The sequence below is a fragment of the Podarcis liolepis genome, assembly GCF_965112155.1.
Source record: "Podarcis liolepis genome assembly, chromosome: 13".
NCBI lineage: Eukaryota > Metazoa > Chordata > Lepidosauria > Squamata > Lacertidae > Podarcis > Podarcis liolepis.
Window position 1 is genome coordinate 7,281,562 of NC_139573.1, and position 282,112 is coordinate 7,563,673.

At 46.5% G+C, this 282,112-nt stretch overlaps 11 protein-coding genes and 2 long non-coding RNA genes across 28 annotated transcripts in view; 6 read left to right on the plus strand and 7 right to left on the minus strand.

Moving 5' to 3' along the window:
- Window positions 1–1,269: 1,269 nt before the first annotated feature.
- Window positions 1,270–15,966, minus strand: REM2 (RRAD and GEM like GTPase 2). Of its 3 annotated transcripts, none has more exons than XM_083471344.1 (5): window positions 15,774–15,966; window positions 8,304–8,590; window positions 7,272–7,345; window positions 4,376–4,583; window positions 1,270–3,201 (listed from the first exon to the last, which is right to left on the minus strand). In XM_083471344.1, exons 1-5 carry the CDS (start codon window positions 15,806–15,808, stop codon window positions 2,927–2,929), a joined length of 879 nt encoding a protein of 292 aa, XP_083327470.1. In that variant the 5' UTR covers window positions 15,809–15,966; the 3' UTR covers window positions 1,270–2,926. The 3 variants fall into 3 exon arrangements, with proteins under 3 accessions (XP_083327470.1, XP_083327468.1, XP_083327469.1); XM_083471342.1 differs by having other exon boundaries at window positions 15,849–15,942; XM_083471343.1 differs by lacking the exon at window positions 15,774–15,966 and adding an exon at window positions 9,764–9,865.
- A 5,435-nt stretch (window positions 15,967–21,401) lies between these two features.
- On the minus strand, window positions 21,402–36,112 carry LRP10 (LDL receptor related protein 10). Its single transcript, XM_083471057.1, has 7 exons — window positions 35,074–36,112; window positions 32,791–32,829; window positions 30,847–30,979; window positions 30,518–30,708; window positions 28,800–29,655; window positions 26,312–26,441; window positions 21,402–25,109 (listed from the first exon to the last, which is right to left on the minus strand). The coding sequence occupies exons 1-7, from the start codon at window positions 35,138–35,140 to the stop codon at window positions 24,522–24,524; spliced, it is 2,004 nt and encodes a 667-aa protein (XP_083327183.1). The 5' UTR covers window positions 35,141–36,112; the 3' UTR covers window positions 21,402–24,521.
- Window positions 36,113–45,434: 9,322 nt separating this feature from the next.
- Window positions 45,435–70,155, plus strand: MMP14 (matrix metallopeptidase 14). The gene is made up of 10 exons (XM_083471058.1): window positions 45,435–45,794; window positions 55,152–55,300; window positions 59,978–60,100; window positions 60,987–61,294; window positions 61,797–61,958; window positions 62,482–62,645; window positions 63,309–63,447; window positions 63,832–63,982; window positions 66,149–66,264; window positions 67,805–70,155. The coding sequence occupies exons 1-10, from the start codon at window positions 45,696–45,698 to the stop codon at window positions 68,125–68,127; spliced, it is 1,734 nt and encodes a 577-aa protein (XP_083327184.1). The 5' UTR covers window positions 45,435–45,695; the 3' UTR covers window positions 68,128–70,155.
- A 5,735-nt stretch (window positions 70,156–75,890) lies between these two features.
- MRPL52 (mitochondrial ribosomal protein L52) lies at window positions 75,891–81,376 on the minus strand. 3 transcript variants are annotated; one of them, XM_083471030.1, is made up of 5 exons: window positions 81,172–81,376; window positions 79,352–79,436; window positions 79,097–79,164; window positions 78,087–78,151; window positions 75,891–76,056 (listed from the first exon to the last, which is right to left on the minus strand). In XM_083471030.1, the coding sequence occupies exons 1-5, from the start codon at window positions 81,359–81,361 to the stop codon at window positions 75,910–75,912; spliced, it is 555 nt and encodes a 184-aa protein (XP_083327156.1). In that variant the 5' UTR covers window positions 81,362–81,376; the 3' UTR covers window positions 75,891–75,909. The 3 variants fall into 3 exon arrangements, with proteins under 3 accessions (XP_083327156.1, XP_083327157.1, XP_083327158.1); XM_083471031.1 differs by lacking the exon at window positions 81,172–81,376 and adding an exon at window positions 80,654–80,799; XM_083471032.1 differs by lacking the exon at window positions 81,172–81,376 and adding an exon at window positions 80,754–80,787.
- A 1,218-nt stretch (window positions 81,377–82,594) lies between these two features.
- Window positions 82,595–100,293, plus strand: SLC7A7 (solute carrier family 7 member 7). Of its 3 annotated transcripts, XM_083471028.1 has the most exons (11): window positions 82,596–82,938; window positions 83,089–83,323; window positions 84,171–84,704; window positions 90,817–90,942; window positions 91,441–91,585; window positions 92,776–92,899; window positions 93,719–93,822; window positions 95,840–95,936; window positions 97,603–97,752; window positions 98,694–98,877; window positions 99,916–100,293. In XM_083471028.1, the coding sequence occupies exons 3-11, from the start codon at window positions 84,173–84,175 to the stop codon at window positions 99,996–99,998; spliced, it is 1,545 nt and encodes a 514-aa protein (XP_083327154.1). In that variant the 5' UTR covers window positions 82,596–82,938; window positions 83,089–83,323; window positions 84,171–84,172; the 3' UTR covers window positions 99,999–100,293. The 3 variants fall into 3 exon arrangements, with proteins under 3 accessions (XP_083327153.1, XP_083327154.1, XP_083327152.1); XM_083471027.1 differs by lacking the exon at window positions 83,089–83,323 and having other exon boundaries at window positions 82,595–82,938; window positions 84,149–84,704; XM_083471026.1 differs by lacking the exon at window positions 83,089–83,323 and having other exon boundaries at window positions 82,601–82,938.
- Window positions 100,294–101,782: 1,489 nt separating this feature from the next.
- On the minus strand, window positions 101,783–113,015 carry OXA1L (OXA1L mitochondrial inner membrane insertase). Of its 2 annotated transcripts, none has more exons than XR_014518456.1 (10): window positions 112,888–113,015; window positions 110,855–110,998; window positions 110,523–110,712; window positions 108,827–108,970; window positions 108,442–108,527; window positions 107,888–108,052; window positions 105,455–105,773; window positions 104,727–105,092; window positions 103,587–103,667; window positions 101,783–102,014 (listed from the first exon to the last, which is right to left on the minus strand). XR_014518456.1 is itself a non-coding variant. In XM_083471029.1 (10 exons), exons 1-10 carry the CDS (start codon window positions 112,975–112,977, stop codon window positions 101,911–101,913), a joined length of 1,272 nt encoding a protein of 423 aa, XP_083327155.1. In that variant the 5' UTR covers window positions 112,978–113,015; the 3' UTR covers window positions 101,783–101,910. The 2 variants fall into 2 exon arrangements, 1 of the variants encoding a protein (XP_083327155.1); XM_083471029.1 differs by having other exon boundaries at window positions 104,727–104,889; window positions 105,669–105,773.
- Window positions 113,016–114,224: 1,209 nt separating this feature from the next.
- Window positions 114,225–143,371, minus strand: LOC310691323 (uncharacterized protein). Of its 3 annotated transcripts, XM_083471061.1 has the most exons (4): window positions 143,216–143,371; window positions 139,887–140,105; window positions 130,316–130,534; window positions 114,225–114,560 (listed from the first exon to the last, which is right to left on the minus strand). In XM_083471061.1, the coding sequence occupies exons 1-4, from the start codon at window positions 143,319–143,321 to the stop codon at window positions 114,466–114,468; spliced, it is 639 nt and encodes a 212-aa protein (XP_083327187.1). In that variant the 5' UTR covers window positions 143,322–143,371; the 3' UTR covers window positions 114,225–114,465. The 3 variants fall into 3 exon arrangements, with proteins under 3 accessions (XP_083327187.1, XP_083327188.1, XP_083327186.1); XM_083471062.1 differs by lacking the exon at window positions 130,316–130,534 and having other exon boundaries at window positions 114,254–114,560; XM_083471060.1 differs by lacking the exons at window positions 114,225–114,560; window positions 130,316–130,534 and adding an exon at window positions 138,361–139,019.
- Window positions 129,322–197,791, minus strand: LOC310691326 (uncharacterized protein). 2 transcript variants are annotated; one of them, XM_083471064.1, is made up of 6 exons: window positions 197,111–197,791; window positions 194,867–194,944; window positions 171,631–171,708; window positions 156,016–156,093; window positions 154,428–154,744; window positions 129,322–129,411 (listed from the first exon to the last, which is right to left on the minus strand). In XM_083471064.1, exons 1-5 carry the CDS (start codon window positions 197,214–197,216, stop codon window positions 154,458–154,460), a joined length of 627 nt encoding a protein of 208 aa, XP_083327190.1. In that variant the 5' UTR covers window positions 197,217–197,791; the 3' UTR covers window positions 129,322–129,411; window positions 154,428–154,457. The 2 variants fall into 2 exon arrangements, with proteins under 2 accessions (XP_083327190.1, XP_083327189.1); XM_083471063.1 differs by lacking the exons at window positions 129,322–129,411; window positions 154,428–154,744; window positions 156,016–156,093; window positions 171,631–171,708 and adding an exon at window positions 181,219–181,665 and having other exon boundaries at window positions 194,696–194,944; window positions 197,111–197,418.
- Window positions 168,356–171,624, minus strand: LOC310691333. Its single transcript, XR_014518469.1, has 2 exons — window positions 171,460–171,624; window positions 168,356–168,795 (listed from the first exon to the last, which is right to left on the minus strand). It is a non-coding gene; the product is annotated as an uncharacterized lncRNA (long non-coding RNA).
- Window positions 197,792–230,862: 33,071 nt separating the features above from the next.
- On the plus strand, window positions 230,863–248,126 carry LOC310691327 (uncharacterized protein). 4 transcript variants are annotated; one of them, XM_083471065.1, is made up of 3 exons: window positions 230,863–231,067; window positions 246,402–246,620; window positions 247,687–248,126. In XM_083471065.1, the coding sequence occupies exons 1-3, from the start codon at window positions 230,962–230,964 to the stop codon at window positions 248,019–248,021; spliced, it is 660 nt and encodes a 219-aa protein (XP_083327191.1). In that variant the 5' UTR covers window positions 230,863–230,961; the 3' UTR covers window positions 248,022–248,126. The 4 variants fall into 4 exon arrangements, 3 of the variants coding, with proteins under 3 accessions (XP_083327191.1, XP_083327192.1, XP_083327193.1); XM_083471066.1 differs by lacking the exon at window positions 230,863–231,067 and adding an exon at window positions 244,017–244,201; XM_083471067.1 differs by lacking the exon at window positions 230,863–231,067 and adding an exon at window positions 244,093–244,201 and having other exon boundaries at window positions 247,735–248,126.
- Window positions 248,127–250,853: 2,727 nt separating this feature from the next.
- Window positions 250,854–274,656, plus strand: LOC310691330 (uncharacterized protein). 3 transcript variants are annotated; one of them, XR_014518466.1, is made up of 4 exons: window positions 250,854–251,139; window positions 252,810–253,044; window positions 264,229–264,444; window positions 267,177–267,214. XR_014518466.1 is itself a non-coding variant. In XM_083471070.1 (4 exons), the coding sequence occupies exons 2-4, from the start codon at window positions 252,939–252,941 to the stop codon at window positions 266,052–266,054; spliced, it is 609 nt and encodes a 202-aa protein (XP_083327196.1). In that variant the 5' UTR covers window positions 250,872–251,139; window positions 252,810–252,938; the 3' UTR covers window positions 266,055–266,164. The 3 variants fall into 3 exon arrangements, 2 of the variants coding, with proteins under 2 accessions (XP_083327196.1, XP_083327197.1); XM_083471070.1 differs by lacking the exon at window positions 267,177–267,214 and adding an exon at window positions 265,768–266,164 and having other exon boundaries at window positions 250,872–251,139; XM_083471071.1 differs by lacking the exon at window positions 267,177–267,214 and adding an exon at window positions 274,260–274,656 and having other exon boundaries at window positions 251,018–251,139.
- LOC310691334 lies at window positions 254,157–255,615 on the plus strand. The gene is made up of 2 exons (XR_014518470.1): window positions 254,157–254,629; window positions 255,213–255,615. It is a non-coding gene; the product is annotated as an uncharacterized lncRNA (long non-coding RNA).
- Window positions 274,657–276,480: 1,824 nt separating the features above from the next.
- Window positions 276,481–282,112, plus strand: part of LOC310691328 (uncharacterized protein) — a gene marked incomplete at its 5' end in the record, with an annotated part of 13,820 nt that continues 8,188 nt past the window's right edge. Inside the window, one exon of the mRNA XM_083471069.1 lies at window positions 276,481–277,094. Coding sequence (XP_083327195.1) covers window positions 277,061–277,094 — 34 coding nt within the window. The remainder of the gene's footprint in view (window positions 277,095–282,112) is intronic.

Here is a 282,112-nt window from a genome sequence, read left to right on the forward strand (position 1 = left end):
GAGTGGAAATTACATCTTGGAGGGTCCTCCATACTGGTGGGTTTTCTGTTTGGCTTGTTTCTGTGGATGCACTTTGCAATTTTAAGAACACAAAGAAGAGCCTTCTGGATGAGGCCACTGACGCACCTCGTCCTGCCAGCCAGCCAAATGCCTGTGAGAAATCCGCAAGCAAGATTTCAGCACAACAGCATCTTCCCTGTGGTTCCCAGCAAGTGGTAATTCAAGAAGCATGACTGCCTCAGCGAAGGTAGCATTAGCCATTGTGCCTAGGAGCTGCTTATAGCCTTGTCTTCCATTAATTTGTTCAGTCCTCTTTTATAAGCCACCTTGGCTGTCGATATTGCTGCTGCCTCCTCTGGAGCCAAGTTCCGTAGTTTAACTATGCATTGCACGAGGAAGTACTTTCTTTGAGTACTGACTCACTAATAGGGAATTAGTGGTGGATTTACACTGCCCTGTCGTCCACACGTTCTAATTCACGAGTCGTTCTGCGATGCTTCCTCCACTGCCAAGTCTGGAGGTGAGATCTTGCACTAAAGCACAACAAAAAAGAGGATTTTGTGGTATAAAATCCTGCAGGATTTCATCAGGAAGTTAAGGGACACATGCCAAAAGCCGTGAGCTTAGCCACCTTTTGAGTTGACCCTTATTTCAATCGTGTTGCGTCCTGATTAATTCCCTCTGGGTTCGAGAGCTTTTCTCACTGTTCTGCCTTGCGAAAATGTGATCTGACCTGCTGAGCTGAAGTACGGTTCAGCAAAACCTTTCTTCCGATTTTTCCGTGCATCTGATCCAATTCAGTGGGTAAGATTGGATTGATTTTATTTTTTATTTCGCAAGGCACAGAATGACAAGAAAAGCGCTCTGACCCAGGGGAAACAGGCTGAGGAAAGGTGTGGATCAGCCAATCTCCCGCAAAACACTTGAGGGCAAACATGGAAAATGGGCTCACGTATAACTGCCCTGACCCGGCCGTGAACACAATGGATGTCCAGTGCGTTTGAGCTTCTCATCCTACGCCCCACCCTGCTGTCAAACGTCCATTTCTTGAGTAGGAGCTGTGCACTTTCAGGATAGCATAATTTTCATGGCCTTTCCACAAGTAATCTCCTGGCTTACCACTCACTGCCTTGCCTCCTGCCTTGTTCTTCTTGCCCTCTTACAGCTTCCCTGCCAGTCCATCCTTTTACATCCCTTTCCTTGGTTGCTCCCCACACCCCACTGAGCAACCCCTGGCCCAGATGCTACAGGTTAGATAAATGAAGGTACTATAATAGAAAATGGCTTTAATTGGAAAATAAGCACACAGCATTTGTCAGGCACTCATCCTCAAGGTGGTTTTTTGTTTTTTTTTGGCAGGTGTGGGGTGTACATATAAGGCTACATCCTTCAAATCCATCATTTTGGAATCTGAAAGCAGTCTTCTTCCAGGAATAAAATTCCTGTCCCTTTAAGAAAAGAACCAGGCTCCAGGCTGGTTAAGCATTAATTGTTCCATTTCATTATTGGTTGTAGCCTTCAAAACAAAAGGTCCAGCAAGTCAGTCAGAAGACACACACACACATCCCTGCCCCACAGTCACAAATGCTTTGAGGTTTGTGCCTTTAGTCTGCCTCTTAAAAGGGAGGTTATAAGCTACGGCATGTGGAGAATTCTCCATCTGTAGCTGAATTGAAAAGGCTGCTGTTGCGATGGCTTCTTTAAAACGATGTGCTAGATATGGCGGTTAACTGATAATCCATCTTCCACAACGACTCTCCTTAAGGAGAGCATGCCCTTCAGGTGGGTGATGATATTAAAAGAAAAGCATATGTGTTTGGTATTTAAAACAGCAATTCCTTTGATGAATTCCTTAATAATATTTTTTAAAAAAAACAGAACAATTGTTTAAAAGGTGAGCACTGGCAGAGGAAGCATCATTAAGCAAACGAATTAGGCTTTCCAAAGCTGCAGTTAGCTGGCTGAAATAAGCACAGGGTTGGGGAACGCCCTTATGTGCTCTTTAAAAGTGAGGTACACAAAGCTTTAAAGGTGCTGTTCCTCCACTGTGTCGATGCAATGAGATTGAAATATTCCCCAGCTGGTGCCTTTAACTACCTTTTCAAAATTGAACATTTAAGCGAACACAAAGCATTCCTGTTTGCTAGACCATACAGGAAGGGACATTCTAAAGTCGGTGCCTTTAAGCAAGGGCCTCTGAAAAACTTCCACTATTTTATATCTTCGGTATATGTACGGACGCAGAGGGCAGCAAAAAACAGCACCTCTAAAAATACCTCCTAAGATATAGCAAAGTAGCACGACGGATAAGGCTTTGCGCAAAGAGTCTAGGGGCCATTTGTTTACATACACAGTAGACGTAACGTTTCACTCTAGAGTTAGTGCCTTGGGGGGAAAAAATCTTGTCCCATGAGAGATTATGGGCACCTGAGTGTCACGGACGAGAAAGGAACAGAAATCCCAAACAAAAGTCCTGAGTCTCTTGACTGAAGCGTTTTGTACCAGTTGGGCACCTTTAGGACAGACACCCTTAAAGGCAGACAAGAAAATAAATCCCACAAGAGTGGCACAAGCAATATTTGAAAAGGTGAGAGGCACGGGAGTTTGGAGAGCAGGTGTCTCCAGGTCCTGTAAAGCATACTGTATATTAAATGTGTGTTCTTTGTAAAACTTGTTTGTTTGAGAAGCCCTCTCAAGGAGCCAAGCTGCTGCACAGGAGCAAATAGTTTATTCGGTTATGCATTGAAGATGATGGGAGGAGAGCTGAGCCAAGGAGGATTTTGGGAACCTTGCTATGTTTGGGAACTGCCCCTGGCTCGACGTGGCTGCTCTCCTGAGCTCGATGCAGCTGGGAATAAGGGGAGTTTTATGTGTTTCCTTTCATTGCAGAGATTTCTGGCATGCTGGCGATGGGGAGCCATGGGGCTCATAGCACTGAAAGGTCGTTGCAGGATTTTGACCTCTGCTTGAAGAAGCGTCCATTCCTCGGCACCAGGCTAGAGAGGAAGCGTTTGGCTTTCTTGGTGAGGCTCTCGCGCCGGCCCCCGGACCCTTCCCTGCTGAAGCCATCGCCCTCGCGCCGACGGCGGCGCAGCCGTATCTGCCGCACGACGCCTTCAAAGAGCTCCTCCGTGTTGTGATGCAGCGCCGCGGACGTCTCGATGTGCTTGCAGTTCATCATGACAGCCAGGCTGCGGCCCTCTGGATATGGAGGCAAGAAACATGAGAAAATAAACTATACCGTATATGGTGGACATGTCCAGAGATCAAAAAATTTTGGGAGATGATCCATGAAGAGATTAAAAAATAGATAAAAGTATCATATATCAAAAGGGCAGAAGCATATTTACTAGGAATCTTGAGTAAGGATATCCCCAAAGACAAAATTAACATCTTTCTGTATGCAGCAGCAGCAGCGAGAACCTTGGTAGCCAGTCATTGGAAAGGAAATTGCCGTATTTTTCACTCTATAAGACGCACCAGACCACAAGACACACCTAGTTTTTGGAGGAGGAAAACAAGAAAAAAAAAATATTCTGAATCTCAGAAGCCAGAACAGCAAGAGGGATCGCTGCGCAGTGAAAGCAGCAATCCCTCTTGCTGTTCTGGCTTCTGGGATAGCTGCGCAGCCTGCATTCGCTCCATAAGACGCACAGACATTTCCCCTTACTTTTTAGGAGGGAAAAAGTGAGTCTTATAGAGCAAAAATTACGGTATATCCCAACAAAAGGGGAATGGTTATGTAAACTATGTGAGTACCTGGAGTTAGCAAAATTGACGGATTTAATAAGGCATAAATCAAAAGCTATAATTCAGAAACAAGGGGAACGCTTAAATGAATATTTGAGCAGGGCTCAAATACAAAAGTTTGGTTGTGCCTGGACTAACCTTGTGAAGAGTATAAAGAACATAAAGATTTGACTGACTATGAAAGAATCTAAGGAAGGGAAATGATTGAAGAACAGATGTAAAGGTTAATGCGGTGGAAGTCTTTTATAATATTTTAACTAAGATTTATATATTTGTAATGTTTGAAGCATGAATTTGGTAACATGGGTTACGAAAAGTATTTTTTTCTTTTGTCTTTTTTTTTAGTTTGTATTTTGGAAAAGATGTATATAAACGTGTTTATAGTGTGATGCATTGTTCTTTGTTTATCTTTTGTTGTCTTTCTCTTTTCTTGTAAAATTCAATAAAAAATTAAAAATGAAATGAAAAGGAGAAAATAAGCGAGCAAACAATTCTCCTGGGTTCCTTCTCCTGCCTCGGCCCTTCAGAAAGAACGAATTATTCCAAAATGGTAGACCGGAAGCCACCTGGATGGTGCGCAGGCGATCTCCCCACTGTTTAGGGAGCGGCGCCTCTGGCAACTCACCTTCGCGTGAGACCTCCCGGGATCGCGCCAAGTCGCTCTTGTTCCCCACCAGGATAATAGGGGGGTCTGTCCGAGGGCACCCAGCCCGTAGGCTCAACAGGGTAGGGGGGACCCGTGTGAAGCTGCGGCGATCGGTCACCGAGAAAACCAACAGGAAGGCGTCTCCCGTCTGCAGGCAGGATTCCTGCATCCAGCCTCCAGGATCTCCCTGCGGAGAAAAGTTTGCAGGGAGGGAAGAGGTCAAAGTCAGGAAAAGTGAGGGCATGTACATGTCCAGATCATGGGCTGCCAACCTTTGTTTGACAACAAGCATTCTGGGGGAAGTGCCGCGGGCGCCGGTCACAAAATGGCCGCCGTTGGGGGTGTGGCATAATAAGACAAAATGGCTTCCCACTTGAACAAAAGACAGGACCACAATATGGAGGGGGGGACCCACTCCTGCCTCCCAAACAGTGCCTGTCATATATTGGGGGCAGGGAGGGGCTTGGAAGGGAAATCTACTGAGACCCACGCTGGTGTGGATTATTTGGTGATTCTATCCAGTTATAGTTCACAGCTACACACAGAATCTATTGTTATAGACATTTCCCCTGTTAAATCTTAGCTAGTAAATCATGCAATTTTTATTTTTCTATATCTGTATGTGATTTTTAAAAAACCAGAAACACACAGAAATTGTTCTGAAGGGAAAAAAAGTTTTGGAAGTCATAACGAGCAACATGTTCAAAGAGGCAACCTCTCTCTCTACAAGAGCTACCTGCATGTTTTGTATACGTGGATGATATTAAACAGAATTACATTAACCAAAGCTGCACCTTTTAAATATATTGGAAAGTGTAATGGATCAATCCAGCAGGTTAACAGAGTGAATGTGACAGCGATATTAACCAGGGTGGCTGTTGAATGTTTCTGATTGGTGCGTTTGGATACTGGAAAGTTCAGATAAACAGGAGTGTGTTATTCACATTTTTTTGTTACAGTATAATTATTCGCATCTCACCTTTAAGGATACGAATTGTTCCAAGGTGACTTACAACTAAAGTCAAAACACAATAATCAAAATCGCAATTAAGATAATATTGAAACATATAACAGCTCCTCAGGATCCTTCCCTGGGCCCTTCCAAATTGGCAGCCACGGGAGGGGAGAAGACATGCAGGTATTTGAAAATGGCAAGACTTTGATAATCGAGGAATTTGGATAATTGTAATGCAGATAATGGAGGTTCTATTGCTTATTCTCCTTGGCGGTTGGATACACTCTCCATGTATTTGCATAATGGCACTGTATGCTGCTATCAAGCCGCCCAAGAATGCTGCCAGTTTCCAGAACAATTTGCATATTCGTGCCTGTCAGTGGTATACACCCCCGCCTGACTCCCAAACGGCTGTGTTAATTTAATATGGATTTGCATAAATTTGCATACCACTCTCCCTCACTTCAGGGATGCTGGGCAATTTTGGAACGTATTTCCATGCAAACGAGATGCTAAAACAAAACAATAATAAAACAAGGCAATTCCATCCGGTTGTCTAGCTTTGCATAAATCTTGGATATAATTGCATACGTTCATCATAACCATGCCATGATTTTTTTTGCATAATTTTGCCTTGTTTCCGTTTGCCCCTTGCAGTAACCAAGAGCTGCAGAGAAAACTGCCCTTGCCAACCAGAAATCCCACTCCACAATCTCTAAAACATTCCGATATTGCCTAGCATTGCCCACAATATTCTCTAAGCCTTAAGATCTAGAAAACTGGTTCAAATAAACAATAACAACAGAGATTCTCAGAATGCTGGATTTGTAACTGACTGAGAATTTCTGTAGACCTGAAAAATTGCGGAATACCCCAATTTTGAAAACAGAAAACCAGGGCAGATGCTGCAGCCACCTGTGTAAATACTCTCAATCTCATCAGGATGAAGTCTGCTATGTTCTGTGCTAGACTGGTTAGATTGGGGCTGTCACCCATTTAAAGATACATATTACCATTCGTGGGGCAATGAATCCACTTTGGAAGATGGGTAGCTCACAAAATGCTGTTTGGGGAGGAAGAGTAAATTCCCCTCCCATGCTGCTACGGTCCCAATCCACCCCTTCTGCTCCTGATGACAGCTGTACGTTAAAACTAAAAGGAATGAGAGATCAAATCACAAGTCTCCAATGTATGGTCCGGTTACAAGTTTTGATTCAGTCATCATGCCTTTGCTTATGAACAACAGCTTTGAAGACCAGAGCACATTTTCTGTGGGTGGTATTCAGATAAGTCATACCCAAAGTAAACCCACTTGAAAGGAACAAAACAAGATGATGTTAGGCCCGTTAATTTTGGTGGGTCTGCACTGAGTAAAACTTCATTGACTATATCATCTTTTGTTGTTTTGGATTACAAGTGGTTTGTGTCCTAGCAGATGCTTATTTTAGAATCAAAAACATTCCTTCATTTGTGTGTAAGAGATAACTCTATATGGTCATGCCTTCCATCTTATGGTTGACACAACTACTTGCATTAATAATAAATTTTAAAATGTTTCCGGTGTTGCAAGATTTATCAGCTTTTAGATGGGATGAGAAGAGAAGACTCCCTGGAAAAGACCCTGATGTTGGGAAAGATGGAGGGGACAAGGAGAAGGGGACGACGGAGGACGAGATGGTGGGACAGTGTTCTCCAAGCTACCAGCATGAGTCTGACCAAACTGTGGGAGGCAGTGGAAGACAGGAGTGCCTGGTGTGCTCTGGTCCATCGGGTCATGAAGAGTCGGACACGACTAAACGACTAAACAACAACAAAGATGGGATGGAGAACTTCTTGCTGTAATATTTCTCCCTCTGCTGGGGATGACGCTCTGGATATATCCCATCTCGATGGGTAGGAAGGTGACCAAAATGCACCTACCTGGTCCCAGATGTCATATAATATTAGAGTGACTTCTTCATCATCTACGTAGAAATTTCTTTCGTAGGAATCCTCTGAGGGAATAAAAGAAATGTGGAGGGGGAAAGAAAGGAGGGGGAGGAGGTTTAGTATAGCTTGAGTATCGCCTTACAAACTATTGCCAGATATGTCTGTACCATCAAATATCCACTTTGTGGCTGATTTGTCAAGTTATATGGGTAGAATGTGACCATATTCTATTCAAAGGAGACCATGAATGGGACTAAATTAGCCATGGCCATTAATTTCAGTGACTCTGCTCTGAGCAGGACTAACTGCAATCCTATACATTTAATAGTTGGGAAAGTTAAAGGGAGCCTAGGAGAGCCTTCTGGGTATAAATGTGGGGTAGGAATTAGATAAATGAAATTATTTTTTGAGAACTATCTCAAGGTAGTGTACCCCTCACCGAGTCACAATTCCCAGCAACCTTTCGCATACATCCTGCCCATTATTTATTTGCAAGTGTGCTTTGAAGGCTTAGTGTGTACACAGCCTTAGACACAAACACACACTCTATGTATATTATATGATGTCAGGTTTTCAAGATAGCAGCGATTTGAAACTTTTCCAGAAGATCTATCCCAGCTTCCCATACTTCCCCCCCCCCTCAGGATTTTAAGAAAATCACCAGCGCAAAGTCAATTCCCACAGCCGTCACTTTGAGATTCTGGCCTAACAGCTGAAATTCAACACAAAACCTCCATTTATCTGGAGAGTTTTGACCTTCCCCTTCCTCAACAACAATGCTATGGAAGGCAGAAATTCAACAGGTGAATGGAGAGCAGGATGCTGGGACTTGATGGGCCTTTGGTCTGATCTAATATGGCTATTTAAATCGATAAAAATAAAATGTCCTCAGGTGGAGCACGCCGTTCTCTCCTGTTCCCCTTCTGCTGCATGTATGGCTAGAAAAGCAGCGCCTCTTGAACCTCTGCTGTTTTGCAGAGTGAAATATTGCAAGGCCATCCCCTGGCATCTTCTTGGGCTCACCTGTGTGCTCTTCCTCGTGGTGGGGGCCCCCTCTAAGGCCTCCGAAGATGGCCGCCAAGGTGGTCTTCCCCACCCCGCTCTCGCCAAGCAACATGACTTTGTAGGGGCCGCGTCCTCCTGCAGGGCTTGCCCCCCCAGTGCTTCCCACTTCGGGGGAGCTGGGGGGAGAGTCCAGTTCGTCCACTGCCGATGCCCTCACCAGCTGGTGCTTGATGGGCAAAGGCATGCTCCCACGCCGTGGTCCGGCACCCGCCAGCGCCGAGGGCAACGTCATGGTGGACGGCAAGCTGCAAGAACAGGGGCAAGATGCACAAGAGGGTCAGCATATCCTTTGAGCAGGTTGTTGGAAATCACAGGGAGCCCACTCAGGAACTAAAACAGGAGCGTGCCATGACAGAACAACTGAGAGAAGAGGATTTTGTTGAATCTAGGGCGCCAGAGACGGAGGGAGCTGCAACCCAGCAGGACTACAAACTTTTGGATTTAGTAAATGAGCTTGGAAAAAATCAGACTTGGAAAGAAAAAATCTGGTTTGGTTCGGAAATGGGGGGCTGGATAGACCCCCCCCCCAGGGAGATTTGGACTTTTCAAGTCTGGAAAGGGGTCGTCAGATGTCTGGAGCTGTGTGGGCCCCTAACTTTGAAAGGAATCTGGAATATGCTTGTAAATTTTACATCGAGTTTGGATTGGACTATGGAAAAGGGATTGTTTTGTTGAAGAAGGTCAAAAACACTATCAAGCGGGAGTTCTCACGAATAAAAGGGACATATAAAGAAGAGCTACGGAAGGGACATGGAAGTGACTTAAGAGCCTCGGATATAAGGTTGCCAGGTTAATGTGCTAGATTAATAGGGCAAAAAGGACTGACAAACCCGGGACCAGGAGAAAAGGACGTTGGATGAAGACTGGACTTTATTCTTTTTACTCTTATTATTAGGACTGCTTTTAAAATTGATGAATGTTAGCAAAATGTTGAAATGAAATTATTTGGCTCTTATTAAAATGTTATAAGAAATAGGCAAGATGATTAGGGTTTAGGAGAAGTTGATAAAAAATTAAGATTTAAGTTTTAAACCTTAAGGTCTTTTATAAGATAATATGATATTAGATTAAGGTAATGTTATGACAGAATATTATGAATTATGGAAAGGATTTGCTGTTATTGTTATAAAACAGGCTACAGGAAAAGGGAGGAGGAGGTGGTCAAGGAAAGAAGGTATTGAAAGTAGAGAATACGAAAACGATGGTTTCATTTTTATTTTTTATTTTGATATTTTTATTTTTTTTGTATAAAATCTTTTTTAAAAATCCTTTTTTCAATAAATATCATTTAAAAAAAAAAAGATGCGCAAGAGGGTCAGAGCATTTCAGCACCAGGACACATCATGCACACAAAATATTTTCAGGCGCGATTCAGGCCACTGAAACCACTCAGGGTCAGGGGTCAGATAACTCCTCACGCGCCAACATTTCTCCAAAGGAAACAGGGACATCCTAAGGAAAAAGTGGGAGCTTCCACGATCAAATCAGAAACCGGGTCGGCTTCTCTAAATCCGGGACTGTCCCTGGAAAATAGGGACGCTTGGAGGGTCTCAGGTTGCCTGGGACCCAGATAGCAGAGTTATCTTTGGTCACAACTGCCCCATGCGTTTAAAGCACATTTATGCCACTTCATGGCTTCCTCCAAAGGATCCTGGGAACTGTAGGCTACCTCATGGAGGCACCATTCGCAGCACCCTTAACAAACTACAGTTCCCAAGATCCTTAAGGAGAAGCCATGTGCTTTAAATGGACTCTTAAATAGTTTTTTAAACCCAGAATGTATTGGGTTTGTGCTGGCGTTTTCATTCTTGTTATTTGTATTTTATAACGCTGATTATTTTTATGTTACTTGTGTGGTTCTTCACTCACTGGCTCTTTACCACAGAAAAGGACAGTCTGGGAAAGCAAATTGATCCCATTAATTTTACCATGGGGTGTAGAGCAGGGGTTGGCAACCTAAGGCCCATGGGCCACAAGTGGCCTACGGGGGTCGTTTAACTGGCCCACAAGCCACCCTTGAACCAAGCCGCCCGCTTGGCGAGTCCCCGTCCCGCCCGCTGCGCTAAATCAGACACCGGAAAATAGACACCGGAAATCATGGGCGCGGGCGCTCACGCACGCACACGATCCTGCCCACAGAGGGATCTCTGCTGGAGTGAACCAGCCCAGGCGAGGAAAACCTTGCCAACCGCTGGTGTAGAGATATCACAAGGTTGTCCAAAGATACTCAGTGTACTCTCTGCCCCAAAAATAATGTGTGAAAAAAAAGGAATATGGAAAATGTTGTGGGTTTTGTTTGCCTGCCCTTTTGTAGCTGAGATGTCCACAAGTATCTCTGAGGAAATCTTGAGTTATCTCTAAATGGTAAACATTATTTTCATCACAGCACCATGCCGCACACAGAATACCAACTAGGCTCGTGTGCCAGGCAAATAGCACACATTCTCTGAGGCAATGCCTATGTTCCCACGTGGTATTTTATGGCTAGCAAAATACAAATATATTCACCAAGGGCATGACAGAAGGAGAAGGAGGGAAGGATGCTGAGTGCACACCATTCATTTACAACCCATTTACCTCTTTAACAGTCATGGCTTCTCCCTCCAAAATACTGGGAACTGTAGTTTACCCCCACAGAGCTACAATTCCCAGCTCCTTTCATAATGCACAGTTCCCAGCATTCCTGTGTGTGTGCGCTTGAAATCTATGTTGTGTATGTAGCCAAAGCGTGTGCAATACCGTGTATCTGTTCTGCAGGTTTTCAACATGACACAACACACAATCACGCTTTGGTTAGAAGCACCAAACTCCCCTTCTCTTTCACACACACACACTGTAGAGCTAGAGACACAGTAAAGGACATAAACAATGCACATCTCTCTCTCAGAAACACACAAACAAGCACATTTTCTCTACCTCCCTCACTTGCACATTCTCTACTTCACAAACACATTAAAACTACCCATATTGCTGAGTATAAAGACAGGCAGGCAGGCAGGCAGACACAATATTCGATGGTCTCTTTGTTTATTCAAAAATTTACACTCTGCCTGTTCTCCATGAGCTCAAGGCAGTTAATCACGCAAGTGAAAATAATGGTGGAATTTGATACATGTCTGTATAGAAGACTGCCAGTTACCAGGGACTGCTAAGCTGAAGGAGACCTGGGGTCCCTGGGAGGATACACCCCCTTTTCTCCCAGAAATTACATCAGGGCAGGAACAGACAAGCTTGGCCCCATCCATTGGCCAGTGAAGGTTCAGCTGCTCAAACGCTTGCTTTCCTCTTCCCTCCCCAATCGTTATTCCTTTTGAATCATGACTCAAGATTGTGAACCTGCAGGCAGGGGCTGGTGTACTTTTTAATATACACACAGTGCTTTAAAAATTGTGGGTACTTTGTAAGTGTCAAATGAAAATTTAAGAATGCAACAATATTTCTACTAAACAAGTGAGCATGGGGCAGCAGGCTTAGTTTGCAATTTTAATTAACAATTTAACCGCCTTCAACGAAGCAGCCATAAAACACTAAGAAGAGAAACAGTACAGCAATCATTATATTAATTAAACATAATTAAACCATAGCAATTGCTACGGCTTTTATCCAATGCCAGCCCTGCTGTGTCATTGAAGTGAATGGACATGACTTAGGTTAGTGGGTCTAATCTAGCTGGATACAACTTGTCACTTCCAAAAATGGAGCAACAATTTATATCTGTCCTCCCTCGAAAGAGATAAGATTTTGGAGTGTCATAAGTAAAGCTATTTGAGATGCTACAAGGCAGGCCTCCCTTTGGAGGGAGCCACTGAAAAAAAGGCCCTTTCCCTTTTCCAAATCAGGAATATTTCTGGGCGATACAGCACACACAGGAAGATCTCTGATTATAACGATCTTGATAGGGAAGCAGGTTCCCATAGGAAAAAGTGGGTCAAGTCTCATTCTCTGCTCCACGGGAAATAAATGGCTTTTCAGAGACACCCGGGGTTGAAGCTTTGGTGTCTGAATTGGCACATAGAATTTTCTCCAGGGTTGACCCTTGCGTAGTTTGACATGTAGGGCGGGGTATTGCCATCCCTCATAGCTTGGCTCGCTTTCTTGAGCTACCAGGCACCTGGGAGTCTATTTCTGTTCTTCAGTTATGGTTTGCATATGGGCCTCTCTCTTTCTAAGTCAGGGGAGTGTGAATAAGTGAAGCTGCTCTCCCACCCCGCTGCTTTTTCCTTTCCACCTTGCAGACCTCCTGTTCTGCAATGCAGACAGAACTTCAACTGGCAGAGCTTTCTCTAGGTTGGAGATGCAATAACGGAATACATTTTGCCTGGCGTGCAGTTTGTACAAGGCAGAGGAGGAGCTTTGCTGGGGTAGGGGGTGGGGTGGCCATCTTAAAAGGACAGGTGGGAACAGCCTCCTGGCTTTGGGCAGAAAAGTGGACTGCTTTTACAGCTTTCTAATTCCACACAACACAGCAATAAACACACCTTCGGGAACAGCCAGGGCCTGCCAATAAAACCCACATGTGGTCCCCTGCTTAGAAGCATGTACAAATAGAACGAGAGAGAGAGAGAGTAAACACAAACGCCTTCTGCTCACATAGGACAGACACACCCACAGAAAAAGACACCAGCGTTGACACCAGCCCAGGGAGACTGTGTCAGTTTGACACCAACACACAACAGGACTGAATCTTATGTGCACGTGGTCCCTGGGGAAACACACCAATACTTGTGGCAGTGTCACAATGCAGGCGGACGCACAACAGCACGATCGCCATGTGCGTGCAAAAGCCATGCATGCTTGGGTTAAAACTATATCCTCATTCGATCCACCTGATGGGTTCAGTAGACACTGAAACACAGAGGCAGCCCAAACTATTAGGTTCTCTGTGTATGCACATCAACAGAGGGCATGTGCGTGCCCGCAACTGCACACCGTGGCTGTATACACACACTGTGTGTATTGACTGAATTTATAGCCCAGCCCACCTTCCTCCCAAAGGAGCCGAGGGTAGCAAACAAGGGGTTAAACAATAATCATATCTTGAAAACGATTCTGGCACAGATGAAAACTGGGAAAGACTTCAGATTCAAAGGCTTGTTGAAGATGTTCGGGTTCAGCAAGCACCAAGAAGACAACAGAGATGGCGCACATCTGATGGTCAAGGGGAAGACATTCCAAAGGGCAGGTGGAACAACACTAAAAGTCCGATTTCTTCATTGTGTGGAACAGACCTCCTAATAAGGTGGTGCCTTCAGGAAGCCCTCAGCTGTAGATCTAGCGGGTGTGTAAGGGGTGAGACAATATTTCAGGCGTCCTGGTCCCACGCTGTGTATGGACCAAACTAGCATCTTGAACTTATAGCCTGGTAGCTAATTGTACCACCCCTAGAGAATACTGGGAACTTTAGTTTACCCCTAACAGAGCTGCAATTCCACTTGTCAAACTACAGTTCCCAGGATTCTATGGGGGAAGCCATATGCACCGTGCGCACACAGCTTCAGACTCAAAACATAGCTGAGGTTTAAGCGGGCATCACAATATATCTCTCAGGCACCCAAATATGTGATGCATAGGTTGTCTACTGAACACTGAAAGAATATGGAGGCATACACAGTAATGCTACACAGACACATCAACATTCCTCACTCTGTGAGCCTAAAAGCAGAGATAATACCACTCCAAACATCAATACTTACACAAACCTAATTATCCTCCATTTCATTGACTACTGGAATGACAGGCGTCTACGGCATGTCACTCACGACCCCGTGAGCCGCAAGAACAAAGAGCCAACCCAAATATAGCTGCACCATCGGGGAATGGGTTAGAATCACAGAATTGTAGGCTTGGAAGGGACCCCTGCGGTCATCTAGTCCAACCCTCTGCAATGCAGGGATCCAGTGCTAAAGAATTCCTCACAGATCTCTGCCATCCAATCTCTGCTTAAAAACCTCCAAGGAAGGAGATTCCACCACATTCCAAGGGAGTCCATTCCACTGTCAAACGCTTCTTGCCGTTGGAAAGTTCTTCTTAATATTTAGCTGGAAGCTCCTTCGTTGCAATTTGAATCCACTGGTTTAGATATTTGAAGATGGCTATCTTATCACCTCTCAGTCTTCTCCTCTCCAGTCTAAGCATATGCAACTCCCTCAACCATTCTTCATAAGGCTTGCTTTACAGACCCTTTGTCAAAGCAGTGTTGTGTACTGCAACTACTTCTGCATGGGGACCCATGGCACACTCGCTGTGGAAGCACCAATCTCACCGATGGCACAGACACACTCTTTTATCCGCACGAGCCCTCTCGTTCCTTACGAACGCTGCTTGCAAGCGAGGTTACACGCACCCACACCCAGTGCAGACAATGTGCGTGTCCTCAAACACCACCATAAAACCAGGAACACGAACATTAAATTGTACTTTTGGCTGTTGCACACCAAAGCACATGCCAATCATTTCTCCCAGTTTGCAGCTCTGAGCGGTGGGAGGAAACCAGCTGCCTAAAGGGGTCCTCCAGTGCGGCTACCACATCAGACAACTTACGACAAACTCGTGAACATTGTGACAACACTGGCGAGCACTGCACATCAGACCCATCGGATTTGACTAGATTCTTACTTGGGAGGCAAAATCCACCACGCACCATAAAGGCGAATTCAGCTGAGCCGAGATGGACTGTCTGTATTGTATTCTCAGTGGTACTCAGTTGTCTGAAGGAGCCCATGTGGTGGGTTTGATCATCTCCCTTTACCCCCACCCCCCACTCCACCCCCCAGCTTGCCAAAATCTACCTTGCTGGGAGTGTTGGAATCCTTTAGGGCAGTTAGGGTGCCTTTTCCCACCAATCTGGTATGATGGGAGCAAGGTGGAATAGAGTTCGAATATCCGCAATTGTTTCGTGCAAAATTCCAAGTCAGAAAAGTGTGCTGGCTGGCACATCAGTTTAATAACCGCTTAGATTGTGGCAGGAGCGTTTGCAGCCAGGCGACAGCCTACTTTGTCGGATGCCCCGAGTCGAAGATGGGGGCTTTTGACTGTCCTCAAGTCTCCGACAGAGGCATTCATGCTCTGCCATGTTCTCCGCTCATACCCACGCCGGCTGGCACACGCTGTCTCTCACAGACATCTGCTGGAGACACGGCGACAAAGGCACAATACCCTGTGGAGGGGACAAACCCCTGGCTCCCACATAGCCTCCCCCCAACCCCCCCCAACCCCCACACACCAGAGAGCCTTTATACCCAGCTCACCGCCTGCTTTTGAATGGTGGTAGGTAAAATGGGGGCCTTTCGCCCCTTGGAAGATCTGCCTTCCTCCTCCTCCTCCTCCCTCTTTTTGCCTCCAGAGCTGTCAGCTAAGCCCCCCATTTAAAACCCCTTCTCCTCCTTTATTAAAAACAAAAAAGCAGGAAAAATAACAATGCAAACAAACCTGGGAATGCCCCGCGCTGGAGGAGAGTCGCACATGTTTGGAAACTGCCAGGCCGGTCTGTGTCCCCAAACCCACCTGTTCGCGAAACGCCAAGACGCAGAGGCGAGGATGCCAAATTCTGGAGGGGATCCCAGGTTATGCCCACAGCTCCCTGCAGCCCTAATGTGGAGGGAGGGAGGAAAGAAGGAAGGAAGGAAGGGGGAGAATTAGCAGGAGGGATGTGTTTGGATGATAGGCAGGTGGACCTAGGCGAAGGGGGTGTGTTTATGGAGAGGGGAGAGCGTGGAGGGGGGGAGAGAGAAAGAGGGAGAGAGAAAGAGGCTGTAAATGATTGGAGGATGGATGGAGAGGGAGGGAGGGGGAGAAAGGTGCACGGAGGGAGGCACAGCCAGATGGGAAGCAAGATTAGGGCATGTATATAGGGGATTAAGGAAGCCTATGTGTCTGTGGATGGGTTGGCAAATTGCTAGGCAGGAACACTTGCACTGGGAACGGATCAATAGGCTGATTAATTTTAGGGGGACGAGGGTGCTGGTGGATGGAGGGAGGAGAGAGACAGGCAAAGGAGAACACACACACACACACACACACACACACACACACACACATATCTATTCTGCCTTTCGGCTAGAAAACTCAGCTTTGAAACCCAACATGATGAAAAGGTGTAAAAAGATATAGCATGGGCTTTGTTTTCCCTCCACCGAAGGAGGCAGTGTGTCTCTGAACGCCAGTTGCTGGGGGAATCACAACTGGGGAGAGGGCTGTGGCACCCAGGTCTTGCACGTGTGGCTTCCTAGAGGCCTCTGCTTGGCCACTGTGACAATAGGATTCTGGGCTAGGTGGCAGGATCCAGCAAGGGTCTCCTTCGGCCTTTAACACCTTTCAGAATTGGGCTTGGAGGTGCTGTGGTCGATTCTGCTGCAGGACACAGTTACACACCCACCAGCCCCTTCCCCCTGAACAGTGTCCACAAAGAGGGTGCCAAAATTGGGGGTAAGGTACCTGCCTTGCAGTGAAACTGCCTGCAGGCGACTCAAGGAAGTGAGCCATGCTGCGCACTGTAGGTAGAGCAATGTAGAATTAACGATAGAGGTATCTTCTTCTTCTTTGGCGATCACTCGTAGCCGAGTAAGATTGTCTTCCATAAATACAGTTTTAACAATGAATCTGTAAGTGACTGTGGAGGCCAATTCTGGATCCACAGTGGGGACATTGGTTTCCAGGCAGGAGCTGATCACGGTGTGGATTTGCCAAGCGTGCCTTCCTCCTAGCACATTTCTCCCTTGCGTCCTGAGTTCGAGTGTCTTCAAAGCCCATGACACCTTTGGTAAAGGCTGTTCTCCAGTTGGAGCGCTCGCAGGCCAGTGTTTCCCGATTGTTGGTGTTTATACTACATTTTTTTAGATTTGCCTTGAGAGAGTCTTTAAACCTGTTTTGTTGACCGCCAGCATTACGCTTCCCATTTTTAAGTTGGGAATAGAGTAGTTGCTTTGGAAGATGATCATCAATATCAGTGTATTGGAAGAAGCAAAGATAGAGGTATATCTGTGCGTGAGAGACCCTGAGGATTTGGAACGGTGACTCCCATCTGTTCTAGGCGTTTAAAACAGTGTCATACAACTTTATAGGGTCATGGCTTACCCCAAAGATTACTGGGAACTGCAGTTTGGAGAGTTTTTAGAAGACCCCCCCCCCCTGCAGTGCTACAGTTCCCAGAGTGGTCTGTCCATCTTCTAAGGGAGCTCTGCGAATTGTAGCTCTCTGAAGGGAATACAGGGGTCTCCTAACAGGGGTCAGCATCCTCAACAAACTACACTTCCCAGCAGGGTTTTTGGACTACAATCCCCATCATCCTTGACCACTGGTCCTGCAAGCTAGGGATGATGGGAGTTGTAGTCCAAGACAGCTGGCGACCCAAGTTTGGGGAACCCTGCTTCCCGGGATTATTTGGGAGAAGCGCTGACTATTTAAAAATGGCGTGTCACTGCTTGAAATGTACAGTATAGCACAAATGGGGCCAAAGAAAGAAATATGGTGTGTGTATATTTGTTTGTGTGTGTGTGTGTGTGTGTGTGTGTGGGAGGGTATTTGTTGGAAAGAGTAGAGAGTGAGAGCCTAACGCAAAGAGAGATATATATAAGATAATGAGAAAGTGAGCATGGAGGGATAAACAAAGGAGACAGATGGATGGGTGGATTAAGGGAAAGACTGATAAGGGCAATTTGTGTGATTGCGAAAGCACATTTGCAAAATCCACTCTGCTGTAGCCAGTGCTGGTCCTGCAGCAGAGCAGACCCACTGCAGTTAATTAACATGGCTAAATTAGGTTCGTTGATTTCAGTGGGTCTACTCTAATTAGAACTGTGTATGTTTATTGGTTTGTTAAATTTGTATCCCCGCCTTCATCCCAAAGGAGCCCAGGTTGGCAAACATGGGTGCACACAAAATCAAAACAATGCATTATTTATTATTATTATTATTATTATTATTATTATTATTATTATTATTACCTGCCCCTCTATTTTAAACAGCTTTAAAAATATATCCAAAACACTGATGCAGTCATCAAGGTAACTGATGATGTGGAAAGACGGTGAATGTTAGGTGGATAAATGAATATTCAAAATAGTCACGGGAGGAAGAAAGAGTAAACAAAGTAATTGGATGGAGAATGAAACCAAGAGGGGGTGGGGGGCTGTGGAGCATCCATTGGTGAATGGTTTTCGTCTAGGAAGGGGATGGGCAGAGATGAGAGAGAGCGCACAGGAGAGACTCTCTCCCTCTTTAATGAGGCTGAATTAGCTGCTCAGCCTAATTAGGCAGGGGGGAGGGAATTATACAGTTAGTCACGGGTGGGAGGATGCTAATTAGGCATAATTAATGCCTGCCATAGGGTGAGAGAAGGGAGCCCCCCTGGGAGACACAGGAAACAAGGCTGAGGCTGGCTGGGCCCGTGGGGACCCTCTGCGGGCAAGCTCCCCCTCCTGCATGCTGATTCTGCTCGTTTTGTGCTTAGAGGTTGAGGCATCCGAATGACAGCACACCTGGTCGCTCTGCAAGGCCTGGTTCAGCATCCTTGCGCTTTCGGCCTCTCTCTCTCTCTCTCTCTCTCTCTCTCTCTCTCTCATACATTCAGCCTCAGCTGCAATCAGCGAGGCGTCCTCCTTGCCCTAATTGCAGCCCGGGGAGGATTTGAACTCATGGCCTTTCTGATCCTCGGGAGGCAGTTTCCATGCTGTTGGCAGGGCAACAGACTGGAGCCGTTAAGAGGCAAGGGCGGCGGTAGAGAAAGGGACGAACTCTGGGCCTCTATTTTCCATCTGTGTTCATGAATCCAGAATGACCACCCGTTTGGCACAGCAGTGCGGCATGTGGAAAGCTTTCTGTGTGAACAAGGCCACCGATGCAGCCTGGATTATATTAGCCCGCAGAGCGAAGCAACCCCCTCAACCTTATGACTGAAAATAGTTATTTTTACAAAGTTGCTGGGATTTCCCTGTTTATTGGTGCCTGGCAGCTATGCCAGCTGCAGTTATGTCCCAAACAGTCGCTGAAGTGGCTACAAACCCCCTCACCCACAAGAACTTTTAGGCTGGGGAAAAAGGGTATTAAGGGATAATCTTGGTAAAGGATTATTTGCAAATAAAATAGCCTGTCCTGTTGGCTGTTGGTAGTTGATCACTTCCCCTCATGCTGTTTTCTTTGCAAACCTTCCCAGGTAACAGAATTTGGTGATCTGTAGTACTGGTTTGTAGTACTGAATTTACTGCATGCTGCTTAGTTAAATCAATCTGAAGTGTGTGTAGATACATTTGTTAGAAGAGTTGAGAAGGAACATCAAGAGGCCCTCTTGCAAAGGCATAATAATATAATTATTATTATTTATACCCCGCCCATCTGGCTGGGATTCCCCAGCCACTCTGGGCAGCTCCCAATAGAATATTAAAAACATGATAAAACAACAAACATCAAAAACTTCCCTAAACAGGGCTGCCTTCAGATGTCTTCTAAAAGTTATAGTTGCTTATTTCCTTGACATCTGGTGGGAGGGCGTTCCACAGGGCGGGTGCCACCACCGAGAAGGCCCTCTGCCTGGTTCCCTGTAGCTTTGCTTCTCACAGTGAGGGAACTGCCAGAAGGCCCTCAGTGCTGGACCTCAGCGTCCGGGCAGAATGATAGGGGTAGAGACGCTCCTTCAGGTATACTGGACCGAGGCCGTTTAGGGCTTTCAAGGTCAGCACCAACACTTTGAATTGTGCTCGGAAACGTACTGGGAGCCAGTGTAGGTCTTTCAGGACCAGTATATATAGCCTTGGCGGCTACTCCCAGTCACCAGTCTAGCTGCTGTAGGCTTCAATCACCAGCTTCTTCAGAGCCTTCACAGCTTGACTTGTGCTAACTGCAACAAGCAGAGGGCACTGCCACAGACACTTTCTTGATTTACCTGCACCAGGCAACACATCTCTCTCTTCCCGCTTTTAGAACTGCGTGGGTCCACTGGCTGAGTTATCTTCACAGCAGCTCAACAAAGGCACTGTTTTTGTCGGTTATGTCTCACATACAGGAAACTGAGACTCTGAGCGAAGACGACTCCGAGCCATCCGTGGCTTGTTTCCATAGCGAAGGCTTTGGGGCTGCTGTTCTTACAGACTGATGTAGCAATCTGTAAGAACAAAGGGTCCCGATGTATTTTCACCCACATACCTCAGGTTACATGTCATATGCTTCAGGTTACATACACTTCAGGTTACAGACTCTACTAACCCAGAAATAGTGTTTCAGGTTAAGAACTTTGCTTCAGGATGAGAACAGAAATCGTGCTCTGGCAGTGCGGCAGCAGCAGGAGGCCCCATTAGCTAAAGTGGTGCTTCAGGTTAAGAACAGTTTCAGGTTAAGAACGGACCTCCAGAACGAATTAAGCACTTAACCTGAGGTACCACTGTATGTCTTTGCCAAGTATCCTGGGATAACGTCAAGCCATTCTGTCTTTCTGTGGCTCCCCACATTTCTTCTCTTAATTCTGCACGACGTTGGGGGGGGGGACCTGACTGGCAGGGACTGTTGGGAATTGTAGTTCCTAAAACATCTCAAGGGCACAAGCTTGGGAAAGGCTGGTTTACACAATCTGCTAACCCTGGGATGAGAGAGACACAACCCTGATCATGGCTAGAGAGGTAGACTCTCCAATTTGGGACTCGCCCTCATAAACACGTCAGAGGCGGACCAGAGTTGAAGTACCGTATTTTTTGCTCCTTCGCTATAAGACTCACTTTTTCCCTCCTAAAAAGTAAGGGAAAATATGTGTGCGTCTTATGGCACGAATGCAGGCTGCGCAGCTATCCCAGAAGCCAGAACAGCAAGAGGGATCGCTGCTTTCGCTGCGCAGCGATCCCTCTTCTTGTTCTGGCTTCTGAGATTCAGAATATTTTTTTTCTTGTTTTCCTCCTCCAAAAACTAGGTGCATCTTATGGAGTGAAAAATACGGTAATTGCTACAACTGACCGTAGAAACAGCTTTAGGCAAATGGGTCTCTCCCTCATCACATCCCCCGAAACCTACAAGCCTTTTTTGGCAGCCGGTTAATTAGTTGGCTCAGAAACAGAAAGACTGGTGTGGGAATCCACCTTACAGTTCAAAATCTCTCTTTTTAATTCTTAGCAAAAAACTCGAAAAGGCAACAGAAGGTGAAATAACCAAACAGCGCGGCCCCAGTTAGTGGTCACAGCTCAACGGACTAAAATACACAGTGCAAATATTTGCTCATCTAGAACTCGACGTTGTCAGTTATCCACACACACCTACCCAGATAGGGGAGAGAACAGAACAAGACAGCAGTAAAACATGAACTCCTGGCTTCCATTAAATGTCGCCACTGATTTCTCCGAGAAGCATCTCTTGTCAGCAAATAAGAATAAATTATATATAATTTATATATGTATATATATCTATATATCTCACACGCATACATACTTGTGCCAGCAGCTGACAAAGCCAGGGGAACCAATGCACCGTGGGTTCATTTCAATGGGGCTTGAACATCTCACCTAACTCTTTTTTTAAAGGGGGGGGGGACAGGGAATTTGTGGCCTTCCAGAGGTTGCTAGACAGCAGCTCCCATAATCCCCGTGTACCGACTGTGCTGGCTTAGGGATGATGGGAGTCGCAGCCCCACTTCCCATCCTTGCTGGGGAAGGAGTTCAAGGCCCAGGTGGGCCAGGAGAGGTACAGTAATAGCTGCCAACTGCAGAGGCCCCCCACCTCTGCCCTGGTTTGCTTTGTCTGAGTCACATGGAGCGCCCATAGATTGTGCGATTAAGAAGGCACCGGTTTAGCGAAATCCTGTTAGGAGGTTTCTTTACCTGACAGGATTGCAGCGTATCGTTTTGATTTGGAATGTTCTGCAGACTTTCTAATCTGGTGGAGCTCCCACCTCACCCCCCGTTTGCACATCAACAGCTGGATCAACAATTGAAGAAGAAGAAGAAGAAGAAGAAGAAGAAGAAGAAGAAGAAGAAGAATCCATCATGGTCACTGCATCTGAGCCTGCTATTGCCAAAATGAATCTCCGGACAGTGAATCGTGTCAGTTGAAAAACAACAACGAAAACCTGTTTTCTTTCACCTCTATAAAGCTTTATACAGACATAGCTTAGCCTTGCTACTGGGTGCTTTGCTACCGTGCTACTGAAGGCCACCACATACCCTGTGGTAGGGGGTAAGGAACCTACGATTCCTCCGACACTGCTGGACTACAACTCCCATGAGTGCCAACTTCTGTCCAAGATAGTTGGGGTGCTGGGAGTTGGAGTCCAACAATATTTGGAGGCTCAGAGGTTCCCCAGCTCCAATTCACACCTAATGGGCAAGAGGCAAGAGAGTGTGAGAGAAATTCCACTTCTGAGATGTGGGCTCTCCTTCCTCTCTTGCCCCTTCAGCCCCTCCTGAAGCCCTCTAATTATGCTCCAGAAGGCAAGGGGACCCCCTGAAGAAGATCTGGAGGCAGCAGAGGAGAAACCAGAAACATTCTTGCGCAAAGCTGATATCTTTTGCACAAATGGGCAGATAACATTGGAAGTCACCCACAACGTCCTTTTGAAAATGTTTTTCGAATATTGTCAGTTAAATTATTATTATTGTTGTTTTTAAAAATAGACATACAAAGATCTGGGCAAAGACTCAATGCAGATATTATCCTTTTTAAACACCTGTCTAAGAAAGATGCTTAAGAATGAGCCACTGCCTTTAAAAAAAGCATCAGGTAGAATTAAAGAGTTGTTAACTGTTCTAACGCCATGTTTAGAAAAACATCTCTTCATGCTCTGACTGGCTTGAATGAAGCCTTAGCTTCATCTTTAAAAAATAGTACTCTTTATATTAAATAGCCAGAGATAACCTTTACCTCTTAAAATCTATTTTTTATCATCATTTATACCAAGTTATGTTAATTTATTGGGCCTTTGGATCCATGCATCGTTTTCTGTGCTTTTGGTCACCGCCAAAGAAATAATCTGCAATGATCACGACTAAAAATCTTAACTGATCACTCTTCTCAAGGAGCGTTTTCTTTAAAAAAATAAATCCTTCATACAAATTTTCCTTATTTAAAGCTGTTTGGATATTCCATGTGCAAAATTTAACTTCTTTCATTTTCTGTGTTTTTTCAAAAAATAGCTTACTTACAAAACATTTAATCAATAAAAGGAAGAAAACATTGTCCATCCTTTTCTTTCCCTAAGGCTGCAATTCTATCTCTAAACCGGGGAGTAAGTCCATTTGAACAAATTTGGGATTTACTCCTGAGTAAACATACACAGGGAGTGCACGGTCAAAATGTTGTTTTGCAACTACTGCAGAAGAATTTAAGCTGAGTTGCTGACTTCAGCCTTTCCTCCTTCTTTTAATCTTTCCACAACTCCACAATAATAATTTTCTAGTCCACCCGAATCACGTGATTTTTTCCTCTCTGCTGTGGCATTGCAAAATTAGGATTGGGGTCCCGCCAATTTAGTCACTGCTTTTAAGGGTTACAGTGCCTGTAAGGGTTACTTCTGACTACTACATAGCTCTCCTTCCTTCAGGCAGACATATCTGAGCTTCTCCCTGCAGAAGCGTATTTCATTTCCTCCTCCTCACTTTCCAAGAACATTTCTTAAAATGTCAAGTGCATGTACTCCTATCACTTCTTCCACACAAGCCGCGATTTCAGCACCGACTGAAACAAAACCCGCGGCAGGCAGCTCTCAGAAGATGGAGGTGTCAAGATAACTGGGTGGCCCCTGGGGATTTGTTTTCTCTCGTCTTGTTGCGCAGAACTAGAAACAGCGATGGTATACCAGATCAGAATCTCTCCCCTTTAAAGAACCCCAATTTACGTGGCACACAAGCATCGCTCCCCTGTTCCGCTGAGCTGGTATTTGAATCCTCAAAGTGACTGGGGAAAGAGAGGTGTCACGGTGGCCCCTATTCTCTTGCTCAAACGCCAAGCATGGAAAATAACCTTTAAGAACTTTTTTTTTTTTTAACTGCCATACACTGCCATCCTTTCCCATACACCACAAAATATACCTTTAGGGAAGCGGGAAGGGAAGGGATTGCTGGTGGGTTGTGAGGGAGAGGTGGTAAGTGGGAGAGAGCTGGGGAAAAATTCTGCTTCTGCTGTTGTGCATAAGTAACCCTGTGTGCAGTTCTTAAAAGGCAACGTCCAGTGTTTGGGTAAGAGGGTCCGGATGCTGCAGCAGAAGGCCGCTCAGGTCAGAAGGGGCTCGTCGTCCGCAGCCCAGTCGGCAGACGCACTTCCGCTCTCAGAGTCGGGCACGGTGAGGGACACCAGAAGGACGTCATCCTCGTCTTCGGGGGACGGAGGGGCGCTGAGGGGATTGCCTGCCTCCACAGAGCACGGCAGCGCAGGGGAGAACAGCCGTACGCGGAGAGAGCGCATCATCCCCGAGAACCGCGGGGTGGGAGGGGGCGGGGCCTGGGGCTCTGGCACAGGCTCAGCAGGTGGGGGCGGGGCCTTCTGGGGAAGAGGCGGGGCTTGCTCTTCCAGCTGGCCGGAAGTTGTGTTTTCCTCTCCGGGTAGTGGCTCAGGCAGGGTATCCGGAGTGCAGTGTGACGAAGAGGTGGTTGTTGTGGTGGTAGTGGTGGCGGCAGCGGAGGCAGAAGTGGAGGTGGTTGGGGCAGACCGAGGCAGCAGTCCCAACCGCCGCATGCGCCTCGCCAAGCGGCGCAGGAAGCGGCTGCGATGCGGGCGGTGGTTCCCACCAGTGGCAGTGGCGGCGGCTGTGTCGTGGCGGAACATATGCAGCAGAGACCTCAAGTTCCCCAGCACTGAATTCTGAAATGAAAGAGCAGAGGGAAGGGTGGTGAGGAATTAGGACAGACCGAAAACCAAACACAAGTGTGTTTACCTGGCAGGGAGAGTCTCTCAAGGAATCCCGGGAGGGCATATTTACCCATTCATTAATTTATTACCTTTGCAACCTGCCCGTCCCATTCCCCAAAGCAGCCCAGTGTGGCAAACATGTCAAAGCAGTACAATCTAAAGTAGAAAAGGTTTTTGAAACATCAAAAACGCAAATCTGGAAGACACTAAAAACAATTGCATTCCCTCACAGTTACTAATTTCAACATTTTCAGTAGCCATCATCAGTCAAATGCCTGGGTAAACAAGGATGAAAAATTTATAAAATTTATCCTGAAAGCCAATAATGAGGGAGACAGGTGCACCCCACCAATGAGTGCATCACACAAATGCAGAGCCACCACCCAAAAGTCGCTGTCATGGGTCAACGCCATCCAGGCAGCAGCCAGAGGTGGTAACATTAAAAAGGTCTCCCCTGCCAATCATAGGGCCTGAGATGGTCAATATGTTGGGAAGACTCCAGTAAGGTATTTACGCTCTCTTTCTACAGATGCATGCCCTACAGTTCCTTTGCTGGGCACACCTATTATTCAGGTCTTCGCATCTTCGCTTGCAATGGTACCAGAGTTTTCAGAGCCTTCTTCAGAACTGAGTGATATGGGAGGCTGCAATACTGACATTCATTGCAGGCCCTCAATATGGCGAGAGCTACTTGACACAGCCTCGCCCGAGTGCTCTTGTTGCCTATTGCTCCTCAAAACTCCCGGCTCAGAGTCCCCAGACTTCTGCCTCAAAGACACGGCTTTCCAAGAATGAATTGCATCTTAATATGAGGGCCATTTCCCAGCTGTGGTTATAATTGGCCCAAGCCATATGGATATCCCATCGTACAAGCAATGGAGCTTACAGAGAGGCATCTGTGCATTTTGCAATCCCTGTGGCAGCCAAGTAGCCCGAATAATGTAACATCTTAGACCTCAGAGACAATTTCAGGAAGGGAACCTTGCCTGGCTATGTGGGGAGACGTGGGGAGTCAAGACATAGGGAACCCGTAGTAATCTTTCTGGTAGGGTGGACAAACAAAACGCTTTCTCACACACACAAAAATGAAAAGAGTGGGGCCTGTATATTTTGCCTCATACCTCAGGTTCTACAAATGTTAGAAATTTGCTGACCTGATGAGGGTGCTCTGTGGGGAAGCCTTCGACGGGCGGGATGACGCCGCGAGCAATGAGTTGCCCGTAGGAAGGCGGCGCCTGCCGTTGCACCAGCCGGGCCTCCATCCGCGACAAGGGGGATAAGATACTGTGGGGAGAAAGAGACAACACAAAGTGTGAGACGAGAGCTGAACCCGTCACCCCTCTCCATCCCTCCATAACATTCTTTTCTTATCCCTCCTCAACTCTCCCTCTCTTTGTCTGAGTGGAAGTTTCTAACTTCAACTTCCTTTCACTTCATAAGAACAGGCGGTGCGCCCCACTGGATCTGGCTGGGGGCCTGTCCAGCCCAAAATCCTGTTCCTACAAGTGGCCAACCAATGTCCACAAAAAGGAACAGGGTTCAACGGCACTCTCCCCAAATGCAATTCCCATTGCCTCCGGCCATGCAGGTGGCGCATAGCCCCTGTGGCCAGCAGCCATTGATAGCGTTATCCTCCACAAATTCGTCCGATCCTCTTTTAAAGCTGTCCAAGTTGGGGGTCCTCACTGCTTCTCATGGGAATCGATTCCATAGTTTTAACTATGCGCCGTGAGAAGAAGCATTTCCCCCCCCTGTCCTGAATCTTCCAACATCCAGTTTCGTTGGGTGCGCCCCAGTTAATTTTTATCGCCCACATTTTCCAGCTCTACAATATCTCCTGTATTCTTTACATTCTTTACAGGGACCCAGGCAGAGGGCCTTCTCGGTAGTGGCGCCTGCCCTGTGGAATGCCCTCCCAGAAGATGTCAAGGCAATGAACAACTATTTTACTTTTAAAAAACAACTGAAGGCAGCCCTGTTTAAGGAAGTTTTTAATGTCTGACGCTGTATTATTTGTAATATTCAGTTGGAAGCCGCAGAGAGTGGCTTGGGAAACCCAGCCAGATGGGCGGGGTATAAATAATAACTTATTATTATTATTATTCAGCAATAGCTGCACCCACAGCGGCTAGGTCACTGGTTCACCATGTCCCCCAGGCTCCTCTCTCAGTTGCCACCCACAGCAGCCATCCCATCAGGCTACAGCAGGGGTCTGCAACCCGCGGCTCCGGAGCCGCATGTGGCTCTTTTACACCTTTGCCGCGGCTCCGGGGCGGATACTAGCGAGGGGAGGAGGCGCATTGTGCGCCCCGACACTCCCCACTGTGGCGGGCGCTGTACTGGCTGTGATGTCGCATGGGGGCGGTGCGTGCGTTAGTCACGCACCGTCCCGATGTCACCTTCCCGCCCGCTGTCAGATTGCAGCTCCGGAGATATATTTGTTTTAAATGTCGCAATGGTTTTGTGGCTCCCAGGTTGTTTTTTCTTCGAAAACGGGTCCAAGTGGCTCTTTTTGTCTTAAAGGTTGCAGACCCCTGGGCTACAGGAACAGAGGGATAAGATGACAGGATCTTGCTATCACCTCTACTGAGAAAGGCTAGCAGCTTTCCCTGAACAGTCCAGCAGGCTGCTACAAAAGCTCTGTCATTTAAGACAGCCTTTGCTTTTTTCTTTTTCCCTCCAGATCCTATCTTCCTTTCATGTTATACCCTTTGGACTGTAAGCCTGAGGGCAGGGGCTGTTCTGTCACGGACAATTGTAAGCTGCTCTAGGGGCCTACTTCTGGCTGAAGCAGGGTGGATAAAATCAAGGATTTTTAAAAATAAAATTAAAAAATCGGATTTTTAAAATAAAATGCTTTTGGAGGAAAAATCTTTGTAAAGATAGTTTTCTATTTAAGTTACACTATAGCCCAAATGCTATTCATCAGGAAATAAGGATTTGTTTTAAGTTTTTCATGTGTGGTAAAACTCAGTCTGGCTTTTTTTTTAATTGTTTAACCACATCAGTTAACAAACATGAATACATGTGCTATAATGTTATTGTTTTGTTAATAAATTGTTTAAATTGTTATTAAGGAAATTATTATTTCTCTCCTTCCAATAAAGTACAGCAGAAAAGTTGTTCCAATATAAACAGTTAACCTCACAATAATTTCATAATTATCTGTTTCTAATGGTTTCTAATAATTATCTATTTCTAATAGTATAACCAAATCTGTAATTTTTATATAACTATAAAAACAACTCTGAAAACTTATTATTCAAAAAGGAAACCTTCATCTGCGTGTAAATATTAAGATTACACCAGCAAGAATGGGTCTTTCTGTAAAAAAATGATTTATATCAAGTCTTACTGACTAGTGATTTGGATTGATTTGATTTAAATTAAATCCATCCTGGGGCGAAGAGGAGGGTATTTAAGCAAATAAAGCAGATTTCTATACACCAGGGTACCACAATCACTGCACAGTATTTCCTGGGGACATCCGTCTTCCCTCTCTGTATGGCTCCATCCCTATACTTCCCACCAGTCTTCCCAGTCCCGCCCCCCAGTTTCCATTGCTCTCCGCATTTTTGATATCTTATGTGCACATTCCCTAAGCCCCAGCCTTGCCCCTCGCTGCCCGGCTGCTCCTCTCACCCAAACTCGTGGCTGCGGAGGGCATACAGTCGGCAGGTGCAGCCCAGCGCGATCACCAAGAGAAGGCCGCACACCAGGCTGCCAATGACGGCCGCCGTCACCACTTTCCGCGGGAGGACGTAGGAGCAGTCCGCCTCGTCGGAGGCGTCAATGCAGTCCGCTTGCCCATCGCACACCCAGCTCTCATAGATGCAGCGCCCGTCCCGGCACCGGAAGTTGCCTGGCTGGCACGAATAGCAATGGCGCTCGTCCGCAGCGTCGGCGCAGAAAGTCTGGTAGTTGCAGCGGTCGGCCGGCCCGTAGCAACCGGCTCCGCCGATCCCGCGCCCCCCGCAGGGGTACTGCCCCACTGGGCAGCCTTTGCAGCCGTCCTCATCGGCACCGCTGGCGCAGTCCCAGAACCCGTCGCAGCGCTCAGCAGCACTGTAGCAAGTGGCCCCCTCGCCGTCACCTCCGCCACAGGGGAAATCCCACGGGACGCAGAAGCCCCGCACGTGGTAGGTGGCGTTGAAACCACGGCCTGATGTTCCCGGCACCGCCTCATAGGACACCCACGCACGGCTGGAAGGCGAGTCCACGGCGACCACTTTCTTGTTGCTGGTGTAGTCGAGGTTGCGCAGCAAGCGGGGGCGCGGCACGGATCCGGGCGCCCCCTCGTACACCCTCAGGGAGTCCCCAACGCCCAGGCTGAGGGCGGTGAAGCGGATGCTCAGAGGCCGGCTGTCGTGGGCGTCGAGGGCCCACTGGCAATGTGCGGCGCCCAGGTAGGAGTCGGAGGCGAAGCCGGGCGAGAAAAAGATGCCGTAGAAGTTGTCCAGGGTGAGGTTGCAGGGGAATACGGGTGGCTTGCTGGCTTCTGGAGCAAAGAAAGAGAGTGAGGAAAGGGGTGTGGAAAACACAGAATGAAGCTGTCAGAGGGGACTGATAGGAACCCAAAAGAGGCATGGAATGGGCAGAGTCAATAATACACAGATTTGTATTCCATCAGCTTTGGAGATGTGTGTTGGTAGTAACAACAACAGCAGCAGCATATTTATACCCCACCCATCTGGCTGGGTTTCCCTGCCACTCTGGGAGGCTCCCAAAAGAATATCAAAAACACGATAAAGCATCAAACATTTAAAACTTCCCTAAACAGGGCTGCCTTCAGATGTCTTCTAAAAGTCAGATAGCTGCTTATTTCCTTGACATCTGATTGGAGGGCGTTCCATAGGGCGGGCGCCACCACCGAGAAGGCCCTCTGCCCGGTTCCCTGTAGCTGCACTTCTCACAGTGAGGGAACCGCCAGAAGGCCCTCGGTGTCTGGGCTGAACGATGGGGGTGGAGACGCTCCTTCAGGTATAATGGGCCTTTGAGGCCCTTTAGGGCTTTAAAGGTCAGCACCAACAGTTGAATTGTGCTCAGAAACGGTAGAGATGGGGGTTCCCTTCAGTTGTGGTTTCTCTCACTTTCTGATTTTTTCAGCCTTGAGGTTTTCTTTCCTCATTCCCAAATCAGTTTGTGGTGGTTGTTTTTTAAATAAGAAAGAAGGGCGAGCCACACTTTATATGAAAAATAGCACCCCACCCATGATAAGGAGGGAAAGGAGGTCCATGTATACATGCGTGTGTGCAGAAGGAGATGGATAATTAGAAACAATATTCAGGGAGGGAAATTGATGAGGAGAGAAGCTTCCGTTTTCTTCCCATAATGCACCAGGGCTATGGATTCTCCCGTACCTCTCTCATATTTCAGCTGAAACCCATCTCCTGTCATGAACTTCCAGTTGTAACTAAGGGTCACGTTGCCTCCCTTTATCCGGAGGGGCTCAGGAGTGTGGTAGCCACAGATTTTCCAAGGGGATGAAGGGAGCGAGGCTGACTGGATGATCAGCATCTCTGAGGTACAGGAGAGGTGAAAGTGCTGGAACCTGTGGAAGCAAAAGAGATCGAGAGAGATCATGTATGCATGCCAACTTTTGCTTTTATGTGGCGCTCCCCAGGAAATCTGAAGGATGAGCTCATGTGAGGATGGTTTCCGGGCCCAACTAAAAGTGCTCCCTTCTCACCTGATACTGATGATCTCCTCAGGGTCGGCCAGAATGACCCAGCTACAACTGCTGTATGTCGTCCCTTGGGAAGAAGGGCTACGGATCTGGCCTTGCGGCTCCTTCCGGACGTCAGGGTAGCCTTGACAGACAGCTGTGGGAGGAAGGAGAAGGTCAATGAAGCAACGTTGAGCCCCTTCTCCATACTCCCAGCTCCTCCTGACTTTCTTTTATAGTTCCCCTTCGTAATACAGTGGTACCTCGGTTTTCGAACATCTCGGAAGCCAAACGTTTCGGCTCCTGAACGCCCAAAACCCGGAAACAACTGCTTCGGTTTTCGAACGCTTTTCAGAAGCCAAATGTGCCACAATACGGCTTCCGTACTGAGTTTCCCAGAAGCAAATGCTTCCGGAAATGGCATGCTTCGGTTTTCGAACGTTTCGGAAGTCAAATGGTCTTCTGGAGCGGATTATGTTTGAAAACCGAGGTATCAAGATCTTTCTAGGCACCATAGTCTCCATGGTCATTTCAGGAGTCTCTCCCTTGCTGTCACTTATCCCTGAAATGGCTACCATCCCCACCCCCACTTTGCTCAGCGCCCTCCTCAGTCCTTTCCTTCTCCTTCTGAGCCTTTGTCTTGGCATCCTGGTTCTCCAAACCCAATGCGGAGATAGCCAGCTATTTTTGGACAGCAACTCGCATCACCCCTTACAAGGGCTGTATTGGCTGTTGGCTACCCTTGCCTTTCCCTCAGGGGTGGTGAATGTGTGACACCCCAAATATTAACGGACTGTTATTCTCCTCATCCCTGATCAGGAGCCATGCTGGCTGCAGCTGAGGGGAGCTGGAGTCCCACAAAGTCTGGAGGGCCACAGGAATCTTATTTCTAGCAAACTACTATTTAGGCGGCTGCATACAAATAAAACTAGGCCGCAATACGAGCCTGCTGGATCAGAGCAATGTCCTATCTGGTCCAGCATCCTTTTGTGGGAAATCCACAAGCAGGATTCGAACACAAGAGCATTTTCTCCTCCTGAGGTTTCTAGCAACTGGTGTTCAGAAGTATTACTGCCTACAGCCACAGAGGCAAAGCACAGCCATTACGGCTAGCAGCTACTGATAGACCTTGTTGTGCCTGATCCCTTTCTAAAGCCACACAAGATGGTCATCACTGCCTCCTGTGGGAGCAAATCCCAGTTTAATTATGCACTGGTTGAAGAATTGCTTCATTTTATCTGTCTGAAATCTTCCAACATTCAACTTCCTGTGAGTGTCTGTGAGTTCTCCCGAAGAGGAGTTTAAGGGGGGAAATAATTTTTAAAGTCATGTGTCTGTTTCCCAATCTGACCCTTTTACATGGTTTTGTACGCAGTGTGGTGCACACTTTATGCATTGCGACTTGCAGTTATCTTTATTGATCGCAGTTCAGTAATTATTTATTGGAATTGTTAAGGGTGAATCTCTTGCTTAACAACGATGTGCTGATGTTTTAAGAGTGGATTTTATTGTGTACTATGACTAACAGACGATTCAACATGACTTTATCTGATATAAGTCGTTCCATTTGAAAGTTATGCTTTATTACGACTTTTTGTATCGGATCAGATAATGTGTGTGCTGTTTGTTGCATATTTTGTTACTGTGAACCGCCTTGGGTATCGTAATATAGAAAGGCACTATACAAATTAAAAATGAAATGAAAATGAAAAGTTATGAGGGGGGGGGGACTTTTCTCCATCTCCTTTTCTCTAGGACATGCATAATTTTATAAATTTTCTATCATGTCTCCACTCACTCACTAAGATTCAAAAGCTACAGCCTTTCCTCACAGGAAGCGCTCCACCCCCTTGACAATTTTTGTTACTCTTTTCTGGACCTTCAAATATCAGCAATACCCCCCTCCTCAGCACCCACCTTCCCTCTCTGCCCCATGCCTTGTCCCCCCCCCCTACCCCCCCAACTCACCCATGTGTGAGGAGTTGCTCTCAGTGGGCTGAAACCCACCTAAGGAATAGAAAGGAAAGAGAAAGTCAAATTTCAGACAGGCTGTCTGTGTTAAGTCTGCTTATCTGGAAAACACACAAACGAAGGACTTCCTGGTATGTTGAAGGAGCACATTCATTGTGGCCTAAGCCTCCATTAGGTTGGAGTGCACTTTGACAGAGTTCAGCTGGTAGATAAATACTCATGCATGGCAACAACAACAAACAATACCTTGCCAGCACAGAACACCTTTGCAATGGTTGCCGATTTGCTACCCAGCCAAGTGGCTACTCTTCGTATATAAAGCTCTCAGCAGCTTGGGAATAACATACCTGCAATATGTTTACAAGGGGTTTTACTTCTTTATATGTCCACTTGGCCACTTCAGTCTGGGGAACTGTTATAGGTGCCACATATTGTCTGTTCCACACTGGAAAGAAATCAGTATTATAGTGTGGCAATAGCCACACATTGGAATGGCTCAGGACCGCAATACCTCAAGGATTGCCTCTTTTCATATGAACCTGGGATCATCTTCTGAGGCCCTTCTTTGTGTGTCTCCTCCTCAAGAGGTCTGGAGGGTGGCAACATGAGAACGGGGCCTTCTCTGCAGTGGCTCCGTTTGTGGGATGCTCTCCCCAGAGAAGTTCGCCTGATGCTTTCATTATACACCTTGAGGTGCCAGGCAAAAATGTTCCTTTTTAACCAGGCCTTTGGTTGATGCAATTTACATCCTATGCCCTTTTAAAATGGTTTTTTTTTTTCGGGGGGGGGGGGCTACTTTTAGTTTTATTAGGTATTTTGTGGTTTTATATCTTGATTTTATTCTGTGAACAGCCCTGAGATCCCCAAGCATAGCGCAGTATATAAATTCAATAAATAAATAAAATAAAATACTAATAAATAAGAACTCCCTGCCCATTGATACCAGACAAGCACCTTTGCTATACTCTTGCTATATGCCTGCTAAAACAATTTTGTTTAGGCAAGCCCATCCTGACAGGAAGAAGAACACTGACAGGTGTTTTAGTGTGGTTTTAGCTGATCGTTGATTTTAATTATCTCTAAATGTTTTACTTGAGGTTCCAGCATTGCAGGGTGTTGGATTAGATGACCCTGGAGCGGGTCTCTTCCAACTCTATTTATTCTATGAAATACTTGTTTTTATCTTTTTTTTTAAAGACTGATAACTTCTTTTTGTAAACTGCTTTGAGGCTGGTTTGTCGTTGTTGCTATATAAAACAGTCTATAAATTCTATGAACTAAATACACAAAACCCCTTATAAACAGAAAGGTGAATAGCCTGTTAAAAACAAGGTAAGAACAGAGCAACCCTTTGCAATAAATATATATATATATTCCTGGACTACGGTGACTCTGAGGTCATCAGCAGCAGAGTGCCCCGCAAGACCATAGCGTGTCTTCCAGAGTTTTCTGAACACTGACATATTTTGATGTCAGGTTTCTCTCAGATTAGAGAACCTGAGAAGAAAACAAGGCCTTTGACAGGTTGCCTGCAGGAAGAAGAGAGGATTCAGAGCAGGTTTGACCTGGTGCATGACTCAGAGCAGATTCTGTTCCCCATATGTTTTAACAGACTGAAGTTCAAAACAACTAGAGGCACCAGGTTGGGGAAGCCGGGCAGGAAGGCTTATTAGGCCGAACTCCATAGTCTCAGGTTTCCTCCATCAGGTATAAACCGGAATGCATGCAAGGGAAATTGCTTAAACTCCCTCCAGTCATGGCAAGGCTCCCTGTATCCCATCCATCAAGGTAGCTTCCTCCTCACCTGGGCTGATACCAGGTCTCCTGGGAGGAAAGGACTCCCAGGTGCAACAAGGGTCCAGTGACCCATAACTGCAAAAAGTACTGTGCTGACCCCTTTTTTCCAGGCCTGGGGTTAATGTCCACACCAGTGGATTGGCCATCACCACACTTAGCTTAGGTTTAGAGACCAAACTCTACAGGTGTGCCTTTGAATGGGCAGATCTCTGCCCCACTCCTAGCCACCCAAAATGTGGGCTGCTGCAAAGGACGACCTTTGACCCTCCAGGCTTTGCTGGACCACAACTGCCATCATCTCTGACCACTGGATATGCTGGTCGGAACTGATGGGAACCGGAGCCCCGGCATATCTTGGGGAGGGGGCACAGAATGAGTCCTCCCCCATCGCCATCATTTCAGCCACTGGGCACCATACGAAAAGGGGCGCTTGTGCCCCCAAAGGCAAGCCGACCCCGCGCCCAACGCGCCCCTCTCTCTTACCCAGCAGGAGCGCCAGGAGGAAGCCCCGGGCGATCCCCGAAGGCGTCGGCATCTTGGGGGGCCCCATCGCCCCCTCCGCCCGATTCCCCGTCCTCTCCGGCGCCTCTTGGGTTCCCACGCGTCGTGGCCCCGGAGGAGGAAGCCAGATCTCAAGGCTGGTCGGTGGATCCTTCCTTGGGGATGGTGGAGAGGAGATAATCCCCCCCCTCCCAAAAAAGGAAGAGACTCCCCCGAATCTGCGAGGGAAGCCGGCCGCTTTCACTTTCTCGCGCCTTTCCCTCCCCAGCTTTGACCTCTACGCCTCCATCCCCGGCCCCTTTGCCAAGTCAGCGCTGCTGGTGGCCCATCGCCGCGGCCTCGGGCCTCGTGGCGCCCCGTTCCGCCGACTCCTCCCCGGGGTTTCTTGTTTTTCGGGGTGTTTTTTCCGGGCGCTGCAGAGGACGCGTCCCCGTCGCCCTCCTCTCCGCCCCGAATGTTTGCAAACTTTTGTTTCCTCCTTCCACTTCCTGCCTTTGCAACTTTCTCAGCCCGTGGCGGGGAGGAGCGCGGGGTGGGGTGGGGGGTGGAGAGGTGGAGGGGCGAGCCACGTGACCTCTTCCTTCCTGACCCTCCCCTTTCCTCATTCCTGTTTTCACACGCACACCCATCCTCCTCCTCTTTTTAACTGCTTCGTGGCACTGCCAGCAATTTTTGCATTTAATTCCCACCCACCCCACCCCCGGTGGGTAAAGACTCAAAAAAGGAAAAAGAGAGAGGGAGAGACTCTCCCGACCTGAAAACGAAGCACGACCCACAAAAAGCAATAGGGGGGCATTAAACCGGAGTGACACCGGTGTTTACATGAAAACCTGATCTTTCAAACATTTCCCACCCCCCTCCTTCTGAATCCTTCCCATCGAAAAGGATCGAGCGGAAAAGTCAGCGCCCCTTTTTGTGATCCTGCTTGCCCTGGGGAGAATAAATACCATTTCACACACACCCCACCAAATTGTCCGAAGTTATGTGGGTCTGTCCGTTTAAGAGTGGGCGCTCCTAATCCCAACCTCCTCCCCTTCCCGGACTCCGCCGTTGGCCAGCGTTTGGCGCCATCTAGCGTCTCCGGCGCGATTCTGCAAGCCGGGACAAGAAGGGGAGCCAAGCGCCACCCAGGCCTCAAATTGCAGGTTTCAAATTTGCTTGCTCAGGCTGCCGCTTGCATTCCTCCCCCATCGCCCCCGTTTCCTATTGCCAGCTTTAACCCTTTTTGCGAAGAGTTGCATCTCATCCATCATTGTCTCTCCCCAGCTGTTTCGCCCTTCTTTTTTCTTCCTTCTTCTGCCTGCCCCAGAATAAGCAGGATGATTAATATATAGTTTTACTGAATGCAAGCAGGCAACAGAGTGTGCTAACACATTCCTGCTAACATCAGAAGCAGGGAGCGCATTTATATCCCAACTAGCTTCTAGCACTCTGGCCCTCCTAGGTAGCTTGATGACCAAAACAGCAGCAGCAAGGAAACCCAGTGGTACTAACCTGCCACAGTGGCATGTGCAAAACTAAAATAGGCCCTCACCAAAACCAATAGGTAAATATTCCACTATTATCTATACAAGCTTGCCATGATACCTCAGGGTATTATGTGCAGAGTCTAGACGCGGCAGCTAAAAAAGCCAATGCAATTCTGGGCTGCATCAATAGGAGTATAGCATCTAGATCAAGGGAAGTAATAGTGCCACTGTATTCTGCTCTGGTCAGACCTCACCTGGAGTACTGTGTCCAGTTCTGGGCACCACAGTTCAAGAAGGACACTGACAAACTGGAATGTGTCCAGAGGAGGGCAACCAAAATGGTCAAAGGCCTGGAAACGATGCCTTATGAGGAACGGCTAAGGGAGCTGGGCATGTTTAGCCTGGAGAAGAGGAGGTTAAGGGGAGATATGATAGCCATGTTCAAATATATAAAAGGATGTCACATAGAGGAGGGAGAAAGGTTGTTTTCTGCTGCTCCAGAGAAGCGGACACGGAGCAATGGATCCAAACTACAAGAAAGAAGATTCCACCTAAACATTAGGAAGAACTTCCTGACAGTAAGAGCTGTTCGACAGTGGAATTTGCTGCCAAGGAGTGTGGTGGAGTCTCCTATTTTGGAGGTCTTTAAGCAGAGGCTTGACAACCATATGTCAGGAGTGCTCTGATGGTGTTTCCTGCTTGGCAGGGGGTTGGACTCGATGGCCCTTGTGGTCTCTTCCAACTCTATGATTCTATGATTCTAGAATCTAATCTACAGTGCGCAGGATTTTCCCCCTAACAAGAACTCATGAATGCACTTGATAAGGGATTGTTTATGGATAGATTCTAATTTTCACTCATTTTATAGATTGACTGGGCAACTGCCATTTAGCAGGGACTTCCTAGGGGGCCAAAGAGGGTGGGTACCAAGTAGCTGGGATTTTTCACACACCTTCTTATGCAAAAGGATCTGAATGCAGTAATGGAGCCAGGAATAACTACTATGGGACAAATATTCTGTGGCACAGGGTTTAATGCCACCTTGAATGAGTCAGTGTCTCTCAGCAGAAGCTACCTGACAGGTTTGTGGTGAGAGTAAAATGGGGGGAGGGGAGGAGAAGGAACTGTAGCTCCTTCGAATAAGGGTGATATGAATTTATAATAAATCTAACAGTCAAATAATAAGATACGAGCCCGAGCACTTTGGAGCTGGAACATGCAAGCCATTATAAAGACATTACAATCTTTGTCCATGTGCAGAGTGCACTTCCACTCACATCACACACCAACCTAAACCCATTCCCACTAAATTAGAAGGTACCGTATTTTTCGCTCTATAACACGCACCAGACCATAACACGCACATAGTTTTTAGAGGAGGAAAACAAGAAAAAAAACATTCTAAACGAAATAGTGGATATATGATTTTTGTGGTTCATGCTGTGGCCACAGACATGTGATCTGACAGTGAGTTTGGAGTAGCCCAATGCAAAAATCCTGAGGATCCATGTGGATCCATGCTTTGTAACCACGGAGGAGGGAAGGAAGGGGAACCATGGATCCTCTGCTCACGACTGCAGCAGATCCCCCCCGCCACCCGCAGGCATTCGTCCATAACACGCACAGACATTTCCCCTTACTTTCTAGGAGGAAAAAAGTGAGTGTTATGGTGCAAAAAATACGGTAGTCCTTTCGCATCAAGCTTAATCTCTGGGACCTCTGGAATTCGGAACAGCGGTTCCCCCTTCCTTGTGCACTATTTCCAAACAGGCAAGCAGCGCTCTCGAAGTATTTTTTGCAGCATTTGGGACTTTTTAGAGAAAAGGCCAATAAAAGGTGGCATGATAGAATTTTGTAAAATTATGCATAGCATAGAGAAGGTGGATGGAGAATATTTGTCGCCTTGCGTTTCATTGCACTAGAAACTGCTGGGTATTCCCTTCTCTTTTAAGTGCATGTCTATGGAATCCTAACCCTAATCCTAACCAAGAGCTATGGCCTTTTCCCAAAAGTACGGTATATTCTGCACGAAGAGCAAAAACACACACACACACACACACAACATTTTCTTTTTTCCCCCTCGTTCCATGGAACTTGGATCTCTTGCTGTCGGTCTCCAGACGTGGTTCCTGGCGTTTACATTTTGCTGATCCCAGATTTTTAATTTTTTTTTTAAGGTTTCCCACTTCCTCTTTCTCCTTTGCCCTATGCATTTTCTCTTCTTTTCTTGTGCTGGCTGGGTCCCAGGACTCCTGGGGTTCTTCTCTAGGAAGGGGAAGCATGCTCCAGTGATCATACAGATTAAATCTGAGCCGCCCCCCACCCCACCCCACCATACCTGGGAGGAAGGATGTAGATGTTTGCGGTGGGTGTAATGAGATTGCAAAAGGAGGTCATTTGATGGGTGGGTAGGGGGGTAGGCAGAGAAGCAGGATTCCTCAGTTACAGCTACGGGGGTGGGGGGGGAAGAGGAAGGGAGCTAGGTGCCACCAGGACTAATGGGTTTTGTTTTGGTGGTTACCAAGTTATAGCTAAGCTCCCCAGTTGGAGACAGAAACACAGGATGCAGGACTCTTGAATTCCATCCCTTGATCCGGGAGGGATCTTGTGGGCTAGAGAAGGCAGAGCTGAGAGAGAGAGAGAGAGAGAGAGAGAGAGAGAGAGAGAGAGAGAGAGAGAAGCCCCCAGGTCTTCCCACCGCCTCCCCCACTTTGGCTGAAGTAGCCAAGAGAAGTCTCTCTTCTTCCAACTCAGCAAAAATCAGTGTTTGCTGAGTCAACTGTAGGAGCCAGTGTCCCCACCCAGCAGGGGAGCAGACAAGGATCAGAGAGAGACATGCAGGATGGGGGGAGAAGGAGGGGGGATAATTTTTTGCTGAGAGGGGAAGCCCACATCATTTGCAAAATCAACATCCTCCACTGACTTGACTTGCTTCCCTTACACACCCTTTCGATTTCCTTCCTATTAGTCCTCTTGAAAGGCTGCAGGTTCACTTTTAAGCTGCCGTGCTAACAATTTACCTGGTTTATTGGCAAATTCAGAAATTTTCCTGTTTCATTAGTTTAATTTTCTGTTCAGTCTCTCGATTCGCTCACATCGAGAATTGTGCTTGCAGAAGTTTGATCGCTTGGGCAATGTTTTTGTCCTTTGGTTTTTAAATTAATTCCTTCTCCTTTTCCAATACAGTGGCAGCAGCAATGGTTGGATGTTTTGAAACCCACCAGAGGCAGTAAGGCAGTGGTGCCAGCTTTGAAAACCTCTCAGCCCACTAGCTCCACCCCTTTCTCCTTTGACCACACCCACTTAGCACTGCATCACAAGCTTGGCCACACCCTTTCTGCGGGAAGCGGTTGTATATGTGGAAGTAAATGCGGCCTCTGAGAATGCACAGAGTGCCACCCTCTCAGCCTCTGCACACGTATTTGCAATTAACAAGTGGAGCTTCTGGAAGGTGGGAGAAAGTGCTTTGAATGTGCTTTAAGCATGCTCATGCTCCTGTCTCAGCGAGTCTACACTGGCTTGGTCATGTACACAGAATTGAAGAGGGCAGGAACCCCAAGGACGCGCTCTATGGGAGGTTGGCTTCAGGCACCAGACCAATTCTGCGTTACAAAGATGTCCGCAAATATGACATGAGTGCTGGCAATATCAACCTGGCCGTGTGGGAATCCCTTGCAGACGACCACAGAACCAGGAGACAGACAGACAGGTTGTGTACCCACAGTGACCAGAGGAGGAATGACTGCTGGGAGGAGTGCAGAGAAAAGAGATGCTGCAACAGTGAAACTGGATGTATTGATCTGCCCTGGCTGCAATAAACATGTCTCTCCTGTATTAGTCCCTACAGCCACAGCAGGCGCCGTAACTCTCCAATGGTTTGAATTAATCCCCAAAGGCGCACTTTTCCATTGTCTTCCAAGACAGACGGACGCCAGCTCTTGTCTGCAGCCCTAGCATTAGGAGAGAGGGAGAAAAACTGCATTCACGTCACATTTCTAAACAATACCAGTAGCACTGCAGAACTGACTGTATTTGCTGATTTCTACCCTTGGGTTATGATGGTGTTTTCTTCCCTTCCCTTCCCTTCCCTTCCCTATAGAGACTCAGGGTGGATTACAGGGATGTATAAATGTAATGTTAATATCAGTTAAAAGCAAGTTGCAGGTGAGATAATAGGGTGGGTCATCTATATCCCTTTACCTATTTCTATGTAGTTTCGAAGGCCAGGAAAAGCAAAGACCTACATCTTTACTATACTGTACAACAGAAAGTGCATAGTGAAAGTGCCAGGACACAACTCTTTGGGGAGGAAATAGTTAAGAGCAGGGGTCAGCAAACTTTTTCAGCAGGGGGCCAGTCCACTGTTCTTCACACCTTGTGGGGGGGTCGACCATATTTTGGAAAAAAATGAATGAATTCCTATGCCCCACAAATAACCCAGAGATGCATTTTAAATAAAAGGACACATTCTACTCATGTAAAAACATGCAGATTCCTGGACCGTCCGCAGGCCAGATTTAGAAGGCAATTGGGCCAGATCCGGCCCCCCGGGCCTTAGTTTGCCTACCCATGGCTGCCACAGAAAATGCCCTCTTCCTGGGCTACTGCCCTCCCCACCCCCAACTTCTGAGGGCAGTGGAACTACCACCAAGGGCCCAGATCCCATCTAGATTTAATTCTTGGAACCAAAGTTTCAGTGCAAAGGTGTGTGTGTGTTTCATGTGTGGGGCGATAAAGCGATGCCAAAGTCCACATCACACGTACCTGGAATTACTCTTCCAAAACAGAGTTGGCTTTTCAGGCTTTGCCCTAGAAAGCAGGGCAGAGCTTGTTTTCCCTCTGCGGAAAGAGAGACCCTCTTAATAGAGGCAGAGTGGTGAGGGATGGTGGGATGTGGGCTGCCTCAAATGGGAGCGGCCATCCCATAATCCTCAGGTGTGGTCTTAAGTAGGCACAGGGCAGGCCTCACCGGAGAATTCCCATGCCCAGAATTTGGCAATCACCCAGGGCTGGCTGGCTGGCTGCTGCCACCCAGCGCTGCTGAACAGTCCATCCTTATCAGGAAGGAAGCCCCTAATGACTTCACGTTTCATATCCTCCCGCAAAGCGGATATTAGGAATATCTGGGTTTGCACAGACCATTCGTGTGTCTGAGTCACCGCCTCTCGTAGACAATATGTGCCCACCTGTCTGCCCTGCTGCTAAGAAAGGCTGCGGTGCAACTTCTGAAATAGACGGTGCTCAGGCAAACCTCCAGGGCAGAGCAGCTGGAGCCGAAACTCGCCAAGTTATCCCCGCATTGTAACATGTTTGTCTTAACAGCTCGGCAGAACAGAACCCCAGGAAGGTCCTTTGGCTCCAACCATTTCCTCACTTTCTCTGGAAGCCAAGACCACCGGTTCGCTCAGCCCAGCCCTCCTCTCTGGTCTGAAATCTGGGTGGGGGTGAGCTCTGGCTTGAAGCACATTGCACCCGGAGGTAGACGCAGAGTCCCAGGCCACAGCGTTTTTTTGTTCACTGGAAAAGAAACCAGCATCCCAGCATCCCAGAATCACAGCGCCAGCTGTGGCTGCAGAGACCGGTAACTCGTAACTGCTGCCTCCCATGTTGTTTTTGCTGTTTTAGCAGCACCCACCGACCTGTTTCGGATGCATGCCTGGGCAGTGGTGTATGGAGGTCCTGGACTGGCCAGAAAACAAGGCACACCCCCCCTTGCCCCGGTCTCACTTTTGTGGTCCAAACAAAAGCAGAGCAAAACATTTGGCACCAGCTTGGCTGCAGGAGTTGCTGGAAGGAGTACAAGGAGCCGTCCAACCCCCTTAGGGACTCCACTCCAGATCTGAGTAGGGTTTAAGATGTCCCACAAGACAGAGGGTACGGATTTGTCCTTGGGGTTGACTCCTAAAGCCCTTTCTCTCAAATGAGTATAGATACAAAGCAGCAGAGGTTTAGGATCAGAGTTTCCCTTCTCCTAGATGGGTTACGTTCCCAGGTGGACGAGCCTTGTCTGCCCCTCGCTTCTCTCTACAAGACATGCAGAAACCGCTTTCTTGACCACTGGACCCACTCTCAGTCTCATCCTCTCCATCCGCCAGAGCCTGTCTTCACCTGCAGAGGAAGTCCCTAACTCACTGAGGACTTGAGACCCATCGGCTACCCTTGCCTCCGGCCAGTTGAAGTTGTTTCCTGGGGTGAGGCCGCTGTCACTGCGTTAACCTAACCTGCTCCTCCTGCTCCAACCCTTTGTTCCATAAGCAGAGCTTCCTGTCTCACCAGAGTGGTGCATGCTCTAGTTATCTCCCGCTTTGACTACCGCAATACGCCCTACGTGGGGCTACCTTTGAAGGTGACCTGGAAACTACAACTAATCCAGAATGCGGCAGCTAGACTGGTGACTGGAGGCGGCTGCCAAGACCACATTACACCATTCTTGAAAGACCTACATTGGCTCCCAGTACGTTTCCGAGTACAATTCAAAGTGTTGAGTGTTGGTGTTGACCTTTAAAGCCCTAAATGGCTTTGGCCCAGTATACCTGAAGGAGCGCCTCCACCCCCATCGTTCAGCCCGGACGCTGAGATCCAGCGCTGAGGGCCTTCTGGCGGTTCCCTCATTACGAGAAGTGAGGTTGCAGGGAACCAGGCAGAGGGCCTTCTCGGCAGTGGCGCCCGCCCTGTGGAACGCCCTCCCATCAGATGTCAAAGAGATAAATAACTACCTGACTTTTAGAAGACATCTGAAGGCTGTTAGGCAAAACTTCAGGGAAGTTTTTAATGTGTGACATTTTAATGTATTTTTAATCTTTGTTGGAAGCCATCCAGTGTGGCTGAGGAAACCCAGCCAGATGGGCGGGGTACAAATAAATTATTATTATTACTATTACTATTATTATTATTCCTGGCCCTCTAGCCCAGCATCCTGTTGTCACAGCAGCCAGCCAGGTGCCTGTGGGATTGAAGCATGTGAGAAGGACCTGAGCACAGCAACACTCTGGCTTCCTGCAGTTTCAGCAGATGGGATTCACAAGCATTTACTGCCTCTGACCAGTGGAGGCAGAGTATATAGCCATTGTGGCTAGTAGCCGCTCCACAGATTTGTCTAATCCCCTTTACAGAGCCATCCAACTTGGACGCCTTCCCTGCCTCCTGTGGCATCAAATTCCAAGAACTTAACCAAGTGCTGTGTGAAGAAGACCTTTCTTTCCTCAGACACAAATTCTTCAACGTTCAGCTTCTTCAGATGTCTGCAAGTTTCTAGCATTATGAGGGGGTGGGGAAAAATCACCCTCTAACCACTTTTCTCCATGACTTGCATAATTTTACATAAACTTTCGTCTTGTTGCCTCTACTTGCCTTTTCATTTAATCGAAAAGCCCCACATGCTGCAACCTTTCCTCAGAGGGGAATTCCAGTCCCCTTTCTAGATCTGAATTTCTTCCTCCCTCTCAAGTAGGTAGAGCCTCTTAATCTCAGGGTTGTGGGTTCGAGCTCCATGTTAGGCAAAAGATTTCTGCCTTGCAGGGGGGTTGGGCTAGATGACCCTCGGAGTCCCTTCCTAATTAATTTCAGAATTTACACATTGCTCTACATTCAGAGAATACCCAAGCTGTGTAAATAATAATAATAATAATAATAATAATAATAATAATGTTTTACGTTAATGTCTAATGCTTTACAATTTTTATGTGCTGGAAGCCACCCAGATTGGCTGGGAATAAATGAAATTATGAAATAATAAAGTAATAATAATAACATAATTATTATTTTGGCAGGCACAATGATGGTATAACACCACCACCACCACCAATAGCAGCAACATGATAGAGAAAGACCAGAAAGGCAATGTGGGGTAGTGGTTAAGAGTGTAGGACCTGGAAGACCAGGGCAGGGCCGGATTTAGGTTTGATGAGGCCCTCAGCTACTGAAGGTAATGGGGCCCTTTATATATCCAACTGTCCTTTGTCGACAACAAATTGCCGCTGTTTTTTGTGCTGAATATATGCTATATGGTAATTTATGGACCTAATAGGTATCGAAAGCCATTTGCACGTAACAAAATAGGAGCCTACACAACACAAAACACTGTTGCTGTATGTAGGTTTTGTTTTATTTGCTTTTTATCTGATTTTGGAAATGTACATCAAGTTTTTCCCCTTTGATTTTTTTTGGGGGGGCCCCAAGAGAGTGGGGCCCTAAGCTATAGCTTGTTTAGCTTATACACAAATCCGGCACTGGGCCGGGGTTCAATCCCCACTTAGCCATGAGCCTCAGGCAGTGACTTTGGTTCAGCCTCGCTCTTTCACTGCCTAACCTACATTTTAGGATTGTTGTGAGCAGGCAACGGTGACAGCGGGAGCGAACCATAGCTGTCAATTTTCCCCTCTTATTGCGAGGAATCCTGTTAGGAATAAGGGAATTTCCCTTAAAAAATAGGGAACATTGACAGCTGTGGAGCGAACCATGTATGAATGCCGCCTTGAGCTCCTCGGTGGAAAGGCGGCATATGCATGCAATAGTAGTCGCTGCAGGCACATTAAGTCACATTAAATTAAAGTTAAAGTTCAGCGCAGAGGGAAGAACCAGGGGATGGGAAAAGAGAGGTAGTAGAAGCGGGAAAGAGCGAGCATGCATGCATGCATTTCGGCCGCATGTGCAGAGATCCTCTGCTCAGAAGTTGAGCTCAATAGGCTTTGCTGCCTCCCAGGCGCATGCAAGACTGGAGGCTCCCTGCCTTTCTTCCTCTCCTTTCTTTTCCTCCTTCCTCCCTCCCTCCTCCCATCTTCTCCCCTCCGAGGGGAGTCTCTCTCTCTCTCTCTCTCTCTCTCTCTCTCTCTCTCTCTCTCTCTCTCTCTCTCTCTCCATCCTCCTCGCAACCCTCTAATTGGAGCCAGACCCCGCGCCCGACCACGTCTCCACTTTGGGCGAGGGGGAGAGACGGGGCGGAAGGAGGGAGCGAGGGAAAGCAGCGCGAGGAGGGGAGAGAGAGAGAGAGAGGGAGGGAGGGGCAGAGAAACTCGACACCAGCAACTTTTTTCTTTTTTGCACGACGGGAGAAAGGGAGAGGGGGAGAGGAAGAAAAAAAAGGCTTTCGGGTGAGTAGGATCGCCACAGAGCGCCACACTCGGGGGGAGAAGCAACATGTGTCCGTGGCTCGCCCTCCTCCGGCTGCTGCCCCTCGCCGTGGCCTTGAGCGCCCTCCTGCCCCGCGGATCCTCCACCTCCCGCTTTAGCCCCGAGGTGAGTGCCCTGCAAAATCGAGGGAGGTAATGCCAGCTCCTCCTGGCCAGCTTTCCTCCGTGCCTCCCTCCTCTTTTTCTCTTAATCTCCCAGGCTTTCCTTTGCCCGACCTGCTTCTCCGTTCCTTCCCTTGCATCCCTCCACCCGCCTGCCTTCCCCACTCCTTTGCTTTCTGCTTTCCTCCCCGCTTAGGTTTTTTTCCTCCTTTTCTTTTCCTTACCGGACAGTTCATTCCTCCACGTTCCCGCTTGGTGCGCTTTTGTTCCGGGGAACCTTTATTATTATTTTGCTATGAATGAGACCTATTGGAGAAGATCTCCCCATTATTTCCACCCCTTCACTTGCTGGCTTTCCCACTCCCTTCTTCCTGCCCTCTGCCTCGCTCTCTCATTCTCTTGCTCCCGCAGTAGCCTTTCCCCTTGTTTCACTCTTCTCTCACCTCTCTCTCGCTCTCGTTTGCATTCTGTACTCCTCTGCCAGCACAGATTTCTCATTCCTTCCTTCTGCGCCTTCCCCTCCTGCTAAGTTCTCTTAAATGCTCCATTCTTCGATGTTCTTGTCTCCACTTGTCTGCTGCAGAGATGGCTCTATTCCCTCTCTCTCCTTTGCTCTCTCTTTCCCTCGGCCTCTACCACACTCATTCGCTTTCAGCTTGGCACACATTATTCTCTACTTATTTATCAACCAAGTGGCTCCCCTCCACCTAAACAGGATTCGTCCATATCTCCAGTGACAGAGCCTTCACCTCTTCCCATTGACTGGGCTTATATATTGATTTCCCCCACTTTGCTTGATTGCTGTTTGCAGTTTAATATTTCTGCCTTCCTTTTTGCAAATTCCTTTGTATGTGTTCTGCCTTCCCCAGCACTCCTCCTTTAGGAAGCTTCTGACATCCACCCTTCCCTGGTGGTCAGTATGGCCTTTCCCAATCACTCCTGATCTTTCCCCCTTTTCTTCTTCTTCTTCTTGAGACGCCCCTTCACGAGTCAGGCACGTTCTGAATTTTCCTTCCTGTATCTCCCTTCTGCCAAACTTCCCATCACCTTTGCTCCTATTCTTTTATTCACATTCCTTCTCCAGCTGTTCTTTCCATCTACTCCTCCCTTGCTTTTTCTTTTACCATCCTTTGTGTTCACCCCCTCCCCTCTTTTCTTGGATGTGTTCTTCAGCTGGACGGAGAGATGGTGTTTTCTATGCCAAGGCATTTTCTGTTCCATTCGTTCTTTTGCCAACCTTCCCCATTCCCTCACTTCTCTGCGCTTTCGTGTTCCAGTTTTGGATGGCTGTCCCTTTGATGCAAGCTCCCTTTCTTCCTTGATTTTGCCCGTCAGCTTAAACACTTTCATGCCTTCTGCCCCCCCCCCCCAATATTGATGTCTACCAAAATCCCTTCGTTTTAAGGCCTTTATTCTCTTTCGCAACCTTTTCTCTTCCCTTTTGGAGAAATATTGCAGCTTAAACTCCCCTAAAGTGGATGGAAATCCAGCTTGCCTGTTCCCTTCCCTTCCCTACCCCTTTGTTTATGTACTTTTAAAGTTTTATTTATTTGCATTTATGTACTGGGTTCACACACCACCATTTCCACCCAGACACCCTCGAGGCAGCTTGCAACAGTCCATCAGATTGTCATGTAATCTCTTCCTTCCTTTCTGTTATTTGAACTGGCTCCCTGCTCCTTTATAAATCAAGTAATGTTAAGTCACAATTCATTCCTTGCTTCTGAGCCTTCACCATTCTCAACAAGCAGATAATTCCCTCTTTCATTGTGACCCTTTTCCTGTGCCCACTTTGTTCTCAAACTCCCTCCCTATCTTCCCATATCTATCTGTCTGCTTGTCCGCTTATATCTCTCTCTCCATCCACTGTTTTGAAGGGAGTTTGAAAGAGGGATTGTTACTTGTGGTGGTCACACTCATCATCCCTTTTCATTCTTTTTTTTGCCTCACTCAGCCAGACAAAAGAATTATGTGTATACACCAGAGAGAGTGGAGTCTGTCTCAAACCACTTTCAACTCCCTTTAAAAAAAGCTTCCACCTGCCCATCAATCATCTAATCTTATCTACTTCTTAGTCTGCCATCTCTCTGTCACCCATTGAACATCTCTCATCCATATTTCTCCATTTAGCCATACATATCTCAGGCTCCCCATCCATCATTCTTCCATCTTCCTTCCCTCTTTCTTGATCACACTGCTCTCAGTTACGCAATCCTTGAAGGAAAAAAAAAACCCCAAACAAACCACCTTGGTCTCCTTCCAACTTTTCCTTGGCTTTTGACGGCGTGTCTGTTATTGTTACAGTTCCTTTCTTTCTCTTCTTTTTGTTCCTTGCTTTTATTGCCGATCCAAGCAACTTTTGCTGCTGAAACACACACACACACACACACTCTTTTTGTGGTAGCTGGGAATATTTTATGTTATGGGGGAAGAACCCGAATCAAGTCCTGAAATGTCCTCAGAGGAACAAAGAAGTCTGTGGCCTTGGTGGCTGGTTTGGAAGAAAGAGCTCTGAAGGACTTGGGGATCAATGAGGGCTAGAATGATGGTGGTGGACATCCACTGGCAGAAGATGCAACTGGAAGGATGTTTTTTACCTTGTAACCTAATTTTTGTGATAAGTTTGGAAGAAAAAATGAATGCAAAGAGAGAGAGAGAAGGAGAGAGGAATATGGGGAAAGAACTCAGGCAGGAAAAGGGCAGCTTTTCATGTGGGTGTTCTCCACCAATTTTACAATTGGAAAAAAAATAATAACAAGAAGAAAAGGAAATGGACCCAGCATAGGAAGGCAGAGGAAAGAACAGTTCAGGGAAGTGGCGGTACCAGCTCTGAAAGGGGGTTGGCGGCTGTGACCTTAAGCCACTGGGGTCTGAATGCCAGGAATGAGGATGTGGGGAGGGACGAGACAAAAGAGGGCCTTGTCTGAACCCTCGAGGAAGTTTGCAAGTTTGCTCGGACAAGAGCGAAGGCCCCGGGGATGGCTGGGGAATTCACTCTAAGGAAGGCTCTGGCCTAGGATGAAACGAAGGAGGAGGGCAGGACGGTTACTGTACCCAAAGGCTGCGTGGGCTGTGGGTTGTTTGTGTCTCTTTCTCTTCCAAGGGATATTTTTGAGACTTCAGGGATGAGACACGGTGACTTTTTTTAGGGACCGCTCCATCCCGAAGCGAGGGAAGGGAGGCAAGAGGGAGTGCGAAGGGAGAGCAAGCGGAAAAAAGCGGGGGCACGGGGTCTTTTTTTATACCCAAACGTTGGCGAGTAGAGCAAGGGAAATTGGGGGGGGGGGGTGGGAGCGTCATGGACGGATAGGAAGGCAAGAAAATAATTGGCAACGCCCGAGGGTGTCGAAATTTGTCAGGCTCCTTGACATCATCACCTGGGCCTGCTCCAAGTTCTTTTTTTAAATCTTTGCCTTAAGGGGGTGTGTTTCTGGAAAAAAAACACGCACACAAGGCCTTTATGTATAGAGTCTGAAATGTATACATTGCTGCTCACTTTGACCCTAAAGTCCCCATTTCCCTGTGCCCACTTGCTTGACTTAACTCTCATAAGTAAGGCCAAATATATCAGGAAAAGGTTTAGGCTGCAAGTCTAAGCACACTTACTAGGAGCGAGCCCCATCAAATACTTGTTTTGATTATTTATTAGATTTATACCACACCTTTCCTCAAGGTAGCATGGTTTTCCCCCTTCCTCATCTTATCCTGGGAGGTACTTTAGGCTAAGAGACAGTGACTGGACCAAGGTCACCCAGCAAGCTCCAAGACTGAGAGGGGATTCGAACCCTGGTCTCCCAGGCCCTAGTCCAACGCTCTTAACTACTACACCACCTTACTTCTGAGTAAGCACATATAAGATTGTGCATGCATAGTATTCTCCTTTTGTGGAGCGTGGAAAAGGATCTCCTGTGGTGATGTTAAGAGCTCAAGCAGCTTGGCACAAGAGGAAGCACTCCTGCAGATATTTGAACCCCGGGCTCTTATACAGCAGACGTCACTAACTTTGTGTCCTCCCAGGTGTTTTGGAGTCATCCTGGCTGGGGCTAAAGGGTGATGGAGAGTGCAGAACCAGGAGAGTGCAAGCACCATGTTGGTGAAGGTTGATTTAGGGCAGCATTGCCCTGAACTGGTCTCTGTGGTAGAATCATAGAATTGTAGAGTTGGAAGGGACCCCAAGGGTCATCCAGTCCAACCCCCTGCAAGGCAGGGATCTCATCTAAAGCATCCGTGACAGATGGCCATCCAACCTCTGCCTGAAAACCTCTAAGGAAGGAGAGTCCACAACCTCCCAAGGGAGACAGTTCCATTGCCAAACAGCTCTTAGGCCAGAAAGTTCTTCCTGATGTTGAGTCGGAATTTCCTTTCTTGTAATTTCAAGGCATTGGTTCAAATCCTACCCTCCAGAGCAGGAGAAAACAAGCCTGTCCCCTCTTCCAGGTGACGGCCCTTGAGATATTTGAAGATGGCTTATCATATCTGGTGAATGGGGAGCCGGCATAGGTCCTTCAGAGTTGATGTCGTATGTCTCTAGATAAACCAAGTAGATTGCTAGCAGGTGAATTGTGTATTAAGTGAAGGTTCTGAACTGTATTCAAGGGCAGCCCCATGCATAGCACATTATAGTAGTCCAAGCTGGAGGGTGCTAGAGATCAGGGTGGCCAGACTACTGCTATTCAAGAAAGGCCACAGCTGTCAAACCAACCTAAGTTTCCGTGTTTCTTAAAACTTAGTTCAGTCGTGTGTGTGTTTACTTCAAAGTACATCTCACTGGCTCAGTGTACCCAAAGCACTAAGCCCCAAACCATTGTTTAAGTGGGAAAGAGCAAACAGATTCCTAGGTTGTGGCTGTTTTGTTCCTTCTCTGGCCCAGCTGCTGCTGTTGTGAGTGAAGCTATGGTTTGGCAAGGTGTTATGTCTGATCCCAGACTTGTGGTTTATCCATGAATGGTAAAACCATAGAACAAACCTTGGTTGCATCTCAAAAGGCCATGTTCAGACAGCATACTAAGCCAAACCATTGCTTAGCAAACAGCAGTGCAGGAGGAGAAGTGGTCACAATCTGCTATCCAGGAAACCTGCATGTTTGTGCATTCGCACTAAACCATGGCTAAGCTGGGTCAGCGCACTGTTATTATTATTATGTATTGAATTTTTATACCTCCTTATACCAGGAGGTCTCAGGGCGGTTCACAGAACAAAATCAAAATATAAAACCACAAAATATATAATCAAAATAAAAACAACCACCTAATAACTCTCCCCAGTGGGCTTCAATCAGCTGATGAATTGGTTAAAAGGCAGGTGATTAATCAGCTTTAAAAAAACCCCTCTTGGATTGTTTGACAGCTATTAAAAATAAAACTTGCAGACAGAGGGGCAGCAGCTGTGTTGTATCATCCACTGTATGAAAAGCCAAAATTAGGGTGTTCCAAGGACAGGGCTGCCAATGGCTACCAGCCATGATAAGAACACCGGAATAGAAGAAGAGCCCTGTTGGATCAGGCCAAGAGTTGATCTCATCCAGCATCCTCTTTCTAGGGGTGGCCAGGAAACTCGCAAGCAGTGTGTGTAAACAAGAATAGCCCTCTCCTGTATTTGTGCCCTTCCAGCAACTGGCATTGAGAGAGGTAGACTGCTCCTAAGCTGGAGGTTCTACAGTATTTCATTTGTCAAGGCCAGTAATCACAGACAGACCTCTCTTTCCTTTTGGGAATGTGGATGATTGCCCCTCTAATGCCCTTCAAGCCAAGCTGGCCATTGTCATACCTTTGCAAGTTGCACTGTCTGCCCTCTCAGCCGATTTTTCATGGCGTGCCCCTGAGTTCTGGTCTTCCGAGAGAGGGAGAAACATTTCCCTCTGTAGATAAATGACACTTCCATGTGCAGAGGCAGTCTACCTCTGAGTAAAGAACAGGCACCAGGGATAGATATCAGGAAAGACCTGCCCTGCTTATGTCTCAGGACGTTCTTTTGGGGTCGGCTGCTGTCAGGAAATACATTGACAGGCTAGGAGGCCCTGTTAAATGATCCGGCCGTGCAGTTGCATTTTGCAGAGGTGGGAGAATCGCCATTGCAAAACCTATCGCATCACAAAGAGTTAACTCTTCTCCTTTCCCAGTTCTTCTCTCTGTCTTCCCCACCATAATTCATTTGCTGCTTGTTCCCTGGGTTTCTCCCTCTGAGCAACATCCCTTTTGAATCACCTGATGTTACGCAAGGAGATGATCTATAATGAGTGTCAATCCTGAACCACAGTTCCTTGTAGAGATGACCCCCCTTCCCCTTCTTCTTCTTCCTGCTCTGTTCTTTTCATGCTGCTCAATTCCAGTCTCGCCACAAGAGCAGCTCCCCAAAAGCATTGCAGAGACCAGCATCTGAAGATCTGATCCCAGGCGTCTTAGATCTGAGGAGAGCCTTGCCCAGCCTGCTTTACCAAGGGTCACCATGCCTGAAAATGGCTGCAGACAGAGTGATTCACTGTAAAGATCAATGGAAGGGGAGCAGTGGGGCGGTGAGGGGGGAGGAACTGAGACAGCCACAAGGCCTGTGTGCCTGGCAGGAGCTGACACACAAAGCAACTGATAAGTGAAGGAAGCACTTAATAAATCCCACTGAAATTCGTGGAACTTAAGGTTGCATTTGATGTTCCCCTGACCGAACTGGGCAGGGGGCAGGGTGTGGGGTAAGTTCCCCTTAGCACCAGCCACAGTCATCACAGAATTGTAGAGTTGGAAGGGACCCCAAGGTCCAACCCCATGCAATGCGGGAATCTTTTGTCGCATGTGGGGCTCGGACCCACAACCCTGAGATTCAAGAGTCTCCTGCTGTACTGACTGAGCTGAAGCTGGTCCAGACGGACAGGCAGAATAAGGAGAATGTGTTATTTTGGGAGTATTTCAGGTTTCCCCAAATTCCAACCCTCTTACACGGCTCCCCAAAGTGTACTCCTTTAATTTTCAAAATATATTTAATATTCCTCCCCTGTTGTGCCTTTGTATGAGTCACTGTTCTGGGTATGACTCCTCTTGAGATCAGGTGGTTCTTTGTATTGGGAGCAATGGAATGAATTTATCATGCCCTGTTCGTCGCTATTGCCTTTCATCCAGCGGAGAATGATGGGAAGGAGGGCAAGGTGATCACGCAGAGGCACAATGTGTCAGCTCCTGAATCAGAAGGTGCTTTGGGCTCACAGCATACTTTTAACAGATTGGCAGACGGACAGAAAGATGAGTTGAACGTATGGGAATGAGTCGGTGGGTGGGCAGCGATTGGGGAGGAAAAGCGGATGGACAGAGAAAGGAAAGAAAGATGGAGTCAGTAGATCAGGACTGAGGATGCTGGGGCCAGTCAGGTGTTGTTGGACTACAGCTCCCATGATCCCTGGCTATTGACCATGCTGATGGGAGTTGGAGTCCGACGGCATCCAAAGCACTAAACAGGTCCTCATACCCCATGATAAACTATATATATATATGGAAACAGAAGGAATGCACTGTGAACTTTATTTGTTTAGTTCATAAATTTGATATTCCGCTGGATTGTAAAAACGAAACCACAAAGTGATTATGTAGGTGGATAGGCGTACGTGGAGGGGAAGGTTGATAGTTGGGGGGTGTCCTTTATAAAAGATGCCCTACCTCAAAGCAGGAAACAGAGAACACACAAATGGATTGATATGTAGGGAGGAGTGTGGGAAGGATAGATAGACGGGAATATGCTGAAAGATGGAAGCACTGAGTGGGATTGATACCAGCAATTATTGGGCAGTGGGTCTTTGCCATGGATAGTATGGCTGAGCTGACAGTATATGGACATAGATCAAGGGCGGGGGACATGTGGCCCTCTGGGTGTTGATAGACTACAATTCCCATCATCCCCAATGTGCATGACCAGTGGGCAGGGGTGATGGGAGTTGTAGTCCGGCAACATCTGAAGGGGCCAAATCTTCCCTACCACTGGGATAGAAGAAGCACAGAAAACCAATAGTGGGGAGCCCCGTGCCCCATTCTCCAAGTCCTTTGTAAATGGATTCGTAATCTAGAGGTTCCTGAACTTTTTACGTCAGAGCTTTGGCCTTCTGGACATTGCTGCACTCCAACTCCCATCAACCCCACCCAGTGTGGCCAATGGCTAAGGATGATGGGAGATGTAGTCCTGCAAAGGTCTTGAAGGCCACAGGCTCCCCAACCCAGTTTGTTTGATCCTCCTGGCAGCCAGCTATTTTGTTTTTCTTGAGCTATCCAGAGCGTGCCTGCATGCGGCGAGCGGAGCTAGCAGGAGAAGGGCTGGGATTTGTGGAAAACCTTGTTCTGAGGCCAGGGGTTGGCCTCTATCTGTGTCTGGTTCCTTCGAACCCTATGATTCTGTGGCCTAGCTCTTACCAAAGCGGTGAGCCAAGACTGGGCTGTACCACTTCAGATGGTCGAAGGGGTGGGCACATAGGCCCAAACGCCATATGAAAATAACCCCCCTGCATAAAATATCAGCACATCAGAGAGGCGGCTGCTCTGATATTCTTTGCCGTGCTCATCTTCTGCCTGAAGGGCTTTTGTTTTAAATCGGGTGAGCCCCCCCCCCAGCAGATTGAGGTGGCACAGTCCAGACACAGGTCTGACCATCTTAGTGAGAATGAAGCCTATAGGTAGAAATGGATGGAGGAAAGAAAAAACCCTGAAACAATTTGCCGTGGCTCAGTCTTCCATTCTGCATTTTTTGGGTTGTGCACCCTTTGCAGTGATTCCGGCTTCACAAGTGCGCTTGTGACCAAACTCGAGATATATAAGCTAATCGCCAAATGGCACCTTAAACCTGGTCACCGCAATGCAATGTCTAGGCGCCTTTTTTTGCGGCAGAATTTCTTGTTGTCTTCGTTATGATTATTATTCATTTCATTTCTATACCGCTTAATATTTTAAAGAAACAATCTCAAAAATTGGTTTCCAACTCACTGAAACGTCGAATAAAACAACCCAGCTTCAAAGAAAATATTTCAGATCCTTTTCTAAGTGACATTTGGCTTTCCCCATATTTTATTTAACTACTTAATTTGTAGAGCTGCCCCATTGCAGAAGGGCTCCAGGAAGCCAGTGGGCTAGAGGCATTAAGAGTGTCAGGCTAGGACCTGGGAGATCGCGGTTCAAATCCCCACTCGGCCATGAAGGTCACTGGGCCAGTTACAGTCCCTTAACCTATCTCACAGGGTTCTTGTCGGGATTAACTGGGGGGGGGGGGTCAACAATGTACTCCTTGGAGAAAAAGTTGGGATATAAATGCAATAAATAAGCGAAACGTGCCTGGGGAATTTCGACCACTGCTTGTGAGGACGGCTGTGCTTCTCACACCCATCTCCTTCTCCCCCCAGGCCTGGCTGCAGCAATATGGCTACCTGCCCCCCGGAGACCTTCGGACGCACACTCAGCGCTCCCCACAGTCGCTCACGGCCGCCATTTCGGCCATGCAGCGGTTCTACGGCCTTCAGGTGACGGGCACGGCGGACTCCGAGACCATGAAGTGAGTTCCCTTCTCCTGCTGCTGCCGCTGCTCGCTTCCTTCCTGGGTCCACCCAGTTCAGCACTGCCTACACTGGCTGGCAGCAGCTCTCCAGGGTGTCAGGCAGGGGGCCTTGCGGACATCTACATTGCAATGCTCAGGCTCTGCCACCATGGCCCTTGGTGTGACAAATTCTCCCTTTCAAAATCCAGTGGCAACTCTTCTCTGTTTTCACCCATAAAAGCCTTGGGAACTTCGCTTCACCCCTACCCACAAGAGAAGACCCCTTTTAAAAAATCTCTTTTAGACCCATGCCCTTTTGAAGGCAATAATGCTCTTCTCCCTCCCAATAATTTAATTTTTTAGCTTTATTTTGGGTGGTGTGGGGGTTTGTTTGGCTGGGAGAGTTGCATATTTCTAGATATGTCTGTGTTTTCTTTCATTTTGGGCTGTTTGTAGCTGTTTTGCCTTCTTTCTCAAGTGGTTTCTGAGCACTGCCAGTTTTTCTCATGGGAAATGTGTGCTTTTGAGGCTCCCCTACAAAAGTTTTGGGGGTTCCAAATGTGCCCCAGGCCCCAAATCATTTGGGACCCCAATTTTAAGGTGTAGCAGTAAATAGTAATAATAATAATAGTGATTTATTGCAAACCATGTCCTAAAAAATGGATAGTATTTACATGGTTCACTGAGGTGCTGTGGCAACCGAAGAGTTTTTGGTCTTTTAGTCATGGGGTGGGGGTAAATAAACAAAACTGTTTTGCTTTACTGGGAAACAGTATCAGAGGGGAATTGTCTCCCTACGTACTGAAACCAAGCATCAATCAAGCAAATGGGATATATTTCTCACAGGTCCTATCATGGCGACCTTCAGTGACCGTGCTTCAGCCATTTTGAAATGAGCGTGTGGCATAGCTGTCAACGTTTCCCGTTTTTTAAGGGAAATTCCCTTAATCTGAATAGGATTCCTTGCAAGAAAATGGAAAAGTTGACAGCTATGGCATGTGGTCTGCAACTGTGTGCCTTGGTTGCCTGCCGGCCTAAGTTGGGTAAAGAGGAGAACTGAGGGAGAGGACAACTGTGAGGGCCTTCCTCATTCGGGGTACACGGTTGACGAGACCCAGCCTTGATAAAGCTCTACTGGATAGGATAACTTTTCTGAATTCAAGGAGCACCTCATAGATGATAAATCTCGAACTCAGGACAGGCAAGACCACCAGTTCAAGAGCTGAGATTTGTCCCTTGCGAGGTGCTTCCTGCATTCAGAAAACTTCTCCTATCCAAACTTCTGAAGACTTGAAGGCCTACGGGCAGTTTTTCCAAAATGCCGCATGGCGTTTCTCAAAACGCTGGTGGTGGGAACACGATATTATGAAACCACCTAAAAGGGCCATGATGTAACTGAGAGAAAGGCTGGGACTGTGGTTGTGGCTGGGTGGCTGGTTTCCAGTTCCCAGTGCTGGCAAGCAGGCAGAACGGCTGAGCGGCATCCTGTCCCAGGGGTGGCCCTAGTATTGCATACAGAGCAAGCAGTGTCTGGTGGAGTTAGGGCTGACCAGTGGAACTCCACACCACAAGAGCTTGGCGAGGGTACAAAGAACAGAGGAGGAGGAGGAGAATTTTAAACAGGACTCAGAAGCAGCTTCCGGGTGGGAAATGGTGGGTCTTCTAGTGCCTGATTTTGCAGTGGGGGGAGGCAAATGTATGTACTTCTGCCCCCCCTTGATTATGAACTCTCTCTCTGTGGGGTGGGGGCTCATCTTTCGTGGTGGCAGTGCGTAGTTGCCAACTGCAATGTGCAACATCGTCCTTTAAAGCACATTAAGTGGTTCCTAAACTATAAGCTAGCAAAAGATTTAATTAACATTTTTTTTACGAGTGTTTACCTTTCCCCTCTCCATCCCCTCTCTGCTCCCTCTTTCTAAGCTCCCCCCAACCCAGTTTAGTCTAGGGCTAGCACTTGCCTGTCACATAATTGCAAACTCCAGCCGAAAGAGCAATTTTATTTGCCACGCCTGTTGAGGTATGCCAGGACTGCCCTCTGCTCTCCTCCCCTGCAGAGCCTCAGTCAGGCCCCATCTTGAGTGCTGGCATGGACGTCTCCTGCCTACAAGCAGAGATGTGCATTGCCTGGAGCCGGCCTTGTCTCGCTTTCGCCAGCCTTGCCACTGCCAGCCCAGCAAGCTATGGCCAGGCTGAAGGTGGCAGGCCTGGTGTCTTCTCTGCCTTGGCCAACAAAGATTGGGAAAGCGAAAAGTCTAGCACATCGCCACTATGTTTGGCATATAGAGCTAGGTGACTGGCAGCAAATCGGCACCCCTTGGCCTGTATAAAGCTGATAAACCAGTGTAAGAACTCCATGCACACGCTGGATGATGGGATTTGTAGTCCAAGGCATCCAGAGCTGTGGAAAGCTGTTTGGAGATCCTTTGCAAAAAGGAAGAGTGGGGCAAGAGAAACCCTTTAAAACATGTTATTTGCTTGTCTGTTCTGGCTTAGTGATGATACGGGGAAGGGCTGGGCGAGAGGGTTAATCAGGGATGATGGGGCTTGGAGTCCAACAACTTTGGTGGGGTGGGGCTACTGGTTTCCTTATCCCTGTGCTGAAAGCATCCCAGAAAGGCTTCTTATGCTAGGCAGAGGAAGTCAGAATTGTGGGTGTGGAGGAAGGGAGAGGGGAATTGGCAAAGAATGGCTTAGTGTACACCCTGGCAAACGACAGTGCCGGAGAAACAAGTTGGCGTGCGTATGCCGCCGTTGTTTCAGGCAGCAGCCCCTCCTCACAACAACCCTGTGAAGCAGGTTACGCAGAGAGACTGCGATCGGCCTCAGGTCCACCCAGGCAGCTGAGTAGGGGTTCGAAACCTGGTCTCCTAGGTCCTATTCTTGCATGCAAAACTTTGTGCTACTCTCCCACAACGCTATGGCTCCTGAAGCAGAAGCCCAGAATGATACCCCTCCGCATGAATCCATGGGGGCCCAATCCACCAAAAAGTTACCTCGTACAATCTTCTGTCTAATGGAGCTGTCGTCAGCCTGCCTCCTGCTCTCAATAAGACCCAGAATCGGTTGTCTGAGTTACGGGCCGGCGGCTACTGGCTTAGCTTCCTCAGTCTATGATGCCACCTCTTGTATTTCTATGTTGTGAACTGCCCCTGAGATCTACGGTTGAAGGGTGGTATACAAATTTAAAAATAATAATAAATAATATCAATGCAGTCAGAGAGCAGAGACAGGGCTTTGCCTCCTTAGGAGTTTTGCTTCTCTTTTGGTCTTCATAGCAGTGGGCATCGTATATGATCACAGCATCATCATCTTGAATCGTTCTCCATCTGTAGTTTCAAGCGGCAGAGGCTGGCTTATTATTATTGTTATTAATTTTTTTATTTATACCCCACACCCTCCCTGGCCAGAACCGGGCTCAGGGCGGCTAACACCAATAAAACTACAATAAAACGTAATAGAAAAAGAAAAAAACGTTAATTAAAATACAGGTTAAAATACAATTTAAAATGCAGCCTCATTTTAGTAGTAGCCCATAAATCAAAACCATAAGGGGAGGGAAACATAAGGGTCAGACTGAGTCCAAACCAAAGGCCAGGCGGAACAGCTCTGTCTTGCAGGCCCTGCGGAAAGATGTCAAATCCCGTAGGGCCCTGGTCTCTTGTGACAGAGCGTCCCAGCAAGTTGGGGCCAGTACTGAAAAGGCCCTGGCCCTAGTGGAGACCAATCTAACCACCTTGCGACCTGGGACCTCCAAAGTGTTGTCATTTGTGGACCTTAAGGTCCTCCGCGGGGCATAACAGGAGAGGCGGTCCCATAGATACAAATACCACACTGCCCCACCAACCTCGGTTTGCAGCTCCCTACCTCTGCTTTCCTGTCTGCAGTCTGCCCAAGGGTGGAAGTACCCTGTCTGCTTCCTCCCCCTGAGTCTCAGTGTTGCCGTTTTAGGACCAAACAGGGAAAAGGATGGCAGACAGAACTAGAATGAGCTGGCTCTGTCTGCCATTGACTCTGACTTCACCTGCTGTTGTGTCCCCATGTCTTCCATTCTACCTGTCTTGATACGCACCAACCCCCACTAGTTTCAAGATGGCTAGAATGTAAATAACTGTTCCGACGGAAGCAGCGGTAAATGCTGGCCAGATGTCAAGGCATCGTCAACCACCAACATCACCGTTTATCTCATGCTTTCTAAATGTAAGTCTCAAAGCAGTCCATAAAATATGCAAATACTTCGAACTTTTAAAAGCAAACGCATCAATAAAATACAATAATTTTTTTTTGCTGAAAGCGCTCCTCCAACAATACTGACCCTATACGAAGGACACATGCTACCCCAGCCTACTAAATGATTAACACCACAGACAGGCCGGAAATCATACTGTAGTATGATTCCAAGAAGGAACCAAGGGTAAACAGGAATGGCTTAGCCTGGCAACTGAAAGCTGGCAGTGGTGGTGCCAGGCTTTCCACAATTCCACAATCGGGGAGTGATCACTGAAAAAGCTTTTCTCACATTGTCCCCCTCTCTCAGAGGCGGCGCATGAAGAGAGACGGACCTCATGACAAGTTGCTGAGCCCGGGCAGGCTGTCTGCACGGCTAACATGGGGAGGTCGACCTACAGAGACTTTGGTGAGATAGAAATGTGTTTCTCAAGGGCAGCTGGAACCTTAAAGGCGTCTTCCTTCTTCTAGGGCTATGAAGAGGCCCCGCTGCGGCGTCCCAGATAAATTTGGAGCGGAGATCAAGGCCAATGTCCGGCGCAGGCGCTACGCCATCCAAGGGCTGAAGTGGTCGCACTACGATCTTACTTTTTGGTGAGGTTGGCAGAGAAGACGGTGTGGGGCAGGGAGTCGAAGGGCTGATCTGTGGGAAAGGAGAATTAGCTGTGGGGATGGCTCTGTCAGAAGAAAGGCAGGCGGTATAGAATTACGGGGGGCAGAATTCTGACTTGTTACCAGAAGAAAATGCAAATATGGGGTTATTTTTATACACATTTCGTGTCGTCCTGATGTTGAAATCAACGTGGGACTTCAAAGGGGGAAACTTTTAGGAGATGAGACAGTGAGGCAAAAAGCATGAGTAAAAAGTGGCCTCTTGAGAAAGACCTGGGAGCTACATGGAAGGCAAAGTCTGACTCCTCAAGCCCCACTCTCAATTTCCTGCTCTGCAGCTTCATTTTTGAGTGCCCCACATGTATTCTAGCAAACATCATTTGCTCAAACTAAACACTTAAGATAGGAAGAAATCTGACGGTCTGAATAAGCCAACACGTTTAGCGCTACAAATCTAGATTCTCAGGTTTCCAGGCAACAGAGCAGATTTCTCCCACCCTATTTTTCAGTGTTTTCCCTGAAAGTTTCCCAAAGTAGCTGTCAGAGGAAGGGCAGAAGTCATAACAAGCTTTTGGCACCATTGTCCTGCCTGAAGAGCCATCTTAAGAGGGGGAAGCAGCTAAATGGGGTGCGTGACTGAGAAAGGAGGGAGAGCTTGGAAGGTCATTTTAGCCGGACAAAAGGAAATCTGAAGCTGGTTGGACAGGGATGATTGATTAGGAGGATTCTAGGGATCCTGAGAGGGATGTCTAAGCGATCCCTTTGTGGAAGCAACGCAGGTTCAGAGGCCTACATGCCTGAGATAGTTGAGGTATCAGGACGGGCCTTTCCAAAATCCTTGGTATTTCAACTTCTGCCTCTGTTCCAGTATCCAGAACTACACACCTAAGGTAGGAGAGCACGCCACTTTCACCGCAATCCGACGCGCCTTCAGTGTGTGGCAGTCTGTAACGCCACTGCGCTTCCGTGAGGTTTCCTACTCCGACGTGCGCGAGGGCCGCCAGCCGCAGGCCGACATCATGATCTTCTTCGCCGAAGGCTTCCACGGCGACAGCACCCCCTTCGATGGCGAAGGAGGCTTCTTGGCCCACGCCTACTTCCCTGGGCCCCACATCGGTGGTGACACTCACTTTGACGCTGCGGAGCCCTGGACTTCCCGCAGCGATGACCTTAGCGGTGAGTGGAAGTTTAAGGTGCTGGAAGGACTTTGGGGTGGGGGGAGATAACATGTCAGGAAGAAGAAGCGTAGATGGTGGCAGACGTGACTGATGAACCCTTGCGTGGGAATGAGTCACTATGAGTAACAACCGGCGAGAAAAAAGAACCCCTCTCTCCTCATTGGCTCGAGACCAGCCAGAACATCACTTCCTTTTTCTAGTTCCCCAAATCTCATAATGAAGTGAGTTCTAGACAAAAGCAGAAGGACCTCTTAGGAAGGAAACCCCCTGTATCCAATTCCTTATTTTCTCCTGAGCCCAGCCTTTGTTCGATCAGAACCGATATCTGTGAAAGAATGGCCCTGTGTCCAGCTATCCTTGACCCAAGTAGTGCTAAATTCCCCTTGGCCAAGATTTTTGCACTCCTTGAACCATTTAGTGTCCTTCATCTTGAGGGGATGGTTGACTCTGGCAAACCATTTGCAAAGGACGCTGGTAAATCGTTGCTTCTCTCCTCGTAGGAAATGACATTTTCCTGGTTGCGGTGCACGAACTGGGCCACGCGCTGGGTTTGGAGCACTCGAACGACCCGTCCGCCATCATGGCCCCCTTCTACCAATGGATGGAAACGGATAACTTTGAGTTGCCGGAAGATGACCGGCGTGGCATACAGCAATTGTATGGTATGACCCCTCTTAACTTCCGTTGTGACTTCTGACCCCTTGGCCTGATTCCATTTCTACTCTTATATCACTCTCACATGTCAATTGTTGTCCCTTTAGCATGGCCAATTAAGAGAGTGCTTCAAGGGAATGGCGGCCATGTTTTCCTGGCCTACTTTGAGGCTTTCTGCTTCCAGTTCCACTCAGCTGATTTTCTGACTTTACACTGGCAACTAGCTGCTTTCTTTGGAATAGGGATATGCTCTGGAGCGCAACGGAGTCATTCATCTCTGTTGTTTGCCCCCTGCCATTTTGTAATTGGCGGAATAGTGCCCTTGAACATGGAGCTTTGATTTTAAGTTGTTATGGCTAATAATTCCTCAAAAAAGGGGGAAATCTCAGGCCAAACTAAAATCACCCCAGTTCTTCGCTGTAACCCTGACTTCTTAGAACTTTCATTGCATGTTTTATTCACACACAAAGCTGAGCCTAACCCTGCCCTGAAAGGTTCGAGATTATTAACCCTTTCCATCCTTGTCTCCAGGAACCGAAATCGGCCACCCCAGTAAACCTCCGCCTATCCCTCGAACCACTATGAAGCCCCGGGTCCCAGACCGGCCGCCCAAGAACCCAACGTACGGCCCCAACATCTGTGATGGGAGATTTGACACCATCGCTGTGCTAAGGGGCGAGATGTTTGTCTTCAAGGTTAGCCCTGTGTGGGGAGCACAATCAGAGCCTTAGGCTGTGGGGAGGGCAAAGCAGAGAGGGGAGGTTATGAGTTTGTAGGAAGGGCGATAGCCCTGCTTTGGAGCCATCTCTGAAAATGCTATTATCTGGGTTTATGTTTGCTACATAAAAGAGATAGATTCATCATTCTGTAAGAAGATTTTTTGGGGGGAACCCTGAACTCTGCAACCTGTATATGGAATACGGAGATTTAGCATTTTTCTTATTTTGCGTAATTTATTAAGCCTCTATTAGTCATGCTTGCAGACTAAGGTGTGTGTAGGCCTCTGATACCCATTCCCTTGATAGCTACTGACATTCTAAGTGGAATCTCCACAAACACAGGTTTAATATTTGCTATGTATTTCCAAGCTTGTCTGTTTAACCTTAAGGGCTGAAAATGTTGTTGTTTCTTTAAATTTAATAGTCAGAATGTAGAAACCAGTACCCAACATCAACTTTCATTAGTAACCAACCGTCAGCCCAAACTGTGGAATTGCAAAAGCGTGCAAGCACCAGCTATTATTGCAACATCCATTAGCATCAATATCTTCATGCATGGACCCACCGATCTAAGTATGCAGGGCAATCTAAACACTGTTTTACATCATTTGACACGTTTGGAAACTCGCTGCTTTCCAGGACAAATGGTTTTGGCGAGTCCGGAACAACCGAGTGATGGACGGGCACCCTCTCCCTATCGGCCAGTTCTGGGTTGGTCTTCCCTCAACAATCAACACAGCTTATGAGAGGAAAGACGGCAAATTCGTATTCTTTAAAGGTTGGTGGACTGTTATGAACTGTTTGCTTCCGAAGGCAGCAAGGTCTTCCTCAGTGCGGGATGCCAATATGTTACATAACTAAATATATTATTCCACCTTTCCCAAAAATATATATTTTTAAAATTACTGTGATTTATATACCTTTTAATTGCTGAGGTGGGCTGCGCTGCTGTCCTGCCAAAGTCCCTTCCATGGGAAAACAGCCTTGTAGGCCAAATTGGGACCTGTGCCGGGCTAAATTTGGCCTCCAGGTCAAAGCCCCACCCCATAATTCTTTGTGGTGTTTGATGGGGGTGGAAGTTTGGTCTTCTGGCTAGGGAATGCTAGACATGGTTAAGACTCCTGGTGCATCTTGGGAAATCAGGTGACCTTCCTTCTTTCAGGGGACAAGCATTGGGTCTTCAACGAGGCCACCTTGGAACCCGGCTACCCGAAGCACATCAAGGAGCTGGGCAGAGGGCTTCCCACAGACCGGATCGATGCCGCTCTTTTCTGGATGCCGAGTGGGAAAACCTACTTCTTCCGGGGAGACAAGTGAGTTACCGATAAGCTGTTGTGACCCACTAAAGCGGCCCACATTTCGCACCCAGCAAACCAGACCTCTTACCCAGCAAACCATTGAAATTGTTTCAGCTTCAAGACTTCTAGTCATTGGCTTTGCCAGGTGAAAATGCGGGAGGATTTGGGTAACGAGCGCCAGCTGTTTTGGGGGAAGAAACCACTGGGTGGTTCAATGAGTCCTTTGTCCCTGCACCCAGGTCAGAAGGGTAATTTGCACGTCAGGACTGCTGCAAAATTCCCTGTGGCTTTGCCCTGCCTGGGCACAGTTCACCATCTCTCATGCCCCTGGACCCACACTCAGGCTCCACCTCCCTGCTCGGCAGGCGAGACAGGCTGGCCACAACCTTGGGATCCCACTTCAGTCAGCTTCCAGCAGCCCTCCACTGCGCTGCAGGACACCTGTGTAGAGCCTGGGCCCAAAACTCTGCCTGCGTACATCTGCTCTGGCTCCTTGGGACCAAAACAGAGTTGGAAGAGGTTGGAGGGGCCCGGCCCCTTCACTCAGCGCTCCCACCCCTATCCATCATGGTCTTCCGAAGCATTCTGTGCACGAGTGTCTGAATCTCATTGCTGTGTCCAGGAGGCCATGTGCAGAGAGGGTTGCCATGCAATGGCAGCTTCCCTGGGCAGAGTGGAGAGAAATTGCTGCAGTTTCTCAGAGCGAAGCAGGTTGCCAGCCAAGTCTCTGTGGGAAGCGAGTGGTCATTGTGAGGCCCTTTTTGTGAGCTTGCAGGTGACGCAGTCCTTTTTGTTTTCCATGCATAATTTTTGGGAAGCTTTTTTGCAACACACCCCGAGCCCTAGAATAGGTTGCTTGTTCAAGCAAATGGACACAGGAGGATAGGAAGTTGACATAGTACTGAGTTAGGCCATTGGGGACCCATCTTGCTCAGTACAGTGGTGCCTCGCAAGACGAAATTAATCCGTTCCGCGAGTCTCTTCGTCTTGCGGTTTTTCGTCTTGCGAAGCACGGCTATTAGCGGCTTAGCAGCTATTAACGGCTTAGCGGCTATTAGCGGCTTAGCGGCTTTAAGAAAAAGGAAACAAACTCGCAAGACGTTTTGTCTTGTGAAGCAAGCCCATAGGGAAATTCGTCTTGCGGAACGACTCAAAAAACGGAAAACTCTTTCGTCTTGCGCGTTTTTCGTCTTGCGAGGCATTCGTCTTGCGAGGTACCACTGTACTGTCTTCGCTGACTGATGGCGGCTCTCTAAGGTTTCAGGCAGCCCTGCTTGGAGTTGCCAGAGATTGAACCCCTTCTGTATGCAAGTCAGATGCTGTACCACCAAGCTATAGCCCTTCCAAACAATATTCTACTGTGAGTTGCAGGGGGGGGAGGCAAAGAGCTGAAATCAGGGCACGGAAGCAAGTTCTGCTCCTCCAACTAACTAGGAATTTTCCTCGTCCTTCCCTGCTGGGTTCTGTAATTTCACCAGTCAACACCTGCACATTTCCAAGGCTGTCTTCCCATCCTTGAGGGCGAAGAGATTGGCTTTTATTTCAAAAGAACGGCAACTGAGATTGACAGGATGCTGAACGCTGCACCTGCCCTCAGAATCTCTGCTTTGCATGATCACCTTGAGAGATAGGCCAACATAGAAGTGTTTCTGGTTCCTTATTAAACCTAAAGGTTTAGTTCTTTTGGTTGCCAGTTTGCTGTGTGCAAGTTAGTAGCCCTGCGGACCTCAGAATACTGCCCAGGGCAAAAAGTCCCAAGTCAAGGCAGTGGGGGATGTTCTTCTGAGTAAATTTAGCTTGGGCTGCACACTGCAGACGTTTTACCTGTAGATCCTCAAGAGCTGTCTTGCTCATTGACACCAAAGATCCAACAACTGCAGGCATGAGATGTTTCAGATATTCTTAGATTGCAACTTTCTGAGCACTGGCCATGCTTGCTGAAAGGGCTGGTGGGAGTTTTCCACCCTTGGTCTAACCCTTTCTAAAGGCCCTCTTAGCCACATCATGCAATCTTGAATTCCAATTTAAGGCATTGTCTGGCCACCAGAGGGAGGTTTGATCACCGCTGCTGCAGCTTTCTTGCTCATCCCGTCAGGGGGTTTTGCTACAGAGAGGGAAGAAATTACTTTTCTCTTTCTGCTCTGCAGTCTTTTTAACACAGCGTTCTTTTCCATTCTTCAGATATTACCGCTTCAACGAAGAGAGCCGAACGGTCGAGCCCGGCTACCCCAAACACATTTCTGTCTGGGAAGGGATCCCTGAGTCACTCCGGGGGGCTTTTATGGGCAGCGATGAGGGTGAGAAAGGGGGAGCGGAGGGGGGCTATTGGGTGGGAAGAAAAGGGGGTGATGAAAATGCTCCACTTTCTAATGCAAAACTAGGAAGGATGCAGCCCACCAGATACTGACTGATGTAAGAAGCAGCTGCCAACATTCTGTGACCAAGAAAGAGTGAACAGGATGCACATGAATAAAATTGGATGGTGGTGTGCAGATAGGGTCAGGATTTGATACCTAATAGCTGGAGTCATTGTAGCAGGGAGCTTAATCAGCAGCCACCATATTGCAGCTATGCAGAAAAAGCTGAATTGCTGCACTCTAGGACATTGTTACGCATTCATTGATTATTATGAAGGGAGTGCACGGTTTCCCTTCAGAACTATCCTTGTGAGGCTGATGAGGCTGAGAGATATGGGCTGGCCTAAGGGTCACCCAGTGAGGATCATGGCTGAGAGAGTGATTTCAACGGGAGCAGGCCCTCTTCCAATATTGCGTCTCCTCACCGTTGCAGTGAAGGCAATGCCTGCCTTGTCCCCTGTTGTTGGCAGAGGGTAGCCTGGCCTCAGCCGCAGGAATCTCCTGAAGAAATGCAATGCACCTAGGTGCATAGATTATGCAAAGAGTGCCTTCCAGGTGCTTCTAGTGTGAAAATCAACCCCCTGCACACTCAGCCATTCAAAAGGCGTCCCGTTTTAATGACTAATAATCGTTTGAGCCTTCATGAAAGATGGCTGATGCGATACCGTTGACCGCCATTGTGGAGTTAATGTTGTGTTCCTAAAATGATTCAGCGGGTTGCAGCTGGTAATCGTTTATTAAAACATGAATTTTTCATTATGTGAATTTTTTTTTAAAGGAAGCTTTACCCTTCCCAACTCTGATCAGGAAGCCATTTTGCTACAATGAAATATAAAATGCCTTAAAAAGTGATTATAGCTTGAATTGAAACCCAGCCGTAAAAACTTGTTGATCTGGAACCAAAGGTTATTTTTACAAATTTCTAACGTGAAATGAAAGTGAAGATTCAGATAGAAAACATTTTGCTTTCAGAATAATGAAACTACTCAGTGTGAAATACCATTTTTCTCACAAAAAAGTCTTGCTTTTAGAATTTACACATGCCTTTATAATTGACACATTGGTGTCAAATCCAAAGGGAAGGTCTGAAATCAACATTAGGGCCACAAATTCTCCATATGTACTCAAAATGGGGGCAGAAAATGAAATTCGGATTCCAGACCTTAATCTGCAAAACACAGGCAGATATCACTTGAATTCCAAATCTGCACACGAAATAAAACGTGCTTTGCAAGGTCCTCAACTTGAGACTGAAAATTAACTTTGAAGTAGCCACCAGACAGATCCTACATCCCTGCCTCAGATGGGTTTACAAATTAAAAGGGGGGGGGGGTTCAGAATTTCACAAAACCCATCTCGAATTTTATTTTATTGGGAATAATCCCATTGTTGCTCTCGGATAATTTTTTCCTTTGCTGTTATAATTGACTCTCATTTTCTTCCCTGTTTCTTGACCACCCCCTATTCCTCCCCCGTATAGTTTTCACCTACTTTTACAAGGGAGATCGTTACTGGAAGTTCAACAACGAGAAGCTGAAGGTAGAGCCAGGGTACCCCAAGTCTGTGCTCCGAGACTGGATGGGATGCAGCTCGGGCGGAGACCGCCAGGAAGACGGCGAGGAGGTCATCATCATCGAGGTGGACAATGCGGAAGCAGGGGAGGTGAACGCAGCCGCTGTGGTGTTGCCCATCCTCCTGCTGCTCACCATCTTTGCCCTGGGGATTGCCCTGTTCATCTTCAAGCGCTACGGCACGCCCAAACGGTTGCTGTATTGCCAGCGTTCCCTGCTGGACAAGGTGTGACAAGGCGAGCTCCCTCGCCGGGCTGGGAGCACCAGGGCCCTCCTGTCTCCCTCGCCTTGGCCACCATCTCTCCTCCGGTGCTTCTTTCGTGAACCCTTTTGCCCTAGTCGCCACACTCTTCCTTCTCTGCCTTTCCCCGGTGCTGCCCTGCCGCCATTTTGTCCTCCCTGTGTTCCTCTTCTGGCCTTCGTTCTGCCACTGCTCCTTGCGTGCTACTTCCTTAAGCCATGTCCCGATCTCCTCTTCTCCACTTCCATTTTCTCCTGCTGCATCCTTTCCCCTGGTCCTGTTCTCCCTCCTCTCCTCTCCTCCCCACTTCTCCTCCTTCTCGGTCTCTTCACATCCCCTCCACCCCCAGCGGGTGCGCTGAGCATGCTCACCGTGAGTGTAACTTGAGGAGGCAAAAGAGGACTTTCCCCCATGCTGGTTTCGGTCTCCACCCGACCCCCGTCGCAGTGCACCCCTTGACCTCCGCTCGGGAAAAGGAGACTTCGCTTTGACCTGCCAACCTGCAAGGCAGGGGGATAAGACGGCACACTGTGAACGCCCACCAAGGTTCCCCCCCACCCCCCGCGATCTCCCATGGGTGGGATCGAGGTTAAATTATCACGGCGACCCTCCCAAGTATCCGCTGTTGTTAATGCCGCCCGCCTTCTTTCAGGGTCACATGGGAATGAATGATGGGCAGAAGGATGGGTACCCTCTATTAGGAGTGATGGGAGAGGAGTTGCAGGTTTCGGCCTCGTAGTGGGCGGAGCTATGCAGACGAAATAGGGAAGCTGCAGAATTTTGGGGCGGGGCAACGTAGCACAGCATTCCAACTCGTTTTATCATTCCATTGGGCGTGGCTTGAAAAGGAGGGAGGAGCCATGGCTGACCAATAGAAGCGCTTATGTAGATGACCCAACAGGGAGGGCCCTTGGTGGAAGACAAGGGGTGGGGTTTAAAATGTGGGGCGTGGCATGACAGCTCATACCTTTCGGAGGTGGGGAAGCATCTTAAAGGGCCAAACCTTGGGAAAGTGGAGGTCTCCCACGCAGCAGAGGTGGAGTTGGCCATTGGTACCTTGAATGCAACAGAGAGCGGGGCAAGTTTGGGAGCGCAGGAAAGGGAAGGGTGGTTGTGGCGGTCGGTCTGGAGGTGGAGGTAGAGGAGGAGGAGGTGTAGAATGGGATGGAGGTGGTCAGCACGGTTCAAATGATTTTGCATAAATGTTTACTCCAATGTCTGATTATAAGTGCATGAAGTTTACAGTTGTCACTTCCAATCCATTCTGGATTCTTAAAAAAAAAAAAGCAAAGTAGCAATTTCCAAAAACCGGGGGGGGGGGGGGAGTGGAAGAAAAATTCCTATTGCACCAGAGAACTGCCTCAAACTGCCTTATCCTCCTTTCTTAGGGAAAACGTTTAATTTTGTTTGTTTGTTGAATATGTAATTTTTTAATTATTCTATAGAAATTCCTTTTTTGAAAAAAGAAAGTTTAAAATAGTGCATTAACAGGGTGGGGAAATCAGAATAGGGGTGGGAGATGGAACCCCCAAATCCTGCAGGCCGGGAACGAGGTATCTAAACTCTCTCCTATTCAGACCATTTTCCATTGGGGGTGGGGGAGGGCGTGTCTGAATTCTGGGTCTTGTGTTTTCAAATGGTCTCCAAACGGAATTAAACTGTGTTTAACGATACATTTGGGTTTGTGGGCGGGTTTTTAATATTGTTTATTGTTTCACTTTATTGTTATTATTATTTTGCTATTATTAATAAACACCCATTCTTTGGGAGGGGAATATAACATACATTGCTGGGTCCTGTAGGCTGTTTTAAATCTGTTATTCCTTTTAACGTTTAGCAATAAAAACCCCCATTTCTGGGTGGAAATGGACTCAAAATGCTGGGAGTTTTCAAACATTTATTTTATTTTATTTTTGTCCCCGCACAATTTGTTCATGACTATTTTGTTATTAAAAATAATCACCAGAGATTTTTTTTTTGGAAAAAAATAAATGCTGGAATTTCCCCTCCTTTTTAGTAGTATGTTGTATTAAAGTGTGATTTATATTTCTTTTTTGGGAATTAATATCTAAATACTCCTGAGATATTTCTGCACATTCCTGGAAAGTTTGCTTGCCATTCCTTTTCACTGACCCAAAGAAATGCTAATATAGAAATGCACAATGTGTTTGGCCCATTAAGGGCTAAGAGCCAAGTTCAAATCTAAGAATAATCGCAGAGCTACGCTTCTCAAGAGTGTTTTAACAGTCAATCCCTTTTCCCAGGGAACTCTTGAAAACTAGCTCTGTGAGGGATATAGGGCTCTCCTCTTAACAACTTTCAGCACCCTTAACCAACTACACTTCCCAAGATGCTATAGGGCAGGCACCCCCAACCTGCGGCCCTCCAGATGTTTTGGCCTACAACTCCCATGATCCCTAGCTAACAAGACCAGTGGTCAGGGATGATTGGAATTGTAGTCCAAAACATCTGGAGGGCCGAAGGTTCGGGATGCCTGCTTTAGAGGAAGCTGCTGTGGCTGTTGAAAGTGCTATGATACCGCTTTAAATGTATGGTACAGAATGGCCCTGAATGAATGGCCACTAACACTTCTCTGCCAAAATTAGCTGCTCAAAATCATCCTGGGATACTTTGTGGAGTCAAACACCAGAGCGATGAAAGTCACAGGGAGAAGATGAATTGCAGAAACGCCGCACTTCCTGTCCCCCTGGCTCCTCTGATCTTTTCAGAATTGAAGCTTCATGTTTGGGAAATTTTGTGATGATACCGCATTTGGAAAAGTGCATCTCATTGTGCAATGTTTGTTTTGAAATCTAGTTTCCGAGTACTGTATTTTGCTTTGCGCGTCAACGCCATAATTCTGGGAAATTCAGGGGTGAGTTGTTTGTTGCTGGGGGAGTCAGCTGAGTTGGCACAGCGATTAGGGAAATGCACTCTGCACGTGGTCAGGAGCACTGTGCTCCATCATCCGTGCGTTCTAGAGCTGAGCTGCAGACTTCACAGTTGTGCGGCTGAAATCCTGCCGATCGCACTTTGGTTCAAAGTGAGCCCTGGACAGCCTCTGGAACAATGTTTTGGAAAGTGGCTGAAGTTTTAGCAAGTATTCCTTGACTGGGATAAGTGGGATGTTTGTATGTCCTTAATGAATGCCCATTTATGCCGAAGGCAACTTTTGGCCATCTTGGGGACTACCTCTAGGGCAGTGCTGTACACTTTGTTTAACATACCATAGCCAAACTATTTTGCATAGTAGGCGTGTTTGCAAAATGGAGAAACTTACAGGTGCCATGAACCACCCTCTTCTCAGGGCTGCAACAGAATGCTTCTCTCAGTCCTGGTTTTCACAGGGACGGGTGGAGGGAACCCTGTGGGCGAACGTGCACCCATGGGTGCCATATTGGCAGCCCGCAGCCTAGCGAGCTATAGCCAATTAAAGGAAGGGGTTGTTTTCAAGAACCACGCTTGTGTGTGAGAGAGAAAAAAACTATTCTAAGCACTCTCTCCTAGCCATGATGGCTGTTGTCGTCCCTCCACTGCCAGACAGAGTTTACCTGCAAATGCCAGTTGCTGAGAGCCACAAATTCCTGCCTTTCCGGGGGTTGGGCTAGATGACCCTCGCAGTTCCCAACTCGTATGATTCTATAAAAAGGGTGCGAGACCACATGAGCCATTCGCAGGGCTAGAACAAGTGCATAACCCCCCCCCCGCCAAAAATATGATATAAAAGTCAAATCACCAGAGATATATGCATGGCGCACAGCCCCTGTATCCTGTCTCCTGTATTGTGACGTTGGTATAACCGCAGCGGTCCGTCTGTCCCCCCCCCCTTGACACACACATTCAACTGAGTCAGGAATAATTCAATAGATACTGACAAGGGCTGCAGCGAGGCTACAGCTCAAATGTTTTGGCCGCCCCATTGGCTTCATGCGCGAAGATGTGTGTGTGTGTATGAGGGTGACCCTGAAGTAGAGGGGAGCCCTGAGAAAGTGGGGTTGGGAGGGTGGTTTGCCGAGGCTCAGCGAGGGCGGTGTGTGCAGCAAATGGCAACCCTCTGCACTGCTGTCTCTCCAGCCCCTTGGATGTCCCTGTGGGTCTCGTGCACTTGGCATAGGCCCCAGGCGCTGATCTCATCCATGCTTTCGTGGCTGCTGCATCTGGAAGCAATTACCAATATGGGGTGGGAGGGAAGGAGGGGGGGTGAGAGATGTGTTCAAAACACAGCTGGGATCAGCAAGGCAGAGCTGGCAGGGCTGGGGGGAGGAATGGGGTGGAGAGGGGGAGAAACTAAACACACACACACACACACAAGGCCTCAAAATCCCGAAGCTTTGGGGTTGGGCTTTGTGTTGTCAGCCGCAGCTAGGGTCACGGGATGGAAAGAGGATTTTTTGGAACGGAGGGAAGAGGGGGAAAAAATATCCCTACTCTGTTCCCGCCCCTGGCTGAGCCACTGACCCAAATTTGGCATCCAAGTTCCTGTATTAGAAAGCTTAAACAGAGACAAATCCAGGGGACTGCGCTCGAGACAATGGAAGAGTTTCGCAAAACCACGTCCTCCAAGATCACAGGCAACACAGGCCAACCCTACATAATCAGGCGGCTTGTTGCCATTTCTCTGTACCAAACCTGCCCCTGACAGGAATGATAGAATCGTAGAGTTGGAAGGGACCACGAGAGCCATCTAGTCCAACCCCCTGCAGTGCCCACGGTTGGATTCGAACCCACCGCCCCGATGCTCTACCAACTGAGCTGTCCCAGAAATCTGAAAGCAGATCGTGAGAAGTGTGTCAGTACTCTCCCGACTTAGGATTTCCCAGATACTGCCATCCTGCCTCTGATAAATTTCAGAGGCCGCCGTTTGCACAAATCCCCGGAGGGAAAAAGCCTCCAGGGAAAATCAGTGACAGGGCCAAAGACAATAGGAGTATAGCATCTAGATCAAGGGAAGTAATAGTGCCACTGTATTCTGCTCTGGTCAGACCTCACCTGGAGTACTGTGTCCAGTTCTGGGCACCACAATTCAAGGACACTGAGAAACTAGAACGTGTCCAGAGGAGGGCAACCAAAATGGTCAAAGGCCTGGAAACGATGCCTTATGAGGAACAGCTAAGGGAGCTGGGCATGTTTAGCCTGGAGAAGAGGAGGTTAAGGGGTGATATGATAGCCATGTTCAAATATATAAAAGGATGTCACATAGAGGAGGGAGAAAGGTTGTTTTCTGCTGCTCCAGAGAAGCGGACGCAGAGCAATGGATCCAAACTACAAGAAAGAAGATTCCACCTAAACATTAGGAAGAGCTTCCTGACAGTAAGAGCTGTTCGACAGTGGAATTTGCAGCCAAGGAGTGTGGTGGAGTCTCCTACTTTGGAGGTCTTTAAGCAGAGGCTTGACAACCATATGTCAGGAGTGCTCTGATGGTGTTTCCTGCTTGGCAGGGGGTTGGACTCGATGGCCCTTGGGGCTCTTCCAACTCTATGATTCTATGATTAACCGTTTTTAAATTATTATGGCACCAAAAATTACAAGCGTAAACACTTTGTCAAGGTGTCACAATACTGCAATGCTCGCTGCAAAAATGGCTACTGGGTGTGACAGGAAACATTCCACCCTATTAGAAAAAAAGAGGCAATTTAGGAGGGGTAGAAAACCACCAGAATAGATCATTGTGGTAGCAGTTGAATGTGTGGGAACCTCTTTTCCATTGGGAAGGAAGTAATATTTTTGTGTTTGTGTGTGCACACCTCGGCCTTTCAAGTCCCTCATTCTCAGCCCTTGATCCTTCTTCCTTCCTGCAGTGCTGTGACTTCACCTCCAGCAGGCAGTGGTTCCCACGGGGCCAAGAGAGGGAAGGTGAAAAAAATAAAATATGAAGAAGCAGCGAGCCATCTCAAGAGGGAATCTACATGGCAGGAGGGGAAAAGGAGAGCTCCCTTTTCCAGAGGAGAGGGCCAAGATTCCTTCCAGCCTGGCTTACGGCCACCAGGAGGTCTGCAGCCAGGCTGAGATCTCCTCCAACCTAAACACACACACAGTTCCTCAGGCCAGCTGACAAAGGCAGAAAAATATTAAGTGTGTAATCCTGCTGACTCTCTCCAACCCTTAGGCCGTACGCTTCGGGGAGAGGTAGCAGCAGTTTAAGCTTCTCTTGGAAAACCTCCCCGGAGACTCCGAACAGCTAGGACAGTGGAGCGAGGGAAAGCACTTTGCGCATGCTTTGGCGTCCTCTTCACAGGGTTTCAGGGCTCCTTTAACAGCTACAGATTATTTGGGTAGGCCTTTGCACCCTAAATACTTTCCCATGTATTTTAGTTTTTCTTCTCCCCGCCCCCTTTTGCAGATTCTCGAGGTTTAAAATGTCAGAGGTCTAATCTAGGTTTCTGATTGTTTGCAGCAATGTGTTATTGCCGTAAGCCACGTTTGAGAACCTAGATGAAAAGAGGGGATGCGCGGTTTAAAATAAACAAACAAACATGGTTCCCAAAATTTTCCATGGCTGTTAAGAGTGATACCAAAGTCCTTTAACATGTATGGTGCGGAGGTGACTCTTAAGATGCGTGACCCAGAGATGAGCTTGTTCCAATGCCCCAGCTCCTGCCCAAACAGTTTTTTACGCCTAAGCCACATCCCATAAAGCTGCATGAAAAATGGATCCTCCGCCAAGCAGCGACCGGCTGCTGTGCAAAAGGACCGCCATTTTGTGCCGCTTCCCCCTTAACCCAAACAAACAGGAGCTACAGGTTCCATTTTCTTTGGACAAGAACATTCTAGAAAGGCGCTCAATGGAACAATCCGGTTATTTCCCCACTGCAAATGTCAAGTGGGCACCAGGGGAGGGAGATCACAATGGAGACGAATGGATGTGGCAACCTTGCCAAAGCTAAGCCAGCCAAGGCCTCTTTCTCCTTTGCCCACTCCTTCATCTCCTTAAGATACAGCACAGAAAATGGCTGCCAAGGCAGTTGGCCCCAAGCGAAGGCTCTAGGCCAGTTCTTGAACTAGAACCATGTTGGGAATCTGTTATTCCTCCTCAGGGGCGAAGGAAGGCGGCATGACACCCAGGGCAGGCGTAGTTACGCACATGCGCTGTACAGTGGTACCTCGGGTTAAGAACTTAATTTGTTCTGGAGGTCCGTTCTTAACCTGAAACTGTTCTTAACCTGAGGTACCACTTTAGCTAATGGGGCCTCCCGCCGCCGCGCAATTTCTGTTCTCATCCTGAAGCAATGTTCTTAACCCGAGGTACTACTTCTGGGTTAGTGGAGTCTATAACCTGAAGTGTCTGTAACCTGAGGTACCACTGTATAGCGGTTTGCTTCCAGCGCTGTACGGACAGTGCCAGGATCCTCCATTTGTGGCTGCAGCGGCGACGGAGGGATCCCGGCACCATCCATATGGTGCTGGAGCGGCACCGGTGGCAAACCGCTATACAGCGCATGTGCAGCATTGCTACGTGCAGCGCATGCGTGTGATGCTGCACATGCGTTGTATTTAGCGGTTTGCCACTGGTGCTGGGATCCTCTGCTTGCGGCTGCAGCAGCGAATGGAGGATCCTTCACATGTGGCAGTGCGATGGCTGCTCACGCCGCCGCGAGCCCCCGCGGGGTGACTTCTTGTCACCCCCACAGATATGGAACCTAGGGCGCACTGCCCGCCCCCCCGCAGCAATGCCACTGTTCCTTCTTCCTTGGTATTAAAAAAGAGAACATTTTAAAAAAACAACCACAAATCAAGCACCAAATTGGAGGGGGGTGTACGTGGGGAGGAAAGTATTTATTTGGGGTCTTGCTCTTGGGAGCTTCCTTTAGGTTGAAGTCTGTTGCGTCGCTTTTCCTCTGCCTGTTGCTTTCGTTCATTCTGCTTAGCTTTCCACTTCTCCATCCCGTGATCCATTTCTGCGGAGATCATGGCTACCCGACGCTGAGGAGGCAAGGTGAAGAGCAGAGTGAGCTCAGCGCCTGAGGAAATCCTCAGCGGCCATTGGACAGGCGCAGTCTCTGTTGGCCCCATCTGCATTAGACGTTCAAAGCAGTATCATACCACTTTATACTGCCACAGCTTCTGCCTGATTCCTGGGAACCATAGTTTTTTTTAAAAATAACACACACACACACACACAATCAAGCAGTATATAAATTTTAGGAAATAAAATAAAGGGTTCTGAGTGTTGTTAGGAAACCACTATTTCCCTCAGAGTACTATCATTCCCAGAGTTCCCTGTGAGAACTGTAGCTCTGCTTGAGTTTTAAGTGATTCTCTTTATTGCAGTCTATATTCATATTGGATCTGGAATGGTTTCTACACATGAAATTGCTTTTAAACAGCGTTGTTTCGTTTGTATACATGGAAACACTTTTTAACATATGGAATCTTAAAAATCGCTTTTACATATGGAACTGCTTTTAGCGCTGATGCTTTTTTAAACTGCGAAATCACTTCAAGGTGTTTTAGGGGGGAAGTGATTCATATGCTGGATCAAATAAATAAATAAAATAAGTACATAATCTGTTGCTGAGGGTACATTACGTTATGCCGTGAATTTTAAAACGGGTTTCAAACTGCACTGTCCTTTCTCAAGAAATCTTGAGAACTGTTCAGCAGTATTCCGGAAGGCACAAAGCTAAAATTCCAAATCTTCGTGGGTAGCGATGGGATTCAAACTGGTTTACGTTCATAGCTTTAATGGAAACACACCAAGGCTCATGCTTCTTTTCCATCCTTATCCCAGTTTCAAGAGGTGAAAGAGCTGGCTGAAGTTGCTCAGCAGTTGGCACTCTGCATATGCTCATAGGCAACCTGCCTCTGAGCATATGCAGACTTAATTCATGGGATCCAGGACTGAGTCTGCCATTTAGATTGAGGTTGAATCCTGACAAAACAGAAGTACTGTTTTTGGGGGACAGGAGGCGGGCAGGTGTGGAGGACTCCCTGGTCCTGAATGGGGTAACTGTGCCCCTGAAGGTGCGCAGCCTGGGAGTCATTCTGGACTCACAGCTGTCCATGGAGGTGCAGGTCAATTCTGTGTCCAGGGCAGCTATTTATCAGCTCCATTTGGTACGCAGGCTGAGACCCTATCTGCCCGTGGACTGTCTCACCAGGGTGGTGCATGCTGTAGTTATCTCCCGCTTGGACTACTGCCCTGCACTCTACGTGGGGCTACCTTTGAAGGTGACCCGGAAACTACAAATAATCCAGAATGCGGCACCTAGACTGGCGACTGGGAGCGGCCACCGAGACCACATAACACCGGTCTTGAAAGATCTACACTGGCTCCCAGTACGTTTCCAAGAACAATTCAAAGTGTTGGTGTTGACTTTTAAAGCCCTAAATGGCTTTGACCCAGTATACCTGAAGGAGCATCTCCACCCCTATTGTTCTGCCCGGACACTGAGGTCCAGCTCTGAGGGCCTTCTGGTGGTTCCCTCACTGCAAGAATTAAAGTTACAGGGAACCAGGCAGAGGGCCTTCTCGGTGGTGGCACCTGCCCTCTGGAACGCCCTCCCACCAGATGTCAAAGAGAAAAACAACTACCAGACTTTTAGAAGACATCTGAAGGCAGCCCTGTTTAGGGAAGCTTTTAAGGTTTAACAGACTATTGTATTTTAATATTCTGTTGGAAGCCACCCAGAGTGGCTGGGGAAACCCAGCCAGATGGGTGGGGTATGAATGAATGAATGAATGAATGAATAAATAAATAAAAAAAATAAAAAACAACAACAACAGACCTCTAGAGAGAAAATTCCCTGCCTCAGAACCCACTGGATCCTTTTCCTATAGGGCAACAGAATAGTAATAGCTCCAGATTGGCTCATTTCCATCTGTTATTACACCTGTGAGGTTTTCCAGCGTTCTGCCAATCTGGGAAACCCCACACTCTTCCTTAACGGAATTCCAAAATTCCCCCCAAACCAGGACTCCTAAGACTCTTAGGTGCTCCGGCTCCCACTTACAGCCAAGTTTTCGTTCTTTTCCTTCCGACGGAGATGATTTTTCATTGGTGGGGCTGGCCGCCCATCTGGGGTAGAGAAGAAACAAAAGAAGAAAAAGAGTTTGGATTTGATATCCCGCCTTTCACTCCCCTTCAGGAGTCTCAAAGCGGCTAACATTCTCCTTCCCTTCCTCCCCCACAACTCTGTGAGGTGAGTGGGGCTGAGAGACTTCAGAGAAGTGTGACTGGCCCAAGGTCACCCAGCAGCTGCATGTGGAGGAGCGGAGACGCGAACCCGGTTCCCCAGATTACGAGTCCACCTCTCTTAACCACTACACCACACTGGTGTAAAAAACGGATACAGATACTTGCTCCTTCCCTGTATGCTCAAAAGTACAAGAAAGTAACCTCAACAGCACCTCACGCCAGGTTGTTAAGGTTATTTCAACACAGATGCATGCTCTCTTCCAGCCTTCCCAGGCTGGTACTCTCCAGAGATTGGACTATAACTCCCATCACTCCCAGTAAGGGGCTGATAGGAGTTGTAGTCCAACAAGCTCTGGAAGGTGCCTGCTGGGCAAAGGATGCTACAGTCACACCCTTTTACTGCGCCCTCAGATCATGGCAGATAGTAACAAGTTTTATGGGCCATTTTTGTTTCAAAAAAATATTTTTTCATTAAAGATTTCTTAGTTTACAAAAGTACGTGCAAAGTCTCTTTTTTCAAGCTGCGTTTTCTACAGATCAGTTTCATTCATTAGTGTTACATTAGGAAGAAAAGGGGGAAAGAGGTGGAGGGAGGAATGGTGATTATGGGCCATATTTTAACACTAAAAGTTAGTGCGCTTAGCGAAGTACACTGGTTCTCTTACAGATTAACCGAGCTGTGAGTTGGAGTGGAAGAGGAGATTATAAATACTGACCTAGTTGGATCAATGGTCCGATATTATGTAAAGGCAACGTTATTTTTATTTTGCAAGTCTGCAACTTAAATACAGTGAAACAAATAATACAAACACCCATTTTTCTTACCAGCAAACGACCAGTCAGGAAGGTCTGTTAAGGGTCCATAATGTGAAGGGTTTATAGGGAAACCGTGCCTGGAAGGATGTATACAGAGGGCAAAGTCATTTGCAGTGCTGCCAGAAAAGTAGTAGTAGTAGTAGTAATAATAATAATAATGATGATAATAATAATAATAATAATAATAATAATAATAATGGAGTAAGTAAGATGAAGGATCCCTCTCTAGCTCTGAAGATGCCCCCCTCTATCTCTGGCACTCACTTCACTCTCCAGGCCCCACCAGACTGATCCGCAGTACTGCAATGGAAGGTCCGAGACATCGAAGCAATTTTTGCCAGCCGAGGTCCTGCAGGGTTAGAAGAGGAAAGAGAAATTCAGGATTCAGTTAGACTCACAGTGCCTTCTACTCTTGAAACCACTGCATATAGATAAATATACTTTAGGGGACACAAAGCTTTCTAAGCATTCTTCTGGTAATTGTTACAACAACCCTGTTAGGCAGGTCTATACTATTATTAGTATAGTATTAGTTTCAATTTCGTTGTTCTGTATGGGACAATGACAATAAAGATTATCGTATTGTATCGTATTATTCTTATTCTTATTGCAAATGCTCCACTGACCCAAGGCTACCACCAAGTTCATGGGCAGAGGCAAAACCTGACCCGAGAACTTTGAAAGGATGATGTGCTGTGTGGTAAAGAAAAGCAGGGACTCATTTGGATTAGCCCCCCACCCCCACATTATGGCAGGAGTGGGGGAAACCTATAGTTCAGCAGTCACCAAACCTGTGCCCTCCAGCAGTTTTCGACTACATTTCCCATCAGGCTGTGCTGGCCCAGGCTGATGGCAGTTGGAAGTCCTACATCTGGAGGGTCAAATCGCCTCTCCCTCTCCTGACTTACAGGAACATAAGCGAAGGTGACAGGATCAGGCCAATGGGCCATCTAGCCATCCTGTATTCACAGTGGCTGACTAGATGACTGTGGGAAATCTGCAAGCAGGATTCCAGCCATCTCCCCACTTGCACGTTCTAGCAATGGGCATTTCATAGGCACAACAGCACAATAGAATAATGCTATAGCCAAAGCCGGAGCATAAATCATTTATAACAATTATGGGCTCTGGCAACAGGTCGCGCTTAAAATGTCAAAAGTCATATTCTATTTTCATCGCAACGCACAAGCTAAAATAAACTAAGCAAAGGCCATTTAGAAATCTTTATGTATATATAAAGCCATTTAAAAGCCATAAAAGTCGTGCGCCCCCCTTTTTTCAAAAATTGCTAGAGGGGCAACTGTGCATGTTTCACCATGCAGAATTTGACATGGGTATAATTCTGGAACAGCAACCTGCGATGATAGTAAGAAAAGAAGGGCACTTGGGGAAGAACTTTCTTTTAACCCGCAATCCTCCCATGCATGTATACTCGGTAAGGACTCCCCATCGGGTTCGGTGGGACTGACTCCCAGAAAAGCATAGAGCATCCTGCTTCTGGACAGCCATGCAAAATCCACAGCCCCGCTCCCTTCCCTAGCTCTCCCACCGGTAAGATTTCCGTACCCAGCCTCCGAGCCACGCAAGCTGCCATTTTGACACTAAACATCGGAGAAAGGGACCATGCGCTTCCGTTCGCAGAGGTTGTACGGAAAATAACACACACCTCCACTGGGAGCCGCCATTTTTAAATGAGCGCCGCCATTTGGGGATAATTCGTCAGCGGAAACCACCCACTTGCGGCCGGAAAGGTCGCGTCATCCGGAAGCCTTGTGAGACGTTAACAAAAAAGGCCAGGAGGGCGCCATCTTGTACGGAACGTTTCATAGTTCTAAGAAAAAACCGTAGGAAAGAGTAGAAAACGCCCGAAGGCTCCGTAAACCCAGTCGGATATAGCTGCACATTCCCACAGGCCCCGCTCCAGGGCCTTGGGATCGTGAGCTGATCAATATTCCTAGTTGCCGAAGGGAGAGCTTTTCATTAGTGAGAGCAGCCATTTTGGTACGGAGACCCGGATGTGAGTACCGGCAAAAGAAGAGCGGCGCCATTTTGTGATTTAAACCGGAAGCTATATCCCCACTCACCGTATTGGGTTAGGGAACATGCTCTGCGTCGCCTTTTCTCGTGAAAGATGCATTTCCCTTTCAGAACTAACACCTCTGTCTCTAACACAACCCATAGCCTCAGGAAAGGCGGCGTGCTTGTTTGTTTGTTTATTTCTGGTGTGCCCTGACTGCCCTTTTTCTTAAGGGCGGAAAGGGGCTCTTTGGCCATCTTTGAAATGGGCAAGGCTTTTCCGTCGCCATCTTGGCCTTTGGTTGCTAAGGAAGCCGTCGCCCTTGGAAATGGCATAAACAGGAAGAGGCGTCGCAGTGCGGAGGCTTTTGCTGGCAACCTCGGACTCCTGGGTTCCTGGAGGTTGGGTGGATTAAGTCCCCCCCCCCCTTTGAAGGAACTTGGTCTTTAAACACGTGTATAACATAGATCTATTAAAGTATAGATTTCTAAAGCGCACATTTATAAATTGTGATCTGATATATATTGAACAGTCGTGCATGTATGGTTCATGCAAGTGGACTCCTCATGCATGATAACTGGAGCCCAAACCCCCTTGCATTTCAGTGAAGCCAAATCAATGCGTGTTTCTGCCTGTGATACAACTGAAATAAAAGGCGCAGGAGCACAGCCAGTGAAAAAGATGGCAGCCCTAAATGTAGCCACAGGGGTGGGGTCGGGGTGTTAATTTAACAGGGTGAACCCCTCCCCTGCTGCTCTTGTCCTAATTCTCTTACAGCGTGATCCTGTGTATACTTGCTAGGTCCTCAGTCCCACGCTCTTTATTGAACGGGGCTTGCTCCCAGGGAAGTGTACAAAGGATTGCGCTCTTGCAGTGTAATCCTGTTCGTGTCCCATTGAATTCGATTAAGCTTATTCCCAGGTAGGTGTGCATAGGGTTGCAGCCTGATTCAAAGCCATTATATGATTTGCAAACGTGGAATAATGTGCGGCTCATTTTATCCAGAAAACGACTTGCAAGTAGCCAAGATGCAGGGTGTGTGTTGTGTAGCAATTGTCAAGAGTCGCACAGGACTTTTTCTGTCTGAAGAAGAGTCTGGTGTGGCTTGGAAAGTTGCCATTGCGTGTGATTTATACAATCTAGGAAAAGATAACATTTGAAGTTTGGGATTCCCACTTGCCATTCACTTGTCAAGTTGTGAAAACAACAACTCCCCTGCTCCAACTCCCAACTACTACTATCAGAAGCGAAGGTTAAGTCTGTGGATCATAGAACTGCATAGTTGGAAGGGACCCTTGAGGGTCATCTAGTCCAACCCCCTGCAATGCAAGAATGGTGGCGAGATTTTCATCTTGAACCAATCTGACAGGCTTGGTTGCCTTCAGGGCTGATAACTTTTTCATTTTGAACAAGCTGCCGATTCCCACAGGTCTCTTTGTCTCTGAAGAGGCGCCCTGTGTGACTTGAGAGGCTTGACGTCTCACAGGATGCATGAGGGGGCTGCTGCGGGAAACTGATAGCGCCGTTTGCGAGGGTGCACATGCACGAGACGTTCCTGCAGGAAGCCACTTCTTGGATGGCTCAGCCATGGGGTGCCCCAGAGGCACTGCCAGTCCTCTTATCTCCCATAGCACTCCTCCTGCCCCCACCTGGCACCAGACGGACCTTGGACTCGGTCAATGGCTCACCCTCCTTTACCCCCCTCACCCCGCCCCCGGCAACCCTGGTTAGTTCCTCATGTTAAAAGTGCTGTTCTGGCAGCTTCTGTCTCTTTATTCTTAAGCTGGTGTGGGGATAAGACGACAGAGCAGGAGGAGGAACTGCGCTGTGGACTGTGAGTATCTGTCAGTTTCTCTTTCCCATCATCCCCATCTATATGCCCCTTTCTGTCCCCTAATAATATTGTGTGGGAGGTGGGTGGGAATCCAGCCCCAGAACTGCTCTCTCAAAGCTGAAACCCACCCTCTCTTTTCCTGGTTCCCAGCCCCCGGCATTCTCCACCCCCCAAACACCTCTCCCTGGGCAGAAGAGGAAATCTACAGTGACTAGCTCCCAGCCTCTTAAGATTACCCAACCATTACCTGTTTGGGCTGTTCAGATTTAAGAGATAGTGCCTAGGTAACCTCAGTGCCCCAAACTCGCTTGCTGGACTCGCCTTCCAGAAATGAGGATCGAGGTTCTAGTGCTCATTCTTTGCAGTTCTCCAGGCAAATAAAGAGGTAAGAACCAGGCCCTGGGTCCCAGTATCTGGGAGGCAGAGAGACATCTGCCTGCTGCTAGCACTTGTTTGTCTCCTGGGATAGCATGCTCCCCGCCCCCTGGGAAAGTAGAGGCACTATTGTCCGGTTTCCTTCCTGCCTGTGCATGCCAACTTACACCCCCAACCTCTTTTCTCCCAGTGCCCTGTCACAACCTGCGCCTCCTGGAAGAGAACACCATCTTTTTGGGTGTTGTACCTCCTAGAGCTACTGCTTTATATTAGCAAAATGTGCCATGAGTACAGCAGAAACGGGAGAGCGTTCTTCAAGTTGTTAAGGAGTTTGGGAACCGCTGCCTTTAACGTGCAAGAGACAAACCCATCTTCTTGGTTTCGAAATGTACCAGGTGCAAGAGTGCAAGATGGCCTAGAGCTCAAATGCCTCAGGTCCCAAAACACCTGAAAGATTGCTTACATCCTGACCCTCTTAGATGCTAAGATGGGCAGAAAGGGTCCTCTTGGTAGTTCCTCCCCGCTCTGAGGCTGGGGTGTAGGTGGAGTAGCAGGCCAGGAGAGGACATGATCTCTGGTGAACCCCTAAGGCGTGGGTCTTCTTCCCCACAGACGTGTTTCTGGCACCTTCATTATACAGCTCCTGGAGGATGCTGAAGGCTGAAGACACCCCTCCTTACCCTGGCTTTTGACACTTGAGGTGTATATTTTTATCTGTATGATTGTAAATCGTCTCAAATGGTTTTTAATGTTACGTTTCAATGATGCAACCTGCCCTGGGAGGCCTTATGGTTGTAGGGCAGGTGATTAATAATAATAATAATAATTATAACAGAACCGTTCCTCTTCTTGCCAAGCTATGGCCAAGACCACCCGCTATGAGGCGACTCCTCAGGATGAGCTGCCGGCCAACTCAGTACCCAACGGGACCTCCTCCCGCCAGCCCCTCGAGGACTCCTCCGCCACGTCTCCCAATGACTCCATGAAGCTGAAGAAGGAAATCTCCCTGCTCAACGGGGTCTGCTTGATCGTGGGCAACATGATCGGCTCGGGCATCTTCGTCTCGCCCAAGGGCGTGCTGATGTACAGTGACTCGTACGGCCTCTCCCTTGTGGTCTGGGCCGTGGGAGGGCTGTTCTCTGTCTTTGGGGCCCTGTGCTATGCAGAACTGGGCACCACCATCAAAAAATCGGGAGCCAGCTACGCCTACATCTTGGAGGCCTTTGGGCAGCTGCCGGCCTTCATCCGCCTGTGGACTTCTCTCCTCATCATTGAGCCCACCAGCCAGGCTGTCATTGCCATCACGTTCGCCAACTACCTGGTGCAACCCGTGTTCCCGTCCTGCGAGGCGCCTTACCTGGCAGGCCGACTCTTGGCTGCCGTCTGCATCTGTGAGTGAGACTGCAAGCGGGAACTGTGGGGAAAGTATTTGGGGGAACCAAGCGAGGCTGTGTGAAGTTTGTTGGGAGGGGGGGGGGCATGAGTTGCTGTTTGAAAAGAAAAGTTAAAAAGCTCTGGCAGTGCCTGAGCTGATTCAGCCTCAGGTGGGCTGAAAGGTAGCTCTTTCCCCCAACTTATCTAATCTCCCATTGTTCCTTTATCTTTCTCTGCTGCGACCTTTCCTTCCCAGTTCTGGGAAACTCTTTCCTTCCTTGGCAATGGTTTTGAATCTCCGGCATAAGGGAAGCTTCAGACTTTGTGCTTTGCCAAAGCTCCACCTTGAGCTTCTGGAACTGGGCGTGGGATGGACCCAGGAATTCTGACACCCACAACATGCCTTTAGCTATGGGAGTACCACTCCCCTCTCTGCTTTGGAAGGGGCGGCAGGGCAGGGGAGCAGAATTTGAGGGGGGGGAGGGGTTACTGGGTATAACCAATAGATATGGCTGTTATCTCAGATAAGGCCCGGCTTCTAGCTCCCCTTGCCCACAATACATCTCACTCCTCTAGTTAGACATAAAAGAGAAAAGTATAATTACTGCCTCGCCAGGGCTCCACAGCCTTTATCAGCTGCCTGTTTGTTAGAAGTTAACCTTGTACCTCCAAGATGGAGAGATAGAATCATAGAAGTGTAGAGTTGGAAGGGACCCTGAAGCCCACCCAGCCTCATTCTCCTCCGCTGGAGCTCTAGGGTGGTCTCCAGGAAGAATGAAGGGGGTCCTGAGTCTCTGCTTTATGGAAGATGAGTTGGTTAAAAGCTAAACTGTTTTCATCTGGGCAAGTCCGTGCCCGCTTGAGGCTGTTTGGGACTGGGTTTTGCCACCTGTTGCCTTGGACTGAGTCAGGTGCGTGTATTTGATCGGTGGGGAGGGACAGACACTCTGCACATGCTCAGAGTGACACCGCTTTCACATCAAGCCTTTCTGACTCATGGTCTGGTGATCCATCAGTGGTGTCTAAACCTGGCATGAGCCTCTCCTCCGGGGCCTCTCGGCTCTCCGTTCCTCCTAACCCTGCGGGTAATTCTGGGTCTCTCTCAGGAAATGAGTGACTTCAGCTGGGAGACGGGCAGTGTGCTGAGTCGGCAGCTGTTGTCCAGATCCAGCTGGCGAGAAACGCAATGTCAGGCTCCCCGAAACCGCTCCTGTTGCAACACACAGGAATGTGACAGCTGAGGGAGGCACGAGGTCAGGCACGAATGCCGGCGGTGATGGGAAGCTAGCTGAGAGCACCCCACAAGCCCTGTGAGTCTTCGAGCAAAGGGTGCCGGGAGAAGGTTAGAGCAGAGGATTATGTGCCCCTCCCTGCTGCTGCCCAGCTGCTCAGTTCTTCGCAAATGCTAACTCCGAAGCAAAAGGTCTGTAAGTTAGGCCAGTGTAGTAATCCCCATTTCACAGACGTAGAAGCTGAAAGATTCATTAACCACAAACCCCTAAATTTGGGATTCCCCCCCAAACCTCTTATAGGGCAAGTGAATGGGACAATGTTGGAGTTTATGGGGGATGCCCCTGGTTTGAGTATCAATTACTTAGTTTGAGGGGGGCACTACAAACCATGGGGTTCACGCTACAAACCCATGGGGTTCGCACTACAAAACGACCATGAAACATTGGCACAGGTTATGTTATGAATCGGGACAACGTCACATTTCTCTGTATTAACTACGAACCCTGGTTTGATGTACCAATTACTCAGTTTGGGGAGCCCTGCAAAACGTGGGATTTGCCCGACACAACCTTACAAAACGACTGCAAAACCCTACAAAAGGTATGGAGGGTATCTCAAATTTAGGGGTTTGTAGTTAATGATGTTGAAGCTGAAAATCAGAGATAGAAAGAGAACCTTTCTTAAGGTTTCTATAGTGAGATCTCTCGAGGATGCGGTCCTTGCTCAAGGATGCCCTCTTCTTAATAGCTGCCTTGCCCTAGATGTGCTGGGAGCTCACACCCACATCATAGAATCCTGGGAACTGCAGTTTAGCCCTCACAGAGCTGCAGTTCCCGGTGCCCATTGCAAACTACAGTTCCCAGGATCCTTTGTGTGGGTGGGTGAAACATGATCATTAAATGTATTGTGTGGATGTGATGTATGATTGTCTCCTGGTGTGAGATTCCCACTGGCTTGTCCAGAATGCCATCCTTAAGGCCAGGCTCCTAATGCTGAGACTCAGGTCTGTTTTGAAGAGGAAAGCTGCCTCTCTTTGATGAGGAAAGTGCCCTCTGTTCATGCTCTGTGGCACCCTTGCTGTCAGGCAGCCAGCTGCAGGAAGTAGCAGCCAGCACTCCTGCAAGTGTATTTCTAGGTGGAAGTGGGGTGAACCATTAGACTTCCTTTTCTTAATGGGTTGGAAGAATATTAGGAAGGGTAGTTCTGTCCCCTTCTGCCCCAGATGTCTGGAGCCCAAGGGGCTTGTTCACACACAATGCTTCCATTTTAGGCTGGGTCACATCTAGCCTCAGATGAGATTATTTGGAGACTAGGCTGGGACAGAAAAGGTGGATTTGAGATGGCCTTGGTCCCACCCCTCCCCTGAACTGGGGAAACTGGGCTGCTTCATGCTTGGGGAATTGCTGGAGCCATGTGCAAGTGAGTTCAGCTCACAGTATGTGTGGTTTTCTCTGTTCAGAGCATGTCACCCGCCTGATAAGAGAGAGGAATTTATGGCCTTGTTTATAAAGAAGCAGAGCCGTTGTTTGCAAGGTGTCCCCAGTTCCCCCCACTCCTGCCAATAGGAAAGCTCCATCCACACCCTGGAGCCAAGGGGAAAAGGTACAAAGTGTGTGTGGGGGGAACCTTCTTTGAGCCCCCCTGCCCCATGTCTCACATCACCCTCCTGCCGGGTTTGGGCGTCTGGTAGAAAGCTGAGTCCCACACAGCCCCTTGAGTCATAACAACTTGTTCCTGGAATAAACATAAAGATAAAGGTGATCAGAGTGCCAGGAGCCGGAAAGGGATAAACAACCAACTTCTCCACCTCCTCTCGAGGAAGTCCCATCTCCCTCCCTCTTAATTCAAACTCTGGATGATCGTTTGTGCATTAGCCACAATCCTTGTTATGTTTGCCCATGTTGTTTGGTTTTGTGAATGTTACCTTTTTTATGAGGGGCTAGGATGCGGAGGGGGTCCCCCAAGCTTCTCAGCCTGCAGAACCACCAGCTCTGCTTTGCATCCTCCTCAACGATTCATGGTGGGTGCATGTCTGTGTCTAGAAGCCAGAAGGGAAGGTGGAAAAGGTCCGTCCCCGCAGCCGAAACACCTGCCTTCAGACATAAAAAGACCAGGAGCTGCCTTAAACCAAATCAGGCTGCTGGGATCTGCCTGACTCATTGCGAACACTGACGGCCAGCAAGGTTTCGGGCTGTTGTAAACAAAATCTGCCCTTTTCCCCTTATGGGGTATCCAAGAGCCCATATAGTCCCTACGTAGGTTCCCTATTGGTAGGAGAAAATAACAGGGGCCAACCAGAGAATATTGAGAAGCAAAGCAGCTAGTAAGCCTGATCTTTATTGATCTGTTGCAACAGGGTGCTCCCCTCACATGCAGGAGGATGGAGGAGGACCCAGAACCAAGGTGTGCCTGCCCTTATATGTTGTTGTTGTTGTTGTTGTTGTTGTTTAGTCGTGTCCGACTCTTCATGACCCCATGGACCAGAGCACGCCAGGCACTTCTGTCTTCCACTGCCTCCCGTAGTTTGGTCAAACTCATGCTGGTAGCTTCGCGAACACTATCCAACCATATAGCCCTTATATAGACATTTTAAATTCCCTGACCTGGAGCTCAAGACCAGCCCTCCATACATCATACATCCATTGCAGAAGGGGTGTAGCTCAAGACCCCCCCCCCCCAGATACATCATGCCTACATCACAGAAAAGGCGGTCTAAATTAGAAATTTGAATGTTGTTTTTCTCCTGTCATTGTTTATCTCCTGTCTGGCAGGTTCCTTGAATGGATACCCTGCTTACTTGATTGGATACCCTGGGGAGCCTGGCCAGTCTTTTGTAATGATAAATACTTAGTTCCTGAGCCAGTTCACAGGCTCACACCCTATTCATACCTTAAATGTGTCCTTAAGACAGGATTTGTGAAGGAAAAGACAATGGGGAGGCTTTTCCATTTTCCTTTGGCCTTGCAGAGAAAACATTTGCTCAGTTTGGGAATCAAAATGGTTTCAGGTCGGTCTTCCTGTGCTGATCTATGTACGTGCTTGGTTGGTACACTTATGAACATTTAACATATATCTAAGACCTCAAAATTCCTATCACAGGGCAAAGGCGCATTCTCTCAGTTCTGCCTGGAAATGCCATCAGGGATGGAACCTGAGACCTAGGCAGACCCCACTCCTTCTTAGGACTAGGAATAGGTGATAGACCCTGTGCCCTGTGTCCCACCCCCACCCCCTTTCCATCTTTTGCTCCAACTCTTGGGCGCCATGTATCTATCAGATCTCACACACGCAGGAAACGAGGGGAATGAAGGTCGCCTTTTAGCTGGGGCAATGCGTTCCTTTTGGGCCAAGGCTGACCCATCTAGCATCCTTGCTAGACTCGTTTGCTGACAAGCCATTTCCCAACGCTTACTTTCGCTCTCTTTTTCGCTCGGTCTTGCATCACAACCCAGGAAGGAAGTAGGACTGGCAGGCCAGGGCTATGATTGGACTGAGCTCAGCAGCTGCATTCATTTTCCATGGGAATAAACAGAAGCCAAGCAAGTAGCGGGGTCCAGGGAAACACCTCCCCACCCTTTAAAATCGCAGAGAGTCAGGATTCAGATTTTGTCTCCCAGTGATATCTTGTGAATACACACTCTTTCTCACATCTAGGAGAAGGGGTGCATGTGAGAGGGTCATAGTGGTGTGGGGTGTGTGTGTCTGTCCTCCTTTGTGCCTGGTCCTAGACTAGAGATGGCTAACCTTTGGACCCAGGGCTGCAGTGCCTCCTTGCAATTCCTCCAGGAGTACACATGCCAGCCACGGCCTTGTGCATCACAAGACAGACAACACACACCCTTGCAGAGAGGCTTCTGTTAATAGCAACTCACGCCCAAGAGACCCACAAAAGAAGAAGAGTTTGGATTTGATATCCCACTTTATCACTACCCTAAGGAGTCTCAAAGCGGCTAACATTCTCCTTTCCCTTCCTCCCCCACAACAAACACTCTGTGAGGCGAGTGGGGCTGAGAGACTTCAGAGAAGTGTGACTAGCCCAAGGTCACCCAGCAGCTGCATGTGGAGGACGGAGACGCGAACCCTGTTCCCCAGATTATGAGTCTATCGCTTTTAACGACTACACCACACTGGCTCTCAAAAGTGGGGCAGTTAAGGGGTCAGGGAGTCTCCTCCTTCACCAGGTCACTCTAGGGGTGCAGCCACCCCATTTGCGTGAGGACGCCATGGAAGGTTTGGTCCAACGGCACTAGACTTCTGTACCTTTTGTTTTATTTGCTCCCCGTTTGGAGCAACCGAGGACCTCAGTCCCTCCAGGCGAAGCGTGACCCTCCAGGCCTCTCTGTCCAGTTCTCAGAACTCTCCCCAAACTGCAACCCTGCTCTCTCTTATCCTTGAGGGCTTTTGCCTGGCTGGATCTTGGCCTTGATCTGCGATGTTGCCTCATGTTTGCCTGGGTAGAGAGAGGTAAAAAACTCTGATTCATACTTTAGAAGAGTTGCACCTGTTGCTCCACCCACTTTTGCCACTGGCCCCGCCCACGACTGGGAGTGGCCCCCAGGAGGTTCTCTACAGGGAAATGTGTCCCTTGGGCTGCCCCCCCCAATGTTTTCCCACCTCTGCACTGAGAAAATAAAATGGAGTCCAGCAGAAAAATTACTGGGCAGCTGCGTCCATTTCTCCCTCTCCCTCTCCTCTCTTTCTTTCTCTTTTCCCCTTTTAGGAATCAGCCGCTTAGGCATGCATTTATATTTCCGTATTGGATATACGTTTGAAATTGGAGAAGGGAAGGATTCAGTGGGACTTTGCTGTGTATGTGGATGGTCTAGGGTGGAGGGGGCTTGTGTAATCCAAGGGCCCCTTGCCATGGGATGACTTCTGTCTTGTTTTCTCTTCCAGGCCTCCTCACTTTTGTCAATTGCGCCTATGTGAAATGGGGCACGCGGGTGCAGGATCTGTCCACCTACGCCAAAGTGCTGGCTCTCATTGCCGTGATCATCGCCGGCGTGGTCCGCATCGGGCAAGGTACTCCCATCTCTACCCCTGGTCTCTCCCCTCTTGCCCTCCCTTCACATTAAGGTTTAGAACGGACGGACATGGCACTTTTGATGCACATAGGCATAGAAGCATTGGAGCCTTCTTGACCTTTACTGTGTTTCGACCTCACAGCCTTTCGGTGTAGGCCTCTGTGCCCGTTCCGCAGTGGGAAAGCTGAGAGTTAGTGGTCCACTCCAGGCAACTCACTGAACCCACGTCTGAGGCGAGACTTGAACCCAAAGCCCAAACCCAGACAGACCCACAGCCCACTTTCCCGCATCTTGTGGCTTTGTGGGCTTTCGTTTGCACCTGAACAATTTTCGCCTGACAGCTGCGAGCATCTAGCGATGGCTTGCGCTAGGGAACAGTGTGTCAGCACCACAGATGGGACTTTTGTACCCATTCCAATTTTCCTCAGGCAGGATGTTTTTTCATTGCAACTAGAAGTTGACTGATTGACCCAAGTGTGGTTATCTTTCCATGTAGGACATTCGCAGAACTTTGCAGACCCTTTTGAAGGATCCTCCTGGCACACGGGGGACATTGCGCTTGCCCTGTACTCTGCCCTCTTCTCCTACTCGGGATGGGACACCCTCAATTTTGTCACCGAAGAAATCAAGAACCCTGAAAGGTCAGCATTTGCAGAGAAAAGCGTGGCTTTCATCCTCAGCTAGCGAGACCGTTGTGTTTTGGCATTTTGTGTGGGATGAGGCTGCAGGGACCTATTGGACAGCGCCTGTGACATCCCTAGGGACAAGCAACACTGTTCCCTCCTTAAAATCTGTGCTCTGCTTCTAAAGGAATTGAAACTGACTAGCCTTAAGTACTGCCTCCCTCCCTGCTTCTCCTGCAAAGAAGTCTTGGGCTTTCTGTTGCAGAGAAATGGATAAGGGTCTTCTCCATACTTTGCCTGGAGAGTTGTTTTTAAAACAGCTGAGCGAAAGCTCTCCCTCTTGCGTACTTGAAAGCACATCATACAGTCTCAAAAAATGAGAAAAGAAAATATGGGTGTGTGTGATGGAGTTGTGGTGGCAGAACCCCAGTGATCCCTTCCAATTCTATAAGTAGCTGAATTTCCTTTCCTCATTTTAAGGGGCTTTGTCTGCGATGGGCTCTTGTGGAGGAGTTCTGCCATCTAGTTGCCACAGCTGGTCATTGCATCACAGTCCGGGGACGGCTGAGAGAGGTTCAGCCGGCTTCCTGGGTCCTGCCGTGGGCTTGGCAGTGAAGGGGGATGCTGCGTGAAGCCTAGCATAAAATGTATTGGGTTTTGCAGAGCAAGCTGTAATCTAAAAATCCACTTTCGGCTAAAGAATTGTTTAAAGGGATCTCTGCAGAAATGTTGATTTGATTGAATCAAATAATAGCTTGGCTTAAGAGGGAGGAGGTGGCAGTCTTGCAATTTTCATCACAGCAAAGCGAGTCTGCAGAGTCAAGCACTGTATTTTCTGCTTAGCTGGAGCATTTTTTCATTTAACACCCTGCTCCGCCGCCTGGTAATAATTTTCTCAATATTCTTTAGTACAGCAGGCAAATGAAAATAAAGGAAGCCAAGGGTGACACAGAGTTTCTTAGGCTACTTAGGGAGCAGGGGATTCTGGGAGCTGAGCCTTGGGGAGTAGGGGATTCTGGGAACTGGGTCTTGGGGAGCAGGGGATTCTGGGAACTGGGCTTTGCAAAGCAGCTTTCTAGGGCCTCTGGGTGGTAATGTGTATTCTGCTAGCCCTGGGCATGACCGGGTTGCAGGAGTAGTGCCAAGGGAAGTACGAAGTGGGCGGTGGAAGGGAGTTAACACTGTTTTTCCTCACTGCCATTCCTCAGGAACCTTCCCCTTTCCATAGGCATCTCAATGCCCATCGTCACAGTGATCTACATCATGACCAATGTGGCGTATTACACAGTGCTGAGCAAGACGGAGATATTAACAAGCGACGCTGTGGCCGTGGTGAGTAGATCCCGTTCCCTCTTCCTCCCGCCCCCAAACGACAAGTCACTTTGGAATCCAGTTGGCTGGTCCATGGAGGGCCATTAGCGTTGATCATTTACTCAAAAGAACAACTTCAAAGGGACATTAGTACAGTGTGAAGTAACAGAGGGGCAATTCATGAACAATTTTGTTGCAATGATTCGCAATGAGTTGCATTCTTCCCGCCTCAGCCTCTTGGAGGACAGCCGCAAGTAGTCTCTTGTTGAGTTGGGAATGAAGTTTATACAGTGGTACCCCGCAAGACGAACGCCTCGGAAGATGAAAAACTCGCTAGACGAAGGAGTTTTTCGTTTTCTTAGCCGCTTCGCAAGACGCATTTCCCTATGGGCTTGCTTCGCAAAACGAAGCTTGCCCCGCAAGCTCCGGGGATAGCAGGGAAGCGCAGCGCGTCTTCCGCGCTGTCCCCGGACCTCTTTTGAAGCAAGGGGCGGCGGGGAGAAGATCGCTTCTCCCAGTTGCCAGCCCCGCAATCTCTGGGGACAGAGGGGAAGGCGCGCGCGATTCTCCCCGCTGCCCCGCCCCTTGCTTTAAACAGGTCCGGGGACAGAGGGGAAGGCACGTGGCGCTTCCCCTCTGTCCCCGGACGGTCTCCATAGGAACGCATTGATTGATTTTCAATGCATTCCTATGGGAAACCGTGCTTCGCAAGACGAAAAACTCGCAAGACGAAAAAACTTGCGGAACGAATTAATTTCGTCTTGCGAGGCACCACTGAACTAGAAACCCCCTGCAAGGCATTCACCAACTCATTTTCTTCTCATGTCCTCTTCCTTCCAGACCTTTGCCGATCAAGTATTTGGAGTTATGAACTGGACGATCCCGCTTGCTGTTGCCCTGTCCTGCTTTGGGGGCCTGAACGCTTCCATTTTAGCGGCTTCCAGGTAACCTGCATGCATCTCCCGTTATAAAGTTGTGTGTCTGAACCCACATGCCTGCCCGGCACTCGTGTGCATTCCTACACACACTTCCGAGAGGTTTTGGACCTTCCGCTAGAGTTCACATGTGTGTTTGCTATGAATATGTGTTTGCCCACGAGAAGTTCTCATGCAAGAACAGTAAAGAAAGTTTGGATTATAACAGGGGTCAGCAAACTTTTTCAGCAGGGAGCCAATCCACTGTCCCTCAGAGCTTGTGGAGGGCCGGACTATATTTTGAAAAAAATAATAATGACCAAATTCCTATGCCCCACAAATAACCCAGAGATGCATTTTAAATAAAAGCACACATTCTACTCATGTAGAAACACCAGGCAGGCCTCACAAATAACCTAGAGGTGCATTTTAAATAAGAGGACACATTCCGCTCATGTAAAAACACGCAGATACCTGGACCGTCCGTGGGCCAGATTTAGAAGGCGATTGGGCTGGATCCGGCCCCCGGGCCTTAGTTTGCCTACCCATGGTTTATTACATGAGAGACAGAGCGTATAAATGTTGCTTCAGGCAGCAGAGTTGCAATATAAGTGGGCAGCAACTTGTAGAGTAAAAGAATCCCAAACTATTCCCCAAAGCCTAAAGAACGTGAGTGTGACAATTTTGCCACAGAACCTAGAATAAAAAACAAAACAAGAAAGGTGAGGGGAAATGTATACCTGTCCTATCATGACTCCTAGTGTCAGGCTGGTCTTTGACCGTGTAGAGTCAAAAGGGACCGATGTTGGTGCTTTTAATATCTCACTAACCATTGAAAATCTTAGGGTGTAAGTGCTGTTTTGAGCCAATGCATTCTCAACATTGAGGGGACAAGGTCTTTGGGATGAGTGATTTGTTAGATTACCTACCTTCCTATTCTGTTGTCTCTTCCTACAGTTTCCTGCCTATTTCCCTATTTTGTTTACCCTGCATAATTGGGACTTGAAAGAACATAATCCTAGTTAGAAATTACAAGACTGGTTATCTTGTTTGTTTCCTGAGTTCCGAGTTTATCTCTTTTTACAGGAGGCGTAAATTAAATTTTGCTGGTAACACCAGATTACTGTGCTAGCCTTTACCTAAAGTATTAAGAAGGTCAGGAAGCCTTACATGACATGTTCATGATAAGGAGTTGTACCAGGGTCAAGAAAGTTCATAACGGAGATCTCCTTCTATATCAAATTATGCCAACTTTTACTTGTGCCCATGATCTTCAGAAATAAACCATGGAAAACGTTCAGATTGGCCCACGCCAGTCCACTCCCAGCCCTGGGAGTCATTCAAAATGTAATTTTGGAGCTCTTCCATGAATGGATTAACACCTACTCATTTTCACCAGAGGAACCGTCAACCACATTTGGGAGGGGGGAAAGGTCAGCATGCCAGAGAGGCCTAGTTTAGAAACTAGGTAACTTTCCACTTTTGTGCAAAATTCTGTCTTGCACGGAAGTCTTCCCCCACGTGGTAAAGCTTCTCACGTATGAGAAAAAATAAATGCCTGGATTGACCCTCAGAAACTCACCTGGGATCCCAGGAAACTAGGGGTAAGGCTGTCAGTGTGGATGCTAGCCATATGACGGCTGTTCTTCACCCACTGTTGGTGGCAAAATGGAGCTGAATCTGCCCTAATTTTACTTCACTGGAGGAGGCGTTGTGCCACCCTGCGGGTATGGCAAACCTCGCTGAGTGCCAAATATACATCTGTCTCTCAGAGAAAACCCCACCAGTAAAGTTAAGCAGTGGAAGAGGGACTGCAGGAGTCTGGGCTGTGGAAGTGCTTTGGGAAAGGCCAGTTCCCTTGTCTGTAGTGTCCGTTCTCTTGTTCTTTTGAAGAATTGACACAGTGGATTCTGGGAACTGTGCCAGTCCCCGGGGGGGGGGGCAGCCTGACCCCTTGCCCTGCCCCTCTGTGGGTCTTGGTCACCAGCTAGGACAATTCTGCTCTGCCTCAGCCAGCAGCTTCCTTACGCTCCCTCGCTCTTGCCAGGTTGTTTTTCGTTGGTTCCCGCGAGGGGCACTTGCCTGATGCCATCTGCATGATCCACGTTGAGCGGTTCACGCCTGTGCCAGCACTGCTTTTTAACGTAAGTCCTGGGTAGCCGGGGAGAACACCCTCGTCTGCATGGCAGGGGAGGAAGGGAAGCCAAGTCTTCCAACAAAGCAAAAAGCAAAAAAGGGCTTTTTGTAGCTCCTGGCAGCCTTGTGCAGTGGGAGACGACAGATCTCCCCAGGTTCACTGGCTAAAGACTGCCGCCCTGATCTCTTAATCGGCTTAGATGGGATGGGGAAAACTGAATTTGTTACTGATCAAATATTTTGGAATGCAAGCTCATTTATTGGACTGCTGCATTTCAATTAAAAAACCCCTGTGAATGAACACACACACACACACACACACACACACACACACACACACACACACAGAGAGAGAGAGAGAGGAACCATATGCCTATTTATTCAGAATCCCATCCCACAGTATCTGCAGCAGGGGTAGAAAAGGAACCGTTTTCATCCTGAGGGCCGCATTGCCTTCTGGGCAACCTTTTGAGAGCCAAACACCGAAAACCCGGAAGTGAACGCTTCTGTTTTCGAACGCGCCTTGGAAGTCAAAAGGCATCTGAGGCGCGTTTTTCATTTTTTTTTTCTATTGACTTTGCAGCCAGCCCTTTGATCCTTGGTTTTCGAACGTTTTGGAAGTCGGACGGACATCCGGAATGGATTACGTTCAAAAACCGAGGTTCCACTGTAATAACTCCCTTCCAAGGCGATGTGCAAGATACAATAAAAATGGTTAAAACAACCGAAAGGAACACCAGGCAAATGTAAAACAATATAAACCAGACGTCCCATGGCAGTGATCTATTCTAACTGCTGGGAAAGCTTAAGTGAAGAAATTTCCCGAAACTGCAGGCTGTGGGACCTGTCTTATCTCGACAGGAATGCTCTTCCACGGAATAGGGGCAGCCGCACCAAAAGCCCTGCTCTGAGTTCGTGCGGAGCGGCTTTTCTCCGCAGACCACAGCAGCCTAGACATCGCTCCATCTGTGAGGCGAACAGGGCTGGGTCTTGGATGCGAGACTATCCTAGAAACCACCAAGGCAGCTGCCCTCAGCTCCAGGAAGGAAGACGGGGGATCAAGCGCCATGAGTCAGCACCCAGAATAGCACAAACCTGCAGTCCTGGGAGATCTTGTGGGGAGAATGTGGGTGGCCCTTTTTGGAAGGGCCGAGTTCACAGAGTCACAGTCTTCAGGGAGAGATGTGTCTATGTGTTTGGTTAGACGGTGGACGCTGTGTTGCTCATTGCATTTCTGTGCCTCACTTTTTTTTCCAAGGAGCTCAACATGGTTCTTCCCCTCCTTGTTTAATCCCCACAACAGCCCTGAGAGGTAGGCTAGGCTGAGAGAGGCAGGGGCCAGCCCAAGGTCACCCACGGAGCTTCATGGCCGAGTGAGGATTTGAAGCCTGGTTCCCCATGTCCTGGTCTGATGCTCTAACCAGGCATGTCCAAAGTCCATTCTGGGGGCTTAATCTGGCCCACTGGTCAGTTTAATCCGGCCCCTGTGGCAGTTTATTTCTTGGGGTAAAATCCTAAAAGAACCTCAACAACTCCAATCCTAAAAAAAGGTCAACAACAGGCCTTCACTTCATCAAATCTGGCCCTCTTTGAAAAAAGTTTGGACACCACACACTGACTTCCTAGCAGAGCTGATCCCACTTACCATCTATTCCGCCCCCCCCATCATCACAGGGAGCCATGGCCCTGGTCTACCTCTGCGTGGAGGACATCTTCAAGCTCATCAATTACTACAGCTTCAGCTACTGGTTCTTTGTGGGCCTGTCGATCGCGGGGCAGCTGTACCTACGCTGGAAGGAGCCGTCGAGGGAACGTCCCCTCAAGGTAGGGCAGGGAAAACCCTCAAAACTCGTCTTTAAAAAGAAAGAAAGGATCCCGCAGCCAGCTGTTTTGCGCTTACATTCACAAGGCACGATGCATGCTGCCCCTCGAATGCTCATTTAGGCGTTCTGCAGTGCTGATCACGCACCCTTTCCTGTGAATGGTGCAAAGTGCTTTGCTTCATTAGACTAAAGTCCACCTCGTCCAGTATCCTTTGCAATGGTCCCAGCCAGCAGGAAGTGGTCCGTAATAAAAAAGCCAGTGATTCTTTCTAAAACTGAGCCTTCCTAAAACCGAGCTGCCTCTCTTGCAGAGCATATGCATTCTGCCCGTAGCCTAGCATCCTTTGCAATGCGTCATGGCTGTGGGCAGGTAGTCGCTGTGGCCGAGATTCCTGCCATGAGGGGATGGGGCAGAATGGCTTTAATAGGCAGAGCAGTGAGCTCCGTGCTGGAAATCAAGGGCCCCAGACTCCAAGAAAAAGAGTAGTAGTGTAAGGCTGAGAAAAGTTGATGAAAAGTAAGTTCTCTCGCTCTGCATAATAGTGGTAATAATTTTATTATTTGTACCCCACCCATCTGACTGGGTTGCCCCAGCCACTCTAAAAGCATGTGGCAAGGACCGTTAGCTTGAGATGGCTCCGGAAAGGGGATTGTTGCATTCTCAGTGTGGTTGCTGTGCTGGTAGCTAAGCAGAGCTTCCATGTTCAGGTGCAGTATACCCCCGAGGACTAGTCGGCTGGAGGCGAAGAAAGTTCATGGCTGCCCCCTTCATTCCTTCCTTATGATCTCACCCAGCTGGCTGCTTATTGGAAAGAGACTGCTGTAACCGTTGAACTGAGCTTGTTTCCCCTCAGTTCTTTGGAGGAGAGCCTGAGGTGAAGGTTGGGAGGTAGTTTGAGATGCCAAGTGCCTGCTTGACACCCCTTTTTCTTTCCCCACCAGCTCAGCATCATCTTCCCCATCATCTTCTGCCTCTGCACGGTCTTCCTGGTAGCCGTCCCCCTCTACAGCGACCCCATAAACTCTGCCATTGGCATTGCCATAGCAGCTTCCGGACTGCCCGTCTACTACCTGGTGGTGCGGGTGCCTGAGCAGAAGAGGCCCCACTTCTTGCGCCGGGCTGTGGGTGAGTCAGAGGGAGAAACACCCTCCTCCATTTCACTGATGGCTTCTTAGCTCTCCCTGCTCCACTGCTAGAACAACTACGCTTAAACTGCAGAACAGAAATTAGCATTGGGTCCCGATAGCGGAGGGAGCTTTGTACTTCCCCCCACTATGTTGATAACAGCAAACAAATGTGCTCCTTCTCTCCAACACCCCTTTCAGGTCTTTGAAGAGAGCTACCATGTTGTCTCTTAAATCAACTGTCTTCTCTAGGCTAAACATACCCAAACCCTCCGAAGTCCCTATGAGGAAATGTCAAAGGGAGTCTGGTGCATTTAGTCCTAGAGATGAGTAAGAGGGGACACGACAGTCATCTTAAACTGGGCTGGTTCTCCCTGAAATATTTACAGTGGTACCTTGGTTGTTGAACTTAATCCGTTCTGGGAGTCGGTTTGACTCCCGGAATGGCTCGAAAACAAAGACTCAGCTTCCGATTGGCTGCAGGGGCTTCCAAAAAACGTTTGCAAACCGGAACACTCACTTCTGGGTTTATGGTGTTCAGGAGCCAAAACGTCCGAGTACCAAGGCTTTTGACAACCAAGGTACGACTGTATTAAAAATGCAGGATCCATGTTGCATAATTGGACTGTAATGCATAGGCAGAGTTGGAGGGGGATTTTTTTATTATTATTATTATTCTAACAATAACCCTCCAAACCACCTGCTGCTTGAGGCTTGGACTGCAGGGGTTGCCAACCTTTCTAGGGCCCATTTGCAAACTGGAGAAACAGTTGCCTCACTCACTGACGTAGAGCCTGCAGGATCAGGCCAATGGCCCCTGTAGTCCCTGTTCTCAGGATGGGGCCAACCAGATGTCCAAATGAGAAGCCTGCAAGCAGGATTTGAGCGCAAGAGCCCCTTTCCCCCCCTCCTGTACTTCCCAGCAACTGGTATTTTGAAGCATTTATGCCTCTGACCGTGGAGAAAGCACAGCCACCCCACAAATGCTCCCCGGCTCTCTCTGGCCTCCACCTGACGTGTCCCTTTCCTCCCTCCGCAGCCTCCATGACGCGGCTCATCCAGCTCGTAGCCTTGTGTGTCCTGACGGAGATGGATCCCGACACAGAAGCGAAGGATCAGTGATGCGGACGCTGCCCAGGGGCAGTGGGGAGGCCGGCTTCTCCCCCTCGCCTGCTCCTTCTGTAACAGACTCTTTGGTGACCTCTAATTTATTGTTTGCTACTTGGCCAGACCCATTCGCGAGGAAGTCTTTGGGGACTCTGCCGGGACGGCTGTTGCAGGAACTGAGAGACTCGCTCGCCTATTTTTGTTCTCGTCTGTGAAACGTGGGAGTGTCTGTGTGTCCTTTCGCCCTCAGCAGCTAAGTCCCAATAAACCCTCAGAGTGCCACAGGTTTGCCTGTGGACGTTTATTCTTATCTTCACGCCTGCAACCTCCGAATTCTTGGGCCTGCTGTCAAATGAGCCTCACGGCAATCTTAAGACACACCTTAAACAGTCAAGCCACAGGCTAACCCAGCTCAGGCCTGCCTCTACTGACCAGCAGTGGCTTGGCAGAATTCTCTCCCTGGGGATTGAACTTGCGACCTCCCGCATGCTCTAGCTCCGAGCTCTGCCCCTTCCTCTCCACACTTAGGTTTTGCTGCCTCCTTCCTCGAGTCCCTCCCCTCCTTGCTTTCTTTTCCTTCTCAGTGATCCCTTTTCCACAGCCTGCCAAACCTATTCCTCCTAGAGCCCACTGGAATGTAAGTATATGAGGAATGTACAGAAGACGAGCCTGGTGGATTGGCCTATCAAATGCAGCATCCAACCAGGTGGCTTTGGGACCTGAGGGCAAGAGCACTCTCTGCTCCTCTTTCCAGCAACAGGCATTCAGAAGCAGCGCTGCCCCCAACTGTGGAGGCAGCAAGCAGCCACAGATCGCCTTATCCTCGCCTAATACGCTTTTAAAAACCATCACTACCTCCTGTGGCAGTGAGTTCCATAGTTTAACTACTCGCTGTGTGAAGGAGAACTTTATCTGTCTCTGAATCTTCTGACATTCCGCTCCACTGGGTTTCCACAAGAGTCTAGTGTTATATGAGAGAGGGAGAAAACCTTTTCTCGGTCATCTCTCACTCACCTTTTCTGTGCTCCTTCTCCTTGATGATTTCGGTTGCTCTTTTCTGAACCTCAAAAATCATAGAGTTGGAAGGGACCATGAGGGTCATCCAGTCCAGGCATAGGCAATCTCGGCCAGCCAGATGTTTTGGGACTCCCATGATCCCTAGAAAACAGGACACTAGTCCCGGTCAGGGATGATGGGTATTGTAGTCCCAAAACATTTGGTGGGCCAAGGTTGCCTATGCCTGATCTAGTCCAACCCCCTGCCACGCAGGAATCTTTCACCCAACGCAGGGCTCTTTATATTATCATCAGCCAAGGCTCGTGGCCTAAGTTGGTTTTGGAAGAGTGAAGGTTTGCTTTAATCCCCCTGAAAGCGAGGGCAGGGATCTGGCATGCCAAGATTACAAGAGAAGACCCCTAGCTGGATCAGACCAAGGAGTCTGTCGTACTAATCCTGCATCTCATTGAGGGTTGCTTGGATGTTGCCAGGGAGCCAACAAATGAGGCATATAAGGCAACAGCCCCCTCCTGGGTGGGGCTCCGTTCTCGCAGCCCACACTTCCAGTATCTAGAAAAAGGATAGGGAACCCATGTCCCACCTGTAACCCAAGCCCCATCATTCCTGACCTTTAACCCGGGGGCTGCCGGAAGCAGGAGTTTAACGTCCTCTGGAGGGTTCCTCCATCCCAAATTCAGAGGCTTACAACTCTTGCAGGTTCTGTTTGTCTACATTCCCGTGTGGAAACTTTGCGGGAGAAAAAGTGAGTCGGGGAGTAAAATCTGGGAAGCACCAAACGTGGCAGGAGGAAGTTCCACATCCTTTAATTACCTAATCTCAGAAAACAGAGGAGTGGGCCAGGGGTGGGGAGGTGGGAAGGAGAAGGCTCTTTTCCCTGTGCAAAGTCTTTTGGTTTGGTGTCGCTTGCCGCTCAGCCTAACGTGTCCTCCCAGGGTCTCTTTCGTGGCGGCGGCTTCGCAGGACCCGGCTGGTGCTGCTCCAAAGGGTTGTGGGAAAAGGTCTGGCGCAGCGGCCCTGAGTAGAAGAGAAGCCCACGCTTCGTTAGTTTGTTTTCGCAAAGCGGGCAAGGAGACTTGTCAACCCCCACCAGAGAACTGTGTCGAGAACAGAATAAACACAAGCAGAGCCGGGCTGAATAATCAGAACCACTGCCTACCCAGCCTGTCACCCCATTGTCCAACCTCACACATGTGGGAGTCCCACAAATAGGGTCTGAAGGTGATGCCCCTCCCTGCTCATGTTCCCTAACAGGATACAGTGGCATCCTGAGTCTGGACTCAGACCAAAGCGGTGGGCAACCTGAAGCCCTCCCCCAAGTCCTACCATCCCAAGCCAGAATGACTGACAGTATGGAATGAGGGGAGCTGGGAGCCCACTCTGACCTGGTGGGGCACAGATGCCCCAGCCCCTGTCTTAGCTACTAGCCCACAACGCATCTTGTGGCAGTGAGTTCCGTAAGTTAATCATGTGCTACGAGTTCTTCTGCCTGTCCTGAAGCTACCACAAAGTCAGTTTCACTGGTCTATCCCGAGTTTCTATTATTGTGTGAGAGAGAAACTTCCTCTCCCCAACCCATAATTCTGCAAACCTCGATCATGCCTCCTTGCTTGTATTTTAAGTTGCCATTTTGCTCAGCTGAAAAGCCACAAATACCGCAGGCTTTTCTAAGAGGGAAATGGGGTTAAGCTGAAGCAGTCGGTCTCACTCCCCAAATTATTTTGGCTGCCCTTTCTGTACGCCCCCCCTCCTGCCCTACAGTACCATGTTTTTAAGATGTGGGGGGCAGAATTACAATATGTAGGATCAGAAAGCCCACGTGTAATTTGTAAAATGTATTCTGATGGCAAAAAAGAGGTTCTTAGCACACCAGATTTCTTTTTCCTTTCCTTTCCTTTCCTCTTCTTTTCTTTTCTTTCTGAGCTTCTAGCATTGATACAACCTCAGACAAAATGTACAGGCACTTTTCTCATTTTTTTTTTAGTTATAGATCAGCCCACTCATTCCACCACCCCCTTTCAGTTTTTTTATTTTCCCACTGGGAGAACGTGCCCCTCACCCCAGGAAATATTCCTGCGGACACCATGCTGGCAGCACACAGAATGTTACCCTGGACCTGCCGTGAAGGCCTATTTTCTGCAGGGAATGGGGGCGGAGCGGTGATCCTGGAACAGGCTGTCTCTTCCCCTTGCTCCACTTGGCAGGCCAATATTCAAATTATATGTCACTTCCTCGTGTGGGAGGCTGACCTTCCCACAATTGCTAACACAACTGCAGAGGCCCGAGTGAAATAAACGCCAATGAGATGAAGGTGAAGAACCGCTAAATTATGAATAGGAGACGTATCGAAACAGTCGAGGACCTGCAGAAAGGGCCAGGAGGGTTGCCCTGAGATAATTGCCTCTTCTCAAGCGATGAGATGACAGCAGAGAACTGGGAAAGGTGGTGGCCTCTGATTTGCACATTGCAGAGCAAGTGGAAGGAACCAATCATCCCAGGATCCCCTCCTCCCTGCAGGAAAAGGATCGCACACAGGCCTAGTGGCTGTGGATGGCGGCAAGTGAGGGCGAGGGGGTGCAGGAAGCTTACCCTTAGCTGCCAAATTCAGGTGGTTTTTGATGCGCCGCTCCCTCTCTTCCAGCTGCTGAGCCATCTGTGCATTTTTCCAGCCTGGAAAAGGGGGGGTGCATGTGGAGACGCAAGTGAGTTAACCACGTAGGAGCTGGAGGCCTTTGAGAAGCCCTTATCCCCTCCCTCGCACCGCAGCAGCCTTCGGCCACCCTGCTCCTCCCAAGTCACCTTTCTGTCTCTTTTTCTGTTTTTAAGTAAAAATAAAAAGCGGAAAAAGGGTATACTATATCATTATAAGAGCTAACAATTACAGTTATCGGTATACTTATCTAGTATACAGTCGTGCCTTGGAAGTCAAATGGAATCCGTTCCAGAAGTCCGTTCGACTTCCAAAACGTTCGGAAGCCAAAGCGCGGCTTCTGATTGGCTGCAGGAAGCTCCTGCAGCCAATCAGAAGCTGCAGAAGCCCCGTCCAAAAGTAGTTAGCAAACCGAAACAGTCACTTCTGGGTTTGTGGCGTTTGGGAGCCAAAATGTTCAAGAACTAAGCTGTTCGAAAAGCAAGGGACGACTGTATAGGTATGATTACCATCCAAATCCATGTATGTTTATTTTTAACCTACTACAGGGCAATGACCATTTACAGTGGTGCCCCGCAAGACGAATGCCTCACAAGACGGAAAACCCGCTAGACGAAATGGTTTTCCGTTTTTCAATGCGCTTCGCAGGACGAATTTCCCTATGGGCTTGCTTCGCAAGACAAAAATGTCTTGCGAGTCTTGAGATTTTTTTCCGCTCCCCCTTTTTCTAAGCCACTAAGCCTTTAATAGCCTTTTAGCAGTTAAGCCGCTAAGACTTTAATAGCCGCTAAACCGCTAATAGCGCTAATCCGCTAATAGGGTTGCTTGCAAGACGAAAAAACCGCTAGACGAAGATACTTGCGGAACGGATTAATTTCGTCTTGCGAGGCACCACTGTATTTTTCCCAGTTATCAAACTCCGTATGTAGTTCAAAAAAACATTTTCCTCTGCACAGTCATATTGATAAAATCTGCTCCTTTCTCCCCAAACCTATTAACTGTAGGACATTGTAAAAATGTGCATTTTAAAAAACAACACTATGCTCACTGCATCTCAAACAACGTGCTGCCTTAATCACCTTTCTTGAAGTTCTTTATGAAGCCTCCCTGAGCAGGCAGGACGCTGGGGTCGTGTTGCACTCGCTCGGGGATGCCAAGCCGGGCGCGAACTGCGGGCAGCCGCAGAAAGGCCACTTGCACCAGCGAGAAGAGGTTGGATGTCAGCCAGTAGGTGAAAACGGCCTGCAGGGAGGGAAAGAGAGAGAATCAAAAACCCCTTTCCTTGGCCTACCCTGTTGCAACAGGACAGCTGCCCTGTGGCATGAGAGGGGCTGGAGAATTGGGGGTCAGCGGGGAGGAAGTGGGAACAGCAGCCCCACAGGAAAAGGCGTTTTGGGCCCCCCTCCAGGTGATAAAAGTTCAGGAAAGTCCCCCACAGCTCCCATCTGCCCAAGCAAGCATAAGTAAAGGTAAAGGGACCCCTGACCGTTAGGTCCAGTCATGACCGACTCTGGGGTTGCGGCGCTCATCTTGCTTTATTGGCCGAGGGAGCCGGCGTACAGCTTCTGGGTCATGTGGCCAGCAGGACTAAGCCGCTCCTGGCAAACCAGAGCAGCGCACGGAAACACCGTTTACCTTCCCGCCGGAGTGGTACCTATTTATCTACTTGCACTTTGACGTGCTTTCGAACTGCTAGGTTGGCAGGAGCAGGGACCGAGCAACGGGAGCTCACCCCGTCGCGGGGATTCGAACCGCCGACCTTCTGATTGGCAAGCCCTAGGCTCTGTGGTTTAACCCACAGCGCCACCCAAGCAAGCATAGCCGATGGCAAAGAATGATGGGAGTTGTAGTTCGGCAACATCTGGAGGACAGAGTACTCCCTGCAGGTTTCTGAATCAAACGGGGGCCAAGGCTGAGACAAAGGAACATGGGTTTGTGCAGGGCAAGTCAGAACCGGCCACGAGATGTTTCGTAGGAAATACATAAAAAGCAATCGCAATCTGCCTGTGGCGGCGGCTCACCGTCGGGAAGGAGATCGTGAGAGGCAGGATAGCGAGCGGCATCACCCGGAAAACGGTTTTCATAAGGTGGAGGTTCGGGTTCGACACTCCGGATTCTGCTCCTAGCTGCAGAGAAGGTGGACACTGTTAACACTCCTGCCATTTCCCCCATTTTTCACTGCGTTGTCCTTTCCTACATGAGGTTTTCTGCCAAGCAGGAATTTTGAAATTGTGGAGGTGGGGAAAATTTCTAGCGATGGACAGGATCCAGAGGTAGCCACAGCCTCGCACCCTTGGCAGTGGATCCCATCCCTCCAACAACTGGCTTTAGGAGGTTGACTGCAGCCTTATTATCTAGGCCCCAACCCCCAATTTATTTTGGGATAAAGCAAATTTCGAAAGTTCTGCTTTCTCCTCACGATCTTCTTTGGGTGGGACAATTTTGGAGCTTTAGGGACAGACCAGAGAAACACTGATCTATTCTCTTCTCATGCTAGCGCCAGGAATAATAATAATAATAATAATAATAATAATAATAATAATAATAATTTTTATTTATATACTGCCCTCCCCAGCCGAAGCCAGGCTCAGAGCGGCTAACAACAGTCAAAATAACACAGTTTACATCGGCAAGCCGTTTCCCCACAGGTTCTTGCATGAAGGAGCAGACTATAAGCTAAGGAATAATAAAAATAATATGCTGGCTAACTTTTCTGGGAGGCTGGCATCAGCTGTGGTTGTCCTCTGGGTGCTGATGCCGGGCCTGTCAGCAGGGCCCTCATTGTGGTTACTTAGAGAGTCAGTGTGGTGTAGTGGTTAAGAGCGGTAGTCTCGTAATCTGGGGAACCGGGTTCGCGTCCCCGCTCCTCCACCTGCAGCTGCTGGGTGACCTTGGGCCAGTCACACTTCTCTGAAGTCTTTCAGCCCCACTCACCCCACAGAGTGTTTGTTGTGGGGGCAGAAGGGAAAGGAGAATGTTGGCCGCTTTGAGACTCCTTAAAGGGAGTGAAAGGCGGGATATCAAATCCAAACTCTTCTTCTTCTCTTCTATCTTGTAAACAATTGAAAATGGTTTTTGTCGCTACCCCTGTCTAATACAGACCTATATATAATATTAGGGGCACCAAACATCTGGTCCTGTCTAAGCTCTGTTTCAGAGCCCATGAGGCCTCTGGTCTCTTTATTTCCTATTTGTTCTGTGATATGCAGACACCTCAAATTTCTTCATTAGTCCACTAATTCAGTTGCCTTCCCCACACCTTCTGCCCCCACAGCATAGGGGCTAGGACCCAAAGAGAGGTTTGTTCTCCACAAACCTCTCTTAATCCCCCTGTCATTGCCTCTTGCAGAATCCAATGCCTAACTATGCACTGTGTGAAAAAAACACTTTCCTTTGTATATTTATAATAAAATAAAATAAAATAATAATATTTCATTTATACCCTGCCCATCTGGCTGGGTTGCCCAAGCCACTGTGGGCAGCTTCCAAGACATAAAAACATAATAAAACATCAAACAGTAACAATCTGATCCAATATAAAAGTCACAATAACTTTAAAACAAACCTCTTATATCAAACAAAGCAACATTCAACAATCCCTAACAGTAAACAGCAAAATTAAACATCAGCAAATAATACTCAAATAGTTCAACCACAATAAAGAATTACCAATCTATAATCAATAAAAATAACAGCAAATCTCAACGCATAAAATACCACAAAACCACACAAAAGGATCAAATTGAGAAACAAAGAAGCACAACTTATAAAGCTACTTTTTAAAAATAATAATAATCCCTGAACTCCTCTCTTCCCAGCTACTGCTGCTGCTGTTCTCAAAGTCATAGTCTGGGAAAGGCTGGGTGGGGCAAGGCAGGTGGAAAAGCCATTGCCTGATGAGGAACAGAAAGTCTCTCTCCCCTCACAGTTCTTCCACTGGAGCAGCTCTCTTATGAAGGCTTCTAGAATTAGAGGTTCAAATGTTCAGCTATGTTGGGTACCCATGAATTCAAGCATTAAGGAGAGGGAGAAGACGGGTCTCCCTAACTTACTTCCTCTACACCAGCTGTGGAGAACCTTATCGGCTCCATAGGCCAGATTCTTAACCCAGATTGGCCACATGAGCCAAATTTGACAGCGATGTGATGTTACATGTGAGCAGGCAGCTGCCTCTACTCAAATTCCATTGTATCCATGAATGCAGTAACAAAAGGACCTCTGGAGGGGCCCAAAGACTTACTTCCAAGATGGCCCACATGGTGACGGTCACTGTCAGGGGCAAGACATAGTAGGGATCGGCAGCTGTGAGATCTGAGAACCACCACAGACCCCCAGTTTGAAGGCTGGGCACAGGGAGCTCCGCCATTTTGCGCAGGGCAATGAAGAACGAGATGAAAATGGGTGCCTGAAAGAGAGAGAAAGGGAGAGAGGATGAGTGTGAGAAGGGGCGGAGGCAGAACTGGGAGTAATAGTCATATACCACACACACAATTTAAATATTTATATTTATTGACGCTTTCATGGTCCCTCCCCCCCATAATTTCTATTTGCGTTGCACGAATTGCTTCAGGGCACCCCGGTGTAAAAAGCGCCAAATAAATACAGTGAGTTATAAATAAACGAACAACACAGACGTGAAATTTGGGGTGGGAAGCTTCTTTCAACTGATTTTCGTATCTGGTAGCTTGCATTAATTGCTGTGACTTGCCCTAAAGCCTACAGGGAAAGGGCAGGATGTAGGTTCGTAAAAATAGAACAAAAACAAGCCGGCCTAGCAGTGGGGCAGAGACTCACTTGGACCAGGGGAACAAGAAATCCTCGTAGCGGGTTGACATCGTGGGTTTTCTGGTAGAGGTTCAGGTCCGTATAAGCTTTGGCAACTGTGGGAGAAAAGCGGAATGATTTGCAGGGAAGGCAAAGGAGATTATCGCCCACAATCTCCTTCTACAAGTCCTTGCCCTCCCCTACAGATCAGGCCCCACCTACTGACATAATGCGGGCAACCCTATTCCTTGAGAGCTCCACTCCCCAGCCCTGTCCACTCCCCAGCCCTGTCTCTTCCTAGCAACCCAAGCACCACCTCCTTGATTCATTCAACGTGGTCTTTTCCAATGTGGTTTGTTTGCAACCCCAGCTGTGCCCCTTTTCCCCAGAGCCCTGCACTTTGCCCCATACTCACACTCAAATTTGTTCCCCGAGCGCTTGGCTTCGTTCATGCGGGTGGTCAGCTCTGAAATCTGTGGCATGTGGTTGTTGAGCTTCACTGCCTCCCTCTGGCCCTTCACGATGAGCGGGAAAACCACACAACGGGCCACAATCGTCCCTAAGGAGTTTGGTGGGGAGAGAGGAGGATACCCGTTACTCTCAAGTGCAATGGCTGCGATGTTACCCACAATGCAATGCCAGAAATCACTACCTTACTCAGAATGCACCTGGGTACTTCTGTTTGGGCTGATCGCTGAAGAATGGATGCTTTTGAATTATGGTGCTGGAGGAGAGTCTTGAGAGTCCCATGGACTGCAAGAAGATCAAACCTCTCCATTCTGAAGGAAATCAGCCCTGAGTGCTCACTGGAAGGACAGATCCTGAAGCTGAGGCTCCAGTACTTTGGCCACCTCATGAGAAGAGAAGACTCCCTGGAAAAGACCCTGATGTTGGGAAAGATGGAGGGCACAAGGAGAAGGGGACGGCAGAGGACAAGATGGTTGGACAGTGTTCTCGAAGCTACCAGCATGAGTTTGACCAAACTGCGGGAGGCAGTGGAAGACAGGAGTGCCTGGCGTGCTCTGGTCCAGGGGTCACGAAGAGTCAGACACGACTAAACGACAACAACAACAACTTCTGTTTGGAGGCTTGTGCAAAAAGGGTAGGCGCGCAAACTTCTCCCGCAGAGGCTGAAGGCATCATTTACCCAGAAGGCAGTAGTGGTGATCATTAGGGGACCACACATTTTGGTTACTAGCCTGCCTTATTAAACCCAGAGATTTTCTATGTTACATCTCTCCAAGCGAGCTAGAGGACACATTCCAGTCAAGCCAAAGAACGAGAGAAAATGTAGAGCAGGGCAGGTGAGGGTGTGCGGGCTTTGGGGAAGGAGTCCTGAGGGGTGAAGAGAGAAGCCTGGAAAGCTGAATTTGGCCCCGGTGCCCAAAGTTCAGCTGCGGTCTCCGTCTCAGAGAACGGGCTGCACATTTCCTGCTGTGCTCCTTCTCTGTGGGGCCGAGTCACAGCGGGGAAATAGCAGAGGTGGCTTAGCACTGCATCTGGCTATTTGTCTATCCAGCCCAATACGGTGGAACCTCGGATCCCGAACGCCTTGGGAGCCAGAACGTTCTGATTCCCAAACGACTGAAAAATGGAAGTGATTGTTCTGGTTTGCAAACGTTCTTTGGAAGCTGAACGTCTGGCGGGGCTTCCGATTGGCTGCAGGAAGCTCTTGCAGCCAACTGGAAGCTGCGCCTTGTTTCCAGAACTGTTTCGGGAGTTGAATGGACTCCCAGAACGGATTAAGTTTGAGAACCAAGGTTCCACTGTAAAGCAGCTCCCCAGGATCTTTGGCAGAGATGCTTCTCTCTCATCAGCACCAGTGACCTCGTCGTTTTAACAAGAGATGCTCTACGCTAGGGAACTGAGCTTGAGGTACAAAGTTTGTGTTTGGGGTGTGTGTATATCGCCTCATGTCTCTCTCTGCGCTGTGCACAATTTTTGGCAAGAGCATGTAACCCGCCAAGTGCTAAGCTCAGACTCTATTGCCAAGCTCTGGCCCCTCCCGGCAGCAGCGTACCCCAAGCCACGGAGCCAAAGTGCCCACTCTGATGACGCTCTCTGCCAGCCCAAATCTCCACCCGCTTCCCCAATACAGCAGGCCCCTTCACCTGCCATGATGGCTCCCCACCACGGCAGCCCTATATCCACGTGGAGGGACTCCAAGAAGCTCTGGATCAGACCCACCGGGGTGTGGGACCCCAAGCCCAGCTCTGCAAAACTCTGCTCTTGGACAGCCTGGGCAAGGTCCCCCGCAGAGAGAGCGCCCTCTAGTGGCGGGGAGGATACAGGCTGAAGAACCTGAAGAAGGAAGAGGCAGGAAAATAAGTTAGCACTGATTAATCTGAATGCTCTCAGCCCCCAACTGCTAGGTTCTCTTCGCTACCTTCATCTGCAACCCTCCACCGTCACCTTCCAAATTTCACAACCATGCTGCTCTTACCTGTGTGCCAGCAGCTGCTGCTGTGCTTTGACATCTGTTTGTGGGCCTCAACAGGAGAACGTGGCAGCCGTTTTGAGGTCGCGGGTGAGGGGCAAAAGGAGATTTAACTCTGAGCCACGTGAATGGGACAGACGTTCTGTGGATCTGGAAGGCAAGTTTTGAGAATCAGCATTCTGACAATGGCACTTGCTAGGAAGATGACTACTGTATTTTTCGCTCTATAGGACGCACTTTTCCCCCTCCAAAAATTAAGGGGAAATGTGTGTGCGTCCTATAGAGCGAATGCAGGCTGCGCCGCTAAGCCCAAAGGCAGAACAGGGAGACGGAGCGCTGCGGAGCACTCCGTCTCGCTCTTCTAGCTTGGGAACGGCTGCGCGCAAAGCCTTTCCAGGGCAGCGGGGTGCCTTCACCCCGCTCTCCTGCAGAGGCTAGCAAGGCTGTTCCCAAGCCAGAACAGCAAGACGGAGGGCTCCGTCTCGCTGCTCTAGCTTGGGGATGGCTGCGCGCAAACCTCTGCAGGGCAGCGGGGCGCTGCGCTCCAAAGGCTTCAGGGATCTTTGAGGCTGGCGGTGGGGGGAAGCAGCGCTTCCCCCCACCGCCAGCCCCACACGCTCGGGTGAATGCACCTTGAACGCACCTTGTTTTAGAGGGGGAGAACAAGGAAAATTTTTTCCCCCCTGTTCTCCCCCTCCTATGGTCTGGTGCGTCCTATAGAGCGAAAAATACGGTACTTCTGTGATATACAGGAATGTGTGCGGAACAAATTCCTCAGATTTGTTATCAACGCCGTCTGATTCCGTTTTGTGTGTGTGTGTGTGGGGGGAACCACTTTAAATTTACAGGGAATCAAAATTCAGTTGTAAAACCATTTTCTCTCTTGTGCAAGTTTTAGGGAGCAGGATGTATTCATAGTTGAAAGTTAAAAAATTATTTTAGGTTGGGTGGAGAGTGGGGCAACTTTGGGCAACCAGTCTCTCATTCTAACCTACTTCACAGGGTTGTTGAGAATAAACTGGGGAACATGGGAGAAGCAAGTATGCCACTGTGAGCATTTAATATGTATGTTTATATACATATATTAATAATCTATTAATTCTGGACATAGTTTAGAAAGCAATAAAACACAATAGGACAGAAAGGGTGAATCATATTTTGATGGACAGCAGATGTAAATAATATACATAATATAGATAAACCAACCCAGGTGCTTACAAAGCTGAAGCACTTTTAATTCCTCACCCCAGCATTTTAACTTTTGTATGTTTTATAGCACAGTTGTACATTTGTAAACTGCTTTGAGGTTTTCTTTTTTACAATCAAGTGGTTGTGTAGCTTTTACGAAACAAATAAAAGACTAGCGCGTCTTGCGATTCATAGAAGCTGGGGCAGCTTAAGCAGTCCTGTTGCCTCTCGGTGCCTATAATTCTTTGCCTAACCATAGCTTTTACTTGGCCCAAGGCCAACTTAGAAGGGCTTGAGGGGCAAAACTCAGTTTCTGAAGAGTGTTCAGGACTGCTGTCTGCCAGCCTGACTGGAACTGGTCGCAAAGGATCAGTGGGGCTATTCCTCAGGGGAGCAGTTTCAGTGACAGCCATTCAAAGACTGATGTTAGGTTGATGTGAGTATATTCACTGAGATCTCTCCAAGCTGCCCTGAAGGCTTTTGGCTTTGTCCTCCTAGCAGCCAAAGACTCTTTACACCCCAGCTGGACTTAACACCTGCCTCTCTCTCAACCTCGGGTCCCCAGGTGTTGTGGGACTACAATTCCCACCATCCCTGACTACTGGTCGTGCTCGCTAGGGGTGATGGGAGTTGTAGTCCACCAACATTCGGGGACCCAAGGAAGGTCTCAATCACCCTCTCCCCCCCCCCAGAAAGAAAAGGTCTTCTCCAACAGCTGCGCGGCAGGACGCTCCCCCTCCAAGGAAACTGCACCTAGCTGCTAGTCCCTGGGGTTCCGGCCCGCAAGGTCATGACCCCGAGGCCAGGACAGCGCCGCAGAGGCGGAAAGCCCGCTTCCCTGCATCACCCACCTGCCTACGGAGGCTCCCCGCGAGGGGCATCTTCCCCGGCAGCCCAGACCGGCTCCACGCTCTCCCGAACGCCGCTGCGGAAGCCGCCATCGCTCCTCGGCCCCACCCCCGGTCGCGTCACGCGCAGCTCTCGCGAGGACTGAGGGGTTGGACGCGTGACGCCCGCGCAAGGCTGCCATCTTTGTTAAGGGCAAACAAAAACCCTTCGACTTAGCGCGAAGGCTCGACATCTTGAGTGAGGGCAACTCTCCTCTCGAGACCCTGAAGTTCCTTTTTTTTTGTTTCAGGTGCAGGCATGTAACCGCCTAAAGGGAGGCGCCAGTCGATTCTTTTCCCGGCTATGTTAAAAAAAGGGGGGGGGACTAGAGCAAAGTGGGCTGGGGCCATGTTCAAAAATAGCGATGCTGTTCTTTAATTTAGCAGTGGGAGAGAGGCGGGGTTGCTGATGCGGCCATGTTGGTTCCGGGCAATATAGAAAAAGCGGAAGCGTGGCCATGTTGGTTATGGGCGATATGGGAAGAGAGGAAGCGCGGCCACGTTGGTTATGGGCGATGTGGGAAGAGAGGAAGCGAAGCGCGGCCATGTTGGTTATGGGCGGTATGGGAAGAGAGGAAGCGCGGCCATGTTGGTTATGGGCGATATGGGAAAAGAGGAAGCGCGGCCACGTTGGTTATGGGCGATGTGGGAAGAGAGGAAGCGAAGCGCGGCCATGTTGGTTATGGGCGGTATGGGAAGAGAGGAAGCGCGGCCATGTTGGTTATGGGCGATATGGGAAAAGAGGAAGCGCGGCCACGTTGGTTATGGGCGATGTGGGAAGAGAGGAAGCGAAGCGCGGCCATGTTGGTTATGGGCAATGTGGGAAAAGAGGAAGCACGGCCATGTTGGTTATGGGCGATGTGGGAAAAGAGGAAGCGCGGCCATGTTGGTTATGGGCGATGTGGGAAGAGAGCAGGCGCGTTCATGTTGGTTATAGGCGATGTGGGAAAAGAGGAAGCGCGGCCATGTTGATTATGGGCGATGTGGGAAAAGAGGAAGCGCGGCCATGTTGGTTATGGGCGATGTGGGAAAAGAGGAAGCGCGTTCATGTTGGTTAATCTTCGCTGATTGGTACAGAGCTTAGTCAAGTTTAGCACGTGTTTAATTTTACATTATTTTCAGAATAATTCTATAATGCTTAATTTAAATACGCGCGCACAGATTTAAGCAGTTTATACAAAACAATACTCAATTCAAATACCAATAAAAAAGTTAAAAACAAGTTGACGTCAAACTGATCAAAACAGAAATAAAACCTGCAGTCTCAAAAGAAATACATTTCATAAAACCTCATTTTAAATTTACGTTTTACAAAATCACACTGTTGTTATGATTATGATTATGATTATGATTATGATTATCATCTCAATTTATTGCCCACTGTAATCCCAGGTCCGATGGTGATTTCACACGGGTGCTCTGGAAAAGACCTCATACTGTATTTGCTAATAGCATTACAGTATTTGTTAGCAGCAGTGCTGAGCGGGAAGCCGCGTTTTGCAACAAATTCCAATGAGGAACCGGGTGCATTCATCGGAAAGGTCACAGGAGGGCAGCAGAGAGCAAGGTGTGGAGGAGCCCCTTTGATCTTGACACTTTCATGCAGTTTTCTAAAACCTTGTTGTCCTCTTCACATTCTGCAGAGATGGGAAAAGATGGACATAGAAAAACTCTTTTAGACTTAGGGACCTGGCACCCAAGTCCCGGGGGCCCCACAGCAGAATTAAAGCTGCCCCTTTTTCTTGTTCCCTTTAAAAACAATCTCACCCCCTTCTTCTTCTTTAGTTATATACATAACCCCCTTTTTCTTATTAATACATTATCAATCATTATTCATCCATTTTATACACTTCTTATTCATTTCTTACTCATTTTTCTTTATTATTATTACCCATTAATTCACTTAATTTTTAAAAAATTCTCATTAAAGAATCTTATTTTACTTCTTTTTTCTTTGCCCCTTTCATCCCTATTTTATCTTTTAGATCTCACCACTTCAACATTTTGAATTATTATTATTATTTTAAGTATCTACTTCTCCACCCCCTCCTTCCCCCTTTCCCCCCCGATTTACTTACTATTATGGTTCCCCCCCCTGTCTTTTCTGAATAAACAAACAAATGAATAAGAATACTATATATGCATATGGGGGGTGGGTTATTGGGTTGTTTTTATTTTTATTTCATATGTTATGGTTTTATATTTTGATTTTGTCCTGTGACAACCGCCCTGAGACCTCTGGGTATAGGGTGGTATATAAATTCTAATAATAATAATAATAATAATAATAATAATAATAATAATAATAATAATAATATATTCCCCCACCAATTTTCAAAAGGACTTTCCCCTCTTTTCTTTTTCTTTCCCTTTTCTTTTCTGTCTTCTCCTTTATCTCACACTCTAACTTGAATCACTACCACAACTTTTGATTTTTAAATATAATTACATTAGCCTTTAATTTTTTTAAAACTCTTATCTGTGAACTCCCAATCTCATCTCCCACCCTTAATTTGACTCCACCCCCTCATGTGTGTGCATGGATGTGTGTGTACAAGTCAGTCTATCTGTAAAAAGCCTCCTACTGCCCTCATGTGGACCTAACCACTTACTACAAGTGTCTTAAAAAGCGGGTGGTGTTGTGGTCTAAACCACTGAGCCTAGGGCTTGCTGATTGGAAGGAAGGTCGGCGGTTTGAATCCCCGCAACGGGGTGAGCTCCTGTTGCTCGGTCCCTGCTCCTGCCCACCTAGCAGTTCGGAAGCACGTCAAAGTGCAAGTAGATAAATAGGTACCACTCCAGCGGGACGGTAAACGGCATTTCCGTGCGCTGCTCCGGTTCGCCAGAAGCGGCTTAGTCATGCTGGCCACATGACCCGGAAGCTGTATGCCGGCTCCCTTGGCCAATAAAGCAAGACGAGCACCGCAACCCCTGAGTCGGCCACGACTGGACCTAACGGTCAGGGGTCCCTTTACCTTTACAAGTGTCTTAACATCAAACCATGTTAATTTGCATCCCAGGTTGTTGCACGCAGGTACTGCTTGTGGGGCATTTGGTTGGCCATGTGGAGAACAGGTTGTTATACCAAATGAGCCACCATTTTCTTAAGTTCTCTTTCTCTATATTGAAGACTCAGGGAATGATAGAATGATGGAGTTGGAAGGGACCCAGGGGTCTCATGGAACTTTGAAGTGTCAGGCATAGCCCTACTGGCTTTAGCCCAAACGTAGCAGAGTTTTCCTGCACAGCGAAGAAGCTAGTTGAGGTGGTAATGACTAGTCAGCTAGACTCAGAATAACTATTTACAGGATTTATTAAAAGGAAAAATAAAACCAGCAGAGTTTCTGCATACAAAACAAAGCAAATAAATCCTTTCTTTCTCTCTCTCTCTCTCATAACCATACACAGCACTTTTACTCCTAACACACCTAACACCAAACTGTGCTAGCATTTCTAGATAACAGAGTTGAGTGCTGGTCTTTAACCAATCAGAGTAAGTAGTTTCTAGGTCAAGCAGACCTTGGCTTTCTGCCAAGAGTAAATTGACACTGCCTTGAGTTAATTGTGTGAAGCCAGAATCTGCAAGTTCCCACAAAATCAATTAACAGAAACTGAACACCCCCTCACAGATTCTGCTGGACAATTAACATCAAATAACACCTATGTAGGAGATTATTTTTCCAGCAAACCTAAACCCTTGCACATTTGCTTGTTCTTTATCTTTGCCAATGGTTTAGTTAATACATCTGCTACATTTTCTTCACTTGATACATAAGTACATGTGATTATATTGTCTTGTACACAGCAACGTACATTTTGGTATTTTACAGAGATATGTTTGGAACGCGATTTGAAACCCTCTGTTTTACTTAAGGTTATACAAGCTTGATTATCAATGTAAACTTGTACTGGTTCTCCACAATTCACATTTAAATCTGTTAACAAATGCTTGAAATAAATCACCTCGTTGCACAATTCACTCAATGCAGCGTACTCTGATTCCGTTGATGACACACTTACAACGTCTTGCTTGCGTGACCGCCAGCTGATTAAAGCTCCACCGACCATTATGACTAGTCCTGTGACAGATTTTCTATCTGGCAAATTTCCCCAGTCACTATCACAGTAGCAACTCAACATTTCGTCCTCGGAAGAATTTAATTGTAACATATAGCCAATTGTCTGTTTGAGGTATCTCAGAACTTGTTTTACCCCTTTCCAGGCATTTAGTGTGGGTTTTGAGACCAATCTACTTAATATGCCTACTGCGTAGCTAATATCAGGTCTGGACCACTGTGCTAGATACAATAAACTTCCAATTACAGAGTGATATACATCAGGATGTTCAAATTCAGGACTCTCATCTATATGAAGTGTTTTTATGAAACCTGGATCCATAGGCACCGCTGCCCCTTTGCAATCCTGCATCCTGTATGTAGTCAGTAGTTGTTTAACTTTGTTCTGCTGACTAATTAGGCAGCTGCCATCTTGGGCCCAGCACACTTCCAACCCTAGATATGTCCTAACCGGCCCTAAGTCCTTCACTTTGAACTTACTGGACAATTGCTTGGCAAACCTTTTAGTTTGTTTATCTGTTTTGCAGGCATACAATACATCATCTACATAAATCAGACAAAACTCTTGATCACTGCCTGTACCACGTACATAAACACAATTGTCAGCTGTACTCTGCTTGAAACCAAATGACACTAAGGCCTCATGGAAACACTTGTTCCAAGATCTTGCAGCCTGTTTGAGACCATATAGAGCTTTGTTTAATTTTAACACTCTATTGGAACCTGTCTCATAACCAGGCGGTTCGGCTAGATACAGGTCTTCTGATATTGATGCATGTAAATATGCAGTCTGGATATCAAAATGGTTTAACAGGAGTTTTCTCTTTGCTCCAAGCGTTAAAATCAGCCTTACACTGTCCCCCTTAGCAGTAGGGGAAAAAGTTTCGTCATAATCTTTTCCAGGCCTCTGAGAATATCCTTGAGCCACTAAACGAGCTTTGTATTTGTACTCTCCTGTCACCAGAGGTTTAAGTTTGTACACCCACCTGCAGCCTACAATCTTTGCCCCCTCAGGCGCTGCTACTGGTGTAAAAACCTTGTGCTCATTCAAAGAGGACATCTCTTCCTCCATTGCCTGTTTCCAGAGCTCTGCCTCCTCTTTTGGTAACTTTAACACCTCCTGAAAACTCTTGGGTTCTGCAATTACACTAAACACATTTGCAGTATCTGGAGAAAAACGCACCGGAGGCACTCCTTTGTTTTGTCTTTTAGATCTTCTGGGAGAAAATTTTTCTTCTGACCCACTTTCCTCCTCAGAACTACGACCTCTCTTTTGTTGCTTAGCAACTGGTCTCTGGCTAACTCCACTTTCTTGAGAGCTCTTATCTGAACTTTCCTCCCCCTCAGACTCTGACTCTCTGTGTCTACCTTCAGAGTCATGAAGCTCCTGGGAAGGTTCAAACCAAACCTCAGTATTGGCATGTAGTCTCTCCCAGCCACTATGTTCACAAAAACTGGCATTCCTGGAGATCACAATGCCATTTGTCCCTTCAGCAAAACGGAAACCTTTTCCCAGCTCCTGGTAACCCACAAACACTAACTGTTTGGTCTTAGGATCTCCCTTCTTTCTCATTTGTTTCGGAATTAATACCCAGGCTTTTGATCAAAACACATGCAAATGGTCAATTTTAGGTTTTTTCTGAAACAATTTAAAGTATGGGGTTGTACCTATTGTTTGATGAAAGAGCCTATTTTGGAGATAACACGCGGTGAGCATGCTCTCCCCCCAATAAGACATGGGCAAATCAGCATCATCAAGCATGGCAAACATCATATTTTGTAAAGATCTGTTTTTTCGTTCTGCAACGCCATTCTCCTCTGGGGAAAAAACGTTCGTTTTTCTATGCCCAATGCCACGCTTTTGTAACCAATCTCTAAAGGCATTTGACATAAATTCGCCACCTCTGTCTGTCTGAATCCTTCTGAGTTTAATGGACAGAAACCTTTCCACAGATGCCACCCAGCCTTTAAACTTAGTGAACACGTCACCCTTATTCTTCATGGGAAAAACCCAAGAGTAACGCGTGGCGTCATCCACAATTGTTAGTGAAAAACGCGCTCCACCCCTGCTTACAGCAAATGGACCAATTACGTCCATGTGAACCAGCTGTAGCGGTGACTCACTAACTCTGTCACTTCTGGGGTAAGAGACTCTGTGGGTTTTAACCTTTTTACAAACATTACAATCAAGGTACTTGTTACAACTCTTTAAATTACCCCCATCAGCCAATTCAGACATTTTTAGTACACTTTTCCAGCAAGCATGCCCCATTTTCCTATGCAATAAGTGCACACAGTTGTCATGTATAGCTTTGTTATTCACTGCAGGCTGAGATTTACTGACTACTGCTGCAACTTGAGATCCTGCTTTAAGCCAAAACAAGCCTCCCTCTGACTTAGCAGTGCCTAAAATCTCACCAGCCTTCTTAATAATGCAACTGTCTCCTTCAAAATACACTTTAAACCCAGCTTTTAGCAAACAATCTACAGACATCAGATTGCTCCTTAATGAAGGCACACAAAGTACATTTTGCAGGCATTCACGAAGACAAGGAACAAAAACTGCACCCCCCGAAATCACTTCGGAAGTACTTCCGTCTGCTAGAGCCACCTGGCTGCGCTGTGCTGAGTTCTTGGAAACAAACAATTCATCTGAATTTACGATGTGGCGAGACGCTCCCGAATCGACCACCCAGACCGCTTGTTTCTCATCAGCAATCTTGACCTTGGCGGTCACCAGCTGAGCCGACTGTTTTTGTTTGAAGAATTTCTTTTTACGCTGCTGCTGCTGCTGATCTCGTCTCTGCTCCTGCACCGGCAACTGAGACTTGACCAACTCCAGACATTGTCGTTTTAGATGCGCTGAAGACCCACATCGGAAACAACGCCTAACAGCAAACGCTGACTCCTCACCAGCACGCTGCTTTTGCTTCACCTCTGGCACGGCATGAGAACTCCTTCCAAACCGCCCACCAGTAGAAGCCTCTGCAGCCAACGACCTTTCTTGCCTCTTCTGCCATTCTTCAATCAAACGCCCAGTAACGTAACTGACTGATAAATCATGCTCCTGTATGCCTTCTAGAGACAAAACTAAATTATCCCAGCTTTCCGGGAGAGAACTCAAAATAATAGCCACCTTCTCCTGCTGGTCTAATGCACAGTCTCTTTCCTGTAGCGCAGCAAACTTTAACTGTAAACTGTGTAGGTGTTCCTGCATTGTAACCCCAGGCTGTAACATTGCCTTGTACAATGCCTTGCGAATGAACAGCTTGGAAACCGCTGTCTCACGCACATGGAGTTCTTTAAGTGCTTGCCACACACCTCTAGCTGTCTTGATTCCCCTCACATAGGGCAACTGGGAATCTTCCAGCCCCAAGACAATTGTGGCCCTTGCTCTTTGGTCTTTATCGAGGTCTTCATCATCAGGCTTCGTAGGAAACTTACTCACCACTTGCCAGAGACGATCCCTCTGCAGCACTGCCTGCATGCGTTCCGACCACAGCAAGTAATTGGAGTCATTCAGACGCTCAAAAGCCATCTGAATTGGTTGTGAGGCCATCTTGAGAGCGATGTCCCTGGAACCCGGAACCAGCTACTCACGACCACCGAGAGAGAAAACAGGAACCACAGCACCCAGCACTCACACGCTGCAGCTGTTGTCCTTGTGTCTACTGCGTCACCAGCTCACGACAGTCAGGAACCAGCCAGTGTTCATCTGCTGCACCAACAGGAACAACAACTTCTGGAACTACTGGAACCAACACCGTTGATGCTGACACCACCACAACTCAGGCTGGCAGCACAATGCCCATAACCTCATGGAACTTTGAAGTGTCAGGCATAGCCCTACTGGCTTTAGCCCAAACGTAGCAGAGTTTTCCTGCACAGCGAAGAAGCTAGTTGAGGTGGTAATGACTAGTCAGCTAGACTCAGAATAACTATTTACAGGATTTATTAAAAGGAAAAATAAAACCAGCAGAGTTTCTGCATACAAAACAAAGCAAATAAATCCTTTCTTTCTCTCTCTCTCTCTCATAACCATACACAGCACTTTTACTCCTAACACACCTAACACCAAACTGTGCTAGCATTTCTAGATAACAGAGTTGAGTGCTGGTCGTTAACCAATCAGAGTAAGTAGTTTCTAGGTCAAGCAGACCTTGGCTTTCTGCCAAGAGTAAATTGACACTGCCTTGAGTTAATTGTGTGAAGCCAGAATCTGCAAGTTCCCACAAAATCAATTAACAGAAACTGAACAGGGTCTTCTAGTCCAACCCCCCTGCTAAACAGACATCTCAGCTAAATTGCTGAAAAAAATTGTGGCAAATAGTTCCACTTTTTTGCTGGTTTTTTTGCCAGTTCCAGGGACACCGGAAGGTGTGCTATAGCTTACCCACTGTAGCACAATTTAACTTCTTAAAAAAGGAACGAAATAGACTTTTCTATTTTTGTGTGTGATGTCCTTCAGAGAGAGGCCACACCTGCATATCAGAAACTGCTCTCAGTTTCCTATCTTGAACCAATATGCTTATGTCCCATTGTCAGGGAACTGATATTGAGGCATCCAATCATAGCCTGCATTTTTATCAAGGCTTATAGTTTGATTAGGGTCTGTATTTTAAAATGAGCTTAAAGATTTTCAAATGAAGACCAGCTGCCTAAGTACTTTGGCAAGATGTTTATCCTCCTGGACAAGGGGGCCCCCTGATTTATAGCAGAAAACAATTCTCAAAGTCGTAAAAAGGGAATTACATGCTGAGACCAAGGTTACACAGACCCTACATAATTAAGAGTTTGGTAAATAGTAAAATAAAACCATGTGCCTCCATTAAACTTGAAGCATATCTTCCTAAGGTTAAAGGCCAAGAGTAAATGGAAAAGAAAACAACTGGCTGAGAAGGGAAGTGTAAATAGAAGAGGAGGCTTTTATTTTGAGGCTGTAAACTGGTCCATCCTTTCCTTTGAGAAGGCTTATTCTTCTAAAAAGCTATCTATGATAATGTATGAAATATACTGCCTTAAATGTAATTATGCAAAGGATCTAGAAAGAAAGAAATGTTAAATTCTTATTTCATAGAGTCATATTGCTGTAGGGGACCAGAGGGGCAGATGAGCCCAGCCCCCTGCCAGACAGGAGACGCCATCCAAGCAGTCCTGATATATGGTTGTCAGGCCATTGTTTAAAGACCTCCAAAAAAGAGATCTTTCATGATGATGCATGAGAATGTGAACCCAAGATCCCTGACATCTGTCTAAGATAAAAATTTAAAACTATTAATCATCTGTTTTGGAGGGCAATAGGGCAAGGAGGGCAAGAGGTGAGCTGGTAATTAAGGTTCCTTGTTGAGACAAATGTAAGATATATGACTACTTATTTGTCATTTATAGATAGAAGAATATATAGCTTTTTGTATCCCATAAAAGGCAATAGGAAATGGGTGTATCTTTTAGGATTGGTTATAGCAATCAGCCAATAGGAAATTCAACCAGGCTGATTGGACAGAGGCAGCCAAAGGAGGAGCAAGGGGCCTGGGCTGAGGGAATATAAGTGCTGGCCATAATGACAGGAGACCAGGCCAGAGCTTGGTAACCATATACCACTGTGCCTCTCATTTATTTGTCTGACAAATAAATTATTATTTTAATTTCTGTATTGCTGCGTTGAATATTTTATTCCAGCTAAGCGTTAACCACAAGCAGGGTGCTACAATATCAACTCAGAGGCGAGAGATGGAAGGGCAGTTGTGTTATAGGGAGCATTTGAAAATCTTGTGAAGCAGTTCTTCCTCCGGCGAGGAGGAAAGCCCACCTCCAGTGGAGAAGAGGTGCAGGGACCAGAGAATGCTAGGGAAAGCCTCAACACTGAGCCTGAGCAAACCGGAGAGGCAGGAAGTACGCCCCTGCCAGCGTCCATTCTGCGCAGTAGGCTTCGGCGCAGGGAAGGGCAGAAAAGGTTGGGTAAATATACTCGGAGTCGAGTGTGGATTTCATGCTCTTTATTCAGCTCATAGTATTGAGGAATGAAAGTTCCCCCAAAATATCTGCTTTGTATACATTATTTACACAATGGGCCGCACGTGATTGGCTAATTCTGGGATTCTCCTGTAGGCCAATCAGGTTGCGGATTCACTTCCACCTGGAGCTGGGTTGGGTGGCTCCTGCGGACCAATCATACTGTTGCATTGTTCTAGGACCAATCAGACTGCTGCATTCTGAATCCTATTGTTCTAGGACCAATCAGACTGCTGCCTTTTGAATCCTATTCAACTCAGTACATAACATTGGGGGTGACGTGACTTTTATGCTGGGGGAGGTACAAAGACCAACCACTCCCAGATTCTGCTAGCGATTGAGCCAGACATGAATTTACGACGCTCTTCACTGTAAATAGTTTGCACCAAGAATAAAGCCTGGAAAAGACAGGTCAGAGTCTTGCCTGTTTACTCTCAAGCAACCACACCAGCATCAGACACCCATGATATAGAAAGAAACATGGAATGGGCCTGACTTAATTCATTAATTAATCTCAATTCATTAATTAACCCCCTTTTATAGATTACCGGTAGTTAAATGAATGGTGTTCACAGCAAATGCTGCTTTTAGTATCCTCAGATATGAACCAGACGCATCCTTGTATTAGTTTAGGTTTTGATAACAACTTTTACCCAGATACTTTTTTTATATATATTTGATGTTTGTTTATATTTGATGTAGTTTCATTTTGGCAGTAGGCTATCCTGAATCAAAATTATAGCAGAAGTTGATTTAGCCCATGATTTATCAAATGAATTTATGTCGTGGCCTGAAGCAGATTGTGGCATTGGACTAAAGGGAGGCCCTCAAGGGGCTTGTGGGTGTTGATGGGAAACTGTGCTAGAGATAGATAAAGCAAAAGTCTTAAGTAATGTTGCAGAAGCCTCTTTGCTCTTTTCATCACCAGACACTAAAAGGAGAGCTGAGTATGAGCATGTTGTATGGAGGGAAGATACTGTGAAGCATATGACAGGATATTGGACTTGAGCCCAGTGGAATGTGACCCAGATTCAAATATGAACTCAAGGGCATCCTGATCAAATTTGCAGATGACACCAAACTGGGAGGGGTGGCTAACACCCCAGAGGACACGATCACACTTCAAAACGACCTTGACAGATTAGAGAACTGGGCCAAAACAAACAAGATGAATTTTAACAGGGAGAAATGTAAAGTATTGCACTTGGGCAAAAAAAAAATGAGAGGCACAAATACAAGATGGGTGACACCTGGCTTGAGAGCAGTACATGTGAAAAGGATCTAGGAGTCTTGGTTGACCACAAACTTGACATGAGCCAACAGTGTGACGCGGCAGCTAAAAAAGCCAATGCAATTCTGGGCTGCATCAATAGGAGTATAGCATCTAGATCAAGGGAAGTAATAGTGCCACTGTATTCTGCTCTGGTCAGACCTCACCTGGAGTACTGTGTCCAGTTCTGGGCACCACAATTCAAGAAGGACACTGACAAACTGGAACGTGTCCAGAGGAGGGCAACCAAAATGGTCAAAGGCCTGGAAACGATGCCTTATGAGGAACGGCTAAGGGAGCTGGGCATGTTTAGCCTGGAGAAGAGGAGGTTAAGGGGTGATATGATAGCCATGTTCAAATATATAAAAGGATGTCACATAGAGGAGGGAGAAAGGTTGTTTTCTGCTGCTCCAGAGAAGCGGACACGGAGCAATGGATCCAAACTACAAGAAAGAAGATTCCACCTAAACATTCGGAAGAACTGCCTGACAGAGCTGTTCGACAGTGGGATTTGCTGCCAAGGAGTGTGGTGGAGTCTCCTACTTTGGAGGTCTTTAAGCATAGGCTTGACAACCATATGTCAGGAGTGCTCTGATGGTGTTTCCTGCTTGGCAGGGGGTTGGACTCAATGGCCCTTGTGGTCTCTTCCAACTCTATGATTCTATGATTCTATGAAACTCTCCAGTGGCTGTTCTAAGGATTACATGGGATGGCCACATATACAGTGGTACCTCAGGATGCGAACGGGATCCATCCCGGAGCCCCGTTCACATCCTGAGCAGAACGCAACCCACGTTTGCACGTGCACGGGTTGCGATTCGCTGCTACTGCGCATGATGTCATTTTGAGCGTCTGCGCATGCGTGAGTGGCGAAACCTGGAAGTAGCCCGTTTCATTACTTCCAGGTTGCCGTGGAACGCAACCTGAAGCATATTTAACCCGAGGTATGACTGTATACAGAACCCGGAATTCTGCAACCCCCAACTTGGATACAACTGGTGGTTTATCATTTTTCTTTATTATTAAATTCAAATCCCACCTTTTCACCAAAGAGTTGAAGGTGGCACAGATACGCCCTCCAAGCCTCCTGATTTTCCAGGGACAGTCCTAGAATTATGAAAGCCACCCCAGTTTCTGATTTGATCCTGGAATGTCCCAATTTCTCCCCACCAGTGCCGAGTTCGGTGAGGAGATTGCACACGTCCCGAATGAGTGAGGGAGCATCGCGTTGCCTCTCCATGGCTTCTCATAGAGCGCAGGCAAGGAGGAGGAGAAACTGCCACCAGCAAGTCCCAGCCTCATGTGATGTGTCAGCTCTGAGGGGAGACAGAAGGCCGGGACATCCTGTGTGGGACGAAAGGGGGAGTGGAGCAGAGCGCATTGAGTCTTGACTTTTTTTTTTTTTTTAAAAAAAATGTTTTTGCATCCGCGTTTGATCTTGCTCCTTTCGGAATTTTATTTATTGGTGCGTGTGTCTTTTTCTTGTTAAATCTACCACAAAGGATAAAATCACATTAGAAAAACACCAAATACATAAGCAAAATAAAAATGAAAATAACCTTATAATCTGGCCAGAACACGTTTTAGAAGGGCATTGGATAGCAAACAACCAATGATCAGGTTAAAGAGGAACATTTCTGCCTGGTGCCTTAATGTGTATAATGGAGGGCCATTAACAACACAAGAAAACTCCTTTCCCGCCTGTCCTGAGCTGTGAACAGAGGCAGGGATTTCAGGTGAGGGGGTGGGGTGTTAGAGGGGACAGGAAAAGGCAGTTTTTGAGCAAGGTTCCCTGGGAAGAAGCGGCAGGAGAGGAGCTGAGCTCCATCTTGGGCAGGAAGGCTGAAGGATGCCTGCACTGCTGCCCCATGAAATGACCATGCTGTAAGATTTGCACTCCCACCATGCAAACTGAAGGTGTAAATAGGTGAATAAACCATGAGTTTGACCAAACTGCGGGAGGAAGTGGAAGACAGGAGTGCCTGGCATGCTCTGGTCCACTGGGTCACAAAGAGTTGGACACGACTAAACGACTAAACAACAACAACAATAGTCTTTACTGCATTTTTTATTCCTCCAAAGGGACACAGACCCTGTGTCAGTGCCAGGGACCCCATGGACTCTTGCCCTCACTTGGCAAAGAGAAGGACAGGCATTCAACTTTTGTAACACTATTTTAGGTCACACCATAGATTTGTATAACAGCATTACAATATTGGCTGTTTTATTTTCAGTTCTTTTCCTAATGTGGCTGCAGGGATCTGTTTAAAATGAAGGGGTTCCCAGCAACCAGTCTTCTTAACCCCAATCCGGTTCTTCAAGCTGCAATGCATGGAGTCAGGACACAGGATGTGGGCTTGTATACAGGGGTGCCATCTTGGCCTCAGGATTGTGGGTGCCCACAGCCGTAACATGGAGGTGCAACATCACACGCACACTCCTACACATAGTGCTCATTGACTTTGTGGGTGCCCAGTCCCTGCAAATTACATTATTGTGGGTGCCCAAGCACCCACGGCCCCCTGAAGTTGACGCCTATCCTTGTATATTTCCTTCTCATTCTTGCTGGTGCTATTGTGATACACCACACAGGGCCATACCCATGTATTTTTACAGGTTTCCAATTAGCGTCATTTTTTGGATTTGAGCCAGAACACAATTCTGCCATATTTGTCAGTGAGAAGATGGGAAGGAGGAGATTTCTGCAATTTTTCAGCAGGAGGGAAATGCCAATGAAATGGAGGATCTTGCTGGCTGTAGCGGAAGCAGACGGGTTACCAGCTGGCTGCAGAATCTACACAGAAGTGGGCTTTTGTGCTACACTGGTGGATGGCCGTGGCCTGTGAACATGGCTCTAGAGCAGAACTTGGTTCAAAGGACAGCAGCCAGGTGAAGACAAACAGGATTGAAGTGACACTCTGGGGGTCATGGAAAGCAGGGCAGGGAACATTGCAGTATCACATGCTGCTGATTGTGGCATCTGCCAGAGGGCAGGCGAAGAGGAGGAGAGATTGCCACCAGCAAGGCCCAGCCCTGTGTGGGATGCGCCAGCTCTGAGGGGCAGGCGGAGGGTAGGGCCGGCCTGGGTGGGACGAAAGGGGGACTGGAGCAGGTTTAATCTTGCCCCTTTCTTAAAAACATATTTATTGGTTTGTGTTGAAGCCTTAGTTTAGGGGGGATTCATTTGCCCGCTTGCCCAGGACCGAGAAGAGCAAAAGAGCACCAAAGAAGCAACTTCCTCTTCAGAGAAAAGAGTTTATTGAGATCTGCGCAGAGGCTGCCAGTGGAATCACTTCCAAAGACTGACCGCAAATACATGGCATTTGGCAGGCATTCTTATACTGAAGGTACACCTTTCCCTTCACCAATCACCACACGCCTACCAAGCATTTTACCTTAATGGGATAATCACGTTAAGCAAGTTCCTCACCTATTTCCTTGTCTTATTTGGTAAGCCTTTTCCTTGTGCCTACGTGGCTTCTCATCTACTTGACCAGTGTCATAAACCAAACCTGTTTAAGCAATCTATATTGGAATCTAAAGCCAAAGCTGCTCAGGCAATCTATATTGCAATCTATCACAAGCCAAACCTGTTTAAGCAATCTATATTGTGACAGGGCTAAATCCTCCCTTCCTTCAGTGTGTGTTTACCAAAGAATAAAATAGAACAAAATGGGGACAAAGGTTTTTTGTCAGGGCGGTGGAGGGACTGTGTGCGCGATGTCCAGTGACTGCTTAAAATCACATGATCCAACTTTGAGTGTATTGTTATAGATTTAGTGGTGGCATAGCTGTCAACTTTTCCCTTTTCTTGAGAGGAATCCTATTCGGAATAAGGGAATTTCCCTTAAAAAAACGGAAACGTTGACAGCTATGAGTGGTGGAGATCCTCCTAAACCCAAGAAATGAAGAAATGTTAGGATCCTGGCACCATTTCCCTTCTCTCTTTATGTTTTGGGGTGGGGGGAGTATGAGAGAAAAGGAGAGGCAAAAGCTATTAAGTTTAAACATAACTGATGGACAACAATTGGTATTGGTGTATTCAAGTTGTTGCAAAGGTTGGGTTTGAAAAATAATATTGGCTTAAAACCTCCCGTATCTTATAGTGTAACCTCTGCATTAGCTATTTGTTGTTGTTGTTTATGTGCCTTGATGATGGAGTCCGGCACGCTTTCCTGCGCCACACTGGACTCCCGTGCGTAGCTCACTGTCAGCGTCCTTCAGCAGAGTCTCCGCAGCGGAAGAAAACTGTTGCAATGTGTGTGTAGTAAATCAGACTGCACGCAGGCTTTCTTGCTTATCTCCAACAGTCTTTAATCGTGTAGAAAAACATCATAAATCAGCCCGGCGAAAGAGCACACATCTTTCGCCTCTCGGTCAAAACCGAAAGAGAACTCACACACGGAGAACGTTCCCGTATGTGAACATAACCACGCCTCAGAATGTGAGACGTCACTCAGAACTGTTTAACCCTGTAAGTTCTGATTCTCTTCACAGTTTAGTCATGTCCAACTCTTCGTGACCCCATGGACCAGAGCACGCCAGGCACTCCTGTCTTCCACTTCCTCCCGCAGTTTGGTCAAACTCATATTGGTAGCTTCGAAAACACCCTAAATTAGCTATTTAGGGAGGTCTTGAAATGTGTGGACTGGGCCACCAGGGCAAGTGTCTGAACCTTCATCTGATAGGAAATGTTTTGCAGGAGTGGGCAACAGATAAAAAATGTGACATTGAGGAGGATCGTATGGCGGAGGGAGTGAGAGTGAGAAATGTCCTTATTTTCAAATGAGGAATGTTGGAGAGTATGCATACAGTGTACTCTGCCTCCCCATTTTATCCTCAAAAAACCCTGGTGAGGTGGGTTATGTGGATAGACAGTGACTAGCCAAAAGCATTCTAGTGAACTTCATGGTTATGTGCTAAACACACTTTGCTTCTACAATAATCAAACTTCAACACGATTTGGCAGGGAGATTAATCCGTTCCCCACTTCTTTCCAGAACCCACCCACCACCTCAATCAAGTGATCACATCAAGAGATATCTGCAGGTTTGCTCACTTTTATTCAGCCTTAGGCTACCTAATTACATGGATATTATTGAATCTGGGATAGGCTGAGGAGGGAAAACTGAGATAGGTTGAGAAAGGGGTGTGCATCACTTTTCACAATGGGATTTCTCCTCAGGCCTCTGGGTGGGCTCCTCGATGCCTGCTGTGTGGGTAAACGTACAGGAATATGAAGTGCCGTTGTTCCAGTCAAAGTAGGGGACTACCACCTGGCTGAAGGCCAAGAGGGAATCCTTGATGCTGCCCTTCAAGACTCGGGGATTCACATGGTGACCTTCAAGGAGGGCATTCTTCACCCACTGGACAGAAATTTCACTTGCATTGAGCCCTATGACCATGCCGGTGAGGATTGTCTGTGCTTGCTGAAGGCTTCTTTTTTTACGGTTGGCGCGATAGAGGTTCTCACGGAGACCGGTCCCTTTGTCTTTTTAAGTTTTGGGGTTGGGGAAAGTATGAGAGAAAGGGAGAGGCAACAGCTATTAATTTTAGACATAATTGATGGATAACATTTATGACACTATTTAGTGCTGATTATTTTCTGCTGGATTTTCTGACAAACATTTTTAATCTGTAGATAGAGGGTGTAAATCCTTAATGAAAGGTTTAAGGAGCAAAGGGGATTTAACTGAAGTTCTTGTGTGTGTGGACCTGAGTAGGAAGATCTGTGGCACATACATGGGGCTTCCTTGACCTGGATGAGGACACAGTGGGATAGTGGAGATTCCAAGAATATTTACACAGCTCCTTTCCCCAACATATATAAAGAAAGCGCCCAGCACAAAAAGCATCCCAGCCTTCCCAGAGAAGGTATTGTTGTATAGGCTGGGTTTGAAAAAGAAGGATAGATAAAACCTTCCCATATCCAATGATACTATCTTTGCACAGTTGCTCCTGGAAACAATTATCCCGCTCCCAAACCATGCTTTTCAAAGGAAAACTAAGTCCCAACTGTGTCGAGAATTTTTACCTTCAGGTTCATTGACTTTTGTTTCAGACTCAGGGTGGGATACTCGACAGACGAAGCGGTCTACCCGCGAATTGCCTAGTGGTTTAAGGCTGAAGTGTGCTGTGTTACCAATGCTTGCACTTATGATGCCGGAGGTGTTATCTGATTGGCCACCTTCCTCCCAGGTAAATATCATGTCTGCAGGGACAAAGCCAGAGATAGTGCACACCAATATTGGACCTAAGGGAACAAAATAGGCAGACAGACAGACAGACAGACAGACAGATGAAATTCCTGGTTTTTTAATGACTTTATATTGCTGTTTTTATGGTTCTTCTGATATTGCTTTACAGTTTTTATGTTGTTTAGTGCACTATTTAAGATTTAAGCAGCATAGAAACCTCTACTTTTCATCTCAGTCCTTCCAGCCGTGCTTTTGTCTGCCATCTGTTCTTCTCTACACCCCTGTGATTTTCCTTCTCTCTGACCCTCTTTCCCATGCATATTCTCTTTTCGTGGAATCATAGAATTCCAGAATTGGAAGGGACCCCAGTGCTCATCCAGTCCAACCCCCTGTAATGCTTGCTTACTTACTTCATCAAAACCTTTCTAGGCATTACAAATATAGGGCATCCTAAAACATTTAAAATATATACAAATAAACGGCCATGTAAAATATATAATGATGAGGAATTTCATTGGGATTTCTTCCTGCTAAATAGTGCATTTAGCACTCCAAGAGATACTATTAACAAAACCTCAGCCCCTCTTGCAGTTAATTCCAGGTTAATCGGATATTTTCATTGTGCCCAAAAAGGGGGAGTAGCATGCATGCGTTTGCATAGCAGGTTGTAAAATGCACAGTAGAAAAGGATATGTTCTGTAGTGTCTGGCACATTCAAAGAACATCCATGTCTTTCATTTCTGGGATGTTTAAAAATCTGCCCTTGACGAAAGCTGAAGGAAAAACATTCAGTCGGGCTGAGATAAAGGTCCTGAGTTGGACAGAAATTATTAATTTTGAGATATGTGACCCTGTTATCTTGGGGGAGCAAATTATATTTATACCTGGCTTGATGTTTTTGTTTTTTTAAAAAAAGATATTTATTGGGATTTTCAAAATATTACAAAAAGGAAAAAAATAAAATAGAGGCAGAAGAGCATACAAAGGATAAAAATAGTTTTTTTTTTAAAAAAAGAAAAATTCCAAATGAGAGAAAAAAACAGAAAAAAGAAGAATGCAAAAATCACAAAATTTTAAAAACATTTAAGAACAAATTCATTATTTTCAAATCCTTAACTGTCATTGCCTTCTTTCTTAGACCTCCTCCTCCTCCCTTTCTTTGTATCCTAGTTATTAATTATCCCAGCAAATCCTTGACCTTATCTTTCTATAATAAAATAAACCTTAACACTTAAAACTTAAATCTTATCCTTACCAACTTCTCATAATCATAATATTCTTTCACAATTCTTTAAACATCTTTACTAAAGCCAAGTATTTTCATTCCAACATTTCCCTATCATTCATCCATTTTATAAAACAGTTCTAATAGTAAGAAAAAGAGGCATCTTCATCCAGCGTCCCTTCCTCCTGGTTCCGGGTTTCGTCAGTCCTTATTCCCATCAGTCTAGCCCATTAATCTGACAACCTTATGTCCGAGACCCTCAAGTCTCTTCCATGACCCTTCCGCGGCTCTTCTTCATATTTGTAACTGTATTTTCCCTTGTCTCTTGCTCGTGATAACTCCAGCTTGACAATGTTTTTAATCCTTCTCACCAGTTCAGCCCCTTTTTCCATGTTCAACAATGAATTCCATGTAGTATTTAAGAGCATGTTTCAAAGGCCCTCCAAAATTGAGAGCCCCCACAGTCCCAAACATCTCATGGCCCATTGCCATATTTGAAAAGTCCAAACATCCCAGCATAGGGGGGTCGATCCAGCCCCCCATTTCCAAACCGAACCAAACTTTTCCTTTCCAGATATGGTTTTTTCCACGTTCCTTTGTCAAATCCAAAAAATCATATTCCTGTTGGGCCTGTTCTGTCAAAACACACTCCTGATTTAATGTCAAAAACTCCTGTTCTGTCAAGACGCACTCCTGATTTAAATCCTGAGTGGTCTCCACATATACTGGCTTGATGTTGTTATGCCCCCCCCCATGTACCTTAATCTGTTTTGACTATTGCAATAAATATATTGCTCACTCGAATTATACAAGGGTTTCAAGATCTGATTTGAATACCAATAGATCTGATTTTCCTATGTAAGAGTTGGAACAGAGAGTAGACTCAAAGGTTGGCAACAAAATGGAAATGCAACCAGTATTTTATAGTGCTAGCCCACATGCAATATTCCAGCCTGTGTATATTCCTAGTTCTGCACACATTGTCTCATACGTGATTGAACTTGGGAGCCCCAGGAGACGTCTCAAGACGGATGTGAGGGTGATCCGACTGAGACATCTGTCACCCCATTGATCGCCAGGGCTGATCTGACTGGCCTGGCTGGCTAGGCAGGTGTCCCCCTGTTTCATGTGCGTCCCTCCCTAAGCTGAACGCTCGGTGGAAGAGGAAGACCATCCCAGATAGGACTGTAACATTATTCAATCAAGGCTTGATGATAGCTGTGCTCCCTGTATAGATAGAACCTCCCTGATATCACCTCCCTCTGTAATGCAAGAATCTCAGCTAAATAATTTCAGCTGCATAGTTTGTGAGAGCCCTGCCTTCTTTGCCCCTATCAGAAGAATGTCTCTTCTGTCCCCTAAACCTACAAAGATCGCAGCACACAGAAACAGGCACTTACAAATGTTAATAAAAGGGTATTTGTTTTGGAACCATGGGATCTGTCGCTTTGGAATGACTATCCCGTTTACTGCTGGCAAAGAAGCAAACAAGTCGGAGGAAGAGAATCCAAGGGTTGTTATTGCTCTGTTTCTAAGGGTGGTTCCAGATGCCCAGATTTCAGGTACATGCATGAGAAGGCTGCAAAGAGGAAGGAAAGAGAAGCAAACTCACTTGTATCAGCCTGGGAAGAAGTCAGTGGCAGGCTGGCCCCGCAAAGGAGTCCCACAAATGGTAAGAAGATCTTGGCCCACATTTTAGGATTCAGTGTGAATGGCATGTGGGCCACTAGGCCTGCTTATATAGCATCCTTCCGGAAACTTGCATGTAATTGGGATTTGTGGGGAATTCTAATAGCTATGGGGAAGTTTGCCTATTGTTATTATTTCATTTGTATGCCACCCTTCATTATCAGATCACAGGTGAGGATATTTCACCCCTCCCATTGAAAGCATCTGCTGACAATGTTTCAGAAAGGAGGGGGCGGATTTTGTTCATTGCTTCTTCCGCTCCAGCCTGTGGAAGTCTGAGTGTTATCTGTATATAGGTAAGGTGACTGCTCAAGCAGCTGTAACACTCATGCATTCCAGCGTCTCCAATTAGTCTTTAGTTAGTTTATGCAGTAGCTGTAGAGAATAAAAGAAGTTATACTTCAGAGCTGTCGTTCGTGTGGTTCATACTCTGCTGTGTTCCGCTGACTTTTGGAACTGAGTTTGGTGCTGACAGCTCTAAGTTGTGAGTCCACAGCACGTAGACCTGCTCCCTGCAGTGGATGTTCTCTGGAAGTGTTTTCCCAGCTCGCCTGGCCTAGTCGGGGCTGAAGAATCATAGAATCATAGAGTTGGAAGAGACCACAAGGGCCATCGAGTCCAACCCCCTGCCAAGCAGGAGGTTGAGCCCAGTTGTTGGCACTGGTTCAAAGGCGAAGCTGACATCGGTTATGGGCCCAGTGGCTTCTGACGCTGATGCCGGACGCAGAACAGAAGCTGCATGTTGGATTTATTTGCAGTGCCTAGAAGCAGAGTTTCTGGAGCTGTTTTCCACGCTGCTACTGTTGCTTGATTTATGGAGGTATGTTGCTGGATGCCAAGAAAAGAAGATAGCATCCCTGTTTGCCTGTTAATTGCGCTCTGAGCGGGAAAGAGAGTGGCTGAAGGAGTCTAAGACTTTATTTTGTGTTGCACGTAGGGAAGTGTCTTGCTTTAATTAATAGCAGACATGGCCTGTGCACATTCCGGCCAGATGGCTCTATCCTTTCCTCTCCTCACGCCCGAGACCTATCCAACGTGGCAGGTCAAAATGAAAGCGCTTTTACAGAGGGAAAAGCTATTCCACACCATAGAAGATGACCCTTCCCAGGAGGATGCAGATGAATGGCCTGAGTGGCATGTTGCAGACATGAGAGCGCGGGGACAATTGTTTTGAGTGTTTCAGACCACTTGTTGGTAAACTTATAGGGTCTAGAGACTGCATGAGCTGTTTGGCATAAACTGAGAGATATGCATTTGAGACAAAATGCCGGTTCCAGTGTGATTTTCTTCACGAAGCTGTGCAGGCTGCAATTAAAGAGTGTAAATCTGATCAGCAGACATGCAAACCAGCCCACAGTTCAAGATTGGAAAGCGCTTAAACAAATAGTGAGATATTTAAAAGGAATTGTGGATTACAGATTGAGACTTACTAGTCAAAAATCTGGAGGTCTTGAGATCTATGCCGACATCAGGTGTGTGCTATTTGTACAATCATTTTTTTAAATAAAGATATTTATTGCAATTTTTTTTAAAACAACAAACAAACCACCAAACATATAAAATACCATCACCATACAGACAAACAAAGTCAAAACAAAGTTAAAAAATAAGCAAAAAATAAAAGAAAAATACATATAAAATACAGTTGTTCATAGGTCATATTTTCATAGTCTTTGGACTTCCTCACATCACCCTTCCCTGCGTTCTCAGTCAGATAGTTATAGACAGCAATTTATTACCTTATTTCAGTTATTTTATAAATCTCAGATATTATGTCCCAAATTTTAAATAACTTTATCGTAAATTAAACTGCTTGGTTTGAACATAATATTACTTCGAATTTCATCATTTCCTTAAACCTCCCTTATTTTCTTATGTCTTACAACAAAATTACTGCTGCCATGTTACTTTCAATCGTGCATTCTCCTAACATTCATACAGTTTGTAGTGTTTTTGTAAATAGTCTTTAAATTTTTTCCAGTCCTCTTCCACCGTCTCTTCTCCCAGGTCCCGAATTCTGCCAGTCATTTCAGCCAGTTCCATGTACTCTATCAGTTGCGTCTGCCATTCTTCCAGTGTGGGTAAATCTTGGGTCTTCCAGTGCTTTGCGATGAGTATTCTTGCTGCTGTTGTTGCATACATAAAAAAGGTTCTATCTTTCTTTAACACCCCTTGGCCGACAATGCCCAAAAGGAAGGCCTCTGGTTTCTTAAGGAAGGTATACTTAAATACCTTTTTTAACTCATTATAGATCATTTCCCAGAAAGCCTTAACCCTTGGGCATGTCCACCAGAGGTGAAAGAATGTTCCTTCAATTCCTTTGCATTTCCAACATTTATTGTCAGGCAGATGATATATTTTCGCCAGCTTGACTGGGGTCATGTACCACCTATATATCATTTTCATAATGTTTTCTTTCAAGGCATTGCATGCCGTGAACCTCACTCCGGTGGTCCATAACTTTTCTCAGTCAGCAAACATAATATTGTACCTAATGTCCTGTGCCCATTTTATCATAGCTGATTTGACAGTTTCATCCTGCGTATTCCATTTCAACAGCAAGTTATACATTTTTGAAAGTACCTTGGTCTATTTGTACAATCAATGTCTTTTTGATTGGTCTTGTAGAAAGCAGGCAACAGTAAGCTTCAGTTCTTGCGAGGCAGAACTTAACACTTTAACTCTTTCCCTCATGGACATAGAGTGGTTACAGCAACTGTTTGATGACATAAAAGTAAAGGTCACTTGTCCTGTTCAAGTTTATCAGGACCATAAAGCATGTATAATGTTGCTCCACTCAGAAGGATGTAAGCAGAGGACGAAGTATCTGTAAATCAAGCTTCATCGAGCTAGGGAATGTATCGAAAACGGTATTGTAAAAGTGTCTTATATGCCGGGGAAAGAGATACCTGCAGATGTTTTAACCAAAGTTGTAAACAAGGAACAATTTTTGGTGTATGTACGTAAATTGCGGTTATGTTAGATTCTGCAATGGTTGGCATGAAAAGGGGGAGGATGAGGATGATTCATCCCTCCCATTGCAAGAATCTGCTGACAATGTTTCAGAAAGGAGGGGGCGCATTTTGCTCATCGCTTCTTCCGCTCCAGCCTGTGGGAGTCTGAGTGTTATCTGTATATAGATAAGGTGACTGCTCAAGCAGCTGTAAGGAAGATTGGGACCTTAATTCTCTGCTGCCTTGTGATGAGGGAGTACTGATTGGCTAATGTTTGTCTGAGCCCCTTATTCATGTACAGCATCCCTATACAGTATGTGGAAATGGCACTTTTACCAGTGCTACGTAAGGTACATTCTGCACTTGCAAGGAATTGGTTCTCTCTGCAGCTGGCACCACCACTTTCTTGTTTAACATTCAAGGATTTTGAAAGGAGACTGGTTTCTTTAGGCCTGTCTTCTTATTTAAAACCAGTGCAGCAGAAGACTGAACAGGCTCTCCCAGAATCTACCTGCATTTTGCTTTCTGGTCAGGAAATATTTCACCTCTCAATGACACATGTTCCCCAAGGAGTTGACCACAAACTTGACATGAGCCAACAGTGTGACGCGGCAGCTAAAAAAGCCAATGCAATTCTGGGCTGCATCAATAGGAGTATAGCATCTAGATCAAGGGAAGTAATAGTGCCACTGTATTCTGCTCTGGTCAGACCTCACCTGGAGTACTGTATCCAGTTCTGGGCACCACAGTTCAAGAAGGACACTGACAAACTGGAACGTGTCCAGAGGAGGGCAACCAAAATGGTCAAAGGCCTGGAAACGATGCCTTATGAGGAACGGCTAAGGGAGCTGCGCTTCCCGCTGTCCCCGGACCTCTTTTGAAGCAAGGGGCGGTGGGGAGAAGCGATCTCCCCGCAGCCCCTTGCTTCAAAAGAGGTCCGGGGACAGTGGGAAGCGCTTCCCACTGTCCCCGGACCTGGGGCTGCGGGGAGAAGATCGCTTCTCCCCGCCGCCCCTTGCTTCAAAAGAGGTCCGGGGAAGGCGGGGAAGAAGCGCTGGGCTTCCCACTGTCCCCGACCTCTTTTGAAGCAAGGGGCGGCGGGGAGAAGCGATCTCCCCGCAGCCCCTTGCTTCAAAAGAGGTCCGGGGGCAGCGGGAAGCGCTTCCCGCTGTCCCTGGACCTGGGGCTGCGGGGAGAAGATCGCTTCTCCCCGCCGCCCCTTGCTTCAAAGGAGGTCCGGGGACAGCGGGGAAGACCCGCTGTCCCCGGAGCTTGCGGGGCAAGCTTCGTTTTGCGAAGCAAGCCCATAGGGAAATTCGTCTTGCAAGGCAACTCAATAACGAAAAAACCTTTCGTTTTGCAAGTTTTTCGTCTCGCGAGGCGTTCGTCTTGCGGGGTACCACTGTACATAGGTTGCTGGCTAATTCTGCTAACCCATCTCTTAAGAGAAATACATCAGCCATGTCTTTGACTGAGACACCAATGCATGCCTTAAGTGCTAGCAAGGTTAGCTGATGTAAGGTGGAATAAAAGGGGAAACGTATGAAAGGAAAGTGACAGAGCCCTGCCCGCCTTTTCCCCTACTCTCGGGTGTACATTGCTCGGGGAGGGGGGTATTTATATCAATTTTCAGGTTTACTGGTTGATCATTTTCTAGTATCCTCTGGCAAGTCTTTGGAGCTTTGGGCAGTTGGAATAAATTATAGGGGCTTCCATGATCCTAGGAGGCCAGTGATTAGCCCTTTACCATTTGAGCGCTGTTCCTCAACCCCACCCCAAAAGCAAATCTATTAATTCCTTATTTGAGATCTGATAATGACTCTCCACTGTTCCTTGCAGCATTATAATAATAAGTAGCAGGTGGCTAAGAGATCCCCATAGGAACTGCACTCCAGGAAGGAACAGAAATCAACATGTTCAATGGGGGCATTTTGCAACTACCCTTTTAATATCATATATGAATGGCCTAAGCTTTCTATCATACTATGTCAGAATAAGAAGAATACAGGACATTCCATTTGCTAATCTAAAATGTGACAGGTGGCCCATGCCCCATTCACCAGAAATTTGCCCCCCGATGGGATAGATACAGTAGGATATGCTTCATCTAGTGTTGATTTGTATCCCACCATTTCTCCAAAGAGCTGAAGTTAGCATACACACTACTACGTCTCTCTATATTATCATTACAGAACCCCTGAGATGTACATTAAGCTGAGAGATATTGAGATGTTATTTATGTATAGATGAAGCATGGAAATCATTGAATCCGGGATAGGCTGAAGAGAAAGATGTAGTATAGGCTGGAGAGCTTGCGATGCTGAGGAAGGGGTGTGCATCATTTTTAACTCTGGGATTTCTCCTCAGGCCTCTTGGTGGGCTCCTCGATGCCTGCTGTGCGGGTAAACGTACAGGAGTATGAAGTGCTGTTGTTCCAGTCAGAGTAGGGGACAACCACCTGGCTGAGGGCCAAGAGGGAATCCTTGATGCTGCCCTTCAAGACTCGGGGATTCACATGGCGACCTTCAAGGAGGGCATTCTTCATCCACTGGACAGAAACTTCACTTGCATTGAGCCCTATGACCATGCCAGTGAGGATTGTCTGTGCTTGCTGAAGGCTTCTTTTTTTACGGTTGGCGCGATAGAGGTTCTCACGGAGACCGGTCCCTTTGTCTTTTTAGGTTTTGGGGTGGGGAAAGTATGAGAGAAAGGGAGAGGCAACAGCTATTAATTTCAGACATAATTGATGGATAACATTTATGAGACCATTAAGTGCTGATTATTTTCTGCTGCATTCTCTGGCAAACATTTTTAATCTGTAGGTAGAGGGTGTAAATCCTTAATGAAAGCTTTAAGGAGCAAAGGGGATTTAACGGAAGTTCTTGTGTGTGTGGACCTGAGTAGGAAGATCTATGGCACATACATGGGGCTTCCTCGAGCTGGATGAGAACACGGTGGGATAGTGGAGATTCCAGGAATATTTACACAGCTCCTTTCCCCAACATATATAAAGAAAGCGCCCAGCACAAAAAGTATCTCAGCCTTCCTAGAGAAGGTATTGTTGTATAGGCTGGGCTTGAAAACCAAGGATAGCTAAAAACGTCCCATATCCAATGATACCATCTCTGCACAGTTGCTCCTGGAAACAATCATCCCGCTCCCAAACCATGCTTTTCAAAGGAAAACTAAGTCCCAACTGTGTCGAGAGTTTTTACCTTCAGGTTCATTGACTTTTGTTTGGGATTCAGGGACTGATAAGAGATAAGAGGAGAATTACTGTTCAGACCTCCACCAGACTGATTGCAGTTTCAAGTTGTGTCTTTCGTCAATACTAGCACCAATATCATGGCAACTGGTGGGGAAAGTCTTATCTCAACAGGCCATAATGGAAAGCAGAAATAAATTTCTGAATTAAGGAGGAAGCAGTCTTAAAATGGTCAGTCCCTGAGAGGATCTTAAGCAATCAGGAAAGAATTATCCCGCTCCCAAACCGTGCTTTTCAAAGGAAAACTAAGTCCCAACTGTGTCGAGAATGTTTACCTTCAGGTTCATTGACTTTTGTTTCAGACTCAGGGAGGGATGCTCGACAGACGTAAAGTTCACCCTCCAAATCGCCTAGTGGTTTAAGGCTGAAGTGTGCTGTGTTACCAGTGCTTGCACTTATGATGCCGGTGGTGTTATCTGATTGGCCACCTGCCTCCCACGTAATTATCATGTCTGCGGGCAAAAAGCCAGAGATAGTGCACACCAATATTGCACCTAAGGGAACAAAATAGATAGACAGACATATGAAATTCCTGGTTTTTTAATGACTTTATATTACTGTTTTTATGGTTCTTCTGGGAGACTTCCGGGTTGGCGCGACCGGCTAATGGCGGATTCCCTCCGAGCTCCGGAGGGAATCGGCTTGGCAGGGGGCTGGGTCTTGCCGTGCTGGCGACACGGGGACCCTTAAAAACCACGGGCACGGAGCCCGTGGACATGGTGACTCGGCAGGCACCGTAAGCGCCCTCCCGACTCGTGAAGGAGCCTTTTTAAAGGCTACGGAACGGGTGCCGGGGAGTGGCGTGATGCTGTGAGTCCTCCGCTTCCCCTGCTGAGCGAAGCCGCATGCCATTTGTCGGACAGCGCTGACTTCTTCCTATTAAATTCAGACTTAAAATCAAGAGCAACAACCCGTGAGTAATTTGAAATTGGATTACATATATTTCGGTTTTGGATTTGGCACGAGCGGGGGAGGTAAAAAAAAAAAGGAAGTCCGTCTCCCCCCCATTGTAAACAGTCTAAAGCAAGGACCTGTCAACTAAGGTTGCGGGAAGAATTGTCGTGATTGGATAAAGATATAAATTCCACGGATTTAAAGGACTAAGTTAATGTGCTGGAGGACTAGAGTTTACTTTGTTTGGATTAAGTACCACTTTTCTCAAGCCCGGGAGTAACCCACATAAAGAGCCTGCTGAGGATTTACAGGAACTTTTGACAGCTGTTAAACTAGCTGTCAAAGTTGGAAAAGCCGAAAGCTGAAACTCTAACCGGTTATATTGTTACAAAATATTGAAAGCAAAGAAAGACTGATACAAATATATCTGACTTTTGGATCGGAAGGGAAAAGAACACTAAGTAACCAGAATCCCTCTAGAGGGGATTCTTGGACATTACAAGAATGGAACTAAAACAGGGAATACAGGAAATACAAGCTGGCTTGAAGGAGCTGATCTTTCTCGTGGGAAACTGCGTAAGATGAATGAGAAAGGCCATGTTTTGTCTACGAGCCCTTCAAACCCGAAGTTAATTGAAAATATATCTACTGAATTGGAAAGGGACTCGATGTTCAAAACACAGACAGCTGGACAAGAAAAGGAACCAAAGATTGAGGAGGAAAAGACATCTGCCAAACAGGAGGAGTTGAAAGAAGGGATGGCTGAAACGTTACAGAAGATAAAAGAGAGCCGGAGACCTGCCAAGAAGAATTTTAATTCGACCAAGGTGAAAGCTGGACTATTTGGATATAGACTTAAGAAACAGAGTTGGAGCATCACCTTTAAACAAGTAGGCCTCGCTGGAAGAACCATGGTCAGCATCGGGAAAATACTTCTTCGATCCTGGGTGTTTAATATGAGAGACTTTCGAAGGAACCGACTGAAAGGGACTGAGAGAGACTTGCGAGCCTCGGACGTAAGATCACGAGGCTAAAAAGATGGACTAATTGGATTTTGGTTAGGGATTGAAACCGGGGAGAGAAGGGTGGGGTCTAGAAGTCCAAAGGGGGTTTGTTTTTCGTTTTTGCAGTGTAAAAACTATAGACCTTTTATTATTATAAGAATGGGGAATCCGTGGAGGGGAAATAGTGGCAACCTTAGGAAAGGTTTCTTTTATAATTCTATTTTTACATCTCTATTTCTTTTCTTTATATAGGGTTAAGCAATTTTAATAAACTATGTTTAGGACATTAAGGGGAAAACTTGCTTGAACTAACAACTGGAGTTGGAATACAATAAGGGGAGACGTGGGGAAGTCTTGAGAAGAAGTTACTGAAAATGAGTGTTAAAAGGTGGAAATTTTCTTTGTTGTTTTTTGTGTTTTCTTTTGGTTTTCTTACTTTCTTCTTTTTTCTCTTTCTTTTTGTTTCTGTTTTGTCATTTGTAACCTTTTGAAAATTTAATAAAGATTATTATAAAAAAATATGGTTCTTCTGATATTGCTTTACAGTTTTTATGTTGTTTAGTGCACTATTTAAGATATAAGCAGCATAGAAACCTCTACTTTTCATCTCAGTCCTTCCAGTCGTGCTTTTGTCTGCCATCTGTTCTTCTCTACACCCCTGTGATTTTCCTTCTCTCTGACCCTCTTTCCCATGCATATTCTCTTTTCGTGGAATCATAGAATTCCAGAATTGGAAGGGACCCCAGTGCTCATCTAGTCCAACCCCCTGTAATGCTTACTTACTTACATCATCCAAACTTTTCTAGGCATTACAAATATAGGGCATCCTAAAACATTTAAAATATATACAAATAAACAGCCATGTAAAATATATAATGATGAGGAATTTCATTGGGATTTCTTCCTGCTAAATAGTGCCATTTAGCACTCCAAGAGATACTATTAACAAAACCTCAGCCCCCCTTGCAGTTAATTCCAGGTTAATCGGATATTTTCATTGTGCCCCAAAAGGGGGAGTAGCATGCGTTTGCATAGCAGGTTGTAAAATGGACAGTAGAAAAGGATATGTTCTACAGTGTCTGGCACATTCAAAGAACATCCACAATGTCTATCATTTCTGGGGATGTTTAAAAATCTGCCCTTGACAAAAGTTGAAAGAAAAACATTCAGACGGGATAAGATAAAGGTCCTGAGTTGGACAGAAATTATTATTTTTGAGAAATGTGACCCTGTTATCTCGGGGGAGCAAATTATATTTACATCTGGCTTGATGTTGTTATCCCCCCCCAATGTACCTTAATCTGTTTTGACTATTGCAATAAATATATTGCTCACTCGAATTATACAAGTGTTTCAAGATCTGATTTGAATACCAATAGATCTGATTTTCCTATGTAAGAGTTGGAACTTCTGGATTGAGTCCGTAAATAGGTCAGAGAGTAGACTCAAAGGCTGGCAACAAAATGGAAATGCAACCCGTATTTTATAGTGCTAGCCCACACCCAATATTCCACCGTGTGTATACCTAGTTCGGTACACATTGTCTCATACATGATTGAACTTGGGAGCCCCAGGGGACGTCTCAAGGCGGATGTTTCTAAGGGTTTCTAAGGGTGTTTCTGTTTCTAAGGGTGTTTCCAGATGCCCAGATTTCAGGTACATGCATGAGAAGGCTACAAAGAGGAACGAAAGAGAAGCAGACTCACCTGTATCAGCCTGGGAAGAAGTCAGTGGCAGGCTGGCCCCGCAAAGGAGTCCCACAAATGGTAAGAAGATCTTGGCCCACATTTTAGGATTCAGTGTGAATGGCATGTGGGCCACCAGGCCTGCTTATATAGCATCCTTCCGGAAACTTGCGTGTAATTGGGAGTTGTGGGAACTTCTAATAGCTATGGGGAGGTTTGCCTATTGTTATTATTTCATTTGTATGCCACCCTTCATTATCAGATCACAGGTGAGGATATTTCACCCCTCCCATTGAAAGCATCTGCTCACAATGTTTCAGAAAGGAGGGGGCGGATTTTGTTCATTGCTTCTTCCGCTCCAGCCTGTGGGAGTCTGAGTGTTATCTGTATATAGGTAAGGTGACTGCTCAAGCAGCTGTAACACTCATGCAGTCCAGCGTCTCCGATTAGTCTTTAGTTAGTTTATGCAGTAGCTGTAGATTATAATAGAAGTTATACTTCAGAGCTGTCGTTCGTGTGGTTCATGCTCTGCTGTGCTCCGCTGACTTTTGGAACTGAGTTTGGTGCTCACTGTTTCTAAGGGTGCTTCCAGATGCCCAGATTTCAGGTACAGTGGTGCCTCGCAAGACGAAAAAAATCCGTTCCGCGAGTCTCTTCGTCTAGCGGTTTTTTCGTCTTGCTAAGCAACCCTATTAGCGGCTTAGCGGATTAGTGCTATTAGCAGTTTAGCGGATTAGCGGCTATTAAAGGCTTAGTGGCTTAGCGGCTAAAAGGCTATTAGCGGATTAGCGGCTTAGAAAAGGGGGGGAAAGCGAAAAAAAATCGGAACACTCGCAAGACGCGAAGCAAGCCCATAGGGAAATTCGTCTTGCGAAGCAGCTCGAAAACGGAAAACCCTTTCGTCTAGCGGGTTTTCCGTCTTGCGAGGCATTCGTCTTGCGGGGCACCACTGTACATGCATGAGAAGGCCACAAAGAGGAAGGAAAGAGAAGCAAACTCACGTAGCTCCACCCAGACAATCCAAGAAGAGGCTATTCTGTGAGGTTCTCAGAAAGTCCTTCCAGAAACCTGAGTGTAATTGGGATTATTTAATTGTTATTATTTAATTTGTATACCACCCTTCATTACCAGATCACAGGCAGTTCAGAACATAAAAGTACAACATGAGAACACAAAATATGTAACTTTCTTCCCTGGTCTTCTTCTTTTTTATTATTATTAAAGATTTCCTTGTTTTACAGAAGTATATGTAATGTCTCTTGTATTTTTTCCATGTAACATTTTTACAAATCAGTTTCATTTGTTGAGACATTAGTGGGGGGGAAGATGGGTGGGGGTGGGGTGGCGATGTTTCTATTTTGCTTAATGTATGTAGGGTTGCGTGTCAGCGTTACTTGTGCCGGTTCTCTGCTGTTCATTTGTGTTTCTTTGGTGGTGAGAGAGATTGGGGTTGGTCTTTGGTGTGGTTGTTTGTTTGTGATAGGCTGTGGTGATCTTTGTTTTCGTGTGTGAGTGCGGTGTGTGTGTGTTTTGGATCAGGTTAGCCATACTGATTTGTATGCTGTTGGTGGGTTATTGTCATTGTCTTGTTGGGCTGTGTATGTGATAAAGGGGAGCCATACCGGGATAAAGGCATTTTCTTCTGTTTGTCCCCATGTCAGTTTCAGTTTATTGGTTAATTTTTCTAGTAAGGCTGTTACTATTTGGTACCATTGGTCCATGCCTGCTCCTGACAGGTCTCTCCAGTGTCTGGTTATGGTGTTTCTGGCTGCTGAAAGTAGGTGGGTTATGAGTTCTCTGTGGTGTAAATGGGCATTGTTGTCTTGGAAGATGTTTAGTAGGGCCAGTTCTGGGGTGGTGTCTAATACTTGCTTAGTTCTTTTACATATTTCTTGTATGGCTGTTGTCCAGAATAGTTGGATTTTGGGGCACTCCCACCACATGTGGAGGTATGTGCCTGTGGAGGTGCACCCTCTCCAGCATTTTGGTGAGATTCCTGGGCGTATTAGCGCTAGTTTTCTTGGTGTTAGGTACCACCTGTAGGTGAGTTTCAGAGTGAGTTCTTTTCTTTTCGTTGATATGGATTTAAAGGGGGGTTTAGACCACATTCTGGTCCATTGAGTGGGGTTAATCTCATAGCCTATGTCATTCTCCCATTGTTTTTTGATTGCGTCTAGGGGGTTTGTGGGATTCTGGAGTAGTATTTTGTATATTGTGGATACCATCCCTTTACCGTTTCCCTTTGTTGTTAGGAGGAGTTTTTCGAAGGTTGTCAGGGGCCTAGTTGCTGCTGATTTTACCGCTGGGTTGTGTAGTTTAAGAGGGCGTGTAGTTGTTGTTGTTGTGCTAACCAGGGCATTTGGGTGTCTTCTAGTTTGTCTTGTATTTCTTGTGTTGACAAAGGTTTGTTATTTTTATAAAAGTCTATTAGGCGATATAAGCCTTTGGTTTGCCAGGTTTTTATCTGGAGGTTTTGTGCTGCATGGTGGAATAATGGGTGGTACGCCAGGGGGATTGGTGGGGATGGGGTTGGGGATAGTTTGCCTATTTCTGTTTTTTATGTGAGAAGATAAAAGAGTGTAGTTTTCTCTGCCAACTGTGGAGTTGGGTTGGGGGGATCCAGATTGGGAGGGTTTGGAATAGGTAGGTTAGTTTTGGGAGGGTGATCATTTTGATCATGGCTATTTTTTCTGAGAGAGTGAAATTCATGTTGTTCCATCTCTTTAGGTCTTTGTTAATTTGTCGCCACAGGGGCTTGTAGTTGTGGAGGTACAATTTATTGATGTTTCTGGTTATTTGTACCCCTAGGTATCCAAACTTGGTGTGGCAAAGTTTTATTTTGGTGACCTTCATGAGTTCATTTTGGGTGTGAGGAGGGGTGTTGAAGCACATAGCTTCTGACTTTGTAAAATTTACCTGTAGGCCCGACACCATTGCAAATGTGTTGAGTTCTCTGATTAGGGAGGTTGCTGTGCTTAAGGGGTCTGGTGTTGTGACCATTAAGTCGTCTGCAAAGCGCCCTAATTTATAGGTTCTGCCTTTTATTTCCACTCCCTTGATGTCTGTGGCTGCTCGGATTTGGATTGCTAAGGGCTCCAGAGGCAGGATAAATAAGAAGGGAGACAGTGGGCATCCTTGTTTCATGCCTCTTTGGATAGCTATAGTATTAGAATCCATATTGTTAGTTCTGCATTTTGCTGAGGCTTGGGAGTATATTTGTTTTAGGATTTGTAGGAAGTTGGGGCCAAATTTCATGTTAGTACTGCTAATATGTTTTTCCACTCTAAGCAATCAAAGGCTTTGAGGATGTCTAGGGACATAATTGTCAATGGGAGTTTAGTTGCCTTGCTGTGTTCGATCAGGTTCAGTAGTTTCCTGATGGGGTATGTTATATTGCGGCCAGGGACAAAGCCAGTCTGGTCTGGGGCTATTAACTTCTGTACAAAGATTTTTAGGCGGTTGGCCAAGATTGATGTGAATATCTTGTAGTCTTGGTTTATTAATGAGATTGGGTGGTATGATTCTACTTTGAGGCTGTCTTTTAGTGGTTTTGGGATGGAGACTATTTTGGAGTGGGTCCAGGTTTTGGGGATGTGCCCCCCTTTTATGATGTCATTGAATAGGCGGGTCATGTAGAGCATCAAGGGTTCATTGAATTTCCTATAGAATTCTGCTGTGAAGCCGTCTGGACCTGGGGCTTTGTGTGGTTTCAGGTTTTTGAGGACCACATCTATTTCCTCTGGGGTGATAGGGTTGTCCATGAATTCCTGTTCCTCATCAGTTAGGGTAGGCATGGTCAGTCTTGCTAGAAATTTTCTGATTTCCTGCTCTGGTGGGTTATGGGAGGTGTATAGGTTGGAGTAGAATTTTGCAAATTCTGAGGTTATTTCTTGTGGGGAGAATGTTATGTTGCCATCTGTTTTGGTGATGCAGTGTATTCTTGTTTTGAGTGCTTTTTTCCTGCATCTATTTGCTAGTAATCTGGAGTTTTCCCCTCCATATTCATAGAAATGTTGTTTAGGGTATAGAATGTTGATCATTGTTTTGTTGATTTCTAGGGAGTCTAGTTCTCTCCTTTTTTGTTCTATAAGTTTGAAGAGTTTTTTAGATCTTGTCTGTAGCGTGATGAGAGGGCTGTGATGTCTTGTTCTCTTTTGCTAATTTTTGAGGAGGTTTGTTTTTTAAGGAATGTTTTCTCTTTTATGTAAGCTCCTCTGGTGACCGCTTTCATTGCGTCCCATAGGAGGGGGGTTGTTGTTGCTCTAGCCAGAACGGTCAGCTCTGAATTGGTTCTGTTCAGTGATTTTGCTCAGTGTTTTAGCTCAGTGATTCAGCTCAGCTCAGAGGGTGGCCGCATCTGGCTGTGCTCTGATGTTCATCAATCCCACCTTCGTTGCCAGTGTTAAGTTGTGGGTGAACATATCAGACGACACAGCAATACTTCAAACAGCTCTTGTTTATTCACAGGCCAGAACAGAACTGAACTGAAGGGTTCAGCCAGCCTGCTTATATAGAGCTCCACTAGAACGCAACAGTAACCATTTTCTGTAACTATCCAATCACTGAATGTCACTTTCAATCCCTTATTTGCATATGTGGACCTGAGTGAAAACTATCTACAGTATCCCCTGGCTGGCCCAGGGTGAGAGCTTCAGTACATAACACGTTCTGCACCTGCAAGGAATTAGTTCTCTCTGCAGCCGGCACCACCACTTTCTTGTTTAACGTTCAAGGATTTTGAAAGGAGTCTGGTTTTTTGGGCCTGTCTTCTTACTTAAAACCAGTGCAGCAGAAGACCGAACAGGCTCTGTTCTGCCCTGGCAGGTGGGCAGCCAATGGCCTTTCAGCAGCGAGGCATCCCCTCTCACCTGAGCAGGCCTCTCATTGGCCAATGCAAAGTGCAGGAGCTGGCGGGAACTCCACCTGGGCCATATCCGCACCATGCTTTAAGCAACTGATGTATTCAGCATGGCTGGGTTATTCCGAAGGACGTGCCTCCTTTCTTTATTTTTCACACCAGCTTCACAGCAGCAAGACGTCCCCAAACTTTATCCCAACTCGTTGATCATATTATCTGAAACTATATGTGGCTTTCCCAGAATCTACTGGCATTCTGCTTTCTGGTCAGGAAATATTGCTCCTCTCAATAACACATGTTCCCCAAAGAGTAATAATAATAATAATAATAATAATAATAATAATAATAATTTTTATTTATACCCCGCCCTCCCCAGCCAAGGCCGGGCTCGCAGCAGAGAGCCAGCAGACAACAAAATGGTTGCGAGAATGAACTGAGAGTTAGCTGAGACAAGATGACTGCGTGACTTGCCCTTTAATAGAACCATGCCCATCTGCTGAGTCACTTACAGGGGGAACAGGAAGTTAAACACCTGCCTGACAGTGTCCACTCTAGGAAGCAAAGCATGTTGTAATTGACTGTACTGATGTATTACATCCCACACCATATCGCATAACCTCTGCACAGTTACCTAGGTAGCTCCTTAAATGTGTGGAATGGGCCACCAAGGCAAGGATATAAAAATCTGCCTCCAATAGAAGGGCACCACCTGTTCATCTAAGTCTCCCTAGGCTGGGTAAACATTGCGTGACCAGGTGGCGACCTTCCCAGGGAAAACCAGAAAGGAATAATGACTCATGACAAGGTGTTATGGAATGGAAATTTGGCCACAACCTTATTAACCTTTCAAATATAGGAAGACCTTGGCTTAGGCATTGGGCGTGTATCCCTCCCAGCCCCCCAGCCGGGGGAACTAGGGCTCCTCAGTGTAAATGGGATATGGGGGTGCCCCGCAAGACACATGTGGACGCAGGCAGCCCACCCCATGTCCCCTCATGCAGGCTAGGTCACTGACAATCTTTCAGTGTATGGCCAATGAGACCCTCCTGATGTCAAGCCCCCTTCCCAATCTCAATGTCAAGTTAGCACCCAGGGAAGATGGGGAGCCAAGGGACTCTTCAAAGGGACGTGGGCTAAATTGCAGCTGCGCTACAAAGTGAAAGGTAGCTGCAAGCTTAAGACCAGCTTAAGGAAGAATCCGCGATGGGCTAATTGCTTCCATAAAGAAAAGGGGGGGGGGAGTGCACAAAAAGCCTGACTTGAAAATTCATTTTATGTGAATAGTAGTGTATTCAGCAACAAATGCTAATGAGCAAAAAACATGGAGTAGCTAGCATGAAACGCCTGTTTCCAAATACTTCCTTCATCAGTGTGTTGCTGTAAAGCTGTCAGGGGCTGGCCAGCATTGGATGACAGAGACTGGTCTGACTCTGACCAGGAAGAAAGACAGTCAGAGCAGACATAAGTTGTATCAAAAATATTCCAAAAAATACTATTGCCACAATTAGGTCGCTTGAAATGATAAATAATTGTTGTTCACCAATCTTATTATGTATGTTATTCCTTTCTCACAAGGCAGCGGAGGTGTAAGGTCAGAGTGTTCCTTCTCTGTTTTGCTAATTCTGCATCTTGTCCTCTAAAGAAGATTGGGATAGTCATTCCCAAGGGAAAGATCCCTTGGTTCCAAAATAAATATTTCTTTATTAATATTTGATACCAATCTAGCAGAGTTAGCATGCAGCAGAGCCAAAGGCAATGAACAGTCCAAGGATCATCTCATTCTTTGCCAGATGCCAAGTCACAATGATCATCAGACACTGGTCACAAGACTTGCATGTGCAAGAAAAGCGTACACGTCTCGCACGTACACCAGGTTCACCGGCAATTAAAAACCTCAACCTGTTCTCCAAGCCCTTCACTAAAAGGAAAGGAATGAGGGGACTAATAAAGGTCAAGGCACATTGTCTTCCTTTGCATTTTCTGGTATCTTAAATTGGCGCTTAAGTCAGTAATAATGTACTGTGCCGTTTATTTCCGGAGAAGTCGCCCTGTTTGCAGCATCAACAAAGAGACTTGGGATGCTTTAAAAACGCAACACATTCCTACGTTTACCCAGAAAAAACTCCCATTAATGCATTAATACATGAGCATTTGATTACTTTTTACACACCGTTGCTGGCTAAAGGAAGCAGAAGAGGAGAGAGAAAAAAACAACGAACTGTCTGATGAAGAGACACTGTGTCTCATGCCCTTTCCCTACACATCCACCCTCTCCTTCTTTGAGCCTTCTCTTTAAGCCAGAGGTTTTCAACTTTTTTGAGTCCATGGCTCCCTTGACCAACTACATTCTTTCTGCGGCACCCGTGTGGGGCTCAGAAGCCCATTTATGTCAACCTTGCCTGCAGAGCTGGCAGCTTCTCACCCTTTTCCACACACCCTCCCTGGTGGAGGGTTCCCTCAGCCTCCTCTCCTATCTCCTCTCCTTGGGAGAACTCCTGGTAGCCACTGTTGCTGCTCCTGGTCTAGAGCTGCCCCCTTCCTGCCCTAAAGAGAGGTGCCTCTTAACACAGCCCCACGGGGGCCTGGGAAGAAGATGTCCCCAGACTTGGTGGCCAAACAGAGACTGGCCAAAGGTGAAAGTGAGGAACTACCCAGGGAGTGCTACCCAGGGAGCAGCAATGGCAGCAGTGGGCCCTGCCGGGCCTGCATGGAAGAAAGGCTCTCCTTCAGGACTGGGCACTCAGCTTCCAGGCAGGCATTGCATACAGCAAGCACAATAAAAGCCAGCATGGTGCCTGCCTGCCCAGCTTCCCACTTGTCTGTCCATTCCCAACAGCAATGGCTGGCAGACGGGCCGGCTTGGCTCTTCGCCCGCTTGCTTGCTTACTTCAAGGCCGCCTCACCTCCTGGCAACCAGCACCCAATGGCCAGCCCCAGGGGCAGCTTTCGCTTGTATTAGGGTTGCAACAAACAACTGTGCAAGCCTTTGAGAGTCAGAAATGTGAGAGGACATCATAGGGGGGAGGGAAGGAAAGAGGGACAGAGGCCAGTGTTGCCCGCGGCACCCCTGACCACAATTCAAGGCACCTCAGGGTGCCACGGCACACTGGTTGAGAACCACTGCCTTAAGCAATGGGTGCCTCTCACCCTCCTTAGACCATGGAGGCATGTATGTCCTCCCTCACCCACCAAATCGCCCATGTAGAGCAAGCAGAGGCCACCGGTTAGGGAGACCCAACCAAGGTTGCTTGCCGAGAGCCAGAGAACAAGGAAGCTTTCCACCTTTTTTCTTTTCCACCCAACTTCAGGATTTGCCTGCGTGGCTTAACTTTGTCCTCTCTCTCTTGACCGGTTCTTCAGTCAAGGCTTGATGATAGCTGCGCTCCCTGTATAGATAGAACCTCCCAGATAGAATCTCCCTCTGTAATGCAGGAATCTCAGCTAAATAATTTCAGCTCCATAGTTTGTGAGAGCCCTGCCTTCTTTGCCCCATCAGAAGAATCTCTCTTCTGTCCCCTAAACCTACAAAGATCACAGCACACAGAAACAGGCACTTACAAATGTTAATAAAAGGGTATTTGTTTTGGAACCATGGGATCTGTCCCTTTGGAATGACTATCCCATTTACTGCTGGCAAAGAAGCAGAAAAGTTGGAGGAAGAGAATCCAAGGGTTGTTATTGCTCTGTTTCTAAGGGTGGTTCCAGATGCCCAGATTTCAGGTACATGCATGAAAAGGCTGCAAAGAGGAAGGAAAAAGAAGCAAACTCACCTGGAGCAGCCTGGGAAGAAGTCAGTGGCAGGCTGGCCCCGCAAAGGAGTCCCACAAATGGTAAGAAGATCTTGGCCCACATTTTAGGATTCAGTGTGAATGGCATGTGGGCCACCAGGCCTGCTTATATAGCATCCTGGGAGACTTTGGTGAGATACGTTTCCCATCAGTAGCTCCACCCAGACAATCCAAGAAGAGGCTATTCTGTGAGATTCTCAGAAAGTCCTTCCAGAAACTTGAGTGTAATTGGGATTTGTGGGAAATCCTAATAGCTATGGGGAAGTTTGCCTATTGTTATTATTTAATTTGTATATCACCCATCATCAGCAGATCACAAGCAGTTCAGAACTTAAATGTGCAACATGAGAAAACAAAATATATATGTCCTTTTCTCTTATCTTCTTTAGAGGACAAGATGCAGAATTCGCAAAATGGAGAAGGAACATTGTGACCTTAATTCTCTGCTGCCTTGTGATGAGGGAGCACCGATTGGCTAATGTTTGTCTGAGCCCCTTATTCTTGTACAACATCCCTATACAGTATGTGGAACTGGCACTTTTACCAGTATGTAAGGTACGTTCTGCACTTGCAAGGAATTGGTTCTCTCTGTAGTCGGCACCACCACTTTCTTGTTTAACTCTGGGATTTCTCCTCAGGCTTCTGGGTGAGCTTCATGGTGTCATTGATTCAGTCAGAGTAGGAAACTATCACCTGGCTGAAGGCCAAGAGGGAAACCTTGCTGCTGTCCTTCAAAACTTGGGTGTTCACATGCTGGCCCTCAATGAGGGATATAGACAGAGGGCCTTCTCAGTAGTGGCGCCCGCCCTGTTTAACGCCCTCCCACCAGATGTCAAGGAAATAAACAACTATCTGACTTTTATAAGACATTTGAAGGCATCCCTGTTTAAGGAGGCTTTTAATGTTTGATGTTTTATTGTACTTTTAAATTTGTTGGGAGCTGCCCAGAATGGCTGGGGAAGCCCAGCCTGATGGGTGGGGTATAAATTATTATTATGATGATTATTATTAATAATCCTCTGAACAGAAACTTCGCTTGTATTGAGCCCTGTGACCAAGCCGGTGAGCATTGTCTGTGTGAGGAGAAACTGAGCTTACAGGGTTAAACAGCTCAGAGTGTGCGTTCTGCCTACTGTGGGGCGGGGAGAGACTCTGCGTCACTTCCAAGAGTCTCAGTCCTTTCTTCTATTCTGCTTTCGTTTTCATGTGGAGCAGACGTGTCTCACGATGCTCTGTGCTGTGATAGATAATGGCTAGCTTCTGATGTAAGCTGTAAATGAAGCTGCTTCTAGTTATTAGTACCTCTGTGTGAGACTCTGTTTTGTGCACACTGAAGCACAGAAGACAGCAGCTGCTTTCTCTGGACGCTGCCAGACTCTGCTGTTTGCTCAGAGCATCGGAATGCAGGCTGTGATGCAGAGACCTGGCGCAGCTTTAGAAGCGGGCCGGACGCCAGGCTTATCTGGGCAATAAATCAATCTACAGTCTGTGCTTGCCGAAGGCTGGTTTCTTCGCAGTGCAATAGAAATTGGCATGGGGACCATTTGTCTTGTCTTTTTAAGTTTCCGGTGGGGGTTAGTATGAGACAAAAGGACAGGCAACAGTTATTAGATTTAGAGATACCTGATGGACAGGCAGCATTTAGGAAATGGTGGTCTTGAAGGAAGGACACGCAGAATTATCTAGGAAGGGCTATGATGACATTCTGATGAACACAGGAATTCTTGACAGGGTTATTCTGAAGGGTTTGCCTACCGTCTGTATTTTTCATACATGCTTCACAGCAGCAGCACATTGTCTTTTTGCACTCCTTAAGTGTGTTATTTTTAAATATAAAGCAGCTTAGAAATGATTTTAAAATCATTGAATGAAGAAATGCCTTGGATTAAAACCTCTCCTTTCCATCTCAGTCCTTCACTTCTTGCTTTTGTCTGCCATCTGTACGTCTCTACACCCCTGTGATTTCCCTTCTCTCTGACCCTCTTTCCCATGCATATTTTCTTTTTCTTGAATCATAGAAAAGGGTCCCAAGGGTCATCTAGTCCAACCCCCTACAAAGCAGGAATCTCAGCTAGCTACGTAGCTCCTTAATGTGTGGACTGGACCACCAGGGCAAGGATATGAAAATCTGCCTCCAACAGAACTGCACCACCTGTTCATCTAGGTCAACTGATGCTGAGTCAACATGATCAACAGGCAGAAGACCCTGGTCAGCAAAATGAATTGTCGTCACTCCACTGACCTTTCTTTTTATAGGAAATGCTCTGCTGGGGGGGGGGAAGAGACAAAAATCTGTGCTCGGTTAGAGTCTAAACCCTGGTGAGGAAGGATAGGCTAAGAGACAGTGACTAGCCAAAAGCTCCCTCAGTGAACTTCATGGTTATGTGCTAAACACACTTTGCTTCTACAATAATCAAACTTCAACACGATTTTGCAGGGAGATTAATCCATTCCCCACTTCTTTCCAGAACCCACCCACCACCTCAATCAAGTGATCACATCAAGAGATATCTGTGAGTTTGCTCACTTTTATTCAGCCTTAGGCTACGTAGGTACGTAGAAATTATTGAATCTGGGATAGGCTGCAGAGGTTGTGATGCTGAGGATGGGGTTTCCATCACTTTTCACCCTGGGATTTCTCCTCAGGCCTCTGGGTGGGCTCCACGGTGCCTGCTGTGCGGGTAAAGGTACAGGAGTATGAAGTGCCGTTGTTCCAGTCAGAGTAGGGGACAACCACCTGGCTGAAGGCCAAGAGGGAATCCTTGATGCTGCCCTTCAAGACTCGGGGATTCACATGGTGACCTTCAAGGAGGGCATTCTTCACCCACTGGACAGAAACTTCACTTGCCTTGGGCCCTATGACCATGCCGGTGAGGACTGTCTGTGCTCGCTGAAGGCTGCTTTCTTTATGGTTGGCGCGATAGAGGTTCTCACGGAGACCTTTACTTTTGTCTTTTTAAGTTTTGGGGTGGGGAAAGTATGAGAGAAAGGGAGAGGCAACAGCTATTAATTTTAGACATAACTGATGGACAACATTTATGACACTATTTAGTGCTGATTATTTTCTGCTGGATTCTCTGACAAACATTTTTAATCTGTAGATAGAGGGGTGTAGATCCTTAATGAAAGCTTTAAGGAGCAAAAAGGATTTAACTGAAGTTCTTGTGTGTGTGGACCTGAGAAGGAAGATTTGTGGCACATACATGGGGCTTCCTTGAGCTGGATGAGGACAAGGTGGGATAGTGGAGATTCCAGGAATATTTACACAGCTCCTTTCCCCAACATATATAAAGAAAGCGCCCAGCGCAAAAAGCACCCCAGCCTTCCCAGAGAAGGTATCGGTGTATAGGCTGGGTTTGAAAACCAAGGATAGATAAAAACTTCCCATATCCAATGATACTATCTCTGCACAGTTGCTCCTGGAGCAGCTAACTAGGTACAGAGCTCCTTAAATGTGTGGACTTGGCCACCAGGGCAAGGATATAAAAATCTGCCTCCAATAGAAGGGCACCATCTGTTCATCTAGGTCATCCTATGCTGGATAAACATGATCAACAGGCAGATGAAAGTTAGAAGGATCCTTGGCTGGGACTGGTTTTTAATGGGGGTGGAAATTATTGTGGGAGACACCTTGGCCCCTGCAGGGTACACATTCTTTCCTTTCATTCTCCCATTGTTACTTTCTGATAAAAACATGCATTTAGTATTGTTCAAGAATGGTGAAAACCTTTCTGCAAAGAGGAGAATTGCTGTTCAGACCTCCACCAGACTGATTGCAGTTTCAAGTTGTGTCTTTAGCCAATACTAGCACTGATATCATGGCAACTGGTGGGGAAAGTCTTATCTCAACAGGCCATAATGGAAAGCAGAAATAAATTTCTGAATTAAGGAGGAAGCAGTCTTGAAATGGTCAGTCCCTGAGAGGATCTTAAGCAATTTGGAAACAATCACCCCCCTCCCAAACCATGCTTTTCAAAGGAAAACTACGTCCCAACTGTGTTGAGAGCTTTTACCTTCAGGTTCATTGACTTTAGTTTGGGACTCAGGGAGGGTTAGTCGACAGACGAATGTCAGAACCAATTCAATTCTTGTGTTCACCTGCGAAAAGGGTATTACTTCAGCGCTGAAGTATGCTGTGCTACCAATGCTTGCACTTATGATTCTGGAGGTGTTACCAGATTGGCCATCTTCCTCCCACGTAATCATCATGCCTTCGGGGACAGAGCCAGCGACAGTGCACACAAATATTTCAACTAAGGGAACAAAATAGACAGACAGACAGTTTAAATTCCTGGTATTTTAATAACTTTATATTACTGTTTATGGTTTTTCTGATATTGCTTTACAGTTTTTATGTTGCTTAGTGCACTGTTTAAGATTTAAGCAGCTTAGAAATGATTTAAAAATCAGAACATGTATAAATGCCATAGGTTAAAACCTCTGCTTTTCATCTCCGTCCTTCCAGTCTTGCTTTTGTCTGCCATTTGTTCTTCTCTACACCCCTGTGATTTTCCTTCTCTCTGACCCTCTTTCCCATGCATATTCTCTTTTTGTGGAATCATAGAATTCCAGAATTGGAAGGGACCCCAGTGCTCATCTAGTCCAACACCCTGTAATGCTTGCTTACTTACTTACTTCATCAAAACCTTTCTAGGCATTACAAATATAGGGCATCCTAAAACATCCTAAAATATTTAAAATATATACAAATAAACAGCCATGTAAAATATATGATGATGAGGAATTTCATTGGGATTTCTTCCTGCTAAATAGTGTCATTTAGCACTCCAAGAGATACTATTAACAAACCCTCAGCCCCCCTTGCAGTTAATTCCGGGTTAATCAGATATTTTCATTGTGCCATGATGTTAGACTACCGAAAAGGGGGGGGGGGGTAGCATGCGTTTGCATAGCAGGTTGTAAAATGCACAGTAGAAAAGGATATGTTCTATAGTGTCTGGCACATTCAAAGAACATCCACAATGTCTATCATTTCTGGGGATGTTTAAAAATCTGCCCTTGACAAAAGCTGAAGGAAAAACATTCAGTCGGGCTAAGATAAAGGTCCTGAGTTGGACAGAAATTATTAATTTTGAGAAATGTGACCCTGTTATCTCGGGAGAGCAAATTATATTTACACCTGACTTGATGTTGTCCCCCCCCCCCCATGTACCTTAATCTGTTTTGACTCAAAGGTTGGCAACAAAATGGAAATGCAACCAGTATTTTATAGTGCTAGCCCACACCCAATATTCCACCGTGTGTATACCTAGTTCTGCACACATTGTCTCATACATGATTGAACTTGGGAGCCCCAGGAGACGTCTCAAGACGGATGTGATGGTGATCCGACAGAGACATCTGTCACCCTATTGATCGCCAGGGCTGATCTGACTGACTTGGCTGGTTGGCAGCTGTCCCCCTGTTTCATGTGTGTCCCACCCTAAGCTGCACGCTCGGTGGAAGAGGAAGACCATCCCAGGTAGAAGGAGTGTCCCGTTCTTCGGTCAAGGGTTGATGATAGCTGCGCTCCCTCTATAGATAGAACCTCCCTGATAGAACCTCCCTCTGTAATGCAGGAATCTCAGCTAAATAATTTCAGCTACATAGTTTGTGAGAGCCCTGCCTTCTTTGCCCCTATCAGAAGAATGTGTCTTCTGTCCCCTAAACCTACAAAGATAATAAAAGGGTATTTGTTTTGGAACCATGGGATCTGTCCCTTTGGAATGACTATCCCATTTACTGCTGGCAAATAAGCAGAAAAGTTGGAGGAAGAGAATCCAAGGGTTGTTATTGCTCTGTTTCTAAGGGTGGTTCCAGATGCCCAGATTTCAGATACAAGCATGAGAAGGCTGCAAAGAGGAAGGAAAGAGAAGCAAACTCACCTGTATCAGCCTGGGAAGAAGTCAGTGGCAGGCTGGCCCCACAAAGGAGTCCCACATATGGTAAGAAGATCTTGGCCCACATTTTAGGATTCAGTGTGAATGGCATGTGGGGCCACCAGGCCTGCTTATATAGCATCCTGGGAGAGTACGGTGAGATATGTTTCCCATCGGTAGTTCCACCCAGACAATCCAAGAAGAGGCTATTTTGTGAGGTTCTCAGAAAGTCCTTCCAGAAACATGAGTGTAATTGGGATTTGTGGGAAATCCAAATAACTATGGGGAAATTCGCCTATTATTATTTAATTTGTATATCACCCTTCATTAGCAGATCACAGGCAGTTCAGAACATAAAAGTACAACATGAGAACACAAAATATATAATCTTCTTAACTGATCTTCTTTAGAGGACAAGATGCAGAATTCGCAAAATGGAGAAGGAACATTGTGACCTTAATTCTCTGCTGCCTTGTGTTGAGGGAGCAGTGATTGGCTAATGTTTGCCTGAGCCCCTTATTCATGTACAGCATCCCTATACAGTATGCAAAACTGGCACTTTTACCAGGGCTACGTAAGGTATGTTCTGCACTTGCAAGGAATTGGTTCCCTCTGCAGTCGGCACCACCACTTTCTTGTTTAACGTTCAAGGAGTTTGAAAGGAGACTGGTTTCTTTGGGCCTGTCTTCTTACTTAAAACCACTGCGGCAGAAGACTGAACAGGCTCTGTTCTGCCCTGGCAGGCGGGCAGCCAATGGCCTTTCAGCAGCGAGGCATCCCCTCTCAGCTGAGCAGGCCTCTCATTGGCCAATTCAATGTGCAGGAGCTGGCGGAAACTCCCCCGGGTCCATATCAGCACCATGCTTTAAGGAACTGATGTATTCAGCATGGCAGGGTTATTCCAAAGGACGTGCCTCCTTTCTTTATTTTTCACCCCACCTGCACAGGAGCAAGACGTCCCCAAACTTTATCCCAACTCGTTGATCATATTATCTGAAACTACATGAGGCTTTCCCAGAATCTACCTGCATTCTGCTTTCTGGTCAGGAAATATTGCTCCTCTCAACGACACATGTTCCCCAAGGAGTAGAGGAGCCCCTGTCTTGTAACATTCACATTCATCAGTAGTGCTAGAAAAACTGCTTTAAAAATGAATCTGCAAGCCTCCTAACTCCTCTTTCTTTTATAGCCAGGTTACAATCCCTACAATGGTTTAAATGTCATTTTTTTCTCCCCAGAGAATCATGGAGGCTTGCAGTTTGGCAGGAGTGCTGATTATTATTTGTTAGATTCTCTGACATTTCAATCTCTACAGAAGTCCGGGGGTCATTGTGCGTGTGGCCCTGAGTAGGAAAATCTGTGGCCCGTTAGGCTTACTTGAGCTGGATGAGGACACAGTCAGATAGCGGAGGTTCTAGAAAAATTTATTGAGGGCAGAAGGTGTTGCTGGCTTTTATGTCTCAGTGGCTGCCCTGGCAGGTGGGCTGCTAGTGCCCTTCCAGCAGCAAAGCATCCCCTCTCACCCAAGCAGGCCTCTTATCCTGCCAGCTCCTCAGGTGTCATGGGGAACTCTTGGATGGCTACCTGACCATCTGTGTTCTGGCTCCTTGGGGACAGTGACCAAACACAAGGATCTGCAACAGCCACCCACTCGGAGGAAGGGGCAAGTGTCCATTTCCCAACATTATATGGAAGACACCCAGCATCCCAGTCTTTCCAGAGAAGGCATTGGCATGTTCAGGTTGCTGCACAGGCTGGGTTTGAAAACCAAGGATAGCTAAAAACACCCCCCTTGTGGGGATGTTTAGAATACAGTGGTACCTCGGGTTACATATGCTTCAGGTTACAGACTCCGCTAACCCAGAAATATTACCCCAGGGTAAGAACTTTGCTTCAGGATGAGAACAGAAATCGTGGAACCTGCGGCGCAGCAGCAGCAGGAGGCCCCATTAGCTAAAGTGGTGCTTCAGGTTAAGAATAGTTTCAGGTTAAGTACGGACCTCCGGAACGAATTAAGTACTTAACCCAAGGTACCACTGTAATAGGCAAGGAAATATTTGTTAAGTAGTATCCTTCCTTCACTCATGCTAGTGAGTGATGTAGCAGAGCAAATTCCCTCTATATTCACGGAAGCTAGTTGGTAGATGTTATGTACTGAGTTGAATAGGATTAAGAATGCAGCAGTCTGATTTGTCCTAGAACAATAGGATGCAGCAGTCTGATTGGTCTGCAGGAGCCACCCAATCTAGCTCCAGGTGGAAGTGAATCTGCAACCTGATTGGCCTACAGGAGAATCCCGGAATTAGCCAATCACGTGTAAATAATATATATAAAGCAGACGTTTGGGGGGAACTTCCATTCCTAGCTACTATGAGCTGAATAAAGAGCATGAAATCCACACTCGACTCCGAGTATATTTCAGTAGATTTGTTTGAATCTCTACAAGATGACTAATCCAATCTGACTTGCCTAGATGGGTTATTCCTGGTGTCCCCTTTTCTCCCTCTGAAAATACAATAAAGACTCACAAGTCTGTCTTTAAAAGTATAACAATAAGTTTACTCACAAGTTAGTCACAGTATACATCCTAGAAGGCAGGCTTTAAGCTTCAGGTTGCAAACATAGAACGTGGCTTACATCCTTTGTGAGGCTGGGCCCATGTGCTGCTGGCTGAGAGCCAGCAGACAACAAAATGGTTGCGAGAATGAACTGAGAGTTAGCTGAGACAAGATGACTGCGTGACTTGCCCTTTAATAGAACCATTCCCATCTGCTGAGTCACTTACAGGGGGAACAGGAAGTTAAACACCCGCCTGGCAGTGTCCACTCTAGGAAGCAAAGCATGTTGTAATTGACTGTACTGATGTATTACATCCCACACCATATCCCATAACCTCTGCACAGTTAGCTAGGTAGCTCCTTAAATGTGTGGAATGGGCCACCAAGGCAAGGATATAAAAATCTGCTTCCAATAGACATGCTCCACCTGTTCATCTAAGTCTCCCTAGGCTGGGTAAACATTGCGTGACCAGGTGGCGACCTTCCCAGGGAAAACCAGAAAGGAATAATGACTCATGACAACATCTTATGGAATGGAAATTTGGCCACGGCTTTATTAACCTTTCAAATACAGGAAGACCTTGGCTTAGGCATTGGGCGTGTATCCCTCCCAGCCCCCCAGCCGGGGGAACTAGGGCTCCTCAGTGTAAATGGGATATGGGGGTGCCCCGCAAGACACATGTGGACGCAGGCAGCCCACCCCATATCCCCTCATGCAGGCTAGGTCACTGACAGTCTTTCAGTGTATGGCCAATGAGACCCTCCTGATGTCAAGCCCCCTTCCCAATCTCAATGTCAAGTTAGCGCCCAGGGAAGATGGGGAGCCAAGGGACTCTTCAAAGGGACGTGGGCTAAATTGCAGCTGCGCTACAAAGTGAAAGGTAGCTGCAAGCTTAAGACCAGCTTAAGGAACAATCCGTGATGGGTTAATTGCTTCCATAAAGAAAAGGGGGGGGGGGAGTGCATTCTGACTTGAAAATTCATTTTATGTGAATGGTAGTGTATTCAGCAACAAATGCTAATGAGCAAAAACATGGAGTAGCTAGTATGACACACCTGCTTCCAAATACTTCCTTCCTCAGTGTATTGCTGTAAAGCTGTCAGGGGCTGGCCAGCGTTGGATGCCAGAGACTGGTCTGACTCTGACCAGGAAGAAAGACAGTCCCAGACAGAGCAGCCTTTAACAGAGGAGGAAGAGAAGAACTGGGGGCCCCTTCCTTCAAGATTCCCAGTAACAGGGAGAATAGCAGATTCAGAAGTCTCACATTTGGAGGTTGAGGGAAATAGACAGCCTCTAATAACTTTGCTATGTAACCAGGAGGGAGGGAGCGTCTGGAAGGCTCTGCCTTTGAGAGCAGCGGTGATGCTGCTCCTTCCCCTTGGATTAGGAGGCAGGAAAGGGTAAGGAGCCAGGGAAGCACAGGGGCAGGATGATGGGGAACTGGGCAGGAGACTCAGACTGAGCAACTGATGTCTTGAGAGAAGTGGGCTCGATGCCACTCTCTCTGTGTTATTGTAAATAAATGGACTATAAATCCGCCGGAGGCACATTAATTCTTATCAGAAACTTCCGTGCATGCCTTCAGACCTGACAAAAGCCAAACACAAAAAAATTATTGCTGTCTGTTCAATATATGATCTATAAACATTTTTAAAACCATGAGACCCTGCTCAAATAAATAATCAATTCCATCAATACAATAAAAGTTGTATTGTAAATACTGAACATAGATTACGGCCAAGGGAACCGTTCGAAGACAATGATTCCTTCAGGTCTAAATTCACATCTTGACCTGAGTTCTTATATTTAAAGGTTGTTTAATCAGCTTAACCCCTTTTATGGGCATTTGTATGGTAATATTTAGCTAAGCAGTATTTGGCAACATTTCCAGTTTGAGTGGTAACAGCATACCTTTAAGGTGTGTTTCGGGAGTAACCAACAGACTTTGTGTTCTGGTATAACTATGATACAATAGAATTTCATATTAAGATCAGGGCACCAGAAAATATTTTTTCAGTGAGGCTCGTTTGATAATAAGATTGGTGAGCAACAATTATTTATCATTTCAAGTGATCTAATTGTGGCAATAGTAGTTTTTGGAATATTTTTGATACAACTTATGTTGGAAAGACGTGCTATAGGCTAGCTACTCCATCTATCTTTTGATCAATAACATTTGATGCTGAATACACTGCCATTCCCATAAATTAAATTTTCAAATCAGCCTTTCCATGTACATTTTTTTATTTTGCTTTTGCTTATGCATACACGCCATGTTTTTTGTATTTAATTGCTTTCAAGGCAGCCTCAGAAAATTCAGGACAGTTGACATGTATGTTATTCCTTTCTCACAAATGAGTCTAGCCACAAGGCAGCGGAGGTGTAAGGTCAGAGTGTTCCTTCTCTGTTTTGCTAATTCTGCATCTTGTCCTCTAAAGAAGATTGGGATAGTCATTTCCAAGGGAAAGGTTCCTTGGTTCCAAAACAAATATTTCTTTATTAATATTTGATACCAATCTAGCAGAGTTAGCATGCAGCAGAGCCAAAGGCAATGAACAGTCCAAGGATCATCCCATTCTTTGCCAGATGCCAAGTCACAAGGATCTTCAGACACTGGTCACAAGACTTGCATGTGCAAGAAAAGGGTACACGTCTCGCACGTACACCAGGTTCACCGGCAATTAAAAACCTCAACCTGTTCTCCAAGCCCTTCACAAAAACTGTCTGATGAAGAGACACTGTGTCTCATGCGGTTTCCCTACACATCCACCCTCTCCTTCTTTGAGCCTTCTCTTTAAGCCAGAGGTTTTCAACTTTTTTTGAGTCCATGGCTCCCTTGACCAACTACATTCTTTCTGCGGCACCCCTGTGGGGCTCAGAAGCCCATTTATGCCACCCTTGCCTGCAGAGCTGGCAGCTTCTCAGCCTTTCCCACACACCCTCCCTGGTGGAGGGTTCCCTCAGCCTCCTCTCCTATCTCCTCTCCTTGGGAGAACTCCTGGTAGCCACTGTTGCTGCTCCTGGTCTAGAGCTGCCCCCTTCCTGCCCTAAAGAGAGGTGCCTCTTAACACAGCCCCATGGGGGCCTGGGAAGAAGATGTCCCCAGACTTGGTGGCCAAACAGAGACTGGCCAAAGGTGAAAGTGAGGGACTACCCAGGGAGTGCTACCCAGGGAGCAGCAATGGCAGCAGTGGGCCCTGCCGGGCCTGCATGGAAGAAAGGCTCTCCTTCAGGACTGGGCACTCAGCTTCCAGGCAGGCATTGCATACAGCAAGCACAATATAAGCCAGCATGATGCCTGCCTCCCTGCCCAGCTTCCCACATCTCTGTCCCTTCCCAACAGCAATGGCTGGCAGACTGGCCGGCTTGGCTCCTGGCCCGCTTGCTTGCTTACTTCAAGGCCGCCTCACCTCCTGACAACCAGCACCCAATGGCCAGCCCCAGGGGCAGCTTTCACTTGTATTAGGGTTGCAACAAACAGATGTGCAAGCCTTTGAGAGTCAGAAATGTGAGTGGACATCATAGGGGGGAGGGAAGGAAAGAGGGACAGAGGCCAGTGTTGCCCGCGGCACCCCTGACCACAATTCAAGGCACCTCAGGGTGCCACAGCACACTGGTTGAGAACCACTGCCTTAAGCAATGGGTGCCTCTCACCCTCATTAGACCATGCAGGCGTGTGTGTCCTGCCCCACCCACCAAATTGCCCACGTAGAGCAAGCGGAGGCCACCGGTTAGGGAGACCCAGACAAGGTTGCTTGCCGAGAGCCAGAGAACAAGGAAGCTCTCCACCCTTTTTCTTTTCCACCCAACTTCAGGATTTGCCTGTGTGGCTTAACTTTGTCCTCTCTCTCTTTGCCCCCTCCCACCTGTGAAACGACGAGTTGTGCAACGGTGAGGTATGCTGTGCTACCAGTGCGTACACTTATGATGCCGGAGGTGTTACCTGATTGGCCACTTGCCTGCCACGTAATCATCATGCCTTCAGGGACAGAGCCCACCCAATATTGCACCTAAGGGAACAAAATAGACAGACAGACAGATGAAATTCCTGGTTTATTAATGACTTTATATTACTGTTTTTATGGTTTTTCTGATATTGCTTTACAGTTTCTATGTTGCTTAGTGCAGTGTTTAAGATTTAAGCAGCTTAGAAATGTTTTAAAAATCAGCAAATGAATAAATGCCGTAGGTTAAAACCTCTGCTTTTATCTCAGTCCTTCCAGTCTTGCTTTTGTCTGCCATTTGTTCTTCTCTACACCCCTGTGATTTTCCTTCTCTCTGACCCTCTTTCCCATGCATATTCTCCTTTCGTGGAATCATAGAATTCCAGAATTGGAAGGGACCCCAGTGCTCATCTAGTCCAACCCCCTGTAATGCTTACTTACTTCATGCAAACCTTTCTAGGCATTACAAATATAGGGCATCCTAAAACATTTAAAATATATACAAATAAACAGTCACGTGAAATATATAATGATGAGGAATTTCATTGAGATTTCTTCCTGCTAAATAGTGCCATTTAGCTCTCCAAGAGATACTATTAACAAAACCTCAGCCCCCCTTGCAGTTAATTCCGGGTTAATGTCAGACAGATAGAATCGGATATTTTCATTGTGCCGTGATGGTAGACTACCCAAAAGGGGGGGGGGGTAGCATACGTTTGCGTAGCAGGTTGTAAAATGGACATTAGAAAAGGATATGTTCTACAGTGTCTGGCACATTCAAAGAACATCCACAATGTCTATCATTTCTGGGGATGTTTAAAAATCTGCCCTTGACAAAAGCTGAAGAGAAAACATTCAATCGGGCTAAGATAAAGGTCCTGAGTTGGACAGAAATTATTAATTTTGAGATATGTGACTCTGTTATCTTGGGGGAGCAAATTTTATTTACACATGACTTGATGTTGTTTCCCCCCAATGTACCTTAATCTGTTTTGACTATTTCAATAAATATATTGCTCACTCGAATTATACAAGGGTTTCAAGATCTGATTTGAATACCAATAGATCTTATTTTCCTATGTAAGAGTTGGAACTTCTGGATTTATCAGAGTCCGTAAGTAGGTCAGAGAGTAGACTCAAAAGCTGGCAACAAAATGGAAATGCAACCAGTATTTTATAGTGCCAGCCCAACCCCATTATTCCATCGTGTGTATTCCTAGTTCTGCACACATTGTCTCATACATGATTGAACTTGGGAGCCCCAGGAGACTTCTCAAGACGGATGTGAGGGTGATCTGACTGAGACACCTGTCACCTCATTGATCACCAGGGAATGTCTCTTCTGTCCCCTAAACTTACAAAGGTCTCAGCACACAGAAACAGGCACTTACAAATATTAATAAAAGGATATTTGTTTTGGAACCATGGGATCTGTCCCTTTGGAATGACTCTCCCATTTACTGCTGGCAAATAAGCAGAAAAGTTGGAGGAAGAGAATCCAAGGGTTGTTATTGTTCTGTTTCTAAGGGTGGTTCCAGATGCCCAGATTTCAGGTACATGCATGAGAAAGCTGCAAAGAGGAAGGAAAGAGAAGCAAACTCACCTGTATCAGCCTGGGAAGAAGTCAGTGGCAGGCTGGCCCTGCAAAGGAGTCCCACAAATGGTAAGAAGATCTTGGCCCACATTTTAGGATTCAGTGTGAATGGCATGTGGGCCACCAGACCTGCTTATATAGCATCCTGGGAGACTTTGGTGAGATACGTTTCCCATCAGTAGCTCCACCCAGACAATCCAAGAAGAGGCTATTCTGTGAGGTTCTCAGAAAGTCCTTCCAGAAACTTGAGTGTAATTGGGATTTGTGGGAAATCCTAATAGCTATGGGGAAGTTCGCCTATTGTTATTATTTAATTTGTATACCACCCTTCATTAGCAGATCACAGGCAGTTCAGAACATAAATGTACAACATGAGAAAACAAAATATATATGTCTTTTCCCCTTATCTTCTTTAGAGGATAAGATGCAGAATTCGCAAAATGGAGAAGGAACATTGTGACCTTAATTCTCTGCTGCCTTGTGATAAGGGAGCACTGATTGGCTAATGTTTGTCTGGGCCCCTTATTCTTGTACAACATCCCTACACAGTATGTGGAACTGGCACTTTTACCAGTGCTACGTAAGGTACGTTCTGCACTTGCAAGGAATTGGTTCTCTCTGTAGTCGGCACCACCACTTTCTTGTTTAACTCTGGGATTTCTCCTCAGGCCTATGGGTGAGCTTCATGGTGTCATTGATTCAGTCGGAGTAGGAAACTATCACCTGGCTGAAGGCCAAGAGGGAAACCTTGCTGCTGTCCTTCAATACTCGGGTGTTCACATGCTGACTCTCAGTGAAGGATATAGACAGAGGGCCTTCTCAGTAGTGGCGCCCGCCCTGTGGAACGCCCTCCCACCAGATGTCAAGGAAATAAACAACTATCTGACTTTTATAAGACATTTGCAGGCATCCCTGTTTAAGGAGGCTTTTAATATTTGATGTTTTATTGTACTTTTAAATTTGTTGGGAGCTGCCCAGAATGGCTGGGGAAGCCCAGCCTGATGGGTGGGGTATAAATTGTTATTATTATGATTATTATTAATAATCCTCTGAACAGAAACTTCGCTTGTATTGAGCCCTGTGACCAAGCCGGTGAGCATTGTCTGTGTGAGGAGAAACTGAGCTTACAGGGTTAAACAGCTCAGAGTGTGCGTTCTGCCTACTGTGGGGCGGGGAGAGACTCTGCGTCACTTCCAAGAGTCTCAGTCCTTTCTTCTATTCTGCTTTCGTTTTCATGTGGAGCAGACGTGTCTCACGATGCTCTGTGCTGTGATAGATAATGGCTAGCTTCTGATGTAAGCTGTAAATGAAGCTGCTTTTAGTTATTAGTACCTCTGTGTGAGACTCTGTTTTGTGCCCACTGAAGCACAGAAGACAGCAGCTGCTTTCTCTGGACGCTGCCAGACTCTGCTGTTTTCTCAGAGCATCGGAATGCAGGCTGTGATGCAGAGACCTGGCGCAGCTTTAGAAGCGGGCCGGACGCCAGGCTTATCCGGGCAATTAATCAATCTACAGTCTGTGCTTGCTGGAGGCTGGTTTCTTCGCAGTGCAATGGAAATTGGCATGGGGACCATTCACCTTGTCTTTTTAAGTTTCCGGTGGGGGTTAGTATGAGACAAAAGGAGAGGCAACAGTTATTAGATTTAGAGATACCTGATGGACAGGCAGCATTTAGGAAATGGTAGTTTTGGAAGGAAGGACAAGCAGGAGCATCTAGAAAGGGCTATGATGACATTCTGATGAACACAGGAATTCTTGACAGGGTTATTCTGAAGGGTTTGCCTACCTTCTTTATTTTTCACACATGCTTCACAGCAGCAGCACATTGTCTTTTTGCACTCCTTAACTGTGTTATTTTTAAATATAAAACAGCTTAGAAATTATTTTAATATCATTGAATGAAAAAATGCCCTGGATTAAAACCTCTGCTTTCCATCTCAGTCCTTCTTGCTTTTGTCTGCCATCCGTATGTCTTTACACCCCTGTGACTTCCCTTCTCTCTGACCCTCTTTCCCATGCATATTTTCTTTTTCTTGAATCATGGAAAAGGGTCCCAAGGGTCATCTAGTCCAACCCCTGCAAAGCAGGAATCTCAGCTAGCTACGTGGCTCCTTAATGTGTGGACTGGACCACCAGGGCAAGGATATGAAAATCTGCCTCCAACAGAACTGCACCACCTGTTCATCTAGGTCAACTGATGCTGGGTAAACAAGATCAACAGGCAGAAGACACTGGTCAGCAAAATGAATTGTTGTCACTCCACTCACCTTTCTTTTTATAGGACATGCTCTGCAAGGGGGCGGGGGAGACACAAAAATCTGTGCTCGGGGAGAGTCTAAACCTTGGTGAGGAAGGATAGGCTAAGAGAGCGTGACTAGCCAAAAGCCCTCCCAGTGAACTTCATGGTTATGTGCTAAACACACTTTGCTTCTACAATAATCAAACTTCAACACGATTTTGCAGGGAGAGTAATCCATTCCCCACTTCTTTCCAGAACCCACCCACCACCTCAATCAAGTGATCACATCTGAAATATCTCTGAGTTTACTCACTTTTATTCAGCCTAAGGCCAAACATGGATACATGGAAATTATTTAATCTGGGATAGGCTAAAGAGGTTGTGATGCTGAGGAAGGGGTGTGCATCACTTTTCACCCTGGGATTTCTCCTCAGGCCTCTGGGTGGGCTCCACGGTGCCTGCTGTGCGGGTAAACGTACAGGAGTATGAAGTGCCATTGTTCCAGTCAGAGTAGGGGACTACCACCTGGCTGAAGGCCAAGAGGGAATCCTTGATGCTGCCCTTCAAGACTCGGGGATTCACATGGTGCCCTTCAAGGAGGGCATTCTTCACCCACTGGACAGAAACTTCACTTGCATTGAGCCCTATGACCATGCCGGTGAGGATTGTCTGTGCTCGCTGAAGGCTGCTTTCTTTATGGTTGGCGCGATAGAGGTTCTCACGGAGACCGTTCCCTTTGTCTTTTTAAGTTTTGGGGTGGGGAAAGTATGAGAGAAAGGGAGAGGCAACAGCTATTAAGTTTAGACATAATTGATGAAAAACACTTATGACACCGTTTAGTGCTGATCATTTTCTGCTGTGTTCTCTGACAAACATTTTTAATCTGTAGATAGAGAGTGTAAATCCTTAATGAAAGCTTTAAGGAGCAAAGGGGATTTAACTGAAGTTCTTGTGTGTGTGGACCTGAGTAGGAAGATCTGTGGCACATACATGGGGCTTCCTTGAGCTGTGTGAGGTGGGATAGTGGAGATTCCAGGAATATTTACACAGCTCCTTTCCCCAACATATTTAAAGAAAGCGCCCAGCACATAAAGCATCCCAGCCTTCCCTGAGAAGGTATTGGTGTGTCTTTAGTCAATACTAGCACTGATATCATGGCAACTGGTGGGAAAAGTCTTATCTCAACAGGCCATAATGGAAAGCAGAAATAAATTTCCCTAGAAGAGAACTTAATGGACCCAGATGGACACATTCCAAAAATAGGAATGAGAACGACCCCTTTGTTGTTGTATGCTGATGACGCGGCCATCATCTCACGTTCCAGACCGGGTTTGAATTATCTGTTGAGGAAATTTTCTGATTACTGTTCTGGAAATGGTTTATCCATTAATTATGAAAAATCTAAAATTTTAGTCTTCGAAAGAAGATTCTCCCGGTCTAAATGGGTGCTGGATGGCCATAACCTTGAACAGGTAAAATACTTCAGTTACCTAGGGCAGTGTTTCCCAACCTTTTTTGGGCAAAGGCACACTTGTTTGATGAAAAAAATCTCGCGGCACACCACCATTACAGCCCCGTGACGTCAGCGCGCAGCGTCACGCCGGGAGGGACGCACGAATGTGAAAGTTTTCAGTTTTTTTTCCTCCCCCTTGCCGGTGAACCTCCAAGCTTTGGGGGTGGGGGGGAGGAGGCAGCAAAGCGAGGGACTGAGGGACGGCGGCAGCTGAGGTGGCGGCGGCTGTTGTGGTGGTGGCGGCGATAGCGGGCGGAGGAGGGGGCGGCGGCGGGTGGAGCAGGAGGGCGGCCGAGGCCGGTGAGGGAGTAGGGTTGCCCGGGGCTTGAGGAGCCGTCGCCGGGAGTTGCTGCTGCTGTTGTTGCTGCTGCTGCCCGGACATGCCGGCCTCCTCCTCGTCCGCTGTCTCGCGCTCCTCCCTTTTGCACGCGCTGCCCCGCCGCCGCCCCATTGGCTGGGTCCTGTCAGCTGATCCTGTGTTATTTCCTGTGTGTGTGTGTGAGGGGAGAATGGAGAGAGAAACCTCGGCACCACCACCGCGGAGCCGCCCCCGGCTCGACGCGGATCCTCGCCGCCGCTGCCTCTCACCGCCCGACTCGCCCACCTCCCTCCCACGGCACACCAGCCAACGTCTCATGGCACAGTAGTGTGCCGCGGAACACCGGTTGGGAAACACTGACCTAGGGCTCACATTCCATCATACAGGATCTTGGAAGCACCATTGGCAAACCTCCCTTCAAAAGGCGGAGATTACAAAGCTAGCCATACATAGATTCTTCTTCACAAAGGGTGGCAAATATGTTCCAGCAGCCTTAAGGGTTTTCAACGCAAAGCCCGTTTCCCAACTCCTGTATGCAGCAAATGTCTGGCATAATGGGGACCTGCCAAAGCTAGATGGCTTTCAGGCAAAATTTATACGATCTCTGCTCCAGGTACCTAACTGCGTCCCCAACTCCGTACTTCTGTTGGAAGCTGGTGAATGCCCAATTTCAGCTACAGCGTGGTGGGCTGCCCTAAAACATTGGCTCAGGATTTCAGTGTTTAATCTAGGGAAGGGTCTGTACCAACATTTGACCAATAAGGAATTTGTCAGCAAACGGCAGAAAACCATGGCTAGAAAAGCCACCTCTATTGGTCTGTCTCCCCCCCAACTGTATTACCTGGGTTATGAAGGCGCCCGAAGGGTTTTAAAGCAAAGATTATGGGACAATGCACACAGTGACTTGTGATCTCGATCACACGCAGTCTGTAGTCCGCTGGCAGCAGGAGTTCAATATGGGTATGTCTTTGAGTTAACATCTTACATAAAAAACCTGACAGTACCTAACTATCGAAGGCTTTTCACCAAAGCCAGACTAAATGTCTTCCCCTCTGCAGTGCTGGATGGTAGGTTGAGAGGAGTTCCCTACCAGAACAGACTTTGCTCGTGTGCTCAAGACATTGATTCCATAAATCATATTTTGTTGCATTGTGCGAAGTATGAGCAGGCCAGGGCTGAACTGATACTACCCTTGCTGGTGCCTTTCCCGGGAAAATCAGAGGCTCACTATGTCAGGTTCCTACTGGAAGACCGGACAAAAGCTAGAACGTTGGCAGTGGCAAAGTTTTTATCGGTGGTTGCAAGAACAAATGAGCCCTATATTCTAAACAAAATGCTTGATTAACCTGGAGGTAGGCTGTATGAACTGTGTATTGATTTGTAATGTTTTGTTGGGTCTCTGGACCGTAATAAAGATTGTTGTTGTTGAAATAAATTTCTGAATTAAGGAGGAAGCAGTCTTGAAATGGTCAGTCCCTGAGACGATTTTAAGCAATCTGGAAACAACCATCCCGCTCCCAAACCATGCTTTTCAAAGGAAAACAATGTCCCAACTGTGTTGAGAGTTTTTACCTTCAGGTTCATTGACATTTGTTTGGGACCCAGGTAGAGATGCTCGACAGACGAACTTCAGCTGAAATTCATCTGCGAAAGTTATTGTGTTCACCTGCGAAACAGGTAGTACTTCAGAGCTGAAGTATGCTGTGCTACCAATGCGTGCACTTATGATGCCGGAGGTGTTACCTGATTGGCCACCTGCCTGCCACATAATCATCATGCCTTCGGGGACAAAGCCAGAGATAGTGCACACCAATATTTCACCTAAGGGAACAAAATAGACAGACAGACAGACAGATGAAATTCCTGGTTTCTTAATGACTTTATATTACCGTTTTTCTGGTTTTTCTGGTATTGCATTACAGTTTTTATGTTGCTTAGTGCACTGTTTAAGATTTAAGCAGCTTAGAAATGATTTAAAAATCAGCAAATGAATAAATGCCATAGGTTAAAATCTCTACTTTTCATCTCAGTCCTTCCAGTTGTGCTTTTGTCTGCCATCTGTTCTTCTCTACACCCCTGTGATTTTCCTTCTCTCTGACCCTCTTTCCCGTGCATATTCTCTTTTCGTGGAATCATAAAATTCCAGAATTGGAAGGGACCCCAGTGCTCATCTAGTCCAACCCCTGTAATGCTTACTTACTTCATTCAAACTTTTCTAGGCATTACAAATATAGGGCATCCTAAAACATTAAAAATATATACAAATAAACAGCCATGTAAAATATATAATGATGAGGAACTTCATTGGGATTTCTTCCCACTAAATAGTGCCATTTAGCACTCCAAGAGATACTATTAACAAAACCTCAGCCCCCCTTGCAGTTAATTCCGCGTTAATGTCAGACAGATAGAATCGGATATTTTCATTGTGCCGTGATATTAGACTACCCAAAAAGGGGTGGTGGTGGTAGGATGCGTTTGTGTAGCAGGTTGTAAATGGACAGTAGAAAAGGATATGTTCTACAGTGTCTGGCACATTCAAAGTACATCCACAATGTCTATCATTTCTGGGGATGTTTAAAAATCTGCCCTTGACAAAAGTTGAATGAAAAACATTCAGTCGGGCTAAGATAAAGGTCCTGAGTTGGACAGAAATTATTAATTTTGAGATTTGTGACCCTGTTAGCTTGGGAGAGCAAATTATATTTACACCTGGCTTGATGTTATCTCCCCCCAATGTACCTTAATCTGTTTTGACTATTGCAATAAATATATTGCTCACTCAAATTATACAAGGGTTTCAAGATCTGATTTGAATACCAATATCTGATATTCCTATGTAAGAGTTGGAACTTCTGGATTTATCAGAGTCCATAAGTAGGTCAGAGAGTAGACTGAAAGGTTGGCAACAAAATGGAAATGCAAGCCGTATTTTATAGTGCTAGCCCACACCCAATATTCCATCGTGTGTATACCTCGTTCTGCACACATTGTCTCATACATGATTGAACTTGGGATCCCCAGGGACCTCTCAAGAGGAATGTGAGGGTGATCCGACTGAGACATCTGTCACCTCATTGATCGCCAGGGCTGACCTGGCTGACCTGGCTGGCTAGGCAGGTGTCCCCCTGTTTCATGTGCGTCCCTCCCTAAGCTGCACGCTTGGTGGAAGAAGAAGACCATACCAGGTAGACGGAGTGTACCGTTCTTCGGTCAAGGCTTGATAATAGCTGTGCTCCCTGTCTAGATAGAACCTCCCTGATAAAATCTCCCTCTGTAATGCAGGAATCTCAGCTAAATAATTTCAGCTACATAGTTTGTGAGAGCCCTGCCTTCTTTCCCCCTATCAGAAGAATGTCTCTTCTGTCCCCTAAACCTACAAAGACCTCAGCACACAGAAACAGGCACTTACAAATGTTAATAAAAGGGTATTTGTTTTGGAACCAATGGGATCTGTCTCTTTGGAATGACTATCCCGTTTACTGCTGGCAAATAAGCAGAAAAGTTGGAGTAAGAGAATCCAAGGGTTGTTATTGCTCTGTTTCTAAGGGTGGTTCCAGATGCCCAGATTTCAGGTACATGCATGAGAAGGCTGCAAAGGGGAGGGAAAGAGAAGCAAACTCACCTGTATCAGCCTGTGAAGAAGTCAGTGGCAGGCTGGCCCCGCAAAGGAGTCCCACAAATGGTAAGAAGATCTTGGCCCACATTTTCGGATTCAGTATGAATGGCATGTGGGCCACCAGGCCTGCTTATATAGCATCCTGGGAGACTTTGGTGAGACATGTTTCCCATCAGTAGCTCCACCCAGACAATCCTAAGAGGCTATTCTGTGAGGTTCTCAGAAAGTCCTTCCAGAAACTTGAGTGTAATTGGGATTATTTAATTGTTATTATTTAATTTGTATACCACCCTTCATTACCAGATCACAGGCAGTTCAGAACATAAAAGTACAACATGAGAACACAAAATATATAAGCTTCTTCCCTGATCTTCTTTATTATTTTTTTGGTGTACAACTTCTTTTTATTATTATTAAAGATTTTCTTGTTTTACAGAAGTATCTGTAATGTCTCTTGTATTTTTTCCATGTAACATTTTTACAGATCAGTTTCATTTGTTGAGACATTAGTGGGGGGGGGAGGGGGGAAGGGGTGGGGGGGTCGTGTGGCGATATTTCTATTTTGCTTAATGTATGTAGGGTTGCGTGTCAGCGTTACTCGTGCCGGTTTTCTGCTGTTCATTTGTGTTTCCTTGGTGGTGAGAGAGATTGGGGTTGGTCTATGGTGTGGTTGTTTGTTTGTGATTGGCTGTGGTGATCTTTGTTTTTTTTTTTAAGATATCTATTGAGGTTTCAAAAATTATATAAAAAGAACAATAGAACACACTAATACAAACAAAACACAAACAAAAAAACTGGTATAAATTCAATCCCTTATTTTCTTTTTTTTTTTTGCAAGTAAATTTTTATTCAGAATTTGTATAAGAAAAAAAAGGACAAACAAATACAAAAATAAACAATTTAACATAGATTATTCATCCTATTTTCATGCTATACAAAAAGTAAGCGTACAATAATACAAAAAAATAATATAAATATTTGGCTCTACTTAGCCTTTGACTTCCCTTCACCCTTTTGGTAAGTATCAAATCCCGGATTGCGTAATTAGTTTATTAAAGTTTATAATTATTAGCTGATAAAGTTTTTCTAATACCGCCAGTTCCTCCTATATATCCGTTGCAATATATTTCCAAAATTTACTCCAATTTTTTTGGAATTTCTGGTCGTCTTGGTCTCGTATTCTGCCTGTTAATCTATCTAGCTCGGCATAGTTAATCATTTTGACCTGCCAGTCACTTACGTTAGGTATAGTTTCTGTTTTCCAGTTTTGTGCCAGCATAATTCTTGCGGCTGTGGTGGCATAGAGAAATCTTTTTTTATCTTCATTTTTTATTTCCTTACCCATAATTCCCAGCAAAAAGGCCTCAGGTCTTTTGGGAAAAGTATATTTAAAGACTTTTTAAAGTTCATTATAAATTGCTTCCCAAAAAACCTTCACCTTGTTGCATTGCCACCACATATGGTAGAGGTCTCCCTCCACTTCACCACATTTCCAGCATGTCTTATTTTCTGATCTATAGATTTTAGCCAATTTTGCCGGCGTAAGATACCATCTATAGAGCATTTTCCAAACATTTTCTCTCAAACTCGTACAGGCCGTAAATTTAATATCTCTATTCCACAATTTCAACCACTTTTCAAACTCGATGTTATAGCCGAAGTCAATTGCCCATTTAATCATTGCCTCTTTGACTTCCTCATCTTTTGTATGCCATTCCAGTAATATGTCATATAATTTAGACAATGTTTTGTTTTTACCTTCTATTATTTCTATATTGAATTTTGATTTCTTGTCCTCAAAGCCCATTTTTCTTTTATCTTGCTTTAACATATCATTCACCTGATGATATTGTAACCAACCGGTGAATTGATCCTTTATTTCCTCATAAGGTTTAAGTTTAAGCCCTTGTTCTGATTTTCTTACCAAATCTTCGTAAGTGGCTGTCTTCCCTTCCATGTTGGTTTTTTTTATTGTTAAGACCTCTACCGGTGAGATCCACCATGGTGTTTTTCTTTCAAGAAGGTTCTTATTTCTTTCCCAGACCTGATATATTGGTCCCCTGAAAATATGATTTAAGAAAGCCCTGTGGACTTTCACCTTCTCATACCAGAGATATGCGTGCCACCCGTACCAATTATTGAAACCTTCTAAGTCCAATAGATCTCTGTTCTCCAGTTTTATCCAATCTTTCAGCCAAAGTAGGCACGCTGCTTCATAATATAGGCTCAAATCTGGGAGAGCAAAACCTCCTCTCTCCTTTTTATCAGTTAATATTTTCATTTTAATCCTTGGTCTTTTCCCCTGCCAGATGAATTTCATCAGGGTTCTCTGCCATTCTTTACATTGTTTTAAACCTTTAATAACTGGAAGAGTTTGAAATAAAAACAACATCCTCGGCAAAACATTCATTTTAACCACTGCTATCCTCCCTAAAAAGGAAAATTTCATCCTCCCCCATATTTCCAGATCTTTCTTTATTTTTTTCCATGTAACTTCATAATTATCTTTATATAGGTTTATGTTTTTTGCCGTGATCCACACTCCCAAATATTTCACTTTTTTCACCACCATGATTTCCACTTTTTGTTCTAAATCTTTCGTTTCTTCCTTAGTTAGATTTTTAACCAGCATTTTAGTTTTATTCTTATTTACCTTAAAACCTGCCACCTTTCCAAATTCCTCAATTTTTTGTAATGCTTCTTTTACACTATCTTGTGGATCTTCCAAAGTCAGAACAATATCGTCGGCGAAGGCTTTGATTTTGAATTCCTTCTTTCCTACTCTAATTCCTTTCACTTCTGTTGCCTCCCTCAGTCTCTTATTAAGTACTTCCAAAATTATAATAAATAATAAGGGGGACAGGGGGCAACCTTGTCTAGTCCCTTTATAAATGTTAAAATATTCTGTTGTATTATTATTTATCACCAGCTTTGCTTTCTGTTCTTTGTATATTGCTTCTATGCCTCTTCTAAATTTTTCGCCAATTCCCAACCTCTCCAAAACCTTCTTTAGGAAGTTCCAGGAAACATTGTCAAATGCCTTTTCGGCGTCTATGAAAACCAGTGCAGCTTTTCTGTCTATTTTCATGTCCAAGTCAATCCCTTATTTTCTTATCACTTACTTCCAAACTTAAAACACAATTAAAAACACGTAGAATTTCAATTACTTATTTTCATTTAACTTATTTCTCAGACCTCCTCACACCTCCCCTTCTTGTATTCAAATTCTAATTATTAGCTCAGCAAATCCTTATTACTTATTTCTCAACTTTAACTTAATAGTATATCTTAGATTTATTTTTGCTAACTTTATTTTCATTTAATTTAATTCATTTTAGAATTCCAATTTTACCTTATCCAAACTTAAACCTCGAACTTATACATCGATTCTTATTCTTAAAACGTTTTTTCCTAAGATTGACCAAGGTTCCCTTCCACGAATTTCCCATTTTACATACCAATAACAAACAAAATAAAAACCAAATAACTTGTAATTATGAACCCTTTGGCTTCCCAAACTCCACCCCCCTTTCCCGGCTTCAGCCCCCACAAGTATACATCAGTTTTAGTCTACTATCAGCCTGGAGACCTCATGTCCGAGGCTCTTAATTCTCTCTCAGTTCCTCTCTGCCGGTCTTTTTGATAGTCCTTAATATGAAACTCCAAATCTTGGAGAAGCTCCGGCCCAGCAGGGACCATGTTTCTTCCAGCTAGGCCTTCATACTTAAGAGTAGAGCCTATGGGGTGTTCCAATTCTTGTTTCTTGTTCCTTGCAATTCCAAAAGTCCCCAAAGCTCTCACTTCCACCTTAATCACATTTGTAATCCTTAGGTCTTCTGATCTCCACATAAGTAGATCTCTCCATTTCTCAATCACCAGTTCAGGCCGGGCTTTCCACATCAGATTTTTATTTTCCTTTGTTGCCATCCTGTCAGGTCTCAAAATACAGCTCTCCTTTGACATCTGCAAAATTTCAGTTCCTCCTTCCTTTTCTTCAGGGGCGACATATGTCTCCTTTTCCATATTCTCAAAACTCTCAGGTTTCTCTATTTGTCCAGTTGAATGGGCTTCTTGTATCAAATTCTTATCAGATTCCAGGATGTTATTTACTGTAAAGTCCAGAGTTGTAACATTTGTAGCCAAAACATCAAATTGGCCTTGTAACTTTCCCAAGAGAACAAATGCTCTGTCCAATTCAGCCTGGATTTTCCCATCCATTCCTGTAATGTCACTGAGTCCCTCTAGGGGGATTTTAGCTCCTTAATATTCTTTTCAGCTCGAGTCCAAAAATCAAGTTATTTTGTATCAACCCTTCCTTATTTTCAACAAATTGTAACAGATATAACCAGCAGAAGCAACAAAAACATAGTTCCCTTTTTCCGTCTTGACAGCTAATTTGACAGCTGTCAAGCTCTTCAGTACTTCATCAACAGGCTCTCTCACGGAGTGATCCCGGGTCCGGGGGGGTGGGGTAGAACTTCAGATCTCAAAATTGGTCTTTCATCCTCCAGTAAAAATTCTTGTAATATCAAACCGTGAAATTAAAGTCTTTTACAGCAAAGAAAGGGAAAATTCTCTCGACCTTAGCTAGCAGGTCCTTTGCGTTAAATTGTTTACAAAGAGGGGGGGCGGACTTCCTTTTTAACCCTTCCCCGCTTGCTCCTGATTCCAGTAAAAATTTTCTTTAAGCTCCAATTTCCGTATTACTTACGGGTTGATGTTTTAAAGTCCAAATGTCCCAAGGAAAAAGTCAGCGCTCTCTGATAATGACTTGTGGCTTCACTCTGCAGATGAAGAAGTACTCTCAGCACCGCGCCGCACCCGTCCCTGTTCCGGAGCCCTTAGAAAGGCTCCTTCACGGATTTGGGGGGCGCAAATGGTGCCCGCCGAGTCGCTATGCTCACAGGCTTCTGCGCCTGTGATTTTAAGGGTCCCCGCATCGCCGCGGCGGCAAGAACCAGCTCTGCAGAGCCGATTCCCTCCGGAGCTTGGAGGGAATCCGCCATTAAACGATGGCGCCGACCCGGAAGTCCGCGGCTGTGGTGATCTTTGTTTTCGTGTGTGAGTGCGGTGTGTGTGTGTGTGTGTGTGTTTTGGATCAGGTTAGCCATACTGATTTGTATGCTGTTGGTGGGTTATTGTCATTGTCTTGTTGGGCTGTGTATGTGATAAAGGGGAGCCATACCGGGATAAAGGCGTCTTCTTCTGTTTGTCCCCATGTCAGTTTCAGTTTATTGGTTAATTTTTCTAGTAAGGCTGTTACTATTTGGTACCATTGGCCCATGCCTGCTCCTGACAGGTCTCTCCAGTGTCTGGTTATGGTGTTTCTGGCTGCTGAAAGAAGGTTGTGTTATGAGTTCTTTGTGGTGTAAATGGGCATTGTTGTCTTGGAAGATGTTTAGTAGGGCCAGTTCTGGGGTGGTGTCTAATACTTGCTTAGTTATTTTACATATTTCTTGTATGGCTGTTGTCCAGAATAGTTGGATTTTGGGGCACTCCCACCACATGTGGAGGTATGTGCCTGTGGAGGTGCACCCTCTCCAGCATTTTGGTGAGATTCCTGGGCGTATTAGTGCTAGTTTTCTTGGTGTTAGGTACCACCTGTAGGTGAGTTTCAGAGTGAGTTCTTTTCTTTTCGTTGATATGGATTTAAAGGGGGGTTTAGACCACATTCTGGTCCATTGAGTGGGGTTAATCTAATAGCCTATGTCATTCTTCCATTGTTTTTTGATTGCGTCTAGGGGGTTTGTGGGATTTTGGAGTAGTATTTTGTATATTGTGGATACTATCCCTTTACCGTTTCCCTTTGTTGTTAGGAGGAGGTTTTTGAAGGTTGTCAGGGGCCTAGTTGCTGCTGATTTTACCGCTGGGTTGCTTAAGAGGGCGTGTAGTTGTTGTTGTGCTAACCAGGGCATTTGGGTGTCTTCTAGTTTGTCTTGTATTTCTTGTGTTGACAAAGGTTTGTTATTTTTATAAAAGTCTATTAGGCGATATAAGCCTTTGGTTTGCCAGGTTTTTATCTGGAGGATTTGTGCTGCATGGTGGAATAATGGGTGGTACACCAGGGGGATTGGTGGGGATGGGGTTGGGGATAGTTTGCCTATTTCTGTCTTTTATGTGAAAAGATAAAAGAGTGTAGTTTTCTCTGCCAACTGTGGAGTTGGGTTGGGGGGATCCAGATTGGGAGGGTTTGGAATAGGTAGGTTAGTTTTGGGAGGGTGATCATTTTGATCATGGCTATTTTGTCTGAGAGAGTGAAATTCATGTTGTTCCATCTCTTTAGGTCTTTGTTAATTTGTCGCCCCAGGGGCTTGTAGTTGTGGAGGTACAATTTATTGAGGTTTCTGGTTATTTGTACCCCTAGGTATCCGAACCTGGTGTGGTAAAGTTTTATTTTGGTGACCTTCGTGAGTTCATTTTGGGTGTGAGGAGGGGTGTTGAAGCACATAGCTTCTGACTTTGTAAAATTTACCTGTAGGCCCGACACCATTGCAAATTTGTTGAGTTCTCTGATTAGGGAGGTTGCTGTGCTTAAGGGGTCTGGTGTTGTGACCATTAGGTCGTCTGCAAAGAGCCCTAATTTATAGGTTCTGCCTTTTATTTCCACTCCCTTGATGTCTGTGGCTGCTCGGATTCGGATTGCTAAGGGTTCCAGAGGCAGGATAAATAAGAAGGGAGACAGTGGGCATCCTTGTTTCATGCCTCTTTGGATAGCTATAGTATTAGAATCCATATTGTTAGCTCTGCATTTTGCTGAGGTTTGGGAGTATATTTGTTTGAGGATTTGTAGGAAGTTGGGGCCAAATTTCATGTTAGTTAGTACTGCTAATATGTATTTCCACTCTAAGCAATCAAAGGCTTTGAGGATGTCTAGGGACATAATTGTCAATGGGAGTTTAGTTGCCTTGCTGTGTTCGATCAGGTTCAGTAGTTTCCTGATGGGGTCTGTTATATTGCGGCCAGGGACAAAGCCAGTCTGGTCTGGGGCTATTAAGTTGTGTAGGAAGATTTTTAGGCGGTTGGCCAAGATTGATGTGAATATCTTGTAGTCTTGGTTTATTAACGAGATTGGGAGGTATGATTCTACTTTGAGGCTGTCTTTTAGTGGTTTTGGGCCATACCCATGTATTTTACAGGTGTGTCTTCCACTGCCTCCCGCAGTTTGGTCAAACTCATGTTGATAGCTTCGGGAACACCCTAAATTAGCTATTTAGGGAGGTCTTGAAATGAATCATAGAATCATAGAGTTGGAAGAGGCCACAAGGGCCATCGAGTCCAAGCAGGAAACACCATCAGAGTGTTTCATGTGTGGACTGGGCCACCATGGCAAGTGTCTGAACCTTCATCTGATAGGAAATGTTTTGCAGCAGTGGGCAACAGATAAAAAACGTGACATTGAGGAGGGTCATATGGCGGAGGGAGTGAGTGAGTGAGAAATGTCCTTATTTTCAAATGAGGAATGTTGGAGCGTATGCATACAGTGTACTCTGCCTCCCCATTTTATCCTCAAAAAAACCCTGGTGAGGTGGGTTATGTGGACAGACAGTGACTAGCCAAAAGCATTCTAGTGACCTTCATGGTTATGTGCTAAAGACACTTTGCTTCTACAATAATCAAACTTCAACACGATTTTGCATGGAGATTAATCCGTTCCCCGCTTCTTTCCAGAACCCACCCACCACCTCAATCAAGTGATCACATCAAGAGATCTCTGTGGGTTTGCTCAGTTTTATTCAGCCTTAGGCTACCTAATTACATGGATATTATTGAATCTGGGATAGGCTGAGGAGGGAAAACTGAGATAGGTTGAGAAAGGGCTGTGCATCACTTTTCACCCTGGGATTTCTCCTCAGGCCTCTGGGTGGGCTCCACGGTGCCTGCTGTGCGGGTAAACGTACAGGAATATGAAGTGCCGTTGTTCCATTCAGAGTCGGGAACTACCACCTGGCTGATGGCCAAGAGGGAATCCTTGATGCTGCCCTTCAAGACTCGGGGATTCACATGGCGACCTTCAAGGAGGGCGTTCTTCACCCACTGGACAGAAACTTCACTTGCATTGAGCCCTATGACCATGCCGGTGAGGATTGTCTGTGCTCGCTGAAGGCTGCTTTCTTTATGGTTGGCGCGATAGAGATTCTCATGGAGACCGTTCCCTTTGTCTTTTTAAGTTTTGGGGTGGGGAAAGTATGAGAGAAAGGGAGAGGCAACAGCTATTAAGTTTAGACATACTTGATGGACAACATTTACGACACTATTTAGTGCTGATTATTTTCTGCTGGATTCTCTGACAAACATTTTTAATCTGTAGATAGAGGGTGTAAATCCTTAATGAAAGCTTTAAGGAGCAAAGGGGATTTAACTGAAGTTCTTGTGTGTGTGGACCTGAGTAGGAAGATCTGTGGCACATACATGGGGCTTCCTTGACCTGGATGATGACACGGTGGGATAGTGGAGATTCCAGGAATATTTACACACCTCCTTTCCCCAACATATATAAAGAAGGCGCCCAGTACAAAAAGCATCCCAGCCTTCCCAGAGAAGGTATTGGTGTATAGGCTGGGTTTGAAAACCAAGGATAGATAAAAACATCCCATATCCAATGATACCATCTCTGCACAGTTGCTATTGGAGCAGCTTACTAGGTACAGAGCTCCTTAAATGTGTGTACTTGGCCACCAGGGCAAGGATATAAAAATCTGCCTCCAATAGAAGGGCACCATCTGTTCATCTAGGTCACCCTATGCTGTGTAAACATTATCAACAGGCAGATGAAGGTTAGAAGGATCCTTGGCTGGAGGTGGGAATGGTTTTTAATGGGGGTGGAAATTATTGTGGGAGACACCTTGGCCCCTGCAGGGTACACATTCTTTCCTTTCCTTCTCTCATTGTTACCTTCTGATTAAAACATGCATTTAGTATTGTTCAAGAACGGTGAAAACCTTTCTGCAGAGATAAGAGGAGAATTACCGTATTTTTCGCTCTATAACACGCACCTGACCATAACACGCACATCGTTTTTAGAGGAGGAAAACAAGGGAAAAAATATTCTGAATGAAACAGTGGACGTATCATTTTTGTGCTTCATGCTGTGGCCACAGACATGTGATCTGATGGTGAATTTGGGGTGACCCAATGCAAAAATCCTGAGAATCCCTGTGGATCCATGCTTTGTAACCACGTTTTTGCACCATTGCAGCCCCAGGCAACAGTGGGTGCGTGATTTTTTTTTGGGGGGACAGGCTGTAGCCATGGACATGCTATGTGCTCTGATGGTGAATTTTGGCTGACCCAATGCAAAGATCCTGAGGATCCATGTGGATCCATGCTTTGTAACCACGTTTTTGCACCATTGCAGCCCCAGGCAACAATGGGTGTGTGATTTTGGGGGGGCAGGCTGTAGCCATGGACGTGCTGTGTGCTCTGATGGTGAATTTGGGGTGACCCAATGCAAAGATCCTGAGGATCCATGTGGATCCATGCTTTGTAACCGCATTTTAAGTGGGGAGGGAAGGAAAAACACAGAAGGCTAAGAATGCAGGAGAGGGCTATAACGTGAGGAAAGGAAGGCAAAAGTTTCCCCCCACCCACCCACCCAAGCCAGCCACTGTTTAAGGATTTCATCCTTTTAAATGGAAGAAAGCATATTTGAATGCTGTGTGTCTCCAAAAACAAAAAGCAGGAAGTCAAATCAGAATTTTAAGCCGAACCTGTAATCTCTCTTCCCTTCACAAACATTGTTCCCTCCGGAGCAGGGACAGGATAGAGCGACGCTCTGCTTTCCTCTCTTCTTGCCTGGAGGGGAGGGGCTTTCCCTGCTCTTTGTTCGGACGCTCTGCTTTCCTCTCTACTTGCCTGGAGGGGAGGGGCTTTCCCTGCTCTTTGTTCCGTTTGAGCAAACACAGCAACGAAACAGAGCAGGGTGGGCAGTAAGACCCTGAGGCAGAATGAAGGAAAGCAGCAGCTTCCTGTCTCACGGAGCTCCCTTCTCCCTGAAGCGCGGTTTGATTTTTGCCTTATTTTTCGGCTGCAGGGACCACACATTCGCTGCATAACACGCAGAGACATTTCCCCTTCCTTTTTAGGAGAAAAAAATCTGCGTGTTATAGAGCGAAAAATACGGTACAGTTCAGACATCCATCGGACTGATTGCAGTTTCAAGTTGTGTCTTTAGCCAATACTAGCACCGATATCATGGCAACTGGTGGGGAAAGTCTTATCTCAACAGGCCATAATGGAAAGCAGAAATAAATTTCTGAATTAAGGAGGAAGCAGTCTTGAAATTGTCAGTCCCTGAGACGATCTTAAGCAATCTGGAAACAATCATCCCGCTCCCAAACCATGCTTTTCAAAGGAAAACTAAGTCCCAACTGTGTCGGGAGTTTTTACCTTCAGGTTCATTAACATTTGTTTGGGACCCAGGGAGGGATACTCGACAGCTGAAGTTGTTCACCCGCAAAAAGTCTGGAAATGCAATGCTGATGCCCCCAATACGTGCACTTATGATGCCGGAAGTGTAAGCTGATTGGCCACCTGCCTGCCACATAATCATCATGCCTTCGGGGACAGAGCCAGTGAGAGTGCACACCAATATTGCACCTAAGGGAACAAAATAGATAGACAGACAGACAAACAGATTAAATTGCTGGTTTTTAAATGACTTTATATTACTGTTTTTATGGTTTTTCTAATATTGTTTTACTGTTTTTATGTTGCTTAGTGCACTGCTTAAGATTTAAGCAGCTTAGAAATGATTTAAAAATCAGCAAATGAATAAATGCCAGAAGTTAAAACCTCTGCTTTTCATCTCAGTCCTTCCAGTCTTGCTTTTGTCTGCCATCTGTTCTTCTCTACACCCCTGTGATTTTTCTTTTCTCTGACCCTCTTTCCCATGCATATTCTCTTTTCGTGGAATCATAGAATTCTAGAATTGGAAGGGACCCCAGTGCTCATCTAGTCCAACCCCTGTAATGCTTACTTACTTCATTCAAACTTTTCTAGGCATTACAAATATAGGGCATCCTAAAACATTTAAAATATATACAGACAAAGAGCCATGTAAAATATATAATGATGAGGAATTTCATTGGGATTTCTTCCTGCTAAATAGTGCCATTTAGCACCCGAAGAGATACTATTAACCAAACTATTAACCAAACCTTAACCCCCCTTGCAGTTAATTCCGGGTTAATCAGATATTTTTATTGTGCCGTGATGTTAGACTACCCAATAAAGGGGGGGGGGGTAGCATGCGTTTGCGTAGCAGGTTGTAAAATGGACAGTAGAAAAGGATATGTTCTACAGTGTCCGGCACATTCAAAGCACATCCCCAATGTCTATCATTTCTGGGGATGTTTAAAAATCTGCCCTTGACAAAAGCTGCAGGAAAAACATTCAGTCGGGCTAAGATAAAGGTCCTGAGTTGGACAGAAATTATTAATTTTGAGATATGTGACCCTGTTATCTCAGGGGAGCAAATTATATTTACACCTGACTTGATGTTGTTTCCCCCAATGTACCTTAATCTGTTTTGACCATTGCAATAAATATATTGCTCACTCAAATTATACAAGGGTTTCAAGATCTAATTTGAATACCAATAGATCTTATTTTCCTATGTAAGAGTTGGAACTTATTTATCAGAGTCCGTAAGTAGGTCAGAGAGTAGACTCAAAGGTTGGCAACAAAATGGAAATGCAAGCCGTATTTTATAGTGCTAGCCCACACCCAATATTCCATCGTGTGTATACCTCGTTCTGCACACATTGTCTCATACATGATTGAACTTGGGAGCCCCAGGAGACCTCTCAAGTGGGATGTGAGGGTGATCCGACTGAGACATCTGTCACCCCATTGATCACCAGGGCTGATCTGACTGGCCTGGCTGGCTAGGCAGGTGTCCCCCTGTTTCATGTGCGTCCCTTCCTAAGCTTCACGCTCGGTGGAAGAAGACGAGCATACCAGGTAGAAGGAGTGTACCATTCTTCGGTCAAGGCTTGATAATAGCTGTGCTCCCTGTCTAGATAGAACCTCCCTGATAGAATCTCCCTCTGTAATGCAGGAATCTCAGCTAAATAATTTCAGCTACATAGTTTGTGAGAGCCCTGCCTTCTTTCCCACTATCAGAAGAATGTCTCTTCTGTCCCCTAAACCTACAAAGGTCTCAGCACAAAGAAACAGGCACTTACAAATGTTAATAAAAGGGTATTTGTTTTGGAACCATGGGATCTGTCCCTTTGGAATGACTATCCCGTTTACTGCTGGCAAATAAGCAGAAAAGTTGGAGTAAGAGAATCCAAGGGTTGTTATTGCTCTTTTTCTAAGGGTGGTTCCAGATTCCCAGATTTCAGGTAGATGCATGAGAAAGCTGCAAAGAGGAGGGAAAGAGAAGCAAATTCACCTGTATCAGCCTGGGAAGAAGTCAGTGGCAGGCTGGCCCCGCAAAGGAGTCCCACAAATAGTAAGAAGATCTTGGCCCACATTTTCGGATTCAGTGTGAATGGCATGTGGGCCACCAGGCCTGCTTATATAGCATCCTGGGAGACTTTGGTGAGATACGTTTCCCATCAGTAGCTCCACCCAGACAATCCAAGAAGAGGCTATTCTGTGAGGTTCTCAGAAAGTCCTTCCAGAAACTTGAGTGTAATTGGGATTTGTGGGAAACCCTAATAGCTATGGGGAAGTTCGCCTATTGCTATTATTTTATACCACCCTTCATTAGCAGATTACAGGCAGTTCAGAACATAAAAGTACAACATGAGAACGCAAAATATATATTCTTCTTCCCTGATATTCTTTAGAGGACAAGATGCAGAATTCGCAAAATGGAGAAAGAACATTGTGACCTTAATTCTCTGCTGCCTTGTGATGAGGGAGCACTGATTGGCTAATTTTTGTCTGAGCCCCTTATTCATGTACAACATCCCTATACAGTATGTGGAACTGGCACTTTTTCCAGTGCTACGTAAGGTATTTTCTGTACTTGCAAGGAATTGGTTCTCTCTGCAGCCGGCACCACCACTTTCTTGTTTAATGTTCAAGGATTTTGAAAGGAGACTGGTTTTTTGGGCCTGTCTTCTTACTTAACACCAGTGCAGCAGAAGACTAAACAGGCTCTGTTCTGCCCTGGCAGGTGGGCAGCCACGTATCCCCTCTCACCTGAGCAGGCCTCTCATTGGTCAATTCAAAGTGAAGGAGCTGGCGGGAACTCCACCCGGGCCATATCAGAACCATGCTTTAAGCAACTGATGTATTCAGCATGGCAGGGTTATTCCGAAGGATGTGCCTCCTTTCTTTATTTTTCACACCAGCTTCACAGCAGCAAGATGTCCCCAAACTTTATCTCAACTCGTTGATCATATTATCTGAAACTACATGAGGCTTTCCCAGAATCTACCTGCATTCTGCTTTCTGGTCAGGAAATATTTCTCCTCTCAATGACATATGTTCCCCAAGGAGTAGAGGAGCCCTTGTCTTGTAACATTCACATTCATCAGCAGTGGTAAAAAACTGCTTTAAAAATGAATCTGTAAGCCTCCTCAATAACTCTAACTCCTCTCTCTTTTATATCCAGGTCACAATCCCTGCAATGGTTTAAATGTCATGGTTTCTGTTAAGTTGTGGGTTGACATAGCAGACGACACAGCGATTTCTCCAAAGCAGCTCTTTATTTTGTAAGCTGGAACAGAACTAAACTGAGGAGCTCAGTCATCCTGCTTATATAGAGCTACAGAACAATTGTAACTGTTGCAACGTTCTAAAACTATCCAATCACTGAATGTCACTTTTCGATCCTTCATTTGCATACAAAACTATCCAATCACTAAACGTCACTTTTCGATCCTTCATTTGCATAACTATCTACAGTATCCCCCTGCTGGCCCAGGGTGAGAACTTCAGTACATAACAGTTTCTCCCCAGAGAATCATGGAGGCTTGCAGTTTGGTAGGAGTGCTGATTATTATCTCTTAGATTCTCTGACATTTCAAATCTCTACAGAAGACCGAGGGTGGGGTGGTAAATACTCAGTAACTTTAAGGAGTTAAAGTGCCTTCAGCTGAAGTCATTGTGCGTGTGGCCGTGAGTAGGAAAATCTGATTAGAGGTATCAGAGCCAAGTCCGCCACTGTAGCCATGAGCTTTTTGTGTCTGTCACACTGGTAGTTGGGAACAAATTTATCTGTTCTGAAGAGCACATCCAAAGTGGTACGATAAGTCATCCTTGCATCGTAGTAGCTATCATAGATATGGAATCCAAGTGTGACATTGGGTAGGAACTTCGGATTCTCATTGATTTCGTTCACAGCAAATGCCAAAGCAAGGATGTGCTGGTAGAATTTTGTCACCATTCTGCATATAGAGGTAGAATTTGTTCATCCCTTTGTATAATGAGTATGTTTCCTGCTATCACAATGTTAGTAATTTCTAATAGATTCTATTGGGGGGGTGGGTATTTGCCAAACCTACAGACAGACACGGACGGGGACGGACACACACACACACACACACACACACACACACACACACACAGATTTTCTCTCTTAACATTCTGTCATTTACAGAAACAATATATTTGTGATCTGAGCAGCGACAAAAGATGCAGAGCAAACGAAGCAATTTCTTACTCTGGAACATCAAACTGGTTCTGAGAAGGATGTTCACTGAATGAAACTTCATGAGAATGGTAAACTAACTGAGAAGCAATTTCACCAATGAAGAGAGCTCCTGGCTGGAACCACTCATGTGGAACAGGGTGGGGATCATTTCTGGGACACTCCAGAGTATTTACTTTGTACCCCATAGGAAGCAACAAAGGTAGAGCTATCAGAAGCCACAACATCTAATCAGCAAAGCATCCCTCTATATTGAGAATCTCCTCTGTACAGAAACAGAAAGTACCAGACTTAACTGTCTACATAGGTTGGTGGCTAATTCTTCTAACCCATCTCTTAAGAGAAATACATCAGCTATGTCTTTGACTGAGACACCAATGCATGCCTTAAGTGCTAGCAAGGTTAGCTGATGTAAGGTGGAATAAAAGGGGAAATGTATGAAAGGAAAGTGACAGAGCCCTGCCCGCCTTTTCACCTACTCTCAGGTGTACATTGCTCGGGGGTGGGGGGGTATTTATATCAATTTTCAGGTTTACTGGTTGATCATTTTCTAGTATCCTCTGGCAAGTCTTTGGAGCTTTGGGCAGTTGGAACAAATTATAGGGGCTTCCATGATCCTAGGAGGCCAGTGATTAGCCCTTTACCATTTGAGTGCTGTTCCTCAACCCCACCCCAAAAGCAAATCTGTTCATTCCTTTTTCGAGATCTGATAATGACTCTCCACTGTTCCTCGCAGCATTATAATAATAAGTGGCAGGTGGCTAAGAGATCTCCATAGGAACTGCACTCCAGGAAGGAACAGAAATCAACATGTTCAATGGGGGCATTTTGCAACTACCCTTTTAATATTATATATGAATGGCCTAAGCTTTCTATCATACTATGGCAGAATCAGAAGAATACAGGACATTCCATTTGCTAATCTAAAAAGTGACAGGTGGCCCATGCCCCATTCACCAGAAATTTGTCCCCAGATGGGATAGATACAGTAGGATATGCTTCATCTAGTGTTGATTTGTATCCCACCATTTCTCCAAAGAGCTGAAGTTAGCATACACACTACTACGCCTCTCTATATTATCAGTACAGAACCCCTGTGATGTAATGTATTGAGATTTTATTTATCTGTAGATGAAGTATGGAAATCATTGATAGGCTGAAGAGAAAGATGTAGTTTAGGCTGGAGAGCTTGCAATGTTGAGGAAGGGGTGTGCATCATTTTTCTCCCTGGAATTTCTCCTCAGGCCTCTGGGTGAGCTTCATGGTGTCATTGATTCAGTCAGAGTAGGAAACTATCAGCTGGCTGAAGGCCAAGAGGGAAACCTTGCTGCTGTCCTTCAATATTCGGGTTTTCACATGCTGACCCTCAATGAGGGAACTAGACAGAGGGCCTTCTCAGTAGGGGCACCCGCCCTGTGGAACGCCCTTCCACCAGATGTCAAGGAAATAAACAACTATCTGACTTTTTGAAGACATTTGAAGGCTTCCTTGTTTTGGGAGGTATTTAATGTTTGATGTTTTATTGTGTTTTTAATTCTGTTGGGAGTGGCCCAGAATGGCTGGGGAAGCCCAGCCTGATGGGTGGGGTATAAATAATAATAATAATAATAATAATAATAATAATAATAATAATAATAATAATTAATCAATCCACTGAACAGAAACTTCACTTGTATTGAGCCCTGTGACCAAGCCAGTGAGCATTGTCTGTGCTTGCTGAAGACTGGTTTCTTTGCAGTGCAATAGAAATTGGCATGGGGACCATTCGCCTTGTCTTTTTAAGTTTCCGGTGGGGGTTAGTATGAGACAAAGGGAGAGGCAACAGTTATTAGAGTTAAGACAGACCTGATGGACAGGCAGCATTTAGGAAATGGTAGTTTTGGAAGGAAGGACAAGCAGGACCATCTAGAAAGGGCTATGGTGACATTCTGATGAACACAGGAATTCTTGACAGGGTTATTCTGAAGGGTTTGCCTACCTTCTGTATTTTTCATACATGCTTCATGGCAGCAGCACATTGTATTTTTTCACCCCTTAAATGTGTTATTTTTAAATATAAAGCAGCTTAGAAATGATTTTAATATCATTGAATGAAAAAATGCCCTGGATTAAAACCTCTGCTTTCCATCTCAGTCCTTCTTGCTTTTGTCTGCCATCCTTTCATCTCTACACCCCTGTGATTTTCCTTCTCTCTGACCCTCTTTCCCAAGCATATTTTCCTTGAATCGTGGAAAAGGGTCCCAAGGGTCATCTAGTCCAACTCCCTGCAAAGCAGGAATCTCAGCTAGCTACATAGCTCCTTAATGTGTGGACTGGACCACCAGGGCAAGGATATGAAAATCTGCCTCCGACAGAACTGCACCACCTGTTCATCGAGGTCAACTGATGCTGGGTAAACATGATCAACAGGCAGAAGACCCTGGTCAGCAAAATGAATTGTTGTCACTCCACTCACCTTTCCTTTTATAGGACATGCTCTGCAGGGGGGGGGGGGGGAGACAAAAATCTGTGCTCGGTTAGAGTCTAAACCCTGGTGAGGAAGGATAGGCTAAGAGACCGCGACTAGCCAAAAGCCCTCCCAGTGAACTTCATGGTTATTGCTTCTACAATAATCAAACTTCAACACGATTTGGCAAGGAGATTAATCCATTCCCCACTTCTTTCCAGAACCCACCCACCACCTCAATCAAGTGATCACATCAAGAGATACCTGCGAGTTTGCTCACGTTTATTTAGCCTTAGGCTACCTAATTACATGGATATTATTGAATCTGGGATAGGCTGGGGAGGGAAAACTGGGATAGGTTGAGAAAGGGGTGTGCATCCGCAAGACATTGGCTACAACATTATGTTTGCTGACTGGGAATGGTCATGGACCACCGGTGTGAAATTCACGGCATGTAATGCCTTGAAAGAAAATATTATGAAAATGATTTACAGGTGGTACATGACCCCAGTCAAGCTTGCAAAAATATATCATTTGCCAGACAATAAGTGTTGGAAATGTAAAGAAACTGAAGGAACATTCTTTCACCTTTGGTGGACGTGCCCAAAGGTTAAGGCCTTCTGGGAAATGATCTATAATGAACTAAAAAAGGTATTTAAATATACCTTCCTGAAGAAACCAGAGGCCTTTCTCCTGGGCATTGTCGGCCAATTGGTGCCAAAGAAGGATAGAACTTTCTTTATGTATGCTACAACAGCAGCAAGAATACTCATTGCAAAGTACTGGAAGACACAAGAACTACCCACCCTGGAAGAATGGCAGATGAAGGTGATTGACTACATGGAACTGGCAGAAATGACTGGCAGAATCCGAGATCAGGGAGAAGAGTCGGTGAAAGAAGACTGGAAGAAATTTAAAGGCTATTTGCAAAAGTATTGTAAACTGTATGAATGCTAGAATGATGCAGGACATGAAGATAACATGGCATTAGTGACATATTTGAGAGGAGTATGCAAAATTGGTTTATAAGAACAAAGTTGAAATTTGAACAATATTATGTCAAGCTCAAATAATATAAAGGGGATAAAGTTGGAGACATAATAGTTGAAATGTATAATATAAAATAAGATTTGAAAGGAGGTGAAGTTTTGCTGAATTAGATCTTGTAAATGAGAACACAGAAAAGGGAGATGTGAGGGAGTCAAGAAAGAGGGTTATGGAAATAATACTTAAGAAATTGAATCTTTTTTTTCCTTTTTCATGTCTTTCTTATGCTTTTTCTCTGTTTTTTTGTATGTTTTGTATGTTTTTCTTGTATTGACTGTGATGGTGTTTTTTTTTCCTTTGGTTGTGAATGTGAAGTTGGTTATATTGTTTAAAACCTTTAATAAATATATTATGAAAAAAAAAGAGAGAAAGGGGTGTGCATCACTTTTCACCCTGGGATTTTTCCTCAGGCCTCTGGGTGGGCTCCACGGTGCCTGCTGTGCGGGTAAACATACAGGAGTATGAAGTGCCATTGTTCCATTCAGAGTCGGGAACTACCACCTGGCTGAAGGCCAAGAGGGAGTCCTTGATGCTGCCCTTCAAGACTCCGGGATTCACATGGCGACCTTCAAGGAGGGCATTCTTCACCCACTGGACAGAAACTTCACTTGCATTGAGCCCTATGACCATGCTGGTGAGGATTGTCTGTGCTCGCTGAAGGCTGCTTTCTTTATGTTTGGCAGGGGAAAGTATGAGAGAAAGGGAGAGGCAACAGCTATTAAGTTTAGACATACTTGATGGACAACATTTATGACACCATTTAGTGCTGATTATTTTCTGCTGGATTCTCTGACAAATATTTTTAATCTGTAGATAGAGGGTGTAGATCCTTAATGAAAGGTTTAAGGAGCAAAGGGGATTTAACTGAAGTTCTTGTGTGTGTGGACCTGAGAAGGAAGATCTGTGGCACATACATGGGGCTTCCTTGAGCTGGATGAGGACACGGTGGGATAGTGGAGATTCCAGGAATATTTACACAGCTCCTTTCCCCAACATATATAAAGAAAGCGCCCAGCACAAAAAGCACCCCATCCTTCCCAGAGAAGGTATTGGGTATAGACTGGGTTTGAAAACCAAGGATAGATAAAAACATCCCATATCCAATGATACCATCTCTGCAGTTGCTATTGGAGCAGCTTACTAGGTACAGAGCTCCTTAAATGTGTGGACTTGGCCACCAGGGCAAGGAGATAAAAATCTGCCTGCAATAGAAGGGCATCATCTGTTCATCTACGTCACCCTATGCTGGGTAAACATTATCAACAGGCAGATGAAGGTTAGAAGGCTCCTTGGCTGGAGGTGGGAATGGTTTTCAATGGGAGTGGAAATTATTGTGGGAGACACCTTGACCCCTGCAGGGTACACATTCTTTCCTTTCCTTCTCCCATTGTTACTTTCTGATAAAAAGATGCATTTAGTTTTGTTCAAGAACGGTGAAAACCTTTCTGCAGACATAGAAGGAGAATTACTGTTCAGACCTCCACCGGACTGATTGCAGTTTCAAGTTGTGTCTTTAGTCAATACTAGCACTGATATCATGGCAACTGATGGGAAAAGTCTTATCTCAACAGGCCATAATGGAAAGCAGAAATAAATTTCCCTAGAAGAGAACTTAATGGACCGAGATGGACACATTCCAAAAATAGGAATGAGAACGACCCCTTTGTTGTTGTATGCTGATGTTGCTTTGTTGTTGTATGCTGATGACGCGGCCATCATCTCACGTTCCAGACCGGGTTTGAATTATCTGTTGAGGAAATTTTCTGATTACTGTTCTGGAAATGGTTTATCCATTAATTATGAAAAATCTAAAATTTTAGTCTTCGAAAGAAGATTCTCCCAGTCTAAATGGGTGAGGATGGCCATAACCTTGAATAGGTAAAATACTTCAGTTACCTAGGGCTCACATTCCATCATACAGGATCTTGGAAGCACCATTGGCAAACCTCCCTTCAAAAGGCGTAGATTAGAAAGCTAGCCATACATAGATTCTTCTTCACAAGAAGCAGCCTTAAGGGTTTTCAACGCAAAGCCCGTTTCCCAACTCCTGTATGCAGCAAATGTCTGGCATTATGGGGACCTGCCAAAGCTAGATGGCTTTCAGGCAAAATTTATACGATCTCTGCTGCAGGTACCTAACTGCGTCCCCAACTCCGTACTTCTGTTGGAAGCTGGTGAATGCCCAATTTCAGCTACAGCGTGGTGGGCTGCCCTAAAACATTGGCTCAGGATTTCAGTGTTTAATCTAGGGAAGGGTCTGTACCAACATTTGACCAATGAGGAATTTGTCAGCAAATGGCAGAAAACCATGGCTAAAAAAGCCACCTCTATTGGTCTGTCTCCCCAACTGTATTACCTGGGTTATGAAGGTGCCCGAAAGGTTTTAAAGCAAAGATTATGGGACAATGCACACAGTGACTTGCGATCTCGATCACACGCAGTCTGTAGTCCGCTGGCAGCAGGAGTTCAATATGGGTATGTCTTTGAGTTAACATCTTACATAAAAAACCTGACAGTACCTAACTATCGAAGGCTTTTCAACCAAAGCCAGACTAAATGTCTTCCCCTCTGCAGTGCTGGATGGTAGGTTGAGAGGAGTTCCCTACCAGAACAGACTTTGCTCGTGTGCTCAAGACATTGATTCCATAAATCATATTTTGTTGCATTGTGCGAAGTATGAGCAGGCCAGGGCTGAACTGATACTACCCTTGCTGGTGCCTTTCCCGGGAAAATCAGAGGCTCACTATGTCAGGTTCCTACTGGAAGACCGGACAAAAGCTAGAACGTTGGCAGTGGCAAAGTTTTTATCGGTGGTTGCAAGAACAAATGAGCCCTATATTCTAAACAAAATGCTTGATTAACCTGGAGGTAGGCTGTATGAACTGTGTATTGATTTGTAATGTTTTGTTGGGTCTCTGGGCCGTAATAAAGATTGTTGTTGTTGAAATAAATTTCTGAATTAAGGAGGAAGCAGTCTTGAAATGGTCAGTCCCTGAGAGGATCTTAAGCAATCTGGAAATAATCATCCCGCTCCCAATCCATGCTTTTCAAAGGAAAACTATGTCCCAACTGTGTTGAGAGTTTTTACCTTCAGGTTCATTGACATTTGTTTGGGACCCAGGTAGAGATGCTTGACAGACGAACTTCAGCTGAAATTCATCTGCGAAAGTTATTGTGTTCACCTGCGAAACAGGTAGTACTTCAGCGCTGAAGTATGCTGTGCTACCAATGCGTGCACTTATGATGCCGGAGGTGTTACCTGATTGGCCACCTGCCTGCCACATAATCATCATGCCTTCGGGGACAAAGCCAGAGATAGTGCACACCAATATTTCACCTAAGGGAACAGAATAGACAGACAGACAGACAGACAGATGAAATTCCTGGTTTTTTAATGACTTTATATTACCGTTTTTCTGGTTTTTCTGGTACTGTATTGCTTTACAGTTTTTATGTTGCTTAGTGCACTGTTTAAGATTTAAGCAGCTTAGAAATGATTTAAAAATCAGCAAATGAATAAATGCCATAGGTTAAAACCTCTACTTTTCACCTCAGTCCTTCCAGTCTTGCTTTTGTCCGCCATTTGTTCTTCTCTACACCCCTGTGATTTTTCTTTTCTCTGACCCCCTTTCCCATGCATATTCTCTTTCGTGGAATCATAGAATTCCAGAATTGGAAGGGACCCCAGTGCTCATCTAGTCCAGCCCCCTGTAATGCTTACTTACTTCTTCATCCAAACCTTTCTAGGCATTACAAATATAGGGCATCCTAAAACATTTAAAATATATACAAATAAACAGCCATGTAAAATATATAATGATGAGGAATTTCATTGGGATTTCTTCCCGCTAAATAGTGCCAAGAGATACTATTAACAAAACCTCAGCCTCCCTTGCAGTTAATTCCGGGTTAATGTCAGACAGATAGAATCTGATATTTTCATTGTGCCGTGATGTTAGACTACCCAATTAAAGGGGTGGTGGTGGTAGCATGCGTTTGCATAGCAGGTTGTAAAATGGACAGTAGAAAAGGATATGTTCTACAGTGTCTGGCACCTTCAAAGAACATCCACAATGTCTATCATATCTGGAGATGTTTAAAAATCTGCCCTTGACAAAAGCTGAAGGAAAAACATTCCGTCGGGCTAAGATAAAGGTCCTGCTTTGGACAGAAATTATTAATTTTGAGATATGTGACCCTGTTATCTTGGGGGAGGAAATTTTATTTACACCTGACTTGATGTTGTCCCCCCCCCATTGTACCTTAATCTGTTTTGACTATTGCAATAAATATATTTCTCACTCGAATTATACAAGGGTTTCAAGATCTGATTTGAATACCAATAGATCTGATTTTCCTATTCAAGAGTTGGAACTTCTGGATTTATCAGAGTCCGTAAGTAGGTCAGAGAGTAGACTCAAAGGTTGGCAACAAAATGGAAATGCAACCCGTATTTTATAGTGCTAGCCCACACGCAATATTCCATCCTGTGTATTCCTAGTTCTGCACACATTGTCTCATACATGATTGAACTTGGGAACCCCAGGAGACGTCTCAAGATGGATGTGAGGGTGATCCGACTGAGACATCTGTCACCCCATTGATTGCCAGGGCTGATCTGACTGACCTGGCTGGCTAGGCAGGTGTCCCCCTGTTTCATGTGCGTCCCTTCCTAAGCTTCACGCTTGGTGGAAGAGGAAGACCATCCCAGATAGGAGTGTACCGTTCTTCGGTCAAGGCTTGATGATAGCTGCGCTCCCTGTATAGATAGAACCTCCCTGATAGAACCTCCCCCTGAAATGCACGAATCTCAGCTAAATAATTTCAGCTACATAGTTTCTGAGAGCCCTGCCTTCTTTGCCCCTATCAGAAGAATTTCTCTTCTGTCCCCTAAACCTACAAAGACCTCAGCAAACAGAAACAGGCACGTTTGTTGTTTAGTCGTTTGGTCGTGTCCGACTCTTCGTGACCCCATGGACCAGAGCACACCAGGCACTCCTATCTTCCACTGCCTACCACAGTTTGGTCAAACTCATGTTTGTGGCTTCGAGAACACTGTCCAACCATCTCGTCTTCTGTCGTCCCCTTTTCCTTGTGCCCTCCATCTTTCCCAACATCAGGGTCTTTTCCAGGGAGTCTTCTTTTCTCATGAGGTGCCCAAAGTATTGGAGCCTCAGCTTGACAATCTGTCCTTCCAGTGAGCACTCAGGGCTGATTTCCTTAAGAATGGAGAGGTTTGATCTGCTTGCAGTCCATGGGACTCTCAAGAGTCTCCTCTAACAGGTACTTACAAATCTTAATAAAAGGGTATTTGTTTTGGAACCATGGGATCTGTCCCTTTGGAATGACTATCCCGTTTACTGCTGGCAAATAAGCAGAAAAGTTGGAGGAAGAGAATCCAAGGGTTGTTATTGCTCTTTTTCTAAGGGTGGTTCCAGATGCTCAGATTTCAGGTAGATGCATGAGAAGGCTGCATAGAGGATGGCAAGAGAAGCAAACTCACCTGTATCAGCCTGGGAAGAAGTCAGTGGCAGGCTGGCCCCGCAAAGGAGTCCCACAAATGGTAAGAAGATCTTGGCCCACATTTTAGGATTCAGAGTGAATGACATGTGGGCCACCAGGCCTGCTTATATAGCATCCTGGGAGACTTTGTTTCCCATCAGTAGCTCCACCCAGACAATCCAAGAAGAGGCTATTCTGTGAGGTTCCCAGAAAGTCCTTCCAGAAACTTGAGTGTAATTGGGATTTGTGGGAAATCCTAATAGCTATGGGGAAGTTCTCCTTTTGTTATTATTTGTTAATTGTTATTGTTATTATTATTTGTATACCACCCTTCATCAGCAGATCACAGGCAGTTCAGAACATAAAAGTACAGCATGAGAACACAATATATATAATCATCTTCCTTTAACTTATTTAGAGGACAAGATGCAGAATTAGCAAAATGGTGAAGGAACATTGTGATCTTAATTCTCTGCTGCCTTGTGACTATTCTTATTAGTGAGAGGGGTTTTCACGGTAAACCTCAAGGAGTAACATACACCTCAACTGCCTTTAATATTCTGGGACTGCCAGGGAAGCAATTAACCCACCATAGATTCTTCATTTGTCTGGAAATTTCCAGATTTAAGCTGCTGTTAAAGGGTCAATTGGCTTACAGCTACCTTTCACTTTTAGCATAGCAACAATTTTGCCCATGTCACTTGGCTCCCCATCTTCCATATGCACCAACCAGTCATTGAGATGGGGGGGGGAGGGGGTCCGGCTTGCATCACGAGTCAATTGTGGTCACCCCTTGGTACCCTCAACGGGGAGCGAGGAGGTTCGGGCAGGGGAAAACCAGGATTTATGAGGCAAAGATTCTGGCAATGTTCCCCATTAGGGTCTGTGGAGTTCACTGCATAGAATCATAGAATTATAGAATCATAGAGTTGGAAGAGACCACAAGGGCCATCGAGTCCAACCCCCTGCCAAGCAGGAAACACCATCAGAGCACTCCTGACATATGGTTGTCAAGCCTCTGCTTAAAGACCTCCAAAGTAGGAGACTCCACCACACTCCTTGGCAGCAAATTCCACTGTCAAACAGCTCTTACTGTCAGGAAGTTCTTCCTAATGTTTAGGTGGAATCTTCTTTCTTGTAGTTTGGATCCATTGCTCCGTGTCCGCTTCTCTGGAGCAGCAGAAAACAACCTTTCTCCCTCCTCTATGTGACATCCTTTTATATATTTGAACATGGCTATCATATCACCCCTTAACCTCCTCTTCTCCAGGCTAAACATGCCCAGCTCCCTTAGCTGTTCCTTATAAGGCATCGTTTCCAGGCCTTTGACCATTTTGGTTGCCCTCCTCTGGACACGTTCTAGTTTGTCAGTGTCCTTCTTGAATTGTGGTGCCCAGAACTGGACACAGTACTCCAGGTGAGGTCTGACCAGAGCAGAATACAGTGGCACTATTACTTCCCTTGATCTAGATGCTATACTCCTATTGATGCAGCCCAGAAATGCATTGGCTTTTTTAGCTGCCGCGTCACACTGTTGGCTCATGTCAAGTGTGTGGTCAACCAAGACTCCTAGATCTTTTTCACATGTACTGCTCTCTTTTTTTTTATTATTTTTTTTAATTAAATTTTTAATGAAGTTTTAACAAGTCACCACAATACAATAACAACAACAGTAACAATACCATAACAATAACATACTAACAAATACACACATATATAAACAAAAAGAAAAACAAACATGTATAACTCCAGAGTTTACTTTCTTTTAACTTACTTTCACGACTTCCTCGTACCTTCCCTTTCTGTATTCCAATTTCAAATTCAATTGTCAGCAAATCCTTGCCCTAGTTTTAACTTAATTTTTTTTCTTTTTTTAAAAAAAGAAAATTGTTTTCTTCTGATTATCCCTTGCCGCTTTTAACCCCTTAATAACCAATCCAGCATTTTCCTAACCTTCATTAATTTTACAATATTTCTTTAAATACTCTTTAAATTTCTTCCAGTCTTCCTGTGCTGTATCTCTTCCCTGGTCACGGATTCTGCTCGTCATTTCCGCCAGTCCCATATAGTCTATCACCTTCAGTTGCCATTCTTCCACGGTGGGTAATTCTTGCGTCTTCCAGTACTTTGCGATGAGTATTCTTGCTGCTGTTGTAGCATACATGAAAAAAGTTCTGTCCTTCTTTAACACCAATTGGCCGACAATGCCCAGGAGGAAGGCCTCTGGCTTTTTAAGGAAAGTGTACCTAAGTACCTTTTTCAATTCATTATAGATCATTTCCCAGAAAGCCTTAATCTTTGGGCACGTCCACCAAAGGTGAAAGAATGTTCCTTCAATTTCCTTACATTTCCAACATTTATTGTCAGGCAAGTGATAAATTTTTGCAAGCTTGACTGGGGTCATGTACCACCTGTATATCATTTTCATAATGTTCTCTCTTAAGGCATTACACGCCGTGAATTTCATACCTGTGGTCCACAACTTTTCCCAGTCAGCAAACAAAATATTGTGACCAATATCCTGTGCCCATTTAATCATTGCAGACTTAACCACTTCATCTTGTGTATTCCATTCCAACAGCAAGCTATACATTCTTGACAAATTCTTAATGCTGGGTTCTAACAACTCTGTCTCTAATTTTGATTTTTCCACCTGGAAGCCAATTTTTCTATCTGTTTTAAACACTTCCATTATTTACTGCTACATGTACTGCTCTCAAGCCAGGTGTCACCCATCTTGTATTTGTGCCTCTCATTTTTTTTGCCCGAGTGTAATACTTTACATTTCTCCCTGTTAAAATTCATCTTGTTTGTTTTTGCCCAGTTCTCTAATCTGTCAAGGTCGTTTTGAAGTGTGATCCTGTCCTCTGGGGTGTTAGTCACCCCTCCCAGTTTGGTGTCATCTGCAAATTTGATCAGGATGCCCTTGAGTCCATCATCCAAGTCATTGATAAAGATGTTGAATAAGACCGGGCCCAAGACAGAACCCTGTGGCACCCCACTAGTCACTCTTCTCCAGGATGAAGAGGAACCATTGATGAGCACCCTTTGGGTTCGGTCAGTCAGCCAGTTACAAATCCACTGAGTGGTAGCATAGTCAAGACCGCATTTTACCAGCTTCTTTACAAGACTATCATGGGGCACCTTGTCAAATGCCTTGCTGAAATCAATGTAGGCTACATCCACTGTGTTCCCTTCATCTACCAGGCTTGTAATTCTGTCAAAAAATGAGATCAGGTTAGTCTGACATGACTTATTTTTCAGAAATCCATGCTGACTATTGGTGATCACAGCATTCCTTTCTAGGTGCTTACAGACTGTTTGCTTAATGATCTGCTCCAGAATCTTCCCTGGTATTGATGTCAGACTGACTGGGCGATAATTATTTGGGTCCTCTCTTTTCCCCTTTTTGAAAATAGGGACAACATTTGCCCTCCTCCAGTCTGCCGGGACTTCGCCTGTTCTCCAGGAATTCTCAAAGATGACTGCCAGTGGTTCTGAGATCACATCTGCCAGTTCTTTTAATACTCTTGGATGCAGTTCATCTGGCCCTGGAGACTTGAATACATCTAAACTAGCCAAGTATTCTTGTACTATCTCCTTAGTTATTCTGGGCTGTGTTTCCTTTGCTGAATCATTTGCTCCAAATTCTTCAGGTCGGGCATTGTTTTCTTTATCGGAGAAGACTGAGGCAAAGAAGGCATTGAGGAGTTCAGCCCTTTCTGTGTCCCCTGTTTGCATTTCACCATCTTCTCCTCTGAGTGACCCCACTGTTTCTTTGTTCTTCCTTTTGCTATGAACATACCCATAAAAGCCTTTTTTGTTGCTTTTAACCTCTCTAGCAAGCCTGAGTTCATTCTGTGCTTTAGCTTTTCTGACTGTGTCTACACGTGCTGGCTATTTGTTTGAATTCCTCTTTGGTGGTTTCCCCCCTTTTCCATTTTTTGTACACATCCTTTTTTAATCTTAACTCAGTTAAAAGTTCTATAGATAGCCACCCTGGCTTCTTTAGGCACCTTCCATGTTTCCGTCTCATTGGTATTGCCTGACGTTGTGCTTTTACTAGCTCCCTCTTAACAAACTCCCAGCCATCATGAACTCCCTTTCCTTTTAGTATTACTGTCCATGGGATCTCACCCAGCACTTCCCTAAGTTTTATTAAGTCGGCTTTCTTAAAGTCAAGAAATTGAGTCCTAGTATGCTTGGCTGCTCCTTTCCGCTGTATAGTAAACTTCAGAAGAGCATGATCACTTGCACCTAATGATCCTTCCACTTCTACCCCACTAACCAGGTCATCAACATTGGTTAGGACCAGATCTAAAATGGCTGTTCCTCTTGTTGCTTCTCCCACTTTCTGGACAATGAAGTTGTCTGCAAGGCCAGTGAGGAATCTGTTTGACCTTATGCTCTTGGCTGAGTTTGACATCCAACAAATATCCGGGTAATTGAAGTCCCCCATTACTACTATCTCCCTTCCTTTTGCATGCTTGGCCATCTGTTCCAGGGAGGCATCATCTATGTCCTCCGTTTGGCTTGGGGATCTATAGTAAACTCCCACAATGAGGTCACTGTTATTCTTCTCTCCCTTAATTTTGACCCAAATGCTCTCACTTTGGCTTTGAGGTTCTAAATCTTGGATCTCTTCACAGGTATACACATCGCTGACATATAACGCCACTCCTCCTCCTTTCTTGTCTGGTCTGTTTCTCTGAAATACATTGTATCCCCCCATTATTACATTCCAATCGTGGGACTTATCCCACCAGGTTTCAGTGATGCCTATTATGTCATATTTAGTTTGCTGTACCAAGAGCTCAAGCTCCTCTTGTTTATTTCCCATGCTTTGCGCATTAGTGTACAGACATTGAAGTCCATTAATCATTCCCCCGTGTCTCTTATTTAAGGATTTTTTCCTCCCACCACTAGGTCTGCGTGCTGTTTGCTCCATTTGGTCTATGACATTTGGATGATCCCGCTGCGCCACTCAAGTCTATGTCTGCTATCTTGAAGGGCAGAACAGGTGCATCCTGGGAGTGTGTCCCTGGCATGGACGTGTCTCTCTGGCATGATTTGTGCTGGGTTCCTTAATCTGTGTCAGGTTTCCGTGAATTCTGACCCTCCCTCCTCTGATAGGAGACAGTAAAGGTTGAATGGACTTTATTTCAAATTATTTTTGGATCAGACGAGGAGTGTGATGGAGCAAAACAGAGCAAGAAGAATGAACGGCTGCCGAATAGATCTGGCAAGAAGCTGAATTTGAGAAAAGATTTTGTGTGCCAAGGAAGAAATCGAGAGCAGAATTTTAATGGTGGAGACTGGACAAGTACTTATGGTCGCAATTCGTACGGTAGTTGGTAAATAGTGGAAGGAATGGAATGTGACCTTGTACCATCCAGATAAACACTGCAAAGAACTGAACAATGGAAGATAGTTATTAACTCTCCTAGCACACCAGATCTGAAACAACAATGTACATTAAGGGTTACACACGTGAAATGCAACAGAGGCGCTGTTTGTAAGGAGGAAACGTGGTCAGCTGCAAGAATGATGTAACGGAGAGTGACAGATGACAACTGGACACTAAAAAAGAAATGATGCACATATGGGAGGAAACAATTGACATATGTTTGCAACAGGAGCAGGAAACCTGATTTTAAGAAATTGTATTAAATTTAAGTAATTTGGTAGGATTTGTAATAACTAGGAAAATTAATAAAAAATATTTTAAAGAGAGAGAGAGATGGGGGGATGGGCTTGACGTCACAACACACACACGTTGGTAGGAATCAGGGGCTGTGAATGAACTGCGTCTACAAGAGCACCAGCCAGATGCTGGGCAAGATCTATGACTCCCTGCTGGATCTTCCTGTGGACCTGCAGGTGGCCCACACCCTGGTGGTGGTCTCTATCACTAATCTGCCCTGGACCTCCTTGTGGCCATCTCATAAAATACATGAAAAAACAACAAAAACAACCTAATAACTGCCCACGTCCAACACATTTTAGAAGGGCATTGGATTGCAATCAACCAAATGTCTGGTTAAAGAGGAACATTTTTGCCAGGCGCATAAATGTGTATTATGATGGCGCCAGGCGAATCTCTCTGGGGAGAACATCCCTCGAACAGGAAGATGCTGCAGAAAAGGCCTGTTCTGATGTTGCCACAAAGAAGTCCCTCAAAAGATGATTTCAGGGTCCATGTAGTTTCATATGGAAAGAGGTGGTGCTTGAGATCCTGGTCCTGAGCAATTTGAGGTTCTATAGGTCAAAACCAACAGTTTGTTTTTTTTCTCAATATATATTTATTAAGGTTTTTCAATACAAAAAAACATATTCAGTAAAATAACATTAACTATTTAACATCTTTTCATCATCACTTTGGACTCCCTCACACCTCCCCCACACACTTGCATCGTTATAAAATTATTTCCAAGCAAATTATCATCTTGTTCATAGTCTTTAGATTCAATCATTAAAATATGGTTAAACTTAAGTCTAGTTTAGTGATAGACAGTTATTTCTATCACTAAAACCAACAGTTTGAATTGGGCCCAGAAAATAATTGGTAGCCAGTGCCGTCAAACCAGGTCCAGTGTAATATGCTCAAATTGTCTTGCCCTGGTGAGCAACCTGGCCGCTGAATTCTGCTCTAGCTGAAGTTTCTGAACCCTACATTACTACATTGCAGTAATCTAACCTTGAAGTTACCAGAGCACAGGCAACAATAGTTAGGCTATCCCTGTCCCGCTAAGCACGTAGCTGGTACATCAGCCGAAGCTTGATGGAAGGCAATTTGCGCCACTGTGGCCACCTGAGTAACAGGCACACATTTCCCCTATCTCTCCTGACAGAGGTCATCGTACAGGGCGACCAAAGCAGTTTCTGTGCCAAAATCGGACCTAAACCCTGACTGAAATGGATCTAGAAAAACAGTTTCCTCCAAGAGTGCCTGGATCAGGTCTGCAACCACCTGCTCCACAACGTTGCTCAGGAAAGGGAGATTAGCAACTGGCTGGAAGTTAGTTAGATTTTCTTCAGCCTCTTGGAGTTGTCACCCATGGCAGAGGTGAAGACCAGGAGTGTTTTCAGAGGCTGCAGAACCTGGCAGGACAGGAGAGGGGAGAGAGCACTTTCAAAATATGAGTCTACCCTGCTGTGAGGTTGGAAGTGGTGTGGCTCTCTCCCCTTCCCTTCATATTCCCTCTCCAAATTCCTCCCCATACTGCATTTTTGTACCTCCTGGCAAACTGGGAATATCCCCTCATGGATGTAGTTTAGGACATTCCATGCCTTTGCTCAGCAGAGTTTCTTTTTCAATGAGAAAAAAACAAGTGGCTCACGTAAACAACAACAACAACTTAAGAACAACAACTTAAGAACAACAACATATTATTTATACCCCCCCCCCATCTGGCTGGGTTTCCCCAGCCACTCTGGGCGGCTTCCAACAGAATATTAAAATACAATAGTCTATTAAACATTAAAAGCTTCCCTAAACAGGGCTGCCTTCAGATGTCTTCTAAAAGTCTGGTAGTTGTTGTTCTCTTTGACATCTGGTGGGAGGGCATTCCACAGGGCGGGTGCCACTACCGAGAAGGTCCTCTGCCTTGTTCCCTGTAAATTGGCTTCTCGCAGCGAGGGAACCGCCAGAAGGCCCTCGGCACTGGAACTCAGTGTCCGGGCAGAACGATGGGGGTGGAAATGCTCCTTCAGGTATACTGGACCGAGGCTGTTTAGGGCTTTGCCGGGAGCCAGTGTAGGTCTTTCAAGACCGGTGTTATGTGGTCTCGGCGGCTGCTCCCATTCACCCATCTAGCTGCCACATTCTGGATTAGTTGTAGTTTCCGGGTCACCTTCATAGGTAGCCCCACGTAGAGCGCATTGCAGTAGTCCAAGCGAGAGATCACTAGAGCATGCAGCACTCTGGTGAGACAGTCTGTGGGCAGGTAGAGTCTCAGCCTGTATACCAGATGGAGCTGGTAAACAGCTGCCCCAGGACACAGAAATGACCTGCGCCTCCATGGACAGCTGTGAGTCCAGAATGACTCCCAGGCTGCGCACCTGGTCCTTCAGGGGGCACAGTCAGGACCAGGGAGTCCCCCCCGCACGCCCGCTTCCTGTCCCCCCAAAATAGTACTTCTGTCTTGTCAGGATCCAACCTCAATCTGTTAGCCATCATCTATCCTCCAACCGCCTCCAGGCACTCAAACAGGACCTTCACTGGTTCTGATTTGAAAGAGAGGTAGAGCTGGGTATCATCCGCATATTGATGAACACCCAACCCAAACCCCCTGATGATCTCTCCCAGTGGCTGCATGTAGACGTTGAAAAGTATGGGGGACAGGACAGAACCTGAGGCACTCCACAAGTGGTGAACACTCATCCCCCCCCCCACTTTCTGAACACGGCCCAGGAGGAAGGAGCGGAACCACTGTATGACAGTGCTCCCAGCTTCTCTAGACGGTCCAGAAGGATGTTATGGTCGATGGTGTCAAAAGCCGCTGAGAGATCCAGCAGAACTAGGAAACAGCTCTCACCTATGTCCCTAGCCCACTGGAGATCATCGACCAGTGCGACCAAGGCAGTTTCAGTCCCATGATAAGGCCTGAATCCCAACTGGAAGGGATCCAAATAGTCTGCTTCTTCCAGGCATGACTGTGTGACATTTGTTATCAGACGTGACTCCCGCTAATTGATTTATGGCCCTCAATTAGCTTTTCACAGCCCGGCACACTTCCCTTGCGACATGCTCCGCTCCGAACTCTCAGTCACGCCATAGCAGAGTTTTGCACAGCGGTGTAAACTGCCACGTGGCTTGGCTCCGCTTCCAGACAAACACACACAGAGTCCAGGTTTGTCTATTTACAGCTTTTTATTCCAGCATTTCTCAGGAATTTCCAGGACTATTTGCAGCCATGCCAAGACTGCGTCTTTTCCCCACAGAACACAGAGTGGGACTGACAATCTTTTTCCCAAGCTCCTCCCAAGCTTCTAAAATTGACGTCAGAATGGTGTGGCATCATGGGAAGAACTTAACCTGTTAAGTTCCAACTCCAACACCCCCCTTTGCCGCACCTTCTGACAAGACCCTTTTGAGTTCAACACCTTCCACTTTGCCTTGTGCTCCTTCCCAGCATCTTTCCCAGGCACCTGTTGAACCCCTTCAACACTCCCAGAATCACACTGTGCGAACCAGGCCCACGTACTTGTCGCACTTGTTGCTTGGTACCTTTCCGGCGGAATGCCCTTCGTTGAGCGACTAGACCTTCTGGGCATAAACTCAGATGTTACCTCTGACTCACTGCCCCCAGGACCTGTGTCCTCAGCCTCACGGGATTCCCCCTCTGACTTAAAACGTTTTCGAATCCTCTCTATTACACTCACAGGAGAACTCGGCTCGCTTTTGGGTGTTCTCTTGACCTGTGGAGAAATTACAGATACCTCCTCCTGTTCCTGACTTTGGTCAGTTACCTGATCGTCATCATCAGACTCAGTTTCTTCTTCCTCCCCCTCAGAATCTTCCTGTTCTGAATCAGAAAGACATTCTGAAAGAACATCACGCTTGTCAGCAGGTTTTGACTTTTCATCCTGCTCATAGAACTCAGCGTGCTTGCTGATCAGTAACTTACTCTGATCACCTGATGGAAATGCAAACCTCCATGCATTCGCTGTTGGCTCATACCCACAGAAGATCATTTTTCGGAACTTGGATCCATCTGGCCCCTGCAACGCAGCAGGTACTGACACAGATGCACGTGACCCAAACATACGCAAAAAATGAATCTGGGGTTTCCTGCCATGCAACAGCCCAAACGGTGTGTCCCCTACCATGGAATTGTAGGTTCGATTCCAGGTGAAGCTCACATACTTGATTGCCTCCAGCCAAAACCTTGGAGGTAACCTAGAATCTTTCAGCAACACCTGTGCAGTTTTAACCAGAGCCTGACACTTCAGCTCTGCCTCCCCCCTCTGATTGGGTGAAGTCACTGTGTGACGTATCCCTTTCTTGTGAAAGTACTTCTGCAAAGCAGAACCTGTAAACTCAGCTCCCCTGTCACTTGTGACAGCCTGCACTTTGGTGGAAAACCTTTGTTCCACCTCCTCAATCCAATGTTTGATCAGCTGTGCTGCATCACCCTTGGATTTGAGACCGTGTGTCCAGGAATTCTGTGTAAAATTATCCTGCATCGAGAGCAGATACCTTGACCCTCCCAGACTTGGTTCCTTTACAGGACCCCACAAATCTACGTGAATTTGTTCAAAAGGCCTAGTGGTTATCCTCTCAATCTTTGGATAACTGCATCCTTTTACCTTGGCCAGCTTGCAAGTTTCACAACTTACAGCATGTCCACATTCTGAAATCTTACACCCTTTAGAAACTTCCGGCAGCACCTGTAGTTCTTCTACTGAACTATGAGCCGTCCTAGCATGCCAAATATGGGCACATTGCACATGAGCGGGAATTTCAGTACACAGGGCTTGTGCTTTCTCAACCTTCCCCTCACCCTCCAGAGACGTTTTAAGAATGAAGAGATCATTCTGCCCCTTTTTAACCTTGGCAAGCATCCTCCCTCCTTTGGAGATTGTGCACACATCATCCTGAAAACAAACCATAAATCCCTTTTTCAGTAAATAAGGCACAGATAAAAGACAGTGGTGTATCCCAGGAACGGTACAACACTCCAGCGTTTCCTGTAAAATACGAAAATGCAGATTTACAACGTTAGTCAAATTTCCTTTCTGTCCATTTGCAAACAGTACAGATTTCCCGGCAGGAATTGCCGTGCAGTTCCACCTCTCGACAGCAGGTGTCTCTGGAATCAAATTGCGATTAGCTGCAGAGTCAATAACAAAACGAAACTTGGAATTTTCCACACGGCCGTCTTCGAACAAAGCCATGCTCGCTGCTATCTGATACGTCTCCTCACGTTGTTTTCCACGTCCTCCTCTTGCGTTCCCAGGCTGGCCTCCTCTCCAAGACTGGTTCCCATGGAAACCCGACTGATTCCCATGATAGGTGTCCTTGAAGCCTTCCTGTCCAGCTGCCCTCCCTTTCTGTGGGCAGTCTCTTTTAAATGACTGTGAGATCCACACACGTAGCACCGACGAATGGCAAAGGCCTGAACAAAGCTCTCATCTTGCTTAGCCCCCCCCTTTTTCCCAGTGGAGCTACCTGCACCAGACTTGCTCTCCCTGATGCATCTTTCCTGTTCGTCAGCAACACAGGCACTCTCTGCGTTTTTCCAGCTTGCTTGTTTGCTTCTGCTATCTCTGCTCGACACCGCAGATTTCACAGCTCCCGTGACAGTTTTACAAGCGATGATTTAGGTCACCCATAACCTGAGAGGGGGGGGAAACCCCAGACTGAACCGTGAGTCAGAGGTAACAGACTGGAGTTGTTCAGCACCCACCCGCTCAATCACCTTGCCCAAGAATGGAAGATTTGAGACTGGGAGATAGTTGGCCATATTGGCCGCATGTAAAGATGTTTTTTTTAAGAAGCGGTTTGATAACCGCCTCTTTCAGCGGGTCTGGGAAGGCTCCCTCACGGAGGGAAGCATTCACCACCCCGTGAAGCCCATCGCACAGCCCTTCCCGGCTAGCTTTTATAAGCCAGGATGGGCAAGGATGAAGGAGACAGGTGGTTGGTTTCACTTGTCCAAGCAGACTGTTGAAATCCTTGGAGGTAACAGATTGGAATTGATCCCACACAATTTGTCTAGACAGGACTGTAGCACTCTCCTGCCCGGGCCCTGTTCCCATGGTGGAGTCTACCTCTTCCCGAATCTGAGTGACTTTATATGCAAAAAACTTTGCAAAATCATTGCAGGAGATCATGTGGCCCATACTGGGTCCTGATGTAGCAGGTGGTTCCGCTAAATTGTGAACCATCTGAGTCTCCTGCTGCTGTTTTCTGCAGATGCAATAGAGGTGGTTAAGAAAGTCTTCTTCGCTGTCACTACCGCCACTTGGTAGACTTGACATTGAGCTCTAACCCGTGTCCGGTCAGCTTCAGAATGAGTTATCCGCCACCGGCGCTCTAGCAGTCTCAATGATTGTTTCATTGCCCTCATATCTGTGGAAAACCACGGGGCTGTCCGGGCTTCATGCAATCGGAGACGGCGCTTCAGAGCCAAACAGTCAATAGCCCTTATTAACTCCACATTCCAGCAGGCCACCAGGGAATCAGCTGAAAGGCCATCAACATGGAATAAAGCATCCCCTACCACTCTCTGGAAACCATTTGGATTCATTAAGTGGCGGGAGCGGACCATCCAAATCGGTCCCACCTCCCTGCAGAGAGGAAAGGTCGCGGAGAAATCCAGTTGCACCAGGAAGTGATCTGACCATCTAAACAAAGCATTAATAATAAAGAAAACTGTCATAAATGAAACTAAATACAACAACATGAGGCAAGTCTGAGGCAAGAAAACAAGAAGAGGCAGTTGGTCCCTCTTAACTGAACAATAATGGAACCCACCGAAGGGAGTGGCTGATTCTGGAGCAAAACACACAAATCCTGCCCACTGGATACCAATCACTCTGCTATTCAAATAGTAGTTTTTCTTACAATCCCCTTCTCACTGTGTCTAATTTGAATTAATCAATTTTTATTTAGCATGTAAAATGGCAAAACTTTCTTACTTAAACATTCATCAATTTCTGTACAATCTTGTTTGTTCTCAGTATACAAAATTATATCATCTACGTTGCTTTATACCTTTGTACATTTTTTCTCAAACACTCATTTGCACCCTATAGCCCTTTGGCAATTAAGTAAGTGTCCAAGTGTTGTTTTCATTCAATGCTTCAATTTCTTTCTTGGCTGCTTCTATCCACTTGGCAGCTTCTTCTGCAGGAAGTTTTTTGATGTCTTTCCATGTGTCAGGTTCACAATTAGCTACTGCTCTTGTGGTGTATGATAGTCGCTCTGCTGACACACCTTTGTTAATTCGTGATGAGCATCTAATTAAAGGTTCTAATTGTTCTTCCATTTCATCACACACAGTTCCTTGTCCTGACTCTGTTCCCCCTTCTGCTGGTAAATTCCCTGTACTTGGACTAGTTTTCTCTGTTCTTTCAACTTCTGAGATCAGTTTTACTGGAACCTCTTCAGTTACTGAATCAGCATCAGTCTGTTCCTCTTTGTTCTTATTAGGAACACATGCAAAGGATTTCTCTCCTTCTCTAAAATATACCAGGCTTCCAACTTTCACTTCTCTTGTTTATGGATTAAGAATTCTGTAACCTTTGCAACCCTTCTCAAAGCTGACAAATATTCCTAACTCAGTCCTAGTGCTAGGTTTGGTATGTCTTTGTGCTGGCACATATGCAAATAACTTTGAACAAAAGACTCTAACGTGACAGATGTTCAGTACTCTTCTAAACCAAAGTTCAAATACTGTTTTATTTGTAGTAGTAGATAGGTAGCCGTGTTGGTCTGCCATAGTCAAAATAAAAAAAATTCATCCAGTAGCACCTTAAAGACCAACTAAGTTAGTTCTTGGTATGAGCTTTCGTGTGCATGCACACTTCTTCAGATACACTGAAACAGAAGTTGCCAGATCCTTCTATATAGTGAGAAGGTGGGGAGGGGTGTTACTCAGAAGGGTGGTGGGAATGGGAGACAGGCAGATAGCTGGGAGAGCGCAGGAGCGCAGGAGCGCAGGAGCGCAGGCAGCTCTGCAGGGCCACCGGGAGCGGGGCGGAGCTTCTCCCCCGGCTCCCGGTGGCCGGCAGAGCTGCGCTGGTCCCAGGAGCCCAGGCAGCTCTGCACGGCCACCGGGAGCGAGGCGGAGCTTCTCCCCCGGCTCCCGGTGGCCGGGCAGAGCTGCGCTGGTCCCAGGAGCGCAGGCAGCTCTGCGCGGCCACCGGGAGCGGGGCGGAGCTTCTCCCCCGGCTCCCGGTGGCCGGGCAGAGCTGCGCTGGTCCCAGGAGCGCAGGCAGCTCTGCGCGGCCACCGGGAGCGGGGCGGAGCTTCTCCCCAGGCTCCCGGTGGCCGGGCAGAGCTGCGCTGGTCCCAGGAGCGCAGGCAGCTCTGCGCGGCCACCGGGAGCGGGGCGGAGCTTCTCCCCAGGCTCCCGGTGGCCGGGCAGAGCTGCGCTGGTCCCAGGAGCCCAGGCAGCTCTGCACGGCCACCGGGAGCGAGGCGGAGCTTCTCCCCCGGCTCCCGGTGGCCGGGCAGAGCTGCGCTGGTCCCAGGAGCGCAGGCAGCTCTGTGCGGCCACCGGGAGCGGGGCGGAGCTTCTCCCCAGGCTCCCGGTGGCCGGGCAGAGCTGCGCTGGTCCCAGGAGCGCAGGCAGCTCTGCGCGGCCACCGGGAGCGGGGCGGAGCTTCTCCCCAGGCTCCCGGTGGCCGGGCAGAGCTGCGCTGGTCCCAGGAGCGCAGGCAGCTCTGCGCGGCCACCGGGAGCGGGGCGGAGCTTCTCCCCAGGCTCCCGGTGGCCGGGCAGAGCTGCGCTGGTCCCAGGAGCGCAGGCAGCTCTGCAGGGCCACCGGGAGCGGGGCGGAGCTTCTCCCCCGGCTCCCGGTGGCCGGGCAGAGCTGCGCTGGTCCCAGGAGCGCAGGCAGCTCTGCAGGGCCACCGGGAGCGGGGCGGAGCTTCTCCCCCGGCTCCCGGTGGCCGGGCAGAGCTGCGCTGGTCCCAGGAGTGCAGGCAGCTCTGCAGGGCCACCGGGAGCGGGGCGGAGCTTCTCCCCCGGCTCCCGGTGGCCGGGCAGAGCTGCGCTGGTCCCAGGAGCGCAGGCAGCTCTGCACGGCCACCGGGAGCGCGGCAGAGCTTCTCCCCCGGCTCCCGGTGGCCGGGCAGAGCTGCGCTGGTCCCAGGAGCGCAGGCAGCTCTGCACGGCCACCGGGAGCGGGGCGGAGCTTCTCCCCAGGCTCCCGGTGGCCGGGCAGAGCTGCGCTGGTCCCAGGAGCGCAGGCAGCTCTGCAGGGCCACCGGGAGCGGGGCGGAGCTTCTCCCCCGGCTCCCGGTGGCCGGGCAGAGCTGCGCTGGTCCCAGGAGCGCAGGCAGCTCTGCGCGGCCACCGGGAGCGGGGCGGACCTTCGCCCCGGCTCCCGGTGGCCGGGCAGAGCTGCGCTGGTCCCGAGATTGCAGGCAGCTCTGCGCAACCCTCGGAGCCGGTCTCCCGAGGGTTGCGCAGAGCTTCCTGAAGCCTGGAGAGCGAGAGGGGTTGGTACGCACCGACCCCCCTCGCTCTCCAGGCTTCAGCGAAAGCCTGCATTCGCCCCATAAGACGCAGGCACATTTCCCCTTCATTTTTGGAGGGGAAAAAGTGCGTCTTATGGGGCGAAAAATACGGTACACTTTGTAAAGCAGGGAAGCAGTTGAAGAAGGAGCAAAAAGGGTTTTCTCTTGTGTGTTTGTGTTTCTTTGTGGCTGATTAGCTGTTCTCCCTGTGCAAAGGTCAGAGGGGGCAGGGTTTCTGTTGAGGAAGGTGATTAGCTGTGGGAGGAGCTTATCAGAGCTAGCAGGGAAGCAGTTGAAGAAGGAGCAAAAAGGGTTTTCTCTTGTGTGTTTGTGTTTCTTTGTGGCTGATTAGCTGTTCTCCCTGTGCAAAGGTCAGAGGGGGCAGGGTTTCTGTTGAGGAAGGTGATTAGCTGTGGGAGGAGCTTATCAGAGCTAGCTGGGAAGCAGTTGAAGAAGGAGCAAAAAGGGTTTTCTCTTGTGTTTCTTTGTGGCTGATTAGCTGTTCTCCCTGTGCAAAGGTCAGAGGGGGCAGGGTTTCTGTTGAGGAAGGTGATTAGCTGTGGGAGGAGCTTATCAGAGCTAGCAGGGAAGCAGTTGAAGAAGGAGCAAAAAGGGTTTTCTCTTGTGTGCTTGTGTTTCTTTGTGGCTGATTAGCTGTTCTCCCTGTGCAAAGGTCAGAGGGGGCAGGGTTTCTGTTGAGGAAGGTGATTAGCTGTGGGAGGAGCTTATCAGAGCTAGCAGGGAAGCAGTTGAAGAAGGAGCAAAAAGGGTTTTCTCTTGTGTGCTTGTGTTTCTTTGTGGCTGATTAGCTGTTCTCCCTGTGCAAAGGTCAGAGGGGGCAGGGTTTCTGTTGAGGAAGGTGATTAGCTGTGGGAGGATCCATCTTTTAGATTTAGGGGATCCATCTTTGATCCATCTTTTAGATTTAGGGGAGCTAGTCTCAAACGTTTGTTGGGGGAGACCTAGGTTTTTTTGTGGGGGGAGTTATTTGTCCTGTCTTCACGCTTTTTATGATGGAGGACCACTGTAGCCACCCCCAACGACACATTCTCAAGATGGAGGGGGAGGGAACAGCTGCTGTCGCCTGCGGTTCCTGCGCAATGTTTGCCATCTTGCCAAAGGTTGCAGGCAGCTTTACCTGCAGCAATTGCATGTTGATTGCCCTCTTAAAAGACAAAGTCCAGCAACTGGAGGAACGTGTAGCTACGCTCCAAAGAATTAGAGAGCTGGAGCTCTTCTTGGAAGCAACAGACCACACCGTCTCCATCAAGGAGGAGACAGGGGACTCCCCTGAGAAGGAGGCTAGTTCCTCAACACAGGAGCCAGATATATGGAGAAACGTGACTCAAAGAAGTAGGAGGCCCAGGGTTCGTTCTGATTGTTTAGAATTACACAATCGCTTTGAGGTCCTCTCCCCTAGCATGGAAGACGAAGAGCAGACTCCATTTGAGGATCTCTCCCTCATTTCAGTCGATCAGGTAAATGAAGACGAGCAGCAAAGTCAGTCCTCGGGGAATGTGCAGGCGACCTTGGAATGGACAGCTCATGGAAGAACCCAGACCAAACCTAAGAGGAGGCGTGTAGTGGTGATAGGGGATTCCCTACTGAGGGGAACAGAAGCAGTGATTTGTGGGCCTGACAAGATGTCTTGGGAAGTGTGCTGTCTCCCCGGGGCTAAGATCCAAGATGTAACTGAACGACTGCAAGGAATCATAAAACCCACTGACAAATACCCCTTCCTCTTGGTTCATGTGGGAACCAATGACACTGCAAGCAATAGCCTCCAGAAGATCAAAAGAGACTATGAGGCTCTCGGCAGGAAATTGAAGCAACTAAATGCACAAATTGTCATCTCATCTGTCCTCCCAGTTGAACGACGTGGTCCAGGGAGAGAGGGAAAAATAGTGGAAGTGAACAGCTGGCTTCGCAGATGGTGTAAACAGGAACGGTTTGGATTCTTAGATCACGGACTGCAGTTTCTTGAAGATGGACTGCAGTTTCTTGACTTCTGGCAAGCGATGGGCTGCACCTCACAACGGTTGGGAGAAATGTTTCTGCCAAAAATCTCAGAAACCTCATCAGGAGGGCTTTAAACTGACTAATGTGGGGGAGGGAGACAGTGCTCCTGAAGGTGGGAGCCTATCAATTGATGAAGATGATCATCCAAATGTCATAGACCAAATGGAGCAAACAGCACGCAGACCTAGTGGTGGGAGGAAAAAATCCTTAAATAAGAGACACGGGGGAATGATTAATGGTCTTCAATGTCTGTACACTAATGCGCAAAGCATGGGAAATAAACAAGATGAGCTTGAGCTCTTGGTACAGCAAACTAAATATGACATAATAGGCATCACTGAAACCTGGTGGGATAAGTCCCACGATTGGAATGTAATAATGGGGGGGGGGTTTACAATCTATTTCAGAGAAACAGACCAGACAAGAAAGGAGGAGGAGTGGCGTTATATGTCAGGGATGTGTATACCTGTGAAGAAATCCAAGATTTAGAACCTCAAAGCCAAAGTGAGAGCATTTGGGTCAAAATTAAGGGAGAGAAGAATAACAGAGATCTCATTGTGGGAGTTTACTATAGATCCCCAAGCCAAATGGAGGACATAGATGATGCCTTCCTGGAACAGATGGCCAAGCATGCAAAAGGAAGGGAGATAGTAGTAATGGGGGACTTCAATTACCCGGATATTTGTTGGATGTCAAACTCAGCCAAGAGCATAAGGTCAAACAGATTCCTCACTGGCCTTGCAGACAACTTCATTGTCCAGAAAGTGGGAGAAGCAACAAGAGGAACAGCCATTTTAGATCTGGTCCTAACCAATGTTGATGATCTGGTTAGTGGGGTAGAAGTGGAAGGATCATTAGGCGCGAGTGATCATGCTCTTCTGAAGTTTACCATACAGTGGAAAGGAGCAGCCAAGCATACTAGGACTCAATTTCTTGACTTTAAGAAAGCCGACTTCATAAAACTTAGGGAAGTGCTGGGTGAGATCCCATGGACAGTAATACTAAAAGGAAAGGGAGTTCACGATGGCTGGGAGTTTGTTAAGAGGGAGATACTAAGAGCACAACGTCAGGCAATACCAATGGGACGGAAACATGGAAGGTGCTTAAAGAAGCCAGGGTGGCTATCTAAAGAACTTTTAACTGAGTTAAGATTAAAAAAGGATGTGTACAAAAAATGGAAAAGGGGGGAACCACCAAAGAGGAATTCAAACAAATAGCCAGCACGTGTAGACACAAAGTCAGAAAAGCTAAAGCACAGAATGAACTCAGGCTTGCTAGAGAGGTTAAAAGCAACAAAAAAGGCTTTTATGGGTATGTTCGTAGCAAAAGGAAGAACAAAGAAACAGTGGGGTCACTCAGAGGAGAAGATGGTGAAATGCAAACAGGGGACACAGAAAGGGCTGAACTCCTCAATGCCTTCTTTGCCTCAGTCTTCTCCGATAAGGAAAACAATGCCCGACCTGAAGAATTTGGAGCAAATGATTCAGCAAAGGAAACACAGCCCAGAATAACTAAGGAGATAGTACAAGAATACTTGGCTAGTTTAGATGTATTCAAGTCTCCAGGGCCAGATGAACTGCATCCAAGAGTATTAAAAGAACTGGCAGATGTGATCTCAGAACCACTGGCAGTCATCTTTGAGAATTCCTGGAGAACAGGCGAAGTCCCGGCAGACTGGAGGAGGGCAAATGTTGTCCCTATTTTCAAAAAGGGGAAAAGAGAGGACCCAAATAATTACCGCCCAGTCAGTCTGACATCAATACCAGGGAAGATTCTGGAGCAGATCATTAAGCAAACAGTCTGTAAGCACCTAGAAAGGAATGCTGTGATCACCAATAGTCAGCATGGATTTCTGAAAAATAAGTCATGTCAGACTAACCTGATCTCGTTTTTTGACAGAATTACAAGCCTGGTAGATGAAGGGAACGCAGTGGATGTAGCCTACCTTGATTTCAGCAAGGCATTTGACAAGGTGCCCCATGATATTCTTGTAAAGAAACTGGTAAAATGCGGTCTTGACTATGCTACCACTCAGTGGATTTGTAACTGGCTGACTGACCGAACCCAAAGAGTGCTCATCAATGGTTCCTCTTCATCCTGGAGAAGAGTGACTAGTGGGGTGCCACAGGGTTCTGTCTTGGGCCCGGTCTTATTCAACATCTTTATCAACGACTTGGATGATGGACTCAAGGGCATCCTGATCAAATTTGCAGATGACACCAAACTGGGAGGGGTGGCTAACACCCCAGAGGACAGGATCACACTTCAAAACGACCTTGACAGATTAGAGAACTGGGCCAAAACAAACAAGATGAATTTTAACAGGGAGAAATGTAAAGTATTGCACTTGGGCAAAAAAAATGAGAGGCACAAATACAAGATGGGTGACACCTGGCTTGAGAGCAGTACATGTGAAAAGGATCTAGGAGTCTTGGTTGACCACAAACTTGACATGAGCCAACAGTGTGACGCGGCAGCTAAAAAAGCCAATGCAATTCTGGGCCTCATCAATAGGAGTATAGCATCTAGATCAAGAGAAGTAATAGTGCCACTGTATTCTGCTCTGGTCAGACCTCACCTGGAGTACTGTGTCCAGTTCTGGGCACCACAGTTCAAGAAGGACACTGACAAACTGGAACGTGTCCAGAGGAGGGCAACCAAAATGGTCAAAGGCCTGGAAACGATGCCTTATGAGGAACAGTTAAGGGAGCTGGGCATGTTTAGCCTGGAGAAGAGGAGGTTAAGGGGTGATATGATAGCCATGTTCAAATATATAAAAGGATGTCACATAGAGGAGGGAGAAAGGTTGTTTTCTGCTGCTCCAGAGAAGCGGACACGGAGCAATGGATCCAAACTACAAGAAAGAAGATTCCACCTAAACATTCGGAAGAACTTCCTGACAGTAAGAGCTGTTCGACAGTGGGATTTGCTGCCAAGGAGTGTGGTGGAGTCTCCTACTTTGGAGGTCTTTAAGCAGAGGCTTGACAACCATATGTCAGGAGTGCTCTGATGGTGTTTCCTGCTTGGCAGGGGGTTGGACTCGATGGCCCTTGTGGTCTCTTCCGACTCTATGATTCTATGATTCTATGTAAAGCAGTTTTATTTTTAAAATTATACTTATCAGTCTTTTGTACAGCAAATACTTGCGCTTCACATTCTTTTGTCTTTTCAGCTCTCCTAGCTGCCTCCTCCTTAAGTCTTGATACAACATTTTTCATATCAAGTTTATATTTAGTCTCTAGTGCATGTATCAAAGAACTGTAACTTTCAGGCAGACTTGACAGAATTAGAACCACTTTGTCCTCTTCTTCAAATTTCTTGCCTATAGTATTTAAATGATCCCTCAACTCTGTCACTTGACTTGGATGCTTTTCTAAATCTCCATTTTCTTTAAATTTTATATTAAAAAGCTTTCTTGATAGATACTGTCTCTTATTCAGAGTGTTTCTCTCATACAACTCTTTCGGACCTTACCACAACTCTTTGGCAGTCTTAAAATCTCTTATGTGGTGCAAGTCACCGTCATTCACATAAGTTGAAACTTCTGCCCTCGCCTTTCTGTCGTGCATTTCCGACTTTACTTTTTCTGCCTCTTCTGCTGGTGCAGATTTTTCAACTGTTGCTCACAAATCCTTTTTCACCAGCTCATTCTTCATCGAAATCTCCATAAAGGATAGTTGCTTGAAGTGAGTGTCATGAGACAAAGGTTCCTGAGAGCAGAAGCAGGCAAGGCCTAGGCAGTGCGGCCTACGAGGCCTACACAAATCTTTCAAGCCTGACTGTTAGCAGTAAAATGCTGTGTCGCTGTGACTCATGACTCATTTCCCCTATAAATGTAACCAGCCATCTCTGTGTTGCAGACAGAGTGGCTCCAGGACTACAGTTAATCAGTAACCAAGATCTGTGCCTCTTTGAAGACTAAGCTAGTTTTATGAGCATTCTGTGTATGCTTTTTGACTATGCTGTTTATGAGCAAGTTTATTTTCTTCAGTAAAGTTTTATTCTGCTTATGAAGAAGACTCTGCTTGATTAATGTACCGCTGTGCAACAGTGAGAACAGGGACAGCAGGCTCAAGCGCTTTCACAGCTTTTATATACGTGGCCATAATTTTTTCTCTCTCTATGTCAGACTGTGCTCATAACCCAATTGTTTTGGAGGTGGGGGATGTTTTACAAAATGAATCCTCCTGGTGAAGGGGTACAGTTAGGGTTACCCCAGAAAGCCCTAAAAACTTTGTGAATTCCCCCCCCCCCAGCCAGGCCTCGGAGTACGCATTTTAAAAACTGCATTTTCCTCTAAGACAAAAAGCACGAGCTAAGCAGTCCTCTCTGTAACAAAAACGCTGTAACAAACCCAGAGCTGAGAACAGTAAAGCTTTTCGCTGCCCAGATCCAAGATAACCTTGTCCTGGTACATTGATTTGCAACATACTTCCGGGAACAGAGTCAGAGAACGAAAAGCAACATTTCTATGTAAGAATCTGTGAAGGGGGAGAGGAAGAAAGGGGTTTGAAAAAAGGATAAAACCTGCTTGTAAAATGTTTTTGGTGCGGCCTGTCTTTTGTGAACTGAATCACACAGGTGCCTCTGCCCCCCCCCCGATGGCAGAATAAAACGCTCTTTCTCTGGATTAACCCTTTGGTGTCGTTTGGCTCCTTTTGTCTCTGCTCGGGTGCAACAATTATTCCGACCCATGGATTTCATTTCATTTATTTATTTACGGCTATTAGGATTAATAAGGCTACATTTCTGGTGCATTGGCCGGGAAAAGCACGTTCCCCGAGATCGAGGGACAAAGAGGTCCAGGGCATCACTGCAAGGCGAGCAGCTCGGGATACCGGGATACCGACAAAGTGACGGAGAGAAAGAGCAACGGCCGTGCAGAAAGGAGGTACCTTGAGGAAAAAGGTAAGCTCCACAGGGTATAGGTGGGAGCAAGCTCCACAAGGATAGGTGCGAGCAAAAAGAGAGCCTGATCAGCTCCGCCAGCAGGGTAGAAGAAGTGCCACTGGTTTTGGTGTCGCCCAGAAAAAGCAGTAAAGGGTACTGCTGGGCCCCGGTCGAAGTCTAAGCGCTGCCGGTTGTGGTTGGTTTTGTGCCCAGAAGAAGCAGTAAAAGGTGCTCTTGGGCCCTGGTCGAAGTCTAAGCGCTGCCGGTTGTGGTTTTGGTTTTTGGGAAAAAAGGGATTGGGGGAGGTGCATGGGTTTTTCTGAATGTGCGTGTGGGGACACTCCAGTGAATGTTTTGAGTGTGTGAGGCGTTGACAGCAACGTCTGGCCTGTGACTGAGTGAAAAAAATAATGTTAGGAGGGCTGAGTGTCCCAGTGTCCTTGTGACTGCCCAAGTCAAACTGTGTTCAGTACAATTACAAGTTAAAAAGCCACCAGTTTTGCCAGTCCTAGAAGAGGAGATAATTACCCCACCACCACCATATGCAGCCACTGCGCCAAGGCAACCAAATCTGGGAGCAAATAGGGCTGCTTCTCCGCCCAATGCCCAGACTGAGGACCCAAATGAGAAGATTCCCCCCTCTGCCCCTCCCCAACCCCCATGTGATGTAAGCACACTGGGAATATCCCCTCACACAGTTTAGGACATTCAACACTTTTCCTCAGCAGAGTTTCCTTTGCTATGATAAAAAAATAAGTGGCTCACATGAATGTAAACTAAGCTTTAATGATAAAGAAAACTGTCATAATGAGAGAAACTAGATACAACAACATGAGGCATGTCTGAGGCAAGAAGACAAGAGGCAGTTGGTTCCTTTAACTGACACTCTTAACTGAACAACAATGAAACCCACTAAATCCAAGGAAGGAATAAATACTAGGGTTTTGATTAATTGGGATATGAAGGCTTCTGGGAGAAGATTTATAATGAATTGAAAAAAATGTTGAAATATACATTTATTAAGAAACCAGAGGCCTTTCTTCTTGGAATAATAGGTTTGGAATTGCCCAAGAAAGATGTTAAATTATTTTTGTATGCCACAACCGCTGCTCGAATTCTACTAGCTAAGAATTGGAAAACACAAGAATTTCCAACAGTGGAAGATTGGCAGATGAAGATGATGGACTTTTTGGAGCTAGCCAACCTGACTGGAAGAGTCCGTGACCAGAAGGAGGAGGATTACCAGGAAGAATGGATGAAATTTAAAGACTATTTAGTTAACTATGTTAAGTTAATTTAACTGGAAAAGCTTGCAAATACCAGATAGGCTTAGGATTTAAATATTGTCAGAGCTGCTCCCAGATCCTAGCTCCCAGAGGATCACGCTAGCCAGCGTTCACTTTATAAAAGTCTTGAGTTACAGTTTCCATTTCCAAGCTGCTGCGTGCAACTCTACGTCTTATAAGCTAGACTGGCGAAGCTCCGTCTGAGTCCCCGCCTCTTGTACACCAACTTAATAGCCTAGCCTTACTCCACCTTTTCCTCCTGACCGTTCTTCTCTGGGTCCCTCTGCCCCCCGTGGTCTCTTCCTTCCGGGACTCTTCTGACGCTGACCCCCCGGACCCTTCTGTCTCCTTGCGGCGGGCTTTAGGACCTGGCTCCCTTTCCGGGCTGCTTACTGTGCCGACTTCCTGTGCATTTGAACTTGGCGCGCGCGCCCAACCTCCCACTTTCCGTTTGACCGTTTCTTCTCTCTCCGATGGAGGTGTGGCCACTCCTGACTCATGTCCTCCCCCCTGCGGCGAGCCGCCTGATCCCTATGCCTGGCGCCCTTCCTCCCCACTGCGCTCTGTTGGGGATGTTGGCCCCGATTTCCAACTGCTGCTCTCTGAACCCCCTTTTGTCCCTTCTTCCTGGGGTGTCCCCCTAAGCTCCCCCCTTGCTCTGGGCACTGGCGTTCCTTTCTGTGAATCTTCCGATTCACTGGAAAGACTCGGAGATCTCGGGTCGTCGTCATCGCTCATCTTTCCTTCAGACTCCTCCCCTTCACTCTCTGTTTCCTCCCTTGCCCTCGCCTCTGCTCCTGAACCCCTGACATCCATCCCCCCGCGTTTTTGCCTGTAATACTGCTCGTTCACTCACTTTGCAAAGGTCCTTTTGGAACTGTTTGTGATCGCTTTTAGTTTAACTGACCTTGAACAATTTAGTGTCATCTGCAGGCTTGGTCATCTCACAGGAGACCCACAACTGCAGGCCTCACAAGCTGAAGCCGGGCAGTTAGGAGTCTGACTTTTGATGGTTCTGCCTCCATTTCCAAGTTTCCGTGGCTTGGGAGACACGGCCATTTCACAGTCTCAAACCTGCTTACAAAACAATATGTTATTTGTCATTGCTATTTCATCCACTTTGTTCTTACTTTGATTGAATTTCTGATTGGAACATTTCCTTCCTTTTCACATTCTCATTAGAGCACCATGCCCTGCAGAGACTCTGGGAAGCACCACATGTGGCTGCAGGGATCTGTTTTAAATGAAGGGGTTCCCATAAACCACTCTTCGTAACTCCAATCCGGTTTTTCCAGCTCATTGAATGGGCTGATTCAACACCTGATTGGCCATCTGCCAGCCACTCAACTGTCATATTTTCAGGGTAAGAGTCAGAGGCAGTGCACAACAATATTGCATCTAAGGGAACATAAAAATACACCTCTATATATCTTTATATATCTATATATAATCCATCTATCTACCTCTGTAATTCCCAGTTTTCACATTACTTTATATACCCGGCCCTCCAGATGTTTTGGGATTACAACTCCCAACATCCCTAGCTAACAAGACCAGTGGTCAGGGATGATGGAAACTGTAGTCCCAAAACAGCTGGAGGGCTGAGTTTGCCCAAGCACCCACGGCCCCCTGGAGTTGGCTTCTATGGTTGTATATCTCCTCATTCATGATCTTGTGTGGTGTAGTGGTTAAGAGCAGTAGTCACGTAATCTGGGAAACCGGGTTCGTGTCTCCGCTCCTCCACATGCAGCTGCTGGGTGACCTTGGGCCAGTCACACTTCTGTGAAGTCTCTCAGCCCCACTCACCTCACAGAGTGTTTGTTGTGGGGGAGGAAGGGAAAGGAGAACGTTAGCCACTTTGAGACTCCTGAAGGGGAGTGAAAGGCGGGATATCAAATCCAAACTCCTCCTCCTCCTCCTCCTCCTCCTCCTCCTCCTCTTCTTCTTCTTCTTCTTCTTCTTCTTCTTCTGCCTTACTGGTGCTATTATGATACCCCACACAGGGCCAAACCCTTGTATTTTTACAGGTTTCCAATTAGCGTCATTTTTTTGATTTGAGCCAGAACACAATTCTGCCATATTTGTAGGTGAGAAGATGGGAAGAAGGAGATTTCTGCAATTTTTTCAGCAGGAGAGAAATGCCAGTGAAATGGAGGATCTTGCTGGCTGTAGCGGAAGCAGGCAGAGGGAGGGGTAACCAGCTGACTGCAGAATCTACACAGAAGTGGTCTTCCGTTCTGCATCAGTGGAGACATGTTGGGGACATGGAAAGCAGGGCAGGGAACATTGCAATATCACAGTTTTTTCTTCATGTGAATGAAGCCCCCTTCATTACAAGACAGGTACTTCTGGATAATGCCTACCGAAACCACGCCATGGACATGCAGGAAAATCCGTAAGGAAAGATGCCCAGGACATGGACATGACTTTCCCTTGTCCAGAGTCAGGATAGCAGCAACAACAACCAGCTTCTCTTTCATTTCCTGTTGTGTTCAGAGTTCCCCCTTTCTCAAGGGAATGTGCTCAGTATTCCTTCATTTCATTGCTTGGCAACAGTGTTTCAATTTTCAAGTCTTGTTATGCTGCCTTTTAAACCCTAAAAAGTAGCTTCCACATTTTGCTTTCAAACTTCTTTCATAGATATCTGATAGCCATACTTTTTTAAAAAATGTCAGTGCTAAGATTCTGCCTCCTACCTCCTTCACTGGCCTGAGGAGCGGTACACATATGTCGACTGAACTGCCCTCTCAGCAGCCTGTAGATCCAACTCTAAATCTCTATGATTGTATGAAAATAAAATATGCATGGGAAAGAGGGTCAGAGAGAAGGAAAATCACAGAGGTGTTGAGATGAACAGATGGCGGACAAAAGCAAATAACCTGTGGCATTTATTCATTTGTTGATTTTTAACCTATGGCATTTATTCATTTGTTGATTTTTAAATCATTTCTAGGCTGCTTTATATTAAAAAAAATCTTAAACAGTGTACTGTAAAGCAGTATCAGAAAAACCATAAAAAGAGTAACATAGTCATTCAAAAATTAAGAATTACATCTAACTATCTATTTGTCTTTCTGTCTGTCTATTTGAATATTTATGTTCCCTTAGATGCAATAGTGGTGTGCACTGTCACTGGCTTTTACCCTGAAGGTACGACGTTTGAGTGGCTGACAGGTGGCCGAAATTAATGGTTGGATTTTAAATTCATTTCAGTGAGTCTACTCTGAGTAGGACTAGAATCGGAGGCAACCATATATATATCTACATATATGTTTGTGTAGTATAAATTTGCATAGCAGAAGGGGGCGGACAAGATCAGAAAGGAGCCAAAAGGGCAAAAATTGTTCGCCTAATTAGTCTTTCCAGGGTAAAAAACGGTTTTTTAAAAGGCAGGAAAGAGTTAAGGGGGGAGAAGTGGACAGGTGGGAGGGGGCAAAGAGAGAGAGGACAAAGTTAAGCCATGCAGGCAAATCCTGAAGTTGGGTTGAAAAGAAAAAGGGTGGAGAGTTTCCTTGTTCTCTGGCTCTCGGCAAGCAACCTTGGGTGGGTCTCCCTAACCGGTGGCCTCCGCTTGCTCTACGTGGGCAATTTGGTGGGTGGGGGAGGACATACACGCCTTCGTGGTCTAATGAGGGTGACAGGCACCCATTGCTTAAGGCAGTGGTTCTCAACCAGTTTGCCATGGCACCCTGAGGTGCCTTGGATTGTGGTCAGGGGTGCCGCGGGCAGCACTGGCCTCTGTCCCTCTTTCCTTCCCTCCCCCCTATGATGTCCTCTCACATTTCTGACTCTCAAAGGCTTGCACAGCTGTTTGTTGCCTCTGGGGCTGGCCATTGGGTGCTGGTTGTCAGGAGGTGAGGCGGCCTTGAAGTAAGCAAGCAAGCGGGCGAAGAGCCAAGCCGGCCAGTCTGCCAGCCATTGCTGTTAGGAATGGACAGACAAGTGGACAGCTGGACAAGGAGGCAGGCACCATGCTGGCTTTTATTGTGCTTGCTGTATGCAATGCCTGCCTGGAAGCTGAGTGCCCAGTCCTGAAGGGGAGCCTTTCTTCCATGCAGGCCTGGCAGGGCCCACTGCTGCCATTGCTGCTCCCTGCGTAAGATGCTGGCCTCACTTTCACCTTTGGCCAGTTTCTGTTGGGCCACCAAGTCTGGGAGGGTGTGTGGAAAAGGATGAGAAGCTGCCAGCTCTGCAGGCAAGGGTGACATAAATGGGCTTCTGAGCCCCACAGGGGTGCCACAGAAAGAATGTAGTTGGTCAAGGGAGCCATGGACTCAAAAAAGTTGAAAACCTCTGGCTTAAAGAGAAGGCTCAAAGAAGGAGAGGGTGGATGTGTAGGGAAAGGGCGTGAGACACAGTGTCTCTTCATCAGACAGTTCGTTGTTTTTTTCTCTCTCCTCTTCTGCTTCCTTTAGCCAGCAACGGTGTGTAAAAAGTAAGCAAATGCTCATGTATTAATGCATTAATGGGAGTTTTTTCTGGGTAAACGTAGGAATGTGTTGCGTTTTTAAAGCATCCCAAGTCTCTTTGTTGATGCTGCAAACAGGGCGACTTCTCCGGAAATAAACGGCACAGTACATTATTACTGACTTAAGTGCAAATTTAAGATACCAGAAAATGCAAAGGAAGACAATGTGCCTTGATTTTTATTAGTCCCCTCATTGCTTTCCTTTTTGTGAAGGGCTTGGAGAACAGGTTGAGGTTTTTAACTGCCGGTAAACCTGGTGTACATGCGAGACGTGTACCCTTTTCTTGCACATGCAAGTCTTGTGACCAGTGTCTGATGATCATTGTGACTTGGCATCTGGCAAAGAATGGGATGATCCTTGGACTGTTCATTGCCTTTGGCTCTGCTGCATGCTAACTCTGCTAGATTGGTATCAAATATTAATAAAGAAATATTTATTTTGGAACCAAGGGATCTTTCCCTTGGGAATGACTATCCCAATCTTCTTTAGAGGACAAGATGCAGAATTAGCAAAATAGAGAAGGAACACTCTGACCTTACACCTCCGCTGCCTTGTGACTAGACTCATTTGTGAGAAAGGAATAACATACACGTCAACTGTCCTGAAGTTTCTGAGACTGCCTTGAAACCAATTAAATACAAAAACATGGTGTGTATGCATAAGCTAAAGCAAAATACAGTGGTACCCCGCAAGACGAATGCCTCGCAAGACGGAAAACCCGCAAGACGAAAGGGTTTTCTGTTTTGGAGGCGCTTCGCAAGACGAATTTCCCTATGGGCTTGCATCGCAAGACGAAAGCCCATAGGGAAATGCTGGCGGTCGGGAGCAAAGACTTTCGCCCACAGCCGGCCTTCAGAAGAGGACCTCTTCTGAAGGCCGACGGGGGGCAAAAGTCTTTGCTCCCCCCCGCCTGCCTTCCCCCCCCCGCCTGCCCCGGGCGATCTTAAAATGCTGGGGGCGGGAGCGAAGCGTTCGCTGCCGACCCCCAGCATTTTTAAATCTCCAAGGGACAGCAGAGAAGTCTCTGTCCCGGGGAGATTTTAAAATGCTGGGGGTCGGGAGCGAAGCGCTGCTGACCCCCAGCATTTTAAAATCTCCCCGTGTCCCGGGAAGGTTTTAAAATGCTGTTCCGAAGCAGGGAGGGGGGCGGGGACACCTGCCCCAGCCGCCCCACTTCGGAACGCTGTTCCGAAGCGGGGAGGAGGGGCGGGAAGACCTGCCCCAGCCGCCCCACTTCGGAACGCTGTTCCGAAGCGGGGAGGGGGGCGGGGACACCTGCCCCAGCCGCCCCACTTCGGAACGCTGTTCCGAAGCGGGGAGGGGGGACGGGGACACCTGCCCCAGCCGCCCCACTTCGGAACGCTGTTCCGAAGCGGGGAGGGGGGGCGGGGACACCTGCCCCAGCCGCCCCACTTCGGAACGCTGTTCCGAAGCGGGGAGGGGGGGCGGGGACACCTGCCCCAGCCGCCCCACTTCGGAACGCTGTTCCGAAGCGGGGAGGGGGGGGCGGGAAGACCTGCCCCAGCCGCCCCACTTCGGAACGCTGTTCCGAAGCGGGGAGGGGGGGCGGGAAGACCTGCCCCAGCCGCCCCACTTCGGAACGCTGTTCCGAAGCGGGGAGGGGGGCGGGGACACCTGCCCCAGCCGCCCCACTTCGGAACGCTGTTCCGAAGCGGGGGGGGCGGGGACACCTGCCCCAGCCGCCCCACTTCGGAACGCTGTTCCGAAGCGGGGAGGGGGGGCGGGGACACCTGCCCCAGCCGCCCCACTTCGGAACGCTGTTCCGAAGCGGGGAGGGGGGGACGGGGACACCTGCCCCAGCTGCCCCACTTCGGAACGCTGTTCCGAAGCGGGGAGGGGGGGCGGGAAGACCTGCCCCAGCCGCCCCACTTCGGAACGCTGTTCCGAAGCGGGGAGGGGGGGCGGGGACACCTGCCCCAGCCGCCCCACTTCGGAACGCTGTTCCGAAGCGGGGAGGGGGGGCGGGAAGACCTGCCCCAGCCGCCCCACTTCGGAACGCTGTTCCGAAGCGGGGAGGGGGGGCGGGGACACCTGCCCCAGCCGCCCCACTTCGGAACGCTGTTCCGAAGCGGGGAGGGGGGGCGGGGACACCTGCCCCAGCCGCCCCACTTCGGAACGCTGTTCCGAAGCGGGGGGGGGCGGGGACACCTGCCCCAGCCGCCCCACTTCGGAACGTTGTTCCGAAGCGGGGAGGGGGGGCGGGGACACCTGCCCCAGCCGCCCCACTTCGGAACGCTGTTCCGAAGCGGGGAGGGGGGGACGGGGACACCTGCCCCAGCCGCCCCACTTCGGAACGCTGTTCCGAAGCGGGGAGGGGGGGCGGGAAGACCTGCCCCAGCCGCCCCACTTCGGAACGCTGTTCCGAAGCGGGGAGGGGGGGCGGGGACACCTGCCCCAGCCGCCCCACTTCGGAACGCTGTTCCGAAGCGGGGAGGGGGGGCGGGGACACCTGCCCCAGCCGCCCCACTTCGGAACGCTGTTCCGAAGCGGGGAGGGGGGCGGGAAGACCTGCCCCAGCCGCCCCACTTCGGAACGCTGTTCCGAAGCGGGGAGGGGGGGGCGGGAAGACCTGCCCCAGCCGCCCCACTTCGGAACGCTGTTCCGAAGCGGGGAGGGGGGCGGGGACACCTGCCCCAGCCGCCCCACTTCGGAACGCTGTTCCGAAGCGGGGAGGGGGGGCGGGAACACCTTCTGAAGGCGGGCAGGGGGCGAAAGTTTTTGTCCCCCCTGCCTGCCTTCCCAGGGGCTTTTAAATCGCCCCGGACAGCGGAGAAGTCCTCCGCTGTCCGGGGCGATTTTAAAATGCCGCCCGCCAGCATTTTAAGATCGCCCCGGACAGCGGAGAAGTCCTCCGCTCTCCCAGGGTTTTTTAAAATGCTGGGGGTGGGAAGAAAAGCCCTTGTCCCCCCCCCCCCAGCCTTCAGAAGAAGTCCGGGGACAGACTGTCCCCGGACCTGGTCTGAAAGCGGTTTCCCTAGGAATGCATTAATTGATTTTCAATGCATTCCTATGGGAAACCGTGCATCGCAAGACGAAAAAACCGCAAGACGAAGAGACTTGCGGAACGAATTAATTTCGTCTTGCGAGGCACCACTGTAACAAAATGTACACGGAAAGGCTGATTTGAAAATTTCATTTATGGGAATGGCAGTGTATTCAGCATCAAATGTTATTGAGTAAAAGATAGATGGAGTAGCTAGCCTATAGCACGTCTTTCCAACATAAGTTGTGTCAAAAATACTCCAAAAAATACTATTGCCACAATTAGGTCACTTGAAATGATAAATAATTGTTGTTCACCAATCTTATTATCAAAGAAGCTTCACTGAAAAAATATTTTCTGGTACCCTGATCTTAATATGAAATTCTATTCTATCATAGTTATACCAGAACACAAAGTCTGTTGGTTACACCTGAAACACACATTAAAGGTATACTGTTACCATTCAGACTGGAAATGTTGCCAAATACTGCTTAGCTAAATGTTATGATACAAATGCCCATAAAAGGTGTTAAGCTGATTAAACAACCTTTAAATATAAGAACTCAGGTCAAGATGTCAATTTGGACCTGAAGGAATCATTGTCTTCGAATGGTTCCCTTGGCCGTAATCTGTGTTTTAGGATTTACAATACAACTTTTATTGTATTGATGGAATTGATTATTTACATGAGCAGGGTCTCATGGTTTTAAAAATGTTTATAGATCGTATATTGAACAGACAGCAATATTTTTGTGTGTGTTTGGCTTTTGTCAGGTCTGCAGGCATGCACGGAAGTTTCCGATAAGAATTAATGAGCCTCCGACAGACTTATAGTCCATTTATTTACAATAACACAGAGAGTGGCATCGAGCCCACTTCTCTCAAGACATCAGTTGCTCAGTCTGAATCTCCTGCCCTTCCGCAGCAGGATGTGCCACGATGCGCCAGTTCCCCATCATCCTGCCCCTGTGCTTCCGTTGCTCCTTAACCCTTTCCTGCCTCCTAATCCGAGTGGAAGGAGCAGCATCACCGCTGCTCTCAAAGGCACAGCCTTCCAGACGCTCCCTCCCTCCTGGTTACCTAGCAAAGTTATCAGGGCTGTCTATTTCCCTCAACCTCCAACTGTGATACTACTGAATCTGCTATTCTCCCTGTTACTGGGAATCTTGAAGGAAGGGGCCCCCAGTTCTTCTCTTCCTCCTCTGTTAAAGGCTGCTCTGTCTGAGACTGTCTTTCTTCCTGGTCAGAGTCAGACCAGTCTCTGGCATCCAACGCTGGCCAGCCCCTGACAGCTTTACAGCAATACACTGAGGAAGGAAGTATTTGGAAGCAGGTGTGTCATACTAGCTACTCCATGTTTTTGCTCATTAGCATATGTTGCTGAATATGCTACTATTCACATAAAATGAATTTTCAAGTCAGACTTTTTGTGCATGTTTTGTTTTGTTTTCGTTTTTTGTTTTATGGAAGCAATTAACCCATCACGGATTGTTCCTTAAGCTGGTCTTAAGCTTGCAGCTACCTTTCACTTTGTAGCGTAGCTGCAATTTAGCCCACGTCCCTTTGAAGAGTCCCTTGGCTCCCCATCTTCCCTGGGCGCTAACTTGACATTGAGATTGGGAAGGGGACTTGACATCAGGAGGGTCTCATTGGCCATACACTGAAAGACTGTCAGTGAACTATCCTGCATGAGGGGATATGGGGTGGGCTGCTTGCGTCCACATGTGTCTTGCGGGGCACCCCCATGTCCCATTTACACTAAGGAGCCCCACCCTGGTCTTCTGTAGAGATTTGAAATGTCAGAGAATCTAACAGATACTAATCAGCACTCCTGCTAAACTGCAAGCCTCCATGATTCTCTGGGGAGAAAAAAATGACATTTAAACCTTTCCAGGGATTGTAACCTGGCTATAAAAGAGAGAGGCGTTAGAGTTACTGAGGAGGCTTGCAGATTCATTTTTAAAGCAGTTTTTCTACCACTACTGATGAATGTGAATGTTACAAGACAGGGGCTCCTCTACTCCTTGGGGAACATGTGTCATTGAGAGGAGCAATATTTCCTGACCAGAAAGCAGAATGCAGGTAGATTCTGGGAAAGCCTCATGTAGTTTCACATAATATGATCAACGAGTTGGGATAAAGTTTGGGGACGTCTTGCTGCTGTGAAGCTGGTGTGAAAAATAAAGAAAGGAGGCACGTCCTTCGGAATAACCCTGCCATGCTGAATACATCAGTTGCTTAAAGCATGGTGCTGATATGGCCCAGGTAGAGTTCCCGCCAGCTCCTGCACATTGAATTGGCCAATGAGAGGCCTGATCAGGTGAGAGGGGATGCCTCGCTGCTGAAAGGCCATTGGCTGCCCACCTGCCAGGGCAGAACAGAGCCTGTTGAGTCTTCTGCTGCACTGGTTTTAAGTAAGAAGACAGGCCCAAAGAAACCGGTCTCGTTTCAAAATCCTTGAACGTTAAACAAGAAAGTGGTGGTGTCGGCTGCAGAGAGAACCAATTCCTTGCAGGTGCAGAACGTACCTTACGTAGCACTGGTAAATGTGCCAGTTCCACATATAGGGGTGTTATACAAGAATAAGGGGCTCAGACAAACATTAGCCAATTCGTGCTCCCTCATCAAAAGGCAGCAGAGAACTAAGGTCACAATCTTCCTTCTCCATTTTGCGAATTCTGCATCTTGTCCTCTAAAGAAGATCAGGGAAGAAGATTATATATTTTGTGTTCTCATATTGTACTTTGATGTTATGAACTGCCTGTGATCTGCTGATGATGGGTGATATACAAATTAAATAATAACAATAGGCGATCTTCCCCATAGCTATAAGGATTTCCCACAAATCCCAATTACACTCAAGTTTCCGGAAGGACTTTCTGAGAACCTCACAGAATAGCCTCTTCTTGGATTGTCTGGGTGGAGCTACTGATGGGAAACGTATCTCACCAAAGTCTCCCAGGATGCTATATAAGCAGGCCTGGTGGCCCACATGCCATTCACACTGAATCCTAAAATGTGGGCCAAGATCTTCTTACCATTTGTGGGACTCCTTTGCGGGGCCAGCCTGCCACTGACTTCTTCCCAGGCTGATACAGGTAAGTTTGCTTCTCTTTCCCTCCCCTTTGCAGCCTTCTCATGCATGTACCTGAAATCTGAGCATCTGGAACCACCCTTAGAAACAGAGCAATAACAACCCTTGGATTCTCTTCCTCCAACTTTTCTGCTTATTTGCCAGCAGTAAACGGGATAGTCATTCCAAAGGGACAGATCCCATGGTTCCAAAACAAATACCTTTTTATTAACATTTGTAAGTGCCTGTTTCTGTGTGCTGAGACATTTGTAGGTTTAGGGGACAGAAGAGACATTCTTCTGATAGGGTCAAAGAAGGCAGGGCTCTCAGAAACTATGCAGCTGAAATTATTTAGCTGAGATTCCTGCATTACAGAGGGATATTCTATCAGGGAGGTTCTATCTATACAGGGAGTGCAGCTATCATCAAGCCTTGACCGAGGAACAGTACACTCCTTCTACCTGGGATGGTTTTCCTCTTCCACCAAGTGTGCAGCTTAGGGAGGGACGCACATGAAACAGGGGTACACCTGCCTAGCCAGCCAGGCCAGTCAGATCAGCCCTGGCGATCAATGGGGTGACAGATGTCTCAGTCGGATCACCCTCACATCCGTCTTGAGACGTCTCCTGGGGCTCCCAAGTTCAATCATGTATGAGACAATGTGTGCAGAACGAGGTATACACAGGCTGGAATATTGGGTGTGGGCTAGCACTATAAAATACGGGTTGCATTTCCATTTTGTTGCCAACCTTTGAGTCTACTCTCTGACCTACTTACGGACTCTGATAAATCCAGAAGTTCCAACTCTTACATAGGAAAATCAGATCTATTGGTATTCAAATCAGATCTTGAAACCCTTGTATAATAGAGTGAGCAATATATTTATTGCAATAGTCAAAACAGATTAAGGTACATTGGGGGGGGGGACAACATCAAGTCAGGTGTAAATAAAATTTGCTCCCCCAAGATAACAGGGTCACATATCTCAAAATTAATAATTTCTGTCCAAAGCAGGACCTTTATCTTAGCCCGACGGAATGTTTTTCCTTCAGCTTTTGTCAAGGGCAGATTTTTAAACATCCCCAGAAATGATAGACATTGTGGATGTTCTTTGAATGTGCCGGACACTGTAGAACATATCCTTTTCTACTGTCCATTTTACAACCTGCTACACAAACACATGCTACCCCCTCCCTTTTGGGTAGTCTAACATCACGGCACAATGAAAATATCTGATTCTATCTGTCTGACATTAACCCGGAATTAACTGCAAGGGGGGCTGAGGTTTTGTTAATAGTATCTCTTGGAGTGCTAAATGGCACTATTTAGCAGGAAGAAATCCCAGTGAAATTCCTCATCATTATATATTTTACATGGCTGTTTATTCGTATATATTTTAAATGTTTATGATGCCCTATATTTGTAATGCCTAGAAAGGTTTGGATGAAGTAAGTAAGTAAGCATTACAGGGGGTTGGACTAGATGAGCATTGGAGTCCCTTCCAATTCAAGAATTCTACAATTCCACAAAAAGAGAATATGCATGGGAAAGAGGGTCAGAGAGAAGGAAAATCACAGGGGTGTAGAGAAGAACAGAAGGCAGACAAAAGAAGACTGGAAGGAGTGAGATGAAAAGCAGAGGTTTTAACCTACGGCATTTATTCATTTGCTGATTTTGAAATCATTTCTAAGCTGCTTAAATCTTAAACAAGTGCACTAAGCAACATAAAAATTGTAAAGCAATATCAGAAAACCATAAAAACAGTAATATAAAGTCATTAAAAAACCAGGAATTTCATCTGTCTGTCTATCTATTTTGTTCTCTTAGGTGTAATATTGATGTGCACTGCCTCTGGCTCTGTCCCCGAAGGCATGATGATATACGTGGCAGGCAGGTGGCCAATCAGGTAACACCTCCAGCATCATAACTGCAAGCATTGGTAGCATATCACTAATCAGAGTTTCACTACAAGTCGTTTTGGTGAAGTTCGTCTGTCAAGTATCCCTCCCTGAGTCCGAAACAAAAGTCAATGAACCTGAAGGTAAAAACTCTTGACACAGTTGAGACTTAGTTTTCCTTTGAAAAGCATGGTTTGGGAGCGGGATGATTGTTTCCTGATTGCTTAGGATCCTCTCGGGGACTGACCATTTCAAGAATGCTTCCTCCTTAATTCAGAAATTTATTTCTGTTTTCCATTATGGCCTGTTGAGATAAGACTTTCCCCACCAGTTGCCCTGTTATCAGTGCTAGTATTGACTAAAGACACAACTTGAAACTGCACTGAGTCCGGTGGAGGTCTGAACAGTAATTCTCCTCTTGTCTCTGGAGAAAGGTTTTCACCGTTCTTGAACAATACTAAATGCATGTTTTTATCAGAAAGTAACAATGGGAGAATGAAAGGAAAGAATGTGTCTCCCACAATAATTTCCACCCCCATTAAAAACCATTCCCAGTCCCAGCCAAGGATCCTTCTAACTTTCGTCTGCCTGTTGATAATGTTTACCCAGCATAGGGTGACCTAGATGAACAGATGGTGCCCTTCTATTGGAGGCAGATTTTTATATCCTTGCCCTGGTGGCCAAGTCCACACATTTAAGGAGCTCTGTACCTAGTTAGCTGCTTCAGAGATGGTATCATTGGATATGGGAGGTTTTAGCCATCCTTGGTTTTCAAACCCAGCCTATACACCAATACCTTCTCTGGGAAGGCTGGGGTGCTTTTTGTGCTGTGCGCTTTCTTTATATATGTTGGGGAAAGGAGCTGTGTAAATATTCCTGGAATCTCCACTATCCCACCGTGTCCTCATCCAGCTCAAGGAAGCCCCATGTATGTGCCACAGATCTTCCTACTCAGGTCCACACACACAAGAACTTCAGTTAAATCCCCTTTGCTCCTTAAAGCTTCATTAAGAATTTACACCCTCTATCTACAGATTAAAAATGTTTGTCAGAAACTAATTTAGTGCAGAAAATAATCAGCACTAAATGGTGTCATAAATGTTGTCCATCAATTATCTCTAAACTTAATAGCTGTTTCCTCTCCCTTTCTCTCATACTTTCCCCACCCCACCCCAAAACTTAAAAAGACAAAGGGAAGGGTCTCCATGAGAACCTCTATCGTGCCAACCATAAAGAAAGCAGCCTTCAGTGAGCACAGACAATCCTCACCGGCATGGTCTCTCACCCCCCCCCCCAGCAGAGCATTTCTTATAAAAATAAGGTGAGTGGAGTGGCAACAATTCCTTTTGCTGACCAGTGTCTTCTGCCTGTTGATCATGTTTACCCAGCATCAGTTGACCTAGATGAACAGGTGGTGCCGTTCTGTTGGAGGCAGATTTTCATATACTTGCCCTGGTGGTCCAGTCCACACATTAAGGAGCTATGTAGCTAGCTGAGATTCCTGCTTTGCAGGGGGTTGGACTAGATGACCCTTGGGACCCTTTTCCATGATTCAAGGAAAAGAAAATATCTATGGCAAAGAGGGTCAGAGAGAAAGAATATCAAAGGGGTGTAGAGACAAACGGATGGCAGACAAAAGCAAGAAGTGAAGGACTGAGGTGGACAGAAGAGGTTTGAATCCAAGGCATTTTTTCATTCAATGATTTTAAAATAATTTCTAAGCTGCTTTATATTTAAAAATAACACACTTAAGGAGTGCAAAAAGACAATGTGCTGCTGCTGTGAAGCATGTGTGAAAAATACAGAAGGTCTCTGCATCGCAGCCTGCATTCCGATGCTCTGAGCAAACAGCAGAATCCAGCAGCGTCCAAAGAAAGCAGCTGCTGTCTTCTGTGCTTCAGTGTGCACAAAACAGAGTCTCACACAGAGGTACTAATAACTAAAAGCAGCATTATTTACAGCTTACAGCAGAAGCTAGCCATTATCTATCACAGCACAGAGCATCGTGAGACATGTCTGCTCCACCTGAAAACGAAAGCAGAATAGAACAAAGGACTGAGACTTAGAACAAAGGAGTGAGACTCTCGGAAGTGACGCAGAATCTGTCCCCGCCCCACAGTAGGCAGGACGCACACTCTGAGCTGTTTAACCCTGTAAGCTCAGGTTCTCCTCACACAGACAATGCTCACCGGCTTGGTCATAGGGGTCAATGCAAGCGAAGTTTCTGTTCAGAGGATTAATAATAATAATAATAATAATAATAATAATAATAATTTATACCCCACCCGTCAGGCTGGGCTTCCCCAGCCATTCTGGGCCGCGCCCAACAGAATTAAAAGCACAATAAAACATCAAACATTAAATACCTCCCAAAACTAGGAAGCCTTCAAATGTCTTCAAAAAGTCAGATAGTTGTTTATTTCATTGACATCTGATGGGAGGGCGTTCCACAGGGCGGGCGCCACTACTGAGACAGCTCTGAACATAAAAATTTGGCAGCTTCTATGGCAACATACCAGAGCTGTAAACAGGACACTGTGCTGACTTTTGTGATAGATAGTGGAGCTTCCCATCATCTCGTGCCCTCTGGGGGGTTTCTGAGGGGCTGCACCTCTCTAGCCTCTGGAGAATCTGTTTGTTTGGCAGATGGGCAGTGCTCTGACGCAGACTGGCTCACTGTTTTGTTCTTTCTTGCAGGATTCGATACAGGCGTTTGTTGTTTCTGGACTGTCCTGCGCATTGCTATCCGTGGCTGCTCTTGTTGCTGATAACTACAGAGTCTGTTTTGACGATAACATGTGTTATATTTCCAGGGATGGACAGCAACTAGTCAGTGTGGAAGTGAGGAATGTAAAGATAGGCTGTTTGTGCTAGAAGCTTCTCTTGCAGGTCCAGATGACACGGAGGCAGCTCAAGCACAGTGTGCCAACGTTCCAGTCCATGATGCGTGTTATCATCTCTGGCACCGACGTCTGGCTCACATATCATGGGGGTCTGTGAAGAAGATCCCAGAGTGCACTGAGGGGTGCAAAATGAAATCTTGTGCTAAGTTTCTTGATTGCTGGGTGTGCAAACACGCAAAGGTGAAAATGTGCACATACCCAAGGTCTGAGAGGTTGACCGCTCGGTTTTTTCAGCTAATACATGCAGATTTGTGTGGGCCAATGGCTGTGGCCAGTATGGGCGGAGGCAAATTTGTGTTGGTGTTGATTGATGATTTTTCACAGAACAGTTGGCTGTTCACGCTTAGAAACAAGAGTGAGGCAGCGCTGCTAATCAAAGACTGGATTGCGGCAGTGGAACTGCAGTTTCCCACACGAGTGTGAAACTTTCAGAGCGATCGCGGTGGGGAGTTCACCGGGTCTGCACTGCAAAGTTTCTTCCGTAAGAAGGGGATTCAACACAGGTTGACTGCTCCACAAAGTCCCCAGCAGAATGGTGTTGCAGAATGCCGGAGTAGAACGCTGCAGGAGATGTCCACTGCGTTGCTATTTGATGCCGGGCTCCCACAATGCTTTTGGGGCGAGTCTTGGCAAATGGGCAATTTTACCTTGAACAGGTTGTTCACTTCAGTGGTAGGGGGCACACCCTATTTTCTGCTGCACGGCAAGAAGCCCAAGGTGCATTACTTCCGTGTTTTTGGCTGTGACGCTTGGGTCCTCATACCAAAGGCCAAGCACAAAAAGGGTGGCCCTAGGTCCCAAAAGATGATTTTCTGTGGGTACTAGCCAGGGACCAAGGGGTGGAGGTTTGCTTATCCGTCAGGGAATCAGTCCAGGATTCTGCTCAGCAACAGTGCTGAATTCTGTGAGCAGAATGGCTGGACACGGATACATGGGAACCCTGATAGTTTGTCAGAGAGTCTGCTTGACTCTGCTGATGAAGAATAGGAAGAGTTTGAACCTGCTACTGAGGCACAGAGTCCAGACCTAGAGCAGGCAGAGGAGAGAACTTCTCCTAAAGCTGTGAAGCTTGAGTACCGTAGTGCTCCATCTTCTCCCACAGGTTCGTCAGAGAAGTCCAGAAGAGTTAAGGGGGGAGAAGTGGACAGGTGGGAGGGGGCAAAGAGAGAGAGGACAAAGTTAAACCACACAGGCAAATCCTGAAGTTGGGTTAAAAAGAAAAAGGGTGGAGAGCTTCCTTGTTCTCTGGCTCTCGGCAAGCAACCTTGGCTGGGTCTCCCTAACCGGTGGCCTCCGCTTGCTCTACATGGGCAATTTGGTGGATGGGGGAGGACACACACGCCCACGTGGTCTAATGAGGGTGACAGGCACCCATTGCTTAAGGCAGTGGTTCTCAACCAGTGTGCCATGGCACCCTGAGGTGCCTTGGATTGTGGTCAGGGGTGCCGCAGGCAACACTGGCCTCTGTCCCTCTTTCCTTCCCTCCCCCTATGATGTCCTCTCACATTTCTGACTTTCAAAGGCTTGCACAGCTGTTTGTTGCAACCCTAATACAAGCGAAAGCTGCCCCTGGGGCTGGCCATTGGGTGCTGGTTGCCAGGAGGTGAGGCGGCCTTGAAGTAAGCATGGAAGCGGGCGAGGAGCCAAGCTGGCCAGTCTGCCAGCCATTGCTGTTGGGAATGGACAGACAGGTGGGAAGGTGGGCAGGGAGGCAGGCACCATGCTGGCTTTTATTGTGCTTGCTGTATGCAATGCCTGCCTGGAAGCTGAGTGCCCAGTCCTGAAGGGGAGCCTTTCTTCCATGCAGGCCCGGCAGGGCCCACTGCTGCCATTGCTGCTGTTTGGGAAGACAATCAACCCTGTTTGAAGCTAGCAGAATCTGAGCAATTTAAGGCCAGAACCAAGCATCTAGACAAACGTTTTCAGAATGTGTGTCAAAGTGTTCAGTCAGGTTTGATATGGCTGAAGTATTTTGCCAGTCACGATAACTTGGCTGATGGTTTTACCAAACTGTTGAGCTTCCAGCGTTATGGGGAGTTCTGTAGTGGTTTGGAGTTGGGGTACCTTCTGTTACTTGCTTGCCACACAGCAGCGCAGGACAAGAGGGGGTGTGAGGAGAACCTGAGCTTACAGGGTTAAACAGCCGTATCTCTGAGAAGGATATCTCATGATGTGATCACTTGATTGAGGTGGTGGGTGGGTTCTGGAAAGAAGTGGGAATGGATTAATCTCCCTCCAAAATCATGTTGAAGTTTGATTATTGTAGAAGCAAAGTATAACCATGAAGTTCACTAGAATGCTTTTGGCTAGTCACTGTCTATCCACATAACCCACCTCACCAGGGTTTTCTGAGGATAAAATGGGGAGGCAGAGTACACTGTATGCATACTCTCCAACATTCCTCATTTGAAAATAAGGACATTTCTCACTCTCACTCCCTCCGCCATACGACCCTCCTCAATGTCACATTTTTTATCTGTTGCCCACTCCTGCAAAACACTTCCTATCAGGTGAAGGTTCAGACGCTTGCCCTGGTGGCCCAGTCCACACATTTCAAGACCTCCCTAAATAGCTAATTTAGGGTGTTCTCAAAGCTACCAACATGAGTTTGACCAAACTGTGGGAGGCAGTGGAAAACAGGAGTGCCTGAAGTGCTCTGGTCCATGGGGTCACGAAGAGTTGGACATGACTAAACAACAACAACAAATAGCTAATTTAGGGGCAACTGTGCAGAGGTTACACTATAAGATACGAGAGGTTTTAAGCCAATATTGTTTTTCAAACCCAACCTATGCAGCAACTTGAACACACAAATGCCAATTGTTGTCCATCAGTTATGTCTAAATTTAACAGCTGTTGCCTCTCCTTTTCTCTCACACTCTCCCCCACCGCAAAACGTAAAGAGAGAAGGGAAATCATCCCAGGATCCTAACATTTCTTCATTTCTTGGGTTTAGGGGGATCCCCACCACTCCTAGCTGTCAACGTTTCTTTCTTTAAGGGAAATTCCCTTATTCCGAATAGGATTCCTCGCAAGAAAAGGGAGAAGTTGAAAGCTATGCCACCACTAAATCTATAACAATACACTCAATGTTAGATCATGTGATTTTAAGCAGTCCCTGAACATAGCACACACAGTTCCTCCACTGCCCTGACCAAAAACCCTAGTCCCGATTTTGTTCTATTTTATTCTTTGGTAAATTTACACAGACAAACACACACAAACAAACCAATAAATACTTTTTAAAGAAAAGAGCAAGATTAAACATGCTCCAGTCCCCCTTTCGTCCCACCCAGGCCAGCCCTACCCTCCGCCTGCCCCTCAGAGCTGGCGCATCCCACACAGGGCTGGGCCTTGCTGGTGGCAGTCTCCCCTCCTCTTCACCTGCCCTCTGGCAGATGCCACAATCAGCAGCATGTGATACTGCAATGTTCCCTGCCCTGCTTTCCATGACCCCCAGAGTGTCACTTCAATCCTGTTTGTCTTCACGTAGCTGCTGTCCTTTGAACCAAGTTCTACTCTAGAGCCATGTTCACGGGCCACGACCATCCACCAGTGTAGCACAAAAGCCCACTTCTGTGTAGATTCTGCAGTCAGCTGGTAACCCCTCCCTCCGTCTGCTTCCGCTACAGCCAGCAAGATCCTCCATTTCACTGGCATTTCCTTCCTGCTGAAAAAATTGCAGATATCTCCTCCTTCCCATCTTCTCACTGACAAATATGGCAGAATTGTGTTCTGGCTCAAATCCAAACAATGACGCTAATTGGAAACCTGTAAAAATAGAAGGGTTTGGCCCTGTGTGGTGTATCACAATAGCACCAGCAAGAATGAGAAGGAAATATACAAGGATAGGCGTCAACTTCAGGGGGCTGTGGGTGGTTGGGCACACACAATAATGCAATTTGCAGGGACTGGGCACCCACAAAGTCAATGAGCACTATGTGTAGGAGTGTGCGTGTGATGTTGCACCTCCATGTTATGGCTGTGGGCACCCACAATCCTGAGGGCAAGATGGCACCCCTGTATACAAGCCTACATCCTGTGTCCAGACTTAATGCATTGCAGCTTTAAGAACTGGATTGGGGTTAAGAAGACTGGTTGCTGGGAACCCCTTCATTTTAAACAGATCCCTGCAGCCACATTAGGAAAAGAACTGAAAATAAAACAGCCAATATTGTAATGCTGTTATACAAATCTATGGTGTGACCTAAAATATTGTTACAAAAGTTGAATGCCTGCCCTTCTCTTTGCCGAGTGGGGGCAAGAGCCCATGGGGTCCCTGGCACTCACACAGGGTCTGTCTCCCTTTGGAGGAATAGAAAACGCAGTAGAGACTATTGTAGGTTTAAGAAATATGGTTTATTCACCTATTTACACCTCCTGTCTGCATGGTGGGAGTACAAATCTTACAGCATGGTCATTTCATGGGGCGGCAGTGCAGGCATCCTTCAGCCTGCCTGCCCAAGATGGAGCTCAGCTCCTCTCCTGCCGCTTCTTCCCAGCAAACCTTGCTCAAAAACTGCCTTTTCCTGTCCTTTCAAACACCCCACCCCCTCACCTGAAATCCCTGCCTCTGTTCACACCTCAGGGCAAGGGGAAAGGAGTTTTCTTGTGTTGTTAATGGCCCTCCATTGTACACATTGAGGAACCAGGCAAAAATGTTCCTCTTTAACCAGATCTTTGGTTGGTTGCTATCCAATGCCCTTCTAAAACGTGTTCTGGCCAGATTATAAGGTTATTTTCATTTTCATTTTGCTTATGTATTTGGTGTTTTTCTATTGTAATTTTATCCTATGAACCACCAACTCCTGCGAGTATAGGGCGATATAGAAATCTTAATAACAACAACAACCATCACAAAACTAACCACAGACCACGCAAAAGGATATAATGTTTCTCAAAGGACATGCAATTTACAAAACCTTTTTTTAAAAAAAATATCTCTGAATTCCTCTTTTCTCTTCCCAGATGCTTCTGCTATTCTCAAATTCAGGGTCTGGGAAAGGCCTCTAGACTTGGTGGGGGGGGGGGGCAAGGCAGGAGAAAAAAGCTGTTGCCCGATTAAATATTTTACTGATGATGGTGCTGGCAGACCAAGAGATGGGGACAAGCAGAGCCAGCCGCTCCCAAGGTCTGAGACTTTCCCTTTGGCCTCTGGGTCCTCCATGCAGTTGGTGCACCCAGCTCTAGAGATGGCAACAAGGAGGTCCGGGGGGAATGATCACAGAAACCACCACAAGGGTGTGGACCACCTGCAGGTTCAGAGGAAGGCCCAGCAGAGAGTCGTAGACCTTGTACAGTGGTGCCTCGCAAGACGAAAAGAATCCGTTCTGTGATTCTCTTCGTCTAGCGGTTTTTTCGTCTTGCAAAGCAAGCCCATTGACGGATTAGCGGATTAGCACTATTAGCGGCTTTTAGTGGCTTATCTGCTGATCGGATCAGCTGATAAGCGGCTTAGCGGCTTAGAAAAGGGGGGGAGGGGAAAAAACCCCACAGGAACTCGCAAGACATTGTCGTCTTGCGAAGCAAGCCCATAGGAAATTCGTTTTGTGAAGCACCTCCAAAACGGAAAACCCTTTCGTCTAGCGAGTTTTCCATCTTGCGAGGCATTCGTCTTGCGGGGCACCACTGTACTGCATCTAGCTGGTGCTCTCATAGAAGCAGTTCATTCACAGCCCCTAGCTCCTACCAGTGTGTTGTGACATCAACCCCCCTCCCAAACTCAATGGCTGGTTGGCGCCTATGGAAGATGGGGAGCCAAGTGACTCTTAAAAGGGACATGGGCAAAATTTCAGCTACACAAAAAGTGCAAGGTAGCTGCAAGCCCATTACCCCTTTAAGAGCAGCTTAAATCGGGACGTTTCAGGGCAAAGGAAGAATCCATGGTGGGTTAATTGCTTCTATGGCAGTCTCAGAAAAATTGGGGCAGATGGGATGTATGTTATTCCTTGGGGTTTACTGCCCAAACCTTTCACTATTGAGTATAGCCACAAGCAGTGCTTTTTCTTGGGGTAGGACACAGGGGTACACATATCCCTAAACATTTTGTGAATCTTTGTACTTTTGTCCATTTACTATATTTATTTTTCCGATTTGAACTATAAAATCATGATTTTCTTGAGTCAAACTGAGAGAACCCCTAAACATTTTTTAAGGGAGGGAAAGCACAGGCCACAAGGCAGCAAAGGTTTTAGGTCAGAGTGTTCCTTCGTCATTTTGCTAATTCTGCATCTTGTCCTCTAACGAAGGTCAGGGAAGAGGATTATGTATTTTGTGTTCTCATGTTGTACCTTTATGTTCTGAACTGTCTATGATCTCCAGATGAAGGGAGGTACACAAATCGAAATAATAACAATAGAACTTCCCAATTTCTTCTCAGTTAGTTTACCAGTCTCATGAAGTTTCATTCAGTGAACATCCTTCTCAGAACCAGTTTGATGTTCCAGAGTAAGAAATTGCTTCGTTTGCTCTGCATCTTTTGTAGCTGCTCAGATCACAGATATATTTTTAATGTAAATGACAGAATGTTAAGTGTGTGTGTGTGTGTGTGTGTGTGTGTGTCCGTCCAGATGTGAGTATAGGTTTGACCTACCCCCCCATAGAATATATTAGAAATTACCAATAATGTGATACGATAGCAGGAAACATACTCATTATACAAAGGGATGAACAAATTCTACCTCTATATGCAGAATGGTGACAAAATTCTACCAGCACATCCTTGCTTTGGCATTTGCTGTGAACGAAATCAATGAGAATCCGAAATTCCTACCCAATGTCACACTTGGATTCCATATCTATGACAGCTACTATGATGCAAGGATGACTTATCGTATCACTTTGGATGTGCTCTTCAAAACAGATAAATTTGTTCCCAACTACCAATGTGACGGACACAAAAAGGTCATGGCTACATTGGCGGACTTGGCTCTGATACCTCTAATCACATTTTCCTACTCAGGGCCACACGCAAAATGACTTCAGCTGAAGGCACTTTTAACTCCTTAAAGTTACTGAGTATTTACCGCCCCACCCCCGGTCTTCTGTAGAGATTTGAAATGTCAGAGAATCTAACAGATAATAATCAGCACTCCTGCCAAACTGCAAGCCTCCGTGATTCTCCAGGGAGAAACCATGACATTTAAACCTTTCCAGGGATTGTAACCTGGATATAAAAGAGAAAGGAGTTAGAGTTACTGAGGAGGCTTACAGATTCATTTTTAAAGCAGTTTTTTTACCACTGCTGATGAATGTGAATGTTACAAGACAGGGGCTCCTCTACTCCTTGGGGAACATGTGTCATTGAGAGGAGAAATATTTCCTGACCAGAAAGCAGAATGCAGGTAGATTCTGGGAAAGCCTCATGTAGTTTCAGATATTATGATCAACGAGTTAGGATAAAGTTTGGGGACGTCTTGCTGCTGTGAAGCTGATGTGTAAAATAAAGAAAGGAGGCACATCCTTCGGAATAACCCTGCCATGCTGAATACATCAGTTGCTTAAAGCATGGTGCTGATATGGCCCAGGTGGAGTTCCCGCCAGCTCCTGCACTTTGAATTGGCCAATGAGAGGCCTGCTCAGCTGAGAGGGGATCCCTCGCTGCTGAAAGGCCATTGGCTGCCCACCTGCCAGGGCAGAACAGAGCCTGTTCAGTCTTCTGCTGCACTGGTTTTAAGTAAGAAGACAGGCCCAAAGAAACCAGTCTCCTTTCAAAATTCTTGAACGTTAAACAAGAAAGTGGTGGTGTCGGCTGCAGAGAGAACCAATTCCTTTCAAGTGCAGAACGTACCTTACGTAGCACTGGTAAAAGTGCAGCTCCACATATAGGGATGTTGTACAAGAATAAGGGGCTCAGACAAACATTAGCCAATTCGTGCTCCCTCATCAAAAGGCAGCAGAGAACTAAGGTCACAATCTTCCTTCTCCATTTTGCGAATTCTGCATCTTGTCCTCTAAAGAAGATCAGGGAAGAAGATTATATATTTTGTGTTCTCATATTGTACTTTGATGTTCTGAACTGCCTGTGATCTGCTAATGAAGGGTGGTATACAGATTAAATAATAACAGTAGGCGAAACTCCCCTTAGCTATTAGGATTTCCCACAAATCCCAATTACACTCAAGTTTCTGCAAGGACTTTCTGAGAACCTCACAGAATAGCATCTTGTTGGATTGTCTGGGAGGAGCTACAGATGGGAAACATATCTCACCAAAGTCTCCCAGGATGCTATATAAGCAGGCCTGGTGGCCCACATGTCATTCACACTGAATCCAAAAATGTGGGCCAAGATCTTCTTACCATTTGTGGGACTCCTTTGCGGGGCCAGCCTGCCACTGACTTCTTCCCAGGCTGCTCCAGGTGAGTTTGCTTCTCTTTCCCTCCTCTTTGCAGCCTTCTCATGCATGTACCTGAAATCTGGGCATCTGGAACCACCCTTAGAAACAGAGCAATAACAATCCTTGGATTCTCTTACTCCGACAAATACCTTTTTATTAACATTTGTAAGTGCCTGTTTCTGTGTGCTGAGACCTTTGTAGGTTTAGGGGACAGAAGAGACATTCTTCTGGTAGGGGCAAAGAAGGCAGGGCTCTCACAAACTATGCAGCTGAAATTATTTAGCTGAGATTCCTGCATTACAGAGGGAGATTCTATCAGGGAGGTTCTATCTAGACAGGGAGCGCAGCTATCATCAAGCCTTGATTGAAGAACGGTACACTCCGTCTACCTGGGGTGGTCTTCCTCTTCCACCGAACATGCAGCTTAGGGAGGGACGCACATAAAACGGTGACACCTGCCTAGCCAGCCAGGTCTGTCATATGAGCCCTGGTGATCAATGGGGTGACAGATGTCTCAGTCGGATCACCCTCACATCCGTCTTGAGACGTCTCCTGGGGCTCCCAAGTTCAATCATGTATGAGACAATGTGTGCAGAACTAGGAATACACACGATGGAACATTGGGTGTGGACTAGCACTATAAAATACTGGTTGCATTTCCATTTTGTTGCCAACCTTTGAGTCTACTCTCTGACCTACTTACGGACTCTGATAAATCCAGAAGTTCCAACTCTTACATAGGAAAATCAGATCTATTGGTATTCAAATCAGATCTTGAAACCCTTGTATAATTTGAGTGAGCAATATATTTATTGCAATAGTCAAAACAGATTAAGGTACATTGTGGGGAAGCTACATCAAGCCAGGTGTAAATATAATTTGCTCCCCCGAGATAACAGGGTCACATATCTCAAAATTAATAATTTCTGTCCAAAGCAGGACCTTTATCTTAGCCCGACTGAATGTTTTTCCTTCAGATTTTGTCAAGGGCAGATTTTTATACATCCCCAGAAATGATAGACATTGTGGATGTTCTTTGAATGTGCCAGACACTGTAGAACATATCCTTTTCTACAGTCCATTTTACAACCTGCTACACAAACACATGTAACTCCCCCCCTTTTTTGGGTAGTCTAACATCACAGCACAATGATAAAGACTCTCCTCCTGCAAGAGAGGGGAGTGGTTGTGGTCGGGAGCCGGACTCTGCCTCAAGCAGGGGGGCGTTAGCCCCCTGCCTCCCACTCACCTTGCTGGCCTACGCCCACGGGCAGGCACACAACCAGGTGCCTGCGAGGGGGCGTGTTTAGCAGCCCAAATTGCTGTGGCACCAGCCTTCCGGCCTCACTTTTCGTCGCGGGAGGCCATGGCACGACCCTCGGTGACATCAGGGGAGAGCTTATAGTTGGATTAGCATCAACAGGCTCCACCTACTGGTGAATAACCCCCCCTGTTTTAGACTCACCCCTCTCTGAGGGGGTGAAGTCAGCTGACGTAATCCAATGCCTAAGCCAATACCTTTTCACTTGCTGTAATCAATAAAGTTGTGGCCTTTTCTTGCCCATTAACCTTATATCACGTGTCCTCGTGTTTTCATTCCACTACGCGGGGATGAGGGTCCTCGAACCACAATATCAGATTAACCCGGAATTAACTGCAAGGGGGGCTGAGTTTTTGTGAATAGTATCTATTGAAGTGCTAAATGGCACTATTTAGCAGGAAGAAATCATAATGAAATTCCTCATCATTATATATTTTACATGGCTGTTTATTTGTATATATTTTAAATGTTTTAGGATGTTTTAGGATGCCCTATATATGTAGGATGAAGTAAGTAAGTAAGTAAGTAAGCATTACAGGGGGTTGTGGTCCCTTCCAGTTCTAGAATTCTATGATTCCACAAAATGAGAATATGCATGGGAAAGAGGGTCAGAGAGAAGGAAACTCACAGGGGTGTAGAGAAGAACAGACAAAAGCAGACAAAAGGAAGACAGGAAGGACTGAGATGGAAAACAGAGGTTTTAACCTATGGCATTTATTCATTTGCTGATTTTTAAATCATTTCTAAGCTGCTTAAATCTTAAACAGTGCACTAAGCAACATAAAAACTGTAAAGCAATATAAACCCAACCCATAAAAACAGTAATATAAAGTCATTAAAAAACCAGGAATTTCATCTCTCTGTCTTTCTGTCTGTCTGTCTATCTATTTTGTTCTCTTAGGTGTAATATTGATGTGCACTGCCTCTGGCTTTGTCCCTGAAGACATGTTGACTACGTGGCAGGCAGGTGGCCAATCAGGTAACACCTCCAGCACCATAAGTGCAAGCATTGGTAGCACAGGATACCTCAGCAGTCTACAAGTAGCCACTGCACCGGCGAACGACATCGTCTGTCGATATTTCTTCCCTGGGTCCCAAACAAAAGTCAGTGAACCTGAAGGTAAAAACTCTCGACACAGTTGGGACTTAGTTTTCCTTTGAAAAGGATGGTTTGGGAGCGGGATGATTGTTTCCAGATTGCTTAAGATTCTCTCAGGGACTGACCATTTCAAGACTGTTTCCTCCTTAATTCAGAAATTTATTTCTGCTTTCCATTATGGCCTGTTGAGATAAGACTTTCCCCACCAGTTGCCATGATATCAGTGCTTGTACTGACTAAAGACACAACTTGAAACTGCAATCAGTCCGGTGGAGGTCTGAACAGTAATTCTCTTATCTCTGCAGAAAGGTTTTTACTGTTCTTGAACAATACTAAATGCATGTTTTTATCACAAGGTAACAATGGGAGAAGGAAAGGAAAGAATGTGTACCCTGCAGGGGTCAAGGTGTCTCCCACAATAATTTCCACCCCCATTAAAAACCATTCCCACCTCCAGCCAAGGATCTTCTAACTTTCATCTGCCTGTTGATCATGTTTACCCAGCATAGGGTGACCTAGATGAACAGATGGTGCCCTTCTATTGGAGGCAGATTTTTATATCCTTGCCCTGGTGGCCAAGTACACACATTTAAGGAGCTCTGTACCTAGTTAGCTGCTCCAGGAGCAACTGTGCAGAGATGATATCATTCGATATGGGAAGTTTTTATCTATCCTTGGTTTTCAAACCCAGTCTATACCCAATACCTTCTCTGGGAAGGCTGGGATGCTTTTTGTGCTGGGCGCTTTCTTAATATATGTTGGGGAAAGGAGCTGTGTAAATATTCTTGGAATCTCCACTATCCCACCGTGTCCTCATCCAGGTCAAGGAAGCCCCATGTATGTGCCACAGATCTTCCTACTCAGGTCCACACACACAAGAACTTCAGTTAAATCCCCTTTGCTCCTTAAAGCTTTCATTAAGGATTTACACCCTCTATCTACAGATTAAAAATGTTTGTCAGAGAATCCAGCAGAAAATAATCAGCACTAAATTGTGTCATAAATGTTGTCCATCAATTATGTCTAAAATTAATAGCTGTTGCCTCTCCCTTTCTCTCATACTCTCCCCGCCCCAAAACTTAAAAAGACAAAGGGAACGGTCTCCATGAGAACCTCTATCGCGCCAACCATAAAGAAAGCAGCCTTCAGCGAGCACAGACAATCCTCACCGGCATGGTCATAGGGCTCAATGCAAGTAAATTTTCTGTCCAGTGGGTGAAGAATGCCCTCCTTGAAGGTCACCATGTGAATCCCCGAGTCTTGAAGGGCAGCATCAAGGATTCCCTCTTGGCCTTCAGCCAGGTGGTTGTCCCCTACTCTGACTGGAAGAACGGCACTTCATACTCCTGTACCTTTACCCGCACAGCAGGCACCGTGGAGCCCACCCAGAGGCCTGAGGAGAAATCCCAGGGTGAAAAATGATGCACACCCCATCCTCAGCATCACAACCTCTTCAGCCTATCCTGGATTAAATAATTTCCATGTATCCATGTTTGGCCTAAGGCTGAATAAAAGTGAGCAAACTCACTCTCTTGATGTGATCACTTGATTGAGGTGGTGGGTGGGTTCTGGAAAGAAGTGGGGAATGGATTAATCTCCCTGCCAAATCGTGTTGAAGTTTGAGATGAAAGAAGAGATGAGGAAGGTGTTGAAGGGAATCAACCCAAGGAAGGCCACAGGGCCGGATGGGGTAGCTGGAAGGGTATTGAGAGACTGTGCAGATCAACTAGCAGGAGTTTTCACTGGGATTTTGAATCGATCCCTAGCCCAGGCTATTGTTCCATCCTGCCTAAAGTCCTCTATTATCGTCCCAATAGCAAAAAAATCTAACCCGGAAGATCTGAATGATTTTCGTCCAGTAGCACTCACACCTATAATCATGAAGTGCTTTGAAAAGCTGGTACAAAATTATGTCATTGCCTGCCTACCAGAGGGACTGGACACATTCCAATTTGCTTATAAAACGAAAAGATTGACAGAGGACGCTGTGGCGATTGCCCTCCATGCCGTCCTTGCACATTTGGAGCAGCTGGGGGGGGGGGGGTTATGCCAGACTGCTTTTTTTAGATTTCAGCTCGGCATGTAATGCCATTCTACCACAACGTCTGATGTCTAAACTGGAAGATCTGGGGCTTCCGTTATCACTTTGTGAGCGGATATTGGACTTTTTGTCAGACCGCCCCTAGAGGGTTCGGTTGGGCCCTTATACCTCTAATATGCTTAAGACTAACACAGGAACACCACAGGGATGCGTACTCAGTCCGCTCCTTTATATTCTCTACACGTACGATTGTGTTGCTACTCACCCTAGTAATAGGGTTGTTAAATTTGCAGATGACACAACCGTGATTGGGCTCATCCATAAAAGGGAGGGTGAAACGGATTATAGAGATGAGGTGGAGCGGCTGACAGAGTGGTGCAGAGCTAACAACTTGCTCATAAATACAAGGAAGACAAAGGAGCTTGTGGTGGACTTCAGGAGACAGAAGAGCAACGTCCAGCCACATTTGATTGATGGGGTCTGTGTGGAGAGGGTAACAACGTTCAGATTTTTGGGCATTGAATTACAAGAGGATCTGTCCTGGAGTGTCAACACAAGGGGGCTTGTGAAGAAGGCGCAGCAGAGACTGCACTTTTTGAATGCACACGAAAGCTTATACCAAGAACTAACTTAGTTGGTCTTTAAGGTGCTACAGGAAGGAATTTTTTTATTTGGACTATGGCAGACCAACACGGCTACCCATCTGTAACTGTACTTTTTGAGAATACTAAGGAAAAACCATCTTCCGCAGAAACTGCTGCTTGCCTTCTATCACTGTGCCATTGAGAGCTTGCTCACTTATGGCTTATGTGTGTGGTACGGAAGCTGTACTACCCAGGACAGGATGGGGTTGTGCAGGGTTGTTAAGGCAGCAGAGAGCATTATTGGCTGCCCACTCTCCACCTTAGAGCAGATTTATGCCACAAGGTGCCATAGGAAGGCACTGGACATAGTAAAAGATCCATCGCATCCTGGTCACTGTCTCTTCGAGCTCTTGCCATCAGGACGGAGATACAGGACGATGAAGACAAGAACGAGCCGTCTTAAGAACAGCTTCTTCTCCAGAGCGATCTCGGCCCTGAATGGGAAGCCCGGACTTTGAAAGTCATCTAATCTCCCTTGCTGTATTATACTGTATTGTTTAATTAGTGTTTTTATGGAGCAGTCAAGTAATTTTGTTGTCCCCGAAGGGGGCAATGACAATAAAGATATTATTATTATTATTATTATTATTATTATTATTATTATTATTATTATTATTATTATTATTTATTGTAGAAGCAAAGTGTGTTTAGCACATAACCATGAAGTTCACTGGGGGAGCTTTTGGCTAGTCATTGTCTCTTAGCCTATCCTTCCTCACCAGGGTTTAGACTCTAACCGAGCACAGATTTTTGTGTCTTTCCGGGCCCCCCCCAGCAGAGCATGTCCTATAAAAGGAAAGATGAGTGGAGTGACAACAATTCATTTTGCTGACCAGTGTCTTCTGCCTGTTGATCATGTTGACCCAGCATCAGTTGACCTAGATGAACAGGTGGTGCAGTTCTGTTGGAGGCAGATTTTCATATCCTTGCCCTGGTGGTCCAGTCCACACATTAAGGAGCTACGTAGCTAGCTGAGATTCCTGCTTTGCAGGGGGTTGGACTAGATGACCCTTGGGACCCTTTCCCATGATTCAAGGAAAAGAAAATATGCATGGGAAAGAGGGTCAGAGAGAAGGAAAATCACAGGGGTGTAGAGATGAACGGATGGCAGACAAAAGCAAGAAGTGAAGAACTGAGATGGAAAGCAGAGGTTTTAATCCAAGGTATTTCTTCATTTAATGATTTTAAAATCATTTCTAAGCTGCTTTATATATAAAAATAACACACTTAAGGATTGCAAAAAGACAACCTCTATCGCGCCTAGTTCTCCCGGCTGGGGGGCTGGGAGGGATACATGCCCAATGCCTAAGCCAAGGTCTTCCTATATTTGAAAGGTTAATAAAGTTGTGGCCAAATTTCCATTCCATAACACGTTGTCATGAGTCATTATTCCTTTCTGGTTTTCCCTGGGAAGGTCGCCACCTGGTCACGCAATGTTTACCCAGCCGAGGGTGACTTAGATGAACAGGTGGAGCACGTCTATTGGAGGCAGATTTTTATATCCTTGCCTTGGTGGCCCATTCCACACATTTAAGGAGCTACCTAGGTAACTGTGCAGAGGTTATGGGATATGGTGTGGAATGTAATACATCAGTACAGTCAATTACAACATGCTTTGCTTCCTAGAGTGGACACTGTCAGGCGGGTGTTTAACTTCCTGTTCCCCCTGTAAGTGACTCAGCAGATGGGCATGGTTCTATAAAAGGGCAAGTCACGCAGTCATCTTGTCTCAGCTAACACTCAGTTCATTCTCGCAACCACTTGGGCCCATCCTCACAAAGGATGTCAGCCACGTTCTATGTTTGCAACCTGAAGCTTAAAGCCTGCCTTCTAGGATGTGTACTGTGAACAACTTGTGAGTAAACTTATTGTTATACTTTTAAAGACAGACTTGTGAGTCTTTATTGTATTTTAAGAGGGAGATTTAAGAGGGACTATTCAGCTCATAGTAGCAAGGAGAGGAAGTTCCCCCCAAACGTCTGCTTTATATATATTATTTACACAATGGGCCCCATGTTATTGGCTAATTCTAGGATTCTCCTGTAGGCCAATCAGATTGCGGATTCACTTCCACCTGGAGTTGGGTTGGGTGGCTCCTGTGGACCAATCAGACTACTGCATTCTGGATCCTATTGTTCTAGGACCAATCAGACTGCTGCATTTTGGATCCTAATCAACTAAGTACAGAACATCTACCAACTAGCTTCCGTGAATATACTTAACCTGAAACTATTAGCACCACTTTAGCTAATGGGGCCTCCTGCTGCTGCACGATTTCTGTTCTCATCCTGAAGCAAAGTTCTTAACCTGAGGTAATATTTCTGGCTTAGCGGAGTCTGAAGCGTATGTAACCCGAGGTACCACTGTATTGTAAACATCCCCACAAGGGGGATGTTTTTAGCTCTCCTTGGTTTTCAAACCCAGCCTGTGCAGCAACCTGAACATGCCAATACCTTCTCTGGAAAGACTGGGATGCTGGTTGTCTTCCATATAATGTTGGGAAATGGACGCTTGCCCCTTCCTCCGAGTGGGTGGCTGTTGCAGATCCTTGTGCTTGGTCGCCGTCCCCAGGGAGCCAGAACGCAGATGGTCAGGTAGCCTTCCAAGAGTTCCCCTTGACACCTGAGCAGCTGGCAGGATAAGAGGCCTGCTTGGGTGAGAGGGGATGCTTTGCTGCTGAAAGGGCACTAGCAGCCCACCTGCCAGGGCAGCCACTGAGACATAAAAGCCAGCAACACCTTCCGCCCTCAATAATTTTTTCTAGAACCTCCGCTATCTGACTGTGTCCTCATCCAGCTCAAGTAAGCCTAACGGGCCACAGATTTTCCTACTTGGGGCCACACGCACAATGACCCCCGGTCTTCTGTAGAGATTTGAAATGTCAGTGAATCTAACAGATAATATTCAGCACTCCTGCCAAACTGCAAGCCTCCATGATTCTCTGGGGAGAAACCATGACATTTAAACCTTTCCAGGGATTGTAACCTGGATATAAAAGAGAGAGGCGTTAGAGTTATTGAGGAGGCTTACAGATTCATTTTTAAAGCAGTTTTTTACCACTGCTGATGAATGTGAATGTTACAAGACAAGGGCTCCTCTACTCCTTGGGGAACATATGTCATTGAGAGGAGAAATATTTCCTGACCAGAAAGCAGAATGCAGGTAGATTCTGGGAAAGCCTCATGTAGTTTCAGATATTATGATCAACGAGTTGGGATAAAGTTTGGGGACGTCTTGCTGCTGTGAAGCTGGTGTGAAAAATAAAGAAAGGAGGCACATCCTTTGGAATAACCCTGCCATGCTGAATACATCAGTTGCTTAAAGCATGGTGCTGATATGGCCCAGAACGTACCTTACGTAGCACTGGTAATAGTGCCAGTTGCACATATAGGTATGTTGTACATTAATAAAGGGCTTTTGTGATATCATGTTGTACTTTAATGTTCTGAACTGCCTGATATCTGCTAATGAAGGGTGGTATACAAATTTAATAATAACAATTAAATTATCTCAATTACACTGAAGCTTCTGGAAGGACTTTCTGAGAACCTCACAGAATAGCCTCTTCTTGGATTTTCTGGGTGGAGCTACTGATGGGAAACATATCTCACCAAAGTCTCCCAGGATGCTATATAAGCAGGCCTGGTGGCCCACATGCCATTCACACTGAATCCTAAAATGTGGGCCAAGATCTTCTTACCATTTGTGGGACTCCTTTGCGGGGCCAGCCTGCCACTGACTTCTTCCCAGGCTGCTCCAGGTGAGTTTGCTTCTCTTTCCTTCCTCTTTGCAGCCTTCTCATGCATGTACCTGAAATCTGGGCATCTGGAACCACCCTTAGAAACAGAGCAATAACAACCCTTGGATTCTCTTCCTCCAACTTTTCTCCTTATTTGCCAGCAGTAAACGGGATAGTCATTCCAAAGGCACAGCTCCCATGGTTCCAAAACAAATACCCTTTTATTAACATTTGTAAGTGCCTGTTTCTGTGTGCTGAGATCATTGTAGGTTTAGGGGACAGCAGAGACATTCTTCTGGTAGGGGCAAAGAAGGCAGGGCTCTCACAAACTATGCAGCTGAAATTATTTAGCTGAGATTCCTGCATTACAGGGGAATAGTCATTTCAAAGTCTTTCCAAAAATACCCCTTTATTAAGATTTGTAAGTGCCTGTTTCTGTGTGCTGAGACCTTTGTAGGTTTAGGGGACAGAAGAGACATTCCCTGGCGATCAATGGGGTGACAGATGTCTCAGTCGGATCACCCTCACATCCGTCTTGAGACGTCTCCTGGGGCTCCCAAGTTCAATCATGTATGAGACAATGTGTGCAGAACTAGGAATACACACGATGGAATATTGGGTGTGGGCTAGCACTATAAAATACGGGTTGCATTTCCATTTTGTTGCCAACCTTTAGTCTACTCTCTGACCTCTGACCTACTTACGGACTCTGATAAATCCAACTCTTACATAGGAAAATCAGATCTATTGGTATTCAAATTAGATTTTGAAACCCTTGTATAATTCGAGTGAGCAATATATTCATTGCAATAGTCAAAACAGATTAAGGTACATTGGGTGGGGAAACAACATCAAGTCAGGTGTAAATAAAATTTGCTCCCCCAAGATAACAGGGACACATATCTCAAAAATAATAATTTCTGTCCAACTCAGGACCTTTATCTTAGCCCATTTCTCTTCTTCTGCAGAAGGCAGTTTGGCTTGATTACTTGTGCTACCAGCTGTAAATCTCTCTGAGGCACACTGGTGTTGAAAGTGATCCATATGGAATCTGGGGAATGGGCAAACACACTAGTTAAAGGGGTGCAAGTTCCAAAAACAACAGAGAACTGGGATTATTCAGCAATGGTAGAAGGTGCTGGAGTTGTTCAAGGGAAGAAAAGGGACTGACAGGAACTCTCAGGTGAGCTAAATGAGGAGCCTGGACTGACTTAGCTGTAGAGCTGAAAGAGAAGCAAGCAGAGCAGGATAAGATTCTGTGAGCAGGCTGGGAGGGAAATGGTGGGAGGAGACTTGGGACTTGACATGGGTTTTTGCATTCCCAGACTCCCTCATAGTTTTCATCCTACCCCCCAAGCCCCAGTTCTCATCAGCTGCGTGGTAGAGAGCACAGAGGAACAACTGGAAGTGACCTGGTCACGGCAGACAGCAGGAAATCTAAGCCTTGAGCCTCTTGCATGGAGAGAGGAGGAAATTAACCCCTTCAGCGCATCCAGTTCTGTGATCATTTCCGCAAGCGACTGGGAGGCAGGGGAGAATGTTATCTGCACAGTGCAACTCCCATCCCTGCCTCAACAGAAAACAAGAGAGACCAGCAAGAAGAAAGGTAAGCGGGAAGCAGGCCTGCTCTCCACCCTGCAACTGGTGTCCCTAATTTCCCAGCAACCTCCTGAGCAGGAAAGGGGTTACTGAAAATATATATCAACATAGCACCACTTAGAACAAACACAATATACCAATGTGGGCAGTGAGATCTGGCAATGCAAAAAAACGCTATCCTTCTTTTTCATACCCAGCCTGTACACCAATACCTTCTCTGGGAAGCCTGAGATGCTTTTTGTGCTGGGCGCTTTCTTTATATATGTTGGGGAAAGGAGCTGTGTAAATATTCCTGGAATCCCCACTGTCCCACCGTGTCCTCATCCAGCTCAAGGAAGCCCCATGTATGTGCCACAGCTCTTCCTACTCAGGTCCACACACACAAGAACTTCAGTTAAATCCCCTTTGCTCCTTAAAGCTTTCATTAAGGATTTACACCCTCTATCTACAGATTAAAAATGTTTGTCAGAGAATCCAGTAGAAAATAATCAGCACTAAATGGTGTCATAAATGTTCTCCATCAGTTATGTCTAAACTTAATAGCTGTTGCCTCTCCCTTTCTCTCATACTTTCCCCTGCCAACCATAAAGAAAGCAGCCTTCAGCGAGCACAGACAATCCTCACCGGCATGGTCATAGGGCTCAATGCAAGTGAAGTTTCTGTCCAGTGGGTGAAGAATGCCCTCCTTGAAGGGCATCATGTGAATCCCCGAGACTTGAAGGGCAGCATCAAGGATTCCCTCTTGGCCCTCAGCCAGGTGGTAGTCCCCTACTCTGACTGGAACAACGGCACTTCATACTCCTGTATGTTTACCCGCACAGCAGGCACCGTGGAGCTCACCCAGAGGCCTGAGGAGAAATCCCAGGGTGAAAAGTGATGCACACCCCTTTCTCAACCTATCCCAGTTTTCCCTCCTCAGCCTATCCCAGATTCAATAATATCAATGAAATTATGTAGCCTAAGGCTGAATAAAAGTGAGCAAACTCATAGATATCTAATGATGTGATCACTTGATTGAGGTGGTGGGTGGGTTCTGGGAAGAAGCGGGGAATGGATTACTCTCCCTGCAAAATCATGTTGAAGTTTGATTATTGTAGAAGCAAAGTGTGTTTAGCACATAACCATGAAGTTCACTGGGGGAGCTTTTGGCTAGTCACGGTCTCTTAGCCTATCCTTCCTCACCAGGGTTTAGACACTAACCGAGCACAGGGTTTAGACTCTAACCCCCCCCCCCCCCCGCAGAGCATGTCCTATAAAAGGAAAGGTGAGTGGAGTGACAACAATTCATTTTGCTGACCAGTGTCTTCTGCCTGTTGATCATGTTGACTCAGCATCAGGTGACCTAGATGAACAGGTGGTGCAGTTCTGTTGGAGGCAGATTTTCATATCCTTGCCCTGGTGGTCCAGTCCACACATTAAGGAGCTACGTAGCTAGCTGAGATTCCTGCTTTGCAGGGGGTTGGACTAGATGACCCTTGGGACCCTTTTCCACGATTCAAGAAAAAGAAAATATGCATGGGAAAGAGGATCAGAGAGAAGGAGAATCGCAGGGGTGTAGAGACGAACGGATAGCAGACAAAAGCAAGAAGTGAAGAACTGAGATGGAAAGCAGAGGTTTTAATCCAAGGTATTTCTTCATTTAATGATTTTAAAATCATTTCTAAGCTGCTTTATATATAAAAATAACACACTTAAGGATTGCAAAAAGACAACCTCTATCGCGCCTAGTTCTCCCGGCTGGGGGGCTGGGAGGGATACATGCCCAATGCCTAAGCCAAGGTCTTCCTATATTTGAAAGGTTAATAAAGTTGTGGCCAAATTTCCATTCCATAACACGTTGTCATGAGTCATTATTCCTTTCTGGTTGTCCCTGGGAAGGTCGCCACCTGGTCACGCAATGTTTACCCAGCCTAGGGAGACTTAGATGAACAGGTGGTGCCCTTCTATTGGAGGCAGATTTGTAGAAGCAAAGTGTGTTTAGTACATAACCATGAAGTTCACGGGGGGGGGGGCACTTTTGGCTAGTCACTGTCTCTTAGCCTATCCTTCCTCACCAGGGTTTAGACTCTAACCGAGCACAGATTTTTGTGTCTTTCCGCCCCCCCCCCCCAGCAGAGCATGTCCTATAAAAAGAAAGGTGAGTGGAGTGACAACAATTCATTTTGCTGACCATTGTCTTCTGCCTGTTGATCATGTTGACCCAGCATCAGTTGACCTAGATGAACAGGTGGTGCAGTTCTGTTGGAGGCAGATTTTCATATCCTTGCCCTGGTGGTCCAGTCCACACATTAAGGAGCTACGTAGCTAGCTGAGATTCCTGCTTTGCAGGGGGTTGGACTAGATGACCCTTGGGACCCTTCCAACTCAATAATTCCATGATTCAAGGAAAAGAAAATATCCATGGCAAAGAGGGTCAGAGAGAAGGAAAATCACTGGGGTGTAGAGATGAACGGATGGCAGACAAAAGCAAGGACTGAGATGGAAAGGAGAGGTTTTAATCCATGGCATTTCTTCATTCAATGATTTTAAAATCATTTCTAAGCTGCTTTATATTTAAAAATACCACAGTTAAGGAGTGCAAAAAGACAATGTGCTGCTGCTGTGAAGCATGTGTGAAAAACACAGAAGGTAGGCAAACCCTTCACAATAACCCTGTCAAGAATTCCTGTGTTCACCAGAATGTCATCATAGCCCTTTCTAGATACTCCTGCTTGTCCTTCCTTCAAGACCACCATTTCCTAAATGCTGTCTGTCCATCAGGTATCTCTAAATCTAATAACAGTTGCCTCTTCTTTTGTCTCATCCCCACCGGAAACATAAAAAGACAAGGCGAATGGTCCCCATGCCAATTTCTATTGCACTGCGAAGAAACCAGCCTTCAGCAAGCACAGACAATGCTCACCGGCTTGGTCACAGGGCTCAATACAAGTGAAGTTTCTGTTCAGTGGATTAATAATAATAATAATCATAATTTATACCCCACCCATCAGGCTGGGCTTCCTCAGCCATTCTGGGCAGCTCCCAACAGAATCAAAAGTACAATAAAACATCAAACATTAAAAACCTCCCTAAACAGGGATGCCTTCAAATGTCTTCTAAAAGTCAGATAGTTGTTTATTTCCTTCAAATGTGATGGGAGGGCGCTCCACAGGGCGGGCGCCACTACAGAGAAGGCCCTCTGTCGAGTTCCCTCATTGAGGGTCAGCATGTGAACACCCAAGTATTGAAGGACAGCAGCAAGGTTTCCCTCTTGGCCTTCAGCCAGGTGATAGTTTCCTACTCTGACTGAATCAATGACACCATGAAGCTCACCCAGAGGCCTGAGGAGAAATCCCAGAGTGAAAAATGATGCACACCCCTTCCCCAGCGTCTCTCTGACTCTGTCCCCAAAGGCATGATGACTATGTGGCTGGCAGGTGGCCAATCAGGTAACACCTCTGGCATCATAAGTGCACGCACTGGTAGCACAGCATACCTCAGCCTTGCACAACTCGTCGTTTCACAGGTGGGAGGGGCCAAAGAGAGAGAGGACAAAGTTAAGCCACGCAGGCAAATCCTGAAGTTGGGTTAAAAAGAAAAAGGGTGGAGAGCTTCCATGTTCTCTGGCTCTCGGCAAGCAACCTTGGCTTGGTCTCCCTAACCGAGGGCCTCCGCTTGCTCTACATGGGCAATTTGGTGGATGGGGGAGGACACACATGCCTGCATGGTCTAGTGAGGGTGACAGGCACCCATTGCTTAAGGCAGTGGTTCTCAACCAGTGTGCCGTGGCACCCTGCTGCGCCTTGAATTGTGGTCAGGGGTGCCGCGGGCAACACTGGCCTCTGTCCCTCTTTCCTTCCCTCCCCCCTATGATGTCCTCTCACATTTCTGACTCTCAAAGGCTTGCACAGCTGTTTGTTGCAACCCTAATACAAGCGAAAGCTGCCTCTGGGGCTGGTCATTGGGTGCTGGTTGCCAGGAGGTGAGGCGGCCTTGAAGTAAGCAAGCAAGCGGGCGAGGAGCCAAGCCGGCCAGTCTGCCAGCCATTGCTGTTGGGAATGGACAGACAAGTGGGAAGCTGGGCAGGCAGGCACCATGCTGGCTTATATTGTGCTTGCTGTATGCAATGCCTGCCTGGAAGCTGAGTGCCCAGTCCTGAAGGAGAGCCTTTCTTCCATGCAGGCCCGGCAGGGCCCACTGCTGCCATTGCTGCTCCCTGGGTAAGATGCTGGCCTCACTTTCACCCTTGGCCAGTCGCCGTTGGGCCTCCAAGTCTGGGGACATCTTCTTCCCAGGCCCCCGTGGGGCTGTGTGAGGAGGCGCCTCTCTTTAGGGCAGGAAGGGGGCAGCTCTGAGACCAAGAGCAGCAGGGGTGGCCTTTCAGGTGCTATTGAACTATATATTCCATTCTCATTGATGGGCCATTGGTTATGCTGGCTGGGCTACGTTGGAAATGAGTGTGCAACAAGGGTTACTGGTGGTGAAATAAGGGTGGTTGTTTTTTTTGTTGGGGAGGGTAACATGATTAAATTTGAAAAACCCTTGCTGATGACTTAAAAAAAAAAATCCTGCCCCTGGGAAATTTAAGAAGTTTGTCTCAAATTAGTGTTTGAGATCCAAGGTATGACTGTACTAGTTGTTGGGAATGGCAGGGGTGGTGTTTGCAAGCTGCCCCATAGGCACCTAATTAGCCACTGTAAGAAAAGAATGGAGGAACAGATGGGCTGCTGGCTGATCCAAAACATTATTCTTGTGTTCTTATCCTTTCTTTAAGGGTGTTCTGGGTCTGAGCCCAACCAATAATTTACTGACGTGATGTGGTCATAGTGTTCCACATCATAGTGCTCCAAACCTCTCTGGTATTAGCTAGTGATAGAGGAAGCATAATGCCACAGAATTCAGTCACAATGTCCTCACTAGACCACCACAGGCAAACGGTAAAGTGGAGGAGGAAATCACTGAAGCAAATAATGCCAGCAGAATTTCATGAGAAAAATTAGGAGGATAAGCATGTGTGGCAGCTCTGTATCAACACAGTGCCCATTTGGGTCATGACTACCATATCTGGGGAAGGGACTGAAAGAGCAGGGGATTTTTTTCTTTGTTCTCCCCCTCTAAAACAAGGTGCGTTCAGTCGCCTTCAGTGAAGGCAACCCTAAGCCTCCGGAGCGTGGTGGGAGTCCCCGCTGCGCTCTGGAGGCTTCAGGCAGCTACCTTGGAAGCTTGCAGAGCGACGGGGGCGGTGTGCATAAAATGAATTTTCAAGTCAGACTTTTTGTGCACTTTCCCCCCTTTTCTTTATGGAAGCAATTAACCCATCACGGATTGTTCCTTAAGCTGGTCTTCCTATATTTGAAAGGTTAATAAAGTTGTGGCCAAATTTCCATTCCATAACACGTTGTCATGAGTCATTATTCCTTTCTGGTTTTCCCTGGGAAGGTCGCCACCTGGTCACGCAATGTTAACCCAGCCTAGGGAGACTTAGATGAACAGGTGGAGGACGTCTATTGGAGGCAGATTTTTATATCCTTGCCTTGGTGGCCCTTTCCACACATTTAAGGAGCTACCTAGCTAACTGTGCAGAGGTTATGGGATATGGTGTGGGATGTAATACATCAGTACAGTCAATTACAACATGCTTTGCTTCCTAGAGTGGACACTGCCAGGCGGGTGTTTAACTTCCTGTTCCCCCTGTAAGTGACTCAGCCGATGGGAATGGTTCTATAAAAGGGCAAGTCACGCAGTCATGTTATCTCAGTTAACTCTCAGTTCATTCTCGCAACCACTTGGGCCCATCCTCACAAAGGATGTAAGCCACGTTGTATGTTTGCAACCTGAAGCTTAAAGCCTGCCTTCTAGGATGTGTACTGTGAACAACTTGTGAGTAAACCTATTGTTATACTTTTAAAGACAGACTTGTGAGTCTTTATTGTATTTTCAGAGGGAGATTTAAGAGGGACTATTCAGCTCATAGTAGCGAGGAAAGGAAGTTCCCCCCAAACGTCTGCTTTATATATATTATTTACACAATTTGCCCCATGTTATTGGCTAATTCTAGGATTCTCCTGTAGGCCAATCAGATTGTGGATTCACTTCCACCTGGAGTTGGGTTGGGTGGCTCCTGTGGACCAATCAGACTACTGCATTCTGGATCCTATTGTTCTAGGACCAATCAGACTGCTGCATTTTGGATCCTAATCAACTAAGTACAGAACATCTACCAACTAGCTTCCGTGAATATAGAGGGGATTTGTTCTGCTACATCACTCACTAGCATAAGTGAAGGAAGGATACTACTTAACAAATATTTCCTTGCCTATTACAGTGGTACCTCGGGTTAAGTGCTTAATTTGTTCTGGAGGTCCGTACTTAACCTGAAACTATTAGCACCACTTTAGCTAATGGGGCCTCCTGCTGCTGCTGCGCCACGGCTGCACGATTTCTGTTCTCATCCTGAAGCAAAGTTCTTAACCTGAGGTAATATTTCTGGCTTAGCGGAGTCTGTAACCTGAAGCGTATGTAACCCGAGGTACCATTGTCTCCTTGGTTTTCAAACCCAGCCTGTGCAGCAACCTGAACATGCCAATACCTTCTCTGGAAAGGCTGGGATGCTGGGTGTCTTCCATATAATGTTGGGAAATGGACGCTTGCCCCTTCCTCCGAGTGGGTGGCTGTTGCAGATCCTTATGCTTGGTCGCCGTCCCAAGGAGTCAGAACGCAGATGGTCAGGTAGCCTTCCAAGAGTTCCCCTTGACACCTGAGGAGCTGGCAGGATAAGAGGCCTGCTTGGGTGAGAGGGGATGCTTTGCTGCTGAAAGGGCACCAGCAGCCCACCTGCCAGGGCAGCCACTGAGACATAAAAGCCAGCAACACCTTCTGCCCTCAATATTTTTTTCTCGAACCTCCGCTATCTGACTGTGTCCTCATCCAGCTCAAGTAAGTCTAACGGGCCACAGATTTTCCTACTTGGGGCCACACGCACAATGACCCCCGGTCTTCTGTAGAGATTTGAAATGTCAGTGAATCTAACAGATAATAATCAGCACTCCTGCCAAACTGCAAGCCTCCATGATTCTCTGGGGAGAAACCATGACATTTAAACCTTTCCAGGGATTGTAACCTGGCTATAAAAGAGAGAGGAGTTAGAGTTACTGAGGAGGCTTACAGATTCATTTTTAAAGCAGTTTTTCTATCACTACTGATCAATGTGAATGTTACAAGACAGGGGCTCCTCTACTCCTTGTGGAACATGTGTCATTGGGAGGAGCAATATTTCCTGACCAGAAAGCAGAATGCAGGTAGATTCTGGGAAAGCCTCATGTAGTTTCAGATATTATGATCAACGAGTCGGGATAAAGTTTGGGGACGTCTTGCTGCTGTGAAGCTGGTGTGAAAAATAAAGAAAGGAGGCACGTCCTTCGGAATAACCCTGCCATGCTGAAAACATCAGTTGCTTAAAACATGGTCTGATATGGTCCAGAACGTACCTTACGTAGCACTGGTAATAGTGCCAGTTCCACATATAGGGATGTTGTACATGAATAAAGGGCTTTGTGATATCATGTTGTACTTTAATGTTCTGAGCTGCCTGTGATCTGCTAATGAAGGGTGCTATACAAATTTAATAATAACAATTAAATTATCTCAATTACACTCAAGCTTCTGGAAGGACTTTCTGATAACCTCACAGAATAGCCTCTTCTTGGATTTTCTGGGTGGAGCTACTGATGGAAAACATATCTCACCAAAGTCTCCCAGGATGCTATATAAGCAGGCCTGGTGGCCCACATGCCATTCACACTGAATCCTAAAATGTGGGCCAAGATCTTCTTACCATTTGTGGGACTCCTTTGCGGGGCCAGCCTGCCACTGACTTCTTCCCAGGCTGATACAGGTGAGTTTGCTTCTCTTTCCTTCCTCTTTGCAGCCTTCTCATGCATGTACCTGAAATCTGGGCATCTGGAACCACCCTTAGAAACAGAGCAATAATAACCCTTGGATTCTCTTACTCCAACTTTTCTGCTTATTTGCCAGCAGTAAACGGGATAGTCATTCCAAAGGGACAGATCCCATGGTTCCAAAACAAATCCCCTTTTATTAACATTTGTAAGTGCCTGTTTCTGTGTGCTGAGATCATTGTAGGTTTAGGGGACAGCAGAGACATTCTTCTGGTAGGGGCAAAGAAGGCAGGGCTCTCCCAAACTATGCAGCTGAAATTATTTAGCTGAGATTCCTGCATTACAGGGGAATAGTCATTTCAAAGTCTTTCCAAAAATACCCCTTTATTAAGATTTGTAAGTGCCTGTTTCTGTGTGCTGAGACCTTTGTAGGTTTAGGGGACAGAAGAGACATTCCCTGGCGATCAATGGGGTGACAGATGTCTCAGTCGGATCACCCTCACATCCGTCTTGAGACGTCTCCTGGGGCTCCCAAGTTCAATCATGTATGAGACAATGTGTGCAGAACTAGGAATACACACGATGGAATATTTGGTGTGGGCTAGCACTATAAAATACGGGTTGCATTTCCATTTTGTTGCCAACCTTTGAGTCTACTCTCTGACCTACTTACGGACTCTGATACATCCAGAAGTTCCAACTCTTACATAGGAAAATCAGATCTATTGGTATTCAAATCAGATCTTCAAACCCTTGTATAATTCGAGTGAGCAATATATTTATTGAAATAGTCAAAACAGATTAAGTTACATGGGGGGGGGGGGAAGAACATCAAGTCATGTGTAAATAAAATTTGCTCCCCCAAGATAACAGAGTCACATATCTCAAAATTAATAATTTCTGTCCAACTCAGGACCTTTATCTTAGCCCGATTGAATATTTTCCCTTCAGCTTTTGTCAAGGGCAGATTTTTAAACATCCCCAGAAATGATAGACATTGTGGATGTTCTTTGAATGTGCCAGACACTGTAGAACATATCCTTTTCTACTGTCCATTTTACAACCTGCTACGCAAACGCATGCTACCCCGCCCCCTTTTTGGGTAGTCTACCATCACGGCACAATGAAAATATCCGATTCTATCTGTTTGACATTAACCCGGAATTAACTGCAAGGGGGGCTGAGGTTTTGTTAATAGTATCTCTTGGAGAGCTAAATGGCACTATTTAGCGGGAAGAAATCTCAATGAAATTCCTCGTCATTATATATTTCATGTGGCTGTTTATTTGTATATATTTTAAATGTTTTAGGATGCCCTATATTTGTAATGCCTAGAAAGGTATGCATGGAGTAAGTAAGTAAGCATTACAGGGGGTTGGACTATATGAGCATTGGGGTCCCTTCCAATTCTGGAATTCTATGATTCCACGAAAGGAGAATATGCATGGGAAAGAGCGTCAGAGAGAAGGAAAATCACAGGGGTGTAGAGAAGAACAGATGGCAGACAAAAGCACGACTGAAAGGACTGAAATAAAAGCAGAGGTTTTAACCTATGGCATTTATTCATTTGCTGATTTTAAAATCATTTCTAAGCTGCTGAAATCTTAAACAGTGCACTAAGGAACATAAAAACTTTAAAGCAATATCAGAAAAACCATAAAAACAGTAATATAAAGTCATTAAAAAACCAGGAATTTCATCTGTCTGTCTGTCTATTTTGTTCCCTTAGGTGCAATATTGGTGTGCACTGCCTCTAGCTCTGTCCCCGAAGGCATGATGATTATGTGGCAGGCAGGTGGCCAATCAGGTAACACCTCCGGCATCATAAGTGCACGCATTGGTAGCACAGCATACCTCAGCCTTTCAGTACAAGACGTTGAGCAGGTAAAGTTCGGCTGTCGAATATCCATCCCTGGGTCCCAAACAAAAGTCAGTGAACCTGAAGGTAAAAACTCTTGACATATTTGGGACTTAATTTTCCTTTGGAAATCATGGTTTGGGAGCAGGATGATTGTTTCCAGATTGCTTAAGATCCTCTCAGGGACTGACCATTTCAAGACTGCTTCCTCCTTAATTCAGAAATTTATTTCTGCTTTCCATTATGGCCTGTTGAGATAAGACTTTCTCCACCAGTTGCCATGATATCAGTGCTAGTACTAAAGACACAACTTGAAACTGCAGTCAGTCGGGTGGAGATCTGAACAGTAATTCTCCTCTTATCTCTGCAGAAAGGTTTTCACCGTTCTTGAACAATACTAAATGCATGTTTTTATCAGAAGGTAACAATTGGAGAAGGAAAGGAAAGAATGTGTACCCTGGAGGGGCCAAGGTGTCTCCCACAATAATTTCCACCCCCATTAAAAACCATTCCCACCTCCAGCCAAAGATCTTCTAACCTTCATCTGCCTGTTAATCATGTTTACCCAGCATCAGTTGACCTAGATCAGGGGTCTGCAACCCGCGGCTCCGGAGCCGCATGTGGCTCTTTTACATCTTTGCTGCGGCTCTGGGGCGGATACTAGCGAGGGGAGGAGGCGCATTGTGCGCCCCGAGACTCCTCACTGTGGCGGGTGCTGTACTGGCTGTGATGTCGCATGGGGGCGGTGCATGCGTTAGTCACGCACCGTCCCGACGTCACCTTCCCGCCCGCTATCAGATCGTGGCTCCGGAGATATATTTGTTTTAAATGTCGCAATGGTTTTGCGGCTCCCAGTTGTTGTTTTTTCTTCGGAAACGGGTCCAAGTGGCTCTTTTTGTCTTAAAGGTTGCAGACCCCTGACCTAGATGAACAGATGGTGCCCTTCTATTGGAGGCAGATTTTTATATCCTTGCCCTGGTGGCCAAGTCCACACATTGAAGGAGCTCCGTACCTAGTTAGCTGCTCCAGGAGCAACTGTGCAGAGATGGTATCATTGGATATGGGAAGTTTTTTCTATCCTTGGTTTTCAAACCCAGCCTATACACCAATACCTTCTCTGGGAATGCTGGGGTGCTTTTTGTGCTGGGCGCCATGTAAGCCCCATGTATGTGCCACAGATCTTCCTACTCAGGTCCACACACACAAGAACTTCAGTTAAATCCCCTTTGCTCCTTAAAGCTTTCATTAAGGATTTACACCCTCTATCTACAGATTAAAAATGTTTGTCAGAGAATCCAGCAGAAAATAATCAGCAGTAAATGGTGTCATAAATGTTGTCTATCAATAATGTCTAAACATAATAGCTCTTGTCTCTCCCTTTCTCTCATACTTCCCCCCGCCAACATAAAGAAAGCAGCCTTCAGCGAGCACAGACAATCCTCACCGGCATGGTCATTGGGCTCAATGCAAGTAAAGTTTCTGTCCAGTGGGTGAAGAATGCCCTCCTTGAAGGTCGCCATGTGAATCCCCGAGTCTTGAAGGGCAGCATCAAGGATTCCCTCTTGGCCTTCAGCCAGGTGGTTGTCCCCTACTCTGACTGGAACAACAGCACTTCATACTCCTGTACGTTTACCCGCACAGCAGGCAGCGTGGAGCCCACCCAGAGGCCTGAGGAAAAATCCCAGGGTGAAAAGTGATGCAAAGCCCTTTCTCAACCTATCCCAGTTTTTCCTCCCCAGCCTATTCCAGATTCAATAATTTCCATGTAATTATGTAGCCTAAGGCTGAATAAAAGTGAGCAAACTCACAGATATCTCTTGATGTGATCACTTGATTGAGGCAGTGGGTGGGTTCTGGAAAGAAGTGGGGAATGGATTAATCTCCCTGCAAAAGCGTGTTGAAGTTTGATTATTGTACAAGCAAAGTGTGTTTACCACATAACCATGAAGTTCACTGGGGGGGGGCGGGGCTTTTGGCTAGTCACTGTCTCTTAGCCTATCCTTCCTCACCAGGGTTTAGACTCTAACCAAGCACAGATTTTTGTGTGCCCCCCCCCCAGCAGAGCATGTCCTATAAAAAGAAAGGTCAGTGGAGTGACAATTCATTTTGCTGACCAGTGCCTTCTGCCTGTTCAACATGTTGTCCCAGCATCAGTTGACCTAGATGAACAGGTGGTGCAGTTCTGTTGGAGGTAGATTTTCATATCCTTGCCCTGGTGGTCCAGTCCACACATTAAGGAGCCACGTAGCTAGCTGAGATTCCTGCTTTGCAGGGGGTTGGACTAGATGACCCTTGGGACCCTTCCAACTCAATAATTCCATGATTCAAGGAAAAGAAAATATGCTTGGGAAAGAGGGTCAGAGAGAAGGAAAATCACAGGGCTGTAGAGACGAACAGATGGCAGACAAAAGCAAGGAACTGAGATGGAAAGGAGAGGTTTTAATCCACGGGATTTCTTCATTCAATGATTTTAAAATCATTTCTAAGCTGCTTTATATTTAAAAATACCACAGTTAAGGAGTGCAAAAAGACAATGTGCTGCTGCTGTGAAGAATGTATAAAAATACAGAAGGTAGGCAAACCCTTCAGAATAACCCTGTCAAGAATTCCTGTGTTCATCAGAATGTCACCATAGCCCGTTCTAGATGGTCCTGCTTGTCCTTCCTTCCAAAACTACCATTTCCTAAATGCTGCCTGTCCATCAGGTATTTCTAAATCTAATAACTGTTGCCTCTCCCTTTGTCTCATACTAACCCCCACCAGAAACTTAAAAAGACAAGGCGAATGGTCCCCATGCCAATTTCTATTGCACTGCGAAGAAACCAGCCTTCAGCAAGCACAGACAATGCTCACCGGCTTGGTCACAGGGCTCAATACAAGTGATGTTTCTGTTCAGTGGATTAATAATAATAATAATAATTTATACCACACGCATCAGCCATTCTGGGCAGCTCCCAACAGAATTAAAAGTACAATAAAACATCAAACATTAAAAACCTCCCTAAACAGGGATGCCTTCAAATGTCTTCGAAAAGTCAGATAGTTGTTTATTTCCTTGACATCTGATGGGAGGGCGCTCCACAGGGCGGGCGCCACTACTGAGAAGGCCCACTGTCTAGTTCCCTCATTGAGGGTCAGCATGTGAAAACCCAAGTATTGAAGGACAGCAGCAAGGTTTCCCTCTTGGCCTTCAGCCAGGTGATAGTTTCCTACTCTGACTGAATCAATGACACCATGAAGCTCACCCAGAGGCCTGAGGAGAAATCCCAGAGTGAAAAATGATGCGCACCCCTTCCCCAGCATCTCTCTGACTCTCTCCCCGAAGGCATGATGACTATGTGGCTGGCAGGTGGCCAATCAGGTAACACCTCCGGCACCATAAGTGCACGCACTGGTAGCACAGCATACCTCACCGTTGCACAACTCGTCGTTTCACAGGTGGGAGGGGGCAAAGAGAGAGAGGACAAAGTTAAGCCACGCAGGCAAATCCTGAAGTTGGGTTAAAAAGAAAAAGGGTGGAGAGTTTCCTTGTTCTCTGGCTCTCGGCAAGCAACCTTGTCTAGGTCTCCCTAACAGGTGGCCTCCACTTGCTCTACATGGGCGATTTGGTGGATGGGGGAGGACACACACGCCCATGTGGTCTAATGAGGGTGACAGGCACCCATTGCTTAAGGCAGTGGTTCTCAACCAGTGTGCTGTGGCACCCTGAGGTGCCTTGGATTGTGGTCAGGGGTGCCGCGGGCAACACTGGCCTCTGTCCCTCTTTCCTTCCCTCCCCCCTATGATGTCCTCTCACATTTCTGACTTTCAAAGGCTTGCACAGCTGTTTGTTGCAAACCTAATAAAAGTGAAAGCTGCCTCTGGGGCTGGGCATTGGGTGCTGGTTGCCAGGAGGTGAGGCGGCCTTGAAGTAAGCAAGCAAGCAGGCGAGGAGCCAAGCCGGCCAGTCTGCCAGCCTTCCTGTTGGGAATGGACAGACAAATGGGAAGCTGGGCAGGGAGGCTGGCACCATGCTGGCTTTTATTGTGCTTGCTGTATGCAATGCCTGCCTGGAAGCTGAGTGCCCAGTCCTGAAGGAGAGCCTTTCTTCCATGCAGGCCCGGCAGGGCCCACTGCTGCCATTGCTGCTGCCTGGGTAAGATGCTGGCCTCACTTTCACCCTTGGCCAGTCTCCGTTGGGCCTCCAAGTCTGGGGACATCTTCTTCCGAGGCCCCTGTGGGGCTGTGTGAGGAGGCGCCTCTCTTTAGGGCAGGAAGGGGGCAGCTCTGATACCAGGAGCAGCAGGGGTGGCCTTTCAGGTGCTATCGAACTATATATTACATTCTCATTGATGAGCCATTGGTTATGCTGGCTGGGCTATGTTTCAAATGAGTGTGCAACAAGGGTTACTGGTGGTAAAATAAGGGAGGTTAAGTCATCCTGCTGATGACTTAAAAAAAAATCCTGCTCCTGGGAAGTTTAAGAAGTTTGTCGTTCCATCTCAAATTAGTGTTTGAGATCCAAGGTATGAGTGTACTAGTTGTTGGGAATGGCAGGGGTGGTGTTTGCAAGCTGCCCCATAGGCACCTAATTAGCCACTGTAAGAAAAGCATGGAGGAACAGATGGGCTTCTGGCTGATCCAAAACATTATTCTTATGTTCTTATCCTTTCTTTAAGGGTGTTCTGGGTCTGAGCCCAACCAATAATTTAATGACGAGATGTGGTCATAGTGTTCCACATCATAGTGCTCCAAACCTCTCTGGTATTAGCTAGTGATAGAGGAAGCATAATGTGACAGAGTTCAGTCACAATGTCCTCACTAGACCACCACAGGCAAACGGTAAAGTGGAGGAGGAAATCACTGAAGCAAATAATGCCAGCAGAATTTCGTGAGAAAAATTAGGAGGATAAGCATGTGTGGCAGCTCTGTATCAACACAGTGCCCGGTTGGGTCATGACTACCATATTTGGGGAAGGGACTGAAAGAGCAGGGGATAAAGTGTTTTTCTTTGTTCTCCCGCTCTAAAACAAGGTGCGTTCAGTCGCCTTCAGTGAAGGCAACCCTAAGCCTCCGGAGCGTGGTGGGAGTCCCCGCTGCGCTCTGGAGGCTTCAGGCAGCTACCTTGGAAGCTTGCAGAGCGACGGGGGCGGTGTGCATAAAATGAATTTTCAAGTCAGACTTTTTGTGCACTTTCCCCCCTTTTCTTTATGGAAGCAATTAACCCATCACGGATTGTTCCTTAAGCTGGTCTTCCTATATTTGAAAGGTTAATAAATTTGTGGCCAAATTTCCATTCCATAACACGTTGTCATGAGTCATTATTCCTTTCTGGTTGTCCCTGGGGGCTGGGAAGGTCGCCACCTGGTCACGCAATGTTTACCCAGCCTAGGGAGACTTAGATGAACAGGTGGAGCACGTCTATTGGAGGCAGATTTTTATATCCTTGCCTTGGTGGCCCATTCCACACATTTAAGGAGCTACCTAGGTAACTGTGCAGAGGTTATGGGATATGGTGTGGGATGTAATACATCAGTACAGTCAATTACAACATGCTTTGCTTCCTAGAGTGGACACTGTCAGGCGGGTGTTTAACTTCCTGTTCCCCCTGTAAGTGACTCAGCCGATGGGAATGGTTCTATAAAAGGGCAAGTCACGCAGTCATCTTGTCTCAGTTAACTCTCAGTTCATTCTCGCAACCATTTTGTTGTCTGCCGGCTCTCAGCCAGCAGCACATGGGCCCAGCCTCACAAAGGATGTCAGCCACGTTCTATGTTTGTAACCTGAAGCTTAAAGTCTGCCTTCTAGGATGTGTACTGTGAACAGCTTGTGAGTAAACTTATTGTTATACTTTTAAAGACAGACTTGTGAGTCTTTATTGTATTTTCAGAGGGAGATGCTTGGCAGGGGGTTGGACTCGATGGCCCTTGTGGTCTCTTCCAACTCTATGATTCTATGATTCTATGATTTAAGAGGGACTATTCAGCTCATAGTAGCGAGGAAAGGAAGTTCCCCCCAAACGTCTGCTTTATATATATTATTTACACAATTTGCCCCATGTTATTGGCTAATTCTAGGATTCTCCTGTAGGCCAATCAGATTGCGGATTCACTTCCACCTGGAGCTGGGTTGGGTGGCTCCTGTGGACCAATCAGACTACTGCATTCTGGATCCTATTGTTCTAGGACCAATCAGAGTGCTGCATTTTGGATCCTAATCAACTAAGTACAGAACATCTACCAACTAGCTTCCGTGAATATAGAGGGGATTTGCTTTGCTACATCACTCACTAGCATAAGTGAAGGAAGGCTACTACTTAACAAATATTTCCTTGCCTATTACAGTGGTACCTCGGGTTAAGTGCTTAATTTGTTCTGGAGGTCCGTACTTAACCTGAAACTATTAGCACCACTTTAGCTAATGGGGCCTCCTGCTGCTGCTGCGCCACGGCTGCACGATTTCTGTTCTCATCCTGAAGCAAAGTTCTTAACCTGAGGTAATATTTCTGGCTTAGCAGAGTCTGTGACCTGAAGCATATGTAACCCGAGGTACCACTGTCTCCTAAACATCCCCACAAGGGGGATGTTTTTAGCTCTCCTTGGTTTTCAAACCCAGCCTGTGCAGCAACCTGAACATGCCAATACCTTCTCTGGAAAGGCTGGGATGCTGGGTGTCTTCCATATAATGTTGGGAAATGGACGCTTGCCCCTTCCTCCGAATGGGTGGCTGTTGCAGATCCTTGTGCTTGGTCGCCGTCCTCAAGGAGCCACAACGCAGATGGTCAGGTAGCCATCTAAGAGTTCCCCTTGACACCTGGGGAGCTGGCAGGATAAGAGGCCTGCTTGGGTGAGAGGGGATGCTTTGCTGCTGGAAGGGCACCGGCAGCCCACCTGCCAGGGCAGCCACTGAGACATAAAAGCCAGCAACACCTTCTGCCCTCAATAATTTTTTCTCGAACCTCCGCTATCTGACTGTGTCCTTATGCAGCTCAAGTAAGCCTAACGGGGCACAGATTTTCCTACTTGGGGCCACACGCACAATGACCCCCGGTCTTCTGTAGAGATTTGAAATGTCAGAGAATCTAACAGATAATAATCAGCACTCCTGCCAAACTGCAAGCCTCCATGATTCTCTGGGGAGAAACCATGACATTTAAACCTTTCCAGGGATTGTAACCTGGCTATAAAAGAGAGAGGAGTTAGAGTTACTGAGGAGGCTTACAGATTCATTTTTAAAGCAGTTTTTCTATCACTACTGATCAATGTGAATGTTACAAGACAGGGGCTCCTCTACTCCTTGGGGAACATGTGTCATTGGGAGGAGCAATATTTCCTGACCAGAAAGCAGAATGCAGGTAGATTCTGGGAAAGCCTCATGTAGTTTCAGATATTATGATCAACGAGTTGGGATAAAGTTTGGGGACGTCTTGCTGCTGTGAAGCTGGTGTGAAAAATAAAGAAAGGAGGCACGTCCTTCGGAATAACCCTGCCATGCTGAATACATCAGTTGCTTAAAGCATGGTGCTGATATGGCCCAGAACGTACCTTACGTAGCACTGGTAATAGTGCCAGTTCCACATATAGGGATGTTGTACATGAATAAAGGGCTTTTGTGATATCATGTTGTACTTTAATGTTCTGAGCTGCCTGTGATCTGCTAATGAAGGGTGGTATACAAATTTAATAATAACAATTAAATTATCTCAATTACACTCAAGCTTCTGGAAGGACTTTCTGATAACCTCACAGAATAGCCTCTTCTTGGATTTTCTGGGTGGAGCTACTGATGGGAAACATATCTCACCAAAGTCTCCCAGAATGCTATATAAGCAGGCCTGGTGGCTCACATGCCATTCACACTGAATCCTAAAATGTGGGCCAAGATCTTCTTACCATTTGTGGGACTCCTTTGCGGGGCCAGCCTGCCACTGACTTCTTCCCAGGCTGATACAGGTGAGCTTGCTTCTCTTTCCTTCCTCTTTGCAGCCTTCTCATGCATGTACCTGAAATCTGGGCAGCTGGAACCACCCTTAGAAACAGAGCAATAACAACCCTTGGATTCTCTTCCTCCAACTTTTCTGCTTATTTGCCATCAGTAAATGGGATGGTCATTTCAAAGTCTTTCCAAAAATACCCTTTTATTAACATTTGTAAGTGCCTGTTTCTGTGTGCTGAGACCTTTGTAGGTTCAGGGGACAGAAGAGACATTCCCTGGCGATCAATGAGGTGACAGATGTCTCAGTAGGATCACCCTCACATCCGTCTTGAGAAGTCTCCTGGGGCTCCCAAGTTCAATCATGTATGAGACAATGTGTGCAGAACTAGGAATACACACGATGGAATATTGGGTGTGGGCTAGCACTATAAAATACGGGTTGCATTTCCATTTTGTTGCCAACCTTTGAGTCTACTCTCTGACCTACTTATGGACTCTGATAAATCCAGAAGTTCCAACTCTTACATAGGAAAATCAGATCTATTGGTATTCAAATCAGATTTTGAAACCCTTGTATAATTCGAGTGAGCAATATATTTATTGCAATAGTCAAAACAGATTAAGTTACACTGGGGGGGGGGGGACAACATCAAGTCAGGTGTAAATAAAATTTGCTCCCCCAAGATAACAGGGACACATATCTCAAAAATAATAATTTCTGTCCAACTCAGGACCTTTATCTTAGCCCATTTCTCTTCTTCTGCAGAAGGCAGTTTGGCTTGATTACTTGTGCTACCAGCTGTAAATCTCTCTGTGGCACACTGGTGTTGAAAGTGATCCATCGGGGAATCTGGGGAATGGGCAAACGCACTAGTTAAAGGGGTGCAAGTTCCAAAAACAACAGAGAACTGGGATTATTCAGCAATGGTAGAAGGTGCTGGAGTTGTTCAAGGGAAGAAAAGGGACTGACAGGAACTCTCAGGTGAGCTAAATGAGGAGCCTGGACTGACTTAGCTGTAGAGCTGAAAGAGAAGCAAGCAGAGCAGGATAAGATTCTGTGAGCAGGCTGGGAGGGAAATGGTGGGAGGAGACTTGGGACTTGACATGGGTTTTTGCATTCCCAGACTCCCTCATAGTTTTCATCCTACCCCCCAAGCCCCAGTTCTCATCAGCTGCGTGGTAGAGAGCACAGAGGAACAACTGGAAGTGACCTGGTCACGGCAGACAGCAGGAAATCTAAGCCTTGAGCCTCTTGCATGGAGAGAGGAGGAAATTAACCCCTTCAGCGCATCCAGTTCTGTGATCATTTCCGCAAGCGACTGGGAGGCAGGGGAGAATGTTATCTGCACAGTGCAACTCCCATCCCTGCCTCAACAGAAAACAAGAGAGACCAGCAAGAAGAAAGGTAAGCGGGAAGCAGGCCTGCTCTCCACCCTGCAACTGGTGTCCCTAATTTCCCAGCAACCTCCTGAGCAGGAAAGGGGTTACTGAAAATATATATCAACATAGCACCACTTAGAACAAACACAATATACCAATGTGGGCAGTGAGATCTGGCAATGCAAAAAAACGCTATCCTTCTTTTTCATACCCAGCCTGTACACCAATACCTTCTCTGGGAAGCCTGAGATGCTTTTTGTGCTGGGCGCTTTCTTTATATATGTTGGGGAAAGGAGCTGTGTAAATATTCCTGGAATCTCCACTGTCCCACCGTGTCCTCATCCAGCTCAAGGAAGCCCCATGTATGTGCCACAGCTCTTCCTACTCAGGTCCACACACACAAGAACTTCAGTTAAATCCCCTTTGCTCCTTAAAGCTTTCATTAAGGATTTACACCCTCTATCTACAGATTAAAAATGTTTGTCAGAGAATCCAGTAGAAAATAATCAGCACTAAATGGTGTCATAAATGTTCTCCATCAGTTATGTCTAAACTTAATAGCTGTTGCCTCTCCCTTTCTCTCATACTTTCCCCTGCCAACCATAAAGAAAGCAGCCTTCAGCGAGCACAGACAATCCTCACCGGCATGGTCATAGGGCTCAATGCAAGTGAAGTTTCTGTCCAGTGGGTGAAGAATGCCCTCCTTGAAGGGCATCATGTGAATCCCCGAGACTTGAAGGGCAGCATCAAGGATTCCCTCTTGGCCCTCAGCCAGGTGGTAGTCCCCTACTCTGACTGGAACAACGGCACTTCATACTCCTGTATGTTTACCCGCACAGCAGGCACCGTGGAGCTCACCCAGAGGCCTGAGGAGAAATCCCAGGGTGAAAAGTGATGCACACCCCTTTCTCAACCTATCCCAGTTTTCCCTCCTCAGCCTATCCCAGATTCAATAATATCAATGAAATTATGTAGCCTAAGGCTGAATAAAAGTGAGCAAACTCATAGATATCTAATGATGTGATCACTTGATTGAGGTGGTGGGTGGGTTCTGGGAAGAAGCGGGGAATGGATTACTCTCCCTGCAAAATCATGTTGAAGTTTGATTATTGTAGAAGCAAAGTGTGTTTAGCACATAACCATGAAGTTCACTGGGGGAGCTTTTGGCTAGTCACGGTCTCTTAGCCTATCCTTCCTCACCAGGGTTTAGACACTAACCGAGCACAGGGTTTAGACTCTAACCCCCCCCCCCCCGCAGAGCATGTCCTATAAAAGGAAAGGTGAGTGGAGTGACAACAATTCATTTTGCTGACCAGTGTCTTCTGCCTGTTGATCATGTTGACTCAGCATCAGGTGACCTAGATGAACAGGTGGTGCAGTTCTGTTGGAGGCAGATTTTCATATCCTTGCCCTGGTGGTCCAGTCCACACATTAAGGAGCTACGTAGCTAGCTGAGATTCCTGCTTTGCAGGGGGTTGGACTAGATGACCCTTGGGACCCTTTTCCACGATTCAAGAAAAAGAAAATATGCATGGGAAAGAGGATCAGAGAGAAGGAGAATCGCAGGGGTGTAGAGACGAACGGATAGCAGACAAAAGCAAGAAGTGAAGAACTGAGATGGAAAGCAGAGGTTTTAATCCAAGGTATTTCTTCATTTAATGATTTTAAAATCATTTCTAAGCTGCTTTATATATAAAAATAACACACTTAAGGATTGCAAAAAGACAACCTCTATCGCGCCTAGTTCTCCCGGCTGGGGGGCTGGGAGGGATACATGCCCAATGCCTAAGCCAAGGTCTTCCTATATTTGAAAGGTTAATAAAGTTGTGGCCAAATTTCCATTCCATAACACGTTGTCATGAGTCATTATTCCTTTCTGGTTGTCCCTGGGAAGGTCGCCACCTGGTCACGCAATGTTTACCCAGCCTAGGGAGACTTAGATGAACAGGTGGTGCCCTTCTATTGGAGGCAGATTTGTAGAAGCAAAGTGTGTTTAGTACATAACCATGAAGTTCACGGGGGGGGGGGCACTTTTGGCTAGTCACTGTCTCTTAGCCTATCCTTCCTCACCAGGGTTTAGACTCTAACCGAGCACAGATTTTTGTGTCTTTCCGCCCCCCCCCCCAGCAGAGCATGTCCTATAAAAAGAAAGGTGAGTGGAGTGACAACAATTCATTTTGCTGACCATTGTCTTCTGCCTGTTGATCATGTTGACCCAGCATCAGTTGACCTAGATGAACAGGTGGTGCAGTTCTGTTGGAGGCAGATTTTCATATCCTTGCCCTGGTGGTCCAGTCCACACATTAAGGAGCTACGTAGCTAGCTGAGATTCCTGCTTTGCAGGGGGTTGGACTAGATGACCCTTGGGACCCTTCCAACTCAATAATTCCATGATTCAAGGAAAAGAAAATATCCATGGCAAAGAGGGTCAGAGAGAAGGAAAATCACTGGGGTGTAGAGATGAACGGATGGCAGACAAAAGCAAGGACTGAGATGGAAAGGAGAGGTTTTAATCCATGGCATTTCTTCATTCAATGATTTTAAAATCATTTCTAAGCTGCTTTATATTTAAAAATACCACAGTTAAGGAGTGCAAAAAGACAATGTGCTGCTGCTGTGAAGCATGTGTGAAAAACACAGAAGGTAGGCAAACCCTTCACAATAACCCTGTCAAGAATTCCTGTGTTCACCAGAATGTCATCATAGCCCTTTCTAGATACTCCTGCTTGTCCTTCCTTCAAGACCACCATTTCCTAAATGCTGTCTGTCCATCAGGTATCTCTAAATCTAATAACAGTTGCCTCTTCTTTTGTCTCATCCCCACCGGAAACATAAAAAGACAAGGCGAATGGTCCCCATGCCAATTTCTATTGCACTGCGAAGAAACCAGCCTTCAGCAAGCACAGACAATGCTCACCGGCTTGGTCACAGGGCTCAATACAAGTGAAGTTTCTGTTCAGTGGATTAATAATAATAATAATCATAATTTATACCCCACCCATCAGGCTGGGCTTCCTCAGCCATTCTGGGCAGCTCCCAACAGAATCAAAAGTACAATAAAACATCAAACATTAAAAACCTCCCTAAACAGGGATGCCTTCAAATGTCTTCTAAAAGTCAGATAGTTGTTTATTTCCTTCAAATGTGATGGGAGGGCGCTCCACAGGGCGGGCGCCACTACAGAGAAGGCCCTCTGTCGAGTTCCCTCATTGAGGGTCAGCATGTGAACACCCAAGTATTGAAGGACAGCAGCAAGGTTTCCCTCTTGGCCTTCAGCCAGGTGATAGTTTCCTACTCTGACTGAATCAATGACACCATGAAGCTCACCCAGAGGCCTGAGGAGAAATCCCAGAGTGAAAAATGATGCACACCCCTTCCCCAGCGTCTCTCTGACTCTGTCCCCAAAGGCATGATGACTATGTGGCTGGCAGGTGGCCAATCAGGTAACACCTCTGGCATCATAAGTGCACGCACTGGTAGCACAGCATACCTCAGCCTTGCACAACTCGTCGTTTCACAGGTGGGAGGGGCCAAAGAGAGAGAGGACAAAGTTAAGCCACGCAGGCAAATCCTGAAGTTGGGTTAAAAAGAAAAAGGGTGGAGAGCTTCCATGTTCTCTGGCTCTCGGCAAGCAACCTTGGCTTGGTCTCCCTAACCGAGGGCCTCCGCTTGCTCTACATGGGCAATTTGGTGGATGGGGGAGGACACACATGCCTGCATGGTCTAGTGAGGGTGACAGGCACCCATTGCTTAAGGCAGTGGTTCTCAACCAGTGTGCCGTGGCACCCTGCTGCGCCTTGAATTGTGGTCAGGGGTGCCGCGGGCAACACTGGCCTCTGTCCCTCTTTCCTTCCCTCCCCCCTATGATGTCCTCTCACATTTCTGACTCTCAAAGGCTTGCACAGCTGTTTGTTGCAACCCTAATACAAGCGAAAGCTGCCTCTGGGGCTGGTCATTGGGTGCTGGTTGCCAGGAGGTGAGGCGGCCTTGAAGTAAGCAAGCAAGCGGGCGAGGAGCCAAGCCGGCCAGTCTGCCAGCCATTGCTGTTGGGAATGGACAGACAAGTGGGAAGCTGGACAAGGAGGCAGGCACCATGCTGGCTTTTATTGTGCTTGCTGTATGCAATGCCTGCCTGGAAGCTGAGTGCCCAGTCCTGAAGGAGAGCCTTTCTTCCATGCAGGCCCGGCAGGGCCCACTGCTGCCATTGCTGCTCCCTGGGTAAGATGCTGGCCTCACTTTCACCCTTGGCCAGTCGCCGTTGGGCCTCCAAGTCTGGGGACATCTTCTTCCCAGGCCCCCGTGGGGCTGTGTGAGGAGGCGCCTCTCTTTAGGGCAGGAAGGGGGCAGCTCTGAGACCAAGAGCAGCAGGGGTGGCCTTTCAGGTGCTATTGAACTATATATTCCATTCTCATTGATGGGCCATTGGTTATGCTGGCTGGGCTACGTTGGAAATGAGTGTGCAACAAGGGTTACTGGTGGTGAAATAAGGGTGGTTGTTTTTTTTGTTGGGGAGGGTAACATGATTAAATTTGAAAAACCCTTGCTGATGACTTAAAAAAAAAAATCCTGCCCCTGGGAAATTTAAGAAGTTTGTCTCAAATTAGTGTTTGAGATCCAAGGTATGACTGTACTAGTTGTTGGGAATGGCAGGGGTGGTGTTTGCAAGCTGCCCCATAGGCACCTAATTAGCCACTGTAAGAAAAGAATGGAGGAACAGATGGGCTGCTGGCTGATCCAAAACATTATTCTTGTGTTCTTATCCTTTCTTTAAGGGTGTTCTGGGTCTGAGCCCAACCAATAATTTACTGACGTGATGTGGTCATAGTGTTCCACATCATAGTGCTCCAAACCTCTCTGGTATTAGCTAGTGATAGAGGAAGCATAATGCCACAGAATTCAGTCACAATGTCCTCACTAGACCACCACAGGCAAACGGTAAAGTGGAGGAGGAAATCACTGAAGCAAATAAGGCCAGCAGAATTTCATGAGAAAAATTAGGAGGATAAGCATGTGTGGCAGCTCTGTATCAACACAGTGCCCATTTGGGTCATGACTACCATATCTGGGGAAGGGACTGAAAGAGCAGGGGATTTTTTTCCTTGTTCTCCCGCTCTAAAACAAGGTGTGTTCAGTCGCCTTCAGTGAAGGCAACCCTAAGCCTCCGGAGCGTGGTGGGAGTCCCCGCAGCGCTCTGGAGGCTTCAGGCAGCTACCTTGGAAGCTTGCAGAGCGACGGGGGCGATGTGCATAAAATGAATTTTCAAGTCAGACTTTTTGTGCACTTTCCCCCCTTTTCTTTATGGAAGCAATTAACCCATCACGGATTGTTCCTTAAGCTGGTCTTCCTATATTTGAAAGGTTAATAAAGTTGTGGCCAAATTTCCATTCCATAACACGTTGTCATGAGTCATTATTCCTTTCTGGTTGTCTCTGGGGGCTGCGAAGGTCGCCACCTGGTCACACAATGTTTACCCAGCCTAGGGAGACTTAGATGAACAGGTGGAGCACGTCTATTGGAGGCAGATTTTTATATCCTTGCCTTGGTGGCCCATTCCACACATTTAAGGAGCTACCTAGCTAACTGTGCAGAGGTTATGGGATATGGTGTGGGATGGAATACATCAGTACAGTCAATTACAACATGCTTTGCTTCCTAGAGTGGACACTGTCAGGCAGGTGTTTAACTTCCTGTTCCCCCTGTAAGTGACTCAGCAGATGGGCATGGTTCTATAAAAGGGCAAGTCACGCAGTCATCTTGTCTCAGCTAACTCTCAGTTCATTCTCGCAACCACTTGGGCCCAGCCTCACAAAGGATGTAAGCCACGTTCTATGTTTGCAACCTGAAGCTTAAAGTCTGCCTTCTAGGATGTGTACTGTGAACAATTTGTGAGTAAACTTATTGTTATACTTTTAAAGACAGACTTGTGAGTCTTTATTGTATTTTAAGAGGGAGATTTAAGAGGGACTATTTAGCTCATAGTAGCGAGGAAAGGAAGTTCCCCCCAAACGTCTGCTTTATATATATTATTTACACAATTTGCCCCATGGTATTGGCTAATTCTAGGATTCTCCTGTAGGCCAATCAGATTGCGGATTCACTTCCACCTGGAGCTGGGTTGGGTGGCTCCTGTGGACCAATCTGACTACTGCATTCTGGATCCTATTGTTCTAGGAGAAATCAGACTGCTGCATTTTGGATCCTAATCAACTAAGTACAGAACATCTACCAACTAGCTTCCGTGAATATAGAGGGGATTTGTTCTGCTACATCACTCACTAGCGTAAGTGAAGGAAGGATACTACTTAACAAATATTTCCTTGCCTATTACAGTGGTACCTCGGGTTAAGTGCTTAATTTGTTCCGGAGGTCCGTACTTAACCTGAAACTATTAGCACCACTTTAGCTAATGGGGCCTCCTGCTGCTGCTGCGCCACGGCTGCACGATTTCTGTTCTCATCCTGAAGCAAAGTTCTTAACCTGAGGTAATATTTCTGGGTTAGCGGAGTCTGTAACCTGAAGCGTATGTAACCTGAGGTACCATTGTCTTCTAAACATCCCCACAAGGGGGATGTTTTTAGCTCTCCTTGGTTTTCAAACCCAGCCTGTGCAGCAACCTGAACATGCCAATACCTTCTCTGGAAAGACTGGGATGCTGGGTGTCTTCCATATAATGTTGGGAAATGGACGCTTGCCCCTTCCTCCGAATGGGTGGCTGTTGCAGATCCTTGTGCTTGGTCGCCGTCCTCAAGGAGCCACAACGCAGATGGTCAGGTAGCCTTCCAAGAGTTCCCCTTGACACCTGAGGAGCTGGCAGGATAAGAGGCCTGCTTGGCTGATAAGGGATGCTTTGCTGCTGAAGGGGCACTAGCAGCCCACCTGCCAGGGCAGCCACTGAGACATAAAAGCCAGCAACACCTTCTGCCCTCAATAATTTTTTCTAGAACCTCCGCTATCTGACTGTGTCCTCATCCAGCTCAAGTAAGCCTAACGGGCCACAGATTTTCCTACTTGGGGCCACACGCACAATGACCCCCGGTCTTCTGTAGAGATTTGAAATATCAGAGAATCTAACAGATAATATTCAGCACTCCTGCCAAACTGCAAGCCTCCATGATTCTCTGGGGAGAAACCATGACATTTAAACCTTTCCAGGGATTGTAACCTGGATATAAAAGAGAGAGGAGTTAGAGTTACTGAGGAGGCTTACAGATTCATTTTTAAAGCAGTTTTTCTACCACTGCTGATGAATGTGAATGTTACAAGACAGGGGCTCCTCTACTCCTTGGGGAACATGTGTCATTGAGAGGAGCAATATTTCCGGATCACAAAGCAGAATGCAGGTAGATTCTGGGAAAGCCTCATGTAGTTTCAGATATTATGATCAACGAGTTGGGATAAAGTTTGGGGATGTCTTGCTGCTGTGAAGCTGGTGAGTAAAATAAAGAAAGGAGGCACATCCTTCGGAATAACCCTGCCATGCTGAATACATCAGTTGCTTAAAGCATGGTGCTGATATGGCCCAGAACGTACCTTACGTAGCACTGGTAATAGTGCCAGTTGCACATATAGGGATGTTGTACATTAATAAAGGGCTTTTGTGATGTCATGTTGTACTTTAATGTTCTGAACTGCCTGTGATCTGCTAATGAAGGGTGGTATACAAATTTAATAATAACAATTAAATTATCTCAATTACACTCAAGCTTCTGGAAGGACTTTCTGAGAACCTCACAGAATAGCCTCTTCTTGGATTGTCTGGGTGGAGCTACTGATGGGAAACATATCTCACCAAAGTTTCCCAGGATGCTATATAAGCAGTCCTGGTGGCCCACATGCCATTCACACTGAATCCTAAAATGTGGGCCAAGATCTTCTTACCATTTGTGGGACTCCTTTGTGGGGCCAGCCTGCCACTGACTTCTTCTCAGGCTGATACAGGTGAGTTTGCTTCTCTTCCTCTTTGCAGCCTTTTCATGCATGTACCTGAAATCTGGGCATCTGGAACCACCCTTGGAAACAGAGCAATAACAACCCTTGGATTCTCTTCCTCCAACTTTTCTGCTTATTTGCCAGCAGTAAATGGGATAGTCATTTCAAAGTCTTTCCAAAAATACCCTTTTATTAACATTTGTAAGTGCCTGTTTCTGTGTGCTGAGACCTTTGTAGGTTTAGGGGACAGAAGAGACATTCTTGTGATAGGGGCAAAGAAGGCAGGGCTCTCACAAACTGAGTAGCTGATATTATTCAGCTGAGATTCCTGCATTACAGAGGGAGATTCTATCAGGGAGGTTCTATCTAGACAGGGAGCACAGCTATCATCAAGCCTTGACCGAAGAACGGTACACTCCGTCTACCTGGTATGGTCATCTTCTTCCACCGAGCGTGCAGCTTAGGGAGGGATGCACACGAAAGAGGGGGACACCTGCCTAGCCAGCCAGGTCAGCCAGATCAGCCCTGGTGA

Coding starts and splice junctions, on each gene's coding strand:
- LOC310691330 (XM_083471070.1), top strand. CDS start 252,939: ATGCCATTCACACTGAATCCTAAAATGTGGGCCAAGATCTTCTTACCA. Junction 253,045..264,228: donor TTCTTCCCAGGCTGCTCCAG/GTGAGTTTGCTT, acceptor TTGTTCCCTTAG/GTGCAATATTGGTGTGCACT. Junction 264,445..265,767: donor AAAAGTCAGTGAACCTGAAG/GTAAAAACTCTT, acceptor GCCAACATAAAG/AAAGCAGCCTTCAGCGAGCA.
- SLC7A7 (XM_083471027.1), top strand. CDS start 84,173: ATGGCCAAGACCACCCGCTATGAGGCGACTCCTCAGGATGAGCTGCCG. Junction 90,943..91,440: donor CGTGGTCCGCATCGGGCAAG/GTACTCCCATCT, acceptor CTTTCCATGTAG/GACATTCGCAGAACTTTGCA. Junction 97,753..98,693: donor CGAGGGAACGTCCCCTCAAG/GTAGGGCAGGGA, acceptor TTTCCCCACCAG/CTCAGCATCATCTTCCCCAT.
- LOC310691326 (XM_083471063.1), bottom strand. CDS start 197,216: ATGTCATTCACTCTGAATCCTAAAATGTGGGCCAAGATCTTCTTACCA. Junction 194,945..197,110: donor TTCTTCCCAGGCTGATACAG/GTGAGTTTGCTT, acceptor CTGTTCCCTTAG/GTGAAATATTGGTGTGCACT. Junction 181,666..194,695: donor AAATGTCAATGAACCTGAAG/GTAAAAACTCTC, acceptor AAACTTAAAAAG/ACAAAGGGAACGGTCTCCAT.
- OXA1L (XM_083471029.1), bottom strand. CDS start 112,977: ATGGCGGCTTCCGCAGCGGCGTTCGGGAGAGCGTGGAGCCGGTCTGGG. Junction 108,053..108,441: donor TTCTTGTTCCCCTGGTCCAA/GTGAGTCTCTGC, acceptor TCTCTCTTTCAG/GCACCCATTTTCATCTCGTT. Junction 103,668..104,726: donor CATAAAGAACTTCAAGAAAG/GTGATTAAGGCA, acceptor CCCCTTTTCCAG/GCTGGAAAAATGCACAGATG.
- MRPL52 (XM_083471030.1), bottom strand. CDS start 81,361: ATGGCCAAAGAGCCCCTTTCCGCCCTTAAGAAAAAGGGCAGTCAGGGC. Junction 79,437..81,171: donor ATGTTCCCTAACCCAATACG/GTGAGTGGGGAT, acceptor CTAACCCTGCAG/GACCTCGGCTGGCAAAAATT. Junction 76,057..78,086: donor AAAAGAACGAAAACTTGGCT/GTAAGTGGGAGC, acceptor TTGCCTCCTCAG/CGTCGGGTAGCCATGATCTC.
- REM2 (XM_083471344.1), bottom strand. CDS start 15,808: ATGTGCGACTCTCCTCCAGCGCGGGGCATTCCCAG. Junction 8,591..15,773: donor CCAGCGCGGGGCATTCCCAG/GTTTGTTTGCAT, acceptor CTGTTCTTGCAG/CTTGCCGTCCACCATGACGT. Junction 3,202..4,375: donor CCGGGAGGTCTCACGCGAAG/GTGAGTTGCCAG, acceptor CTCCATATCCAG/AGGGCCGCAGCCTGGCTGTC.
- LRP10 (XM_083471057.1), bottom strand. CDS start 35,140: ATGGGGCCCCCCAAGATGCCGACGCCTTCGGGGATCGCCCGGGGCTTC. Junction 30,980..32,790: donor GAGCAACTCCTCACACATGG/GTGAGTTGGGGG, acceptor TTCCTCCCACAG/CTGTCTGTCAAGGCTACCCT. Junction 30,709..30,846: donor GAGGAGATCATCAGTATCAG/GTGAGAAGGGAG, acceptor TTGCTTCCACAG/GTTCCAGCACTTTCACCTCT.
- LOC310691327 (XM_083471065.1), top strand. CDS start 230,962: ATGCCATTCACACTGAATCCTAAAATGTGGGCCAAGATCTTCTTACCA. Junction 231,068..246,401: donor TTCTTCCCAGGCTGATACAG/GTAAGTTTGCTT, acceptor TTGTTCTCTTAG/GTGTAATATTGATGTGCACT. Junction 246,621..247,686: donor AAAAGTCAGTGAACCTGAAG/GTAAAAACTCTC, acceptor AAACTTAAAAAG/ACAAAGGGAACGGTCTCCAT.
- LOC310691323 (XM_083471060.1), bottom strand. CDS start 143,321: ATGCCATTCACACTGAATCCTAAAATGTGGGCCAAGATCTTCTTACCA. Junction 140,106..143,215: donor TTCTTCCCAGGCTGATACAG/GTGAGTCTGCTT, acceptor TTGTTCCCTTAG/GTGCAATATTGGTGTGCACT. Junction 139,020..139,886: donor AAAAGTCAATGAACCTGAAG/GTAAACATTCTC, acceptor AAACCTAAAAAG/ACAAAGGGACCGGTCTCCGT.
- MMP14 (XM_083471058.1), top strand. CDS start 45,696: ATGTGTCCGTGGCTCGCCCTCCTCCGGCTGCTGCCCCTCGCCGTGGCC. Junction 61,959..62,481: donor TGGCATACAGCAATTGTATG/GTATGACCCCTC, acceptor CCTTGTCTCCAG/GAACCGAAATCGGCCACCCC. Junction 62,646..63,308: donor GCGAGATGTTTGTCTTCAAG/GTTAGCCCTGTG, acceptor GCTGCTTTCCAG/GACAAATGGTTTTGGCGAGT.